Source organism: Artibeus jamaicensis, unplaced genomic scaffold (genome assembly GCF_021234435.1).
Source record: "Artibeus jamaicensis isolate MK-2021 breed Jamaican fruit bat unplaced genomic scaffold, CSHL_Jam_final scaffold_660, whole genome shotgun sequence".
Classification (NCBI taxonomy): Eukaryota; Metazoa; Chordata; class Mammalia; order Chiroptera; family Phyllostomidae; genus Artibeus; species Artibeus jamaicensis.
The window spans coordinates 1,805,030-2,090,127 of record NW_026522052.1 but is presented as its reverse complement, the minus strand read 5'-3'; the positions used below and the strand labels follow the sequence as shown (position 1 = coordinate 2,090,127).

The window sequence follows — 285,098 nt, the reverse complement described above, 5'->3', positions numbered from 1 at the left end:
AACAAGCAACAGTCAGCCTCAGTCAGCCCCCAGTCCCTGTACCTCTTGCTAAGTGGTTCCAAGCCCAGTACTAGCAGCAGCCAGCCTATGTTCACAGCTTGGCTTCACGAGGGAATCTCCAAGTCCAGCACAAATAGCAGCCATCTCAGATTGCTCCATAGCTCATGCAAGGTGGTCCTGGGCAGAATGCAGGTAGTGGCTTACCTTGGCCTCCACCATCTGGGAACCCCAGAGCCTGAGCACCCAGTGGAGGACTACAGACATGTCAGAGCACCGCCACCCTCCCCCTGCACAGCTGATCCTCTGTAGAGGGTGGAGGTTGGTGCTCAGTGGTTACAGCCAGTCCTTGCAACTGACTGGCCTGGGTAAATGCCTTCCATTGACTTGCCAACAGCAATCAAGGCTCAACTACAAGAGAAGGGTATACACAGCCTACATGAACGGTACACCTCAAGTACCCAGTTTGGGTAATAGGGGAGGCTATGCCACTGGATCCTATTGTCCATCTGCTACATTAGGCTGTGCTTCCAAGACAGGGAGTCACAGAAGCTCTACCTAATACATGGACACAGACACAGGAAGGCTACCAAAACAAGGAGACAAAGAAACATGGCCCAAAAGAGAGAAGAGATCAAAACTCGAGAGAAACAACTAAACAAAATGGAGATAAGTAATCTATCAGATGCAGAGTTCAAAACAATGGTTATAAGAATCCTCAAAGAACTTAGTGAGGACCTCAACAGCATAAAAAAGATTGAATCAGAAATGAAAGATACACTAATTGAAAAAAAAGAACAATTTACAGAGAAACAACAGTAGAATGGCCAAAGCCAAGAATAAAATCAATGATTTGGAACATAAGGAAGCAAAAAAATAATAATAATAAAATAAAATCAGAACAAGGTGAAAAAAGAATTCACAAAAATGAGAATATTGTAAGCAGCCTCTGGGACAACTTCAAACATTTCAACATTCACATGATAGTGGTGCCAGGAGAAGAGAAAGAGCAAGAAATTCAAAATCTATTTGAAAAAATAGTGAAAGAAAACTTCCCTAATTTGGTTGAAGGAATGAACATGTCCAGGAAGCACAGAGAGTCCCAAACAAGATGATGCAAAGAGGCCCACTCCAAGGCACATCACAATTAAAATGCCAAAGATTAAAGATAAAGAGACAATCTTCAAAGCAGCAACAGAAAAGCAGTTAGTTACCTACAGGGGCATTCCCACAAGACTGTCAGCTGATTTCTCAGAAGAAACTTTGTAGGCTTAGAAGGGATTGGCAAGAAATATTCAAAGATATGAAAAGCAAGGACCTACAACCTAGATTACTCTATCATTTAGAGTAATGCTATCAAAGAGCAAAGCTATCATTTAGAATCAAAGGACATATAAAGAGCTTCTCAGACAAGAAAAAACTAAAAGAGTTCATCATTCTCAACCCATTATTATGTGAAATGTTAAAGGGACTTATTTAAGAAAAAGAAGATCAAGACTAGGAACAATACAATGTCAATAAATTTATATTTATCAATAACTAGATCTAAAAAGCAAACTAAGCAAACAGTAGACAGAATCATGTATAAAGAGAGCATTTTGGTGATTGCCAGATGAGAGGGTGTATTGGGGAATGGGTGAAGAGGTGAGGGGATTACGTATAAATAGATAGTTACAAAATAGCCATGGGGATGTAGAGTACAGTATAGGAAATGGAGTAGCCAAAGAACTTATACACAAGGCCCATGGACATGAACCATGGTGTGGGGATTGCCTAAGGGGGTATGGGGTGCTCGGTGGAGTGGGGCAAAGGGGGAAAAATGGGGCAACTGTAATAGTGTAATCAATAAAATATAATTAAAAAATAGGCATAGGGTGGGAGAATGAATAAAAACTAAGACCCATCTTGAGTATATGGATCATTTAATTGTATCCCCTATGATCACCACATGGGAAGCCCCTTCTGAGGAAGAGCCTAAATCATGAGAGGTACTATTCACCCAGCATGTGGGAGCAACACATGATGCCCTCAGTAGCATTTTAGAGGGCTGTGGCCCACCCAAGCTGCATGTTGGGGCCTGGAGGCTCTTAGAAAACATGGGTGCTTACGCCATTGCTGCTGCTTCTACTTTCAGTGGATTCCAGAGGCCGACTATCTACTGCATGATGTCAGGGCCAATGTGGCAACTGATGCAGCCAGTCCAGAACCATGACTTTCCACCCACCTTGGAGGAGCAGGACGTCAGCACTCTGCCCCCATCCTGTGCCTGGGACAGTGGGGCGAACACCACGCAGCAGCCTGGGCTTCAGCTCGTAGTCCTGTGTAGATGCCGTTCTTGTAGCTCTTACTGCCAGGGCAGCTTGAAGAAAAGGATTTGAGGGGACCATTTAACTGAATTATTGCCAGTTTTAAAATGTCTTTGTAAGTATGTTTGGCCCAGATGGAACATTATGGAAGGTGAAAAGATGGGGTCACAGTTATCTGTGTTCCTATGGAAACTATTTCAATACTTTATAAGGATTTTTATTCTATTTTTAAACACTCCTGAAGAGTGTCCCTCAGCTGCCAAGCAAGCACTTGTAGCTTGTACATTGGCAGAATGGACCAGAATTTAGTGTTACTGTTTAAAAGGTAAAGTACCATGAAAATTTTTTAAAAGTTAAGACCCATCTACATGTTGCCTATAGGAGACTCACTTCAGATCGGAAGTCTCACTCAGACAGAAAGTGAATGGATGGAAAAGATATTCCATGCAGATAGAAACAAAAAGAAAGCTGGGGTAGCAAGATACATAGCAGACAAAATAGACTTAAAAGCAAAAATGTGAAAAAAGATAAAGAAAGACATTACGTTATTATAAAGGTATCAATCCAAGAAGAGAATGTAATAATTATAAGTATCTATGCACCCAACACAGGAGCATCCAATTATGTAAAGCAAATATTAGTAAATTATGTAAGTTTTACAATTATGTAAAGCAAATATTAGTGACCATAAGGGCAGAAATAAACAGTAATACGATAATAACTTTAATATCCCACTTACCTCAATGGATAGATCATCTAGGCAGAAAATTAAAAAGAAAATAATGGCCTTAGCTGCCACATCAGAACAGATTGATTTAATAAACATTACTAGAATATTTCATCTAAAAACTGCAGATTATATATTTTTATCATGAATTACTTTCCAGAATAGATCACATATATTGGGCCTCTAATTATTCTCCAGAAATGAACAGATCTATTAGAATCATAGTGAGGCTGTGCCCTGACCAGTGTTGCTCACTCAGTTGGTTGGGCATTGTCCCGTGAAGCAAAAGGTCACCTGGTCAGGGCACAGGCCTGCAGTGCAGGTTTGGTCCCCTGACAGGGCATGTTCAAGAGGCAACAGGGTGATGTTTCTCTCTCACGTTGATGGTTCTCTCCTCTCTCCCTCTTTCTCCTTCCCATCCCCTCTCTAAAAATAAATAAATAAAATCTTTAATAAATAAAATAAAAGAAAAAGAAAACGAATCATAGTGAAGCTTATGTTTTCTCAACATTCTAACCTACCTAGAATTTCACATTTCTCTGTTCAAGAAAGAGAACGCTTTCCTGGTATCAATACTTGTCTAAACTGCACCTAAGTTTTCTTTAGCCATAGGTTCTGGGCCCACGACTGCCCAGGTGTCCTTAATAGCTCAGACTTTCTGTCTGACAGTTTCTCCCGTCTATTCCAGGGCGGCTTCATGGCTCCAGCCTCTGCCACCGCTCCCCACCTCAGTCCCAACTCTTAACACTCACCTCAAATGCTGCCAATTACAAGAAGGCACCCCTGAGCTGACAGCGGGGTGTGTCCCTGCTCATCAGATCCATTATGGCCTGCAGGACCCCTTGTTTTCATTCAGTGTGTCTTTTACTTGGACTGTAATCCTGTGCATACCTCAGTCTTCTTACTAGATTGCAGATTCCTTTAGAGTTATCTCACTTCTTGTAACACTAAAGGCTATGATCAACAAATGGAATTGAATTTAAAAGAAAACCGTTGATTTTTTTTACTATTGGAATTTTGTTAAATGTAATTTAAAAGACAACAGTGTTTTTACCATCAGCGTTTTGGTAACTGTGTGATCCACCCCAGGCCTCAGATGGGATCGGGCTTAATGGTTCAGTGAAGACAGGTGCAATTATTTAAACCTTCCTGGGAAGCAAGTTCCTTTCTCTCTGCGACGAAAGGACCAGGCAATCTTGGGTTAGGAGAGAATTGAGAACAGGGGCCTCAGGACTGGAAGACTTTGGGAACTCAGAGAGAGAAAGCCTTGTGTTGCTGGAGTCAGAGAAAAATGTTCTGCTGGGAGCAGATACTGATAGCATACTAAATGACAGTAATAAAGCAACAGCCAGATGCTGGACTTTGACACCTGTAACTAAAACATGTTTCTGCAGCCCGCGAGGAATTATGTTATCATTGCCTTTATTATTAAGCAGCTGGTGTTCCTGAGATGCCCCAAGCCTTTCCTCCCTTTATGCTCTTAGCGGGAATATTTATTATTGCTGTCTCTTCTCACTTGTCTGCTGGGATTATTATCCTTCGTGACTCTGTCTCCAGCCTAAACTGGTCCTTGGGGGGATATAAATATGCCAGACCCTCAGCAAGAGAAACGATTTCCTAGTGCACACTCAGTAATTGGTGCCCCCATGAAATCAGAAGTCAGTCTCTTGGCATAAAACTGTCATTTCTATAATCTTTGAATTTCATGAAAGTTTTTTTCCCCTATTAGAACTCTCTTCCATAGGCATACTAGGAGGGAGGGGATGCCTCGGAAGCTTTGGAAGCTCTGTTTCTCATTGCAGCACCCAGCTCCACTCTGTACGCGCAGCGACAGCCGTGTTTCCTGGGCCCAGTTAATGGACGAGCCATGTGCACCCACACTACCTTTGCAGGTGGTGCAGGAAAAACTGCCCAGTCCAGGAAGGAGTGGGCCCACCAAATCTGTGGCCTAGAAGCCATGCGATGATCAAGAAACCCCATTAGACTACACGTGTGGTGAGACAGGCCAAGTTTCATAAAAGCTCACCTGAGGCTGGAGTTCCTTCTGTAGCAGCCACTATGTGATCACGGACTTGCCTGCCCCCTAAGCCCCGCTGGCCCTGGCCAGACTTGGTTGCAGACTGGGTGCAAAGAGACTGTCTTGTATCCCGTCGGAGGTGCAGTTCAGGCATACGGGAGCCGAGTTAGATGTGGGATGGGGATGGCCATTAGGGGAGCACTACACCGAAGGGACTGTGCAATTCGTACCTACGGGGAGGCGCCTGGTATCACCAAAGAGAAGGCCAAGGCCAAAGGTCCAGCCGTGCTTCGTTAGAATTCTGACCCAGGGAGCTCTGGCTTTACTTTTAAAAAACTGAAACATGAAAATTTAAAATGAATGTGCATTAGCTGTAAAGCCAAAGGTAGCATCTACCTCTCCAAAATACATCCTGAATCTGACTACTGTGCCTTCTCTCCCAGAACCACCCTGGTGCGAGCCACCAACTTCTCTCTTCTGAACAAACACAGTGGGTCTCTGACGGCTTTCCAGAGTCCACTCTTGCTCTGTCTCCAAACAGCTCTCCACCAGCAGCCAGAGAGATCTTCTTAAAAAGTAGTTTGAATCAGGTCCTTCTCCTACTTAAATTCTTCCGTTGCTTTCCCAGGAACAAAGATCCAAGTTCCTGGCCACGGTCTGTAGAGCGCCCCACAGCTGCCACTTCCTCCTGCTGGTCACCATCTTTCCCTCTCCTCACCGCCAGTCACACGCAGAGGCCTCTGGTTTCTGAAGCATGCCAAACTCACTCAAGATTGGGCACCGCCTGTTTTCTCTTCCTGGAACAACTTCCCCCTGGGTCCCCCCACACTGCCCCTCTCCTCGCCCCAGCTTCGCTCGGATACCTTGAGAGTGGCTTTCCCCACCACTCAGGCTAAAGAAGTCCTTCCCCCCAATCCCTCTCTTGATGACGGCTGTGCTCAGTTATTTTCTTAGCACTTACCCTTATTTGAAATTTCCTTTGTTTACATGTTTGTCTTCTGACTCTTTCCAATAGATGCAGTGAGAGAAAAGATGTTTAATTGTCTTGTTAATGAACATTATCCCACAGGGAAGATGCTCAATGTTGTTTGGATAAACGAAAGGTGTACACCAGGAATTAATGAGGGTGTTCTGACTCCATAGTAAGCCTATCTGAACGCTACGTTCACTGATGTTGGCAAGACTGGCTCCTAGAGACTCTAGGCTGACTCGGCTCGGGCAGCAGTAAGTTACATGTTTACCCATGTTCTCTCCTATATAGTGATAGAGATTTTTCCAATCTCTGGTTTTCTGGAAACTGCAGTTGAGCTCAGGGCTTTGGTCCTTTACTTTCCCACAATTTTTCAGAATCGTGGGAAAGCTTTTGGTATGCTTGCATTTGGCACGTAATTTCAGCACTCTGGGATGAATTCGTCCAAGTCTGGACACTTGCACTGATTAGAGAGACTAGACTGCCCTTAGCGTCCCTTTGCTGAATTGGGCTTTTGCTTCCTGGCTCTCACCATAATTGCCCCGTTAGGACTCACCAGACAAGTGCTATACATAATGGTTTCTGGGTGCACACGGGTCAGGAGTGATGCTGTAATGACATCGAGGGGTCCTGTCAGGCCCCAAGTTGCCTCACCATGGAGATCCAGCCCAGCTCTGGGAGGCAGTAGAGTGGGTCAGAATCCGGGATCTGGGCTCGGGCTCCGTGAGTAGGCATCCCGCAACTCTGCCACAGGCAGGCGATGCCAACTTGGTCTTCAGTTTTCTCATCTGTCAATGGCCCTGCCTTCATAACCTGCCCAGAACCAGCTCCTCTGGGACAGACCTCTGTTCTCACTAGCCCTTTTGGGAGCTGGGCACTCCCACTGCCTCCTGTCACTAGCCACATGCCCCCACATGGCCCGTGTTCTTTTGCTCCATCTTTAGAGCATCTCTTCTTCGGGGACCTTCACGCTTGGATCACTGCCTAGTGCCCGTCACCATCCTCTCCAGATGTCATGTGCCATCTGCCTGGAAGAGCATCCCTCATTATCTGCTGTCATGTCTATCCCGGCCCCATCTATGGCAGAAGACAACTTTTGAACCCTAGACCCTTTGTCTGGAAGGTCCTGTAGCCAGATTTCTGTTCCGATAGCCCCTATCGTTAGGTGAAACAACTGGTGACAGAGAAAGAGCAAGGGACATTAACCAAGGAACAGGTATGTCACCTGTCATTACTCAGGACAGGCCTCAGCGGTGGCTTGTTGCTGCGGTGCTGTGCTCAGTGCTGCACGAAGCTGCCTGGCCTGACGCAGCATCCACCTCTAAGGTACGCAGTACATCCCAAGGTACCGGCTTGGCTTCCTGACACTGCTTTTTCCTCGCAGGCTCTGATTGGCTCCCTCTTAGCCTTGTCTTATTTCCTTCAGACCAGGGGAACTTGGAGCCAGAAATAGCCCTCTTAAAATAAAGCATCTGCTCCGCTGCTGTTCTCAATAGCCCCTGCCTGTCAGGGACAGGGCTTCTCTGTGAGGCACGTCATGTCACAAAGCTTACCAACCACAGTTGTGACTAGCTAATGGCCTGGAACCTCACAAGGGTTCATTAGTTTCGTTCTTTGTATTGCTCAAAGAGGAAAGCAAAGTCAGAAGGCGAATAAAGACCTACCCCTAAGATGGGCAGCCAGTGAGGCTCAGCGGAGAGCAGCCGTGAGGAGCCTGGGTCAGGACATGACCTAGCACCCAGGCTCCGGGCACCGGCTGCTCTGTGGCAGAGGGGGACTCTGGGGTCGTCCTCCAGGGCTAGAGGCTCTGGCCTGGCAGCCTGCACCCATGCCCGCCGTGTCAGGACAGTGCGCCGAGTCCTGGAGGATGGGGGTTCTGCGTGTTAGAGTCACCAGGACAAATGCTGGAAGGCGGTGTGTACGAGATAGGGAGCCATCTTGGGCTGTTGATTCCCTATTCTCTCCTCGGAAAGTGCTCCTTGGGGGGCTCCTTCCATCTCATGCAACATCGGAAGAATCGCCTGGTGTCCACGTAATTCAACTCTCCATTTTTGTACACAGGAAAAGCGAAGCCTGAAGAAGAAACATAGTTTCCCCCAAGTTCAAACAGCTTGTTCCCAGTGAACTTTGTATTTGAGCCTCCAAGCTGGTACTTATTCTGTATCTCAGGCTACTGCTCTTCCACACGCCAACTCATATCCTTTTAACTCTGTCTTCACCAGCGTGCCACAACACACAGTGGGGAAAGAGAGGGAGGAGGAAGCCATTCTAAAGTCCCTGGTCAAATGTGCTACTGCAGAAAGGCCTGGATGCCCTGCCCTCTCTGTGGCTGGACTTCAGGTGCAGTTTTGCTTCCAAGCCAACAGCAAACCCTGCTGGGTTGGGTGATAATCAGAGGAAATGCTCCTGATTGAATCGAGGGGCATGGTTGGTTCCTGTGACCAAATCCTATTGGCCTCACTTGAAGGCAGGCTTTTCAGAGCTCCAGTCAGCTGGTGATACTGGCCAGATGGGTGCTTCTGGAGAGCGGGCAGGGGAAGACTACCTGCTTGACGAGGAAGGGAGCAGACATGGCCACCCCTCCCCTAGCCTATCTGGCTTCCCTGGTGCCAGACTGACAAGGGCCTGCTGACGCTGACACCAGGGAAATGGGCAGAGGAATTAGCTAAGTGCCTGAGGGCCAAGGCCAGCTTGCAGGAGGGGAGTGATGGTCCAGAGCACCCCTCTCTCAGATGCAGGTGCTTACCATGGAGTCTCCCTTACCTGCCTGGCCAGCTGGTGCTCCAAGGCCTCCATCAATGCAGCCTGTAGCATCCCGGACAGCCAGCAGCCATTTTGCACTTGGACTCTGGATAAGGCTCCCTGGGTTCAAATCCTAGCTCTGCCCTCACTGGCTACGTCATCTCAGGCAAATTATTTCACCTCACCGTACCTCATTCCCTCATCTACAAAGCAGAGATAATAACTGTGTACTATCCTCATCATCATTATAGCACATGCTAGGATGATCCATCACAGAGCATGACTCCCAATTAAACGACTAATAACTAAGTGCTTTTATTGCTATGAGCATTCATCTTTCACACTTTCTACACAGGAAAAATGGAACATTGGCCTGAACGCCTATGAGACAGAGTCAGAGGGGCTCCAGCTCCGGGATCTCTGCCCAGTGAGTGGAAATGCAGGGGGTTCTTCCAGCTTTTCCCCCAGCATCGGCCCTCGCAGGGACTGGCTGGGCCAAGGGGATTTATCAGAGGCTTCTCTGCAGCTGGGTTTTCTGGTTCTTGGAGCATCGGGCTCCCAAAACCTGGAAAAAGTCTATTTTGCTAAAGTGACTGAGTGATAGAAAAGTCTTAGATTCAGGACACAAACATATCACTTTCTACCTGTTTGACCTTCATAGAATTCACCTCTCTGAGTCCCAGTTTCCTCAGGTGTGAACTGGAGGCTGCGTTTGATTTACCTCACAGGATTGTTTGCTATCCAATAAGGATAGGATTGACCTGAGAGGTAGTTAATATTATTATTCGTCATAGAAAAAGAATTAGAATCCCACACCAAATATTGTGTGGCTTCGGACAAGTTATGTAACTGTTATTACGACTCAGTTTTCTTGTCCATACAGTGGGCTGACTTCACAGGGTTATTGCAAGGATTACAGAAAATCTTGTACTGATAGCACTACATCTGACCCTTTGTAGTAGTTATTAAAAAACATTGGTGTTGCACCCACCTCACATCCGAGCCCCTTAGTATGCATGCAGGCATCCAGCAGACGTGTGTGAGGGGGACAGACACGGGGACCCTCTGACAGGAGGACGCAGGTGCTCAGGTGGCTGTCCTTTACAACTTCTGCCATGCAGGTGTGACTTTGTGGCAGTAGTTTCATCTTATATTTCACCTGGAGGAACTAACAAAGCTTTTCCCTCTTCTTCCCTCTTGCCTTTACTCTATTATGAGCTTGATTTTTCTCCAAATCCCCTTTTTAAAAAAAGTAGCCTGGTTGTGTCTTCTGCTGGAAGTTGCAGTCAGCTGTGGCTGCCTGTAGGACTCCGACCTCCTGGAGGGGCACAAGCGGATGCTTTCTCCTCCTGAGGCTGCTACCAAAGGCGGTCTGTTGCTTTGATTTGACCCCATCAGGAGTGTCCAGGGGACAGTGAACTGCAGTTAGCTAGGAAGGTTTTGCTCTGAAGGCATTTGTCCCAGGGCTGGCTTTTGTGCTGGGGTTAAAGGGTGAGGTCAACAGGACGTTCTGGTGACAGTGAGAGGGAAAGAGGCAGCATGAATTCTCTGTCTTGTTCCATGCACCTGGGCCCCTGTTGTCAGCGGAAGGAAAACTGTGCCTTCATTTCCTTGTTTAAATGAAACAGCTGGTACCATGGTTCTCTTAGGTGTGCTGCAGAGAGTGTCCTGTACCCTTCACATATCCTATGCTAACAGGTAGAGTTCAGCCCTTGGGGCCAGACAATTGCCCCAGTGGGACCAACAGCCTTGGCTCCATCTCTTAGTAAACTGGCTAGTAAGTAACACCTGTCCCACAGCTGCTCCTTCCCTGACAGAGAGAACTTGCCCGGCCCCAGCCCGGCCTGTGCAGCGCGTCCTAATCCACAGTAGCCTGTGACCACTAAGGGCTGAGGTGGGCTCAGGGAAGCTGGTGGTCGTTCATTTTATCGTTGGCTTAATTTGACCTCTTGCCCATAAACTGTGAACTTTAGTTTTGTTAATTTCAAAATGAGGAAGTGGATCCCTCCCTCTTCAAGTGATTGTGGAGTACAGACAGATATATAGATAGATAATGAATACAGATATCAGTATAAATCACCTGGCAGTGCCTGGCCTTGGGCAGCTGCTCAGTCGAAGGAAACTGCATTATATTAATGGTTACAATCTTTGTCGTTCATTACTGAGCTTGCTCACAGAGTATCTTCTATTCATTTCCTCCCAGCTCTGAGGGAACAGAACAGTTGTTGGAATGACTATAACAGGCTGAACACTGCATGGGGAGAGAGAAAAGAGGAGATGAATTGCACTTTTTGATTCAGCAAAACTTTGGTGTATCACCAGGGTGTGTGTTGACAAACAAGTGCTCCACCTACTGTACTACTACCTCTCTCATCTCTCTTAATGACCCTACTCGAGTCTGGCTGCTTGCTCTGCACCAGGCGCTGTGTCAGAGGTCTGAATGCAATAATGTTGTGTTTTTATCTGGCATTACTATGCTGATTTGATAAAGGAGAAAACTGAGGTTCAAGAGGTTAAGCAACTTGCCCAATATCCAAGAACTAGTGAGAGAGAGATGGAGTTACTACTTCAGACTGTGTAGCTCAAAAGCCCCTGTTCTTAACCGCCGCGAGTACAGCCTGAGTAACCAGGAGGTTGCCAGAGCCGAAACAGGGGAGGAAGAATTGCACCCTCATAGCTCTGATCAGCCTGTTGGCCGCTCTCCTCTTCCCTATGCCAAGTTAGCTGCTGAAGGAAAGGGGGTCCTGTGGTGACATGTCCCCCTTTCATCTGAGGTTTGCATCTATAAGACGGCTCCCTTGACCCAGAGAGGGGACTGACCGGTCTCCTCTCCGGAGGTCGTGCCATCTGGGCAGTCCCACTGGCTGACCGCATTTCCAGGGGCAGCACCGTGTCCCCCGAGGACCTGTGTCTCAGATCACTAGTTTTCCAAATGCTCTGTGTGAGAAAGGGTCTCCCGATGGGGTGCATTTAACAAGTGAGGTGCATTATAGCCCTCTCTTAAAAACCCATGATGCCCAGAAGCAAAAAAGGCCTTGAACAGTCTTGCAGTTAAAAAAAAATTGCATGGTTTACTTTACTTAACCCATTATTTCTCAAATACACTTGACCATGGAGACCCTCATTAAAGCGCCACCTGTAAAACTGCCATGAAGCAGATGGCAAGAAAGCGTTGCCTGTTGAAAGAACACTGGATAATGAGGCAAGAAATCACCACCATTGTAGCTTTAATAGTGTGTGCGAGTCAATTATCCTCTCTGGGTTGGAAAATGAGAACATCGACCAATATAATCTCCAGTCCTCCGTCTGGCTCAATGAGTGTGACTGTGAGTACCTCTCTAGAAGGTGGTGAAAGATTAGCACACAAGGAAAGCACATTCCTAGCTTCTGGGAATTTGAAATCCTATAAAAAATACAGTATGGGTGGACCTGGAGAATTTTATATAAGTGAAAGAAGCCGGTCAGAGAAAGAAAAATACCTTAAGATTTCATTCATATGTGGAATCTAATGAACAAACTGAACTGACAAGGGAGATAGAGACAGACTCATAGAGGGAGAGCAGGATGATGGCTAGTGGGTGGGGGGGTGTCGGGGGCGGAGGGACTGAGCAGAAAGGAAACAGGATTCTCGGACACGGAAACAGCGTGGTGATTGCTGGGGGGAAGGGGTTATAAGGGGATTAAATGGTAATGGAAAAATACAATCAAAGTGTCTTTAAAATAAAAGAAATACATGTGTGTCAGAGCAGAGCACAGCGAGTGCCTGACATTACATAGTAAGTCTTTCATAAACTTTGCTAGGTGAAGGAGGGAATGTGAAAAAGTTGTAAATACATTTAGATAAAACAAACTGGTGTAACAGGATCTTAACTAAAGGATAAATGAGATCTGAGTAAGTGAGATGTGGTAGGAATGTTTTCAGGTAAAAATAAAATTTGAGCAGTTTCAAAAGGGAAAAGGGTGATTACTGTGTAGCCATCACTACGTGCCAGATAATTTACACACGTGATGGTGATCTTGGCACCCTTGTGAAGTTTAGAAATGTTAAGGAACTGGCTCAGGATCATGAGTCTGCTCACTGGAGATGAGGAGGTCGGTGCTAGCCTACCGCGGATGTCTATCTTTGCAACGGGCACCATGGTAGAGGTTTTACGTGCACGGTTTTATTTAATCCTCTCAGCAGTGCTATGAAGAACACACTCTGATCTGCGTTTCTGAGGTTAAGCTAGCTTGGATTAAGAGAGAAGTGGGGAGGGATTAAGCAACTCGATTAGGTAGGTCTCTAAGAGGGCTCTCTGGCCCTGATTAACGATATGAGCAATATAAATAACGCTCAGGTGTACGAAGGTCAGGCGGTCTGCGTACAGAATCTCACCCACTCCCAAGGCAGGACCAATTGCTTTCTCCATTTTTCCTTCAAAGAAACTAAGACTTAGAAAGGTAAGGAAATTGTCCAAGTTGAGGAATCTGGTAGAGTGGGCCTGGGGCCCTGGCTGGGTGGCTCAGTTGGTTGGAGTGTCATCCCACACACCAAAAGGTTGTGGGTTCAATCCCCGGCCAGAGCACATACCTAGGTTGTGGGTTCAATTCCTGGTCAGCGGCACATATGGGAGGCAACCCATTGATGTTTCTCTCTCACATCCTTATTTCTCTCTTTCTCTCCCCACCTTCCTCCTTCTGTCTAAAATCAGTAAACAACAATGGAAAAAGAGTGGGGTTGAAGTACCTACTCCAGAGTTCAGCGCACTCACTCTGCTACCTGCTTCTCAAGGACCACTTTCTGGCAAAGCAACTCTTGTTGACTTAACAGTGTAACTCTAAGGACACTTCATCATTCTGAATTGCCGCAGTGCATGCAATTGTTAAAAAGGTAGGATAACTTTCCACAAGAGGATATATGAGCGCATGCAGAATATTGTACCCCACTGAGCAGGAAGGGAGGTGGCCCGGATGGCACCCATACCATTACCCTGGGAAGCAGCCCAGAGAAGTTCTGTCGCCCAAGTCATGAAATGCCCCAGGGAAGAACTCTGTGGGTGAGCCAACTCTGCCTCAGGGAAGGGAATTAGTGCTAGAGCCTTCGGCGGTCGTCCAGTGAGAAAGCCCTTTTGGGGGACAGGCTGATACCACCAGGTAGCAATTAGTGTATGCTAAGAAGCAGGGGGGGAAAACATATTCTCTTTTATGGCTACTATGAAAATATCTGTGTCAGTCACACTGGTCAGAATGCAGTGGGAGATAGAGAGGAGTGTGGACAATAATAAGGGAACAATGGGGGTTTTATGCAGCCGATACCGTTGGCCGGGTCTCTGGGAAACAGCAATGAAAAAGGACTTTTCGTTTCACTCCTTTGTGGCTCCAGCATTGCTGCACCTTTGGTGTTTCTCATGCCTCACAGCTTTGCTGGGAGCCGGGAGGGTTCAGCAGTGGCCCTGGTGAGAGCAGAGGGTTAATCTGGAAGTCGGTTGATTGTGTTTTTTTCTTGGCAGGCTCAGGTGACCTGCCAGAGGGACCTGGGTGCCCGGGACACTCCACAGCTGGTGTGTTCCGTTTCAGGTGTGGAAACTTGGATGCGCGACCCTAGGATAACTCAGCTTTCCGCTTCCGTAGCTAGCAGTGTGATCCTGGGCGAATCCGTGCACCTCTCTGGGCTTCAGTTTTCTCACTGCAAATACAGCGCTTTGACCATGATGGCGCCCCAGGTTCTTGCCTGCTTTGCAGTGCTGAAGAGTTCAGCCCCATCCTGGAGACCCGGCCAGGTCACCTGTGGACCCGCGCCATTGGCTTTCCCATTCCCCTTCTCCAGGGCAGGCGTGAGAGGGGAGTCTGGTTTCCAGATGGGCTGATACCTCCTCGAAGCCGACAGGCAATGGGGTTTCTGGGGCTGTGTCTGCTGTTGGGAACTGCCCTGCCTGCAGTAAACTTGATGGTTTTAAAGGCATAGTCTTGTCCCCGAGTTACTCTGCGGTGCCAAAGGCTGGAGCGAGGCAAACCCAGGTGGCAAGTAGCCGGCTTTGCCCGGGGGACAGGCGAAGCGAAGAGAGAGGAGACAGGCTGAGGCTGAGCGGAAACACGGAGGCGGTCAGGGTCTACACGGGAGGATCGCAGAGGCGTGGGGAGGGGTTGTAGATATTTATGGCAAGAGGGACCGAGACACGGCAGCAAATAGACCCGGGGGCCACGGGGGCCTCACCGCCCACGGAGAGGGGGGCGTACCCCACCCGCTAGGTTCTCGCAGCAGCGCCCTCGGGCTTGGCGCTCCCCTCCCTCCTCCAGAGGGGGCTGGCTCTGCTCTCTGCAAAGCCAGGCTCTGGGAGCACTGCGAGCGGTAGCCAGCAGCTGGTGTGTCCTGGCCGCTGCCGATCAGGAGAGCCCTGCCGATCTGCCCCCATGAGTGCGTCCCCTAGAAGACTCAGGTAAGAACTTCCAGACCTTCCCGCGCCCCGGCAGGAATGCGCCTGGATGCAGGGGTAGCAATGGGGGATACCGGGGCTGCTGGAGGCTGTGGATATATCGGGGGTGGGGGCGGGGCCCGCTGTTCTCTGAATTTTCTTAGCGCGAGCGAGCTCCAAGTTCCAGAGAGCACGGTAGAGCTATTAACGTGGACTGTGGCCTGGCTGTGGTGTCCCCACCTGAGAGCTGGTGTCCCCAGGAAGCCATTGGGACAGACGGTCTCCTTCATGAGTTTCCAGAGGCGACCAAGCTCAGTTTTCTTCCATCACTTCTGGACAGGAGCTTGGACAAGTGGTGAGGGCAAGGCTGTGGGCTTGAGACCGCTCCTGCCCCTCTCCAGCGTCCAGCAAAAGTCTGAACGGGGGACCCTGGCCTTCTCTCTTCGCACGGGACTTCCCTCCCACGTGACCACCCTCATCAATCTCATGCCTAGTGCTCTGGCTTGTGGAAGTCCGAGATTTGAAAGAAAGACAGCAAACATCACAGGATTCACCCCTAGTAAGACTAGGAAAAGGTTCTGCATTTCCTAATGTCCTCCTGGGGGGAGGTGGGCCGACTAGGAATTCTTGGCTTGAAGATAGGGATGCATGGAGTCCCATCCCAGAAGAAACCGAGTTGTCTTATGGAGCAGAAGGAGGCATGAGAAGGTGTGGCCATTAGAACGAAGCTGCTGGAGAGCAAGCAACTTGTTTGCATCCATCAGCAAGCCTCAAGTCTGGAGACACTCCTGTCCCTTCTCGAAGAGTTTGTTGGCAGGGTGCACAGGCTCCAGGGCCACCTAGGAACAAGTGGGTGATAGTGTGTGCTCCTGGGCAGTGTGTCCCGGTGGGTCTGCAGCAGCTGTGAGCAGTGACCGCGTCCCGAGCTGGGAATTAAAGACGGGCAGGGTGCAAGGATTGTGCATATCACATGTACTTAGAAAATCTCTCCTTTCATGTCAGGATTTTTTAAAAGACTTATAAAAAATAAAATGTTTTCATGACAGCAGCAGATGTAAAACTCCCCCCACGCCACTCTGGGCGGGGACAAAGAAACTTGTGCAAGAAGCTGAGCTGTCTCCTCTGCCAGCGCCTCCGTGGGCATGCACCTTGGGGAGATGCAAACAGCATGCTATCGACGAGGAGCCTGCAGCCTGTGGCCTTTTCAAGAGGGGCATATCTCAGCTGGGCTTCTCTCTTTAAGCTCAGGAAACTAATATTAGAAACAATTTGCAAATGTTGCCTTTGTATCCCCCCCTCCAAGGTCCCAGTTTGCCCCTCACTGATCTCGAGGCGCTCGCTGTGGAACAGGTACCCTGAGAGAGAGACATCCATACTCCTCCAGTGTGAACTGTTCTCTCTCCCCTCCCTCTCATTAACAGCATTTAGCAGGTTAGAGGGTGAATACAGACATGTGTTTCTGGTGTGAGCAAATCAGTCTTGTGCTCTGGGTGGAGTTAACAAACATTCCCTCTATTCAGTGGTGCCCCCGCCTCTGTTCCTTACTTGAAGATCCTGTCTCTTGCTCACAGCTGGTGTCCCTAGCCACGCCACCTTCACTGCTTCTCACAGCTTGAACTGGCTGCCTTTGATGGTGGACAGTTGAGGTTGCAGGTGGGGTCACCAGTGTTTGTCTGGGGCCCTCTCCCTTTGGCTCCTTTACTTTGTAACTTGCCCAGAAGATCTTGTCCTCAACTTGCAACTTGGGCCAAGAGCTCTGCTGGGCATTGTGGGTATTCAGGAGACCTAGGGTGTTCGAAGGGTATATGGAAATTCTGTTTCTTTCCTGTCCACCCTCAAAGGCTGTTTGGCTTTGGAGATTTGGGGCTGGGCTCTGGTGTTAGTGTTGGGAAGAAACTATTCTGAGCAACTTACCGGCTACCTAGGCAAGCCGGAGTGCTGGGGGCCCCCACTTTGACACTGTCCCCAAATGGTAGTGCCTTGTCTGGTCTTTTTAAAGATCATAGGCCTCGAATGTATCACATTCTAGAGATTGTCCCTGCCACCACCTTCTAGCCTTTGCTGTTGGACCATATCCGTCATTCGATGTCTCTGAAGACCAGCTTACTCTCAACTCCCGTCAGGGCTGTCCCATCACAGTCATCTGGAATCTTCCATTGTAGCTGCAGTCGTCACCCCAGGGGTGCAGCTACACTGCAGAGGAGTTTCTACTGCTCTGCTCCCAACGCCCAGCTGTTGCTCCTCACAGGTGTTATGCAGTTGTCGGCTGCTCGTGGTTTGGAGTTGTTATTTACAGTTGGGCTGTGAATTGTCACCCATTCCACTTGCCCAGCGGATGGGGTGCTTTCTCTTGGGGTGCCTTCTGCAGTTTGTGCTCTTTTTATTTTCATTGTTCTTTCAGCTTAATTAGGATCTTTTCTTCCTCCCCTTTCCACTTTCTACACCTGTGGAACCACATTTCATTTTTGCCTACATATGATCCTTCTTCAGATGGTACTGAAGTTATCATTGCCTTGATTTGATCCAGAACCCTCATGTGCACACAACAGAAATGCTACACGTATCTTTTAGGTGTCTGGGTTCTGTATCCCCTTTATTTTGGGTGGTACACAAGGCTCTGGCTTCTAATGGATGCCCCGGTATCTACTCTGCTTTGTACCTGGTGGGTATGCATTACACATCTTCATAATGAATGAACATTTCCAATAAGAGGCAGAGGGTGGAGACGGTGTTACAGCAGAGAGGCTGGGTAGGCATGTGCTGTTCTGGGGGTCACCTCATGTGACGTATGTGAAGTTAGAGATCTTTAGCTAGGGGAACCCTTGTCAGTGGACTCAAGTGCAGATGTGTAAAGTAGCAATAAACACAGGAATTTAAGTTATTTTCTAGAGTGAGTTGATGTTGATGAGTCTGTGAGTAGGTGATCTGCTAACCACCTTTTCCATTAGGCTTTCCTCAAACCAACAGTGAGGTTCTCTTTGGAGAGAAAGTTACTGGTGATTTATGGGACTGGGGAAGGACCACTCCTTGTTCACTGCCACCACAGAAGAGGAGCCCGTGCCAGCAGAGTGAAGGGGTTAAACTGCATTGGCTTCCTCGGCCACACTAGCAGACCTGAAACATTCCGAACCTTTGGTTTCAGACCAGGTCAAAGGTTGGACCCTTTCTGAGACACTAGTGGACGTGAAGCAGGACGCCTCTCCCCTCTGTCAGCACGTGCGCTGCTTTGGGCGCAGCTCGGGAGCCCCTGGCAAAAGAGAATTTCACTTTTTGAGCCAGAAACAGGTTGTGATAAGGTTAAGGTGCAGCTGGCTCTTGGCTCAAGGGTCAGAATTAGAAAGTGCAATTTGAACACATGTTTTTTTAAACTGCACAGAATTAAAAATTGATTTGTCCAAAACGCAAGACCAGTGAGGTACTACCTGCCCTCCCAGCCCACCAACACTCAGCCCAGCACCCCGCTAAGGTTGCTGAGGTCCATGAGTAACAAACACAGTTGACTGGGTGAGGGGATATGAAAAGGGCAGCCCCGGTGGCTCATCTGCCATTTCATCCGACTGATCGCAGGAATTCCATCTTTCTAAACATTTTCAGTGTGTGGGACTTGGGGAAGAGTAGGAGAAAGAGATGGGAGAGGGGAGGAAGGCAATTCCTAGAAAAGTTCGCGAGACCAGGTTGCCTGGAGACAGCGTGCCCCGGAAAGCAGGGGTGGCTCCGGCCATGTGGCGGAGGGGGAGGAGAACCAGTCCTGAGACAGAGGAAAAGAGAAAGACACCAAATGATGATGGGCGGGGGGGTGGGGGGGCCCCGCTGAGAGAGGAAGCAGGTGAAGTGGGAGGAGAGACAGGAAACAGGTGGAGTAAGAGGAAGACACAGACAGGAAGTTCAAGAAAAGGCAAAGCGGGAGAAAGAGCAGAAGGTAAATGAAGGCAGTACCTTGCTTTCCCGATTTTTCTCTCCCCCTTCCCCCTTACAGAGGGAGAAAGCAAGCGACCAGGGGAACACGTGGTTTCTGTGCTGTCGGAACCTCCTCATCGAAGCTGTCAACCCTTCGTGGCAGCTCATTCTATTTTTACATTTTGCAGAATCGAAATTAAACAAGTGACCTGTGAGGGCGTTTTCATGAAGATTTCATCCTGCACACCCACACAGCCAGTGCTGAGGTGGCTGAATATTTAGTATAACATTCCATTTAATCAGATAAAAAGGCATCCTCCGGAGAAGCTGGGCTTTGCTAGCCTGTGAACAGCTGCTTTGACAAGGGTGAGAGAAGCCAGGAAGGAACCCTGTTCTCTGCCTCCGCTGGGCGTGGTAGTGGGAAGAGTTCCAGTTAGCTGAATTCTTGAGGGCCTCAGCGATCCTCCTCCCACACTTTTATTTATTTTTTTCTTTTTTGCACTGGGTTTGATTCCAGCCCTTTTGGTTCAGTTCTCCTTGGAGATCTCATTGATCACACACACACACACACACACACACACACACACACACACACACAAAGATTCCCTTTGGTTGCACTTACCCGGAGTGAAAGCCCTGGACTTGCCCTATCTGCTGGCCTGGTCAGGGAAGCTCACCACTCTGCTGGTGGGACAGTGCTTAGGAAGCAAGAATAAACTGTTGTACTCCCTGTACTCTGTTAGAACAGAGAAGATAAGGAGTTCGTTGGTTTAGACACAGACTTACTACCTTAAATCCCAAGAGACTCAGTAGCAATGAAATGTATGCCCCTTTGCACATGACCATTCTTTTGGAGAAAAACAACAACAATAACAGTGTGTGTTAAGGGGACCAGTTAATAAGACAAGGTTGGTTGAGCAGATGTAAAAATGTGAGAATGTTCAAAAGACCTGTCACTCCCATATGCATGTTTATGTTTAATAGTGTATTTTGCCATACATATCAAAAGTGTGTGCTTGCTTTCTATTAGCCTCTAAAATGCTGTTTTGACGAGTCTAGTGTCTGAGATGGATAGTAGTAAAGGCTGCTTTGGGGTCAGTTCTGGCTTCCATAGGAGCAGTGCACCAGACAGTGGGGCTCTAGAGGAAACATCCCTCCCCCGCCATCCCCGAGAGGCTGCTCTTTCCAGCTGGGGTGAAGCAGGCTTCCTGGTCAGAGAGTGTGCCCTGCAGCCACTATGGACGGTGTCCTGCCTCTGAAGCAGAGCGTGACTGAGAGCACTGACACTAGCTGTACAAATGACTGCTCCCAGCCCCTCCATCAGCCACTCACATGTGTTTTCTCTCAGCAGTCTTTCTTCCTGGCTGCCTGGCTCCTGCAGGTACCCTGGCATGGCTTCGAAGTGCAGGAGACCTTGTATGCATTTTAGGGGAAAAGGGGAAACAAGACAAACCCAAGTCAGGACTTCCTTTCCCACCATCAAGTTCAAAGTATGGACTCCTGGGTATAACATGTCCATCTCACACTCAGCCAGTCAGCTGTGCAGGGCACAGCATGGAGCGTGATGCCCCCTCTTCTGGGCCAGTCCCACAGCCCCAGGGGGCCCAACGTGACTGTCCCATCATTGTCTTGTCCTTCGTTTCCCCCAGGCTGCTTTGCTTGGACCCTGGGACTCTGCACCCAAGCCTTCATTTAAATAAATCCCCAGAAATGAGTTCCTGAGCTTGTTTGCAAGTAGAGCGATGACATGAAGTCTTTGCCTGGAAGTTCCCCTTTCCTGAGAGGATGACCAGTTCGCTATCTCATGCATGTGGACAGGGAAGAAAAGCACCTTGAGCTCCTCTTCGTTATTATTATGTTATTGTCACTGAAATAGCATTCACAGGGTGTGTTATTGCTCATAAATCTCTTTGTTATCTTATTTAATCATTATGAGCACCTTATGCAAAAGAAATTATTACAATCCACATTTTATACTTCCGGAGACTGGAGCAGAGAGGCATGAGGCCCAAGACCGCACAGGCATGAACTGGTAGAGCCAGGACCTACCTGAGTGTTCTGGTCTCCAGTCCGAGGTGCTACTCTTCCTCCTGTGGACCCCTCCTCACAGTTTCAGTGCCCTTTTTTCTCATAGCCTTTTCCATCATCTCTCCTTAGTTTGCTGTCTCTGCAGGCAGGGTTTACAAGCACCTCCTTCTCGTTGACACACACAGGGAGTCCTTAAACCATGGACAGCCATGCAGACCCAGTGAAAGGGCTTTAGAATAGAGAGGTAAACATACCATTTCTGTTGGGACCTACTGACTTTCAGTATTTTAATCACCGCCAAATTTTCCTGACATTTAAGTCAGAGGAAATACTGAATGAAAGTTGGTATTATACCTACTCCTTACCATTATGATACTCCTCCTTTTTTGGAGATTATTTTGAAGGAAAAGTCCTGCCCCATAGTCTGCTTCAGCTGAATCAGTGGTTAAATAAATTTCTGTAAGACAAAAAATTATAAGAGAATTTGAGGGAAGCTACCACTTCCAACAGAAAGCTGAGCAAAGTCCTTTAAGATTCAAGTCTATAAATCAGCCTTTTGAGGTTTTCTTTTCATCTTGGTTAGGCCATTCCCTCTGTTTGAACTCAGTAGGCAGAGATCAATAGAGAATGCTACTCTCTGGTCCTGGCTGGTCTTCTGCATGCATGAGCTTCCTGCTATTTGTGTCAGACAGTACAAACCCAGGTAAACAAAACTGTGCTGTTTACTTTATTTAGCAGTTAGGGCAACCCAAGCTGAAGGCTGCATTTTGGCTTGTCAAGAGGTGAGAACAAGTCGGCAAGGGCACTAGGGCCCTTCTCTTCAGAGCATTTGCCCAGCTAAGAGTGAGGCAGGAGGATTTATAAAGTTGGATTTAAAAACTAATTTTACTTGTTCCTCTTTTTTCTTCCAAAGTTTGATGATTAACACATCTGGATGCTTTGTAACCGAGTCTAATGCTAGTGCTAGGCTGAGCTCTTCTATCTGAAGCCTGATGTCTGTTAGCAGTAGCCGAATTTAATTTAGACACGAGCCTCTGGACCGTCTTCTACCTGCACTGATGACACTGTGGTCAAGTTTGGGCAATGGACCCGCGGGGAGGATGGAAGTGGTGCAGGCGGGCCTGCAATGGGATGCGTCCTGATCTGCTCTTCTCTGCAAGGGCATTTTATCTCCACCAGTTGTGGAAAGAATGTAATTTTATTCTGTTCTTATTTCTGTCATTTTTTTAACCACATCTCTTCATAGTGCCACAACAAACATTTGTTAAACAAGAAACCAGATGGTTATTGGAATATAGTATTGAATAAGATCTTTCTTTCTTCAAAGATCTCATGGTCTCCTGCGAAAGATAAACACAGTAAAATAATCAACAACAACTTGTTCATGGCCATAAAGAGGCAGGAACAAGGGAGCATAGGAACACCGAATCCAGAGCAGGGAGCCGAACAGCCCAGGTCAGTCTGAGAAGGCTTTTTTACAAACAAACAAACAAACAAACAAACAAACAAAAACAGTTGTAACTGAGCTGCATTTAGAAAGGTGATTAGGTGTGCTCCACACAGGGAAGGGTGAAATTGAATTTCAGTTGGATAGCATGCGCCAAAGCAGGGAGTGAGGAGTGATGCCGTCATGTCCCAAGGTGAGCTGCAGGAGAGGGGAGGAAGCTGGAGCTGTGGGCGAGCTGGAGTCAAACTGTCCAGGTTCAGTTAGGTGGTGTGACCTAATGGAGGCAACTGGGAGCCCCAGGCATTTGTCAGCAGGAGGGTGAGTTTTCTTCAAAAACTAACTTCAGCAGCAATATGGAGGATGAACAGAAATGGAGGGTCCAAAGGCCAGATGCCATATAGGGCTGCCGGGTAGTCCAGGTGAGATTTGATGAAGTCTCATATCTGGCAAGAAAGGTTTGCAAGGGCCATCCAGATGTGAAAATTAGTTTAAAGAAGAGTCATCAAAGTTTGGTAGCAGTTGAGGCCGAAGGAAGGAAGCAGAGGAGCCGCAGGTTGCATTCATGTTCTAGGTTTCCGTTACTGAACTGCATCAATAGCCATGAGTTGAGATGTGAGTGCTAGGCAAGAGGCAGCATTGAAAGAGAAGGTAATGAGATCAAAATCTGAGCAGGATGAAAATTGAAAAGAGGCCACCAGGGTCAAAATGTAGGGGTCACTCACAAACTTCATAAAAACATTTTCAATGAAGTGTTTAACAAGTTTTTTTTATTTTTCAGTTACAATTTACATTCAATATTATTTCATATTAGTTTCAAGTGTTCAATGAAGTTTTAAGAAAAGATGGGACAGGAGCAAAATTGTACCATTGCCCAGAGCTTAAGGAGTTGAAGAAACAGAGAGTTTGGGGACACTAACTAAAGTCCTTTTAAAGAAGGGAGGGTATAAGGCTTTTGAAAAGAGTGGAAGCTCTTGCATATGCTTGTCAATAAAGGGAGAATAACTGGAGAGAAAGGGAGAGATTAGCAATACGGGGGGCAAGGGGGAGAGACAGCTAAGAGAGTAGGGTCTTTAAGAATTCGAGAGGAAACTATATTGTATTAAATTAAACATATGCAGTGCCAGCTGGTGTGGCTCAGTGGATTGAGTTCTGGCCTGTGAATGAAAAGGTCACTGGTTTGATTCTTGGTCAGGGCACATGCCTGGGTTGCAAGCCACATCCCTGGTCAGGGTGTATATGAGAGGCAACCAACTGATGGATGTTTCTCTCTCGCATCAATGTTTCTCTCCCTTTCTTTCTCTCCCCTCTAAAAACAAATGAATAAAATCTTTGAAAAAAACCTAAATATATATTTTATATATTAAATTTATATGACATATGTAATTATATATAATTAAACTTGTAGAAGAAAGAATGAATGGGAACCAATGTTTGTGGCCTGCCAAGCATTGGGCCAGGTATCTTACACCTGTTGATTTAATTCCCATTAAAACCCTATATAGGGAGAGGAAAAAGCCCCTTTCTTGGAGAAAGTAGGAGAATAGCAAAAGATGACTGCTACTTTTTGAAGCGTAAATGTGAAGAACCATTGGAAGTCACTTCAAGAGATAACTTCAAAGGGGAAGTTTAATCAATAATTTCTATTTCCCCCATGAAGAAAAGTGAAGTCATCTTCTGAGACTAAAGTAGGAAGTGGAGTAGGGAGTTCAAGAAGAATGGAAAAGTTTGGTGTTGTTTTTTTTAATGGAAAAGTTTTAAAGAGTCAAAATTAGTGACTGTGGGTGAGCGAAAAGATTTCTGCCCAGTGCCAACACCTCTGGAGCCGAAAGCGCACCTGTGTGGCCCTGTCAACGCAGCCTGCACTGTGGCCACAAGCTGAGCACAGGACAGCTGGTTGGGTCTCTCTGGAGCAGGACATGAATTGGGGAGGTGTGGCAAAACCACGAGGCATTGGGCAGAGCTGGGGGGACTATTGTTGAGGAAGGTGACCTAGAGAGAACATGAAGCCAGAAGATGGTTTTGAGGGAGGGGTAGAATGAGAGATTTCAAAGGGTTAGAGGTTGAGATGCTCACAGGTCCTCTGAGATTCTGGGGTCGATGTCTAGCTACAAGATTTTTCAGCAGGATATGTCAGTGACCACCCGCCTTCAGTTAGCAATGTCAAAGATATTTGTATCATCAGAGAAGAAGCTCTTTTTTGTTAAATGTGTGACCGAGAAAGGAGAAAGGCTGTGAAATTGGGCATCAGGCAGTCCCTATCCACCTGGAGTGAGGTAAGTGTGGGCCCCTCTGGGAACAGAATGCTCCCAGCATTCTGGTGACATCACCAAGTCAGGATACTGTGCAGGTGCAGAACTCAACAAACAGGTGTTTGAAGAGTTTCTAAAACATGCAATTATATGTTTTTCCTTCCTAAGATTTTTGAAAGTTTAAACCACAGAATTATTATTTTTAAATGGGCTTTATTATTTTATTTTAAATCATCAATGCCTTAAAATAAATTTATATCTTCCAGAGAACAGTTCCTATCTGTCATCCTCATGAAATTTTAGGTTCATGAAGTGAGTTTTGTAGGCCATTCCCCACATCTCCACTACAGCCAAATAACAATGGTTTCCATTTTCATCCAGTCCAGCATATTCTGTGGGACTGATTCACCACCAAGCCATGGGCTTTCTGCAAGCATTGGCACCAGAGGCCAGCAGATGCTGGGCCTGCGGTGGCCAACATTCAGGGACAGTGCAGCAGGTGATGAGCCACGTCTCTCTGGCCCCTTGTGACTCGCTCTGTGAGGGTTCTCCAGGGTTTGCTGTCCTGACTCTGTTCTCCTCACACCTGTCCCATCACAGGCATCTCCTGTTGTTGTCAGGGGCTGTCTGCCGAGTCATTGCCACATCGGCAGTTTGGTGCACTCACATGTCTTGCTCTGTGTGCAAACACTGAGAGAACACGAGTCTCAAGGTGTCCGTGGACAGTCTCTGTCATCTGAAGAGAGCTTTAGAAGCCAGAGAAACAGGTGTCTCAGCTGGGCCTCATCTACCTGTTCATTTGTTTGCCTCCGTTACAGGGCACTGAAGCAAGGTTTTTAAATGTCCATTAAAGGACATAGGTCGGCCTACTGTCCTTTCTTCCAGGTGGGTCTGGTTTCTTCCACGGCTGTTACACTAGGAGACAGAATGTCAGGCTTCAATGCGGATGTCAAACACACAATCCGTTAGAGTGCTCTCCCAGTGATTTAGCCATTACTTAGTGTTATGACAAGTTCCGGATAAAAAATAGTAAAAATTAGGACTCAGTTGCCCTCCATGCTTCACTTTGGCATATTTTTGTCTATTTAGAAGCCTAACTATTTAGAATCATCTAATTTAACCATCAACAGATGAGGAAAATGAGGCCTAGAGAAGTCAGTCATTCAAGTTCATAAATGTGGTTGATGGCAGGTTTGGAACTAGCACCCCAATCTCCTAACACAGAATTTAGTGCGGCAACTAAATCTGCTGCCAGAGAAGGATGTTTTGAGGTGGGGCAGAATGGTGTTCCCGTTTAGGTGGCCACTTGGGGGGCAGCAGGCCAAGTACTCTGGGCCTCAGTTTGCCTTACGCGAAAATTATCCTGTCAAGTTCTCATGCTGCACCCACTGAAAATATCCTCTGCTCCTCTCATCATCTGTGACTGTGTGCCTAAGGGAGAGTCATTTGAGCAGGTAAATTTGTTTTGCCACCACATATTTAAAAATCATAGGCACACTCGGCAAATAAAAATGAAGCTTCTGATCATTACAACAGGGCACCCTCTGTCAACAAGCAGAGAGTTGCTGTGATCATCGAAAGGAGGCCCTTTCTATATTACTGGTCTTGTACGGCAGAGAGGCTGGAACCACATACGGCAGCAGTAGGGCTTGCCAGGTCTCAGAGCCAGACAGTTTGTGGGTTTAGATGAACTTTCAATAAAAGTACAGATCTCCCTCCTTGTCAGTCTCTGATCACCTGGATGCTGGCCTGCTAAGGTGTGATGGAGACTGTGTGACCTGCCCCAGGGGGAGAAATCTGAGCCTCTGCTTCTTTCAGAAGTCTGCATACTCCCCAGTTGCTGTCCTGTTGGTCAGTGTGGTGAATAGATGCTTAGAACTGAAGCCAGTGCTAAGCAAATGTCCCTAACTCAGACTTTTGTTACCCCCACAGGAAAGGCATACTAGAAAAGGGCAAAACATGCTCAGAAAGAAGGACATCTCCAAGTCCTACCTCATATGCATAGGTGGGGGAAAATCACAGACAAGAAAATGTATGGGAGCCAGTTAAACTGCTCGTAAGAAAGTGATGGGAATCTTTGGGGAACATGTCCTGGTATCCCATCTTTGTCTCCCTGGAACATGAGTTAATAAGTTATATTAACCCTCAAAGGAATCAGATAGACTCTTTTTGCCAGAGCTTGGAGTTCCCAAGAATTTAGCTGTATAGAACTCATGGTCATTTTGGAGAATTATTTTCTGTTTTGCTGATTATTTTACCCTCGGTTTTTCTTTCCCCTGAGAGTCTCCCCTCTGGACAAGACATCAGTTAACAGCCATGTACTCACCCATGTTAATAGCTTTACAGAATATGTACTCAGACGTGCTAGCCAGACAGAGAAACATGAGCCGTGGTGGGTGTTGTAATGTATTGATGGTCTCTATGCTTTGACTGGTTTCCTGGTCTGTACAAATCTGCTTTCAAAAATGTTTTAAATGATGTGTTTGTTGTCTGGTTTGTCCCTGTGCTGTCTGCGTTATTGTTTCTGCCTGTTTTTAAGTTACCCATTCAATAATTTGTGTTCTGTCCATCCAGTTCCCCCCTGTTCCACTGAAATTGAATCTAGTTTTCCGGGTAGACTATTTTGCTGCTATCTTGCAGACAGAAGATGGTAATATGCAGTAACATTGCTGCTCACAGCCCCCCTCTTCTCATAATAAACCACTGTCTCTGTTGAACTTCTACCTGAAACCACAGTCCAGTGTTCCAAGGAGCCGTCTTTCAAACGTGGTTGTCATTAAGGCCCAGAGACTTCTGACCACAGATTTACTATCTTTGGAATAAAAGCTGGAGGGCAGCCCAGTTCACGCCCAGTGCAGGAAGGACAAGTTAAATACAGTCTTGACATCCTTCAGATCACTGACCCTACAGGCCCTGCAACCTTCAAGTTTTACTTTGAAGAGAGCCTCCCGGTGCACTTGTTTAGCATTTATTTAAATTATTGCAAAGTGACAGACAGTGACCCTCTGCTTTATTTCAAGATCATCCAGTGCAGAGCTGATGGGCTCTTGCACTCTGCTGAGTGGTGGGGTTATGAGATGACAGATGTGGGAGAATAAATGCTAGAAATGAGCTATATGAAAACATAATTTAAAGCTTCATTGCTCAGTTTTCCCAGCTTAGGTGGGGCACGATGTTGTCTGTGTTCCCCAGTGTGTCAGAGAGCAAGAAAGTTCTCTTCTGTGAGTAAGCCTCCCTCAAAGTAGTCACAAGGTTTCAATAAAAGACATTTATTTCACCTTGGCATTGATCCTAGTCTGGTCTATATGTAAAGAATCATTATTTTCATTGTCATATTCACCACTGTCATCAATGATTTTTACTGAAACTTTTACCATGCACAAAACACTTTGCTAAGCACAGTACATTAGTGATCCCCCTTAGCTTACAAATACCACTGTGAGTCAGAACTATTAATCTCCCAGTTTTACAGATGAGGATGCCAAGACTTGAGAGACTCAATGATGTCCTTAAGGTCATTTCACTAGTGTTCAGAGCTGGGATTCAAATCCAGGTCTAATTCCAGAGCCTGAGCTTCCAACACGACTCTTACATGAAACACTCATCAGAAAGATGTATCAGGCAGGCCTCTCTGTAAGGTGCCAGACTGTGTTTATGGGGCGGGGTGTACAAAGGAGCATAAGATGCCTGCCATCCTCACATGGCTTCAAATGTCTTTGGGCAAGAAGTCATTTACAAAATAATTTAAAATATGCTAAATATCCAATATGTGGAACATAATAAATAATATATTAATAACGAGGAAGTCCTGGAGAAGGTGAAATTCACACTGGGCCTTGAACAGTGGGCAAAACTACATAGATGGAAAGTAAATAGAAAAAGCATCTCACACCAGACAGGTGTGAACAAGTCTGAGGTTGAACATTTAAGCACAAGGCATACTATATTGTGGAAGGGTGGGGCTGGGGTGGATGATGAGTTATCCAGGAATGAAGTGTTTTTGTGTTCATCTGTTTTGTCAACATATACGAACTGAATGCCTACTCAGTGGAGGTGTTATATAGGGAAAGAATGAGAAATAAGGTTGAAAATGTAGGGGGAGCCTTGGCCTGGTCGTCCTCATCTGCATGTGTTCCCACAGCCACCACCTTGGTCTGTGCTGCACAGCCTGCTAGGCGCCTTGGGCTCCATTGTCACTGGGGCTCTGCGCTGCCAGCCCTCTTCCCCACCTCAGCTGCAGTGACCCTGGCCCTTCTGGCTGTGTGCACCCTGGGGGTGGGGGCTGCACCAGGAACTGCGGACAGCTGCATGCTGAGGGGACAAAGCTTTTGTTGAATTTCTGAGAGATACAATCAAGAAGAAAAAGAAGATATAGATGTGAAGGACTTCCGCCAAGATGGAGGCGTAGGTGGAAGCACTGTACCTCCTCACACAACCAAGTTTAAAAACAACAAAGTTTTAGCAACAAAAACGCAGCCAAACCACAAAAAATTGAACTATACGGAAGTCTGACAACAACGAACCCTTCAGCCAAACCGGTAAGAGGGGCAGAGCCAGGAGCAGAGCAGGGTCAGGCAGGAAAGATCCACCGACCAACCAGGGTGCACGACCCAGGTGCACCAGCAGGCCATGGGTGGATCCCAGGTGTGGAGAAGCCAGGGGACCCAGAGGGCGCAAGGCAGTGGACTCACTGAGGGCTGACCACGGTCACACATTCCCGTGCAGATAAACTGGTGAAGGAGCAAGCAGTGAAACAGACTGTGCAGGCCCCAGTGGCAGGAAGCTGGCAGGAAGCGGCAGAGGGGACCGCCATTGTCTGACCCCGCCCCCACATACAGCGTCACAAACCAGCCACCTGGGTGGCCCCGCCCTGGTAAACACTTAAGGCTCCGCTCCTCATATGTAACAGGCACAAACAGATAAAAACATAACTCAAGAACAACTCAGAGCCCCAGAGCCAATAAATCTAAGTGAACAAGAAATTGCCAAACTTTCAGACGCACAGTTCAAAACACTGGTAATTCAAGGAGTTCATCATCACCAAGCCATTATTATATGAAATGTTAAAGGGACTTATCTAAGAAAAAGAAGATAAAGATGAACAGTGAAAGGACAGCAAACTCACAGTTATTAACAACCACACCTAAAACAAAGCAAACTAAGAGGACAGCTAGATCAGGAGTGAACCATAGAAAGGAAGATCCAACAGGGGAGTGGGAGAAGGAGAAGGGGGGAGAAGGTAAAGAAAATAAGTAGCATAGATCGTAGATAGAAAATGGATAGGGGAGAGGGTAAGAATAGTAGGGGAAATACAGAATCTAAAGAACTTGAGACACATGGTTATGAACTAAAGGGGGGGTGCAGGGTGGAGGGGAATGAAGGGGGGAAATAGGACAAATGTAATGGCATAATCAATAAAATAAAAATAATAAAAAATAAAAAATGCAACTGGTTTCTGGATGTCAATTTTGTATCCTGCTGCTTTGCTTAATTTATTTATCAATTCTAATAATTTCTTGGTGGAATCGTTAGGGTTCTCTATGTACAGTATCATGTCACCTGCAAATAAAGACAGTTTTACTTCTTCCTTTCTGGTTTAGATGCCTTTTATTTCTCCTTCTTGTCTGATTGCTTTGGCTATAACTTCAAACAAATCATTTTAAGTGCAAAGACGATCTCTCTCACTTGTGACCTTGAGTGTAATTCTCTTTTTTGTTTCTATTTACCCAAATCTTGCCCTTTTGTCTGTCAGCCATTCAAGGAACAGGAACTTTCTTTGAAGGAAATGGACAAACTTGGACCAAGTCCTTGGAATATGAATTCTCTCCTCCCATAGGGATTGTATCTGGGTTGCTATCCCTGCTCACTCTGTGATTTAGGTAGTTGGTATGTTTTAGAATTGCCATGGAGTTTGGAAGTTCTGTAACTGCTAGTTAACTAAAGTAACACACATAGAATTGTTATAACTAAAGTAACACACATAGAATTGTTTTAATTCACAATTCTTGCAGTTCAGTTCTGCAAGTCTTAAACCCACAAAATTTTCATGAAGTCTCGCCTATATTAATCAGCATTTTTCTTTTTTCTTTTCATCCATTCTTGAATCATTCCTAAGAACTGCTCTAAAAGAACACAAGTGTCTGCTTTGACAAACAAGCTACACATTCCTCCAACTATTTTTCCTCTCAGCTCCTGAATTTCTCTGACAGGCTAATAAATAGGTCCAATAAGACTAGATTATTGCATTAATTTCCTTTTGACTGATTTATCCTCAGAAACATCTCTTCTGTCATGTCTGTGCACCTTGCTCCATGATGGAATCTATCATAAAAATCAAAGATAAATGTTTTGAAACATCAGCAGCCAAATTAATTGCAGAATTTATCTCACTCATGCAAACTGAATGATCAGCTTCCAGTTTGACGAAACATTCTGGGCAGACAAACCATTAATGCTAAGAGGGCACCATGTGTGTTGGGTGCAGGGAAGGGGTCGTTTCCTTGGAGGACCTGAGTTGAGGAGTCTCTTAAGTACAACCTCTCCACAGTAGCACCATCAGAAAAGAGGAGAAGGTAACACATCACCAAGGAAGCTGGAGCAATGTCTGGTGATGAGGAGGCAGGGGGGGCAAGCTCGAAGAGAAAGGGTGTGTCAGCATCATGCACTTTTTATCCATTCTGGCTTTAATGAAGCTTCTACAGTGACAAATCTCTGAACCAGACATGCTCCCTGCCCTCTGGCCTCAAGTTCCATCCAGAGTAGCTGGAAGTGAATATCCACTTAGAAGTTCTAGTGGCTTTCTGTTACTGTGTGTATGGAAGGCCCTAAAGTAGGAACTTGATGAAAAAGGTAAGCTATCCAAAGAGAAGCCTCACAAAAGACATTGAACTTGATTGAAGTGGCTGCCATTCATGGCCACATGCTCCCAGAGGAAAGAGGGCATCTGTGTGAAAGGCAATCTTTCTGCCATTTTGTACATAGCCCCTGTGTGCTTCAGACTGAATGTGGTAAAGTGCTTGGCCCTTTGCAGGCACTTGTTCCTGCCCTTTGTTCCCCTTGGCATGTATATATTGCATTTCCTACAAGCACAAAGCCAAGGGCCTGGGTGTTGTGTTGGACAGAGCGCTAGATTTGGTAATAGTTATGAAAGCTACCACTTGCTGAGTATAGCCTCTGGGCCAGCGATGTAGGTGAAGGTATTATCTTTCCCATTTACTTCTGAAGACAGTTTGATTTGCCCAAGATCATAAAATTAGTTGGAGGAAGACTTGGCAGTGGAACCTGGTTTCACCTGATTACAAAACCCGTGGGTATTTAGTCCTATGACATTTTACTTCTGTGACATTGTGTCTCCAGAAAACCAGAAGAACTGGTTTTTATTCCCAGCTCTGCTACTTCCTAGCTGAGCATTTCATGGCCCAGTTTATTCAAATGTCACATGAAGAGGTTTTGCTAGTATTGCCTCACATTCCTGCTAGCTCTCAAGTTATGTTCATTGTCTAATGCCTATTCTTAGGTAGAATTTTCATCAGCATGTTAATCAGTTTGGAATGTGTGGGGGAAGGACAAGAGAAATTCTTACTTCATTTAACTACTATGTATTGAGTGCCTCCCTGGGGATACAGTGGAGACCAGGTCATGGTGGTCTGACCTTTGCAACTTACCTGTACAGCAGGGAAAACAGACAATGACTATATTACAAGCACTGAGTGTTATGCAGAAAGATAACAGCATATGCAGACATTTGTGAGGCTAATTCATGTGAACCCAGATCACTCAGTTCAGTGAACATCTGTGTGTGTCCCCAGAGCAAGCAAGCAGTAGGGACCCGACATCAGAGCTCGACAGTCACAGTATGCCACCTCAGTTCAGTCTTCTTTCCTGTTATTCTTTTCTTTCCTTTCTTTCCATTGTTCCTTTATCCCACATAACCCAGTTTCAGTGGGGGATTATGGGAAGAGTGTGAAGCAATGAACTGTGTCAGCCTGAAGAGAAACAAGGGGAGAGGGTGACATGGAAGAAGGGAGGGAGGGAGGTGGGTTGGAGGGCAGTTAGAGGTGTGGGAAGGTAAAAATATGGATTATAGCTTAACATCTTTCAGGTGCTCACTGAAGCAGACAGTGCATGAAAGGCTAGAAGGAAGGGAAAGAAAGAAACACAGATTCACATTATCTCTGGTTTGGAAGGGACCCAGTAAGATAGAAGCTCCAACTTCATCCAATTATTTAAATCCCATCTATAGCTTCCCAACAGAGCTTTCTCACTTGAATGCTTCCACCGAAGGCCATGGTGACTATGGGACAGCTCTGGCTGTGGAAAGGGCACTAACTGGTGCTGAACTTCTATTGTCTGATTTTAATTCTGCCCTTCTAGAGATTTGATTCAGTTTTTCTTTCTTCTTCTTCTTCTTCTTCTTCTTCTTCTTCTTCTTCTTCTTCTTCTTTTCTCTCTTCCTTCCTCCTCCCTTCTTCTCTTCTTCTTCTTCTTCTTCTTCTTCTTCTTCTTCTTCTTCTTCCTTCTTCTTCTTTCTTCCCCTGCCCTCCCCTTCCTCCCTCCTTCTTCTTCTTTTGAGTCCTTCAAATAACTGAATGGAACCACCATGTTTCCCTATGGCTCTACTACTATAAATTAAATTCCTGACCTTGATTTTACCATAAAACAATGTTTTGTAATCTTTTCATTCTCTACTCCAGCCACATTGTTCTCCTCTGTAAGCTTAGTGTCCCCTCAAAAGTGGAACCCCCAGAACTAAGCACAGTGCTCCTGAATGGTTGGTTGGAGAGCAGAGCAGACTCTTTGCAGTGACTTGGACTTGGACGTAGCCCAAGGTCAAGGTAGATTTTTTTTTTGCAGCTGCTTTACTCTGTTGTCATACATCAAACTTAAACTAAACTTCTGTACCTTTTGTAAAATAGCTACAACTCTTCCTAACATAGACTTATTTTGCTTATATTTCTTTATCCTGTTAACAATGACATAAAGATACTGTTGAATCCATGGCTAAAATCTAGATATTCACTGTGTTTTACAACTCCCTAATATATTATTGTAGTTTAATAACTGTACTTGAAAAAGAAATGTGGTTCATTTGACATTCCTTGGTTTTATTGAAACTGTACTGGTAGCTATTGGCAACCACTCTGCTTTCTGAATGTTCTTAAAACCATCCTGTGAAATAACATAGTTTTGGAATTCTGTTACCAATCCATTTTGTGCTCGCTGCTGTATAGTTTTGTAGTCTCTGCTCTTTTTTCTCTACACTTTTTTTGAAAACTGGGGTTGTTGGCCACTTTCAGGCTTACACAATCTTTTTTATTTTTCATGTTTTACACACACACACACACACACACACACACACACACACACACACACACACACACACAAAGCCAGTGGGAGAAAGCGTGTATGAAAGGGCAGCAACACGACATCAGGAGAATTCGTGGGGAAGCATGCAATCAGCAGCCCAGCGGAGCAAGGCTGGAAATTGAGGACTGGGAGGAAGCCTCCAACAAAGGGCTCTGGGGACCAGGGGCGATTCTTTCAGTGAGAATCTGTGTTACCACACCCACTTCAGGGCCAGCTCCAAGGATGCAAGTGAAGCAGTTTCCTCAGGCACAGACGTCTAAGCAGGTGGCGGAAAACTCAGCAATCAAGATAAATATTAATGCAATGCATATTTGAAGTAATAATGATGTAAAAAATCCATGGTGAACAAAATATCAAAACTTTAAATAAAGGCAGAATTAGTTACAGTTTTTAGTAATTTCACTGACTTGTGCAACCATCACAAATCAATTCTGAAACATTTCATTGCCCCCAAAAGAAGTCCTATACCCAGTAATAGTCACTCCCTAGTTCCTCTTCATCTCCCCAACCTTAGGCAACTACTACTGTAATTTATTTTCTGTCTCTGTGGATTTGCTTATTCTGAGCACTTCTTACAAGTGGAATCACACAATCCGTAGTCTTTTGTAACTGGCTTCTTTCACTTAGCATAATGTTTTTTAGCTTCATCCATGTGTGGCACGTATCAGTCTTCTGTTTCTTTTTATCAATGAATAATATTTCATAGGATGTATGGTTATACCACATTTTATTTATCCAATCTCCAGTTGATGGACATTTTGGGTTGTGTCTACTTTATGGCTGTCAAGGATAATGTGGCTACAAATAAAAGTGTTTGCTTTTCTCTTGGGTATATACACCTAGGAGTGGAATCACTGCATCATATGTTAACTATGTAAAACCTCTCGAAGAATTGCTGCACTACTTCCCAAAGTGGCTGCACCATTTTATATTTCCACCAGCAATGAATGAGGGACCATTTCTCCACTACCATTATTTATCTTCATTACCAATACTTATCATCTGTCTTTTTTATTATAACTGTCCTAGTGGATGTGAAGTGGTATCTCATTGTCATTTTGATTTGTATTTCCATGATGGCAGATGATGTAGAGTATTTTTTAGTGAAATTACTGGCCATTTGTATATCTTATTTGGACAAATGTCTATTTAGAACCTTTTCCCATTTAAAAATTCTTTTTGTCTTTTTACTTTTGAGTTATAGGAGTTCTTTATATACAGCCGGTCTTCAAATAATGTCATTTCCTTCAATGTCATTTTGTGGTAATGTTGATGAGATACTATAAGAACTTAACTACTGTTTATATCAATTAACCTAAAGCAAAATTTGGTTCATTATATGTTTTTCTACCTAAAGCCGTGGAACCGAACAACGATGTTAAATGCGGACTTACTGTTTTCTAGTTGAAGTCCTTTATCAGAACATTTACGAAAATGTTCTCTAATTCTTGGAGTTGTCTTTTCACTTTCTCGATGGTGTTCTTTTTTTATAAAGTATACTTTATTATTTTTTAAATTTATTTTTAGAGAGAGAGGAAGGAAGGGAGAAAGAGAGGGAGAGAAACATCAATGTGTGGTTACCTCTTACATGGCCCCCACTGGGGGACTGGCCTACAGCCCAGGCATGTGCCCTGACCGGGAATCGAACTGGCGACCCTTTGGTTCACAGCCCGTGCTCGATCCACTGAGCTACACCAGCCAGGGCCTTGATGGTGTTCTTTGAGGCACAAAAAGTTTTAAGTTTTGATTATGTCCTATTTATTTGTCTTTCATTGCTTGTGATTTTGCGTGCCACAGGTAAGAAACCATTGCCTAATCCAAAACCACAAAGATTTGTGCTAATGTTTTTTTTTGAGAGTTTCATAATTTTAGCTCTTATGTTTAGTTTTTTGATCCTTGCGGTCTGTTTTAAAAAAACAAATTACCTGACATTTAAGACTCTGGTACCCTTTTCTCACTCAAACTTCATGAGACATCAAGACTAGGAGGAAAAGAGTTCAGCAGAATCTTCCCTTTCAGGTGCACAGATTGCTGTGGTTTGATAAGACGAAGATTTAGAAGATGTCTTCGGAGATTCCATTACTATTGCAATGCTTGATTTTGATGTGTTCAAATGCGGAAATGTGGGTGAGAGACTGATTAACTCCACAGCTGGCCCAAGGTGATGAAAAGTGTAGGAGGCTGCTGCCCGTCCCCATCTGACACTACCCCCAGATGAGGTAGCTCTCTGCCTACGGTCCTGTCCTTCCTCCTCTGGAAGGAACCTTTGGCCCGCGAGATCCCCTCTTGTCCTCAGAGTTACTCACACATGCTGGGGTGCCTCCACCTCAGGCCCCCAGAGCCCCACACCTACCTTCCCACCCCACCTCTCTCCTGACTCTGTGACCAAAGGCACCTTGGTTTGCACAGGGCCTTTTAAAGATGTCTCAGGATAACGGTCAGCTCTGTTTCTTCCCACGTGAGCGCCACTCTCTCCTCCTCTGCCTGCCTTCCTTGGAGCTAATTCATACACATCTCAAGATGCTTCTTCTTTTCCATTTTTCCTCTGGCTATAGATAGAACTTAGGAGGTTTCCATGGAAACCCCTGGCCAGAGGCAGGGGACTTTAGAGCAGGGTGAGATGATCAAGCTTCACTCATTTCTGTAGGGCTCTGGGAGTGTCTCCCATTCTCCCCCCCACTTCCTCCCACCCCTTCTTTGGGCAGTTCTTACATCTGTCTTCGTATATACTCCAGGATCCCCTGAGTCTGTTCAGTCTTAGGACCAAACAAATGGTGGCCGTGGCCCTGAGAGCTGCTACTACTCTCTGAGGAAGGTCCAACCGGGTGCTTGTCTGGCAGTTTTGGGGACAGTTCTAGTGGCAATCCAGGTTCTCCCTGTTCTATCCTGAGGTAAGTCCCAGCTAGATGAGTTGGGTCCCAAATCACTACGACTGTGTTCATGTTATTGGATGGAAATGGAAAGCCATTCTTGTACCTCCTGATGGCACTGCATTTAATCTGACACCTCAGCTAACTAAACCAGGTACCTTTCTGTATGCTAGATGGAGCTATTCTCAGACTCCTAAGAAAGATCTGGGGCTTTGGGGATGACACCTGCGTTGATCACACCGGGGCCAATTGTACCTTAAAAATCTAGTCCAATGCAATGAGGACTGTTTTTGAAATGTGATATTTGAGTGGGAAACCTTTAGGTCCCATTAACTTCCTGGAGACCTAGGGCAGATTTTGGGGTGGATATGCGAACCACAGCCTTCAGAGGGGCCTCCTCCTTGATGTTAGAGAACACTTGCTTGGAGGCTGTCTGCAGTGCTTCTCCCTAAAATCTCAGACTGCCTCAGAAAGTCAAATCCAAGCTGTGGTGAGATCTGGGGTCCAAAATGAGGAAAACCTGACCCCTGGTTCTTGATAGATTAGGTCTGACTCTAAACAGGGACTTATCCCTCTGAGATTTCAGGCCATTCCTTGTGGTGCTCTGGGCCAACCCCAGGCCCAGATTCTCTCATGCCAGGTCTTAGGCATCCACATAAAAAAAACCCCACATGCTGGAACTGGAAGGGATTTTGGAGTGCAGAGGTTCTAACATGTGGCTAACACGTACAAAACATGTCTTAAATGTTCCCAGGAGACTCCAGGGAGCCATGTGTGCCTGAGGATGACCTGTGGAGCAGATGCAAGAACAAAGCCACTCTCTCTTAGGACTACACTCTTTTTTTCATGATATAAAGTAACCCCCAGGATTGATAAAATGGCAAACTACTGATTTATGGTAAACCTGTCATCTTACAAATGAAGTAAACAGGGACCCAGGTAGGGAAAAAGAGTGAGGAGATAACTGGCTTGAAGTCGCAGCTGGGACCGGAGGGTTCAGATGAGGCACGTGTCCAGTGCCGTGCTGATCACCCCGTAGAGGACGCTGTGTCCAGTGCCCAGAAGCCTTCTCTGATCAGAACCTAGCAAGGTGCACGCAGAGCCTGAGAAACTACACATCACAGGTAAAGTGCAGGTGGTTTCACCTTCCCAGAATAAGGGAGTGACATCAGTTTTAAAACTCCGGGGGTTTTGATGGGGAGGGTGGGGAGAGGGGGGAGAATGAGGAAACAGCAGTTCTGTGGGTTTCTATTTGTTCATTACCCTTTTGAAAAGCAAATTAATATTTAAATTAAGTTTCTATCACAGAATGTGAGTCATAACAGAAAGACTGGCTAGTTTCACATTCTAGTCCAGAACTGGAAAGAGCTGTGAGTCTAATTGTAGCTTCAGATCTGGTGCCTTTCTCTACTTCTGAAGCTAGATCAGTCAAATCCAAAATGTGTTTCTTTAAGGGAAATTTAAGTCCATGATTAAGCCTCATTGATTCTTAAATTGCTTTTGGTGTGAGGTTTAAACCGAGAGCGATCTCCAAGGTTCAGTTCAGCACTCTCATACTGTGGAAAATGCCTCACGTTTTCCATTATGAAGACCTGGCAGTGGGTTGATGTACATGTATGAAGGGATATTTAAGTGTGTGGGAAATGGATGCATGTGGGGTGACCGTTACACATCGTGAAAAAGCATCCAGGATTATATGTGACCATGTGGCTTTTCAGGCTTAGCAGGACGCGGATACCTCACTTCGGGTAATGGGGGAGAGTTTAATGAAGAGACTTTTCAAAGATGTGGGTGGGGTTCAGGGAAGTCACAAAAGGATGACAAAGCACCCTGGGGGTTGGCAACGCTGTCAGAGAGGCTGTGTGACAGAGCTGGGGCATTTAGCACAGGATGCCCTCGGTCCCCCGTGATCCGGCAAAGGAGAAGGCCGGGGTCCAATCCACATCCCCATTCTCTCCAGCCATCACATTCTGTGGCCAGACCCAACCAGAAGCCAGAGGGCAAGGGAGCCAGGCACGTTGTTCATGAGGGTCAGCCTCCCAGGTCACAGAGCAAGATGGAGAGAGGAAGGGAATAGACTTGAAGGGCAAATGGGAAGTATCTGTACTTGGCTGGAGTTAAATGTGGAATTAAGGCTGTTTTTTTAGAACACTTGGGTTCACCTGGACTTTGTGCCTGTGTTTCTCCTTCAGAACCTCTTTTTAAATTGTTTTTTCCCCTCCTATGTGACAGGAAGAACCTTATGTCCAAAATGTGGTGTTTTGAGTGAGTGGAATGTACATGGACTCTGGAGCTACATAACATTAGCTTGAAATCCAGCTCTACTACTTATTAAATGTGGGTCTTGGGCAGTTGATAAACTTCCAAGTTCTGGTTTCCTCGTTGGTAAAAGGTAGGGAATATTAAATTGTCAGGGTTGGTCTGAGATTCAAACACCACTTTTTTCTATTTATGTAATGTCGGTTTCTCCCAGTCTGGTGGTTGGCTTCTGCTAAATGTCTAATAAATGCTGGTTGCTCTCATAAATCCTCTATCTCTGCTCTGGGTAATGAATTATTCCCTTTCCTAAATCTTTCCTACCTTGCTTTCTAGTGATTCTTCTCTCTTTAGAAATACACTCACGTCCTCCTGACATTGAAAAAGAAACCTCTCTCTCGACCTTAGCAACCCTCTAATCTGCCATAACGTGGCAATGGTTCTCATCTTCTATTGTTCTGATTTTCTTTAAAAGTCAGCATATGCTTGTTTCCCCAAGTTCTTCGCTGCCCCTCAACTTCATTTCTTCAGACTGGCTTGTTTCCCGCCACTGTACCAAAAACTATGTCAGAAGTCTCTAACTCCCAAATGCTGAACCAATAGCCTCGTCCCTGGTTTCCGCCTGCTTTACAACATTGCGCAGTCCCAGTCTTGTCTTTCTTCTTGAAATACACTTTGTCTTTGGTTTCTGCACTGGTGTGCTTTCTTGGTTTCCTGTTGATCTTTCTTAATATCCCTGTCCAGGATTCCTCCCTCCTGTTCATTTGTCTTTTCATTCTCACCTACCATATACAGATGTTGCTAATAATTAGTTATCATCCAGTTTTCCCTCCTGTTGTGTCTGCTGTTCAGGAGGGTGGGGCCTTGTCCCTCTTGTTTATTGTGCTTTCCCCCTACTTGACCCAGGGTCCCAGTGCTTGATACAGAGCAGGTGTTCAACAAATACTAGTAGAATGAAGGGTGGATTGTAATATTCCTCCAATGTTTCTTTCTTAGCCTTCTTTTCAACTATATGCACTCCAAATGATTATTTCTGACCTCTTTTATGGACTCTAGGATTGGAGTCAGCGAACTTTTTTTTTAAAGCAACTCTAGTGCAATAGAACAAAAGCAGCCATTGGCAATAAACTTATAGGTGTGCTCGTGTCCCAATAAAACTTTATTTGCAAAAACATGCTGCCTCCAGTCTGTAATTGGCAGACCTCTTCCCTTGATCATGTTTCTAATCAGTGGATATAAGCCTTCTGATTGACTTTGTGCCACTTCAGATTCAATTCAGAGGACCTGAAATTGTCTCCTCTTCCTTGATTCTCCAAAAGCCTATCCACTAGCTGTGATATTTAGCTCAGTGTCTATTATTTTTTTCTGCCAGTTATCCAGGATAGAAACCTGAGTTAGTTTGCCTTTAACCTCTCCTTCTCCTTGTTCAATCAATGACCAAATTTCCAAAACATTTCTGCAATGTTTGCCACTTAATCACTGCTGTAGCTCAAGCTCTTGTGAACTTTATCGATTTTTACTTTAAATATTTTTTATTATTTAATTACAGTTGACATACAATATTAATTAGTTGCAGGTGTATAACTTGGTGACTAGACATTATATAATTTACTAATTTTATCACCCTGATAAATCAAATACCCATCTGACACCATACATAGTAATTACAATATTACTATTTATATTCCCTGTAGTGTACTTTACATCCCCTGACTATTCTGCAACTGCCAATTTGTACTTCCTTTTCCCTTCACCCTTTTTCATCCACCCCCTCAACACTCCTCCCACCTGGTAACTGTCAAAACGATCTCTGTATCTATGGGTCTGTTTCTGTTCTGCTGTTCATTTATTTTGTTTTTTAGATTCCAATTACAAGGGAAATCATATGTCATTTGTCTTCCTCTGTCTGACTTGTTTCACTCAGCATAATACCCTTTAGATCCATCCATGTAATTGCAGATGGCAAGATTGCATTCTTTTTTATGGCTGAGTGATATTCGGTTGCATTTATGCACCACTTATTTATTCATTCATCTACTGATGGACACTTAGGTTGCTTCTATATCTTGGCTATTTTATGTAATGCTGCAATGAACATATGGATGCATATGTCTTTTTGAATTATTGTTTGTATACATACCCAGGAGAGGAATTGCTGGGTCTTTTCTGTCTCTTGTTATATAGCCTTTGTGTTAAAGTCTATTTTGTCTGGTATAAGTATTGCTACCCCATTTTTTGTTTGTTTGTTTGTTCGTTTCCATTGATCATTGACTACTAAACTCTTTCCTCTGTGCAGGATCAGCTGTAATGGGGCCCACTCCACAGAGCAGGCCTTACTTCAGCATAGCTCTGGTGCCCACTGAGTCTGCCCCTTGAGTGTGTTGCCTGTGGAGGTGGTCGGATGTTGCTCTTCTGATGTGGTCTGTCACTGTTCACTGGGTACACAGGCTCTGGGGTTTCCCAGGAGGTACAGGCCAAGGTCAGCCACTGCCTGTGTTCTATCTGGGCCACCTGACATAACCTATAAAGTGACCTGCATATAGCTCCTACTTATGCTGAGTTTGGAGGTGCCCAAGCATGGCTAGACTGTGACCCAAGGCCAGCTGCTGCTAGTGCAAGGCCTGGGTCCACTTAGCAAGTGGTACGGGAGCTGGAGGCTCTCTGAGGCCAAATGCTTCTTGGTTAAAAGGATTTAGGAAAGTCCAAAGCTTGAGCAAAGACAAGCCATTCATATAGAAAGGTCACTGTTAATAGCTTGGGGGGGCCCATAAGTTGGGTGAGGTGGTGCTTCAGGAATCAGCAGGGCAGGTCAAACGGTGCAAACCAGGATGATGGAATCTCAGATACCATGCCCACCACTCTATGACTCTCTGGGTAGAGGGCTCAAAAAAGGCATAACGGCCTCTGCCAGCAGTTCTGTCTGGGAGAAAGCTGTCCCCCAGCTCTCCCCCTAATGCAGACACTTCAGTTCCTCCCTGTATTCCACTGGTGCCTTTCAAGCTGCTGCTCTTGTGTTGGAGCTCAGATGGAGTGAGTCTAAGTCCACGTGCAATTCCTTTAAGAGAAACTGCTTGGGAATCCAGCAGTTCTTCCACTGACTCAATCCCTACTGGTTTTTGCATCCAGAAGTTATGAGGACTTATCTTTCTGGCACTAGAACCCTGGGCTGGGGGGAGGTGCTACTGTGGGGCTGGGATCCGTCACTCTTGAGATATCCCCCTCAATTTTTATTCACCACATGTGGGTGTGAGACCAGTCCATTTTGTGTCTCCGAGTCTCTGCCTCTCTTACCAGTCTGGATGGATGTGGTTTCTTCTTTAATCCTGCAGTCGATGACTGTTCTATGTAATTTTGATATGGTGGTGTGAGGAGGCAAGGCATTTTTACCTCGGCTGCTATTTTGAGAATCTCTCGCTGCTTTTAAGATTCTCTCGTGGCCTTTAACTTTTGGCATTTTAATTACCCTGTGTTTTGGTGTAGGGCTTTTTGAGTCAAGGTTGTTTGGGATTCTCTGTGCTTCCTGGGCTTTTATGTCTGTTTCCTTCACCAGGTTAGGGAAGTTTTTTGTCACTGTTATCTCACATAGGTTTTCAATTCCTTGCTCTCTCTCTTTTTTGTCCAGCACATCCATGGACTGTTTGAAGTTGTCCTAGAGGCCCCTTCTACTGTTCTTATTTTTGTAGATTTCTTTTCGTTGTCCTGATTGTTTTTTTCTGCCTCTGCTTCATCTATCTACTCCACTGCTGATTCCCTGTGGTATACTCTTCATTCCAGTTAATATATTCTTCATTTCTGACCAGTTCTTTTTTTTTTAATCAGTCCTAATCCAAGGGTGTTTTTTTAGTTGTGGGGGTGGGAGGAGTGAGGGAGGTGGGAAAGAGAGAGAGAGAGAGAGACATTGATGTGAGAGAGAAACATTGATTTGGTGCCTTCTGTATGCACCCCAACCGGGAATCGAATCTGCAACCTAGATATGTGCCCTGACTGGGGGTCCACCCCACAAGCTTTTTGTGTGTGGGATGATACTCCAACCATTTCAGCCAACTGACTAGAGCTCTGATTTGTTGTCTTTTTATGTTTTCTATCTCCATTTTTATGTTTCCTGTCTCTTTGTTTAAGTTCTCAATAAGTTCTTTACTCATTCCCTAAGCTTATTGAGCATTTATATAACCAGTGTTTTTTTAAAGATTTTATTTATTTATTTTTAGAGAGAAGGAAGGGAGGGAGAAAGAGAAGGCGAGAAACATTGATAATGAGAGAAACATCAATCAGTTGCCTCTCATACATGCCCTAGCCAGGGTACTGAACCGACAACCCAGGCGTCTGCTCTGGCTGGGAATCAAACTGGTAACCTTTTGCTTTGAGGAACAATGCCTAACCCACTGAGCCACACTGGTCAGTGCACGACCAATGTTTAGAATTCTGCATTTCATAGATTGTTTGTCTCCATTGTGTTTAGTGCTCTGTCTGGAGTTTTCTGTTCTTTCATTTGGGACATGTTTCTTTGTCTCCTGATTTTGGTTGCCTCCTGCATTTGTTTCCTTGAATCAGGTAGAGCTGCTATGTCTCCCAGGCTTGGAAGAGTGGTCTAATGTAGAAGGTGTCATGTAGGGTCCAGTGGCACAGCCTCCCCTGTCACCTGAGCTGGGTAGTCCAGGTGCCTTCTTCTGAGGACTGTGTGCACCCCACCCTCTTGTTGTAGTTATGCCATGATGGCCGTTGGGATCTCAATGGGAGGGATTTATCCCCAGGCTGATCAGCTGCGAAGACTGGCTGAGACCATGTGGAGAATCAGTTGTGCCGGGGAGACCCCACAGAGCAGGACTTACTTCAGCAGGGCTCTGGGGACCATTGAGTCTGCCCCTCAAATGTGTCTCTTGTAGTGGTGGTTGGGTGGTGTCTCAATATGGTCTGAAACTGTCCACCATGTGTGCTGGCTGTGGGGCCTTGCAGAAGCTGCAGACCAAAGTTAACCACAACCTGTGCTCTGCCTGGAGCTACCTGGCATGAGTTACAAAGTGATCTGAAGATAGCTGCTACTTGTGCTGGGCTTGGAGTTGCCCAGGAGAAATCGAGCTGAGAACCAAGGCCAGCTGCCACTAGCACTGGGTCTCGGACCACTTAGTGAGAGGTATGGGACATCCTGAGGCTAGATGCTTCCTGATTGATTTTAGGCAAGTCCAAGGCATGAGCTAAGGTGGGTCATTCATATGAAATGTCACTAGAAACCACGTGAGTAGGCCAGAAAGTTGGTGGGGCAGGTTCTCAGGGAATCACCATGGCATGACGCATAGTATGAGCCAAGTCATTGGAGACTCAGATATAATGTCTGCCTTTTGGCCTTGTGCTAAGAGGGCTCAACAAGGGAGCAATGGTCAACAAGGGAACACTTACCAAGGAATCCCTTTCATTGGCTGTAAAGGATGTCTAGCAGATCCTTTACCCAGCACCCCTCCTCCCCCCTGGTTCATCTGCAAGTGAAGGTGGTAACATCAGCTCCTGTTTTTATATTTGTGAGGTAAACAGGCAGTGTGCATAGCCCATTCTGTGTACAATGAATCCGTGCACCATGTCTGTTGAGGGCTTTTGTTAGGTTCTTGGAGGGTGTTCTGCTTAGGTGTTTTGTGTTTCCTTTAAAGACAGCAGGTAGGATGGGAATGGCTGGAGGCAGTCTCTGAGCCAACCAAAAGAGATACAAATCACCTCGTTGTGGTGTGCAATGCTGTTGACTACCAAGATGTTGGCATTTTAAGAAGCGTCATCTGGCTTAATGAGTAATGGCTCTAAATGTGAAGTATCCCCAGGAAGATTTTTCCAAAAAGAACTAATTTGGCACAGTCCTTGTGTGGAGTCACAGCTCAGAGTGGATTGCCACACACTTCAGAAAGACAGCATGTTTGCTGACACATGGGCCCACACGCATACACATGCGGTCCAGTGTTTATCATCACAGACAGACTGTATTTAGTAGGAAAGAGGAACAAAAACTCCCCAGAGACACCGCTTTAGCATTCTTTGTGCGGCAAATGAAAGATGGTCATTCTAGGGAGTGTGGCGGAAGGTTCAGAGCACCCAGCCCAGCCTCTGCCCTCCACATCCAGTTTCACAGAGCGAGGGCTGTGACTTCTTAGATTCAGATGCTAGCATCCCCAGAGGTCTCAAGGTTTTGTTTTCTGGCCCGCCGTGTGCATGAAAACAAGCACCAGCCTGCTAGTGCCACCAAAGTGCCCTGTCTGACCTAGTGTCATGGACTGAGAGTTTATGTCCCCCCCCAGAGGCATGCATTGAAACCTGATCCCCAGTGGGCTGCTATAGGGGGTGGGGAATCTGGGAGGTGATTTGGCCATGACAGAGAAGCTCTGATGAGTGGGACTTGTACCCTTACAGAAGAGACTCGGGGAGCTCACTCAATTCTCACCATGTGTGGACACAGGGAGAAGCCTGCTGTCTATGAACCAGGAACCTCCTCAGACACTGAATCTGCTGGCGCCTTGATCTTAGATTTCCCAGCCTTCAAAACTGTAAGAAATAAATTTCTGTTTTTTATGAGCCACCTAGTCTGTGATATTTTTGTTAGAGCAGTCCCAGAGGACTAAGACAGAAACTGGTACCAGGAGTGGGATATGTTGAGACTTTCCCTCTCAGGTGAAGGATAAGTTGTTGCATCTGACTCCCCCTACCACCCAGACAGAGACAGAACACCTTGTGGGTCTCTTTGGATTTTGGACGCAGCATGTTCCTAATTGGGCATCACCCCAACCTATTTACTGAGTGACCCAAAAAGCCAAAACGTTCTGCATGGGGTGCAGAACAAGAGCAGGCTCTTCAAGGGGCCCAGGCTGCTGTGCAAGCTGCTCTGACGGGCCACTGGGCCAGGAGGTCCAATGGGGCGTGAAGTGTGGGTGGCAGAGAGGGATGTCATCTGGAGCCTCTGGCAGCCCCCCAGAGGATCGCAGCACAGGCCTTCAGGATTTTGGAGGAAGGCCCTGCTGTCCTCCGCAGGTAACCACTCTCTCATTAAGAGTTAGCTCCTGGCTTGCTTTTGGGCCTTCACAGAGACTGAACACCACCCCTAGGACACGAGGTCACCATGCCACCTGAGCCACCCACCATCAGCTGGATGTCCTCTAACCTACAAGTCATAAAGTAGGTATGCAGAGCCACCATCACACAGAATATTTGGGATCAGGTCCCAGGAGGTCCTGTAGGCACAATGAAGAATGGCTCAAATGGCTGTGGTCCCCATTCCTGTCATTCCCTCTCCCAACCTGAATCTACAGCCTCTTGCAGAGTTCCCCGTGATCAGTGGGCAAAGGAAGAAAGGACTGAGGCCTGGCATACAGGTGGTTCTGTTGTTTCAAAGCTGGAGACCAAGAAAGCTGGTGGTATAGCTCAGTCCCAGTCTGAAGGCCTGAGAGCTGAGGGAGCCAGTGGTGTGAGCCCCAGTTTAGGTTAAAGGGCCCGGGAACCAGGAGCACCAACGCTCGAGGGCAGCTGGAGACATGTCCCAGGTCATTCAGAGACAAATCCGCCCTCCCTCTGCCCTTTTGTTCTGTTCAGGCTGTCAGCTGGTGGGATGGTGCCCACCCATGTCGGAGAGGTTGATCTTTACTCAGCCTGCTGACTCCAATGCCAATCTTTTCCATTCTCACAGACACACCCAGAATTAGTTTTTACCAGTCACCTGGGCATCCCTTAGCCAATCCAGTTAACACATAAAATTGACCATCACAATGTGCAACACTTTTTCTTTCAAGTAACCAAACCCACAAGTACGATTATACATGGTAATTTAAAAATAGCTGTAGTTGGTATGGAAAGGAGAAAAAACAGTAACTTTGCAGTGGGAAACTTGCCACATACTACCTGAGCCAGCTGATTAAGTCTAACATTATCAATACTGTCATGATGGTAGTATGTACTCTTCACATGAGGTGTTCAGCATGGTGTGTTCAACCTCTGTAGTGTTGCTCTCCCAAACCCATAAGCCCAGTATAATCATGAGAAAAAGACCAGAGAAAGATTCCAGCTGAGAGACAGTCCGTAAGATACCCGAGTCAGTATTCTTCAAACCTGTCGAGGTCATCCAAAACAAGGAGAGTTAAAGAAACAGTCAGTCAAGAGGAGCCTAGGAAGACACGATAATGTGTAATAAGGTGCCCTGGATGGGATCCTACAGAGAAAAAAAGGATGTTAGTAAAAACTGAGGAAGCCTGAATGAAATATGGGCTTCAGTGAATAATAATGCATCAATCCTGGCTCAGTAATTGTGACAAATGCACCGTGTGGCTGTAAGATGTAGACAGAAGGTGAAAGTTGGTATGGAGTTTATGTGAATGCTGTATTGTCTTCACAACCTTTTGTAAATCTAAAACTATTCTAAAATTTGAAAATGTATTTAATTCATTTAAAAAATAATAGGGAGGCCAGGGAGGTCCTCTGACTTGGTAGGAACCTTAAAAACCACCTAGTCCTAGTGTTCTTTTACTTTTTTTTATACAACAGCACCTTATTTATTTAAAAAACTGACTTTATTTAAGCAAAACATTAATCAGAAGTCCAACTATTTGCAAACCAATGTAGGTTTGCTCTGGCTGAAGTGGAGGGGCCCCTGTGCTCCACTAGTCTGGTCCGGTCCTCCCCCATTGCCTGCCTCTGAAGCCGGACTGAGGAGCACCACCCCCCACCAACGGCTCTCCCCTTGGTCCTGCTCTCCCATAACACCCCAATTCCTCCTTAAACACCTCTATAAATGGGTGCCCCCCAGGAAATCAGCTGTTGATATTTTTATGACTGTTATGATTCCTTGCATTTTTTCAGCATTGGGTCAAACCTGTTTACAGTATCTATTGGCTTCAGTCTCATACAGAATAAATGTCAAATAGAGCTTTTCACAGTGATTTTTTTTAACTTTTAGATGATGGGTACTTTTTCCTCTCTGTACCTCCATGGCTCAGTTCTTACATAGCAGAGATCTTCCCTGTCCCCCCAACTGGGTGACAGTGGCAGGGTGCCATGCCATTGTTCCCAGTCCCCACATAGGTTGATTTCTTGACTGCTCTACATGACCCCATCTCTAAACTCCCTCTTGGCTTTATTTTCTTCCCCACTCCACTTGAGTCCAGGAGCCTTCTCTCCACCCATTTCTTCCTGATACCCTTAGTGCTCATGCTGCTTTCCTTCTTAGTGAACCTACCTTGTGTACTGGCTTTTCTCACAGGAGCAATTTCAAATCTTCTCTGCTTCTTTCCTCAAACCCATAATCCTACCGCTGGTCCCACTTTATCTCAGCTGATCAATCCTTAGTACTACTTTAAAAATAAAATAGAAGCCATGAGATGAGGAATCCCTCAACTTTTGAACCCTGTGCCTCAGAGCTTACCTGCAGCTCTGATCATCTCTTTCTCCTCCCCTCCTAAGGTGCTCATGTACTGTCTCAGGCTAATTTCACCATTGGTGTTTCAAGCCTTATCACCTCCTGCTTTATTGGGCCTTATTAATCTACTGTCCCTTATATAGCTAATTCCTCACTGAAATTGCTCTTGTCAAGATTACCAAAGTCCTGGACTTCTGCCAAGATGCAGGTGTAGGTGGAAGCACTGTGCCTTCTCGCACAACCAAGTTTAAAAACAACAAAGTTTTAGCAACAAAAACGCAGCCAAACCACAGAAAATTGAACTATACGGAAGTCTGACAACAACGAACCCTTCAGCCAAACCGGTAAGAGGGGCAGAGCCAGCAGCAGAGCAGGGTCAGACAGGAAAGATCCACCAGACCAACCCGGGCAGGAGACCCAGGTGCGCCAGCAGGCCGTGGGCGGATCCCAGGTGTGGAGTAGCGGGCGGACCCACTGAGGGTGCAAGGCAGTGGACCCACTGAGGGCTGACCACGGTCACACATTCACGTGCAGATAAACCGGTGAAGGAGCAAGCAGTAGGATGAACCACTCAGGCCCCAGCGGCGGGAAGGGGCAGAGGGAACCGCCATTGTCCCTCTCTGACTTTGCCCCCACACACAGTGTCACAAACCAGCCACCTGGGTGGCCTCACCCTGGTGAACACCTAAGGGTCCACCCCTTACTACATAACAGGCACGCCGAGACAAAAAAAAAAATGACCCAAATGAAAGTTGAGATCAAATCTCCAGAAAAAATACAACTAAGCAATGAAGAGATAGCCAACCTATCAGATGCACAGTTCAAAACACTGGTGATCAGGATGCTCACAGAACTGGTTGATTTTAGTCACAAATTAGAAGAACATATGAAGGCTAAACTAATTGAAATGAAGGGAAATGCACAGGAAACTAATAGTAATGGAAAGGAAACTGGGACTCAAATCAAAGGAATGGACCAGAAGGAAGGAAAAAATGACCAAACAGAAAAATATGAAGAAACAAGAATTCAAAAAAATGAGGACAGGCTTAGGAACCTTCAGGACATCTTTAAACATTCCAACATCCAAATTATAGGGGTACCAGAAGGGGAAGAGGAACAGCCACGAGTGGAAACCTGGTTTGAACAAATAATAAAGGAGAACTTCCCCAATCTGGCAAAGGAAATAGACTTCCAGGAAATCCAGGAAGCTCAGAGAGTCCCAAAGAAGTTGGACCCAAGAAGAAACACACCAAGGCACATCATCATTACATTAGCCAAGATTAAAATGAAGGAGAGAATCCTAGAAGCAGCAAGAGATAAGGGGACAGTCACCTACAAAGGAGTTCCCATCAGACTGTCAGCTGATTTCTCAAAAGAGACCTTACAGGCAAGAAGGGGCTGGAAAGAAGTATTCCAAGTCATGAAATCCAAAGATCTACATCCAAGATTGCTCTATCCAGCAAAGCTATCATATAGAATGGAAGGGCAGATAAAGTGCTTCTCAGATAAGACCAAATTCAAGGAGTTCATCATCACCAAGCCCTTATTATATGAAATGTTAAAGGGACTTATGTAAGAAAAAGAAGATAAAAAAGATGAACTGTGAAAGGACAGCAAACTCATAGTTATTAAGAACCACACCTAAAACAAAAGCAAACTAAGAGGACAGCTAGATTAGGAGCAGCACCATAGAAATGAAGATCACATGGAGGGTTAGCAACAGGGGAGTGGGAGGAGGAGAATGGGGGAGAAGTTACAGAAAATAAGTAGCATAGACAGTAGGTAGAAAATAGATAGTGGGGAGGGTAAGAATAGAAGGGCAAATATAGAATCTAAAGAAATTGAGACATATGGTCATAAACTAAAGGGAGGAATGGTAGGGGAGGGGGTGTGCAGGGTGGAGGGGAATGAAGGGGGGAAATAGAACAAATGTAATGGCATAATCAATAAAATATACTTTTTAAAAAAGATTACCAAAGTTCTGAATTCTGTCAAACAAGAAACCACTGGCCTCAGTGAGCCCCAGGCCAGCACTAGCAGCAGTCAGCCTGGATTGAGAGCTTGGCTTTTCCTGAGAATCTCCAAGCCCAACACAAGTAGCAGCCATCTCAGATTGCTTTATGGCACAGACAAAGTGGCACCCGGCAAAACACAGATAGGGGCTGACCTTGGCCCGCACCTCCTGGGAAACCCCAGGGCCAGTGTACCCACTGGACAGCTACAGACCATGTGAGAGCACCTCCTGCACAGCTGATCCTCTACAAAGGATGGAGATTGGTGGTAAGTGGTCATACCCAGTCCTTGCAGCTGACCAGCCTGGGTAAATCCCTCCCAGTGATCTGCCCACAGTAACCAAGGCTCAACTACAAGAGGAGGGTATACTCAGGCAAGATGAAAAACACAACTCGAGTACCCAGCTTGGGTGATAGGGGAGGCTGTGCCACTGGACCCTATAGGACACCTAGTACATTAGGCCACACTACCAAGACAGGGAGTCAAAGCAGCTCTACCTAATACACAGAAACAAACACAGGGAAGCTGCCAAAACAAGGAGAAAAAGAAACATGGCCCAAATGAGAGAACAGATCAAACCTATAGAAAAAGAGCAAAATGAAGTGGAGATGAGCAGTATATTGGATGCAGAGTTCAAAACACTGGTTATAAAGATGCTCAAAGAACTTAGTGAAGACTTCAACAGCATAAAAAAGATCTAGTCAGAAATGAAGGATACACTAATTGAAAAAAAGAAGAACAATTTACAGGGAAACAACAGTAGACTGGATGAAGCCAAGAATCAAATCAACCACTGGGAACATAAGGAAGCAAAAAACAACTAATTCAGAACAGCAAGAAGAAAAAAGAATCCAAAGTATTAAGTATAGTCTATGCAGCCTCTGGGACAACTTTAAGATGTCTGACATTCACATCACAGGGCTGTCAGAGGAGAAGAGAAGGAGCAAGAAATTGGAAATCTATTTAAAAAGTAATGAAAATAATTTCCCTAATTTGGTGAAGAAAACAGATGTGTGAGTCCAGGAAGCACAGAGTCCCAAACAAGATGGATGCAAAGAGGCCCACTCCAAGGCACATCATAATTAAAATGCCAAAGGTTAAAGGTAAAGAGAATCTTAAAACCAACAAGAGAAAAGCAGTTAGTTACTTACAGGGGCGTTCTCATAAGACTGTCAGCTGATTTCTCAAAAGAAACTTTGCAGGTCAGAAAGGCTTGGCAAGAAATATTCAAAGTTATGAAAAGCAAGGACCTATACCCAAGATTGCTTTACTCACCAAAGATATCATTTAGAATTGAAGGGCAGATAAAGAGCTTCCCAGACAAGAAAAACTAAAGGAGTTTGATCACCATCAAACCATTATTATATGACATATTAAAGGGACTTATTTAAGAAAAAGAAGATCAAACTAAGAATAAAATGGCAAAAAAATACATATCTATCTACAATGAATCTAAACAAACTAAGCAAACAAGAACAGAGACAGATTCATGGATACAAAGAGCATTTTTATGGTTGCCAGATGGGAGGGGATGTGGGGGAGTGAGTGAAGAGGTGAGGGGATGAAGAAGTACAAATAGGTAGTTACAGAATAGCCAAGGGGAAGTAAAGTACAGTCTAGGAAATGGAATCACCAAAGAACTGATACACATGACCCATAGACATGAACAATGGTGTGGGGATTTTCTGAGGAAATTAGGGGTGCTGGGTGAAAGGGTGCAAAGGAGGAAAAATCAGGACAATTGTAATAGCATAATCAATAAAATAGAAAAAAAGATTATAAAAATCCTCCTTGGCATTTTGATTTTATGTAATTCATTCTTTTAATCAAATATTTACAAAGCAACTGCAATGTACTAGGCAATGTAGTATGCAATGTGGATTCACCAGTGAAAGGGGCAGGTGGAATCAGTGTTTGTCTATGAGACTGGGGATTTGGGGAGGAGATAATAAATAAATGACCAAATAAATGTATAAAATGTCAGGGAATGTGATGACTGCAGAGATGAGAAGTGAATCAGGGCAAGAAGGAGGGTTATTATTTTAGCTAGAGTGATCAGTGAAGTCCTCTCTGAGGAGGTGGCATCAGAGCTGAGATCTGAAGGAAGGAAAGACTGGAACCTTCTTGGATCTGGGGAGCACTGTGACAGCTGGTGGGAAAAGCAAGGGCAATGACCCAGAGTTAGGAATGAGGAGGTATATTTGAAGAATGACTAGAAGACTCAAGTATTTTGGATCAGAGTGAGCAAGTTAGAAGGGTAGAGAGGAAATTGGAAGGAGAGGTGTCAAATCACATAGCTTTGAACTTGGACACACATTTTTCATTTAGCTTTTAGATTTTTCTCTGACTTCTTGCTATTCCTACTTAGCCTCTTTTGCAGATCCTCTTCTCTGCTGGTTCTTTATGTACTGATATTTGGCAAGATTCTATCCTAACCCATCCTCTCTGGACATATTGTTCCTAAACAGGACAGAGTAGACACTTAATAAATGTTATGTTATTCTCAATACTTTGAATACCATGTCCATTCTGTTAAGTCTTCTCAGACCAAAATCTGGTTTGTCTATAGATCAGTTGAATTCTGGAACAATATTTATATATAATCTTACCAAGCAAAGATGACAATGGGATTCTCTCCTCTATTAATTTTAGGTCCTATGATTCTAAAAATGTAGGCTATGTCTGTGACTTAGTTATTGCAATAGCCCAAGGCTCAGTATGGTGCCTGGCTGATTGTAGAATGAATATATGAATCCATTAACATCTTGCTGGCCAAGATGGAGTCGTAGGTAGACACACTGTGCCTCCTCACACAACCAAAAGGACAACAAAAGATTAAAAGCAAAAAACAATCAGAACTAACAGAAAATTGAACTGTATGGAAGTCTGACAACCAAAGAGTTAAAAAAGAAACATTCATTCAGACCAGCAGGAAGGGCAGAGACAGGCAGCTGGGCAGAGGACTCGCAGCAAGACAGCGGCTGGAGGACCAGGGTGGGCAAGGCTGCAGCTGGTGGACCTGGCAAGGCAGCAGATTGTGGACTGGGAGGTCCCACATTCGCATGCAAATAAACCAGTAGGAACAACTAGGGATCTAGACAGACTGTGCAACCCAGGTTTACAGCGTGGGGAAATACAGCCTCAAACCTCTGATTGAAAACACCTGTGAGGGTTGAGGCAGCAGTGGGAGAAACTCCCAGTCTCACAGGAGAGTTCATTGGAGAGACCAACAGGGTCTTAGACCATACACAAATCCAAACACTCGGGAATGAGCACCAGAAGGGCTCAATTTGATTGTGGGAAGCGGGGGAAGTGACTGAAAAACGGCAGAGGATGGAGAAAGCCACATTGTTGCCTCTTGAACCCCTCCCCCACATAGTGTCACAACATGACAACATGTGTTGCCCTGCCCTGGTGAAAACCTAAGGGTCCACCCCTTACTACATAACAGGCACGCTGAGACAAAAAAAAATGACCCAAATGAAAGTTGAGATCAAATCTCCAGAAAAAAATACAACTAAGCAATGAAGAGATAGCCAACCTATCAGATGCACAGTTCAAAACACTGGTAATCAGGATGCTCACAGAATTGGTTGAATATGGTCACAAATTAGATGAAAAAATGAAGGCCACATTAAGTGAAATAAAGGAAAATGTACAGGGAACCAACAGTGATGGGGAGGAAACTGGGACTCAGATCAGTGTGGACCAGAGGAAGCAATAAGCATTCAACCAGAACAGAACGAAGAAACAAGAATTTAAAAAACTGAGGAGAGGCTTAGAAACCTCTAGGACATCTTTGAATGTTCCAACATCCAAATCATAGGGATGCCACAAGGAGAAGAGGAAGAGCAAGAAATTGAAAACTTATTTGAACAAATAGTGAAGGGGAAGGTCCCCAGTCTGGCAAAGGCAATAGACTTCCAGGAAGTCCAGGAAGCTCAGAGTCCCAAAAAAGTTGGACCCAAGGAGGACCATACCAAGGCACATCATAATTACATTACCCAACATTAAAGATGAGGAGAGAATCTTAAAAGCAACAAGAGAAAAGGAGACAGTTACCTACAAAGCAGTGCTCACAAGACTGTCAGCTGATTTCTCAAGAGACCTTACAGGCAAGAAGAGGCTGGAAAGAAGTATTCTAAGTCATGAAATCCAAAGACCTACATCCAAGATGACTCTATCCAGCAAAGCTATCATTTAGAATGAAAGGGCAGATAAAGTGCTTCCCAGATAAGGTCAGGTTAAAGAAGTTCATCATCGCCAAGTCCTTATAATATGAAATGTTAAAGAGATTTATCTAAGAAAAAGAAGATAAAAAATATGAACAGTAAAATGACAGCAAACTCACAGTTATTAACCAAACCCAAAACAAAAACAAACTAAGCAACTAGAACAAGAACAGAACCACAGAAATGGAGATCACGTGGAGAGTTATCAGTGGGGGAGTGGGTGGGAAGAGGGGGGGAAAGGTACAGAGAATAAGTAGCATAAATTGCAAGTAGAAGATAGACAGGGGGAGGTTAAGAATAGTATAGGAAATGTAGAAGCCAAAGAACTTCGATATATGACCCATGGACATGAACTAAAGGGGGAGAATGTGGGTGGGAGAGGGTGTGCAGTGTGGAGGAGAATGAAGGAGGGAAAATGGGACAATTGCAATAGCATAATCAATAAAATATATTTTAAAAAATAGTGAATATGTGAATCTAATGAAGAAAGGCAGAATTCTTTTGTTGGCACCTTGTTCATAAGTACTGATTAATAATGAATATTACTCTTAGCACAGACTAATGTGCTAAGACACATTAGAGATACATTTTCAGACTATCTTCAGAGGCTATCTGTCTAGGTTACACTTTGTCCTGTAATATTTGGCTTATATTCCAGGATTCCAAGATATTTAGGCATTTTGCTTCAACCCTGGTGATCACTTTTCCTCTGATTTTGTTGAGAATATCTTCTATATCTTTAATTCAGTCATTGATAATACTGATGAAGAGGTGAGGCTGGATAAACATAGAACCCTCCAGATAGTGTGATAGTTTCTTTTTTAAAAAATTAATTTATTTTTAAATTATATTTTATTGTTTATAACAGTTGTTCCAATTATTCCCCCTTTGCCCACATCCACCCACCACCTCCCTCTCCCTCAGGCAATCTCCACACCATTGTTCATGTCCAAGTTCTTTGGCTACTCATTTTCTATACCTTATTTTACACCCCCTTGGCTATTCTGTAACTATGTATTTGTACTTCTCAATTTACTCACATCGTCACTCATTTCCCCATACCCCTCTCCCATTTGGCAACCATCAAAATGCTCTCCATAGCCATGATTTTGTCTCAGTTCTTCTTGTTTGCTTAGTTTGTTTTTTAGATTCAGTTGTGGGTAGATATGTATTTTTTGCTATTTATAGTTCCTAGTTTTGATCTTCTTTCTCTTTAAAAAGTCCCTTTAACATTCCATGTAATAATAGTTTGATGATGATGAAATCCTTTAGTATTTTCTTGTCTGGGGAGCTCTTTATCTGCCCTTCAATTCTAAGCAATATCTTTGGTGGGTAAAGCAGTCTTGGGTATAGGTCCTTGCTTTTCATAACTTTGAATATTTCTTGCCAATCCCTCCTAACCTGCAAAGTTTCTTTTGAGAAATCAGCTGACAGTCTTGTGGGAACCACCCTGTAGGTAACTAACTGCTTTTCTCTTGCTTCTTTGAAGATTGTCTCTTTATCTTTAACCTTTGGCATTTTAATTATGATGTGCCTTGGAGTGGGCCTCTTTACATCCATCTTGTTTGGGACTCTCTGTGCTTCCTGGACTTAACGTGTTTATTCCTTCGACCAAATTAGGGAGGTTTTCTTTCACTATTTTTTCAAATAGATTTTGAATTTCTAGCTTATTCTTTTCTCCTGGCACCACTATCATGTGCATGCTGAAATGCTTGAAGTTGTCCCAGAGGCTGCTTACAATATTCTCATTTTTGTGAATTCTTTTTTCACCTTGTTCTGATTTTTTTTTGCTTCTTTATGTTCCAAATCATTGATTTGATTCTTGGCTTTGGCCATTCTACTGTTGTTTCCCTGTAAATTGTTCTTTTTTTTTCAATTAGTGTATCCTTCATTTCTGATTCAATCTTTTTTATGCTGTTGAGGTCCTCACTAAGTTCTTTGAGGATCCTTATAACCATTGTTTTGAACTCTGCATCTGATAGATTACTTATCTCCATTTTGTTTAGTTCTTTCTCTCGAGTTTTGATCTCTTCTTTCTTTTGGGCCATGTTTCTTTGTCTCCTTGTTTTGGTAGCCTTCCTGTGTCTGTGTCCATGTATTAGGTAGAGCTTCTGTGACTCCCTGTCTTGGCAGCACGGCCTAATGTAGCAGATGGACAATAGGATCCAGTGGCATAGCCTCCCCTATTACTCAAGCTGGGTACTTGAGGTGTACCGTTCATGTAGGCTGTGTACACCCTTCTCTTGTAGTTGATCCTTGATTGCTGTTGGCAAGTCAATGGAAGGCATTTACCCAGGCCAGTCAGTTGCAAGGACTGGCTGTAACCATTGAGCACCAACCTCCACCCTCTACAGAGGATCAGCTGTGCAGGGGGAGGGTGGTGGTGCTCTGACATGTCTGTAGTCCTCCACTGGGTGCTCAGGCTCTGGGGTTCCCCAGATGGTGGAGGCCAAGGTCAGCCTCCACCTGCATTCTGCCCAGGACCACCTTGCATGAGCTATTGAGCAGTCTGAGATAGCTGCTACTTGTCCTGGACTTGGAGATTCCCACGTGAATCCAAGCTGTGAACATAGACTGGCTGCTGCTAATACTGGGTGTGGAACCACTTAGCAAGAGGTACAGGGGCTGGGGGCTGACTGAAGCTGGCTGTTGCTTGTTTGAGAGGATTTAGGAAGTTGAGAACCATGAGCCAAGACCAACCATTTATATGGAAAAGTCATGGTTAACATTTTGGGTGGGCCTGTAAGTTGGGTGGGATGGAGTCTCATGGGATCTCCAGAGCAAGGCAAACATTTTCAGGCAGGTTGATGGAGTCTCAGATATGGCACCAGCCTGTGGCTCTGTGGCTCTGTTGGGGGAGGGCTCAGAAAAGGGACAGTGGCCTCTGCCCATCTTTCTCTCTAGGAGGAAGCTGTTCCCCAGCTCTCACATTGATGCTACACACTTCAGTTCTTTTTTGAATGCCACTGCTGCCTTTCAAGCTGCTACCCTGGTACAGAGCTCTGTGGGAGTGAGTTTGAGTAAGTCCATGTGTGGGTTGTTTAAGAGGAACTGCTTGGGACTCCAGAAATTTCTTCTACCAAATCAATCTCTGCTAGTTTTTGTAGCCAGAAGTTGTGGGGACTCATTTTCCTGACACTGTAACTCTGGGAGGCAGGGCCTGCTGTGGGCTTGGACACCTCACTCCCAGGATATCCCAAATTTTTATCCACCATGTGTGGATGTGGGACCAGCCCGTTCTGTGTCTCCACCCCTCCTACCAGTCTAGATGGATGTGTTTTCTTTAATTCCATAGTTGTCAGACTATTGTCCAACTTGATATCTGACGGTTCTGAGTGATAGTTCTATGGTTCAGTTACAATTTTGATGTGGCTGTGTGAGGAGGCGAGTCGTGTTTACCTACACCTCCATCTTGACCAGAAGCCTCCCAATAATGTGATGATTTTTAAACCCTGCTCTATGAGTAATAAGTGCCCTTTTATAATAATAGAATCATTTAATTAGGATGCTGGAAGGAACACTGAATATCATTAGTCAGGCCTGTGAATTTTGCAGATGAGGAAACCACAGCTCTTAGATATTAAGTAATTTCAGCAACGTCACATGGCTCATTAACAGAGGAACTGGGATGGGGAACCAGATGCCATTTACCTCAATTTCCATGTGCAATTCATCTTTATTTTTTCTTTTTTATTTCTGTGGTCTACTATTTGTTACTGAGTAACAAATTACCCCAAACATAGCAGCTTAAAACAATAATAAACATTTTTCTATCACAGCTTCTTTGGGTTAGGAACTCCAAAGCTTGGAGGGATAATTCTCACTTAGGATCTCCCACTGGGTTGTACTTGGACTGCAACTACAGTCATCTGAAGCAGCGGCTGGGCTGGAGGATTCAGTCACAAGGTGGCTCACTTGTAGGGCTCACAGATTTGTGCTGAAGATGACAGGTCTCAGTTACTCACCACATGCACCTTGCCGTGGGGCAGTGTGAGGGCCCTTACAACATACCACCTGACTTCTAGACCATGTGATCCAAGAAAGTGAGAGCAGGGAGGAAGCCACATTGTCTTCTGTGAGCTGGCCTCAGAAGCTGTGCTCATCATTTCTGTAGTGTCCTATTGGTTACACAGGTCAACTCTACTCCAGGTGAATACCACAGAGTGGAGATCATGACTGCCTCACAGACTGCCTACCACATTTGACTGGCACCCCCATTGAGGCTCTCTATTTTTGCCCAGAGTAAAATTATAACTTCTGAGTGATCTTCCCATCTCTAATTTTTCTACCATTTTGAGTGCACATCTCACAGAACTGCTGATGAGTCTTGGTAAAATTCAAGTTTGATAATATTATTCTTACTCTACTCCTTTTCCCTTTGCTTCTTTAAAGAGTGAAAAGCTGATTGTTGCTAAAATGATCATATGATTTATTATCTAAATCATAGGACTTTTGAGAATGAAACAGGGTGTTCTTAGCCATTATGCATGAACCAGAGATATAAATTAATACTGTCTGGAGAAACCCAGGATTTATAGTCATCTATCACCTACCAATTAAAAATTAGAACATTATTCTCTCTATTTTTATAGTGATAACGGCTTTCTTTTCCATCATTTTTCTTTCTGTCACTGTTGATATTTCTCCTTCTCTATTCAATTATACTGTTTTGTGTTTCTCAAACATCGTTAGGCTTCAATACCTTCTCCCTGCTTTTGCATATACTATTTCTTCCAAATACAATTGCCTCTCCACTTCCATGTCTCCCTACTCCAACCTCTTCTGGAAGGCTGCAGTTGCAACAGCTTCCCACACACTGTGCTCTTTTATCTTGAAGGATTTTTTTTTTTACTTCTTCCACCCTTCCCTTCTTTCCTCCTACTGCTCTTCCTTTTTCTTTTTCCATATAATTACTCAGTATCTTCAGTGTGCCAAATGCTAAGTATCTATGCACTTAGCATAATTTTTTTCCTGTGGTTATTTGTGGAACTATTTTGACTTCCATACAAGTTTTTAAGTATATTTTTATTTTTCAATTACAGTCAACATACAATATTATTAGTTTCATGGATATAACCCAATGATTAGACATTATAAAACTTATGAAATGATCATTCGAATAAATCCAGTACCCCTCTGCTAATACCCACTTGGCACCATACATAATTATTACAATATTAGTGACTGTATTTTCTATGCTGTACTTTACATTCCCATAACTATTCTGTCAATATCAATTCATACTTCTTAATCCCTTTACCTTTTTCATGCATTTGCCCAAATTACCTCCCTTTTGGCAACAGTCAAAATGTTTTTTGTATCTATGACTCTGTTTTTATTCTGTTTAATTGTTTGTTTTGTTTTTTAGATTCCACATATAAGTGAAACTGTATGGCATTTACCTTCATCTGACTTATTGCACTTAGCACAATAACTTCTAAGTCTGTCCATCTCTTACAGATGGAAAGACTTCATTTTCAGTTTTTAATGGCTGAGTCATATTTCATTGTATATATGCACTACTTCTTCTTTATGCCTTTATTTATTGATGGACACTTAGTTTGCTTCCATATCTTGGCTACTGTAAACCTGCAATGAGTTATTTGAGTTTTGGGTTTCTTCAGATAAATACCCAAAGCGGATTTGCTGGGTCCTCCTTTGTCTCTTGTTTTATCCTTTAAATTTATTTTGTCTGGTGTAAGTCTTACTACCTCAGCTTTTTGTTTGTTTCTTTTCATTTTCATGAAATGTCTTTTTTCATCCCTTTTCTTTCAGTCTGTTTCTATTTGAAGTGAGTTTCTTGTAGACAGCATATGTAGAGGTCTTGTTTTGTTATTTGTTCATTGTGTCTTTTGATTGGAACATTTAACCCATTTACATTAAAAGTAATTACTGATAAAGATGTATGTATTGCAATTTTGTTTTTCATATATTTTATCTTTCTTTCTTCTTCTTCTTAAAGAAGACCCTTTTAACATTTTTTTTTTTTTGGTAATACTAGTTAGGTGGTGATGAACTCCGCTAACTTTTTCTTGCCTGGGAAGCTCTTTATTTCTCCTTCAATTTTACACAATAGCTTTGCTGGGTAGAGTAATCCTTGTGTGGGTCTTGGCGTTTTATCACTTGTCAGTTCCTCTGGCCTGAAAGGTTTCTATTGAGAAGAAATCAGCTGACAGTCTTAAGGGAGCTCCTTTGTAGATGACTAATGGCTTTTTTCTTGCTGCTTTTATTCATTTTTTAGTTTATTTTTTATTATATTTTTCCATTACCATTTTTCTCCCATATTCCCCCTTCCCCCTGCAATCACCACATTGCTGTCCATGTCCAGGAGTCCTTTTTTCCTTCTTGTTCAATCCCTTCACTCCCTACCCACCCCCCAACTACTGTCAGCCTACTCTCTACGTATAAGTTGGTCTCTATTTTGCTTGTTAGTTCAGGTTGTTCATTAGATTCCACATATGAGTGAAATCATATGGTATATGTCTTTCTCTGACTGGCTTATTTCACTTAGCATAATGTTCTCCAGTCTATCCATGCCGTTGCAAAGGGTAAAATTTTCTTCTTTTTTATGGCTGAGTAGTATTCTATTGTGTAAATGTCCCATAGTTGTTTTATCAGCTCAACTACTGATGGACACTAGGGTTGCGTCTAAATCTTGGCAATTGTAGATAATGCTTCAGTGAACATAAGTGTGTTTATATTTTTTAAATTAATTTTCAGTTTTCATTGGGTAAATTCCTGAAAGTGGAATCACTGAGTCATAAGGCAGTTCATTTTTAATTTTCTGAGGTATCTCCATACTGCTTTCCACAGTTGGCTGCACCAATCTTCCATTCCCACCAACAGTGAATGAGAGTTTCCCTTTTTCCATATCCTTACCAGCACTTGTTTTTTGATTTATTGATGATAGACATACTGACTGGTGTGAGGTGGTATCTCATTGTGGTTTTAACTTGCACTTCTCTGATGATTGAGCATCTTTTCATATGTCTATTGGCCCTCTGTATGTCCTCTTTGGAGAAGTGTCTATTCAAGTCCTTTGCCCACGTTTAATTGGATTTTTTAATTGTTGAGTTGTATACGTTCTTTATAAATTTTGCATATTAATCCCTTATCAGATGTATCAGTGGATATGTTCTCCCATTCCAAGAGTTGTCTTTTCATTTTTGTTCATGGTTTCCTTTGCTGTGCAAAAACATTTCAGCTTAATGTGGTCTTATTTGTTTATTTCTTTTTTTCCCCCTCGCCTGATAAGGTATATCAAATAAAATATTGCTGTGAGTAATGTCTGAGATTTTACTATGTTTTCTTCCATGACCTTTATGGTTTCAGATATAACATTTAAGTCTCTTTTGATACTTTTAAAGTTCTCCTTTGTCTTCAAACTTTGACATTTTAATTATGATATGTCTTGGTGTGGGACTCTTCAATTTAATCTTGTTTGGGACTCTCTTTTTTTTCCTGGACTTATTATGTTTATTTCCTTCACCAGGTTATAGGAGTTTTCTGCCATTTTTTCACATAGGTTTTCAATTCCTTGCTCTCTTTCTTCTTCTACTACCAGCATAGAACACTTGAAGTTTTCCCCGAGGCTCCTTATACTGTTTTCATTTTTTGGATTCTTTTTTCTTTTAGCTGTTCTGATTGGGTGTTTTCTGCTTCCATATCTTCCAAAATCTCTGATATGATCCTCTGCTTCATCTACTTCACTGTTGGTTCCTTGCGATGTATTCTTTATTTCAGTTAGTGTATTTTTCATTTGTCTGTTTATTTTTTATGTTTCAACCTCAGTTTTTAAGTTTTCTATCTCTTTGTTGAAGTTCTCACTAAATGCCTCTACTCTATCCTAATTTCAGTGAGCATTCTTATAAGTAGTATTTTGAACTCTGCATCAGGTTGATTGCTTGTCTCCTTTTTATTTCATTCTTTTCCTGGAGTTTTGTTCTGTTCTTTTATTTGGGACATGTTTCTTTGTCTCCTCATTTGGCCATCTCCTTGTGTTTGTTATGTGTATTAGGTAGAGCTGCTGTGTCTCCCAGTCATGTCAGAGTGGCCTTATGTAGTAGGTGTCCTATAGGGCCCAGTGGTGCAGCCTCCCCAGTCACCTGTTGTTCCAAGTGCACCCCTCTTGTTGGCCTATGCACTCTCCTGTTGTAGATGAACCTTGGTGCTGTTGGCATGTCAATGGGAGAGATTTATCCCCAGGCAGATTTGCTGTGAGGACTGGCGAGCCCACAGCTGAGACTCAGCTGTGCGGGGGCTCTTCTACCTGCCAAGTCTATGCCTTGAGAGTGTTGCTCATGGAGGTGGTTGGGAGGTGCTCTAGCCTGGTCTAAAGCTGACCACTGAGCATGCTATTTCCTGGGCTGCCCAAGAGGTGCAGAGTAAGGTCAGCTACTCCCTGTGCCCTGCCTGAGGCCTCTCAGCATGAGCTACAAAGTGATGTGCTGATGGTTGTGGCTTGTGCTGGGCTTGAAGGTTCCAGGGAAAGCTATGGAACCTCCATAGCTTTCCAAGCTTGGAGGTTCCAAGCTATGTCCAAGGCTGCCTGCCACTAGTACTGGGCTTGGAGCTCCTTAGTAAGAGGTACAGGACATGCTGAAGTCAGATGCTGCTTGTTTGGGGTTTGTGAACCTTTGAAAGTTTTTAGGAAAGTAGCATGAGCCAAGAAAGGCCACTGGAACCAGCTTGGATGAGCCCACAAGTTGGATGGTGTGAGATCTCAGGGAATTACCAGCACTGGTCAAACAGTGTGAGCCAGGTTGATGGAGGCCTTCTGGCTTTGTGGGGAAAGGGCTCAACAAAGGAACAATGGACCCTGCCAGCACTTCTGTCTCCGAGAGATCTGCCCCTCCATCCCTCTCTGAACAATTCAGGCCCTTTCCATATGTCCCTGGAGACCTACAGGCTGATGCCCCAGCGCTGGAGCCCCAGCGCTGGAGCTCAGCGCTGTGAGCGAGTGAGTTGTAGTGAATCCATGGCAGGCTCTTTAAGAAGAATGCCTGGGACTCTAGAAGCCCTTTGTCTGACTCAGCCACAATCCTGCTGGTTTTCACAGTCAGAAGTTATGGGGACTCTCCTCCTGGCCCTGGAACCCTGGGGGCCTAGTGTGGGGCTGGGACCCCTTGCTCCTCAGAGCAAAACTCCACAGCTGAGATATTGCTCCTTATTTTTAACCACCACATGGTGACCTTGGGACCTGCCTGTTCTGTGTCTCCATACCTCCTATGAGTCTCCACTTGTTTTCTTTTTTTTTTTTTTTGTGTTCAGATTTTTTCTTTTCTTTTCTTTTTTTTTTTAATTTATTTTAATTTTATTTAGTTATTTTTCTTCTGAATCTCCTTGGTTATACAGCTTCTCTTCACCTAGAGTTCAGGCAGTTCTCAATGGTGGTTTTCTGTAGTTTAACTGTAATTTTGATGTGGTTGGGGAGGAGGCAAGCACAGTTTACATATCCACCACCTTGTGTCCTATGAGTTTATAATCCCTTGAGTATAGGGCTATATCATATGTATTTAGCAAAATCTCAGTAAATGTTAATAAACCATTAAACATTGTAGATCCTTACAAATTTTAGTTTGATGAAATCAGATTCTGGAAAAGAAATCTTTTAGAAGAAGATTTTGATCTTCACATTAAGGGCTTTTCCTATTCAAAGTGGTTTCCCTTGCATGCTGCAAAACAAATAAAATGAAATTGTAAAAATTGGGGAATGTATGGAACCCTTACATGTATGGAAAAAGGAAAAGTGAACCCTATTTCCTTTTGAAGTCTTCAGATACATCTGCCCTTGGTATACAACTAAATGATGTCTGGACTTACTTCTCAAGGAAGGAGTTAATTTTTAAATTGTTTATTTCCTCTATCACCTGCCTACCCAAAAGGATAAAGGAAATATTAGAGTTTCTGTAGGTGAGATGTGGGTTTTACTAATTACCCAAGAAGCCAAAAAAAGTTCAAGTAGTGATTCAACCTTGGATGCACATTAGGGTGCTGAAGATTGTTTGGCAATCACAATGTCCTGGCTGCACCATAGACAGAATGTGTCAGGATCTCTGGGCATGAGACCCTGGCATTATACCTTCGGTATACCAGAGGTATGGCCAAAGCTCCTCAGGTGATTCCAATGAGGAGCCAGAGGCAAGAACTCCTGTGCTCAACCAAGTGGCCCTTGTTGGGTGGTGAAGGACCCAATTTGTTTGTGACCTTGAATAAGTTTTTTTGTCTCTTTTGACTATAGTCTATCTGTGAAATAGGGTTTCCTATTCAAAAAAATTTTTTTCTGTCTGCTCTATTTCACTGTTGAGATAATCAAATGAACTATCGGAGAGAAAAGGCAACTAGAAATAAAGACTGAGAATTCTGTTACCCTGGTAGGTTCTGGCTGCTATTTTGCACTGCTAATGGTGTGGTCACTCTTTGGAACAGTGAGGTGGGGTTGACAAATGTGTCTTGCTACGGTGGAGATAAAAGCTTCTGTTCTCTTCACACCTTTTGCCCCCCTTTATTCACCAGGATTCCCCAGAAGAGTCTGCTTTCTCTTTACTTACCTCCATTTTCTGTGGCTTGGAGAGGCTTTGCCACATGGCCTGCTGCTCGACTGCCCCCCCAAGATGTGACGGGTCCAGACAGGACTGCCCGTCCTTGATCCTACCAGTTGCAGTTCATGATCTGCAAGTATATCTACTGCAAGATTTTGCTCTCCTTTGGACAGAGAGGAAAAATAAAACTTTTCTAATTGTCTGGCATTGTGGGCATAATAATAGCTAATATTTGCTAAATATTACGTGTGAGCCAGGATCTTTACTTGCATAATCCTATTTTATAGTCACACCAATCCAGCAAGCTGGGTTCTATTATCATCCCCATTTTGTAGATGAAATAAGCAGAGATGTAGAGAGACAAAGCAACTTCTCCAGGGTTGCTTAACTATGAAGGGAATGAGCAAGGACGTGGACTCGGAGTCTGAAAACAGAGCTTTTTTTTTTTTCAGAAAAAAAACTTACCTCTGTGTCCCATGGTCACACAGGTAAGATGAAATTGGGCAGTAACTTGAAGGAAGATTGACTAAGCTGTGTGGGATTTTCTCATATCCCCAGCCCTCCCAGAAGTGAAAGCAAGAAAAGCAGAAGGCAGCTGGCCATTCTGCTGGAGGCATCACAGTGACTCCTAACAAGGGTGTGAGGCTCCCCAGCTCCCAAGAGCTGTGTGCGCCCACTCAGAACCTCCTCCTCACAGCAGCCCTGGGAGGCGAGTGTGCGTCATCCGCCCTGTGCAGAACTCATGCCCTTAACCATTGGGCCCTCCAGCCTCCCAGGGGCAGTACTCGTCCCACTGGCTGCTTTCCACAGAGTAGCTTCAGTGACCAAGGGACAAACTAGTGGTGCCCCGAGGCTTCCTCCACCTGGAGGAGGGAACCAGGCACAGACAGCCCACTGGACTGACTTGATGAGCGTAGCTGTGATGAGAATGGCTTTGGGTTAGCACTCCATGTGGAGGAAGAAGGGTGAACTGAGGTGTCCACATGTCCAACAGGAGACACTCCAGGGAGAGCTAGCCAGCGGCTTAAGAAGCCACACTTTCTACAGCGTCCCTCATGACTAGTGTCCCAGAGGGGCCGTGCTCTTGTATTCTGTCTTCAGAGAAGAAATCTGGTCCTGGCTGGAGTGGCTCAGTTGGTTGGAGCATTGGAGCATCGTCCTGTGCACCAAAAGTTCGTGGGTTTGAGTTCCAGTTCCGGAGGGGGCATGTACAGGAGGCAGCAGATCTCTCTCTGTCCATCTCTCTTGCTCTCTCTCTCCCTCCCACCCTTCCTCCCTCTCTAAAACTTAATGAATATGTCCTCAGGTAAGGATACTAAAAAAGAGGGGGAGGAAGGAGTTGGGGACTGATGGAAAGAAAGCGAAGGGATTCGTCAAATAACACATATGAAGGGCCCGTGAACGTAAACAATGGTGTGGGGAGTGACTGTGGAGGTGAGGAGCAGGCAGGGTGGAGGGGTGCAAGGGGGGGAATTGGGACAGCTGCAAGAGCATGTACAATAAAAAATAAATTATACATTAAAAAATTAAATTAAATAAAATTTTAAAAGAAGAAGAAAAGAGAAATCTTTCTTCTGGTTTACTTCTATCCACATTAGGAACATCCTAATAACCCAATAGAAAATAATAATAATAACAGTTATTACTCATAACCAATATTGAGTACACACTGTGTGCCAGATGCTCCACCAAGGACTCCGGTGAGTTATTTCACCATTACAGCATTGGGGCAAGAGCTACTACCTCCACTTAGTAGGTCAGGAAAGTGGGACGAGAGAGCTAGCTGAACTTCCCAGAGCCACGGCCTGTGGGTGGCAGTCAGGACTCAAGACCCAGTCTGCCCTCTGCCTCCTGCTGAACAGTGCTCAGAGGAGAACCGCCCTCCCCCATTCCAACCCCTGGAGCTTTCCAGAACCAGCCTCCCAGAACACAATGTTCTGGGCCTGTGAGGAATTAAAGGTGATTTTTCTACTCTCTCAGTTTTAAAAAAATACCTTGTTATAATAAAATACAGACACAGGTCATAACACACGAGCAGTGAAGTTCCACTAGCTATTTCGGAAGCCCTTCTCTGTGCCCCGATTCAATCACAACTGCCCCACCCCCAGGAATCACCCTCCTGATGCTTGTTGCCATATACTTTTCTCAGCCAACTGCAAATCCCTTGACATTCTAGTGTAGTCTTTTCCATTTAAAAAAATTGGCATGTCTTAAAAGCCTCTGTTCATCTCCAGGTTCACCTTTCATCAGTTTCTTCTCCTTAAACTCTATTTCTTGAAGAACTCAGGGCATTTGACCTGTGTGTTTCTCACAGTCTGGGTTGGGCTGCTTGCTCACTCTTAATTTGGTTCATGTGTTTTTGTCCTCATTTTCCACAAATTGGTTTCTGGACCCAGGAGTCTGATCTGAGCAGATCATTTTGGCCAGATTGTGGGTGATACTGTTTTCTTCTCAGGAAGCCCATGAGTCTGATTGTCTCTCTTTTTGTGATCCAGTGTTGCCCAATGTCTTGATTCATCAATTGACTGGATGTTGCAAAATGGTGATATTCCATCACTTCTTTTTCATTTATTTGTTGGGATACTTTTCAAAAGAGGTACTTACTCTGAACAACTATTTGTTTATCTGATGTTGTTGGTAGAGGGGGAAGGAGGATAAATGCTTGATTCTTTTCCTTTACTTGCCAGTTTTCAACATAATGAATTAATTACTTGAATTATTCAATGCGACCGATTAATTTTGTTTTTTTAAATTTAATCTCTCATTTTAAAAGTAACAGCACCAGAGAGGTTCAGTAACTGACTCACCACACAGCACACTGGGGTCACAGCCATGGGAGAGAGGAGTGTGCTTCTGCCTTTCAGTTCATTTAAATCTCCCCGTTTCGGGAGCAGACCCCCAGGCCTGGAGCCCTGGGCTCACAGGCTGTCCCTGAGAATATCTGAAGTGGCCAGTGAGCATTCAAAGCATTGACCAGCTTCCCTGCTGGCTCCCTGCCTTCACTCCCATTTCCTGTAGCCAGGTTGGGACTCATCGGATAGGGCCGGGGACGCAATTTGTGAACTGCTTCTGAGAGGGGAGCGTTGCCAGCCCTGGACATTCTGCCTGGTGTCAGGGAGTCGTGGGAATGTGCCCAGGTTGCTGCGGGGAGGTTTTCAGCCCTGGCTGCCACAAAGCACTCCTCTGCCAAATCCTGTCTTGCTGATTCTCAGCAGGAAAATGGGAAGTTGGAGTAGAAAGTTCCAGCCTGTCAGAAGAGAAATAGTGGAAACACAGTCTGTCTATCCATGTGAACTCTCTTAGCTTGAGAGATATACAGAGAGGGAAAATATTTGGTAAAGGGGGTCTGGGAAAGAGATGAAGGAACAAATAATCAAACAGGAGAAGGGAGAGTCTGTCGTGACCCGGTGTGCACATGCCCACACCAGAGAGAGAGAGGGCGAGAGAGACTGCTCACCTCCTGAAGACTGGTCAGCAGTCCATCTGTTCACACCTACTTATGTGGCTGATGACCTCAGACCCACACACTTGTCCTCCTCCCCCCTTCCCGGCTCTTTGTCCTGCCTTCCCAACCCCCTCTTTGTGGGCTGGGGGAGAGTGACGGCAGCAGAGCAAGGCTAGTGAGAGATAAGAACATAATCTTTTATGTAAGGAGGCAAATTCCTGCTCACTTGTGGGCTGGAGAGCCAGTCAAGGACAAGGACAAGGCTGCTGCCCAGGGCCTTGGTGCGTGTTCAGAAGCACAGTGCTGTGTTTGCCCTGGCTGGAAAGGAGGGCTGCTCGGACCACACTCTTGGGAGCAAAATGAAACTCGACAGCGGGTGACCCTGTGCCCTCAAATTGGGATCTTTGGACCAAGGATGCCAAAAGCTGGTTGCTCTGGTTTTCCTTGGCAGAAGGTTCTGGAGGACTGAAGCCTATGCAAGAGGAAAGGATGTAGGTAGGCAAGGTGCTAGAGTGGAATGTTTTTTTAAATTTCAAGTTGCAAACTTAATTCAGTGAGTTGTGATCAGCATTATAAAAAATGAAATAAAATAGACAATAGACCAGTGCACATTACATTAAGAGGGCAAATATTATTTCATGAAATGCTTTTTAATGCTGTGTGTGTGTGCTGGGTTATAATGTCCTTTTTACCGTAAGTCACAGCCAAACACTTCAAGCATCATTGCTATTTTAGAAAGAACAGGGGTGAAGACAGATTCGGGGCGGGCTCCGCCATGAAGTTGTCATGTGGTCAGTGGTCAGTGGTTTACCCTCCGTGATCTTCATTTTCCTCATCTGTGAAGAGAATGAACGGGACGAATGGGAGGATGGGGTCAGGCTGATGATGACTAAGGCTCCTTCCAGTCATCAAAGTCTATCATTTTAAAGATAAATGAGAACTCAACCCGTGTTTTAAGGCTCTCTGGAAGGAGGTGGCATCCTCTCCAGCACGCAGTAATCTCCATGAAGAAGAACGTCTTTTCTTTAGGCACAGTCCCCGCATCAGTGCCCCAGGTGTGGGTTGTTGCGTCAGACGCTGTTCAAGGCACTAGAGCACCAACACTCAACATGAAAGCCCTGCGCACGTGGCGTTTACCTTAATGATCTATGATGCAGTTTAGGTTTTTTTTCATTTATCTCACATTTAAAACAAAAATAAAAATAAAGCAAAACCTTCTGTGGGCTTAGGAGGATAGTTATTATTTTTCAGTGATTGGCTGGGTTCTTTGTTTTTCCTTCTGAAGTTGGAATGTAATCATGGAGTGCTAGCAATATAGTAAGACCTCACTTAATATTAATATTGTCAATAGATCCTGTGACTTGAAGTGAATGAACATGTAACAAAATCAATTTTACCATGATCTAAGTAAAATGAACGAGAGTTAATCTCCTACTCTATCTCATTAACTTTATGATTCAATGACTGGATGAGAAACAACGTTATTTCAGGATCTACTGTGAAGGCTTGAAAGGGCTTCTGAAGGCCTTTTACACTCAGAAGGGTAACCTGACCTCATAACCCCAAATAGAAATCTGAGTGTTCCAGACTAGAAATTATTTTCTTTGAATGGTTATTTTCTAGGAGCTTGTGAAACCACAGACCATTCTTGGAAAGGCAATTTACCTTGAAAGTTTTAATTTCAGCTTTCAACATATTCATCTGCTCTCAGTACAGAGAGGAGAAGACCCCTTCGAGGGCTCCAGGCATGGGGTCACATTTTTCTGTAGACTCCAGGCATGGGTCACATTCAGTAGACCAAGGACTCCTGATGTTGCTGGTGGGAGTGGGGTTCTTTCGGTGTGACAGGAAAACATTCCAGGAGACCCACAAGGCAGGACGAGGTCTGGTGATAAGGTTTATTTGTGGTGCCAGATGCAAAATCAAAGGACTTACGCTGGGCTTCCATCCCACCGTGGAAAAAGTCCAATCCTGCCTTCATCAGGCCCAGAATTAGGGCCAGTGTCCAGATTCTGTACTATGCCAATACTAGTCCAATCCAGCCTTTGTCCCCATCTGGCTAGCATGGTCTGTGTTCTTGGCTACGCTTCAGCTGGCGCTGTGTCCAGGCCTGCACTTGGAGCCAGTGTGGTCTGCCTTGGGCCCCAGGCTGCTGCAGAGGCCACATGGCTTCGATGGAAAGAATGTGTGAACCAATGGGGTGAGTGCTTGTAATGGAGAGAGAGGGAGAGAGAGGGAGAGAGAGGGAGAGAGAGACAGAGAGAGCTATTACCTTGCACTTGGGATGAACTGGGCACTTTTTCAAAATAACCACTACTTCCCAAGCTTTTGTGGACTTCTGATAAGTCCACCTGCTAACCAATCTATTTCCTAGATCTTCCAGGGTCATGCCCCTTATCCAATCCATTCTTTCCCCAGGCTAGACTGACAGGCCTCTGTGGTTGCCATCTTGGCTCCTAACGTGCATGTACTCACCTTCCCCTTTATTGTTCAGTCCCTCCCCACAGTGATCTGTGGGGAATAGACTGGTGATTCCCTTGGTGGGGGGAGTGGAGCTGTAACTTCCTGGTAAAGCAAACAGGCTTATGCTTCCTAGTTTATTATGCTTAATGATGTTTGGTTCTCTTTGCTCCCTTTCTTTATTAGTATCTAGCTACCTATGCTAACACCTTGTTTGAAGGAAGTGTTGGGTAAAATGAAACCTGCAGACTCTTGGCTAGCAGGATGCTTACATTAAAAGCACCAATACTGCTGTGGTGGCTTTGGAGCCTGAAATCAGCCTGGCCTCCAGAGGGCGTAAGGCCTTGTGGTTCCACACCACCCAGTGATTTGCCACTTCTGTCTGTTATATAGCCTGGCAGTTTTAAACAGGGTTGGTAAAATGACCTTTACAAAGGAAGCTGGGCCAAGTCAGGGCCCCTGAATGCCAGGGCTATGAGGAAATTGGTAGGCTGACACTTGTCTCTCTCATCACTCAAAATTAAATGTTCAGGTCCATTCACTCATTCAACAGGCATCTTTTGAGTGGTGTTTACACACCAAGCACTGAGCTAAATGCTGTGAACCCAATGTTCATCAAGGCAAAGCCTGTGGTCTCCAGGAGCTCATGGTCTAGGTTTTTCCACAGACAACAGACCCTGGGGTCTTGTTGCCCCAGGGTGGTTGTAAATGATCCTGAATCCAAGGTTATGAAGCTTTCTACAGTGAGGTGCAGGTTCTAGGAGTTAGGCTCGTAATCTTAGCAATTTCAAATTCGAGCATATAGGATTTAAGAAGGTGGATTTTTGATGCCTTTGGCATTACAGCTGAACTTTGGACCCCCAGTTGGAGCTGTGAGGCCTATGCCAGGAATCACTGTTTTGCCGTGTGAACTTGCAATAGTGATTAGTCCTTCTGGATTCAAGTTTTCTCAGATGCTCTCAGAAAAGGCCAGGACACTAATAGAAAACCAAATGACGTGGGAGAGAATGATATCACAGACATTGCCCCAGCAGAAGCCCAGCTGGGGCCTTGCTGGTCTCTGTATCTCTTTACAGCTGGCTCATTGTTGGGGTGGATCTCTACCACCTTTCTTATTTTGTGGAAACACAAGGTCAGGGTTATAATAAAACTAGTACTGTGACCCAGAAGGCACCAACTGTCCAACCAAGGGATCAGACTTTACTTTATTTTTCACAATAACTTGGCTGAGTGTGTAAATTGGTTCTGTGTTACAGTTGACTACTTTCTAGGGAAATAGAATACAGTGGGGAGGAATGGTGGGACCCACTTCTCCCACCCCAAACCTTAGAGCCAGGGGTGTTGTCCATAGAGCAGACTGCAAACAGTCTGGCAGGATTACCTACTCATTAGAGCACTGGTGGGCAGTGAACATTTATAGTCAGTGGAATGACTGGGATACACAGGGAGCCTGCTAGGACAGTTTGGACTCTCTCTAAGTTGTTGAGCATGAGTTCGTGCAGGATAACTCTGCCTCCTAACACTAACACTGTTCCAGCTGGTCAGTTTTTATATTCTTGGCCTTTCCTATGCCAGACCCCTGAAGATTGGACATATTCTTTATTGAAAGGCCCACTGCAGCTGAAAGTGGAATGCTCCTTCTCTACCACCAAGATGAAGAGCAATGTTTTGTTTCAGCAGGTGGGGGTAATACGAGGAGGCTGAGCTGGTCTGAGAGGCTTGTCTTCCTTTTAATTCTTCCCAGTGTTTGCCCAGAGGCAGCACTGATTAGAATAATGTTTATCAAGAGCTGGAGGAAAAAGAAGTTTGGTTACATGATTAGGTTACCTAGGCATTTGGGGAGCAGTCGAAAGAACAGAGTTCCCAGCACTGCCATTGTCTTACTAACCACATACCTACCAGGCAAGCACGCTTCATAATTACGGTAATTTGGGAGGGCACACCTGGGCTGGGACTCCTTCCTTTTCCTTGTACTGTGGGGCTCATGAAAGTCTTATGATTTTTCTAATGCTGTTCTCTCATCTACAAAGTAACATTATACCTGTTCTATTCCCCTTCCTGGGGCGTTGCAAAATCATCCTGTTTGTGTAGAAGGGTTTCTCCTCCAAAGGTCTGTGCAGGTGTGGGTTTTTATTTTGGCAGCTACGTCTCGGTGTCCTATCTGGCCTCCGAAATGCCACGTTCTTGCCCCCTTGACACTACTGGACATTTACACTTCCTGGCTGGGGCACCTCTGGCCTTATCTGATTTACCTGCCCTTCTTGCCCTGACAACTAGACAGGAGTTCCTAAGACTAAGATCACTTTTGTCAATTGTTTATTTGTCTTTGGTTTTTAAAACATACCCGTTGTGCAGAACGTTTTGGTGCTGAGTTGCCAGGAGAGCCTAATTACCCACCGGCAGATATGCTGGCCCGAAGGCCTTGCCTGCAGCCAGCGTGGCTCCCTGTGGACAGTGTGCCTGTGAGACCGAGGCCTTATTTCTGCCTTCAGAGTTGGTGACATGGGTGCCTGAAAGGACAGTTCACGAAGAACAAACTAACAACTGTAACAAAACCCACGATAAATAAGCAGCAAAGCAAATGACTTTACACCATTTGTGGTCCTCTCTCCCCAAAGGTAGCGCTGTCTTGCACATTCTGTCAGTGGTCAATGACAGGTACCTGGCACACCCTCTCTGAGTTCCCATTTGTTTTGAACTGTGGTGGAGTTAGAGTCACTGGGTCACCAGGTCAGGTTTTTAGAATCGGGCTCTCCCTTCCCACCTTTCCATGCTGGCTCCAAAATGACCAGCTGGGATTCTGGTAAGTTCGGGGAGGAGCAGGAGGTCGTGGAGGGAGGGTTAGCGTCATGAGGCCAGGCCTTGAGGCTCTCAGGATTCACAGCACAGAAGCTTTGGGGATAAGGAAAAAAGAGTTAACAAAAGCAGAAGACTCGGGGGAAGGGGAGGAAGGATATCTTACTGAGAACAAGAGAAAAAAAAGTGCAGGAGGGAAAGGGGAGGGAAGGAGTCAGGAAGGGGTCAAAGGGAGGAATATGAGGATCCAAGGAGAAAACTTCTTTGCTCCAGCCTCCTGATGAAACAGAGCAGAAACAAGTATTTCAGAGCAAAGTCATCTGTGCCTACATGCCCCTTAGATGCTTAGATGTGTGGCTCTAAGATTGACAGAGCTTCGTGACTTTGTAGTCCCTAGTTCTCTACCAACACAAGAACCCAAATGCCACTAGTCCCTGTTTCCACTGGTGGGGGTGGGGGGTGTGCAGCCACATCCCATAAAGGTAATGCAGCCATTCGTCCTTCTTGAGAATTAGAACATCACAGGCTCACTCGGAGCGTAAGGAAGGACAAGGAAGACCTAGAAAGATGCTGGCAAAAAAAACTTCCGGATCGCTTCATGTAGGGGGTGCTGTGAGAGTTGATGCGAGCAGTGAAAGTGTCATCAGAAGACAAGAGTTTGGGTCACTGGCTCTGCCACCTAATTGCCGAGCAGCTTCTAAGCAATGCTTTTTTTTTTTTAAACCTATAAAACACATCTCCATCTTCCTGCTTACCTATGGTTTATTGAGATAATGGATGCAGACCCTAGAGTGCCTTGGCTACTTTTATGGCACTTCCCACTGCCTTGTGCTTAAATGTTTGAATAGCTTATCTTTTGTGCTCATAGCAGAAGCACAGAATAGCAGGATCTGTGCTCATTGAGACCGAGATACAGATGCATTACCTAGCACGGAAGCTAGAATATAGCAGGTATAACAAACATCTGCAACAGATCTCTAGTAACTAAATAAACAAAAGGTAATGGGTTTTTTAAAGCAATTCCATAGGTAGATCTCTGGAAATCATCATGTTAGCTCTGGAGCTGTTATGCTACTCTTTAGGCTTGGTGTGGCGAGTGTGGGCCTGGTGTTGCCAGCTTAAGTTTTATCTCCTTGGAGATGAAGAAATACCTTGGCACTTCCCTTTTTTAACTTTAAATTAAGGATTAAATTCAATTAAACTTTTTTAGATTAAACATATTTAATTATCTTAAAACAAATGAGCAAGTGAAATTTATAATGATACCACTGTCGGGGAAGAAAAATTTCCACTCTACTCTTCTAGGTTCATTTGGTTTATCAATTGAATTGATATGAGACAGATTAACTGGAGAAAATAAAATTTAATTTCATACATACAGGGGTTCCACAAGAATATGGGGGCCCACAGTAGGGCAGGAGATTGGGGCTTATATACCCTTCTGAACTAAGAAGAGGTAGGAGTCTGGGACTTCAAAAGGAGGGAAGGCAATGCACATTGACATAGAAAAACAAATGTTTGGTTAAAAAAAAATAAGTTTACAATGGACACAGAGAGGACTTGCTCAAATAGGCCCTTGCTAGATTCCTCCTTGTCTATGAAACCTGAGTCACACTATACTATTGTTATCTGTGGTGACAGGTCCCTTCATGGAACAGGTACCCTAACCAAATTCTTTTAGGAAGTTAGAGGGGAGGTAAAAGTTTCTTCTTCCGTCTTTTGTTTCCTAAAAATAATCAGCTTAAAATAATCCTTATGCCAAAGATACATGTTGGGATAGCAAAGTAGCAAATATTGCTCCCCGACACGACTTACTATAACAAAGAAAACTACACACGTACACACAATGTTGTCATTTTAGTGTGTGTGCAACACCTTTCCACTTCCAGCAAATGTTTACAAAGGGGAACAGATACAACCATAAATGATTTAAATATATAGTAGATGTAAGTTTATATTTTAAATAGTTGCATTTCTCCTTTGAGTGGAAATACCATGATTTCCTTAGTCATTCCCTTGTTGGATATTTTGGTCGTTACCAACTTTTTACTGTTCAATAAACATCCTCTCTTGCATAATAAGTAATTGTTATCACTGTTTAAAAAATCGAAAGCAATTTGTTGATTACATGGCATGCCAGGCACTCACTTGTAGTGCAGCGCTGAACACTCCCAGCCCATGAAGGGTTCATTGCCCCTCCCCTTTTGCACAGGAACACAGTGAAGCCTACGGAGGAAGTGCCTCTGCTAAGTCACATGGCAGGTGAGTGGAGAACAGGGTTCGCACTCAGATCTGCTGAACTTCCCAACCCCTATTCTTCCAAACCGCAAATCTCTTAGGAGCAGGATTGTAAGGTCAAAAAGTATTACTACTAGCTTATGGCTCTAACTACATTTTTCCATGTTGCTTTCCAAACTTTGTGCTATTATATAAAGGCCCACTCCATGAGTATACTATTTTCCCCATAATTTTGTCCAAGCTCATTTTCTTAGAATTGATTTTTAGAGAGAGAGAGACATGGATTTGTTGTTCTACTTATTGATGCATTCATTGGTTGATTCTTGTATGTGCTGTGACTGGGGATTGAACTCACAACCTTGGCGTGTTGGGAAAACACCCTTAACCAACTAAACTACCTGGTCAGGATCTGACTTCACTTTTTAAGCTAAGAAGCTCAGAGACCCACAACTTCTCTTTTTATTCCCTTATAAGTACTGCTGTTAGACTGAATCATCTTGAACTTGAATATTACCTGCGTAAAATGGAGCTCCAATTATATTACAGTCTGCCCTGAGCTCGCCTAGTCCTGCGTTGTCACCCCTACTCAAAGGCGAGGCACTTCACTTTCCTGCCCTCCAAACCAGCAGTGGAGACAAATTACACTTCCTCTTTAAAAATGTAGTTTTGCCCCCACTGCATCCCCTTCATCCCTCTGGGAAATGAGGCAAGGCATCATCTGTGCCGGTGAGAGACCCGGGCACTCTGTCTTCCCTGTTTGCCTCATTGTATTAATGCCAGTGCCGCCATTAATGCCACCTGTCCTGAGTGGAGAAGTGACCAATAAACATTAGGAAATGCGATTATAGGAGAGGGGACACTGGAAACTTCCACAGAGCTCAGCAACCATTTTCACATTCCACTCGCTTCTTTTGAAATTCAGGGATAAATTTAATGTTTCATTAAGTACATGGAAAAAAGGGATCAGAGAGAAAACATAGGGTTTCCCTCTACTGGTTTCTCTCTGAAGGGCTGCAGAACTCGCTCAGTGGGTGAGGTTCCTTTAATTACTGACTTTTCCCACTATGCTTCAGTGGCCAAACAGTGACTTTGAGGCTTGCTCTTAGTGCTTCCTAATAGAATAATCTCACTTTTTTTGCCCCGTGATGCCCATGAGGGCTCTACATATGTGCATATACAATAGCCTTTGTGCAAAACCCACGTGGCTGCCATAGCTATAGCTCAGCCAGGGGTTAAATTGGTGTCTTATTATTGAGGGGTTTTTTTTCCTCGTGCCCCAGGCTCTTGTAAGCTTTAGAAATAAATGAAAATGGTTTATCTCTGGTTCAGAGAGGATTTTCCCTTGCAGCTGATTTTACTATAATATATAGCTTAATATAAAACCTCGTGTTCTGAACGCACTTAGTCTCAAAGTGGATTAGGGCTGTTGGGCTTTGGGCATTTCCAAGGCCTGAGTTGCCGCATGTTGTGTTCATGTGACCAGTTGCTTCTCCTGTAATGAAAGAGATAGAAAGATAGCTTGTTTCAACAGAAGACCCAGATTCCATCTTTAACTTCCATGGGATATGATGGAGATGATAAGCGAATGGCAAAACCACTGCCATTGTCAGGAAGCAAGGATGCATTCTCTGGTTGCTTCCTGCAGAAGTCGGAGATGCTGAAAGCCCAGAGATCTATCCCTACTGGTAACAATAACAACGATAATAATGAACACGCTCGTACCAATCGTTACCATTTTCCACGCCCCTCTTCTCCACAGACCTTATAAATAAACCTGTATTTTAAGCCATTAAGTTGACCTCAGTGTTTATCCACCTTTTTTTCTTTTTTGCAAGTGGAGAGCTGTTAAAGTGATCAGTGGAATTCACACATGCAGCCTGTGTGGCAGCATGTGAGCCGGCTCTTGTCGTGCTCTGAGTGCGTGATGTGTCTGTGCAGACGTGCCTTGCTACCTCACGTCCTTTATTACATTAGTGATGGGTGTGCGATGCCATACACACGACTGCAGACATGATGATACAGCCACGGCTTTTCCTCACACTTAGTACCTATGAGGGGCTATGCTAAATGCTTTGTGTGTGTTACCTTGTTATTTCTCACAAGCCCATGTGAGAGGCACTGTGGTTATCAATCTGATTTTTTCACATGGGTTAACTGAGCTGAGAGATTTATAGACTTGTTAATACATGGTAAATCCAGAATTTAAACCCAGACAATTTAATTCCAGAACTTTAATTGCTAGTCATACTGTTTTCCTTAAGGAAATAAATGAATATGATAAGCTTAATATAATTAGAAAGTGTTCTATAAATGTCAAGGATATGCAAATATGATTGCCAAGCTACAGGAATCCAGCAACGTGCCTGCTCACACCACATTTACATTGATCACAAACAGGTCATGTGACAAATGTTAAGCATTCACATGATATTCCGTACGAGGCACATGCAATAATTGTGTAGCATGGGTGTATGAATGAGTTACCAAATCAGGACCAACATTAAAAATCAAGATCATTCCAGAGCAGAGGGCTCCAAGCTAACCTTGGGAGAATATGACCCCTGGCTGCCCACTGCTCAGTTTAAACTGCAGCGCAGCTGCTGATAGCTGAGGCTTCAAGCAATCGTTCTGAGCCTCATTTTTGTCACTTGAAAATGGGGATAACAACTAACTCATTAGATTGACTTGAAGATTGAGATCATGCCTGATTCACAGTAAGTATACAGAAAATGTTAGCTAGTGTTATTCTGATTTTATTTGGACATTGCTCTAATTTAAACAAATTTTCTTCCTACCTTCAGCATAGACCCTGTGTACAAAAGTTGCTCTTTGTAACATTTCCCCTCAGAAAACAAGCAAAGCATTCCTGAACCTGGGCCAAACACCCATATAAGGTACCTACTGCCAATAAACTGGAAAACAAGCTACTTTGACTCTGCGCTATAGCCCTGGGCAGACACAATCAGTAAAACAGTAACAGGAGGGACGAAGTAGTTTAGCCTTTACAAGTAGGTAGTGACCTCTGCAAATCTAAGACTGTCCTTCTTTTAAATTTATTTTTTTTGTTACAGTCACCATACAATCTTATGTTAGTTTCAGGCCTACAATGTAGTGATACGACTGTTCTTAAAATAAAGTTTATTTTTTTAAAAGCATGTGACAATGTGTTTCTGGACTCAGCTCTTCCGCTATTAATGATTTAACTTCCTCTTTTAGCACAGAAAACAGGCTAACAAAGGTAGCCACAGAGCGTACCCATCTTGTGCCTAGTTTTTTATCTAGAAGATGCAAGGTTGGCTTCCTCTAAGGTGTTTTTCCGCTCTGAAACCCAAATGGAATGAACAGACATTTAAGGGGAATTAAATTGTGGCTCTACATCGGCCTTATAATCAGGGTTGGCAGACAGCCTGCAGGCAGGAGACTGCGGGAGGGAACAGCTCTTTTCTGGAGTGCACGGAGCAGTAGGCCTAGTGGGAACTTGCTTATCTAAAGGTCTTTAAAAGAGGATAGAAGGAAATCCCTTCTCTCAGGAATGGGTAAGCAGAGGCCCTCACCAACACGAGACAGAGGGCTAGTTAAACTCCTGCTTTCTTAAGGGTTGATAGGTAAGCAGCTGTTTCCAAGGGCATTCTTGTTTCCTCCTTTAATTGCTCCCCAGAGAGCCGCAGTCCTAACACCCGTACCTAAGAAACCTGAGCACTGGGTTCCTTGGGAATGTATACCCTGGGCCAAGAGCATTCCAGCCCCCGGTGTTTCTCCAGGGCCCTCCGCAGGGTTGGAGGCTGAGTGTGACAGGATAACCCCGGGGAAGAGCAGGACCACAGTCAGGGCTGCCCCCCAAGCACCCAGGACCAGGCAGATGATGGTCCGTAGAAGGGCACGCCATGCCTCCAGAGGGTTTACGGTGGAAGGAGCTGCACTAGCTGCCCCTTCAAACCTCTGACCTGTCCTCCCACACGCCGCCCACCACCCGCCGTGTCCTCCCGCGCCGCTGCTTACTGAGCTCACACCCGGGGGGCGCAATGAGTCTGGACACAGGGTGGCAAAGATAACTGGGACCCAGGTCTTGCTTCGATGGCATGTGTAGTCTGAGGGGAGGTAGAAACTCACATAGTGATTATGACACAAGCTGGGAGATGAAACGTTGGAAAGCAGTGTGGCCAAACTACTCTAAGACCTTTTAAAAAATCTTACATATTGAACAGAAATCCTTAATTTTGGTGTAATCTAATTAGCCAATTTTTCTTACTGTGATTATTTTTGAATTTTTGTAAGGGTTCATGTGAGCTAAGCTAACAACCTATGTAAGGGATCTCAACGGCTCCCTCCAACACATCACACAAGCGAGGACTGACTGCAGTGGGCAGGGAGGACACTCTCAAAGGAGGAAAGGAAGACCAGTCACAAAAGGACAAGGAGAAAAGCAAGGGGGGGGTGTGCACTTGTTGCAGAACTTGAGACCCGGAGGTGCCCCTCGAAGTCGTTCTCAGTCTGGACGTGAGAATGTGCCCAGCAGGTTCAGTCTCTGTTGATGGGAGCTCTCCGTTTGTTTTGGGTTAACCTTGTCTGGTCGCTGAAGGAAGTGGATGTCTCTAAGAATACTGTGTGTGAGAGAGCGAGAGTGAGAGCAAGGAGAGGGAGAAAGAGGCAGGGGTGTAACCTGGACATTGCATGTCCTAGCAGGCCCTGTCTGAAGGACAGTGCACTGACGTTTGCCAACTGCTTGTTCTTGAGTGAAGCAGAGGAGATCTGATTATCGTGGGGGTGGCACCTGATGTCCTGGTTCCATGGTCCAGGGATTCAAGAGCGAAGTTGCACTGAGTGAGATCATGTGAGCATGCCTTCGAGAGCAAGGACTTTGCTCTGTCTATCGAGATTTAAGCCACTGCCTTGCAACATCCTGGATGCAAGTTAGAGCTATCTTGGAAGCTAAAGTAGAATTTGATGGCTGTGAAGAAGCACCTTTAAAGGTCTTTTAGTGATTGCTGAGCTACTATCTCAAGCAAACCAACTCAATGTCACCTGAGCTGCCCCACTTGTGAGAGGCCGCGGTTGCCCCTTTGTGCGCTGGCAGGACCTGCTGGGAGTGCTGCGTGGACAATCCTGAACAACAAGGGCTTCCAGCAGGCACCAGCACTTGCAGAGCCGGCGACTCCCTCTGACCTACAGGCTGACTTCGTAACAGGTAAGGGGCACAGAGTCACGTGGGTGGAACTAGGAATTAGGACTACACTGCCCTTACTTGTTGCAAATGAGAAACTGCGTAGATGGCCCCAACATGCCATGAAAAGTATTTCTTGCAAGAATTTCTAGCAAGCAAGTTTTGCTAAATAATTGAGATGACGTTTCTGTTTCAAATAGCATTTAGAATTCAACAGAAACTCCTAAGAAAGTTGAAAACAGACTGAATTGAACAGGGAAACAGTTCATCAGTTTGCAGAATTGTAATTCCAAATATTAATTTATTTCTCAAATAGCAAATCAAGTAAAATTCTTCACCAAAAGTGGCAGAGAGAACCAGTTTGAATGTGACTAAAAAATCATGTTTCACAGGAGGTCGAAATAGAGTCACAGAGCGAAGTGGAGGTTAACACTAGCATGGGATTCAGATACCTGGGTTTCGATCACATCTGGATGCCGGAAGTCTGTAATCGATTTGGGCCTGTTTCCTCATCTCTGCAGTAGGAAAAATGACCCTTACCTCATAAGATTTTTGTGGCTTAAACGAGAAAACGCAGTGCACGCCTTGAGAAATCTTAGGTGACACTGACAATGTTTAGGACAATGGAACAGTTCTAACCTGTGCCTGATGGAAGCAGATTTTTGCATTTGGTTCAAGTCTGTCATTCTCCGTGAGCTTTGAGGGGCAAGGCTGAGAGCAGGGAAGCTGATTGTTGACAGGTATACTTTCTTAAGCAGTGATGTTGCAAAGTTGTGTATAAACCAAGTAACACTTAAAATGCACTAGGGAAATTCCCCACATAAAGGAATCCTATGTGTGTAAAGCAAAAAGTCCTTTCCAAAAGCAAATAACCATTCTGTTGTAGCTTTTGTGCAACCCTGCATGTTCACAGGTTGGCAAGCATTCAGACATATGTGTGTTTCATGTAACTTCTTGCTCTGGGTGGGCTTATGAGGGAATTAAACGTGTAAAGGTGTTTGGAGAGGGAACAGAATGAGTGTTTGGACTCCTTGGAGCCATTTGTTCTTAAATTATTCTTTGAGGTGGAAACGAGGCAGGCTAGAAAAAAGGGACAACTTCCTCAGTCTGTCCGAGGAGTTGAATGAGGAAGCAGGAACAGGTGCGCCTCACTCCAGTCTCCCCCACCCCCTTCCCCAAACGCCCTCACCTCCCAGCACTATAAAAGGGAAATACTGTTCAGGACGAGAAACCCCTGCGGTGGGTGGTCGGTCGTCTTGGAAGTGACAACAACCAGAGCCCTTCTCCCCCCCAGTAGGCGGAGTCAGACTTTGGTGCCACAAAACTGGGGGACAACCCCTGGGTCCCGGGAAACGCACGCAATCCCAAGACCGGATTAGCCGTGGGAGAGGGCTGGGTCCACAGTCCTGTTCACTTCTTCCACAGTGGCGCAGGCCCTGGCCCCTGTTTTCTTTCTTTACTTGAATAAAACCCGCTTTATTCTCACTCCCATTTGTCCTTGAAATCTTTTCCGGCGAATCAAGAAAGAACCCAGTGGCCCCACACCGAAGGTCCTCCACCAGAGGCGGCCGGGTAACAGAAATACTAGTTCCAAAGCAGCGCTGGCAGGAATTAAGGGAGAATTTGACCAAAAGACCTGAGGTTCACAGAAAGCAGTTTGAGCTCCAGCCATACAAGCTCGGTCCAAGATTTCCCCGCCGGTGCCCCGGTTTCTCACCTGTGCACACGGGTGGGACAGGGCCCAGGAAGGATGGGCCTTTTGCTTGGAGGTTCCTTTCAGAACTCTGGTTCTGTCAGCCAAGGAAGGTCTACTGCTCATAAAATTTTCCAACTCTCAGTCTTCCAGAAGCACCAGCTTACATCACTGGGTGGTTGTAGGTGAGGGAAATCAAGTGCTTTCTTTTCCTAAAAATACTTAGTGTTTAGTGACATTTCACGTTTATTTGGGTGCTCGAAGTTATTCAACAGCGGCCTTCCTCAGAATGTGACTTAGTGAAGTTAATTGAATAAAAATGTTCATACAGGCAAAGGAGCAATCTATCTTAATGAATCTTTTTGTAAAACGAATGATTTGTATTACATGACCATTCCAACTCATACATTTTTAAAAATCTGCATTTTCATACACCAGGTTTCCTTAAAGCCAATTACTTTTTTTTAAGTATATTTTATTGGCCCTGGCTGGTGTGGCTCAGGGGACTGAGTGCCAGTGCCAATCTCTACTATTCTCTGCTTTCCCCATCTATTTTGTACTTATCAGTTATGCTTCTTAATCCCTGTACCTTTCCCCCATTCTACCTCCTCCCCCTCTTCACTGATAACCCTCCATGTGATCTCTATTGCTGTGATTCTGTTCCTGTTCTAGTTGTTTGTTTAGTTTGCTTTTGTTTTTGTTTTCAGGCTCAGTTGTTGATAGTTGTGAGTTTGTTATCATTTTACTGTTCCTAGTTGTGATCTTCTTTTTCTTAAATAAGTCCTTTTAACATATCATATAGTAATGGCTTGGTGATGATGAACTCCTTGAACTTGACCTTATCTGGGAAACACTTTATTTGCCTTTCCATTCTAAATGATAGCTTTGCTGGATAGAGTCATCTTGAATCTAGGTCCCTGTCTTTCTTGACTTTGAATATTCTTTCCATTCCCTTCTTGCTTGAAAGGTTTCTTTTGAGCAATCAGCTAATAGTCTTATTGGAATTGCTTTGTAGGTAACTCTCTCTTTTCCTCTTGCTGCTTGTAAAATTCTCTCCTTATCTTTAATCTTGGGTAGTGTAATTATGATGTGTCTTGGTGTGTTTCTTTTCAGATCCAACTTCTTTGGGACTCTCTGAGCTTCCTGGACTTGCATTTCTATTTCCTTTGCCAGACTGGGGAAGTTTTCCTTCATCATTTTTTTCAAATAAGTTTTTGATTTCTTGCTCTTCCTCTTCTCCTTCTGGCATACCTATGATACAGATATTGGAGCATTTAAAAGCTGTCCCAAAGTCTCCTAAGCTTCTCCTCATTTTTTTTTTTGAATTCCTGTTACTTCATTCTGTTCTGGATGAATGTTTATTTCTTCCTTCTGTTCCAAATTTTCTATTTGAACCCTGGCTTCCTTCTCTTCACCTGTTGGTTCCCTGTAATTTTTTCTTTATTTCACTTTGCACAGCCTTCACTTCTTCCTCTATTTTGCAACCATACTCAACTGTTTCTGTGAGCATCTTGATTACCAATGTTTTGAACTCTGCATCAGATAAGTTGGCTCTCTCCTTGTGGCTTAGTTCTTCTTCTGGAGTTTTGATCTGTTCTTTTATTTGGGTCATATTTCTTTGTCTTGGTACACCTATTACGTTGCAAGGGTCAGAGCCTTAGGTATTTACCAGGGTGGGGCAACCCATGTTGCTGTGTTGTGGTGCTGTCTGTTGGGGAGGGGTTAGAGAGGGAACAATACCACTTGCTCAGCTCTGGTCCCACATTCATTCACTTCCCTTGCTTCCCACAATCAGACTGTGCCTTTTCAGGTGCTGATTCCTAGGTGGATAGGCTTGTGTACATTCTAGGACCCTGTGGACCTCACAAGCATACTCCCCTGTGAGGCTGGGAATTTCTCTCCCTGCTGCATCTCCCATAGATTTTATAGTCAGAAGTTTTGAGGCTTTAGTTTCCCGCACTGGAACCCTGGGTTGTCCAGTCTGTCTTGCTCCCTAGTTGTTCCTCCTGGCTCATCTGCATCAAGCATGGGATGACCAGTCTGCCAGCTGCTGCCTTGAGCACCCTGGTCTGCTGTCACTCGGCTTTCTGTCTCCACCCTTCCTATCAGTCTGGGTGAATGTTTCTTTAACTCCTTGGTTGTCAGACTTCCATACAGTTCAATTTTCTGGGAGTTCTGGTTGTTTTGTTTTGTTTTAATTGGTTGTAATGCTTCTTTTGGCTGTGCGAGGAAGCAAAGTGTATCTACCTATACCTCCATCTTGGCCAGAAGCTCTCAAAGCAAATTGCTTAAACCTTTCCAGTTCATAGACTCAGAGGTACAATGGAGACTTTAGGGTTCACATGCATAACCAACCCCCAAATCCCAATTCCAGGCTGGAGGCAGAGGGACTGCCCTTGAAAAAATGAGAACATCTGACAAGGGAACTTGAATCAATATAAGAGCTCACACCCAATGCAGAATTTTACAGGAACAAATTATTTGCAGTTACTGCCTCCAGATGCATTCCTTGCAAAAAGATGAACAACTCAAGTGCAGCAGGAGTGGTGGTCCAGAGCTGGATTACAGGGGCTGCTACTGAAAATCCTCCACTGAGCCCAGCCTCCTTCAGCTTTTTTTGTGTCATAACCAATCATTCCCATTTTTTTGGTTTGAATTGTGTGTAAAAATTAATATCCCCTGGTGCCTGGCAAACAGCTGTTCTATCACATCAGAACTAGCTGGGCGGTTTTTATGGTTTCAGCATTATATCTCCAGGTAGAAAGTTAACACTGTTCTGCTCAATCCCAGAAGCAATCAGGAGCATGCCCCTCAAAGCAGCTCAACCTCTCTGGGTCTTGGTTGGTTTGCCTGCTCTTCTGCTTTAAGGGATGTGCATTCTGCTCAGAAATAAGAGCCCAGGGGGTGGTTTGAGCACTTGAAAGGAATCATTTCCTAGAGCTGTGGAGCTACTCTCTTTGAGTGAGTTAAGCTGCCTGCTCTTTGAGCCTTGGTCCTTGCAGTGAAAGCTCTGTATCATCTGGGAAGCCTTCCCTTTTTGATATGGGATTTTGGTAAATATCTGTTAAAATTTAAAAAGTCCACGTGTCTCCATTTTCTAATTTCAAAAACAGAATGAATTGTGGAGATAAAGTGATGATAAGACCAGGTCTTGGAAATCTGTCTTGTGCTTCTGGGATTTTGTAATAACCAGGATATAAACTCCTCCAGTACACAGACTTGCCTTTGGTACCCCTGTGTCCCAGCACCTAGAACATACCCTGCTCAATAAATATATGTTGAACAGCTGAACAAAAGAAGATCGATGGTAGATATTATCTCTTGCTCTCATCCCTCATCCCATTCTGGTCCAGTCAGCTGCTCGTCTTGTAATTCCAAGAATGCACCCTGCTCTCTCTGACACAGCAGTGCCTTTGCACATGTGGTCCTGTTACTGCAGGTAGTAAACTAGTTGTTAATAGTAAAGAGAGCAAAGGGAATTAGACACTAAGTTTAAGAAACTGGGGAGCACGAGCCTGCTTGTTTCACTAGGAAGCTATAGCCTCACTGCCCAGGGGATCGTAGCATTTCTCTGCCAAGAGGATTAATATTCCTCCCTTCCCTGCTCTGGTAGTGGATTGTTAGGGAGGGGGGCATAGAGGGAGGTGCTTGACCATCCAGGCCTATCAGTTTAACTAGAGGGTGCACTATCAAAGCCTGCACAAACTTGGGAAGATGATCGGCTATTTTGAAAAGGCACCTGGCCCATCCCAAACCCAAACTAATATAATCCCAGGGGAGCAAAGAAGCTTTCTCTCTCTCTCCATGACCCACACTCACCCCTTGCATCCCTGCATTCCCTCTTACCTGAGAGCACAGGACCTTGTGAGTCTGGCAGCAGCTAGGGCCCACAGCGGACTGCATGGACTCCAATGGACTAAGCTTTAATATGAAGCAGAAGGGCTTTGCAGAGGACACAGCTGGACTTGCTCCAGGGCAGGACGGAGGGCGCACAGGCAGCCTTCTGCACAAAGAAACCATCTCGCCTCACCACGGTCTCTGTGCAGGTCCTTGGAATGCTGTCCTTCCACACCTGCAGAAGAGCCTGATCTCTATGTGCAACAGTCCCTCTGCCGGGAAACACTGCCCCGAGGTCTACATGGAAGACCTTGGATAGGTGCTGCCTCCTCCCTGAAGTTCTCTCTGCATCAAGGTGCCTCTCCTCGGGCTCACACTGCATTGGCACAGGCATCTGTTGCAGTAGACTTTCTTGCCAAACTGCAGCTCTTGAATGGGTTTTCTGCTTCCCCCTCCCACCAGATTTGAAGCAACTGAGGCTAGGGTCATCTTCCATGAGCATTTGAGAATTACTTTTTGGAATAAAGGAGTAGTTTCACAGAAACTTTCAGACACCCTTTACAGTACCCAGTATTATGGCATGTTTAGAGTTTGGACATATTAAATACTTTTTGATTGACTTGCTGGATTACCAGGTACTACCAAGCTTCAATTTTCTTAGTAGGCAGAATTTCTTATAGGCAGAATTTCGTTTTAAATGGCATAATCACACTGTCACATTTTGTTCCTTTGAAACATGCATCTACCAACAATAAAACACACACACACACATTGCACTTTACACTCTCACTCCAGATCCTACAAGAGTGTTTAACACAGACTGTTTGGTAGGAAATAGATGTCCCTCGTTCCTGTCACTGCCTGATTTCTGGAGAGAGCAGTGCAGTTGTGTGGCCTCCACTCATTCATTCCCTACTTACCCTTCGACACACAGCAGCCACGTGCCTCCTCTGAAATTGCTGTCTCAGACATCGCCAATGACCTAATGACAAAATCTAACACAATGATAGCAGCCTTCCTCCTGCCTGACTTCATTACAGCATTTGGCATTTTTTATCTTTCTGAAATGTGATGTAATTGAAAAGCATGCATTTTAAAGTTTTAAAGACTCTAGTTTAAATTTGTGCTCATCTTCCTCTTACTACCTGCATGAACTTGGCGAGTCACCTATTAAAATCTATCACCCTCCTCAAATGGTGCTTTCGATATCTGTTTTGGGTGGCTGTGACTCAAGTGGGATTCTGTGCGTGGAGCACAGAGCCCAGGACCTGGCAGGCAGCCGTCATTCAGTAAATGCTGCCCCTTCCCTCCCTCAACATCCGGATCATCCCTTGTTCTTGGTATTCTTCCAATTCACTTCTCTGAATAAGTCACCACAGGTTTTTCTTCGCTTGCCCCCCTGTCTCATTCCACATTTTTCTCCTGCCCAGTTTCAGATTTTCTCTTCTCTAGACTGAATTGTTTGCCATGTATAAAGTTACCAGTCCAAGAACATGGACCGACTGGGTACTAGTGTCTGAATTGGCCTCTGTATGTCCTCTCTCTTTTGCTTCTCCCATACATACTTCACGCTGTCACCAGAATTGATGTTCTTCATATACAGGTTGATTATGTCACTGATACCCCCCCAACACTTGGATGGCATCCCATTGCCTCAAGAATAAACCCTAAACTTTTAACACTCCCTGCACACTGACTCCCCTGGTGGTCCAGCCGTGTCTCCTCTTGCATCCTTCATGTGCCCTGACTTCTCTCCCTCTTTTCAAAAACTCTCTGTGAGTCTGTGATCCTCAGTGCTTTTATTCAAACTGTTTCTTTATTCCAGAATACTTTATTCTTCTTTTCCACTGAAATTCATACTTTAAGTCTTTGTTTAAAGATTTTATTTACTGTTCATGTTTTTTTAACTTCTTTTTCTTAGATAAGTCCCTTTAACATTTCATATAATAAGGCCTTGGTGATGATGAACTCCTTGAATTTGATCTTATCTGAGAAGCACTTTATCTGTCCTTCCATTCTAAATGAAAGTTTTGCTGGATAGAGCCATCTTGGTTGTAGGTCTTTGGATTTCATGACTTGGAATACTTCTTTCCAGCCCCTTCTTGCCTGTAAGGTCTCTTTTGAGAAATCAGCTGACAGTCTGATGGGGACTCCTTTGTAGGTGACTGTCCCCTTAGCTCTTTCTGCTTCTAGGATTCTCTCCTTCATTTTAATCTTGGCTAATGTAACTATGATGTGCCTTGGTGTGTTTCTTCTTGGGTCCAACTTCTTTGGGACTCTCTGAGCTTCTTGGATTTCCTGGAAGTCTATTTCCTTTGCCAGATTGGGGAAATTCTCCTTTATTATTTGTTCAAATAAGTTTTCCACTGGTGGCTGTTCCTTTCCCCCTTCTGGTACCCCTATAATTTGGATGTTGGAGTGTTTAAAGATGTCCTGGAGGTTCCTAAGACTCTCCTCATTTTTTTGAATTCTTGCTTCTTCACTCTTTTCTGTTCTCACAGTTATTAACAACCACACCTAAAACAAAAGCAAACTGAAAGGACAGCTAGATCAGGAGTGGAAACATAGAAATGAAGATTTCAAAGAGGGTTAGCAACAGGGGAGTGGGAGGAGGAGAAGGGGGGGGAGAAGGTACAGAGAATAAGTAGCATAGACAGTAGATAGAAAATAGATGGGGGGGGCAAGAATAGTATGGGAAATATAGAATCTAAAGAACTTGAGACACATGGTCATAAACTAAAGGGGGGGTAATGGTGGGGACGGGGGGTAGGGTGGAGGGGAATGAAGGGGGAATAGAACAACTGTAACAGCATAATCAATAAAAAATAAATTAAAAAAAGATTTTATTTATTCATTTTTAGAGACAGGGTAAGGGAAGGAAAAAGAGGGAGAGAAATGTCAATGTGTGGTTGCCTCACGCACACTCCCTACTGGGGACCTGGCCTGCAACCCAGGCATGTGTCCTGACTGGGAATGGAACTGGTAACCCTTTGGTTCATAGTTTAAATCTTAAATACCAATTCCTCCATACAGTCTGCCTAGGTTGCCTCTTTTCCTGTAGTTAAAATGTATCTATCTTTCCACTTATACCTCATTTGCATTTATATTTTGCACTTAATTAACTCTGCCTTGCTAGACTGTATGCTCCAGTGCACACTCTGTGTCCTTTTAAAAATTTTTGTTTATTGATTTTAGAGAGAGAGAGGAATAGGGAAAGAGGGAGAGAGAGAGAGAGAGAGAAACACATTGCCTTGTTGTTCTACTTATTATGCATTCATGCATTCATTGGTTGATTCTTGTATGTGCCCTGACTGGGGATCAAACCTGCAACCTTGGTGTATGGGGACAATTCTCTAACCAACTGAGCTACCAGGCCAGGGTCACACAATTTGCCTTACTCATGTTGCTGTACTGCCAGCACTTAGTAAGGAGGCTCACACAATGCTCTGGCTTAACAACTCCTTATAGAATTAAACTGAAATGAATACCAACATGAATATGTTGATATGCAATACCCTTCCCAACAAGGGTATTGTGAAGGAGACTGCATTAGATGTAACAAGGACTAACATTTATAGAGCACCTCCTGTGTGCCAAGCACTGTTCTCATGCTGACAGCAACCCTGGGAGGGAGAATTTACAGAGGAGAAACTGAGATACAGACAAGTTAAATAATTTATCCCCAAATCAAACAGCTAGTAAGTAGAGGAAAGGGGTCTAAAACTCAGACAGCATGCCTTTGGGTCCATGCACTGAATGACTGCTGGGTAGTACAGTATTTGGGGGATCTTCCGAGGGCAGCGGCAGAAGCATGCCACCTGCCTTCCTAGGGATGGGTGGCAAGGAGCCAAATGGAGCAACCTCAGGAAGCCTGTTCCCACCCTGCTTTGCACAAAGACTGTCCTTGTAAGACTGGGAGGACGTGGGATGATGTCGGTCTGTGCCTTGGTGTCCTGGTGTCAGGAGCAGGGGCAGCCAAATGTTGTGCAAACATTCTTGTTAGCCTTTGGATGAGCAATTACACCAGGGAGGCTTATCTGGTGACAGTCCGCCTGCAGTGACGTCACCGGTCACCCTGGCCCCTGCCAAAGGCCAACCTTGTACCTTCCCAAGGCCAAGAGCCTTCGGCGGCCCTCTGTCCTCAGGGATGGAGATTCCGTATGAGGGTACAGCATCGTCTCCATCTTCCTCAGAAGGAGAGGCTGCATGTGGTGGCCAGTCGAATGTGTTTTACGTGGATTGTGTTGGCCAGCACGCTCTGTCCTTTTCTGGCCACGCAGACTTAGAGTGCTTTTCTCTGATGTCTTCAATAGCCAGCTTCTCCATGAGGGAAATGAGGGAGGGAGCTGTAAGAGTGACCAAAATGAGACACCATGGGGCAGGGGAAGCTTCCCCTCTGCAGTGCGTTCTCTCCACCCCATGCTCAGTCCCTTGCCCCATCACCCTACTGGCTGACCCCTAGGTTTCTCTCTTATTATGCAAGATGTCATAGCTGCTTGTGGGATTCATTGAGATGCTTAGTATCCAAGAACCAAAACGCCTTGGGCCAGGAATATGTCAGATCAAAGGAACTTTGTTTTAGGCATAAGTACATTGCCCTTTTTTTTATTGAGGGAAAATCTGGGCTTCGCAGACCCACGACGAAAGGTGTGGGGACTGGCCTTTAAGAGGGAAATCTGTCACTGCCTCTAACCAGGCTGTAGTTACCTGTAAAGGTGTGCAGAGGAAGTCACTCTCTAACCATCCTTGGTCACACACTGCAGTCCTTACCTGGCCTTACTATCTGTAAACGTTTCTCATCTAACCCAAGTCTCCCACACTGAGCTCCACACCAACTCACTCCTTCCGGCTCAGCAGCAGCAGGAGAGCCAGAGAGTGAGGTCTGGCCACCCTTCCTTTTGTAGTTGAAGACAGCTCATAACACATGGCTCTCATGGTATCTCACATTTCTGTCACTGTCTCCCCTGTCCCCAATAGGACCAAGTCCCACTGCCCGTCTGCCCACTGCCGGTGTCTATCCCTTGCCCATGGGCCAGACCTCGGCTTGGCCATTCTGAACGTGCACCGTATGGGTGGGATACTCTTGTCTGTGCTTTTAGGAAATGCCTGCCCATGCATCCCCGGGCAGGTGGAGCAGGCTGGGGGGCGTGGGGGGCATGGTGGTGGCCTGCCCTTTACCACTGCCGCTTGGGTGTGCACCCAGGAGAGAGCAGGCGTCACAGCAGCTGCTTCTCACTTACGTTTCCACCTGGAAGCGTCGGGTGAGCAATGGCCGATGGGGTCTGTGGGTCTCCAGAAGTAATAGACAGGTGTTAGGTGTCTTGTGTCTGTAGCAAAGGGAGCCTGAACAACTGAGAACAAACAACAGCTGCTTGGTAACATGAGCTCCTTGCATTTGAAGTCGGAGGCCTGGCAGGGGCTGGGGAAGGGGAGGCCAGGTTGTGCTGGCCACCACCTGCCTGGGAGGCCAGAGGTGAGGTCAGTTTCCCAGAGAACCATGGAGTCAGCTGAGGGGACTGAGAGCCAACTGTGGGAGAGAGGTGGTGGTGGGGGGGGGCACTTGCAGAGGAATGCAGGGGCTGAGATTCTGAAACCCGTCGTGGACACCGGGTACTTGGGGAAACACTTTTTTAAAACTTCGCCTTTCTATTTTTGCAATAAAATAACTGACATGTTATTTTGTGATCTATCCAATAAAATCGGGGCTGTGAAAATGCTGGCGCGCCACCCGGGGCCTGCTCTCCAGAGCTCAAACATGTGTTGGGATTTCCAGGGGCTTCTACTGGGCTTCAGAAGACCTGGGTGCAAGTTCTGGCTCTGTCTCTGAGTATTGTTGTTGTTATTTATCTGTATCCTCGGATAAAGTTCTACCTTACTCCTAGGTTGCTGGGAAGAGAAAATATTGTGTAGGAAAGCCATTTACAAAAGTGCGACGTAAAGTTTACTACACCAAACATACAGGACGTTGGAGAGAATTAAAAGGAGAAGTCGGAGGTGCTTATGGTCTGAACAGTACGGGTGGCTCACAGCCGCCGGACGTGTCATTTTCCAGAGCAGTGTCCCTTGTATCCTCTGACTTGGTAGTGCCACAGTAAAAAGCAAACAGAAACAGCTGGGGCGGCAGGGCAGGCAATGTGTTTTGAACAGGGTTTTAATGGATGAAAAAGTTACGGCTTGAAACAAATGGGACTGCAAGAGGAAGCGAGAGAGGGCAGTGTCGGAGACTCGAGGCGCTCTGGGCACCTGCCTCCCAGCCCCTGGAAAACACTTCAGGCTCAGTGTGGAGGGGTCTTCCTCAGGCCAACTAAAAGGTAAACCCCTCTCAACTCCTGCTGTGTCCAGGGCTTCCATGAAACCTCCTAGGATTTCAGATTTGAGGTCTGCCATCTAATGAGGGTGGACAAAGTGGCTGACCAGTGTAGGAGGCGGGAGCTGGTGACCATTGTTCCTTTAAGAGGCATACATTTAAATTCAGAGTGCTGACCATGAACTTTACTGGGGTGCTTTTCCCGAACCTCCCTTTCCCCCAAAATACCCTCCCAATCATTTGGCCCCTCTGTTGCGGATCCTTGTGTCTGGTTTGTTTGTTTCTGGCCTCCAAGTGAAAAGTAGTACCCCAGCTTCCCTTCCCTCCTTAAACACCCGATGCCAGTCTCCTCAACAGGTAGGTTTCCTGAATTGGGAAGTTAGTTATCAGACCCCTGGCAAGGCACTTGTCCTTGGCGGAAATCCAAGGCATTGAGCAATCTGTGGTGCCTTGGGTGCAGCTCCAGATCCTGAAGTTTGGCGTTGCAGCTCAGCTGGGTCATTCCTGCAGCCAGAGCCGGAGCTGGAGCCGGAAGAAGTGTCCTGATTCATGCCAGGCCTGACACCTGGTGGGGAGGGGTTTCCTTCTGTGCCACCTCCGGGAGTTAAAATAGAGTAATGTGAAACCACCCTCAACAGAGCCAGTGGCCGGATGTGGAGACTCAGAAATAAGATGGAGCTGATGTTCTGGGAAGTCCGTCATTTATGGGTGGACCTTCCCTTTACTTTTCCGGCCATGGTATCTCTCCCCCCTGAGTGAAGAGTTCTCCCCTGTTTCCTGCCACCTCTGGGAGGTTGTGCAATGTCACGATGCCTTTTACTCCCCTCTTTGTGTCATTGCAGGGCACAGTGGAGCCACGGCCACCTGTCACACTTGACATCTTGCTGAATTGCAGGGACATATTCTCTTGCATTGAGTTCCTGTGACCTTTAGGGATGTGATTTTCCCTCAGCTTTGGGACACTTGTGAAATGTCCCCATGAACAGAGAAATGTCACCCTGGCAGAGAAGCTGGGTGCTGGCTCCCAACCAGAAACTGGACTAACACAGGGACAGAGAAGATGGGTGTGGAGTGAGTGAATGGTGCATCCTTTTGTGTTCCACCTGGTCTCTGCTTGGGTTCTCACTTGCAGGACTTTCTGGAGAGGCAAACACGCCGTGCTGGGAGGGAGGAGAATGGGCCATAGAGCCTCTGCTCTGAAAACGTCGCTGGTTTAGACTCGGTCTCAACAGAGCCCTTGGTAGGGTGGGTCACCTCTCTCAGGTCGTAATTGGGTCCAGGGAGTGAGCAGGTCTGCACAGCTTGGGACACAGCAGGGCTAACCCGAACTTTCTAGGTCCCATGAATGGGGACATAGTAGACTTTTTTGTGATCCAGTTGACGCCCCTTGCAGGTCGAAGCAGAATCGATATCCCCCAGGAATGCAAAGGGAGCAAGCACCCTCAGCTCCCCAGGGTCCCCCAGGGCTTCCCTGGATGCTGCGCCTTGGGGTGCTCACCCTCTAACAGGATTCTTTGAAGACTTGACATGGGGCTACGGTGTTGGTGGGGTAGCTCAGGGTGTGCTGGGACCCTCCCTTTCCCTGACTGGTCCTGTGCATGCTGTGTTTTTAGATCCTCTGTCTGCCCTTCCTCCGTGTGTCATGTCTGATGACTCATCTTACCCTGCAGAACTCTCCTCTCCTCGCAGCTCCTCATTCGGGAAGCAGCCTCCAGGGAACCCGTGGTCTCCCACCCACTAGTCCACTATTGGAGTCTTCCTGTGCCCCCACCTGCACCCCAAATAATTCAAAGAAATCACCTTTTTTTAGGAGCAGGGAGCCAGGGTGTGAAGCCCCCTAGTTCTCCCTCAGCCCCCCTGTGTCACGGGTGGCCTTGGAAAGGGAGACAAATCCCTTGATTTCTCCCTTCTGCCGGCCCACCCTCTTTCCCCAGGAAAATCGGGGCGTGAGATTAATGAGCACTGCCTGGCCGGCTGTCGCTGAAAGTTTGGTTTGTGATCCTGTTTCATTAGGCTGAAATAGGCCTTCATCCGGAGGTAGAGTCCCTCCCAGGGAGTCCATGTACAGTTACACTAGCTGTCACCGCCAGTGCCCGCCCTTTCTGGACAGATGTGACCTCCTCTCACCCCCCTCTTCACCCCCACTCTCCCTCCTTCCTTCATTTTTATCCAGCGTCTCGCTTCCTCTCTCTCTCTCTTTCCTTCTCCCGCCTCTGCCTCTACCCCCTGCCCTCTGCCTCCCTGCAGCGCCAAGCTGGCCCCTAGACCTGGTGTGCCGCACGCAAACCGCTGACGGTTGGCGGAGCCGCCTCCTGGGGCCCGGGCTGCCGCGGCCGGCTACGGCACCGACGCCAGCAGGCGGGCGAGAGCCGCGGAAGGAAAACAAGCGGGCGCGCGCGGGAGCCCCAGGAGGGCGGCCGGCCGGCGGGCGCGGACGGCGGAGGACCTGTGCGCACAAAAGTTAGACTCCGGCGGCCGCGCGCCCGGCTGCGCCTGACCCGGGCGCTCCCTGCCCGCGGCCCTCCAGAGAGGAACTTGATCTCCCTGCAGCTCGAGTCGAGAGCGGTGTCCTGCAAGAGGGCCAAAAGCGCAGGGCGAGCGTGGAGCGGGACTCTGCCAGCCGGAGCGCTGCAGCGACGAGGACCCATGCCGGCGGCCAACCTGATGGAGAACCTGCAGCTGCCCGCCTTGCAGGTGCCCGGGCCGCAGGGCGCGCCCGAAGGCAGCCCGGTCCGGTCCAGCTCGTCCACCCCCACGCTCCGCCGCCGGCGTTTCAAGATGCACCGCATGAAGAACGTGCATGAGCAGAGCCTAGAGGCCCGGCTGGCCCGGGACCTGCCCGGCGTCTTGGCTCCAGGCAAGGAGTTCCTGCAGCTGCCGGCCATCGAGATCACGCCTTCAAGCGACGAGGACACCCCGTGGTCCAACTGCTCCACACCCAGCGCTTCCCCACGCCGAAAACGCTTCCTCCTCCGCAAGTGGCTGAGGGTGAGGGAGCGGAAGGAGTGCAGTGAAAGCAGGTACGTCTCTGTTCTGCCCCGGCCCTTCTTCCCAGCACCCTCCTTCTCACCAGGTCCCCAGAGCCGTCGGGGGCACCCGGGCACCTGGGCGTAAACTCGGGAAGAATGCAGGGGCCCTTCACCCAGTGCGTTTCAGCCCCGGAGGCACCCGACCTATGGTTAGTGCACTTTAGCTTCCTGGCAATCCAGGGCCAGGGGCCAGTGACTTTAACAGAGGAAATCCATCTGACACATTGGCCCGGGGCTTCAGCACTGCCTCTCTGATCCTCACAGCAAAGTGAATAATAAAAACCATGCCATGTGATGTTTATTGCTCCTGTGTCACGTGCCAGTCATTATAGCAAGCACTTCACTGTCTCTCTCTAAATTTAATCTGCACAGAAAGTCTTTGAGGTAGGCATCGGTATTTTTCCCATTTTACAGGTAGAGATAGTGGAAGGAGAGACATGTTAAGGGGCTTTGACACTTAGGCTTACGTTTCTAAATACTCCATTTCAGTTTTTATTATTTTATCCTTGGCAGCACTGGGGTGCCTTTCCTGAGTCTGTGTGCCAGCAACTTTTCAGCCTGGGTAAAGGTGGCATCTGAGTACTGGGCTGGAGGGGGGCGGGGATCCGCTTTCCCTATGCAGAGAATCAGTGTGGGAAACCATAGGCAGCTCTACACGGCCTTGGCCAGAAGTGGTGTTGGGGCCAGAGCCAAGGCCATGGCCTTGTGGGGGACCTCATTCACTTATATTCAGACTCTGGGGCCCAGTCCCTTTAACAGTGGATTGTGCCCTTGTGTGGGGTAACTGGCCCTCCCTGGGGCTTCTCCTCCCAGTCTGATCCATTTCACTTGCTTCAACTCAACAAGTACTTGTTGAATGTTCTGGGAAGGTTGGCCTGCTACTAGCTCATGGTGACTGCTTGGGGGCAGGGGAGATGGGGCTGGGGACACTGAGGGCGTGCGAAGTTAAGAAGAGTGTCTCATACTAGACACTGGTATGAGAGAGATAGAACCATGGCAGGCAGTCCCGGTGTGCCCCGTGGTCCTGACTGCGGGGAAGGGGAGGAGAAGGGCTCCTGCCAGGAAGAGGCTCCAGCCGGGACCAACACTTGCAGGCTGTGAGAGCCCGTAGGGAAAGTGAGAAAGCAGGCGTGCCGTCGGGAAAGGGAAACCGTCTGGACAAAGGTGTAAGGGCAGGGTAAGCCAAAAAAAGATTAAAAATATGAACAATAAAATGGCAATAAATATGTATCTATCAACAAATGGATCTAAAAAACAAAATAAGTGAACAAGCAGAACAGAAATAGACTCATAGATACAGAGAGCATTCTGATGGTTGCCAGATGGGGAGGGTGGTGGGAGGACTGGGGGAAAAGGTGAGGGGATTGAGAAGTACAGTTAGCACTTACAGAGTAGTCACGGAGATGTAAAGTGCAACACTATTCTAATCACCATGTGTGGTGCCAGGTGGGTGCGAGATTTATTGAAATGATCACTTAGTAAGTGATATAATGTCTGATCACTGGAGTGTCCATGTGAAACTAATATAAATTGTATGTGAACTGTAATACAAATGTTTTTAAATAAATAATACCTACTAAAAAAGAAGAACAGGGTGAGCCTTGTGTCCCTGGGGGGCATTATGGGATCGCAGGGTCACACAGAGGATGGGTGTCCTGAGCCTCCCAGGGTTTCTCTTTTCCTGGGTGCAGGGATAGGTGTGCTTGTCCCCCTGCAGGTGCAGGTGCAGGTGCAGGTGCAGGTGCAGAGCTTCGTTCTGGGGCCTGTGTGGACCTGGGAGAACAATCCTTCTCGTCTGCTGCAATGCATCCTGCCGTCTGGCCACAGCGTAGAGGGAAGTGGGGCACTCGTGGTGGGAGCTAATCTCGAACTGAAAGAGCTCATTATGGTTGTGCGCTTTCTCTTTATATGTGAGAGACCCTGTTTTGATCTTGAGCTTCTGTCACACAGGCTGAGGACAAAACATCGGGAAAAGAGTCCTGTGTTGCTGGCCAGGGTGGGAAGGGGTGGATTTGGTTAGATTTAAGGAAGACTTTCCTGGTTTTGAGAATAGTCTTAAGAGGTCAGTGGAAGCCCTGGCTGGTGTAGCTCAGTAGATTGAGCGCGGGCCTGCGAACCACATGTTCGCGGTTCGATTCCCAGTCAGGGCACATGCCTAGGTTGCAGGCCAGTTCCCAGCAGGGGACTCATGAGAGGCAACCATACATTGATGTTTCTCTCCTTCCCTTCCTATCTAAAGATAAATAAATAAATTAAAAAAAAAAAAGAGGTCAGTGGAATCTTCTTTTTTTTTTGAAAAAATCGTGAAGGATTTAAGACAGTTCTTTTAAAGGGTCGCTTGTTGCATTGGAAGAATATATGCATATATGTATTAAAAAGGCAGGCTCTGGATTCAAACCCAAATTTGTTCAATTCAAACCTCCGCTCTTAACCACAGTTGCCCTGCCTCCCATTGGAATCTATCTGGATTGTGCCTAAAACAAAACCCTATCATTTTTACTCCTTGGAAATGGAAGCCTTCTTGGAAAGAAAGGAAGGAATCAAGTGTAGATGCCCAACGAGACTCTCTGAGGAGGAGATGGCATTTAGAGGCATTCGAGTACAAAGTATTGGTCTTAGAGCCGGAGACTTCAATGTACATTCTAGTTCTATCACTGATTGATTAGCTATGGAGCCTCGGACCCCTCCCCTGAGCTCTGTGTGTCTCACCCTCTGTGGAAGGGATATCTGCGGGCTAATGGAGGTCTTGAGAGTAACACACGTGAAAATGCTTTGTGACTTCCCCTCGCTGTGCAGGGGTAAAGGGCCATTGCCACAGTTCTGTGGGTGCCTCACGTGGAGTGGGTGTGTGCTGGAGAGCAGGAAGGTACATACTCACTGTGGCCTGGAGTCACACCTGGGACTGCTCACCCAAGACAAGATTGGGGAACGATGATGGGGAAGTGACTCTGCTATGGCTGGGAATAGGGGGCATTGAGCACACTGGGCCCAGTGTGACAATTTCACATTCGCCACCCCAGTCTGTGACTCCACACGCACCTAGAAAAGCACCGTTCGGCCCCCCATGCATTTTCTCTGACGTGGTAGCAGGCAGAGGCCAGCAGAACTTGTGCATTTTAACTGCTAAATGAAAAAATACAAAGAGGAACTGAGACCTTTCTTCTCCTTAGCCCTGGGAAGGAAGGAGTGGAGAAAATGGTGATGCATTGGTGTGGTTTGGGGTCCAAGGACCAGGGGTTTAGCACACAAATACTCCAGTCTTGTCTGGCTCTTCTGTGTATCTTCATGTCGGGCACTGTGCTTGGCCTTTCATATGATCCAGAAACTTTTGCTGATGAATAAAGTAATAATGAGTGAATAAATGATTCCTTCTTCTATACTGTTTGGAATAGAATACTCTTGATAGATGAGTCAGGGAAAATTTCCTTGAGGAGATGGGCCCAGAGCTGAGGATTTTTTTCTTTATTGAGATATAATTTACACACCATGCAACTCATTCATTTTTACAGTATGCAATTCAATAGTTTTATCATATTCACAAATATGTGCAACTATTACCATGGTAAAATTTCGAACATTTTCCTCATCTCAAAGACAAAGCTGTACTCTTTATGTATTACCCTTAATCCCTCTAGTCCTCATCCCTCCAGCCCTAGGCAACCTGGAATCTACTTTCTGTGGAAGCAGAGCTTTGAATGGGGACCAGATGCCTGTTGGTGAAAGCAGTTTGGGTATGATAGTTTCAAGATGGGTGACCAAGTCTGGTCTTGATGAGGGATGTGGAAAAAAGAGGATGGGGAGGCGATGGGCTGACAAACTATGATTTATGCGGAAGGGATTGAGTTTCAGTTAACCAGTCAGCCAATGAAGATGCGTTGAGGTTCTAAAAACAAAAGGATTCGACCCAATGCAGAACCATTGTATGTTCTGGAACCTGGGAGATACCTAATCTGAGCTAATTCTTACTGTTTGGTGTGAACGGTATAGTGCAGTGGAGGCCAGAGCGTTGCACGCTGTCCTGCTGCTGGTCCAGCTGGGATCTGCGCAAGCCAGCATTTGATCCGTGATGGCTCCGGTTTGCTTTGCGGGCCCTGGTGCCTGCCGAGCCCTTTGCGTGATGCAGGCGAAGTTGGCGAGGCAAGCTCTAAGAATGCATCCCGTACGTCTCCCAAAATCCCATGGCCATGACTGCTTGTGCGGATTGTTTGAAACCCAGGGTGAGGGTCAGAGCTCCTCTCTGACCTGCGGGATGATGACAAGGTCAGAAATTAGGTGGAGCCACGTCCTCCAGGATGTCGTCCCGTCGTTCTGTGGAGAGGAAGGGGGAGCTGACCCGGGCCAGGTAAGTGGGTGGGGTGGCTAACTGCAGCACAGAGGCACTTCTCTGCCCCTTGCTCCCCTGGCCGTCCTTGTTAGTGTCACCATTTACACCATCTTTCCCTCAGCTGTTCTGTCCCCTCTTCTGTCTGAAATATCTACCCGTTGTGACTGCTCACAGCCCAGCAGGCTGGCAGCAAGAGTCTAGTTGGCTTGGAGCCTCAGGGATTTTGTTAGCTGCACCTCTGACCCTGGGTTCTGCCTCTCACGGATTCTGTCTGGCCCGGTGGCCCTGTCACCTACGTGATGCCAGCATAGCTGGAGTGTGGGTTTGCAGCTGAGGCATAAACATCATTGGTATATTTATCTTGATTCTTCATCCCCTTCCTCTTGCCTTTAGGGCTTGTCTTGCTTCCTGTTTCAGCTTGGGTTTCTAGGCGGGCAGGTGATCCAAATGCTCCACCCCTCAGCTCTGTTACACCCTGCAGTGTCTGAGAAACACAGGGAGTGTTGAAGAGGAGAAGTCTTAACACAAACCATTCAACAAGCACACAGGAAACCAGCCGTATGTCAGCAAGTTAAGTCATCCGTCAGTGCTGGGTAAGGTGAAACCAGCAAAATGTCCACCAGGCCTGTAGTTCCTTGAGGGCGGGGACCGTGTCTCACTTTGTGCCAAGTGTTCTGCCAAGTGCCTTGAATACACAGTCACAGTGAATCCTCACAACAACCCCCAGGTGGGGTTTAGGGCCGAGGATCCTGGAGTTCAGCAGTTAGCTTGCCCCTGCTGAACAGAAGTGAGACTTGACCTAGACACCGCACCATTTCCCCAGGGCTTGGAAACAGTCGCCCATGTGGGTTTGATGAGCACACAGGTGGAGGGGGAGGTGCTGAAGGTCAGAGGGCAGAATGAGGTCAGAAGGATTGGGAGACTGCTAAGGAGAAGAGTGGAGGGGTTGTGGGTAAGCACAGCCTCGTGTGGGACTGGTACCACCCAGCCTTGGTGACCTGCCCCATGAGGCACAGCTGACCTCTGGCCGTAGATGTGGCTTCCAGATTCAGGCCATTGGTGGAAAGTGAGAAGGTGGAGATGGAGCCCCGCGGGCCGATTCACACTGGCAAGCTTCCTCTCTGGCAGCTGGTACCTCGAGAGTCTCCAGGGTGGTTACACACTCAGGGGGCGCCCATTACAAGTCAGGCAAGAGACTGGGAGGCGCCTGGGGCAGATTAGCAGGCAGTGATCCTGCCCCGCTTGGTCGCTTCCTCCCAGGTATTAGCTGTGTACCAGTTGCTGTGCCCGTCACTGATAATGGTTTCTAGGGCAGCTCTGAAGTTGTCATTGAGGTGTCCGAATGACTAAGCTGTGGGAGGGGAGTTTCCTTCCTGCCCCCATGGGTGAGCCCTGGCCTGCTGAGCGCCTCGGCTGGTTGCTGGGTTGCTGTGTGTACAAGAGCTTTGTGGAGTCCAAGGGCTTTTCTGGGAGCCTTTGCCCTTTTATGGTTCCTTCCTCCATAGTCCAGACCAGTGTGTGGCTCGCTGAGGGGCTGCTGTGTCTGCAGTGAAGGAAGATGTGGCTTTTAAATACCTTGGGGAGGAGGGGGTCTGTGCACTCTTGCCTTGTGACTTCAGAGCCCGAGGAATTGTCCTTCTCTCCGGGAGATGGGACAGCTTCCATCAGGGCGACAGGTGGAAAGCAAACGGGGACCTGGAGGTGGGAGGAGGGAGGCAGGCCAGGGGTACTTTGAGCTGGTGAAGAGACGTCAGGCCGTGGCCTCCTAGCCCCAGTGCCACTGTGGGTGGCCACGTGCCACCTCCGGAAGGCAGTCCTGCTGTCGGATACTCTTCTCTGTTTTCAGACACTTCACATAACACCATTCAAAGTCCTCTGCAGAAAAGCGTGGCTGTGTGCCAGCTAGGACTGGTGCGGAGGGGGCAGGGAGAAGGGGGTCGGGAAATCCGCGAGTTCTATTCTAGGCCCTCCCCTGAGGCACTGCTTTAGCTTGAGGATGCAAGCCTGTTGCTGTATCTGGGGCGAGACTGGTTGTTGCCTCTGGTCCTGTAGCTGAGATAAACAGAGCAAAGGGCAAGCCCTCTCCCTGTGGCTTGTCTCAGTGATGGATGGCCTGGGGTGCGGGCCTCCCACCTGAAACCTGAAAATTTCTCTCAGGTCTCTGCAGCTTCCCCATTTTCACTCAGGTGTCCCTGCGTCAGCACACCGCTGTGATAATGCTGTTCCCAGCCTGCCCCTCTCACCTCACGGTGTGACCCCAGAGGTCCCCAGTCTTGCTGCTTCTGCTTAGCAGGTTGAGTTAGGAGAGGAGGGTGCTGAATGAAGGGACTAGAAAACACAAACAACAACCCATCGGATTTCCCCCTTTCTCTTGCAACTATGGGACCAGGATTCGCCAGGGGTCCGGGTTTGGGGATGGGCAGTGTGGTAAAGTTTGCAATATTCACCCGGCAACAAGGAAAATACTAGAAGACAGCGGACGGTTATTTTAGTGACACATTTTTGAGTCTCTCCAATGGTCTTGCAGCTCATTGTCTTAAAGTAAACTTCTGCATTGTAAAAGTCAATGGATATTGTATGTGTAATGAAACAGTGAGTTCGTATGAACATTTGAGGTAGCAGGGAAGAGGAAAACGGTCAGTTGTTTTATCACGCTAACCCAACCACCAGTGAGCATACTGGGCGCCCTTATCTCCCTGGGTGTGGCCTCACTCACACCTTATCTGCAGGCCTTCTTTTCTCTTTCAGCCTCTCCTCTACCTGGCACCTGTGGGAGGGGCGGGGGAACAGCGGTCCAGGGGTGAGGACTGGCAAGTCTGTGAGATGAGGGGAAAAATGAATTTCTGCGGCACTACTTCTGGAGCAGCCATCCCGGGAGGCACTTCCCTGATGTGGGGTGTCCTCTGTTGGGGAAGAAGCCGCGTGACCCGGTCCTCGTGGTCTCCGTGACCCACGCTGCCGTGTCAGTGCCGGTCTGCCCATGCAAAACAGCCTGCCTTGACTGGAAGGACGCCTGCTTCCTGGCTGGGTCATCGTGGTCCGAGGCTGTTTCTGGCCTTTTTACGGATCCTCAGGGTTGGATGGCGTGGCAGAAATACAAGTCCCTCTGAACAGGGTGGGGTTTCCCCGCAGAGCAACGAGCCCTTCGCTTGGTAATAACAGGTTTTCTCCACCTACGTCTGTGACGAACCACATCCTCCGGACATGTGAAGATGTCATTAAAAAAAAAAAAAAGACTCCCAGAAAAGAGGATTGCACCAGCTGTCTCAGTTACTTCTTTATGTCTTCAAACCATCCACCTGAGATAGTGCTGCCTAGAATCTAACCGAGACCTGTCACGGTGCACTTCAAATTCACACACTTCAAACTCGTTTTCTTTTGCTCTGTTGTCAGTGAAAATGAGAGAATACCCGCTCGTTGTCCTCTGAGAATGTTCCTCCGTGTTAGTGACTTGGGCTGTTCCTTTCAGATTCTGAGGGCAGCCCTGGCTTTGTACCACTTGCTCGGACCTCCCTGGTCCTCCCAGGGGGGCCAGGCAGCCCTGTGGATGCCCCGGAGGAGTCGGCAGCCACCTGTGTCGGAAGACGGGGCCAGTCTTGGAGGGGAGCAGAGTGGAAAGTGGGCTGCCCATTCAGACCGTTCTCAGGAACACAAAAAGATTCCCGTCCCTCCAAAAGACACCTCTACGCTTCAACTGCTTTCCCAGAGGCCTCTGCTAGTCGGCATGCCTTTTGTTTGGCATTCAGAGAGATTAGGCTGATAACGTAGTTACCTCAGGAGACATGATTTTGGTAGTTCTGCAGCAGTCACTGGGTGCTCCCAGGGAATCGGGTGCCGTGCTGTGCACTGCCAAACAAGAGGAGGGACTCACTGCCTGTGTGTGAGGTCAGTGTGCAGAGGTAACTTCAGTAGAGTATGGAATTTAGACTAAAGCAAAAAAAAAAACAAGTCTGAGAAAAAGGTCTGCTGGGAGGGAGAGGAGAGAGGAGGGTCCTAGGACCCAGGTTTCACCGCCACGCTTTGCACTGAGCTGTCCCGTGCTGGTAGCTACAGTCTGGTTCTGCGTCTCTCTCAGAAAACCTGGTCTTGGTGGTGGATGGGATTTGTGTGGTCACTTCAACTTTGAGCCAACAGAGCAGCCCCCAAACATGAAGCTGCGCAGTGGCAGAAACACCTCTGGAGCACAAGTGTCCCTCAACCCAACTACACGTCCAGCCTGCCCCCCCGCCCCCCACCCCAGTGAGCTCATCTGTGCCCAGGTTGGAGCCGTACCCTCATCAGTGCAGCCAGAAAGCTCAGGCAGGCCTCCTGTGTCTTTGAGGACAGGCAGGGGGACGTTTTTTTCCTGGGACAGCTGCCCAGCGCCAGTCCACGGGGCCGACGCAGCAGCAGGGGTGTGCAGGCTCTGTGCCCCCTCATCCCTTCTCTGTGTGGTCCTGGGTGGTGCCCCCTCATCCCTTCTCTGTGTGGTCCTGGGTGGTGCCCCCTCATCCCTTCTCTGTGTGGTCCTGGGTGGTGCCCCCTCATCCCTTCTCTGTGTGGTCCTGGGTGGTGCCCCCTCATCCCTTCTCTGTGTGGTCCTGGGCAGGCTGCTTACTCTCTGGGCCTCCTTCTCTTTCTCGTTTCTTAGGTGGACAGAGTACATTTCTTCTTCGTCTTGTGAGACAGAAGTAAGTGGATGGATTTGAAGACTTGTGTCCTTACCATCAGTTAGTAAAAGTGAGATCTTGGGGGGATGGTCTGGGAGGCCTCAGAGTCAACTCCTCTGGTTAGTGTCAGTCAGTAGTGCAGTGGTTCGCTGTGTCTTTGATTATTTATAAGATGTCACTCTCCAATCCGGCAGACGAGTATTATCATCTACGGGCTGCTTGTGTCTGTCCCTTCAGTGTTGGTGCACCTAAGGTTCTAACTCCAAGCTTTTAATTTTTCCTCCTTTTCCTCCTCTCCCTTCTTCTCCCTCTCTCTCTCTTTCCTCCCTCCAAATTCACATGCTCTCCTTGGGGTATTTCACCCATTCTCTTGGCTTTGATTAGTCCTGTGTGATGCCAACTGTCACGTTTATTCTTTTCTGAGCCTTAGGCTCAGGCACAGGGCATTTCCACAGGGATGTTCTTCAAACCTCAGCTGGCCCATCCCTACCTGAACCCATCCTCTGTCCCTCCAACCAGTCCCACTCCATTCCTTGCACTGAGGATTGGCAGCCTTCGGTGTCCCGAGGCTTCCCTGCTTTGGGGGAGCAGGCTCTTCAGCCTGTCCCATCTCCACCCCTGGTGCACCTCCCTGGGCCATCAGCACCTCTCGAGGGTGACTCAAGCACCCTCCTACCTGGCTCAGTGACCACCTTGCAGTTCCTCTCCTCCTTTTTTTCAATTTGAGAAAGTGATCTCACACGCTCCCAACCAGGGACCTGGCCCGCAACCCAGGCATGCGCCCTGACCGGAAATCAAACTGGTGACCTTTAAGTTTTCCGGACAATGCCCAGTCCACTGAGCCACACCAGTCAGGATGCTTCTCCCCTTGAATTCTGCAGCCTGAGGGCTCTTCGTGATCTCATGCCTGCTCTGCCTCCTGCTCCATGTAGAGCTGTGCCCAGGACTCTGCCTCCGGCCAAACTAACCTTTCAGGGTCTTTCTTTATCTCCAGGTCATCAGAGATGCTGTTCCTGGGATAGAAACCCTCTTTTGGGACACCGACCCAAATTGCGACCCCGTCCTTCTCCTTTGCATCTTAGCTTAGTTTATCCTTCCCTCTGGGACATGTGTCTGACTCGGGTATTTATTATATTTGTGTTTCTAAATTGTGATTACTTGGTCATGCTGAATCCTTTACTGGATCATAGGATAGGAAGCAGAGCCATTTTATTCAGTGTTTATTTTATATACTGATTTTTAAAATTTTTATTTATTGATTTGAGAGAGAGAGAAACATTGATTTGTTCTTCCACTTATTTATGTGTTCATTTGTTGATTCTTGTATTTGCCCTGACTGGGGATCGAACCCATAACCTTGGCATATTGGGACGATGCTCCAACCAACTGAGCTACCTGGCCAGGGCTTCAGTGTTTGTTTTATTAGGTGCCTGATAAACAAATAATCAAACAAATGGAGTATAAGGAAATTTGATTATCATGAAATTCTATTAAGAATCATTTTGCAAAGCAAGAAGTCCTGTTGCAGCTGAATAATTACCACCTCCCATACCATTTCTGTAAATCTGGATTTTCCGCGTTGGTTGGTTTGTGTGTTTTAAGCCTATTGGTTTCTTTCATGCTTTTTTCTTTGTCTGCGCCTTCCATCAGGTTGCAAATGCTTGGAGGTCCAAGACTGCTCTTCTTCTCAGGGAGGTCCCTGTTTGGGAGTCGGGTTGGGTGTGGTCAAATGGAGAGTGGTCGGTCTGTCTCAGAACAAGGCCTCGGACTGCAAGGCCACATTAGGAGCAATATTTGGGGTCATGGTCAGCCTTGGTGCAGGTAAAATCTGCAGATAGTGGTTAGCCTTTTTCCGCCTTTGAAAAACCAGTTACTTGGACACATTGCTGAAAGGGAACTGGTTTGTTTTCTGAAATTTGGACATCAGGAGTTGTATAAGTAGTGTCTTGCACCCTGATTTGAAGAGAGATGGTAATGGGGGAGGAGCTGGGTGCTGACAGGGGCCACTGACTTTTGATGGGAGTGGGGCTTCATTTAATCAGTGTGGCGTTCTGGAATGCAGACACATTTGTTGCTCTGCCATCTTCCAAGAACCCGGGAGAGGGTGGAATTAGCTGGGCCTCTCTCTGCTGCTGTCAGATGCTGGCGCAGTTGTCCTGGTGTTTGGATTCTTTCCTCCTCCTGGCTCTAGTGGAAGCCAAGAGCCAGAGGGTTGCCGAGAGAAACGGCCCTCCTTTATGCTGTGTAATGACAGCCTTTAAGGTGGGCCACAGATGCCAGTCATTGAGCCACCATTGACTGTATCCTTGAACTGGGAGCCCAGGGAGGAGGTATAGAGGAAAGAGGGGACCCTGACACTTGTCACTGGGACTTTCAGTGGCAGAGAATGGTGTCTGCATGGACACAAATGAGAGCAGTGTTGGCAACAGCCATGTATCATAGTCTGTAACCCTCTCAAAGAGATCGACCAGGCCACAGGCTGCGGGAAGGCTGCACAGAGTGTAATTAGTCTTTGTATTTGCCCAGCACTTACCACATTGCCTGGCACAATGACCTCCCAAAGGCACCACAGCCCATTATTTCATTTGTTCCTGCATGCTGTGGGGCAAATGTGACGAGCATATCCACTTGGCACGCGGGAAACCGAAACTCTGAAACACTCCTGCAGCTAAGTAGTGACATTGTGTGGTGTCACTTTCAATGCAGGCCTCTTTCTGTATTGTGTATAACATGCGTGGCATTGCACTGATGCCGCACACGTGGGCTGACAGTGTGGGCGATGAAATACACAGGAAATGGAAGGTAAAGACCAGACACTGTCAGCAGCCGACCCAGCACACCTTGACTCCTTTGAAGCAGCAGCAGCCCCGTGAAAAGCTGTGAGTGGATTCTGTGTCCCCTCAGTTCCTTCCCACTTGGAGGGACACATTCAGTGTTCAGGCTGCCACAGTGACAAGGGTCCATATTCCGCAATGGCTTGCAGCTTAGCTGCTGTGTGCTGGCCACTGAGTCTGACAGGCTTCTGCTCGTCAAGGATTTTCCGTAGTTTAGTGGCCACTCATTCATTTGCACGACAGCAGATTTTTATTATGCGTCTATTAAGCAGTCATGTAAATCATTGCAATCCGTGTAAAATTTGAAAGTGTTACAGGTCACCCGAGGAGAGCACGCACCCAACGGTTCCATTTGGTGTCCTGGCAGGTGGCCAGATCTGCTTGTGAAGGCTGCCCTGCCTGGCGGAAGGTGCTCCTTAGTAACTAGTCTGTTTATTCCACAGAATGGGCACAGATGGCCGTGCTGTGCAGGCTGGGGAATCCCACCCGTGACATGGGATCACCAGGCCTTTTTGCTTTGCTTCTTCCTTCCTGTTAGAGGAAGGACCATCGAACTTCCCTTTGGTTTTTCCAGGAAGGGATGGGCAGTAGAAACAACAGTTCTGCTTTGTTTTTTATCAGCACCATTAATGCAAAGAATTCAAAAGTGAGGCACTTCCAGGTTATTATCTGCCTTTATTTCTCAAAGCCGTGGAGAACCTAGAGCCCTGGAGCACCTGCCCCTTTTGCCTACTAGGTTAAGGCCCCTTTGGGTTACAGGTACTGTTGGGAAATAATTCACTTTCACTGTCTTAACCAGCTCAGTAGTATCCTTAGAGGGTGAGTAGGAAACAGGTGACACCATGCAGAGAACTCTGAACACACTCAGCTACTTAACTGGATAAGTAGCTAAGAAGATGAATGAATGAATGTATGAATCACTGAAAATAGATGTACCTTTAATATCCATAAATATTACACGTGTGTGTGCGAGCATTTTCAATCTCGGGGCAGCTGAGTTGCCCTTTGGCTGTGGGGTGATGACTCAACTGCTATCAGCAACGAATTTTCATTTGCCTATTGAATGAAAGACATACTCGTCTTCATGTCAACAGTTGGGTTAGATCCGTCTACTCCAGGGAGACTCAGAGACTTGGTCTGCCGTCTTCTAGGACAAGAGGACAAGATGGCCCAGCTGGGGCTGAGTGATGGCACCTGAAGGCACAGGTGGCTACCATTGTCAATTTCCAGGAATGATTCAGGGCAGCTGGGAGTTCGATGTGTCTCTACCTCTTCCAGGGTTATCTTTGAAACATACCTTTGGTAGCAGCCCATGCTGACACTGGTCCTCAACAGGTAGGGGACTTCCCAGTGGCTGCGGTAACTTTTATCCAGCAGCAATTTCCAGGCCGGTTTCAGGGAGTAACATCCCAGCCTGGAGCAAGCCCCCTGCCCCGGGCTGCTCTGCAGGATCAGTTTCCTCCTGCACAGGGAGGGGAGCACGATATTACCTACCTTGTGGGCTGGATCGACGATGAGATCGCGATGGGGCATCTCTCGAGGTGCCTGCGTGCAGTCGGTTCTCTCTAGCTGTTGACTTCCTCTTGCTGCCCTCCCTGTTCATTTAGGGAGAGAGGTGTTTTCATACTGGTGTCGTTTAGGGCCCATTCGTCAGGGCTGAAGGGCAGGCAATGGGGCTGCGGCTGTTTGTTGTTGTGGCACCTTTGCTGAATCATTTGGGGTTGACAGGCCAGGGAAAAATAGTGGTCCAAAGGGCGGTTAGGGCTGTGTGTGATCAGATAAGGTGGCCTCTACTGTCACGTAGGATTTCCTGGCGGCCTCTGGAACCTGATCCCCTTCTGGTGGGTGGGGACAGGGGACCAGTAACCGTCTGTGGGGGTGGCATCCGTATCTGAACTTCCTGTTGTCTGGCTTCATGAAGCTTTCATTTCAGCTTTCTCAGTAGGGCCTGCCAGGCTCTGTGAGGGAATCCGAGTGAATGGAGGGCGGGCTTGCCAGCCGCATTTGAGACGCGTGACATTCTGTGATACCAGGTGTAATTAGGAGAGAAGATTCAGGTGAGAAGTTTTAGAAAAATGAGAAGCTCTGGCCAGGTGGCTCAGTTGGTGAGAATGTGGTCCCGATACGTGCCACGGTTGCGGATTCGATCCCTGGTCTGGGCACATACAGGAACCAACCAATGAATGCATAAATAGATGGAACAACAAGTCCAGGCTTTTCTTTCTGTCTCTCAAATCAATACATAAAAAATTTAAAAAAAAGAAAAATGAGAAGAACTTGTAAGAAGAGCCCAGGTAAGGTGTAAAGATGGTCTTTATGAGAGACAAGGCGTTGTGAGGTGAGGATTGGTTCTGCGCATGCTCTGCAGTGCTCGTGCCGTCTGGCTGAGCCTGGGTTTGTGGAACGGGTCTCCTGCAATTCTCGTATTTTGAGAACTCCTTTAACTCGTTATAGCTGAATATTATGTGAGCACCTAGTCTTATATTAGAGTATTACGATCTGTTTTATCCCCTCTGACCACAACAATAAACATCGTTTGAATACGTAACATGTAAGAGCCACGTGTAGTATTTAGGAGAGCAGGAAAGCAAACATTTAAGTTCATTTTGGTCTTAGTAGATAGAGATACAGAATAAAAGCAGAAAATATTTGATTAAACTATAAGCTATTGTTCCCTTATGACTATGCAGAGATTCATTAGGATGAACCGAAATCAGACAGAATTCACTAGAATCGCCCTCTGAGTTCCTTCCAAATTAAAGATGCACAGGGACTGGCTGGTTATATGCATTCACATCCAATTAGTCATTCACTTATAGCATTTGTTATGCAAATGGCAGTGCTAACCACTTACCATAGCCCACTGGGTTGAAATTTCAGACCGATTCATTTAAAATTCAATTCCTAGTGCCTTGGCTGGTGTGGTTCAGTGGATGGAGTGCCAGCCTGTGAAGTAGAAGGTTGCTGGTTTGATCCCCAGTCAGGGCACATGCCTGGGTTGGGGGCTATGTCCCTGGTTGGGGACATGTGAGAGGCAATGAATTGATGTTTCTCTCATACATCCGATGTTTCACATTCTCCCTCCCTTCCCCTCTCTCTAGAAATGAATAAATAAAATAAAATAAATCGACTCCTAGTGGGCAGGTACAAGGGAGATGAATGGTAATGGGAAAATACAGTAAAAAATCTTTAAAAATAAAATAAAATTCAACTCCTAGGAGAGGCGAAAACTGCACTTAGGTCAGGTATTAGGCCTCGGTGGGGCTTAGCCCAAGTGACTCCATTTTAGGTCTATTGTTTCTTCTTAGCAAGAACATCCTAGATTTTTCCCTCTTCTTCTCCCATCACCTGCAGTCAGTCCCCTCCTAAATCTCTCCATCCTATTCCACTCCCCTAGCCCAAGTCTTTATCCTGTGTGCTCTGTTGGGAAGGAGAGTCATTTCAAATGGTAGAAATATCTGAAAGAACTGGGGCAGGAATAAAGGCCCTTAGGCTGACTTGGGTGACCTTGGATAAGAGAATGGTTTGTATCAAGCAAACCAGCGGAAGCTTGATTGCAGGGAGTGAAGAGGGAGTTGAGAGGAAGGAGACGCAGCTAGGGGAGAGTGGAAGGAAAGCAAAAGGGGCAGATGAATTCAGTACTTGAGTACGATGAAATCAAAAGTAGTCTGAGCCCATTCTGTGTATTTGTCCTGTTGGAGCAATTGGACGTCACAAATGCCAAGGTATCTCATCCACATGTGCTCAGGAGTGGAACCTGCCCATTGCAGTTTCATTTATTATCCTCCGACGAAAATCTCTCTGCAGGGACAATGGCCACAGGGAAGAGTGTGAAGCAGATTGCTTTTTTAGATCTACAAGACCCTAGATAAAGAAACAGTGAAGGACCAGGGTTGTTTCCTGCTCCTCACGACCCGCCACCCCTTCACTGCTCAAATGTGAGCAACGAACAGAAGAGACAGAGGAGAACAGTAGAGTTTTGAGTGGTAAGAACACATAGGGTATATGTGTGTATATATATGTATATATTGTGTTAATTTTGCAGATGGGCAATTACAGAATAGAAGCAGAGCTTCTTGTGGGGCTAGACCTTTGTGCTCCTGTAACATTTCCCTATAAGGAAATGGGGAAGAACAGAATGGAGTTTGAATAAAGAAGAGAGATGTATATTATATTCCTCAAAAACTGACTTTTAAATGAGATAGTATGGTGTGGCTCTGTGGGTTGGACATCATCCGGCAAACCAAAAGGTCACCACCAGTTTGATTTCTAGTCAGGGCACATGCCGGGGTTGCAGGCCAGGTCCCTGGTTAGGGGCATGTGCGCGAGGCAACCGACTGATGTTTCTTTTGCACATTGATGTCTCTCTCCCTCTCTCTTTCCCTCCTTTCTCCTCTCTCTAACAATAAATCAGTAAAGACTTTAAATGAGATTAGAATGTGACAAATACATACAGTAGCACACAGTACACGTTAGTTTCCCCTTCTTCTATGTTACAACTTGTAGTTGTTTATAATTAATTATTTTTAGACTTCAGACCCATTTCTAAACACACCTTAAGATTTTTGAGGGCAGCCTGGGTCTGAGTACACTTTGCATCTACTGCCTGACTGCTTGTACCTGGCCTAGCCAAAGCTTTCTCACCTTTTCTCTGTTCACAGGCTGCTGGTCACGTTATTCTTTGAATATATTTTGAACAAGTGAACAAATGATGATCCACTTTGAGTATCATTAGGATCATTTTTATGCCCTTGTCCATGGGGGCAGGTCCCAGAGCTGAACTAGAAGAGGCTTAACTGGATATTGGGCAAGAGAGTGTGTGTGTGTGTGTGTGTGTGTGTGTGTGTGTGTTGTTAACATTCTGAAACAAAAAATAAATGATCTATGGGTCATTCGACTTCTATTCTTTATTACTGTTTAGTACCGTGAATCACCCAGTACCTCTTGCCTTTCTGCTAATGAAAAGTGACCACGAGTGGGATACACCTTGGCAGAAAGTTGTCAGGGTGCTTGGCAAAGAGCATATGGCCTTTCACCCTGCATGGGAAACGGCAGGACAAACACTGATCACACTGCTGACCCAGTGTCCTGCTTCTGCCCAGGCCCTGCAGCGGCTTTCTGAGAGTTGGTAAATGACCAAAGTTCTTGGTTTGGAGTGTTTTTATTTCTTTTAAGTGGAAAAAAAAAACCCCCGCATACACAGGAGGTACAGTTTTACCATAAACCAGTTTTTCTTGGGCCCAATGTTGATGAAGTTGGGTGGGGGATGGGGACAGGTGGGAGGTGGGGAAGGGGGCGGAGGGGAAGCTGAAAGGGCTCTTCATGGGACATGCAGAGCTCAGTCTGCCTTAGGGCTCGGTGGTCCCTCTGTGCCCCGCAGTTTGTCTGTGATGGGGTTTCTGTGGAAATGCCCCTCCCCTGTGTGTCCTTGTACTTCAGGGCTGGAGCATTTGTCCTTCTTCCTGGATGCATTGGCCTCTGCACTCCTCAGCTCTGTGGGGCACGAGGCCAGGCCCCTGGGGCTTCCCCTCCTTTTACCTCCACGACTCACACATTCTTCATTTCAGGGATTTGCTGTCTGCCAAGGAGAAGGTAACGGACAGGTGGTGACAAAGCTAACTATCAGTTGGGAAACCATAGTCATAAAACATCTTGAAAACATATTTATCCCTGACTTTGGTCTTCAATCAGATGTAAAATAGACTCCTGTCACTTTCTCTTGGGCTCCTAACATGTTCTTATGGGAATTCCCCAGCTGTTTCTAGAGAAACCACTGATTCAGGCTGTTCCAGGCTAGCTCCTGAGTCAGGCTCTTCCTGCTGCAGCTGGCCACAGAATCTCACCGCCGCAGCCACTGGGACGGCTTCCTACTCTTCCATGACCAGGCCCCCAGACCACCTGCAGTGCTCTCTGCAGCTGGCCACCCTCCTGACTTCAGCCTATGACTGAGTGGGGTGGTGCTGGCCTCTTCGGTCACCAAAGACTCCACCTCAGGCTTTGGGCCAACACGTCACTGGCCTCCTGGAAGTCTCTCTAGGCCTGGCTCCAGCTCTAGGAAGTCCTGCCCTGTCCCTGGGCACACTGCTCTGTCTTAGTTTGGCTTGTGTGTAGCTTTTCACCAACAGGTTGTTGAGACAGCTCCACTCTTTGGCCTAAGTTGTTTTTCTTAGGTGTGGTCAAAAACTTGTTTATTTCTACTGTTTCACAAATGGCCTTGTGACCTTACAGTAAGTGCCATTATTTGCAAACTGTCTCATCCCACATCAGTGCGGTTGACTGGTCAGGGCAAACTTGTCCTTTTTGGTGTCAAGGTTTTTGCTGCACTGGACTCTCCAGATGTTCTCGTTTCCTGACCATGGGCTGCCTCTTGCAGGCAGAGAGGAGAGACAGTTTCAGCAGAATGAACATTCAAGCTCTTCCCAGCCCTCCCCTGAATCCAGATGTCCCTCTGTCCAATCACTGAGGTTTTTCCTGCCCTCACCCCCTTGCAGCTCCAAGTGGAAGGACAAAGATTTCAAGGGCAGGAAACCTGGATTGAAATTCTCATTCTTTAGTTTACCAACACTTTGCTCTTCAACAAGTCATGCTTGTCATCTTTAAAATGGGGATCAGAAGATACACATACATATATATATATATATACATATACATATACATATTTCTTATCTACTTTCTTTGTGACTGTGGAAAGATCAGATGGAAGAATGTTCATGGGGGTACTTTGTAGACTGTAAAGCACTGTTTAAATGTGAAGATCTATTGTTAGAATTAAATACACCCTATTTGTATGCAGTATCCTGAATACAGTGGATACTGACAAAAAAGCAGCCGGTGTTTACAGCAGAGGAGCTTTTCTCTGCTGCCGCCCATACATTCTCTAGGCTTGGGCAGAGCTACCATTATCACTGCTGGTTGGACTTGTCACGGCCAAAGGGAGCAGAGCCCTGGGTCAGGCAGGAAAAAGAGAAAGTCACTGAATTAGGCCATGCACACATCTGAGGGCAGAGACAGCCTAGCATCTGTGTGATGTGGGGCTCAGTTGGCCAGAGTGGAAGATGCAGTCATGGGGTGGGGTCTGTGGAGTGAGGCAGAAGGGACATTTGAAGCAGAGGGACAATATGAGCGAAGCCAGGAGGAACGAGTGCATGCGTTTATTTGGGGAGCATCGGTGGTTCAGTGCAAATGGCCGCTGGGGGCTTAGACCATGCTCTCAGCGGAGGAAATTGAGGAGCTGGGAAGCGGACCCTGGTTTCATGTCATAAGGCCTCGTGTGAGGCAAAGATCTTTGGACTGTAACATGTGACTTTAGAGGAAACTGTCCAAGAATTTTTACCCAGGAAGAGGCATGTTTAGAGCTATTTTAGAAGATAATGTGTAGTTGAGGCCCCATCATGTCCTGGGGCTACTGGCATGTGCCAGGTGTGACTTTCGTGATGTCATGTCAGTAGCTTGAAACCGATTGTGGTAGGAGTATTTACAGCATGAAATTCAGCATGTGATATAAATCAGTCCCCTCCCTTCCCCCAATTGGTTGTTAAAGTTTAGCAGCACAGTCAAGGAGCCATTTTAATGGAGTAGGACTTCAATAGCTAGCACACCTGGGCTGTATGTTAAAAAATCCTCCAGGCCCCATCCCGGACCCCATTAATCAGAATGTAGGGCAAGTGAGGGGGTTGAAACCTGTTTTTTAAAAAGTTTCCAGGCGATTCTCATGCAGCCAGTCTGGTCCTGGCCTTTGGACCAGTGTAGGGATGGTGGGCAGAGAGAGAAAGGAATGTATATAAAAGGTGTTTCATAGTAGAAGCAACAGAACTTAGGGACAGGTTGGAGGCAGGGAGCGGAGGAGAGCTTTCTTGTTCGGAGAGCTAAGCAGATGGGTGGTGATTCAGGGGACTGAGCTGAGGAAGGCAGAGATGAGTTACTTGTAAAAGAGGTGAGTATGAGCATGGGGAAGGGGTGGAAGTGGTTTTGGACACCTGTTTGAGGAGCCTGAGGTGTCAGAGTTTTGGTGATGCCCTGTAAACAGGTGAATTCAGGGAGCTGGTGGTTGGTGCAACAGTTGGCGTTGGTGGTAGAGATTAGAGAGTCGACATGTGGTTTGTTGAAGCCAATGGATTTGTTTGAGACTGTTTAGAGACAGTGTGTTGAGAAGAAAAGAGGACTGTGGTCAGAACTCTGGGAGCAACTTTTTGGAGGTCGGTAGAAGAAGAAGAGCCAAGAAGAGCTGAGGCAAATGGCAGTTCATCTGTATTTATCAAAGTTATCAGTTCCTTGGAAGGAGGGTTTCCTTTAGGAATTTCCAGAATTTTCAAAAAGCCTAACAGAAACCACATGAGCATTTTTCTGTATTAAGACAACCTAAAACATTAAGTTTGCGTGGCTTGAATTCTGTCAACCAAGTGTGGTGAGGATGTGACTGGATGCTGACCTGAAGTTCTAAAGATGGTTGTGTGCCTTTGATTAAACACACACACACACACACATACACCCTTCTTAGCTAGGAGGCACATTGTGTTTCGTTTGTTGCCTCTTTGAAAACATCATAGTTGAGTGGATCTGCACATGTACTGATACACCAAGGATTTGGAGAAAGTAGCCCAGGAGTTCCAGCCACAGTGGGGACATAGGTAGAAATGCTTCACTTCCTCACACAACCAAAAGAAGGACAACAACAAATTTAAAAGCAAAAAATAACCAGAACTGCCAGATATTCAACCTTCATGGAAGTCTAACAACCAAGGAATTAAACATTCATCCAGACCAGTAGGAGGGACAGAGATGTCAGCCAAGGAGGTGACTGGTGGGCCAGTTAGTCCCACATTCATGGGCCAACAAGCTGGGAAGAACCATTGGGAAACAAGATAGACCACAGAACTCAGGGTTTCAGGATGGGAAACTAAAGACTCAAAACCTCCAAATGTAAAAATCTGTGGGAATGGTGGCAGGGGGAGAAACTCTCAGGATCACAGGAGAGTCTGTGGGAGACACCCACAGGGTCCTAGAATGTACACAAGCCCACCTGCCTGCAAATCAGCATCTGAAAGGCCCTAGTCTGCTTGTGGGAAGTAAGGGAAGTGAAAGAAAGTAGGGCTAGAGTAGAGTCAGCAAGTGGCATTGTCTCCTCTCTGAACCCTCCCCAACAGACAGCACCACAACACAGCAAAGAGGGTTGCCTCATGCTGGCGAATATCTAAAGCTCTGCCCCTTGCAACATAATAGGTGTGCCAAGACAAAGAAATACGGCCCAAATGAAAGAACAGATCAAAACTCCAGAAAAAGAACTAAGCGACAAGGAGACAGCCAGCTTATCTGATGCAGAGTTCAAAACACTGATTATCAGAATGCTCACAGAAATGATTGATCTCAGTTGCAAAATGAAGGAAGAAAGGAAGGTTATACAAAGCGAAATAAAGGAAAATATACAGGGAACAAAAAGTAAAGGGAGGGAAACAGGGACTCAAACCAAGGATTTGAAATAAAATGAAGGAATGAACAATCTAACCAGAACAGAATGAAGAAACAAGAATTCAAAAAAATGAGGTGAGGCTGAGAAAGCTCTGCGACAACTTTAAACACTCCAACATCTTAATCATAGGGGCGCCAAAAGAAGAGGAAGAGCAAAAAATTGATAACTTATTTGAACAAATAATGAAGGAAAACTTCCCCAATCTGGCAAAGGAAATAGACTTTCAGGAAACCCAGGAAGCCCAGAGAGTCCCAAAGAAATTGGACCCAAAGAGGAACACACTAAGGCACATCATAATTATATTAGCCAGGATTAAAATGAAGGAGAGACTCTTAAAAGCAGCAATAGGAAAGGAGAGAGTTGCCTACAAAGGAATGTGCATTAGACTATCAGCTGATTTCTCAAAAGAAACCTTACAGGCAAGAAGGAACTAGAAAGAAATATTTGAAGTCATGAAAGGCAAGGACTTACATTCAAGATTACTCTATCCAGCAAAACTTTCATTTAGAATGGAAGGGCAAATAAAGTGCTTCCCAGAAAAGGTCAAGTTAAAGGAGTTCATCATTACCAAGCTCTTATTATATGAAATGTTAAAGGAACTTATCTAAGAAATGGAAGATGATCAAAACTATGAACAGTAAAATGACAACAAACTTACAACTATCAACAACTGAACCTAAAAAACAAAAACTAAGCAAACAACTAGAACAGGAATAGAATCACAGAAATGGATATCACATGGAGGATTATCAGTGTGGAGGGGGAGGGTAGGAATAGGGGGAAAAAGTACAGAGAATAAGTAGCATAAATGGTAGGTAGAAAATAGACGGGGAGGTTAAGAATTATATAGGAAATGGAGAAGCCAAAGAACTTATATATACAACCAATGAACATGAACTAAGGGGGTGGGGGGACGCGGAATGCTATAGGGGGTTGCAAAGAGGAGAGGTATAAAGAGGGTAACAAAATGGGAAGAATTAAAAAAAGAAAACATCATAGTTGAGAGTACAGATTCGGGGGTGTTCAACCGGTGGCCCACAGGCCGAATGCAGCCCAGGATGGCTGTGAATGCAGCCCAGCACGAAATCATAAATTTACTTAAACGTTATGAGATTTGTTTGTGATTACGTGTTGCAATGTATTTAATGTGTGGCCCCAAACAACTCTTCTTCCAGTATGGGCCAGAGACACCCAAAGGCTGGACACCCTGGAAGGGTCCCCACTGTGGAGGGAGCAGGGACGCGTGGCGAACACAAGCAGAGGCTCCTACTACGGAGGGAGAGCCCCCTGGCTTGCCCTGTGATAGGGAGTCAGTGCAAAAGGACCTGGAACTGCTCACTGTAAGCAGTTTGGGTAAAGGGACCAGGATCGAGATGATCGTTTAAAATGATTTGGGGATCATCTATGGTCAGTAGCACTGGTGAGTGCGTGGCATTCGAGAACTCTGCAGCTTCCCAGCACTTCCCTCCTCCAAAGTTAAGGTTCTGGGTCGGGAAGCAAGGGGTTTCCTAAGCAGGAGGGGCACCGGGAGCTGGGGAGGAAGGAAGGGGGCACAGAAGTCTGCTCTCTGAGACTCCACTGTCCACAGTGTCAGTGGATTCTCAAGACTTCAAGTTCTGGGAAGCACCTTGGTTGCTCCCATCACCACTAAGCAACCTGGGTAATTTGTATTTTCTCCTGTAAGAGGAGGGCCTAAGATTTCCCTATGAAGCTAAGTAGTGATGGGAGCCAAGGAAACTTAGAATGTGGGAAACTGGGAAACAGCAGTATATTCCTTTAGCTAAGAGCCACTGAAGAGAGGTTAAGCTGGCACAAGTTCTCCTTCCCCCCTCTTTCAGACCCCTTTGAGAACTGGGGTTGGTGTTCTTTTATGTGTGTGTGCTGAGAGGTCTAGAATTTTACTGGGGTGGGGGATCCTTTACCCTTTGTAAAAAGATACCTCCCCCCTTCCTTCCAAGGCAGAGACATAATCATGTGTACAAGTGAAAGAACTATTAAATAGAGAAGTGTTGATGAGTTGTAATAAGTTATAAAAGACATGTGTTTAACTGGAATCTGAACCCCTGAATCGCTGACCATGTAGGCGCCTTACAGGTTCCCATGGAGCCGTTCCGCAGAAAGTCTTTCTGACGCTGTCGACAAATTATCAGTTTTCAACCAGAGCATACTCTTTTCTAATTAGTTTTTGAAAATAATCAGATGTGCTGTGTAAGAAGTTGACAGTCATCGGCAGTGCCCGCAATCACATCTGTTTACTTATTTTCTATTCTCAGACTTTCCCACACTTGCCAGATGACAAACAGAAACTATTCTCTTTTATTCTCAGCTTCTGTGCAACCTGCCTTTCTTCTCCCACACACTTTTTCTGCTTGAACAGAATGGGTACAATCAATGCCCGAGTCATCTCACAGGTGCATGCAATTCAGCCTGAAAACAGTCTTTTGTCCGTGATGGTGTGACTGATTCTGCTTTTCAGGTCAGGGGCTCTCAGCATTTTCACCATAGGGTCTCTCCTATTGTCTTCCTCCCAAGCCTTCATTGTTCAAAAATATGTTTCTGCCAAACTAACTGTGAATGTTAAGTACAACGGATGCCCACCACTTTATAGTGGGCCCACGGAGGCCCGTTCCCTGTCTGTAGATGATTTCTGCCATTTCAGATCCTTGCGGCAGCCATCGAAAGCCTGTGTGGCATACCCACATCTGACACATAGAAAAGTTGAAATATTTTTCCCATTGCCACCCTCAGTGGCAGAGTCCAGACTAGAGCTTGTGTCTTTCTGACTCCAAATTCTGCATTCAGATACTGTGATTGGATTACTCAGTCTGATCCTCGACCCCGAGGTACTGCACCATCCCAGTCCTCCAGGCACTGGCTAAAGGGGCATAAACGTCTTGGCCAAGGTCACAGGGCTGGAAAAAGCCACAGCTGGGGCAGACCTGTGTCTGCCTGTCTCTGTGCTGTTTCTGCTACCCCCGCTGCCTAAAGGAATTCATTTCCTAATTTTTAGTCTTCAAAGACACATATCAATCAAAGCAACTCTGAGGCTTCTGAGGATTCCAGTTAGCAGGCAATAATTAATTGGTGCTAACACACTATGTTGCTCAGATTCAGCCAAAAGCAAAGAAACTTGATAAATTAGTCCACACATTTAAATTCGTGGGGCTAAATGCACAGTTTTCATTAGACTCAGGAAATACTAAACTATAGCTCACACAACCCCATAGCTGCTTGGAATTCCCTGAATGTCTCAAAACCCCTGCTGGGTTTAGGAGGCCAACCTTGAGAGAAAGAGCTCCTCCTACTTAGGGAGCACCAACTCAGTCTCCAGGGAAGTGACCTTGCACTGTCCAGAGGGCAAAAGGACACCTTCTTGTCTTTTCTGCAAGGGCCCCGGGTTGGGGGAGGGAAGACAGGCGTGCAGTGGCTCTGTGGGAATTACGCAGCTGGCATAGCCGAGCTTCCTGGGTTAGCCTGTGAGTTTCTGCCCTTTGAAGTGCGCTTGACTCGGATTACAACAGGTTTTTCCCAGTTCTTCCTTTGCAGTGTTGCTAGTCCAATGTGACCATAGAGGTAAGCTCCAAGCACTAGCTGGCTGGTGGAGAACAAAACTGGGGTTCCAGATTCATGTCATTTCAGCTGGTTTCCCACAGGAACACTCCGGAATTTAAAGAAATGCTTTCCCCACCTAGGTAACAGAATTTAATTTATACAGCAATTTTTACCTGAGGCTTGAATTTGCAACAGGAGGGATTTGAGTCAGCCCACGTCTTCTCTCGCTGTCTTAGGGAAAGGCAGCGAACTGCTTGTATAAGTTCCCTTCCTTGCAGCCGTTAGCCAGCATTCAGTCATCTGGTACCCAGGCCAAGTCATTCCACATTCTTATTCAGAGGTTTTTTCCTCAGCCGCTAGTACCTTCCGCTGGACTTCCTCCCAGTTCTTCTCAACTTCCACAAGCTGTAGAGTCCAGACTGGCCCCATCTCACCAGGGCCTTGGCTGGCATGCAGGGGTTGGGGAGGTGGCCTTGACCTTCCGGCATTCCATTCTCCCCTGCAATCGCCCTAGTATGGTTGTTGCTTTTTTCATGACCTCAAGAGACTTACTGATTCACTTAGGCAACGTGGTGAGCTGCCTGGTATCCAGGTGGTCCGTGTCATCCAAAAAGGCTCACATTAGACTTTACAGGAGCCCTGGCAGCTGTGGCTCAGTGGGCTGGGCGTCGGCCTGCAAAGCCAAAGATCTGTCGAGTCCCAGTCAGGGCACATGCCTGGGTTGCAGGTTTGGCCCCTGGTTGGGGTGCGTGCAAGAGGCAACTGACCAGTGTTTCTCTCTCACATTGATGTTTCTCTCCTTCTCTTTTCCCCTCCCTTTCCCTTTCTCTAAAAGAAATTAAAAAAAATTTTTTTAAAGGAGTTTGTGTGAAGGGGATGAGGCCATATCCGAATCTATGGACAGTCTGCTGATCAATGTTGTTTCAATAAATGATGGGGTTGAGTGGAGGAGCTGTTGGCGGCCCCCACACTGATTTCAGACAGTTGAAAAGACAAGGACCCGGCCCCTCCTGGGGGCTTTCGGGGAGGGAGGACCCCCTGCACCGGCAGCTGCTGCCTTCGGGGATTACCTGCAGTCCCTGCCGTCCAGCGCTCACCTCTCATGACACCCCTCAGCAGCAGTTCCTGCCATCAGCACAGGGCACAGTGACTGCTGCACCCCCCAGACTGAGGGCTCTTCGGGTCCCCATCCCTGAGCACGTGGGGCCTGGCACGTGCAGGCTGGGAGGGGGTGGAGCTGAGAGGCGATGCCTTTTCTGCTCAGGCTGCTTGTCTGGAACCTCTCCAAGTTGCGAATGTTGGCACAAAACCTCCCTGTTGTTGAGATGCCCTTCTCTTGTCTGCCCTGGAGGGAAGCGCTCGCTCTCTCTCTGTTCTCTGTTTTGGTAGCATTTGAACTTCCTTCTGAGAGCTATCCTTTTCTACTCTTACACGTAGTTGTGTGTATTGACGCTCACTCGCCACAGTGTAAACACCTTGAGAGAAGGACCCTTGTCTGACTTACATTTTCATTTTCCGTGACCCACCAAGCAATGTCTGCACGTGGCTGTACCAGCACGTACACAGCAGTTAACAGACAAGGCACTGTCCTTCCTGCTTCACATGGGTCCATTCTTTAACTCTTGCAGTAGCTGCTGTGAGTACAAACTGCCATGAGTATCTGTCCCCATTTTGCAGCTGCAGACGACATGGAGTGATTTGCTGAGGGCCTTGTGACGAGGGACTGCATGCCAGAGTCTGGACGTCCCACTGTGTCCACGCTCCTCCTGCTGGCCGGTGTGCACCGAGAGGGCACTGTAGAAATACTTGTGGAATGCATGTGGGCTGGTATTTCTTAGTTATTTGGAAGCAACCAGCAGTTGAAGGAGATCCATTATTGCTTCCACTCCACCATCTGAACTGTTTTCTAAGCAACAGGAAGGCCAGAAGGGGGCGCCAGAGGTTGGTTGGTTCCATTTTTCTTTCTGAAGTACAGGATAGGTTGGCCTCCTGGGGTTCTGATTTGGAAGTCAGCAGTGCCATCTAGTGGGATAATTTGCTAATATCAGTTCAGAATTATTTTTCTGAAACTGGGAGATCATCATTTAGTTCTGGGATCCTCTGTATTAGCTTCACTTTGAGTTTTGATTGCCAGAGGGAGGGTAGGTGAGAAGGAATAAGCAGCTGGAGTCAGGGGTGCCCAACCCCTGGGCCGTGGACTGGATGCAGCCCAGGATGGCTGTGATGTGGCCCAACGTGAGACTGTAAATTAACTTAAAACATGAGATTTTTTGTGTGTGTGATTATGTGTCACAATGTATTTATTGTGTGGCCCAAGACATCTCTTCTTCTTCTAGTGTGACCCAGAGACGCCAGAAGGTGGGACGGCCCTGGGAGGTCGGGTCTGATCTCCCCCTTGGAGAGGCATCTGCTGATGCTGCGGTTCGGGGCTGGCCGAGCCCCAGACTCCCCACCCTGTACCTCCTGCCACCTCTCACAGGCGCTCCCCACAGCCTAGACTGCGCCTCCTCTCTGGATGCTCGCCTCTGGAGCTGCATCTGTTTTGAAATTTGAGTTCCAAGACTTCTGCCAAGATCGAGGCGTAGATGGAAACACTTTGCATCCTCGCACAACCAAATCTAAAAACAACAAAGTTTTAACAACAGTAAATGCAACCAAACCACACAGAAAATCGAATATGGAGTCTGAAATAACGAACCGCTCAGCTAAACCGGTGAGGGGGCGAAGCCAGCAGCAGAGCGGTTGGGCAGAAAAGATCCCCCGACCTGGGCAGTACACAGGCAGCTGAGGGCGCAGATCCCAGGTGTGAGCTGGCTACGGGCAGAACCCAGGGAAGAGATGCGGCTGGCTGTCTGCAGTCGGTCACGCATTTGCACGCAGATAAACCAGTGAAGAGGCGAGCATTGAGACAGATCGCGCAGGCCCCGGAGGCTGGCGCAGGGCGGTGGGCTCACACATTTGCGCTCAGATAAGCAGGCAGGGGTGAGCAGTGAGGCAGACTGGGCAAGCAGAGAGGACCACCATTGCTCCCTCTCTAAACCCTCCCCCACATACAGCGTCACAAACCAGCAACCTGGGTGGCCCTGCCCTGGTGAACACCTAAGGCGCCTCTCTTCATATGTAAGAGGCGTGGACAGATCAAAATATGGCTCAAGAACAACTCAAAGCCCCAGAGCCCATAAATCTAAGTGACAAAGAAATAGCAAAACTTTCAGATGCACAGTTCAAAACACCAGTGATCAGGATGCTCACAGAGCTGGTTGATTTTAGTCACAAATTAGAAGAACATATGAAGGCTAAACTAATTGAAATGAATGGTAATGCACAGGAAACCAATAGTAACGGAAAGGAAACTGGGATTCAAATCAAGGGAGCAGACCAGAAGGAAGGAAAAAATGACCAAACAGGAAAATATGAAGAAACGAGAATTAAAAAAAATGAGGACAGACTTAGGAACCTCCAGGACATCTTTAAACACTCCAACATCTGAATTATAGGGGTACCAGAAGGGGAAGAGGAACAGTCACGAGTGGAAACCTTATTTGAACAAATAACAAAAGAGGACTTCCCCATTCTGGCAAAGGAAATAGACTTCCAGGAAATCCAGGAAGCTCAGAGAGTCCCAAAGAAGTTGGACCCAAGAAGAAACACACCAAGGCACATCATCATTACATTAGCCAAGATTAAAATGAAGGAGAGAATCCTAGAAGCAGCAAGAGATAAGGGGACAGTCACCTACAAAGGACTTCCCATCAGACTGTCAGTGGATTTCTCAAAAGAGACCTTACAGGCAAGAAGGGGCTGGAAAGAGGTATTCCAAGTCATGAAATCCAAAGACCTACATCCAAGATTGCTCTATCCAGCAAAGTTTTCATTTAGAATGGAAGGACAGATAAAGTGCTTCTCAGATAAGATCAAATTCAAGAGTTCATCATCACCAAGCCCTTATTATATGAAATATTAAAGGGACTTACCTAAGAAAAAGAAGATAAAAAAGATGAACAGTGAAAGGACAGCAAACTCACAGTTATTAACAATCACACCTAAAACAAAAGCAAATTAATAGGACAACTAGATCAGGAGTGAACAATAGAAATGAAGATCACGTGGAGGGTTAGCGACAGGGGAGTGGGAGAAGGAGAAGGGGGGAGAAGGTACAGAGAATAAGTAGCATAGACGGTAGGTAGAAAATAGATAGGGGGAGGGTAAGAATGGTATGGGAAATATGGAATATAAAGAACTTGAGACGTGTTCATGCACTAAAGGGGGGAATGGCGGGGGAGGGGTGTGCAGGGTGGAGGGGAACAGGGGAGAAATAGAACAAATGTAATGGCATAATCAATAAAATAAAAGAAATACAGTATAAAAAAAAGAAATTTGAGTTCCGTTTTCTGTGGGTTGCCTGCTGTAGTATAATCCCACGTTGCAGAGAAGAGGGTGCTTGATGCACAGAACAGGTCGACAACACGGAAGGAGAGTTATGTCATCAGAAGTTTTTACTGGGCAAGTGTGCGAGACCTGGCAAAGGGGAGAGCACGAAGGGCCACACCGCAGCAACTGCGTGGCAAAAGGTGCCCTGTGTCAGCGTTGTCACAGGGCCGTCCAGCCTCTGGTGTCTCTGGGCCACACTGGAAGAAGAAGAGTTGTCTTGGGCCACACATTAAACACATTGTGTCATGTAGTCACACAAAAAATCATAATGGTTTAAGCGAATTTACAATTTTGTGTTGGGCCACGGGTTGGACACCACTGTAGAGTGAATGTGGAGAAAGGGATTGTGTACCTTCTTAGTTCTTACCACACAACTGAGGGCTTTGTGTGTGGTGCTGTTCTGGTGCCTTGTTTGAAATTTTGAAATAAGTTGCTTCTCAGTTCATTTACTTCTTGCTAAAGGAACAGAACATCCGTGCATGGTTACAGCTGTAACCACAAAACCCCAGTACTCCTCTGATTAGGAGGGCAAGGCCCTGGAGCAGCGCCACCTCCCCAGGGCGAAGGCTGTGCTGCGCAGCGCCCCGCCCCGCCCTCCCCGGGGCTCCGACCCCAGGAACGCGCCCCAGTGCGTTTCTCTGTGGTGGACGATTCTTTCAGAACAAGGAAACAGTTTTGGTTCTACTGGAGAACCAAATGGGAATTCATTATCAAAATCTGTGCAAAGCAAGGGTTTGCTACCTTTTTCCTTAACAAGATGGGGGTGAATATATTAGGCTGTGGGTATAATGGTTTCACGAATTCGGCTGGGCCTTCTTCTGCCGTTAGAGCAAAACAGCAGCCATAAATAGCATGTGATGAATGGATTTATAACTCTGCAGTTTGAATTTCATGTAATTTTCACATGTCATGAAATGGCTTTTTCCTTGGTTTTTTTTTTTTTCCCCAACAATTTAAAAAGACAAACACCAAAAAGAAAAGACCAAAAGGCAGATACTACTTCCAACTCAGTAGGCTGCACCAAACAAACACGCCGCTGCAGGCCTGGCCTTGGGGGCTGTAGTTCGGGGACTCCTGATTAGAGGCCTAGAGTAATTAATAATGAGCAGTTAATAAAAATGATGTGCACATACGCTCGTGTTTCGTATTGCAACGCAGGTGAGCAGCTTTTCTCTGTCCGGGTCAGGAGTCAGGTGAAGGGCTGTTGGGAGCCCGAGGCTCCGCCCTCCAACCCCGCGTACCCTCCCCCCTTCAGCCCGCCCTGGAGGCACCGAGGCAGGTCAGCTACCCCCATCCCATCCAGTCTTCAGTCCTCCCGGAATATCCCTTCCTTCCAGACCTCTTCTTCCCATCCCCGCCCGACCCTCCCGCAGTCTACAGGGCCCGAGGGTCTGGTGAGGGCGAAGAATGGGATGACGGTCCCGTCCTGGAGGGGAGAGGCCCAGGCGCGGAGGGTGCTGGAGCCGCGTGCTCGATCAGCTCCTGCAGCCAGGGGAGAACCGGGCCAGGCTCTTCCTCTTCGCCTTTAGGTCTGTCAGGTGGGGTATTCACCAAATTTGTGTCATTTCTCAGGTCCCCTGAGGTCAGTACACCCTCTGTGCAAATTGACTTGACACAGGAACTTGTATTTAGAAAGTTTTGTAAGCCCGTTTCTGTGTCAAGTGGAGCCTCAGTGAGCTCCCCCCGGGGTTGGGAAAGAAGTTGGGCACTAACGGTCGGCTGTATCCTGTGTCTCCGCAGCAGCCAGCAGAGCAGCCAGCAGAGCAGCCACGACGATGATTCCAGCAGGTTCCTGAGTCCTCGGGCACAGGAGGAAAGGTGAGGGCGGATGAGGGGGTGGGTGACGCAGCGGAGGCGTGTCTCCAGTGAGCGAGCCGTAGCTGGACGACTGCAGGGAAGTGGGAGACCGCTCAGAGACCGCTTCCAGGGCAGGGACCCACGTGAAAGGAACAGACCTGCAGGCTCTGGTGTACGGTAGGGGAGCAGCACGATGGGCAATCCAGGGGGGTGGGCAAGACCTCAGAGTGGCCTGGGGACTGGAGATCCCCCCTCCAAAGGTTGCCGCGCAGTGTGGACTGGAGCGGTGGAAGCTGTGTGTGTGGCTCCCAGGGCAGCAGAAGGCCAGGGCCCCGGTGGTTGCAGGTGTCAGGGGTGAAGGGGGAATGAGGTGGGAGGCACGGCGCACAAAGAAAATAAAGAGGCTCCCAAACGCTCCTCTGAGGATTTGAGGGGTGATCGTCCAGGCCTCTGGCCATGACTGTCACCGCCGAGGGCAGGGCGCCTTGCCCGAGCTGCTGTGGCTCACTGGGAATTCAGAGGAAAGAAGCCTCGGACACGGGGGTCAGAGGGGAGCTGAGGACCCGCTGCTGCTGCCCGCTGCTCCCCTGGTTGCACGTCCTGTGGGGATCCCTGGAGTTTAGGAGACGAGTGCCTGTGGGGGGAGAAGAGGGGGAAGGGAAAGGGAAGAGGGAGAGTGTGTGCTGGGACCTCTGTTTTCAGGGGCCTTAAAGGCGGAGAGTTTAGGGGAGGATTTCAGTATGATACTCATCAGCCTTATGCTGATGTGCCAAAATGAGATTTATTCCCCTAACTTCATCTGTCCTTGGGTGTGGCTGACAAATGGCTCGGATTGGATTTCTGCGATCTGTCTCCCAGAAGAGAGTGAGTTAAGCTATTTATGCCCTCTGGTCAGGGAGAAGTGCAAAGCTCTTCCTCTTGGGTGTCCCTGGTTAGGGCAGGTAGGACTTACTGGACTGCTGTGAAGTGCTGCTGTCTCACTCTCCCCATTCCACTGTCTGCTGCCTGGCCTGGCTCGTGGGGGACAGCCAGCCCCTGTCACGTGGTGCTGAAGGACCCGGGACAGAGCTCTGTGGTTGCAGGTCGGGCTGTGCGCAGGGGACCTTGGTTGCATTGATGTTAGAGAAAAGGAGGTCTTACCTGGCGCCCCATAAGGCTCCGTTCTTGGTCTGGCTTTGACTACCATTTTTATCAACCAACTGGATGAAAACCAGAAGGTGCTTTTACTTCGTTATCAAACTCCTGGCAGACACATAGCTGAGAGGGAATAGAAAACGCCAGGACAATAGAACTGAATGTAGTATTATTTCAAATAGAACTATGGGTAGAAACAAGAAGACTTTCATGTTTAAAGTCAATGTGCTGTTACATGCTTATATTATACTTAAGTTGCATATTTATAAATTCATATGAGAACATTTCCCAAGTGGCAGGTTGTCACTGGGGGCCAGCAGTGCCCAGCAGTAATAGCATGACAGGATTTCACATGAAAAAGGATTTGGGGGTTTTATTTATTTGCCAACTATGAGCCAGTAATAGGACACAAGTATCAAATGACCTTTGAAAGTCCGACTTCATTAACAGCAATGTGTTGGAAGAGATTAAAAAGAAAAAAGTTTCACTGTGGTCTGTCCTGCTTTGGCCATATCTGTGTATTCTGTCCAGTTCTTTACCAATGGCTATTGATAAATTAGAGCCCAGAAAAAAGCGATGAGGGTGATACAATGTCATTATAAGGATCGGTTGAGGGAAGGGGGCTTAGCCTGGAAAGGAGAAGGGCAGGGTGACTAATAATAGCACTTGTTAAGTGTCTGAAAGCCCAAGAACTTGAACCAGAGGGACAGATGTTACATGGAGAAGGGTTTCAGCCCGGGGTAAGGAATGGCTTTTCCATGATGAGATTGGATCTTCACTACAGCGGAATGGGCCTTGCAAAGCCATGACCTGGCCCCTACACAGACGGGTTCAAGCCACAGCTAGCTGGGGCATCTAAAAAGCATTGTCCCGGGGCCAGAGGCTGAGACCTCTGGAACCCTGCTCCCTTCATTTAGTTTATGAAGTTTTGTGAGTTCTGCCCTAGCTCTCAGTTGTTTTTTGTTCATAGTCACCAAAAGGAACAGTTCAGCTCATCAGTTTAGACAGGAAAGGTGTGGGGTCCCCAGGGAGCAGAGACACTTGTTCAGATATGTAATCAGGTCCCTGTGGCAGTTCCCTCAGTCTCCAGAGTGGCCTACACTCTCTTTTCAAAGCTTTCTGAGTTTCAACCACCACACTCTCAAAATTAGCAAGGGCCCCAGAACGCCCCTCACAGGAGTCCCTTTCCTGTGTGTGTGTGTGCCAGGCATCCACTGCAGTCTTGAAAAAGGTCCACGTGACAGCAAAAGGGGGAAGTGGCTCCACGTGGCATCCAAACCTGAGGGCTGCTGAGAACTTCCTCCTCATTCACACCATTTTCTGTCCCGAGGGCAGGACCCCTGGAACCACGGCGGGGCACTTCCTGAGCAGCTGCACATGGGGGAGAAGGGCTGATTTTTTGGGACATGGGGCTTAGAGAGAGGAATAACCCCCCCACCCCCGTTTTCCAGTAGAAAGCAAAATAAATCTAACTTCCCAAAGTATGTATATGCGTGTATGTGATCCTTCTAGGTAAAGTCAAGGATTCACCTAAAAAACATTAGTTCCTAGATTCAGCCCAAACTGGAGCAATTGTCAGGGTTTCACAAAAGCAGGAACTTTCAAACAAAGCCAGAACTGCAGGAAAAAGGAGCTGTTTTACTAAGGGCTGTTTATGTAACAATAACTCGTTTCAATGGAACATTACTGGTTAATGTAACAATATGAGTTTCAGTAGAACACGGGCTCAGTTCACCAGGAAGCCAGGAGGCCAATTAGTGTAGGGGAATTGAGACCTGGGCGGGGCTGGGGTGTAACGGAGCGCCCAGGCCGGCTGCCTGCATCACATATTCACTCCTGCCCACGGCGCGGGCCACACACCTTGGTGAAGGAGTGTCTGCTACAGGGAGCCTGGTGGAGTCTGGGCTGCAAGATGGGCAGGAGCTCACCGTCCACTGACGGGCACTGTGGTGGATGGGAACGTGTGAAAGAAAGCCCTTAAGACAGACCAACTTAGCTTTGACTTTTACTGTGCCTTTTAAAAAGCAACGTCCTTACTTTTCCTCCACCATAGGTTCCTCGTTTGTGGGAGTCTCTTCCTGTGAAGAGTAAATGAGACAACATGTGTAAGGTGACTGGCACCTAGTGAGTGGTAGCTGATTTTGGCTGTTGTGAGATCTGCTCAGTTTTTAGCAGATCCGTACTACTCTCTGCAAAACGTCATTTCAGATACTGAGGCTACCTGGGCTGGCGTGGTGTTTCTCCTCGGGGGCCTTACTGCCTCGTGGTAAGAAGTAAAACGTGTTATCATGACGTGCAATTATAAAACTGAGGAATTTGTTTACTAAAGTGCCTCAACCTGTGCAGTGAGTCTTGTATACACTTTGTAATAAAATCCTCTCACCAGCCCTGTCAAATAGATGCTATTATTGTTTTCCTGTTAGAGTTTAGGAAACAGACTCAGTGGAGGTACAAAGTTTGCCATTCGCGTGTGTGCGCACACTGTGGGGGACTCCCTGGTTCTTGAGCATTTAGCAGTTTTGTAGTAAATCTTTGGGATAGGACGTATCTTCCTAGACACCAGGCAGGCAGCAGAAAAAAACAAAGTGGTTGATACACTTAGGTGTATCAGAAGAAAACTGTAGTTTTATTGTTTTTTACATACCTCTGCCTGTTAGAATGCTGTACATTATGTTATTAATGAAAAATTTAATAAACAATTTAATTACAATTAAAAAAAACTTGCCCAAGAGAAACAGGCGCTCCGCAGGGGGCAAAGGTGGGGGGAGGCCTGGGGCGAGGGTGGGGGAGGGGTGGCTTCCAGAAGGACCCCGGCCTCTGCTGAGAGCTGCAGGCTGAGTGGCAGTTTCTGTCGGGGCGGCAGTGATGTGAGCTGTGAGCGGGGATGCATGAGACGGCAGTTCATGTTCAGGAACTGCAACTACTTCAGTGTCGCTGAGGGTTCGGAGGGAGGAGGTGCCCAGGTGGCTCCCAGCCAGTGTGTGAGAAAAGTCGCTCTGGTCCTGGTGTGGAAGATGCATTTCAGGGGCAAAAGCCAGCTACAGATAGGGATGGAGGGGGAGCCCGTGGCAGTTGTTGGCCCCTTCATTCCCACATTGAACAAGTATTTGTTGTGCACCCTCCCAGTCATTGAAGTTACAGCTGTGATCAAGGTAACCATTGTCCCTCCTTTCACAGTGCTTACTTTCTAGTAAGGGGAGATAGATAATAAACAAGAAAACATCAAGCAATAATAAGTGCTGTAAAGAAAATGAGCTCCGGCTGGTGTGGCTCAGTGGATTGAGTACTGGCCTGTGAACCGAAGGGTCACCAGTATGATTCCCAGTCAGGACACACGCCTGTGTTGTGGGCCAGGCCTCTGGTTGGGGGCCTGTGAGAGGCAACCACACATTGATGTTTCTCTCCCTCTCTTTCTTTCTTCCTTCTGCTGTCTCTAAATATAAATAAATAAAGTCTTTTAAAAAATGAAAGAGGCTGACGCCTTGGACCCGAGCATTTTGAGATGACGTTGGGTGGGAAGGTGTGACCAGATGTGGTGACATGTAAGCTGAGGCCACGCGGGCACTGCATTGTGGTGGAACAGTCAGGATGGAAAGAGGTGGATGCCCCGGCTGGTGTGGCTCTGGATCGAGCGTGGGCTGCGAAGCAGGGTCGCTGGTACCTGCCCGGGTTGTGATTGCGCTTCCGCCGCATGCTGCGTGATCTCGGGCAAGTTGCTTCGCCTTTGCGCCTCACTCTCTTCGTCTATAAAATGGGTTAAATATAGTTCATACCTCCTAGGGTTGTTGAGGAGTGATGGGTAGAAGAGGACCAGTACCTGGCACATGATGAGTATTATATATGTGCTTGCTGTTATTATTAATATTAATATTATATTGTTGATTATTAAAATATTTGCTAAAGGAGAACTTTAAAAAATATATATATATTTTATTGATTATGCTATTACAGTTGTCCCATTCCCCCCCTTTATTTCCCTCCGCCCTGCACACCCCCTCCCACCCACATTCCCCCCTTTAGTTCACATCTGTGGGTGGTACATATAAGTTCTTTGGCTTCTACATCTCCTATACTATTCTTAACCTCCACTGCCTATCTTCTACCTGTCATTTATGCTTCTTATTCTCTGTATCTTTTCTCCCTCCTACTCCCCCGCTGATAACCCTCCATGTAATGTCCATTTTTGTGATTCTGTACTTGTTCTAGTTGTTTGCTTAATTTGTGTGTGTGTGTATGTTTAGGTTTGGTTGTTAATAGTTGTGAGTTTGTTGTCATTTTACTGTTCACAGTTTTGATCTTCTTTTCCTTAGATAAATCCCTTTAACATTTCATACACTAAGGGCTTGGTGATGATGAACTCCTTCAACTTGGCCTTATCTGGGAAGCACTTTATCTGCCCTTCCATTCTATATGATAGCTTTGCTGGATAGAGCAATCTTGGATGTAAGTTCTTGCCTTTCATGACTTGGAATACTTCTCTGTAGCCCCTTCTTTTTTTTTTTAATATTAAATTTTATTTAGTTACTTTTCAAGTACATTTTTTTTATCTATTTCTCACATCCCACCCCACCCCCCGCCCGGTCTCCCCCCTCCCTCCCATCCCCCCCCCCCCAGTCCTCATCTCTGTGTCTTTCATACTTGTTCCTCAGAATCCCTTCCCCCTTTTTCCCCCTTAAGTTCCCTTCCCTCTCCCCTCTGGTCGCTGCCCACTTGTTCTCTATTTCAGTGTCTTTGTTTTTATTCTGTTTGCTTGTTTGTTTTATTCTTTAGCTTCCTGTCAAAGGTGAGATCATATGGTATTTGTCCTTCAGTGCCTGGCCTATTTCACTCAGCATAATGCTTTCCAGTTCCATCCATGTTGTTGCAAAAGGTAGGAGCTCCTTCTTTCTCTCTGCTGCATAGAATTCCATTGTGTATATGTACCACAATTTTTTGCCCCTTCTTGCCTGTAAGGTCTCTTTTGAGAAATCTGCTGAAGGTCTGATGGGAACTCCTTTGTAGGTGACTGTCCCCTTATCTCTTGCTGCTTCTAGGATTCTCTCCTTCATTTTAATCTTGGCTAATATAATTATGATGTGCCTTGGTGTGTTTATTCTTGGGTCCAGTTTCTTTGGGACTCTCTGAGCTTCCTGGATTTCCTGGAAGTCTATTTCCTTTGCCAGATTGGGGAAGTTTTCCTTCATTATTTGTTCAAATAAGTTTTCAGTTTCTTGCTCTTCCTCTTCTTCCGGCACAAGGGGGAGGAATTTGAAGGGCAGGAATGGTGGTGTATTTAATTTAGACATGTAGAGTCTAAACTCCCCATGGAGCATGTAAGTGGAGACATGCTAAGTGTGGGGGCTAAAAAATGGGGTTAATACATTTTCTCCCATCTTCTAACTTCTAGCTGGACTAATAAATTAGGAGACAGATTGACGGGAGAAAATCAGATTTTAATTTCTGCACATGGGGGATTTGCATATGCATGAAAATTCCAAAGGCAGTGAGGGAACACTGGGCATCTATGACCTTTGGGACAAAGGAGAGAAGGAGGGAACAAGGTACCAGGTTTCAGAAGTGAGAGTGGGTGGTTTAGAGGGAGTTGAAGAAGAGCAGGAATGCATGTGGCGGGCACATTCTTGCTGGGCAACTCAGGAACAGTGGAGCAAAGAGGGTATCTGGATAACAGGCCCCTGCCTGAAGCCTTCCTGTTTACCACACTTAGTTCAAACTAGGCTAAGGGGAATATCCTAGGACTTCCTTTCTGAAGTGGGTTTTCCATCTGAATCTCTTGGATGGGAAAGCAGGGGGGATCTTTTATTTCTTGATAAGCGGTTTAAAATAAATATCTCAAAAGGCAGCTTCAGTGTGGCTAAACTTTGGTTCCCTACACCAGCTGTCCCCAGCCTTTTTGGCACCAGGGACAGGTTTTGTGGAAGACCGTTTTCCCATAGATTGGGGGGGGGGGGGTTTCAGGATGGTTCAGGCACATCCCATTTATCATGCACTTTATTTCTATCATTATTACATTGTAACATATAATGAAACAGTTATTATATTAAACATATAATAACTGTTTCATTATGCAGAGTCAGGGGGAGCCCTGAGCTTGTTTCCTGCAACTAGACGGTTCCACTGGGAAGTGATGGGGACACCGACACCAGAATGTGTTGCTTATGTCCAGTCTAGTCCGTGATCTCGGTTTGGCTGCTGTCACTGCAGAAAACCTGCTTCCCATAGACAGGATGCGGGAAATGGAAGCAGGCTCTTCGGTGCTTTGGTGGCAGCCTCAGGTTATTGCAGCTTGACTTTAATCCAGAACGTATGGAGATTTGAAGTTGTCTCAAACATCCTTTTAAGGCCACTGTCGTTTGCAGTCTCAAGCAGTTGATCCTCTTTTAGCAAATGGACAAAGTCGATTTACCCGGCTCATTCACACATGGTTCGTGGGTCCATTCCTTCCGTTTCGGGGGTCTTTTGTGGTTGGAAAGTCATGTTCAACGTCTTTTGAAAGCTGAGACAGCTTGGGGAGAGAAGGCCCTGGCTCAGTCTTTTTCAAAGTCTCTGCTGTTTGAAACATGTCGAAGATCCCGATTGATGTTCACTCGTTGCCCCCATCGTTCTAGTTTGGCTTTGAATGCAGCCTCTTTATGAGCCGACTTGAACACAGTTGTCGTTCTCCCTGAAGGGACAGAGTGAGTTCATTGAGCAGGTTGAATATGCCACACAAGCAAGTTTTGCGACCCATTCTGTGTCACTGAAGTGTTCCCCTAGTGGTGACTGTCTTTCTAAAAATCTCTGGAGGAGCTCTTATAACTCAGAAACTCTGGCCAGCGATCCACCTTTAGAAAGCCCCTCACTTCTGTGTGTGAGAGAGGACATGTGCTCTGTGTCCATCTCCTCACAGAGCTGTGTGAACAGACATGAGTTAAGGGCATGCACTTTCATGTGGTTGGTAATTTAATAACATCCTGCAAAATGTTGGTAAGTTCAGGTGACATTTTTCGGCTAGCCAGCATTTCTCTACGGAGGACACAGTGTGTAGACTCCCATTCAGAAGCGACCTCTTTGACCCGAGTAGTGAAACCAGAAAGCCGTCCAGTCACGGCAGCTGCTCCGTCCGTGCATATAATGATGCAAAATTCAGTTTTCCTGATATGTGATTGTTCAAAGATTTGAATAGTTCTGCAGCTGTGGTGTTGGTTGGCAACAAAAGTGCACATAACGTATCCTCATGCACATCCTCCTGAAAAATATATCGCACAAAAACAAGCATTTCATCAGTTCATCTAGTTCTGGCGTGAGCTGAAAGAGGAACATGCACCACCTTTTGAACTGCAGCCTTTCCTGAAAGTTCATGCCAAATGTCCTTAGCAGCAGGATCAACTAACTCTTCAGCAATAGTCAAGGGCTTCTTAGTTTTGGCATGCGGTTAGCCACCAAGATTGATGTTCTCAGTGCAGACACATTTGTAGAAATGGTGGCCTTCAATAATTGCTCCTGTTCTTCATGTTCACATTTTTTTCTTCTGGAAAACTCCAAAGGCTTGTCTTTTAATGCAGGGTGCTTGGTCTGCATATAGCGAAGCAGTTGTGAAGGTTTCGTGGCTTCGTTAGCCGGGTAGCCGGTCAGCACATGATATACAAAGCAGGCTTGCAGAATGCCAGTCACCTGTTGCAATAAACCCATAATCTAAGTAGGACTGTTGGTATTTTCTTTTAAATGCAGCTTTTTTTCGTAGTCAGTCTCAGAGTCTTCTGCTGCCTCATCATTAAGTCTTTCCCCTTTTCAAAGAAACTCTCCAGTAACATTTGGTTTTTACTCACTGTGGCTGGGCTTTGGTGTGGGCTTACAGACCTGTGACAGAGGCAAGTGCGCAGTGCAGGGAAGAGGTGCAGGCGGGGGCAGTGAAGAAAGTAATGGGCGGGCCATACGCCGACTAAACAAAGTGTCGGGTTCTCACTTAAAGCCTGCTGCCAGAGGCAGCTGTACACTTGAAGTACATCAACTCGTCTGCCACTATAAAGCCTCCCACCAGATGCAGCTTAATTGTCACCTGCCACTCACCGATAGGGTTCTGATATGAGTCTGCGAGCAACTGATTTATTATGGCCTCTGTCCAGTCAAACCTCTCTGCTAATGATGGTCTGTATTTGCAGCCACTCCCCAGTGCTAGCATCACTGCCTCGGCTCCACCTCAGATCATCAGGCGTTAGATTCTCAAGGAGCGGGGAACCTAGATCCCTCGAATGTGCAGTTCACAGGAGGGCTCGCACTCCTATGAGAATCTAAAGCCCCACTGATCTGATGGGAGGTGGAGCTCAGGCAGAAATGGGGGCCATGGGGAGTGGCTGTAAATACTGATGAAGCTTCACTCACTTGCCTGCTGCTCATCTCCTGCTGTGCAGCCCGGTTCCTAACCAGCCACAGACCAGTACCGGTAGTGGTCTGTTGCCCCTGGGTTTAGAGACGCCTGCCCTACAGCACTGAGCAGTTGGCTATACCTGTCTGGAGCTCAGGAGACAGGACCAAAGCTGCCTGTTTGGACATGAGACTGTAGTTGAGGTAAGAGTCTTGTGATTAGCAAAGTTCAAGCAGAGGTAAAGGGAGGAAGAATTAATAATAGACTGATGACAAGATAGTGAAGAGACTGAAATATCACAGAAGTAAGACAAGTTGAAGCGAGGGTGGAGACAGGTAGGACGAGAACCAGAGGAGACCTTCTGCAGTGGCAATTAGGGGCCATCAGTGACCTGAGAGCAGTTTCACAAGAGTTTGTGAGGACAGTATCTTCTTTGTGAGGACTGGACACAGGGAATCCAGCTCATGCTAGATGTTTGCCTGGACGAAGAGATGACACCTAGTGGAGAAGCCCAAGGTGACTGGGGACAATGTGCATTTTAATACAGGACACACAAGCACTTTTTAAATCTCTGAAGTAGAAACCTGAAGGTCAAGGATGAAAAAGTTTCAGAAAGGACATCATTCATTCATTCACTCAACAAACCACCAATGATGCACATGTTCTCATCGAGTTTTGTCTGTCAAGGTGACCATATTAACACAGCTGAGTGGATGACCGAGAAGATACACACTCGGATATGTGCATTAAAGGAAGGGAACTTGGTTTTATGAGAAAGTGTCCCAAAGAAGTTGGACCAGGACAGGAGGGGGCAGGGTGAGTTTGTAATGGCCGAGCTAAGACCAGAAGGATGAGTGTGAGGTGAGAAGGAAGCAGTGAGATGATGTGAAATGAGATAAGGTGGGCAGGAGGTTGGCTGGCCATGATAAGGACTTGAGTCTTTAAGCTAACAGCATAAGAAAGCCATTGTGTGTCTTGAAGAGCAGAGGTGACAGTGTCACCAGAAAGCACCACGCCCAGAGCAGGTCTGCCTCAGGCCAAGTCATGGGTCCTTGACTCCAGGCAGGAAAGATTTCAGCACCTGAGTCCAGTTGATTTTGAGAGGATGTTTCTTAAAGCTGGGGACAGTGAAACGAGGAGGGGCTTGGGGTAGAAGAAGCAACAGGAGGGAGCATGGGTGGGGCTGTTCTGGCTCCCTAGTCACATCATGGGAAAGAAGTGAGCCATGCTGGGCTCTGCAGACTCACGAGAAGGAAAAGTCACAGTGACGGAAGTGAGCAAGGTGGGGCTGCTGTTAGCTCACTAAAAAGTCAGAGAAAGGCAGGCCTTAGAGACAGGTTCATAGGGTTAGTCCAGGAAGAGCAGCCACTGCCCGCTGCTCCCCTGGTTGCAAGTCTTGCCAGGACCTTTAGAGCTTAGGAGAAAGACAGCAGAAAAAGGGGGAAGAAGAGCGGGCGCGTGCTCCAGAGAGGGAGCTCTCATTTTCTTTACCTTGAGGGGTTCTCCCTGTTTTCTAAAGGGCAGGGCATGTTAGAGGAGATCTCAGGAGAGGATCTTAATAGACTATTCATCAGCTTTCCAGGTGTGTCCTTTCAGGGTCCTGGTTTCCACTGATTAGTTGGTGCCAAGGTAGGGAGTCATTCGTCAGCGCAGCTGGTCCTGAGGTCAGCCATGACTTCGCTCCACCTAGTTTTGCTGCTTTTCTGGGCCTGGAGCTAAAATACACTGAGTCCTAAATGTTATCTCTAGCTTGACCAAAACTATTCTTCCATGGTCGGCAGACCCAGGGCTTTGTTCCCAAGATTATTTGATGCGGGTCAGAACTTCATTGTCCTGAGTGCCAGGTGCTTAAAGGAGGGGTCACACCAGGGTTTATATGGGAGTCGCATGAGACTCTTGTCCAGCTCCCTTGTTTCTCCTTGAAGTGGGTCTACCACACGACTAGCGATATGCCAGGGGAGGACAGGTCAGGGGAGGGTCTGAATCACACAACCAGGGCTATGAAAGGTTAAGAGAGGATCTGAATGGTATGCCCAGCCATATGAAAGTTCAGGGAGTTTAAACCACGTGACTAGCAACAGGCTGCGGGAGGGAAGGTCACCCTGGGGTGAGGTCCTCGTTTTTCCAGTTTTGCCTGTTGCTAGGCACCTGGGGCTGTCTGCTCTGGTGACCTCCCGTACCTGGCCCGCCGTCCTTGCTCTACTCATGTCTGTCTCACTGCCGATCACAGCAGGATCAGACTTGCATTCTGAAGGGTGGCGGTGTGTAGAAAGAATGGAGGCAGCCCTGGATGCAGAGACACCAGCTTGGGCAGTTGAGGCTCTTACAATTGTTCATGCAGAGGATATTGACTTGACATGGTGGTCATGAAAAAGAAAAAAAAGTAGATGAATTCAAGATATATTTAGGGCACAAAATGCCCAGAATTTGATGATGGAGTAGACATAAGGTGTGAGAAGGGAGGCCTCCGGAGTTAGTCCTGAGATTCCAACTTGCTCAGCTGAGTGGTGCCCCCTATTGAAAGATGAGGAAGCAAGGTTTCCCGATGAAGCCAGAAAAGACATACCTAGATCACAAGTGAAAGGGTTACCTTTGAACAGGAGACAATTGGTGTGGCTGCAGGAGAGGCCATAGGTGGGAGGAAGGTGAGGTCACCAGCAGCAGGATCTGTTTTTTCTGTGTGGGAGGAAATGAGATCGTCTCCTTAGATCATGCAACGTGACGTGGGGGTAGTATGAGGTTGAGGTGTATTTAACTTGGCTGCCTCTTGTATTGCCTTTTCTCTGACTAGCTTACCGTGTCTTACCAGAACTCCCCCGCATCTCTTCCAGTTGGTAAGCTGCATCACACCTGGTTTAGAGAGGCGCAGGGTTAGAGGCCACGTTAATTCTGCCCAGTGCTTGCTCCGTGGTGTGCGCTTTTCAGTTTGGTTTCTTTCTCTGTCTCCCTGCCATCCCTTGAGACCCTGGAGGACAGGAACTGTATCTGCTTTGCTTGGCACAGAGTAAGTGCTCAGCAGATGTCTGTGGAATTCATGAATGAACAAATGGGGAAACCAAGGTAACAGGGTTTGAGCCAAAGGGCAGGCCCCCAGAGTTGACATGAGGCCAGAACGCGGGCTCACCACTTCCAGCACAGGCCCAGCCACCATCTTCCTGTTAAAGGGAAAGATGTTTTCAGTTCTGCTTATTCTGTCCCAGAAAGTGTCCCAAAATAGCACACTTGCAGAGCACTCTAGCTCCATCTACCTGCTTGGCCGTGGTCCCTGGACACTCAGGTGATCCCTCCAGGAGGAAGGAGCCGAGCAGTAGACCCTCGGGGAACGGTGCCCGCCAGCCTGCCCCTCCTCCTGGCACAGCAGCCGACATCACAGGGCTTCAGCCTCCCTCTCTGAGGACAGAGGAGGAGAGGACACTCACCAAGAGCCCAGAGTGCTGCCAGGTGTGGACAGACGGAGGAGGGCTCTGCCCACAGCTGTGTCCTGGGCTGAAGGCAGAGGGGATCCTGGTGACACAGAGCCGCAGGCTCCCCCACACCTCCTGGCCCTCCACCTGCTTCTGTCTTGTGTTAAACATCATCGGGACTGGGGGGAGCCCCGGTGCGGGAGCCACGGGGAACTGGACCGCTGAAGGAGCCACAGGGGCAGCCTGTGCAGGCAGCTCCGGAGTGACCCCCAGCCTTCGGGCCCCGACTGCCATGTGACGGCCCCCCGAGCCCAGCATGGTGCACACCCTGCGCTCGGAGACTGTGTCGTGCAGCACAGCTGTGAGGCAGGCGTGTCACCACCGTGTCTCTTCCCTGAGGAAGAAGCTGTTTTTCCTACGAGCCAAGTAGGTGGCAGGGGCCCCTGGAGATTAGGGCATGAGGAATTGGCCCTGGCTGGTTGGGATCACCAGACACCTCTGATAGATGGGAGCGCTTTGGGGGTTGACCCCTGGGTTGGGCCTATGGTAGCCCCTAGCCAAGTGATAGGGTCCCAAAAGGGAGACAGTGATTTGTTGCAAGAAGGTGAAGGTGCAGGATAGATGTTGTGTGTGGCTTTTGGTGTGGATAGAATGCTTGTCTGTGTGTCTCTCAAGAAGGTGACTTCTTAGCTGGCTGGGATCATTATTTTCCTCTTTCATGGTGAATTACTTTAGTTGGCAAAGAACTTGAAGGTCCCAAGAGAAAGATGAGACTGGTGTATTCTACCTGAGTTAGGTTGCCCTGACGTCTTTGGGGTGCTGATACTTCCCTGCAGGGATGGGGACCGAGCAATGAGGCATCAGGGTGTTAACTCTGTGCTCGCTTCTGTCTGCCCCTCAGGGACTCGGCTGCGCCTGCAGAGCTACTGGTGCAGGATGTGCGGGGGTCTGAGCGCACTCCCGGCGGGGCGTGCCTTGTCTCACGTGGGCCCGACACCCGGGGTGGTTGTGGTGTGGCGCTCCTCGCCGAACTTGCCGTCTCTTGGCCTTCGTGACAAGTAGAGGGAGGAGGTGTCCTGGAGGAGGAAGGGGTTCCAGCCCCAGGATCAAAGCTAATTGGGGGCAGGCCGTGGGGAGGGAGGGGCAATGCTGTGGGCAGATTGTGTTGTTTGTTTGTTTATGAATAAGTAAAGGTTCCAGTTATTCACACATTCATTTACTCACGTAACGAATATTTACTGAGCACCCACCATGTGTCAGGCTCTGTGCTGAGTGCTGGGTCCACAGCAGTGAATAACGCAAAGGAGGTTCCTGCTCTCATGAAGTGTAGGGGCCAGTGGGGAGACAGACAACCAAGTCAACACACAGATGCGACTGTATCGAGATTAGTGGTGAGCTGGAGAGTGAAACAGCTGCACCGAAAGCAAGCGATGGCACGCAGCGACCGAGGAGGGGAAAAGGAGGAGAGAGGTGGTGAGAGAGCCTCCGTGGGTTTCAGAGGCAGGTTGGGGGCGACTCGGTCTCCATGTTGTCGCTCACTCTCATCTTTCACACACACACGCACACACACACGCACATGCATGTGTACGTGTGTACAGGCGTCTATGCCCCGGAGTGAGGATCCATCCGTTAACAAGAGCTTTGTCCCAGGGTGGTCTCAGGGCAGGAGTTTTAGGGCGGTGAACTGGAACTGAGTCCTGACTTCTCACGGATGGACCTGCACACAGGACACGGCAGGCAAGGGCTGGTGGAGGCAGAGCCCTGGGGTCCAATGATGCAGTGCTGGTGGCACTCTGTAGGTGTCAGGTGGGACTCGGATGCTTTGAGGACCTGCAACCTCCGTTTAAACGACCTTCATTTAAATGACCTTGGTTTAAATGCCGGCTCTACCACTTCCTGGCTGTGGTGCTTTCACAGAATCATTTTATTCTAAGTCTGTTTCCTTCCTTAAAAATGGAGATAATAGCATCTACTTTGTGGAGACTGTGGGGATGAAAATGAGATAAAATGGGAAAAGCACTTAGCACTGTGTCTAACACTCAATAAATGGTACCTTTGTTATTTTTTTTTAAATCATCTATTGATTTTTAAAGGGAGCAAGAGAGAGAAACGTCAATTTGTTGTTCCACTGACGCATTCATCAGTTGCTTCTGGTACATGCCCTGACCAGAGATCACACCTGCATCCTTGGTGTACAGGGTTGATGCTCTAACCAGCCGAGCTACCGGGCCAGGGCACTTTTGTTATTATTATTGTCAGCAAACAGTGGAGTTGGTCTCAGCCTGTGAAGTAAGTGGAAGGTGAGTTTGAAGCTACTAGAGAATTGTAGGTTGGAGAACTTAGTTTTGTTAAGCCATGAACCAGACCCTGAGAGGTGACATTTTCTGACTCCTTTAATTGCCAGGGGAGGCCAGTCACGTAAACCCTGGTCCTCACTGCCCCAGCTTATTTTCCATCTTACCACCAATCATGTTATAATTGCATGTGTGTTGACTTGGTTGTCTGTCTCCCCCACTAGTCCCTACACTTCATGAGAGCAGGTACCTCCTTTGCTTTATTCACTGCTGTGGACCCAGCACTCAGCACAGAGCCTGGCACATGGTGGCCGGGCCTAAGTATTTGTTAAATGAGTAAATGAATGCTTGAATAGCCATCTAAGACTTTTTGCTAGCTCTAACGCCATGTGATTATGGGATTCTGCGACTGTTGCCCAGATCGATGGCCGCTGCCTGGCCCTTACACCTCTATTAATCTTGGACATTTTCACGGTCACGGAAATTGTCCAGTTCATGGCCTCCCCCTCTTGCGTCCTCCTTTCTCTGACTCACATACTCATTTGCTTAGGGAAGCGATTTTCCACCAGTGCGCCGCACGAGTTTTTAAAACATGCAGTACCTGACTTTGTAGTCAGGGGCATTGACCTCTTTTTCCTTAGATTATCAAATAAAAAATGACAACAGTCAACACAGTTCTAGCTGTCTTGAGTGAATAAATAAAAATGATAACTATTTTTATGTCAGATCAGCAAAAAACCTATTTTTTGGTGTGCCAAAGAATTTTAATAATTAGTTTGTGTGTGCCATGAGATGAAAAGTGTTGAAAATAGCTGGCCTAGGGGACCTCGTGGGCTTGTGAAAGACGGCATGCGTGCCTGGGGTAGGGAAGGGAAGAACCTCATTTTAGATCTGACTCTCACTTTGGGGGGGCAGCGGCGAGGCTCTCACTTTGGGGGGCAGGGTGGAGAAGCAAGCAGGCCTCCCCGCTTCCCTCCTCCCGCAGTTTCCAGTTGCATTTCCTCGCTGGCAGTCTGGCTGCTTCTGTTGCTGTCAGCACAACTGTCGGCAGGTGTAACCATCACCTGCCCTTGTTTCTCCTGCGGCTGCACTTCTCCTTTCTGCCCCACAAAAGGGATCATAAGTTAGAGCTCAGCAGATGGCTGTCTGTGCTGACGCCATAGCTGAGATGCAGGTTTGGACAACGGGCTGGATGGTTGGTAAATTTTACTTCCTAGCTTCTCTGCTTCCTGCTGGGAGCAGTCCCAGCTCCTACGAGCCAGGGCGAAGGAGGCGCTAGTAAGGTGATGTCTCCATGGCGGGGGCTCCAGCAGACCCACCGCAGGCCTGTCCGGCTGTGGCTGCAGTCTTTGCCTCCCTTGTACTTCACTGTTGAGATGTGGTTGGAGGCCCAGACCGTGGGCTGTCTTCTCAGCGTGTCCTGATTCCTGGTGGAAGCTCAGTGCAGCTATTTGCAGAGACCACTCACTGCTTTTCCATCCACATGGTGAAGAGGTCATTGCACCAGGAGTCACTGAGACTCCAGCTCAGTCGCAAACCTCTGTCAGAAAAAAACTCCTGAACATGTACCATCGATAGAATGTAAAAGTGTATTTATATCGATCATATATGGGCACTACTATACTAAATATTTTGTTTATTATATAATTAAGCAGAAAATTTTAAAGGGTGAGATTAAAAGAAATGTAAGTGACCCTAGCCAGGTAGCTCAGCTGGTGAGAGTGTCGTGCCGATGTGCAGAGGCTGCTGGTTCAATCCCCAATGAGGGCACATACAAGAATCGACGAATGAGTGCGTTAATAAGTAGAACAACAAATCTCTCTCTCTCTCCCTCCTCTTCTTTCTCTTTAAAAATCGATAAATAAAAATGAAATTATAGCCCTGGCTGCTGTAGCTCAGTGGGTTGAGCGCACGCTGGGAATCAAAGGGTTGCCAGCTTGATCCTAGTCAGGGCACAGGCCAGGTCCCCAGTGGGAGGTGCAGGAGAGGCAGCCACACACTGATGTTTCTCTCCCTCTCTTTCTCCCTCCCTTCCCCTCTCTCTAAAAATAAATAAATACAATATTAAAAAATGAAATTTTGTACGTGTGTGTGTATATATGTGTGTGTATATATATATGTGTGTGTATATATACATATATACACACACACATATATATGTATCCTAATATTTGCTTCCTGTACTGCCAGAGTCAGCACTCCTGTCCCCTTGGCAGTGAGGAGTTCGCCAGTGTTCTAAGACATCGGCCCTCAGCCTTTTCAGGGGTTTCAGAGTCCCATGAGCTGAGTCCATGCGTAGAGTCCAGGGCCCCTCTCTTCAATTCTGAGTCACGCGGGCCCTGTACAGGCCCAGGAGTTTGGAGTTAGCACGGGTCCCAAGTGATGCCGACTCAGGCGTCCTGGACCACACACACTTGGCAAGACTTGCCCTGTGGCCTGAAGCCTCCTGTTATCCGGCCGCAGCCAGTATCAAGCCCACAGTTTAACAAGGATGGGACAGGGAGGGCCAAGTGTCCCATTCCTGGCCCGTGACGTCGGTTTCAGGGAGCCTCTGTGGGACCCTTGGAATCTCTCCACCCCTTGCCTGGGGCACTGGTGTCAGGGCACAGCTTCTGTTTTCCCTGAGCTCTCCTGTGGGAAGCCTGGGAACCTCATTCTGCACAAAGAGAAAGGTGGCTGAGAGGGTGTGTAATTAAATCAGTCATTTCGTCTTACCTGCTACCAGTGTTTGTGGTGGCTCAAAGTTTCTTTTTTTCTCTCCGGCATGTGAGTAGCAAGCAGCTAACTGCTGGGCTCCCTCCTCTCTTTGCTGTTCTCACTGTCTGAAGTGACTCTTCCAAGGGATGTGGAGAGAAACCCGCTGTGACCCTGGTTCAGAGGGCTCTGGGGCTGGAGAGGGCTGAGGGGTGCAGAGTGTGAGCACCCCCTCCCTTCCGTGTGCAAACCCCAAATCTCCCTCCTGTCAGTCTTTCTGTGAGCCTGGGGAGCGAGTGAGTAGATTTCAGGGTTGGACTTCCGAAACTGTTGCTTTATTAATTTAGCTGCACAACAGACTTGCTTTGGGATCCACAGTGTGACCGGTTTCACCCTCTCGGCTCCCTTCCTTCTAGTAGTGAACTACAATGACCCCACTTTTTTCTCTGGCCACCTTATAACATGGGTGGATGCTCAGCTGGCCGGGAGACTGCACGGCCCTGTTCACACAGATAAAATGTAGAACGCAGGTCTGCAGCGTAGATGAAGGAGCTCTCAGGAAGGGATTGAAGGGGTCAAGTAGTTCTTCCTAGTTCTTCCCACTTCTTCCTAGTTCTTGAATTTCTCCTTCAGTACCTACGTCATGTGGTTGGTTGTCTGCCTTCCTGTGAATGACTGCTACCCTGGGGACTTTGCTAAGGGTAGTGGTTGGGGTCTCTTCCCGGGAGCAGAGCGGTCATTGCAGGAGACGACTGCCAGATCTGCCAGTGAGGAGAGCCAGCCTGAGTCTACAGTGTCTGTGTGCCTAGTTTGTGGGGGCGCAGTGTAGGTTCTGAGGCATTGGCTGTGACTGTTTGAGATAATAATAGCTGCTCTAAGGGAACCAGGCAAGGATACAGAGACTTAGATTGTCCACCATCATTCCTTCCAAGTGGCAGAGCTGAGAGTCCCTCCAAAGGGTGCTCTGATTTGCAGCCTTTGATGACTTCCCCTTGGAAAGGATACAGGCGGCTCTTGGGGTGCCTGGGTCCAGGGCAGAGCTCGACACTCTCCTTGCTGTCTGGTGGGGCTTCCTTTACCAGCTCCCTAGAACTGAAGTTCTGTACCTGGAGGTACACGACTGAGTCTATCAGTGCGGGTTTCCTCTGAGAGCTGCGAAACCAGACAGAGCAGGAAGCAAAGTGACAAGGAGGGGATGGACCCCAGCCATTCCGGATGATCCAGTTAAATGTACAGGAGGACCAAGTAATTGGTTAAAAACCTTTGAAAAGTATGTTCCCAATGCCTTGTTGATTTTCAGAAGTGCCTCAGGATTTTCACTAAAAAGTCACATGTGGGAAAGTTCCAGGACATCTCCTTGACACGCTTTCTGATGCTCTTTCTTTTTCAGTTTTGCGATTCCTAAACTGCAGAACGGAACTGTTATTCTTCATTGGCTGCAGGTACCAATGGAAGCCCCTGTAGGTGTCCACATGGCCTGTGGACTTCTCCACCTTCCCTCTCTTTTTGCACTGGACCCACCAGCACCCCCACTGGCTGTGGCTTTGCCGGGAGAGGTGGGGGAGGGCTGTTTGATTGCTCCTGGCTCCCCAGCAGTGAGCTCTATCCTGAGTCAGCAGGCAGAAGGCAAAAAGAGAGGCCTGGATGCCACGCCTTCAGCTGTGCTGGGCAGGGTGTCTGCCCACCGGACAGCTCCCACCTCTTGGGGAGCGAGTTCACTGCCCGTGGAAAGGAGGAAGTACTGGTTGGAGTTGCCGGGTGGATGGGTTTGTGTGTTCTTTTTAGACTCTCTACCAAGATTCCTCTCGGGCCAATAATTCTTCCTTGGATATTTACGCGGCATTTTTCTTGGTCCTTCTTTTCTTTCCTGCCCCACCCAGCTCCTGTAGCGTCATGTTTTCGGGATGCAGGAGCAGTAGCGATAGACCACATCGAAGCCAGTGTCCTTCAGAAGGACACCTAAAGACAGTCTGGAGAGGGTGGTGGGAAGCACACAGCTCTCCACGTTTTCCTCTGTGTGCTGCTGGCTGTGCACCCCTCCCCAGCCCCAGGTCCAGGACTCGAGGGACGCCTGGGACTGCTTTCCTCCTCGTTCCTCCGACGGAACCTGATTGCGGAGGTCAGCACTCCGCACACGCAGACCTTCCTCCGTCCCCACTCACCGCCTGCTGGCCTGTCTGACAGCTGCCCAGGACAGTGGGGGAATGAAGCCCAGGCCTTCCACGGGGACTCCTCGTGAGGCACGGTCCGGGGGTCTGTGCCCACGGTCTTGTCGCCTTATCTTGTTTTTCTCTCAGCGTCAGCCGTGGGCTCCCGAGGGCTCTCCAGTGTCCTGCATCCAGTGGTATTCCCGTGGCAGCTGCTCAACCCCTCTGTCCTCCTTCCTAACTCTCCCACCCGACCCCGCCTCTCTGTTCTACAGTGCGGGTTGGTTGTACAATGGAAGTCAGTGTGCCTCCCGCTTACCACGCACGGTAAAAGGGTCAGGCAGTGGCACTGGCCCTTCCCACACCTTCCCTGCTGATTCCTGCCCAGGTGACTTCCCACCCATCCTCACCCTGAACCCGTGTGAGGGGCTCTGAAATGCTCTGCAGCCTAGCACAGGTGGAGGAGTGAACCTCCAGGGCAGGGAGTGGGCAGAGGATCTGCCTTTATGCATTTGTGACTCCTGCCAGTTTTGATGCACTTGCACAAATTTGTCACTCGGAAGTACAGTACAGGGACTGCTGGCTGGAGGTGGCATGATTGTGTGGGGATAGGAAGGAAGGGAAGAAATTGGGTAACCAGCCCCGTGCTAGCTCTGCATTGGCACCGAGTGCGGGTCGGAGGTTTGGGAGAACTCACGGAGTTCCCGTCATCCCCGACTCCCCTAGTCCTCCCCAGGCAGCAGTTGTAAAAGCAACGAGATTTTGGTTAACATTTACTGGATGTGCCTGTTAGTCAATCATAATACTTATCTAGACTTCAACATTTTTTAATGAAATAGTATCACTATTATCTCCATCTTATAGATAAGGAAACAGGCTTAGGGAGGTGTCCTAACTCATATAAGGCTGCACAGCTATTCAGTGATGAGCTGGACCTGAATCTAGGCACCATGACTCTGGGCTTTAACCCCCTCCTACACTGCCCTGTCCAGCTCTAGAGGCGGACTGTGAGATGATGCCAGCGAAGGTCCTGGTTCTTGGGATGTCCCACAGATGGCTCACAGCTGAGGCAGGTGGGTCTCCCCCTCGGCCTACTTTTTTTTTTTTTTTTTTTTTTTTTACCATGAGGAACCTTGATGTAAAACTGCACCAGGACCAGGACAAACCCTTGGAGTCTTGCCTGAGGTCTGAGCTGTCATCCTAGGCAAACGGCTCTGGGGGACAGCCGCCCTAGCCCCCGTCCTTTGTCCAGCCACCTGGGACTTGCCTTGAAGAGCCCCTCCACCCACTGCTCCCCTTCCTCCTCCTTCCTCCTGACATCTCCCTGAGACAGGTTGGGGTGCAGAAGTATAATTGACTGGTCCTTTGCTCCTAGAACTCTAAATCTTACCACGTGTCTCACTGCCTCCTAGTCCTGCCTTCCCCGCCCTGCCACACCCCCGACTTCTCCAGAGAGCAGTTCAGCGTGGCAAGAGCACCAGACTGTAGCGTGGCGCTGCCGGCTGCCTTCTCCCTAGTTTCTGCCAGCTCACGCTAGACAGTGTCTCTCCATCCACAGCCCCTCTCAGACGCTTTAGCCAGACCCTCCCATGGAAATTTCCACATCCAGTTTATAATCGCTCGGTCTCCATTCCCCTCCCACCTCCATCTTGATCACTTCCCCTGAATCTCTTTGCCAGTCTCTCTTATCCTGTATCTTCATCTGGACTCCTTTTCTGTCCACTGGTGGCCTTTCCCCCTCAGTTCAGCACTCAGCGGTACCCGAAAGTGTCTCCTGCTCTCACTTTCCCTTACTCCTTTCCTGCTTCCTTCTTATTGTAAAGACTATTTTGCTTCTCTGTTTTGATGTCTTTATGCACCTAAAAAAGCAGGTGGGTGTGGCTTCTCTCTCTTAGGAACCCGCGCACACCTTTCCCTGCCCCCTCCGCCCAGGGCAGGTTTTCGTGTCTCTCTCTTTTTCCTAAGCTCTAAGGTACCCCCCCCTATTTTTTTGCCTCTGTACCTTATTTCCTGAGCCCATCTCTTCTTTGATTCACCTCTTCTACCTCTGTGACTTCCTAAATAAACCTCTTACAGTTAAAAAAAGCAAAACAACAAGTGGGTTTGTTTTCTACCCAGTCTGCTTCCACCGTCATCAACTCTGCAGTGTCCTTGAAATTTCACGGGGCAGGGATTTCATGCTGACGTCGGGCATATCCTGTGGATTGGGGAGGACAAGAGGTGAACTACCAAATTTTTTTAAAACACTGCCCAACAGAAGTAGTTTTATTGTAATTGTGCCAGACACAGTTCTCAGCCCCTTACATATGTTACCTCATTTAACCTTCGTAGCAGCCTCTGAGAGAAGATGTGCTATCGTCCCTATCTTAGAGATGAACCGGGCCCAGAGAGGCGCAGTACCTTGCGCAAGGCCACATAGATGGTAAGCCGTTGCATCAAAATTCAAACCCAACCACATGAGAGGCCTATTCTTCCTGGTCACTGGCTTCTCTAAAGAGTTGACGGTTAATAAGCAGAAAAGATGAGAAGTCATCTTCCAAACAGTCAGACACACACACACACACAGCCCTTTTTGTCCTTCATGCTCTCTCTCTGTTCCCTTCCTCTTTCTTTTTCTGTCTCTCCTCTCGAAAGAAGCTGCCACTTTCTGAATATAGGGAGAGAGGACTTCGAACGACGTCTGAGTCTATCACATTTAGAGTCTGCTGTCGTTCTGTGAGCATCTCCCTGTTTCATTGCCATCTTTTCAGCTACAGTCAGCACTCGGACACTAGAGGAAAGGAATTTCACCTTGTTGGCAAAGCCATCTGATCCACGTCTGTCCTCTGATGGACAGGAGAGCCACCAAGCTGCATGTTTTCCAAGCAATGCCAGCATGGCTGCACCCCTGCCCTTACTTAGAGAACTACATGTCCCATAGTGCATCAGGGCCATGCATCTGCTGGGGTTAGGGTGGGAAGAGCACTCTGGGGTTTGCTTGCAGCCCCTCCCACCACAAGGCAGCAGTGTAGAGGAGGCTTTTCCTAAAGAAGCAGGTGCAGCGTCTAGCCTGGGAGCTCTCGGAGGGCACTGGGGGCCTTCACCTCCCACCACACATTAACCACCCTGACAAAACTCACTGCAGCCTCTCTTCAGGCACCTGGTTGCCCTCATCCCCTTCCTTCACTTGGTGCACAAGTGCAGTGATTAAGGAGTTAGAATATAATACCTAGGGTAAAGTAATTGCCCTAGGTATTGTATTAGTACAGTTGCCCTAGAGTGAAAATGACATTATAAAGTGGTCTATCTAGTTACTTTTCTTTTCACTAAATGTTAGGCAAAATGGAATGAGATGAAATTGTAGAAGAGAGATTCTGGTATCTAGGTCAAAAAGCAAATGCATGGAATAGAGGAATTACTTCTTCTAAAACAGGGGAGTTATTTAGATTGATTCCTTTCAGGCAAGTGACTGAGGTGCTGATTCAATGGCTTCTTAATTAGATACTCTGCATCACTTAATCTTCCCTTTTTCCCTTTGTGTCATTCTCTTTTCTGTCTTCCTGAAATTCTCTTTGGACTTGGGTGCGTGCTCCTTCATCCTCTGTCACTGAAGCTGCACGTGACGCCCCCGTCCGGGCGGTCTCCGCTGTGGCTCACACACTCCGCCTGCCGCTTGGAGTTCAAGACGTGAATCGCTTTGTGAGGTCAACACAGAGGCTCTGGCTGGGCAGCTCCCCGAAATACCATCCTCTGGTGTCCACAGCTCAGGACTGTGTGGCTGGCGGGGCCTGGGAAGCTGGAGCGGGCCAACATGTTTGGTCATTTGGGAGATTGGGTCGAGTCCCGTGAACATGAGTCCTATTTCCATGTGGTTTTGAGGAAACAGAACATCCTCATTCTTAGGGACTAGCTTCCTGCTGTCCATCTGTTTGTACACTTGACGACCAGCCTGGGAGCAGAGAGGACTGCAGGACAGTGACAGCACAAAGGAACACTGCCAGGCCTCCAAGCAGAGATGCAGCGTGTGGAATGGCCACGCCTTTGTTGTGTGTGTGTGGGGGGGTGTGGTGGTGACAGAATACCTCTGCTGCAGTACGAGTAAAGCCTCTTATCCTTTCCAAGTTCATTGCATCTGTGACCATTGTCTAGGCTTATGGAAACCAAGCAACAAGTAAAAGTAAATATCCATAGGCGTTAATGATGCTGTATTACTCTCACCCCTGTCCTTTTACATATGGGTTTATGGAACTTGGCACCCTGTGACTAACAGCAGAAGACGCGACCGGAAAGGGAGGAGTGACGTGCTCTGTGTTTGTGTTGTCTGGAAAAGAGTGCACCTTCAGAAACTAGGGCACACATCCACTTCTCCCCCTTAATTTCAATCCTGAGGGTTGGCCAGTTTGGTAACATGTTTTGTACTCTTCTGCCTAAATATAGTGAACATGAGAGTATGCTTGATGCCTCTTCTTAAAATCAGTTTCCTTTGGACACTGATTTGTTAAATGTATGTACTATTCTCTGGATAGGCCTGAGATTTCCCCCATATTTGATCATATATTTTCTTATAATTTTAATTATAATTTCACCATCTTTAAAAAGGGGGGGTCCCAAAAGGAAATATTAAATTCATTAAAATTTGATAATCTTTATAATAATGGGGAGTGGGGGTTGAAGACAGATTGAGGGGGGAAGTGAAGTGGTGGGGTATTTGGTAGAATGATATTTAGTGGCTGGGGGTTGAAGTCAGTGGGCATGGGTTTGAGGCCCAGTTCTGCTATGCCGTGTGACCTTGGGCCAGTCACTTAAACCTCAGTGTCATTACCTTTGAAGTGGGGAGAACCGTACTGACTCACAGGGCCCCTCTGTCTTCTAAGTGGGGTCATGAATCAGAAATGCACTGCAAATGATGGAGAGCCTGTGCAGGTGGGAGTTGTCGCCTCCGTTAATAGTGGAGCCAGACACACAGATGCTGGTAAAACAAACTGGTGGAGGTGTCGGCGTTGTCCTTCCTATGGAGGGTCTTCCCCAGGCTGCCGGTCTACCCGAATGGTTTAATTGTGAGGTCAGCTTTGAACAGAAGCTTACAGAAAAGGATGAGAGAAAATGTAGGTGGGTGTTTTATGTTCCAGGGGCTGGATTGGGAGTGGTAGGGAGCATTCAAGGGGCATCCCCTCTCTCAGGAGGCACCATTTCCGAGGGGGTAAGGTGTGTACCAGCAAGCCTAGGCTAGCATGGGGATGAGCTGGTGCAGCCGGAGCTGACAGAGGGGAGATGCGGGGAGGACGTGTGCACACAGGGATGCCCTAGGATATTGGTCTGCTTGCTTTTCTGTTGTTTATCCCCTCTGACTGGGAGAAGTATCTCCAAAGGCTGGAATGTGTTTTACTTTTTCTTTCTTTGCTTTTATGATGGTGGCAGCTCCAGTGAGTGCACGTAGTGAGCACATGCACTGTGTTTTACTTAGAGATGTGAGCCGCTTGCTCCCCTCTTCCCTCTAGGGCCTGGGGCACTCTAGCCCCCGTGCCCTGGCTGCTTGTGCACACAGCCTATCCCAGGCAGGCGAGTGGAATGGGTCAGGGAGGAAGCTGTAGCCGCTCTGAGCAGAGCGCTGTCCCTGCTGGGCAGGAAACCTAGAGTGATGAATGGGGCCGGATGAAGTCATCCCGTTCCTCCAATCAGGCCGCTCGGAGCGAGCCGGGGCCTCTGCAGACCCAGCCCGGCTGGCTGCGCGGCTCTCAATGTATCTGTAGACAGAGGCCGAGTCTCTGGGAGGGCAGTGGGGGCTGTGAGCCGCCCGCTCTTGGCTCCTGTGTAGGCCTCAGTCAGTCTGAATGTTACTGCAAGGTGAGTGGCTTCACCGGGCGAATTCCTGTCCCTCTGCATCCCGCACCTTGCCGTGCTGGCTCCGGCTGGGTGGCTCCAGCACCTCCGTGCACAGCACCTTCCGCTTCCATCTGAGTGCTGCACCTTCCTCCTGAGGTTCTCACATCTGCCCCTCAGCCTCCTCCCTTCCCGCTACCCTCAGTGCCGGCTCAGTTGGCCTCTTCCACATGCTCCGCTCTTCCTGACCCATGGGGACCCGTTGGTGGGGTGATGGGAGGGTAGGGCCTCCGGCTCTGTGTGCGCTCTCCCAGCAGGGGGCGCCCTGTTGAGCCCCCACACTTTACTCCTGGAAAGAAGTGCCAGGCCAGGGGAGATGCCCCCGACTCAGCCTGCTGTGGGCATCTGTGGGAACACGTAGCCGCCCGCTCCAACTTTCTGGGGGCTGCAAGGCTCTTTCCCCCCCAGCAGCAGAGGAGGTCCCAAAGGGCCAGAGAGTAAAAATGAGTCTCTTACTCTCCCTGACCTTCCAGAGGGGTGGTTTGTTCTTTCTGGTGGACGTTTGTGACTCTGCCTTTTCTCTCTGGACGGTGCCACTGCCCCCAGGCCAAGCAGAAATCATGGAGCCGGCTGATATGGCGACAGCAAAGGTAGGATGGAAATGCTGCCGGCCGCACTGTGCGTAAGTGGCTTCGCTTGGCAAGTTCTGCCTTTGGTTCACTTTTCTCTCCCCTCCTGTCCCTCAGCCCACCACTCCTGAGCATCCAGGGGCTGTGCAGAGAGCAGAGGGGAACGACGTGAGCAGGAGGAGCTCGGGAGAGGGAGGCAGGGCTGGGTCCCACCCAGCGCACTCAGCCTCCTGTGCCCACAGTCTCAGCGGGTGTGGGGGCGATCTGGAGCTTTGTCTAGGCAGACTCAGCGTGTCTCTATCTCTAGCTGTGCCTTATTTTCCATTTCTCTTTATCCTGTCTCTTTGTAGTCACCCCCTCCTTCACTCCTCCCCCTTTCTCTGCCCCTTCCCCGCACTGCCGTGCTTTCTTAACCCACTGGTGCCATCTCCACACTTCCTTTTCACCTTCTGTGATTCTCCTTTCCCTCTGGCTATTTGGTAAGGAATAGGTGGGGTGGCTGTGGGCTGGACAGTCCTGAGAGCAGAGACTGCCTCTCATCCCGCAGCAGATGCTGGCCTTGGGATTGGCGAGGAGTGTGTCTCTGAGTGGCAGGTGCTGCTGCTGTTCCCTCCCACCGCTCATTGATGCGCCAATGGAAGCTCGGGTCTGGGCGCCTCCTGGGAACGGTGCTGCGGTGCTGTGTTGCGCGGACCCCATAGGTGCACTAGAGGGCGTTCCTGAGGCAGGTGTCTGATCTCTCCTGAATCCTGCTTACAATTTGCGATTGGTTTTTCTGTGCCTCTGTCCAAACAAGGAGCTTGAGCCACTGAGAGTGGGTGGGGGATCTGAGAACGCCATGTGTGTAAGCCCAACCCCAGCCCTGTATGCAGGGGGAGACCTGTAGTTTGGAATTTCCAGAGTATCTCAGCCCTTGGGTTGGGGGCCTACCTTTTTGGCCGGATGGCCGGGTCTCCTTTCTCTCAGAGATACCAAGTTGGACCAGCTCAGACTTCTGGAGCAGGTTGGATATCCTGTGTGTGTATGGACGGTGAGATGATGAGGTAGGAGGCCAAAGGAGCAATGGTGCCGAGGGACTTTGTCTCTGGTAATCACAGAACTAGGTTCTTGGCTCCTTTGTCCTATTCCCACATGCTGTGTGATTGGACCCAAGTTACGTAACCTCTCTGGGCTTTGATCTCCTAGTCTGCGCATTGGTGAAAATTACATGCATCTGTTGTTTTAATTAGCTGAGATCTGTCAAATTTGCAGAAAGGAGTTGCAGAGAGACAAGTCAAATGAGAACAGGCCTCCCTGGACTCCCAGACTCCCCGACTCACCTCCTCTTTCCTGCCTTGGTCCCTGCTTCCCCTCCCTTTTCAGTCCTTCCACAGACAATTGAGTTCCAGCTTTGAGGACAGGCAGCGCAGGTGCTGTGCGCCTTGGCGGTGTGCCGGGGCAGCCATGGGAGCAGGTGCCTGTGACTGAGTTTGGATCCGAAACCATTTGCTCCAGGTGCTGTCTGGCTGCCATGCTGCTGTCTGTGATGTTGAGTGTCATTTCTCACCAGGCTTACTTACTCTCTTACAAAGCTGCCACTCAGCTAGCTCTTGAAGTTCTAAGTGGTTTGAGATCAACCAACTGGCTCTCGAGGGGAGGCAGTGATGAGTGTTCTGGGAAAGGGTGGTTCTCGGGGATTGGGGAGCTACTCTGCAGTGAGTTTGGAAGCCTGAGGTTATGTTTGTGTTTGTGTACGGGGTAGAAACAGATGGCTTTCTTTTCTCGGCCCCTGCCACTCCTGCGTCCGGACTGCAGACCACCCCATTAGGGGTGGAGTCGCACCTTGGTGCTGGACTGTTCCTGAGACCAGCACTTGCTCCTAGGACCTTGACCTCAGAGCCGATCCGACTGGCCACAGGAACAGATGCATTTAACCTCGGCACTGTAATTCTTTTTCTTTGACCTTCTCTGGCCCAAACCCTTTGGAGGGAGTTCAGTCCATGTGTTTCAGCCTGGGCCGGCAAACCGTTTTGGGCCTCAGGTGCACTTTAGGAGAGAGTCCATCGGCCTCTGTCATTTGTGGGCAGAGTTGTGTGTCTGTGCATTTTCTGGGAGGGGTATCCATGGTTCTCATGAGATCTCCATCAGGTGACTGAGTCACTCCCACGAAGACCGTTTGCAGTTTGTGGTTCAGGCACAAAGAGAACCTCGGTGTGTGGCCGAGGGACTGAACCCGATCATGTGTAAGTGCTGTGGGACTGTTGAGTAAACAGTCTTACTGTGAGTCATTGGTAAGTCATTTACGTATGATTGGGATATCGTTTTTTTTTTAATGTCCACGTACAGGTACATGCATCCCTCTTACCTAGCCTTCCCCCTTTTATTTCTGAGGTACTTACTGTTCCCAGGATTCCTCTTAAACCCCAGTGAGTTGAGCTCAGTAACCTGAGGAGGAGGTGGCTTTTGGTCAGACGTGCTCACTGGGTGCGACGCTGCCCCTTCAGAGTGTGCAGTGCCCGGAGCAGGGCATGGGCAAGGACTTCATCTCCTGGAGTCTGGGAGGGCACCGCCACGGGGCTCTTTTTTTTAAGGTTACAGTTTCAGGCTTGGGTCCCTCTAATGGCCTGACGTGACTGTGTGAAGATAAGTAGGGCAAGCCCTGACCAGTGTGGCACAGTGGGTTGGGCAGCGTCCTGCAAACCGAAAGGCCTCCTGTTCAACTCCTGGTCAGGGCACACGACTGGGTTGTGGGTCTGGGCCCTGGTTGGGGTGTGTGAGAGGCAAGTGGTTGATGTTTCTTTTGCACATGGGTGTTTCTCCCCCTCTCTGTCTTCCTCCCTTCTCCTCGCTCTAAAAATAAATAAATAAAATCTTTTTTAAAAAGATATGGAGATGATAACTTATGTCCTGAGGGTTTCTATTTCAACCTTGAGAAAGAGGTTGATAGCATTCATTAATTCACCCATTTAGTGAATCTATTCCCGTATGGAGGTTTTACTTTTTATTTATTCTTTAAAATATTTTATTTATTTATTTTTAGGGAGATGGGGAGGGAGGGAGAAAGAGAGGGAGAGAAATATCAGCTGGTTTACCTCTCACATGCCCCCAACTAGGGACTTGGCCACAACCCAGGCATGTGCCCTGACTGGGAATCAAACTGGTGACCCTTTTGGTTCGCAGGCTGGTGCTCAACCCATTGAGCCTCACCAGCCAGGGCAGCCACGTGGAGGTTTTAGATGGACAGCACGCGATCAGAGTGAACACCTTGCTCATGGCACCTTGCGGGAGCCCAGAGAGTAAACAGGTAATGAAGGCACCAGGAGACAGGGGCTGCAACTGGAGGCCAAGGCACCACAGAAGCACAAAAGATCTGAGGTTGCCTGCACAAACAGCAGGGCTTTCACAGGAAGACGTGAGGACAGGTGGGAACTGAATGTGTGAGAATGTGACCTGAGAACAGAAGTGTGGGTGGGAGCTTATCAGGGAGACAGGGAAGAGAGGTGACCTAGTTATGATCTGGAGTTGGCCACGCCTGGGTCCACGTGTCAGCACTGCCACTCTCTGGTGTTGTGAACTTGAAGGGGTTATCTGGACCTTTTCTAGTCTCGGCTTGCTCATCTGTGAATAAGGGTGACACTGTCAACCATACAGGATTGCCGTGGGGATTAAATGAAGTGCCTTCAGTGAAAATGCCTGGCACACCACAGGCACAACAGCATCGGGGGAGGAGAAGGGGTCAGCACGAACACGGCGAAGTCCAGGTTGCTGCAGGCCTCTGGGTCTGACTTGCAGGTAGGACATGTGTGGACGACCGCATGAACCCGCAGAGGCACGCAGGCATTGACAGACCGTGACAGCCTTGTACGGAAAAAGTCCTTCCCCCAAAAAGGTCCTGGTGGTGAAAGTGCAGGTCCCTGCACACTGGCTGCGAGGTAGGCAGTGACCCAAAATTTCCCCAGGCCATGCCGTCTTTGACACTGTTTTTTCCTTGTCTGTCTTCCCCCATTAGACTATATGCTTTTTAAGGACAGGGGTCATGTGTTTTTGTTTTTTAAGCCACAAAACCTCTATCATCTAGCATATTAGTTGGTATGTAATAGATACTCAGTAAATATTTGGTGAATGAACAAGCAGGAGAGGTAATTACAACTGCAAACCTTAGACTTGAAAGGCAGATAAAAGCTGATAACAGGAAACAGACTGTAGTTATATTTAGGGAGCTGGAATTGACATGACTTTCTGCGTCATTCAGTCGGAGGTGGCAGGGAGTAGCGAAGGGCGAATTCCAGGTGTCTGGCTGGGGGACGTGGTTGTTGGCGGGGCTGTTTCCGGAGGTGGGCACTGGAGGTGGGCTCCGGAGGTCAGAGGCGGAAGGAGGTGTGGAAGGCAGCGACAAGTCCAGGTGTTCGTGCCAGCTGGGAGGGGCCCGTGAGGCGTCTTGGTGAAGGTGTTCAGGAGCAGCTGGAAACCTGAGTCTGAGGTTAGGTGCGTGGTAAGAGCTGTACATACACATTTGGGAAGCACAGGCATCTCTCCAAGGGGTCATTAAAGCATTCGAGGCTAATCGAGGTCATCGTAAGAAAAAAATCGTCACTGCGTGGGGATGCGTGTTGACTGGGTTCAGTGTGGTGGCCGTTTTGCATTGTGCAGCCAACCCTTGAGCGGTGGGGCGTGAGGGGTGTCGACACAACCCCCTCACCCTCACGGTTGAAAATCTGCATATAACTCCCCCGAAACACAACTTCTAAAAGGCCTGATGTTGACCAGAAGGAGCCTTACCACTAACAGAAACAGTCACTTAATGCATGTTTTATGTGCCATATGTATTATGTACTGTATCATACAATAAAGTCTGCTAGAGAAAAATGCTATTAAGAAATTCATGAGGAAGAGAAAGTACTTCTATGGTACTTTGTGTATACACACATGCGCGCACACACACACACACACACACACACACAAGGTCTGGCACAAATAACGCCCCTTTTTATTACAAAATGGTTTATTACACAATCATAAGCATGTAATTCTGTAATATAACAATATCACAGTCAAGCATACCATATGGCATACTGGTAAAATGTTCAAATTGCTGTCCGTCTTGTGTGAGGCATTCACCTGTCCTACCAGCCACACTCAAGCAGGCCCTACTTCTGCTGGACCCTGTGTGTGTCTTCATAAAATTCTCACTTCAGTGGACTGTGCATTTTAAACCCAGAGCGGTAGACATACATCACAACACTGTGCTGCACACCTAAACTAATTCAGTGTTGCAAAAGTCAAGTATATCTCAACTGGAAAAAAAAGACGAGGCTTGGAAACCCTGTGGCCCGGGTGACCTAGGTGATGCCCTGATGACAAGGGCGTGGAGTTGCAGGGAGCCGCCCCCCCTTCTGCCCCCCAGCAGTTGTGGCTGGGGGGCTTCCCCACGGGGGGGTGAGGTCGCAGGACTGAGCAGGTCTTCTTCACAGGGGCTTGAAGCCTGTGGATTTTGTACAGAAATTGGAAACAGAATGGCCAGATTTGTATGTAAACTATATTAAAATATATACTTACCACCACCATTATTTATATTTAAAGCATACTTTAACACAAAATTTAAAAGGACATGTTATCAGAAATTAAAAATTCAGTATATTTAGCTTTTAAAACTTACCAAGTTCATTTTTCTTAACTGTTCACAGACCCACGTAAAAACTTCGTCACGGTATGCACCAGCACTTAGGTGCCCCCAAGTCCTTGCAGGTCGCTGGTGGCTTAGTATGGACAGCCACCCGAGCATGTACTGCGTAGTTGCAGGCAGACAGGTGGCACCTGAGCTCTCAGGTTTACTCGTGATCATGCCAGGCTCATCATGGCAGTGATGGTGTTAAGAGGGCATAGTAGGTATGGGGATACCTTTGAGCATTTTTTTCAGCCTTAGGGTGTGATGAGAAAATGTCCTGATGATAGGCAGTGCAACATCCACATCCACCCGATTAGGTGCAGTCTGCTCCGCCAAATCAACCTGCATTTGTTGGCAGTGGTAGTGGCAACATGTGCCGAAGGCTCCGTGGCTGGACACCTGCATGCAAATATAGGAAGTTCTTGAAAGAATGACAGACAAATATTGGATCCTTTTTCTGGGCAACTCTTTTGTGTTAATAATCAAAAATAAGGACCCCAGACAGACTTGGTGTAGGTTAACTGAGAACAGTCACCACTGCTCACTCGGTGGAAAGACTGGCACACTGACCGGCGCTCATTTGGGAAGCAGCAGTCCTCCACCAGCTTCTCTGAGCCTCTCTGCATAGGACTTGTTGCGTTCAACCGTATGTCTGCATTATTTAATCTAACTACTTAATGTCCACCTCCTACTGTTCTTTCCAGACTAAGCTTCTAGAGGTTGGGGAGGATATTGGGTTTATTGTTGAAACGTGAACAATATGATTGATTTGCATGGGGCATGGACATACTAGGCACTCAGTAAGGATAGTTATGGCTGGGTAAATAAACAGATGATTGACCCAACAGAAACATCACCAAATAAAATTACAAAAAGACTACCAACAAAACGTTATTCAGGTGAAGGAGAACAAGTAGATCAGGAGGCAGAGAAATGGAGCCTGTTCTTCTTGCAGTAGAGAGTGGAGGACAGTGGACACTCGTCGGGAATAATATCCATAGTAATGGTTAAATGTACTGGGCACATGCAGATGTTATATCCTGTGCTGTGCCGTTAACCCCTCCTGACAACCTCATGACTTGTTGTCATTGTCACCTTTTTGTAGATGGAGCTGAGGGTTAGAGAGATGCAGCGGCCTGCTCAAGGTCACGCAGCTGCTAAGCAGGGATTTGAACGGGAGGCTAATTTCAGAGTCCCGGTGCTGCAGCACAGGACACACCTCTGGGCCTGGGGTCAGGCCCGTGCCGGTTAAGAGTGCAGTCCTAGCCCTGTCACATTAGCAAGCAGTTTCTGTGCCAGCAACTGATTCTCGCCGTGTCCTTGGCTGGGAGACTTCCACTGTGGAAATCAGTCAGCGCTTAGATGTCTGTTTGTTAATGGTAATTCTTCTCTGTAACTTAGTCGAGAAAGGACAGTTCTTCATCTGGTGGGAAGAAAGCGAGAGGAAACAGCTGGTTGTGGCGGTGTGGGTGCTCCCTCCCTCACAACCCGAGTTTAGGAGCACCCTCCTGGGCTGCCAACACCATCCGTCACCCTGACTTTCTCCCGAGAATCAGCCAGCAGGAGCAGTGGGGTATCAGAAGTCTGCCTTGTTCTTCCATCTGGCAGGAGAGATGCTCTGTTTGTTGTGCATGTCATTAGCATGAGTGAGATTGGGGCTTTTCGCCTCCAGGGGCTACCCTCTGTCTAGTAGTGTTGTGGCCCAGGACACACAGATGAGGAGACAGACAAACCAGCTCTGAGTCGGGTAGTCAAGTGTTCAGGGAGCTGGCAGTGATTTTTTGAAATGTTATTGATTTATTTTTAGAGAGAGGAAAAGGAAGGGAGAAAGAAAGGGAGAGAAACATGGATGTGTGAGAGAAACATCAACTGGTTGCCTCACATGCGCCCCAACTGCAGACTAACCTGCAACCCAGTTGTGTGTCCTGACTGGAACAAGCGACACTTTCGGTTTGCAGGATGGTGCCCGACCCCCTGAGCCCACCGTCAGGGCATGCAAGGAGTGATTTGGAGATGAAGGGGAAGGTGGGACAGTGGCAGGGTGTCTTCTTTGGGGTTTTCATTGCCAAGCACGAAGAAGCCTCCGTGAAGAAGGGGTGTCCAGAGCTCCCTCAACAGGGAGAAGGGGATAGCTCAGCTGGCTTCAGCCCGAAGTGAGTGAGGGAGGTAACTCCATCCTGGTCCCCCAGCTAGGGGGGGAGGTGAGGACTTCAGGGTAACCAGGCACAGGTCTTTGCCTTCCAGCTCTTCCTCTTTCCTCCAACTTCTACCTCCTGTTAGGCTAGGAGCAGTTCCTAGTAGTTGTGGGGTGTGGGTTTAGCGCTGCCTCACAGGAATGCTTAGGAGACCACTTGAAACTCTAGAGTGGACAGACAGCTATCTGCGGAAGTCCCTGGCCACCTCTAGTTCATGTCAGTAAAATAAATGGGGGTGAAGGAAGCCTGCTGGAGCTTGGCTTTGACCTTGCCTATCCTGTTGGTTGCCTGAAGGAACATTCTGGATTAGCAGATTGTGAAGGAGCAGCAGACAAGGCTGGGGGTGGTAAGCCTGTCTGTTTTTCTTTCTTTCTTTTTTTTTTTTTTTTTCAGTCCAGCACCCTAAGAAAATCCCTGGGGTCACAGAGGCAGGGGAAGCATTCCTGCAATGAACAGAATCTCGCAGGCTTTCCACACAAGCCTCTCAGCCTCTGCTGTTCAGTAGCCTCTGTCCCCACTTCCCCTGCCCGTTCCTGCCTTGCCTTCCTCCCTTGCCTCTCTTCCTCTGGGCAGCAGACTGACAAAAGATGAGGCTGGAGGGTGGGGTGTGCATGGGTTCCTAAGGTAGGGGGGCTCCCAGCGGGGGGCTGGCACAGACCAGAAGGCAAGGGCAGTGCCTGCCGCCCACACTGTCACCCCAGAGCCAGTGACTAATAGCCGCAGAGGGTGGGGAGATGTGGGGAGGAGGGGAGATGGGAGTGGTGGGGAGCACCTGATCGGTAGTGGCTCTGGGGCTCTGGCCATCTGCTGTCCCTGCACACAGGCTGCATTGGCTGCAGTTGGGAATCTGGGAGTAGATTCTGGCTGGAGGACGAAGAGGAGGCTTGTTGCTAAAATGGAGTGTTTAGGAGGCTGCTCCCTCCCCCGCTGCCCTCTGGAGCTTCCTGACCTCCAAAATGCTCCTTAAATATAACACTCTCGCGCCTGCCACTCCCCTGCCTGAGCTGGGAGCTTCTCTCTCCAGCACTCCCCGGTGTGACTGCAGCACTGCTCTGGCCCAGTTTGCAGCTCCGCCTGGGCTTGGTTCCGGCTCTGGGAGGCCTGCACCCTGCCTGGTGCTGCGGCACTACCACCAGCTCTACCCCTTGGGAGCTTGGTGGAGGGCGGCGCAGGACTCGGGAACCTGGGGAGGAAGAGAGCCTCGGACATCATGTCCCCTTGGGTTTTCACTCCAGATTTGTTCCCAGTGACTTCTCAAGGTCAAGAGGAGGCAGGAGCTGGTGTGGAAAGAGGGAAGTGGGCGTGAGGAGGGCGCCTTCTGCCTGGGTGCAGGGCCCAGGCCTTGGGTGCCTGCAGAGGAGGCCCCCAGCAGGCAGCCCTGCTTAAAGAACTCTCTCCCCATTCTTGTCCCTACTTAAGGAGGAGGCAAAATCCTGTTCTCCATAGACTGGCAAGGGAATAGCAGCAGGGTGGGTCAGACCTCAAGGCCAAGACAAGGTCAAAGTAGCTAAAATTGAAAAGGAACTTTTCCAACGTTCATTCCAAACCCAGTGGCGTTGGGAAGAAACCATTGTAACAAGAAGCTGGGAGCCATACAGACCAAACGTGCATACATCCAGCCTCGTCCACACCAGGAGGAGCTTTTGGATACCCCTGAGTCCGGGAAGGCACCGCCGCCACCCTGCACCTTTCTCCAGTCTGCTCACAAACACCCAAAGGAGTCTGGTGTTGGTGTTTGCTAAGTACTAGGTTTATCTTTAAATTGTTTCTGCTAAATAGATGCAAGGATTATTTATAACGTATCAAATATATGCAAAGCAGACTGAAAGCAGAAACAGCAGACATACTTCTCACTGGTCCTGCTGACCCCCCGTCTCCCAGCTGCCAAAGTGGCCCTTTCTGAAGGTCGAGTCTGGTCCCCTTGATTTTTCATTTTACGGAGACAGATGCAGTATCCATGGGGGGGACATGCTAAGATCCCCCCACGAAAGCCCAAAGTCATGACTAGTACTGAAGCCTGTATATACTATGTTTTCTCCTTGGAATACGCCCAGTTTTTCATGTTATGTCCCGTTTTTGTCATATCTGCATCATATCCACATTGCCAGCATCATTGCTCTTGCTCTTTGATGCCATTATTCAGTGAAAAAACGGTGACTTCTTTCAGCCAGGTGCTGTGCAGTTGATGTGGGGCCAGGTGGCTGACGAGGGGACCGCATAGGCAGTGCGGACGTCCTGGACAGAGGGGTGATTCTCGTCCCAGGCAGGTCAGAGCGGGATGGCATGAGCCTTCGTCATTCTTCTTGGAATGGCGTGGTACTTAAAGGTATGAATTGTTTATTTCTGGAATTTCCCATCTAATATTTCTGGACCACAGTTGACCAAGGGTAACTGAACCGTGGAAAGTGAAACTGTGGATAAGGAAGTACTGTGTCTATATGGATATAAAAGTGTCTGTTGTCAATGTAAGAAACATTCAAACATGTAGAGGATATTTGCGAGTTTATTCAAGCCAAACTGACAGCAGTAGCTGGGGACCAAAACCACAACAGAGTGAGAGAAGGCTCCAGAAAATGGCAGTTATGCACCCATTTTATAGATGACAATGAAAGAAGAAGGCATACGGGGGGTTTGAGGAAACTCACTGGAGATAGATTAGGGAGGCGGGAAGAAATAAAGGGAGGAAGCTCTGGGATTGGATAGAAAGTAAAATGATAGACACACAGGTGAGCATGACGTAGTTAACAGTCAGCAGCGAACACAGGAGAATATGACACCAAGGGGATTTGTGGCCTCTGCTCTGGCGACAATGCCTTGAGGGGTCCAGAAAGAGGAAAAATACTTTGTTAACTGTTTGGGCTTGTTGATCAGATGTGCTATCCTAGATGCAAAAGGACAGCAGACGAGCTTAGTTAAATTGAAGACTGACCTCTGTCGGGGAGAAATACCACACTGGGACTTAACTGCCTGCCACGAACCACCTATAGTTGGAAGTTTTTCATTGCAGACCATCCTTGGTGGTTCCTTTAGGTCTTCGAGTTTGTACGGCCGCCACACAGGCCTCTGAGCTTGTCGGCTGTAGTGTGTGGCCCCTTCTCTTCCACACAGACTGGCCTGCCTGTCGTTTTGTGTGTGTTCTGTACGTGCAGCCATACTGCGTGCGCACTTCTTTGATTTGCAGTCAGTGGGGGACAGCCTGTGAGGTGTTAGGGGATGTCGTTCTTCACCATTATTACATGATACCAAGTAGTTTTCTTAGAAAGTTGAACCAGAAAGCACTTCCCACAGCTCCTTTCCAACCTTGGTGTCGTAAGACCTTCTAGTCTGTGCCTGGTAGACGGCCGGGGTGAGATGGCATCTTGTTGGGATTTGAATTTGCAGTTTCCTGAGTACCAGTGAGGTTAATTTAAGCACCTTTTAATATACTTATTGATCATTTTCTCTTCTGAAAGTGCTGACCCAAGTGATGGGTCTGTTTTCTAATTTTCTTCCTTTTTCTTACTGATTTTCAGAAGTTTAAGGTGTATTGTGTGAACGATTGCTTTTTCAGTCATGTGTGCTGTAACTATCTTCTCCCAGAAAAGCCAGGCCTTGTCTGTTTATGATCAGTTTTGATGATCAGACGGTCCTAATGAGTCAGTCTTTTCCTTCTGCACATTGTTTTTTTTTTGTGTGTGTGTGAATTTTCAGTAAGTAATCAGGCAGTGATCTGTGTGAGGATTAGTTTGTAATGACGATTTATTGGGGAAGATTGTTCTCTTCCTTCCCTCACTGCTGAGGTCAATGATGGGCAGATTTCCTTCCAAGTCCTCGGGGGCACTTGTGAGTTTCTTTCAAGTGTGTTCTTAGGGTGATGGCAGCCAGCCGGCTTGCTCTCCTGCATCTCCTCTTACCCGCCGCAGCAGTGGCTGCGGGCGTGGTCCTCACCCATCGTGTCCTGTGAGAGGCCAGGAGAACCAAAGCCTGTTTCCCAGGCTCTGCAGATGCCCTCTCTAGAAAATGCATTGCATTTCTGCCCTCACTAAATGCGTGGCCTCTACATATTTCTTATTTGGATAAGATTTTGATAGCTCACCACACATTTGAAAAGATGTTTTTCTTTCTAAGAGTTTTATTTTATCCGGTATTTCTCATTGTTTTTAGCAAGAGGGTCCATCAGGATGTCTCATCCGCCATATTGCCAGAAATGGAAGACTTCAGAATTTAGGTTTTTTTCTAAAAATTCTTGCCCTACCTAAAAGATGAATATCAAGGAGCAGCCAGATTGCAGTGAGGCAGAGCAAGGAGAATTGAATGCACCTGCCTGGTCATCAATCTACAGCCACCCAGAGTAATCCAGTGTTAGGTCGGTACTGACACCTTACCTGTCTGGAACTTCTACGCCACTCAGAACAGACCGCGCACAGACAGAACGCGAAAGAGGGAAAATACGTTGAACGGGGATTTCTCCACTTTGGCCTTACTCTTCAATTTGCTTCAGGGAGAGACAGGGTCCCCTTGGCTCTTCAAAGCCGTGTTTAGGTTGTTTTTTTTTTGAGTTTTTCTTTGTGGATCCCAAAGTGCAGCCAGGTTCTAGAGCCTTGCGAAACCCTGGATGCAGAGATGAGAGCCAAGTGGAGTTCAAGGTAGGTGACTGTCTCCGCCAGCAAGGCTCCTCCTTTTCCTTCCCTTTCACATGTCTCATGCTGACACTTTGGCCAGTCACATATCAGGGATGGAGGCAGCAGCTGGCGTGATTTAGTCTTTCACCTGTTGCCTGCATTCTTTTTGTTGTGGGAGCATGGGAGCCCTTTAAGCTAGCTTGTCTGGGAGAGAACGTTTTTTGGTAAGTGTGCATGATGATGAAGACACAGGGTTTTGGGGTTGGACATGCTTGCGTTGAAATCCTGAGCTCGCAGCTTGTTGGCTTTCTGGCAGCAGGCAAATCAAGATACTATACTTTTTGGTTTTCAGCTGCAAATAATGGCGGTCACTACTTTATAATGTTGAGGTGTGGATTAAATGCAATGATGCAAGTAAAATACTTAGCACGATGCCTGGCAGAATAAGCTTGCAACAGATTCTTACTAACAGTTGCAAAGGAGAGTATTTTTTTAAAGAATGGGTAAAGAGTAAAAGCTGAAGAACTTCAACATTTACAACATGTTCCCACTGTAATTGTTAGAGAGCTTTGTCCAGGTTTCCTGTGTTTCTTGTGATTGGAGCATCGGACACAGCAATACGAGGACATTCTCATCCACTTGCAGTACCCCAAGTGACATTTGTCTAGCAGGGGTGTCCCACCCATGGCCCATGGGCTGCATGTAGTCCAGGATGGCTATGAATGTGGACCAACACAAAATCGTAAATTTACTTAAAACATTATGAGATTGTTTATGATTACATGTCACAATGTATTTAATGCAGGGCCCAAGACAACTCTTTTCCTCCAGTATGGCCCAGAGATGCCCACAGGCTGGACACCCTGCTCTGGGGGCTAGATCACAGGACCTGCAAGGCCAGTCAAGTGGCTTATCCAGCTCGAGAAGGAGAACTCTGTGCACTTCTGGGATCTGTGACATCTTTTTACAGCACCTGTGCTGAGAGGTGGCCTGGCTCTAGGCTCAAGGAGCTTTGAAAACATGCCCCAGATTATTTAGAAGTTTTGGAAGTGTTTCCATGTCTTCTGGCACTGGAGTTTAGGATTTAGGGAAATTCTGCAGCCCCGCGCTGCCTGGGGGCACATCCCCGGAAGCTCAGGATACCTTAAAGAGTATTTCTGCTGGACCAGCTGAACTCCGTCGGTCCGGAGAGAGACTGCAGTGCTGTAATTAGGTTTGAATAAGGTCACTTCAAAGAAGCACTTGCTTATAGTACCCCTGCTGTATGCAAGCCTTCCTGGTCAGCAGGGAAATAGAGCCAACCAAGATACACAGCCCCCCTGGGCTTCGTGGAGTTTGCCATCTCAAAAGAGGAAGGCAGATGATAAGCAAGGTATTACAGGTACTCTGAGTGTCACCCACCGGGGTTTACGCTCTGGTTTTTCTTAAGAGTATTACTTTAGAGGGTCTGGTATAGAGCCTTGCATGCAAACTGTGCACTTGTCTGTAGATTGCTTTGGGGCAAGTTGCAGGGTTAAGGCTCATTATGGTTCAGTTGAAGGTTGCTATTTCATAATTAATCCTCTCTTTGTTCCTTGTCACCCATCCGCATTACTGACCCAGATAGTCTGCAATCTAGGGGAGGGGAAACAAAAGCGATCGGACAGCCTGGGAAGTTGTTGGGGCTGGAACTCCTTCCTGCGTCCCCAGCAGGAGGACTTCAGAGGAACTGTTTCCACCGTCCCTCTGAAGTGTGTGTTGCAAGTCTAGTCCCTCCTCATTTGATGCTGTGCCTGGTCTGCATTTTCAGGAGCTGGCACTGGTGATAAAGTGTTTGAATCCCATACCTGACCAGTGGCTACCTTAAAAAGATCCCTGGCCTCAGGTGACTGAAGGGTGGGAGTGTGGAGGGAGCTGCTTTGCCACTGTAAGTTGCTGCCTCATCACACACTCCCAAAGTCAGCCAGGTAATTTCCCCAATAGGGGAAGAGAGCTGTGTGCTGTGTGCTGTGAACCACAACGCAGCGGCTCTGGCCCCGCCCTGCTGGGAAAGGCTGAAGACTCTATTTAAGGTGGTCTTGTGTGCAGCTCGCCCGCCTACCGACACCTAGACACTCCCCCCATCCCCCCAGCCTTTATTCTCTGATCAGCTTCTGAGGGTTTGCTGAGGCTCCCCTCCTCCCCGGTGGATGTGGTGGATGTCCGTGGGCTTTTAACCCTTTGGTGGATGTTCATGGAAGTGCTTAGCTTCGGCTATTCCCGCCCCTCTCCCCTTCCTCCTCAGGAACTGCAGGGCTCACCTACCCTCCACTGACTTTCTGTCCCATCCTGGGACAAAACATGTGCTATGTCTTTAAGTGGGCGGAAGTGGCTGGCAGTGCTTTGCTTGGGCACTGCATTGATTAGGAGATTACATGGAGCTGCGGGAGCTGCCGCCTGGGGGAAGAGAGGTGCAGCTTCTGCGAGCTTTTCATTCTCCCCTGGGGCTCTCCTGGGGTTCTCAGAGCTGGCATGCGGTGAGGGTGGGTGGCCGGCCTGCCTGTGGACAGCAGCTCCAGGGCTCTTTGGCAGCCCTGCCAGCATTACCCATCCTCATCAGAATTTGGCAGCGGCAGCTCAGCCAGGCGGCTCCAGCCCAGGCTGGGTTTGAAGAAGCTGCCCTTGGCCTCCGAGCCCAGCAGCGTTGAGCTGGGAAAGGGGCAGAAGGGGACGGACGCAGCAGTTCTGGCTGCCGCTTTCTCTCTCTCTTTCTTTTCTTTCTTTCTGTGTTCAAGTCACATTACATGGGATTGTGTTCTTTGGGGACTTCGTCATCTTTTCAAATATGTCCTGGGACCTCTGGAGCTGTAACAGGGATGCTAAGGACACGGTCAGTGGATTATCAAGACTGTACTAATGAAAGGATTCAAGCTCTCCTGGTAAGTGGAGGAGGGATACGGCACCTTCCTCTTCAACCCATGTTCCTGCAGCATCCTCAGGAGCCCCCTTCACACAGGACTGGCCCCTCGATTGTATGGAGGGGCCACACACTACAAAGTTGAGTGCCCCTCTCTGGCTCACCCCAGCTTTCCACACCACAGTATCTTCTGCCAGCATCTCCCTGGGGTTGGTGGAAGTAGGGGGCCATGCCGAGAACCAAACTGCAGCTAAAAAGAGTCTAACTTTGAGGGGTATGGGATGGTGCCTGCTGAGGGAGCTGGGTAAAGAAAGAGCACTTTCACGTAGTCCTGTGTGTCCGTACCGGGCTGGGGGTGCCGTGCACTCCCCCTAACCCCACAGAGGGGCCTCTCGGCTCCTCAGGGCACCTTCACCCCTGTGGGCAGTTTCTGGCCAATCAGAGGCTTCTGTCTGAGCAGAGTCTTGAAGGGCTAGGCTGCAGCCTCCAGCCTGGCTGGAGTGCAGAGGAGAGCTGAGGGGCCCCACCGCACAGCCACCGCCCACACGGACCATAGCCTGGGGCTGTGCAGGCACCTCTTTCTGGGCTTCATGTTGAAAATTTGAGCCACGTCATGCTTGACATGTGGGGCAGCTCTATTCCAGCCATGGTGTTAGTCGGAATACATTTTTCCTCCATTTTAAAGGTAAAACCTTTACTTCTTCTTCTTTGAATCAGAGAGGTAGGTGAGTTGGCTTTTTCTCTGCTTGAGAAATGAGGTTTTGTGTGGAAAACTTAGTCAGACCAGGGGAGGGCTCTCCCTGCCGGGCACCTTGTGCAGCTGAGGAGACAGGGTCCTGGGCTGAGGATGCAGCCGTCTCGTCTCTCCTTGCAGGCAGGGCTGTTGGGAGGAGGCGAAGGAGCTTGGGAGAACTCCCTGCAGTGCCTTCCTTGAGGCCAAAACGGTTCAAAGTGGGGTGGTGGTGGGGTCGTCTCTTCGAATTGGAGCTCGATTTTCATAGTTGGTGGCAGGTTCTGAGTGTACCCATTCAGTCCCCAGCTGCCTGGCTCAAGGCCATGCCGGGCCTTGCCGAAGCCCCTGCTCTGGGTTAAACCCAGGCAGCACTAGCCTAGTCCACCACCCTTCCTCCCTGAGGCAGGAGTGCCTTGTAGGGGTCTTGAAGAGGTACCTTGCAGAAGGAAAGGGGGCAGCTTCGTTCCTGCAAGCTTTGCTCTTGTTCTTATAAACCGTGAGGTCCTCAGTAGTGAGCACCACCAACCACGCAGCCGGTCGTTTCTTTCGCTCTTCTGTTTGGCTCCAGTGCCGACGGGCCCTCTTTCTTGGGGCCGGGTCCCCTGTTCCTGAGGTGAAAGCCGTCAGCAGAGTCCATCGACCCTGGGAACACGGCCCAATCACTGTCTGAGCTGCCCCTTTACTCCTCAGGAGATCAGAGCTGGGCCTGTGACTCTGTTGGGGCCCCCAAGGAGGGCCCAGGTGCTGCTAGGAGTGTGGCCGGCTTGTCCTCAGAAGTTCCTGGGCACCCTCCACGCCGAGGCTGCTGGCTCAACCAGACTGGAACTGAGGGGTGCTCACACGCTGTCTGTCCTTCGGGGTGAGACGTGGCTCCAACCCAGAATGCTTCTGTGCTCAGCCTCAGCTGGTGCCTCCGGGTTTCGCAGAGATGTTTGCCTGTAAAAATCTGTCTTGAGTACCTCTTGATGCATTTCAACAGGAAAGCAGTATTAAGCTGGGAACTGTAATTGGTGTAACTGTATCCTTTGCAGCCAAATAAAATGTTACAAGATGGGAAAATTTTGTCACTGACGTCTGCCTGGATGCTGTCAGAGCCTGGATGTTGTAGTTGTGCTGTGGACTTCGGGCTTGGCAGCCTCTGTCAGGCCACGCTGCCGTCCCAACAGGGAGCATGGGTAGAGGCGAGACGACCAGGCACACAGGCTGTGCTGTTCTGGACAACCACGCTGTCTGCCTGTGGAAAAGGGTGGAGCTAATTGACTCTCCGGTGTTTGAATTATTTCTAGAAACATTTCTGGAATGCCTACTCTCTGTTAGTGATATTACAATGATAACACTGGTAATGACAGTTACAATGGCAACTAACATGTGTGGAATGCTCACCAGGTGCCAGGCGCCGGCCTGGGTACCTCACCTGTGTCCAGGCCCATGGCACCTGCAGCTTTAGGATTCAGGTCCCCCGTTGACGGAGGGAGGAAGCAGACCCAACAGGTCTTGGGACTTGTCTGAGGGCACACAGGTGGGAATGGGGCTTTGGATTTGGACAGGTCTGCCTGTCCTCTGTTGCTCTCCTGCAGGGTCACCTTTCCCTGTGTGTAACGCCAGAGATTGACCTGTTTCCACCTTTGCCATCGCTTTGCCTTGTATTTATTTGGTGAGTCAGTCAGACTTTTAAAGGTATATGGAAATGCATTCTCTCATTCCGTCCTTACTGTAATCCACGGAGCTAGGCATCTACCTCTCCAATGTAGATGGCACAGAAACCGAGGTACAGAGTGGTAAATAAAGCATTTTAAATAAATTCATGAAGCTACTTAGCGAAAAAGCCAGGGTGCCAGCCCCGGCCATTATTTCAGTTTTGTGACTTTGACAGCAAAAAGGTGCAGCAGGCCCGCTTCCCCAGGGAGCAGGGTCAAGGTCTGTGTGCTCATTAGTCGTCAAGCCTTCACTCTACAGACATTGGCCATGCAGTTATTACTCTCGCAGCCCTGCACCTAGACATTGTGAGGGCGGACGTGGGAGGGCTGTGGCCTCTGGCTCCTACAGACTAGTAGCCTGACGGATGGAGTGAGTCCCAACTCTTCTCCATGCTCACACAAAACCTATAGAGCAAGTCAGTAAATGCTGAGGGACGGACACATGCAGTGAACCACAAGCTTTCTAAGAATTCAGAGGAGTCCAGAACTCCCGTCAGCCGGGTAGCAGAGAAGCTTCTTGGAGGAACGGCAGTTGAGTGGGGGAGGGAAGTCGGGATGCACCTCGTGGAGTTGGGAAGTTAAGCTTGGGGACGAAGCTGACCAAGACTCGTGTCTGTGATTGCCAAGTGGCTGGACTGTGAGAGAGAAATCCTCCCACCCACTCTCTTCCCTCCTTCGGGCCAGGACTTTAGGCTTTCTCAGAGCCGATTCTGTGATCCTGTGTCCTGACGACATGGTGAGCGAGGCCTGGGCAGTGGGGGCGGGAGGGACTGGCACACGGCAGCTGGGCCCACGCAGGGCTGTGGGGCATAGGAGATTTGGAAGCTACCTAACTTGTTAGCAACAACCACCAGTGACCTCCTTAGCTGTTACGTGGTGAATGTTTTTGTGTGTATGTATGATGTGAAGCTATTCCTAATTCCTATGGAGCTGCACATCTCCGAACACCAAGTTATCCAGCTCTGTGGCGGGCCCCTGCAGACTTATCTTGGCCCCCACGGGACTCGGCAGGCTGTGGTGCCATTGGTCTGGATTCTCAGGGCTCCTGGTCCTCAGCATCTGTCGGGGTGGGTGGTGGAGCCCCACAGAGCTTGGGGGCTGTGAAAGACCTCCCGGGAAGTCAGCGTGCTGGAAGAAGTCCATTCCGTGGAAAGACGGAGACAGTGTGGCTCTTGCCGTGTAGCAGGCGGGACATGTGTGTGGCCGGGTCCACAGGCGAGGAGGACCCGGGCGCCTCTTCTTGTTGGCGTGGCTGTGAGGGCGCTGTCGCCAGCAGCCCCGCGCCGTTCTTCAGGAGCGTGATTGCTGTGCACGGGAGCCACTCCCGGTCTCCCCAGGTAACTGGGGCAGAAGTGCATTTTCGCACTGCTCGGTGTTTCTTGGAGACGAACGGTCCTTTAGTACTAAGGGTCAGGTGTCCGTGTGCCTTTTTTTGTGCAGCCCGTTAACGCATGAAGCGCCATGCCCCCTTCAGCTCTGGTCCAAGCCCATGAAAGGAGAAGGGGGGAGGCCGCAGCAGGGAGAACTTCAATGAGACATAAAGAAGCTGGGAATTTCCACCTCTGGGGTGTTCACATCAGGACATAGATGCATCTTTTGAGGTTCGCTCTGTGAAAAGTTTATTCTACGAGGGAGGAAGCCTGGCTCTGGCCTCTGTGCACCCGTCTGAGAACCGAGTGCCCAGCTGTTCTGGTCCACCAGAAGGTGGGTTGCAATGAAGGGTTCGGTCACAGTAGCTTGAGATTCTGTGGAGCAACCTCTGCTCTGGATCTTGTGACCGCCCTTTGAGTTGCTGTGTGGCCTTGTGGGTGACTTCTGTTTGCCTTGGGCGGGGGTTGGTCACTACTGGGAAAGTGGGATTGAGTAACAGTGCTGGACAGGGGTCTGTCTCTCAGCTTCCTTTTTAACTGTGGTTCAGAAAAAGGTTACAGTCGTGATAGAGGGGCCACTGGTGTTACGGGCTGTTGGTGCTCTCTCTTAGCCAGCGGGACACGCTGAAATAAACCTCGATTCGAACATATGAAGTGTCCAGTTACCAATATGCCCCAGCAGGCACACCTCCTGCTAACAGTGCGAGATTTGCTTTACTTTTGTGGAAATGAGTCAGGAGTTCCCACCCCCCGGAGCATCCTGGGCAGTGCGTGCCACCACCTCAGCCTTCCAGCTCCCCGAGCCGTGGGCACACCTCAGGGCGGGGGCTCACGCTTCCGCCAGAGGCTTCTTACAAGGATGGGCCGGGCCCACCTTGCACCCAGATTTCCACTCTGCCTTGAAATAAGCAGCAGGAAACATCACTTGCTTTGTTTTTTGTTTTTGTTGTTGTTGTTGTCATCCTTATTACTTTAAGAAGATTAATTCCATTGGAATGTGGGCTTCGGAATGGCAGTGATTGTGTCAACAAATCAGATCATGGGTACTGGAGGTTCTTCGCTGCCAGTCATTATAACTAGTCATTGAGTTTTCAGCTGGAAGAGAAGACTGGAGGCTTCTCATGACAGAACCTGAAGAAAAGGACTCTTCTGACCTTGCGCTAAGTTGTCCAGAACACTGGACCTTCGTTTCCCGAACGAGTTATCTAGGTGAACGGAGGCAGCAGGCTGGACATGGCTTTCTGTTCACTGACCCTCCTGCTGTTGTTCTTCGCCTGTGACTGCAGACAGGCGCTGACTCGGACCGGACAGGCTGCTCTGTGACGGCAGACCCCACCCCAGGCCCCTGTGAACGCGCTAGCTTAACTCAGTCCCCCAAGGCTCTGAAAAACTCTCTGGGCGAGTGTCCTGCATTTGGTGGCTCAGCGATCCAGGTGGTAGCCTCCACTGGCCACCGTCCACGGACACTAAAGGGGAGAAGAACGTGGCTCTTCAGTGCTTCTCCCTGAAAGTGAATACGGCCCTGCCTGAGTGTGGGGGCGGGGTTCAGGCTTCTGAACTGCGGCGGAAGGGAGGGGCTAGGCACCCCGGGAGCCCCAGCTGTGCCCCCCGCAGCCGTCTTTGTGGAAGTGTGTGGGACCCAGAGTGAGGGCCTGGAGGAAGGGAGAGAGCCCAGCAGTCTGACCCCAGGGGAGCGTGGAAGGGGCGGCACAGGGCTCACCTGCAGGCGGCCTCCAAGTCCAGCTCAGGTGACCAGAGAGCATGGCCTTGGTCTTCCCAACACCCTGGGCCAGACACTCTGGGTGCGAGAGCTGGGAGTGAGCATATATGGTTTGGTGAGCATATGGGGTGTGTGTGAAGAGTAGTGTAAGACATTGTAACAGTGCTCCTACGAGTATTTTTTTAATCTCACATAACCCTTACTCAACATTACGAGAAAGGTGGCATTTATCCCACTTTACAGGTGGGGAAACCGACTCTCAAAGGGGTTTAACTGGCAGGCCCAAGCCCACAGGCTGGTGGCAGAACTGGGGTAAAATCTATAGCCTGTGCTCTGGACCTCTGTGCTCTCGGCCTGGACGTGGTGAGAAAAGAGTATTTATTGGGTGGAAATCTGGAGCTTTAACAGTTTGAAAAGGCTTGGCAAGGAGGCAGGGCACTCCTCCTGGCCAGCGATGCTCTTTCTCAGTCGATCTCACAGTGGAATCTTTCTGTCCTGCGCTCTCTCCCCGGTGCTGTGCCACACCCCCCGTCACCGCCGGTCCGGGGTCCACCACTTCGGGCCAGGTCAGGGTTTATTTAAATAAGGGTTTCTTTTTTGATTTGTGAAATGTATTATGAATACAAATGAAAGTATTTAATGTTGTATCTGCACAGCTTAAAGAAATACAGTTTACCTTTGAACAACACCAGTTTGCACTTTGCTGGTCCACCTACAATACATGGGCTTTTCTCAATAAATACAGTAAATGTGTTTTCTCCTCCTTATGACTTTCTTAATAACATTTTCTTTCTCTAACTTACTTTACTGTATGAATACAGTATCTAATGCATATAACATACAAAATGCATGTTAATGGACTGTGAACGTTGTCTGTAAGGCTGTTCGTGGTTATGTTTTGTGGGAGTCCAAAGCTACGTGAGGATTTCCCACTGGATGGGGCTCTGTGCCCCGAACCTCCTTGCCGTTCCAGGGTCACGTGTAATTAAACAGTGTCCGTACACCGTCCAGATCAGCATTAGAACATTCTCTAAACCTTTGAAGGCTGTTCCGTTGTTTTGTTTGTGTCATAAGATTCACGAAAATAGTCAGAGGCTGAGAGGACAAGCCCCGCCCCCCAAACACAAACTTGGGGAGCTGAGCACTGAATGGGCTCCTGAGTCGGGGCTGAGAGCTGCCCCCCGGGAAGCAGAGTTTGCTTCCCAGACAAGCGCCTCTTTGGTCTGACGGGGGTAGGTGGCCACTCCCTCCAGCCGTGGGGCGCAAGGCGTGCTGCTGCCTCCCCGGCCTCGGTTTTCTCATCTGTAGAGTGGTGCTAATCACAGTCCCCTGGTCGGGACTGGGAGGAACACAGGAGACGACTCCTGTCAGTGCGCTGGGAGGAGCCCTGGCACCGCACCCGCCGTGGGCAGGGAAGCCGCTGGGACAGTCTTTGGTATTTCCTTCTTGGCACTGCTCAGAGAGAGTGGACCTTGCCGATCACACTCCCAGACCCACAGTTGTTCCTCATGCTCTGGAGCAGCGATTTTCCCTGGGAGCTGCAAGGGGTTTTAGCATGTGCAGCGCCGGACCACTTGCAGGGCCGCCAGTCTCCTTTCCCTTGGATTCTTGAGTGAGGATGTGACAGCAGCCGGCATAGCAGCAGCCATCCAGTGCGAACGAGTCAAAGTTACATCTTCTTGGTGGGGTGGTGTCACATTGGCAAAAAATAGATTTTTTGCTGCACCACAGAATTTTAGTAATTAGTGTACGTGTGCCATCAGATAAAAAAAGGTTGAAAATTGCTGCTCTAGAGGTACACTTAGGAGAATTTGACCAGAAAAAGAAGGTTGAAGCCAGCAAGAGAAACATTCTGTAGCTGCACACACAATACTCCCAGCATCCTAGAGCTCAGAATTTACCACGAAAACTCCAGCACAGATTATTGTAGGAAGGACTGTCTTTGCAGCTACAAATATAGCAGCTTCTTGTGACTGCTCAGTGGCTGAATGGCAGGCTCCGCTCCTATCACCAATGGGTCTCACTACAGTAGAGATTTATTCTGCTTCTTTACGTCAAAGAAGGCAAAAACTAGAAGTAGAAATTGCTGGTTCATGAAATTAGAGGGTCAAAAAAATTATTTGAACATGCCAGAGTAGTAGAGGCAGAATAATAAATATATTTAAAAGGTACATTTTGGCCCTGGCTGGTGTGGCTTAATGGATGATCACCGGCCTAGGAGCCTAAAGGTTGCTGGTTCAATTCCCAGTCAGGGCACATCCTGGGTTGCTGGCCAGGTCCCTGGTATGGGGTGCCGGAGAGGCAACTGATGGATGTACTCTTGCACATAGACATTTCTCCCTTATCTTTCTCCCTCCCTCTCCCTCTCTCTAAATATAAATAAAATCTTTAAAAAACAATAAAAGGTACATTGTAGGCCAAAGGATGCTCAGGAAAATCATGTGTAGCCAGCAGAGCAGGTCACCTCTAAAAGCCAGGGGTACAGTTCCCCAAATTTGCATCCTTGAGCTTGTTGGGGAAGCCCCAGAAACAAAGGGGTTTTGCATGTCAAGTCCTAATGCCACCTGATACCAACTACCACCGTTCAGTAGGGATGAAAAGCTGAGGTTGCCACAGGGAAGCTGTTATGACACAAGGAGGCTCCCATCTCAGGAGGAAGGGTCCAAAAAAAGATCTTAACCAAAAGATAAATTTATTTGCACTGCGGCAGGAGAGGCACCTGAGCCAGCTGTGGAATTGCTACCATAGGCAGGCCCCAGTGAGACCCTGCCCAGAAAGGGGGTCTGCCCATGGCTCCCCCTCCCTGCCGTGGGCAGGACCAGCTCTGCTCATCTTGTGCTCCAGCCTCCCAGCCCAGTGAAAGTTCACACTTAGTGAGTGCTCCTCACGCAAACACATGAGTGTGTGAATTAGAGAGAGGTGGGATGAGTCCGGTGGGAACTTGGGGAGAACATTAAAGGAGCCTCTTACTTACTTGAGCTTGGAATCAGTGAGGATCCATAAGAGATAAAATATGCTGCTCAGACCCACCTGTCGTCACCTTAGCGTTGCGGGTGCTGGTCACTGCATCAGTGATGGGACAAGTTCCAGCTTCCAGTCAAGGGACCAGTGACCGCACCCACGCAGGATGGAGTACAGAGTCCCAGCAATGACATTAAAGCACAGGATTTGAAAGGCTGTTAACCTGGAAGGAGAGGAGAAAGTAGCCGAGAGTGGCCTAAGACTGTTTTTCCTAGCTACTCGGGAACAATGATCAGAGTTTTCTGCGTCCGTCTGGGGCAGCAACTTTCAACCTTTCCCACCTCACAACTCACATAAACTATAGTTACCAAAATTCTGCGGCATACCAAAATGTATTTTTGGCCGATCTGATAAAAAAATAGGTGTGACTTTGACTCATTTAGTCTGGAGGGCTATTGTGTTGGCACTGTCATTTTCCATTTGACACTCCAAGGAAAGAGAGGTCGGGGCCCCGACTACACAGTCAGGCTGCACGTGGCAGACATTGTCACAGCGCACGGGTTGGACATCGCTGGCCCAGGCCCGAGTTGGGGCCACTTTTGAGATGGTCAGTAGAGCCCAAAATAATGAGCGATCGTCCTCACCAGCCACAAAAGACCTGTGGCCACCACCTCCCAAAGGACCATCAGCTCCAGGTCTGGACTTGACTCTGCCTGTCCCCTCACTTCCTGGAGTGGCTAAGTTCCTCACACCCACCGCATGTAAAGCAAATTAATAACAGCTTTCCATCCAACATCCTCTTCCCATGGTCCCTCCTAGTCATTCACACTGGAAACTCTGAGCAATTTCCGCTTGCTCCTCCTCATGTCCCACGCAGTCAGCTCTGATTTGGCAGTGACTCTCTGACTTGTCCCCGCCGACCACTGCCCCCCATGGCCACTGCCCCCACCGCAGTTCACAGCCTGTGTCTTGCCTGGCCTATTGCAATAGCTGCTGGCTAATTTCTTCTCCTTTTTTTCTTTAAACAGTTTTATTGAGATGTAATTCATGGACCATACAGTTAACTCATTTAAAGTGTACACTTCAGTGGTTTTAAGTGTATTCACAGATATGTGCAACCATCACCACAATCAATTGTACGGCACTTCCATCACTACAAAAGAAGCCCTGTCCCTTTAACTAGTGACCCCCAGCCCAGCCCTGGGCAGCCACTGGTCTCCCTCCTGTCTCTATCCCACTGTTCTGGACTTTCATGCGTGGGATCATGTGTATACACATACAAAGGGGGGCCCAAGGAGCCCAGAACTTATTAAATACTGTGTGTTCATTCTTATGTGTTTAGACGCCAGTCACCCTCAGAGCACTCTCCAGTCGATGAAATACACCTTTTGAGACAATTTTGTCACTGCTCGAAACAGTGTTTGAACTCATCGATTTTGATGCCTTTTAGTGTTTATGCTGTTTTTTGTTTCATCTCTTCCACATCAGCAAAACATTTCCCTTTTTTAAAAAAAAATATATTTTATTGATTATGCCATTATAGTTGTTCTATTTCCCCCCTTCATTCCCCTCCACCCTGCACACCCCCTCCCCCACCATTCCCTCCTTTAGTTTATGACCTCGGGTCTCAAGTTCTTTAGATTCTATATTTCCCATACTATTCTTGCCCTCCCCCCTATCTATTTTCTACCTACCATCTATGCTACTTATTTTCTGTACCTTCTCCCCCCTTCTCCTTCAGGAAGCTCAGAGAGTCCCAAAAAAGTTGGACCCAAGAAGGAACACATCGAGGCACATCAGAATTACATTAGCCAAGATTCAAACATTTCCCTTTGAGACTGTTTTCATCTGGGGAAACAGAGAAGTTGCCCAGGGAGAGATCGGGTGAATAGGGAGAGTGGAGTTTGGGGGTCATGCTGTTTTTGGTCAAAAACTGCTGAACACTACTAATTCAGGTGAGGGCAGTGTGCACATAAATCACCCGTCATGAAATGGGCGAACATTGAAAGAGTCTTCAAAAAAAAAGTCACTGAAGCTGAACACAGCCTCTCACAACAACGCCAGCTGGCGCACTGCTACCAATGGGTTCCTAGAACACTCCCCTGGCGGGGAAAGCCTGGACCACAAGGGCCCCACCCTCTAGAAGATAATTCTGGAGTTTTGGGGGTTCCCCTTGTATATGCAGACTTTTGTGAGTGGCTTCTTTCACTTATAAGGGTGTTTTCAAGGTTCATCCAAGCCGTAGCATGCACCTGTATTTCATTCCTTTTTTATGACTGAGTCATCTAACGGCTTCTTGTAACTCTCGGGTGCATTTTTCACTCAGCTGTCCTGCAGGTAGATTTCCCACCCTTCTTTAGAAACCGAGTTAGGCTCCCTGTAGTGTGATGCCTTGGCCTGGCCTTCCAGGCCCTCCCTGTGTGGCTCCGTCCTGCTGTCCAGCACTCATTCATCCTTCCGTGACCTCTGTCCCCACTGTCCCAGCACACTTTGCAGAGGATGTCGCAAAACCGTTTCATGCCACGAGTCTCCGGTTTCACTGCGTTTTTTCCTCCTGCTTCTCCTTTCTCTGCCTGTGGATATCTTATGTGTCCTCATAATTTACCTTTGCTGTCATCTGCTTGAGGAAGTCATCCCAGATTTGTCTTATCCCCAAATAGGAATTCATTCATTCCTCTTCAGTCTCTGAGCACTTTGCTTGGATTCCCAAATTAACTCATTGTCTTGAAATAGATGTCATTCCATCTCATACCATTCAATCTTCTGTGAGAGTAGAGAGTTATTCTAATTTATGTTTTATATTCTCCTTATACTTTCCACAAGGCTTTGCACATAGTTGGCACTCAAAAAATACTTGGTGTGTAATTGATTACCTTCTTGAATTTGTATAGTCCTTTTTGGTTTTCAGAGTTCTTTCATATATTTCTTCTCTTTTAAACAACTTTTGAAGGAAAAAATCAGTAGTTTTAACTTGTTTGAATGTTTGTTTTTTGGCAACATGTTGTCATTGGACATTGTGGAAATATTAGAAAATATAACTTCCAAAGAAAAAGAAATTAGTCCTGACACCACCTGGCAGTGATGATCACTATTGACATTATGGTTTATATTCTTTGAGCTATTTTTTCTATGTATGTTATACATAGAAAGATAGGGGTAGATAAAATTTATAACTTATGCTATATACTATTCTGAAATTTTTAGTTTAATTTTGATCTTTATAATAGTAAATATTGATTTCTGTAATTACTTTTAAGGGTAACATTACAAATACATAAGTTTGTTCATTCTCACATTTGACATTTGAGTTATTTCTAATTCTTCAAGAAAAAAAATGATGTCATCCCAACATTTTTTAGATGAACACTGAGAAGCCAGATTTCTGGGTCCACAGCTTTTAATGCGCAGCGCCGAGTCACCCCGCGGAAGGGCAGCCCAGACTTACGCGCCCGGCAGCACCTCACGGGACTGTTGGTTTCTTCCCCGTCCTTGCCGGCTCAGCCCGATGTGCCGCAGTGGGGTCTCAGAGCTGCATTAATCTGATCATTGGTGAGGTGCTTCTAATTTTCTCATTACATGTTTATGTTTCTTCTTTCGAATTAATGCTTGTTTCCTCTGTCCACCTTTCTGTTGAGGTGTTTGTCTTTTTTATTGCTCAGGAGTCTTCAACATAAAGGTGTTAGCCCGTAGTCATACATCTTAGGAGTGTTTTCCCTAGAATTTTTTACTTTTAACCTCGGGCCAATTTGGGGGGACATAGAAGTTTGTTTCTTTGCTGGAACAGATTGAGTCAATCCCTCTTTCCATTTATGGCTTCTGTGTTTGGTATTATTCGTAGGAAGTTCTTCCCAACTTCAAGAGTGTACATATTCACCTAGGCTTTCTTTGAGGGCTTCTGTGGCTTTGATTTTAAAGTTGACTACATTGGTCCACTTGGATACAAGACAGTATCGACTTTTATAAAGCCCAGGTGACCGAGTTTTTAGTCATGGGCTAGAAGGGACTGTGGTAGGCCATGCCCATGGCTCTAGAGTCAGCCCTGGTGGTGAGTACGGTCGTCTGCCTCTTCCCCATCAGTCGTCAGCATTCCATAATCCTTCCCGAAATCACCTCTTATTATGTGCAAGTGACATATTAATACTGTCTGTCAACAGGCTGGTCGGAGGATTAAATGAATTTGCAAATTAGATGGCAGTTTGCCGCACACCGCCTGGCACCTGAACCTTCCACGTATGTTTTGTTGAGTGAATGAGTGAGCGAGTGAGCAAGTGAGCGAGCGAGCGAGCGGTGGTGTGAACAGTGACAGCCGGGTGCCGAGGAGAGTGTAAGTTGGCGCCAACTCGAGTGCCATGGGGAGTGTGGAAGAAGGAAAGGTCGTGACGTGGGTCTGAAGAAGGGGGCAGTCTGAGGGTTAAGACGGAGCCCACGGGCTCTTAACCCATCACACAGAAGGCTCATAAGCAAGCATGAGCCACACCGGGGAATTCCAGGGGACGAGGAGCTTTTGAGGGGAGCGCACCAGGGAAGTCTCCCTGGGGTCGGTGCACTGGGGACAGAGCCGTGAAGGAAGGCCGGGGCCACACAGGGAGGGTCTGAGGAAGGAGGTCATTTTATGCAGAGAGGATGATGTAAGCAAGCAGTATTTTTTTAATTGGAAATGGTCATTGTTTTTGCTTATCTCTCCACCTCCTTTGCTTTTGATCTCACTGTTTCCTCATTATTAGCTTTTCTTTTTCTTCCTGCATTTAGTGCCCTTGAGAGAGTGCAGTGACAGGAGTTGGCAGTAAGGTGGAGAAAGTGATTTTTGAAGGGCCTGGGCTCTCCTGTAGAAGGACTCCAGGGAGCGGGAAGGAAGTGGGCTCAGCGGCCTTATGCGGGGACACCAGTGCCAGCAGCCTCTCTCCGGCTCTGCGCCAGGTGGCGGTGAACCTGGTGTTCTCTGTTGTCTGTCCAGCACAGCGGGTGCGCCCCTCTTTCAGTGAATCAGTGAATGAGTGAAAACAGGCGTGGGCTTCCTGAGATGCCCAGATGTTCGGGAAGCTGGTGAAGAACAGACTTGCTGGATCCCCACTGGCTGTTTACTCGGGAGGTAGTTGGGGCTGTTTGCGGGAGGGCTGTTGAATGGGGAGGACACCGGGATGGGTGCCCGTTTGGGCAGCATGTCACTGCGTTTGCTGAGGGTGGACACCATCCTCGGTGACCTCTCAATCTCAAGGACGAAGGATGTGCAGGAGCACAAGTAGAAGAAGAAGGTGACTTTAAAGTGTAGAGAGATGCCAAGCAAACTCTGCACGTAGATGCTGAAGAAACCAGCATTGCGGAGTCACTGCAGTTGGTTGGTGTTTGCCACAAACTCTGCTTAGAAGTCAAGTGATGGGTAAAATGCTCCCAGTCCCAGGGTGGGAGGGCAAGAAGTAGGCTTCTGCCTTCATATCTTTACTACACCTCCCGCAGGATTCACCGTGACCTCCATTAATGCCGTCCTTTATTTCAGGGGTCAGCAAGCCTCAGCCCACTGCCTATTTCTGTAAATAAAGTTTTATTGGGACACAGCCACATTTGTTCATTCTCGTGCTGTTTATGGCCACTGCTGGAGTTCAGTAGTTGTGATGGACCACACGGTCTGCAGAGCCTGAAATGTGTACCCTCTGGCCCTTTAGAGAAAATGCTTGCCTACCCCAGCTTTATGTTATAAATAGATGACTAACTTTGAGTTGTTTGTCCATGAGAATCACCATTTGCACCACCCCATGAAGTTTTTGAAATGAACACCCCATTTTTTTCATGGGGCATATTTGCAAGATGACTTCCTGGAAGCAGTGGTGTGGTCTGGGATTCAGGCTCTGAAAAGACACTCTGACCATCTGAGCTGTTTTCGAGGCCCCCGTGGAGTGTCTAGGACCCGAATAATAGACATTCTCAGCTTCCAGTGTTCATTTCCGCTCACGATGTGCCAGGTTTACAGTGCAGTGGAGGCTCAGAAGTTCGGCAAGATGTCCCCGGCTATATAACGAGGCAGGATTTGAGCCCAGTCTCTGCGAGGAAAAGGCCCTTGCACTGACCACTGCCCAGGACCTCTGGCCATCGCCCCTCGCCCTTCCTCCATCCTCCTCGCCCTGCCTACCCCTCTGTGATTTCGGGATCGAGAATCACCTAGCCTTCGCTCTTTGGGGTGAAATGTGTTTCCTCGGAGCAGTGTCCATTCCTCACTCAGTTTTCTTTCTCACCCCTCCCTTCTTCTTGCAGTCATTGGTCTGATTCTCTGCCCCCCCACACCCCACCCCACCGTCTCTGACTCTCCCTGGGAGGAGGATGGTTTTGAAAAGCAAATGAGATCCTGGGTCCACTCCACATGAGCAGCTCCTGCCCCATCCCCTGGAGTGGCAGCAGTCACCCTGGCGCTCTGTCTTCTTGGGACAACAGCAGGAGCCAACAGCAGGAGCCGGGAAGCCAGCGGGAGGAGGGAGCATGGCCCAGGGCCCTGGGGCACCAAAGTGGCCTGGCTGCACGCATGGCAGCTGCTGGGCTGGCTGAGCTGGCATTTCTGACCTTTGTGGAGAGAGGGCGTCCTTAAAGGGACAGTGAGCTCTTTTCTTTCCTGGTGGCCGACTGCCAATTGAGATGCCAGGCGTTTGAAGAGGCCATTGTTCTGGCAGTGGGAGACGGGGGCCCAGACCGCCCAGTCGTTCTCTTCTTTCCCATTGCCAACTGCATGTCCCTCCATGATGTGCAGCTTGTCCAGTGTGGAGGGACGGCGAGCTCTCGGCAGTCGCCCACCCACGTCCCCTCCTCCTCCCCAGTCTGAAGGCAGCCTTGTCACCAGGGCTGCAGAGCAGAGTGGCGCTCACACAGACCCCGCTCCCTCCCCAGGGCACCAGCCCCTGGAGGCTGCGTGGCCTCTGCTAGCTGGTGAGGTGCCCATGTGAGTTGCTTACTCTCCCCCGTGAGTGGACAGAGGCAGTAGGACAAGCTTTGCCCAGGCGCCTTTGCTGGACGACCTGCACGGGAGCCATCCTGTTGCCTGTTAAAACCAGAGGTTCTTGGTTCCAGTTCTGGAACTCCTGAAGCCCAGGAGTCTGAAAGTCAGCACGCACACTGCAGTCGGAGAAGCCCAGACTGAGCTCACGGCCCCCCGGCCTGGCCGCTCATCAGAATCATGTGGGGTCACACCGAGTTGGAGTATCTGTGCAGGGCTCATGAACTTGAGCTAGGCAGCTCCTCTGCCAGGGCTAAGAGCAGACACCCTGGAGCTGGCCCCCCGGGTGTGACTCCAGGTGTCACCAGCTACTGTCTTTATGATCTTGGGTGAGTGCCTCAAGCTCTCTGTGCCCCAGTTTTTTCTACCTGTAAAATAAGGATAATTTAGTGTCTACTGCATAAGGCGGCCATGAGGAGTTTGTATTTGTGAAGTTCTTACAACAGAACTAGCACGTCAGTAGCTCTTCACAGGCTTTCATGACTTTTGTTGGTAGACGGCTTTGGAGGTCACAATTTGAATGGTCTGGTGGCAGGTCCTTTGGGGAGGCCTTGCGCTTTAGCAGGCGACTGGCAGTTCTCAGGTGTGTGTGTGTGAGTGTGTGAGGGGCTGGGGGGAGGCGGCCCTGCCGGTTACCCTCTTTCCTGCTGGCCTGCAGAGTGGGGGCAGGAGCCCGTGCCTGACTTCTGGCTCTGGGGGGCACGGGGATGCCCGTGGATGCTGCCCTGTTATCACAGGAATACTGGAAACCGTGTCTGTAAAGGCTGGCTGATCTCTTCAGAGGGAGCACAAGGGAGGGAAAACCAAGCCGGAGGCCAGAAATAGCCATAAATACCAGGTCTTGTAATTACTGTGCACACCCAGCCCCGTCCCTCGCACAGCCCTCTGGACCTCAGGGAAGGAGAAGGGACAGAAGTGTCTGCAGCATGATGGGGGGGGGGTAACCAAGGATACGTGGGTGGCATGCCCTCAGGAACGCTGCTGAGCCGAAAGGGGCACTACGGTTTAGCGTGCTTCTAAGTTTTTATTATAACTTTCTGGTTTTGCTCAGCCATTACTTTTCTGAAAATGATCTCTGTTGAACTAAATCTTTCCGTGTTTAGCATCTGGCACAAGGCCGCTTTCTCCCCGTGCTCTCTGATTTCCCTTTGCTCTCATCACTCTGCAGTCACGTTCGGTCGGCTGCTGTGGTCATGGCGTGAGGTTCGAGGAGGCTGGGAGAGGCGTCTAACTGGGAGGACTGAACTGCTCTGAACCTACCTGCCCTCCTGGGTGTCCTGGGGAATGATCAAAGCTGGACAAAAGGTCATTGGTCAGAGAGAGAATTTTAATGCGGTACACCCAGGCAGTGGTATTTAATAGATCCTAATACAAGGGTTTTTGGTGGGCCAGATGCTGGATTATTGTAGAGAAAACAAGCCAGTCCTGCAGGGCACATCTCGTGGCTAGTTTCCGTCCCGACTGTAAATGTCAGCATACAGGGAGCCCAGCAGTGGGCAGAGTCCTCACAGCATCCACTCACTCCCACTGAGCATATTTCACAAGACTTCCAGGAAGCGCACAGCAGCGGGTCTGTTCTTGGTGGGGGTGTCGTTACCTTTGGTGGCTCTGAGACGCACAGTGATGGGAAGGAGCAGCACTTCCGTGGTTTCAGAGACAAATTTTGTTGGCCTCTCCTGGAAGCAGGAGTTGGCCTCCTGCCCTATTACTTAAGAATATGAATGCATTATTTTGGTTTCTTTTTCTTCTCTTTGGAGAAGCTGCATAGGAGATCACTGCTTTGGATGGGAAATGGGGGTGAGTAAGACCCGAAGGCCTTTCCGCCTTGGGAACCTGTGGAGTCTGGGAGTGTATTCCTGGCCCCTAACAGTAGAGGGGAGGCAGGGACGACGGATCTATAGACGGGAAGCAGAGGGGAGACCATTAGTGGATTCCGGTACAGGAGTCAGAAAGCCCTGCTCTTGGTCCTACGCTGGAGCCTTGCTCGGGCTCGCCTGCGACTAGGCACTGCTCAGCCGGATGATGGCTCAGAGCGGGGAGGTTTTGTGAGGTCGTCTAGATTCACCTGGCGATGAGGGTGGGAGGCCGGCCCGGGAGTCCCTGGTCTGCGAGCCACCTCCCTGCCATGTAAAGTCTTAGAATATTCCCTATTATTTCAAATTCAGTTTTGTTGCCTGATAGCTGCCTTCCGGAGAAACAAAAACTGAAACTCTTCTCTTCATTGGCTTCTCTCTTCTCTTCCTCTTTTCCAAAACTTGGGATGCTGTTTACGTTATCTCTCACTCAGTCTAAACATCCCTATTACTTGACGGTTTAGCATAGGGCTGAGTTCCAGACCGCACTCTCTTATTTATCTTATCTGGACAGTGGGCCTCATAAAGTGTGGTTGGCACTCTCTCTAGGTTTCTCCCACTGGTATTACTAGCCTCCCTCACTTCTGTTAATGAGGCCCAAATATATCTGAGTTATTCTTGCAGCCGCATTGCAGTTTTGGTCCACGCTGAGCGTTGTGGCCTTTGCCTACTGGTAATTCGACTTTCCCACCCGTTCCAGCATTGTAGGAGAGGGGTCCTTGTGAGTGGTCAGGGCTTACACTGCAGGACCCCTTACACGGACAGGCCCCAGTGCCCAGGTACTTGGCTGACAAGCAACGGCGTGGGGACTGTGGGAGGGAGTCTGGTTTTGATTGGAGGCTGTGGCGCTGCCAGGGTCTTGTGGCCTTTGTCCGTGATGAGTCAGCGCCCCAGCTTGCATCCTCTCCTCAATCACCTCTCTTCCATTCCCACCTGTTCCCTTCCAGCAGCCATTAGGTTTTGACAGAGTCGCACTGTGCTAAGATTCTGTAAGGAGGGTTGGTTCCGAGCTGAGGAAGAGGGGGCTGCCCAGCTGCCCAGCACAGCCACCCCGATGGTTCTGTAGATCTTCTCGGGGGACACAGAACATGCGGAGGTGGGAAGCGGCGAGGCTGACAGTTCGAGGCAATGATGTGGTCAGAAGAGAAAAAGCGAAAGGAGAGCGGGACCTGCGGCCTGGGCCCTGTGCGCTGCTCCAGGGTCAGCGCTGCCTCTTCTTCCTCACTCCCTGGCCACGGAGCTCACCTGTTCTGCTTCCTGGCCGCATGAGGAGATGAGAGAGGGGAAGAGTGATCGTGGACCGTTACTGCAGGAGGTAGCTGAGTGGGTCCTCTGGACCAACCCCTTCCTGTAACAGGTGGGGGCGCTGAGGCCCAGAAAGGGCGGGATATTCCATGACCGCAGCCCAGCGTCATCTCTGTGCCCATGTCGCAGGAAGGCAGTGCTGTCCTGGAGAGGGGGTTGCGGATCGTGGTGTGTCAGTGCTCCTCTGTTAGCCCGACGGTCTTCATTGAGAGTGGAGTGTGGGTTGTGTCCCCAGCTAGGAGAGGCCTGTCTGGGGAGCGACAGCAGCGGCAGCCCAGGTGCTGCCCCCAGGGAGGACGGCGGAGCAGGCTGGCCACCACCGCAGGACAGTCCTCAGGAAAGGGGTACTGAGAAAAGACGTCCGTTCTGCAGATCCTCCCCACTGCAGGGAGGCCCAACCAGGGTCGGGCCGCCTCTTAGAGCAGTTGGGCACGTGGGCAGAAAGCCAGGCGCTGGACAGCAAGTCCAGGGGTCCAGTGCTCCCCTCAGGAACGGGAGCTCGTGGAAGTTCTCTCGGTACCTGCGCAAGTGCCCTCCCATCACCCTCTGCAGAGTCTGGTGTCAATGCTTGAATAGTGAGCTCTGGCACTTTGCTTTTTACCTGGGTTTTCGTTCTGGTTGGCCCCATTGGCCAGCCAAACTCCTGAGGTTCGGGCATGTGGAAGGGAGTCAGGGGCCGACACCAAAGACCCCTAACTGTGACAGGGTCATTGCTTTGATGAGCACGCCTCCCTGAGTCATCATGACCCCTCTGCACCCTGCCCCCCGACACAGCGCTCTGCATCTCTCTTCCCCACTGGCTCCTGTGCAGGGGCCTGCCGTGGGGTTTCATGATGTGTGCCCTGATAGTGCCAAAGCTGGGTGGCTCTGGGTTAAAGGAGAGGTAGGCATGGGGTGGAGGAAGTGGGGGGACGTCCTGCACCCCATACTTCGGGCCAGTGGCCAAAGGGACAAAGGTCTGTTCTTAAGTACGGCATGTCAACATCTTCTAGGGGCACCGCTAGCAGGCTTCCCTCTTTAAGACCTTAATCCAGGATTAAGGAGAGGTCAGTTACCTCTGCCAAGAGGTGATTTGGAAAGGGGCTTAGTCTCTCTAATGTCCTGAAGTGGGCAGAGGTAGAAGCCATTACACGGTTGTCTGCCTGCCCCAGGGCGCGGGACTCTCTCTAGAAGCTGCAGACTGGTACTGACTGCTGAGCTTGAGATTCGGCCTTTCCCCTGAACTTCAGCAGCATGTCCTGTCACCTCCCTACTCACACACATTCCTTCGTGGGAACCTGTGTGTGCCAGAGGTGGGACAGAGGCCGAGGAAGGGCTCGGGGACAGGTCTGCCAGGGGGGTTACCACGAGGTGCTTGCAGAACCAGCCTGTGTGTGTGAGTGAGAGACTCAGGGCAGGGCAGAGGCTGCAGCCAATCCCATGAGGGGCTCTGGTTCTGGAATGGCCCCACTGAGTTACTCCAAACTGAGGCAGAGTTTTTTTTATAGTTGTAGCCATCAGCTGTGGTCTGTCCTCAGGCGGGCCATGCCTTTGGTTGTGACACCCTCGCACGCCCCGCCTCTGGCAGCTGGGGTGCCAGTGCCTTGTGCTGGAAGGACCCACAGTCGGGCAGCTGTTAACCTGCACTGCTTTGATGCAGTCACAGGCCCTAGGACTTTGTGCTTTGCCTGGTACCTTGTCCTCCTCACAGCCGCCCTCCTACAGAACCAATGTCAGCTCCCTTTGACGGAGAAGTCACAGCTGAAGGTCAGAGGTCACTAGTGGGATATCGTATTCAGATCCAGGTGGCTCTTAGGTACTGGAAAGAACATTGGATTAAGTGGTTTGAGTTATTATTTAATCCTCTTCCATGTTCCCTTACGTTGACCCTAGCATTGTGGGCCAGTTAAACTACTTTAATTTGCATATAAATGATTAGATTAGGTCTGTGCCCAGGTTTTAAAATTCTTCAGTCCCAACAGACGCCTCCTGGCCTCCGGCTGGGGCAGCTGGGGCTGCCTAGAGAGAGAGCCACCTGCTTCCTGCCAGTGAGTCAGGCTCCAAGTCCTGCCCTCGGGCTCTCGGCCCCTCGGTCATTCTCCACACTTGTCCTTTTCTGCTTTCACTTCTCTGTGCCTGGCTGCAGTTGTGGCCTTCACATACACTCCCGCCACCACCTGCTTCCTGTGGATTATTTACCGTAATTCATCCTCATTTTCCTCAATCTGATTTTTCCTCCCAAGGAACAAACTCTGTCTAGTTCCTTGCGCAAGCCTCTCTGCATGCAAGGCGTGAGGCAAGCTGCCTTCTCTCGGGCACAGCTGGTGCCTGCGTCTTGTGCAGATGCTTGTGCTGTGGCCGCCACGCACCCACTCTCGTTCTGAGGATGCAGGGAAAGTGCAGTTTTCTCTCTTTCCAGTGCATTTTGGAACATCTGTAGACTTGGCTACATGAGGTTATCTTCTCTTGTAAAGAGAGCAGTTTTCAAGAGCAAATGTAATTGGGTGGAATTAAAGCCCAAAGGTCAAGGAGGGGTCGATAACAACGGAGGATGAGAGCATTTTACATCTGTTAACGCCTCGAATGTCAGACGTACTAGTCTCAGGTGCTGACTAGCCTGCAGGTGTGCGCGTGATCTCTTCGACTCAGTTCTTCTGTAAAATGGTAATGATAAGATGAAGAGAGACATAACCCAATGCGCCCTGGAAAGTGCCCAGAACAAGGCTTGGCATGTAGTTCTCAACGAGGTTGAGCCCTGATGACTAACATGTAAAGTCATTTTGAAAAGAAGAGAAGTAACTTAAGGAAAACAGTTTGACTTCTAGAAAATACAGCTCGCCTGACTGCCATTTCCGAAGTAATTCTTATACGATGTTACTAGAGAATTAAGGTCCACTTGTGTAGACCAGTGATTCCTGATGCTCGCTGCGCGTTGCAGGCACCTGGGCATCTTGAAAACCACTGCTGCTGCCTCTCACCTGGACACTGATTTTATTGGTCCGGGTGTGACCAAAAAAAAAAATCCCCAGGTGTTTGCACCCGGCGTGTGCAAACTCCTAGTTGATGCTTGAGAGCAGACCATTCGGCTGATTTATAATTGTTCCAGGCTGAAAAATGCAGGCTTGACAATTGGGAACATTTAGAAAAGAAGGTGCCCTGACCTGTGTGACTCAGTGGGTTGGGTGTCGTCTCACTAAGCAAAAAGGTCATTGGTTCAGTTCCCTGTCAGGGCACATTCCTGGGTTGTGGGTTTGATCCCCGGTCCGGATGTGGATGAGAGGCAACTGATTGATGTTTCTCACATCGATGTTTCTCTCCCTCTCTTCTCCCTCCTTCCCCTCTCTCAATAAACAAACAAACAAATAAACAAACAAACTCTTCAAAAAGGAAAGAAAAGGTGGTTCCTAGGAGCTAATTACTCTCCTTGGGTCTGGTTGTAAGTAAGCTGGGCAGGTGTGTGTTGGCATGTGTGGAGAAATGGGCTTTGAAAAGCAGGTAGAATGAGCCCTGTGCCAGCAAGTTCTCTTCCCAGGGCTGCGTCTTGTCATCCCTCTGGGCTGCACTCGGCTTGAGGGAAAGAATTTATACCTGCCGAGGTCTGACCGGCAGGGTGAGCGTTGGCTTGGCAGCCCTGTTGCGTGCAGTAGGGCGAGAGGCGGGTGGGAGCTCGCCGAGAAGCTCCCTACGCATGTCTGGCTGCTTCTGGCTTCAGGTTTTATGTACTTAGGCATTGCTGCTCCTCATGTGAGACATGCAGTATTCATGAGAGGTCTTGGGTTACAGCTGGGTCGGAGGCGATCAGCAGGCGCATTTGGACACCCCTGACCTGGCTTCTGTGGATTGAAGTGTGGATTGAGGACTGGGAGAGGGCAGAGTGGACATCTGCGGGTCATCAGTTTTCTTGCACTAGTGGCTCATCAAACATGACGGTGTCCTGAGCACTGGTTCTGGGAAGAGTTCTTTCCTAGGGCCCCTCGAGTGCCTGGTCACCGGGGGCAGCAGCTTGTTACACTACGGGGATTGACTTCAAAGACCTTCAGTGGCTCTTTCTGATCTTTGAATTCTTTAGAAATATGTGGACCTCTCTGGCTAACAACTTTTTTCTTCTTCCGAATGTCGTGAAAGACTCTGACTCTCCCTGCCGCCGGTTGATGGGGACAGGCCAGCAGCGCAGCGGAGAGGGGACCCTGGAGTCAGGGCTGAGAGGTAGACCCTGGTTTCTCCTTCTACTGTATGATTTGGGGAAATTATTTACTCCCCGAGACATCTCAGCTTCCTCGTTTCTGAACCAGGGGTGAAGTGAGGAGTGGATGAGGGAATGCGTATTAATGTATGAAAAACTGTCTGGCTCCTCGAGCATTCTAAGAGCTTTTAGTCATTTTGTTACTGAAAAACCACCTGAGCACAGGGGCGATCTCTTAGCTCACCTGTGCTGCTTTTTGGTCATCTCTACAGTATGTTCAGTGAGCGTGCAGTGAGCATGCAGTTGGAAATAGAAGCTACACCAAGAATTTGAGCTGAGAAAATTTCGTACTGGGACTCACTAACAAATAGAGGGATACAAAGGACTCTGGAGAATGCAGGGTGAACAGGGGCAAGGGGCAACCGCTATCTCTGGGGTCGAGCAGAGCATCCAGGGAAGGAACAGCCTGGCAAGGGGGCTCCCCACACCAGCCTGAGATTCAGAGCTCACTGAAAAGGGAATGGCCACGGCCCCCTGGTGGCACAAAAGGCGCTGCAGGCTGAGGCAGATACACTGGAAATTGCCCATTCGGGTGTCATGAGACTCACGGGGAGGCTGGGGAGGCGATCACAGGGTGTGGCTCACGCCTCACTGGGCAGGGCCGTGGCCACCTGGAGCCGAGGGGCAGCAAGTGGATTGGATCACTGGCCTGAGCAGGAACAATGGAACTTCACTTTACAGGGTCGTTGGGGGGATTCATCCCAGTGTTATGGTTGTAACTAATCATGATTAAGTGCAGTAATCTCTGTTTGAAGCGCATTTTACTCAGTAGGTGTCCGATAAGTAAAATAGCACATGGCTGGTTCTCAGTGGATGGTAGACCTCTGTTCCCCTTCCTTCCTTCCTTCCTTCCTTCCTTCCTTCCTTCCTTCCTTCCTTCCTTCCTTCCTTCCTTCCTTCCTTCCTTCCTTCCTTCCTTCCTCCCTCCCTCTCCTCCCTCCTCCCTCCTTCCTCCCTGCCTGCCTCCCTCCCTCCCTCCCTCCCTCCCTCCCTGCCTCCCTCCCTCCCTCCCTCCCTCCCTCCCTGCCTCCCTCCCTGCCTGCCTCCCTCCCTCCCTGCCTCCCTCCCTCCCTCCCTCCCTCCCTCCCTCCCTCCCTCCCTCCCTCCCTGCCTCCCTCCCTCCCTCCCTCCCTCCCTCCCTGCCTCCCTCCCTCCCTCCCTTCCTTCCTTCCTCCCTCCCTCCCTCCCTCCCTCCCTTCCTTCCTCCCTTCCTTCCTCTCTTTCCCCACCACACTTGAGGTCTCTCTCAGACATTCACATTCTATGAAAGCATCTGAGGCTTGGATGGTGACAGTAGTATAACCAGGTTCACTTTTGCCCGTCATCCCCCACAATTTAACAAATCCTTCCCATGTAAAAGTCTTTCATTTTTGTTGGAATGGAAGTCGGATTCAAAGATGAAGACCTGTTCTTTATCATCGCTACCTCCCTCCCCACCAATAGTGAGTAAGCCCTTGAGGTGAGCAAGGTGGGTGTGGCGTGGGCTTCTGTGCACAGTGCGTGGCCAAGCCTCCTGGTCAGATGGGACTCTGGCCCCACTAGATCTGCGGTGCATCCTAACCCTCCCCCTTCCCGGGCGCTCCGGGTGCTGCTCTCTAGAAAGGGCTTTTGACGCTGCACAGGGTTCTCAGGAGTGTGTTTCCCTTTCAGAAATAGAAATGAATGTCAGTTTTCCATATCTCTAAGGGAAAGGTTTAATTCAGACGATGGTACCTACTTTTTTCTCAGTTTCCTAAATTCATTTCCAGAAAAGTGGTTTGGGAACTTAGGCACCCGAGAGTGCAGCTGTTACACCGTGGAGACGGAGTCGAGGGCCTGGGCTCTGCCCCTGGAAGTCCAGTTCCCACGGTCAGGGTCACAGCCCGTGTTCTCGACCCAGCTGGCCTCTCCGAGTCCGGGCCCAACTTTCCAGGAGGATGAGGACAGCAGGGCGCGTCCATAGGCACTGGTAGGGGAGAGGGCCCACTCTCCCTGGCCGCGCATCAGCCGCACCTCCTCGTGCACGATGGGAAGGTGAACAGCAGGACAGCAGGAAGACAGTCTGGGTTTCAGACGCCTGCTTTCCCCCCTGCCCGTCATACACCCTAAGAAGGTTCTCAAACCTCTGCCTCTTAGTTTGCTTATCAGAAAAATGGGGGCAACGAGTTTGTGTTCTGTGACCTTGCTGGTAGAATTATGTGAGATCATCCACATCTGAGACTTAGCAGATTCCACGGAACATAGAGAATATTCTCTATTGTCACGTTTTATGTGGCTCAGGTGAGGGGCTTTGGATCACGAAAGAGAGACCTCTGTTTTATAACACAGTCGACGTAGTTTAGACTCTCTGATTGGCTCTCTCTGTAACTTTCTCATTATTTAACCAGGCCTAATCTGGGACGACGTGGCAAAGAACTCTTGGGTGCCTGAGGAAGTAGCACGCACACTCTTTACGTGTCCTAAGGGACTGAGATTTTCTTAGACCCAGACTCAGCTGAAGGCTAGGGAATACTTGTCTCACCACTAGAAGATTTCTTGGTGTCTTACAAAAATAGCTATTGTGTTTGACCTGTGTTGGTAATAGTTTTCATCTGTTGGACAGATACCCTGGCAGATACAGTGAAAAGCTTATTACGCGAATTTACTTCATTGAACTCTCACACAATTCAGTAAGATTTGTTATTTTTTGTGTGTGCATGATTACTTTGCAGATTAAAAAGTCTGAAGCTCAGTGAGAGGCTAACTTTTCAGAAGTCACAGAGTCGGTGACTGGAGAAACGGCATTCGCGGTTGGCATGTCTGGTCCCCCTGCTGTCAGTCTAAGCCACGGGATGCCCGCGCCGCAGGGCTGTGTAGGGCTCTCCCAGGAGAAAGTGAATATGTGCACGTTTTAGTGGAAGAAGCACAGCCTCGGAAAAGTTTGTATGATTTGTCCAAAGTCACACAGCGAGGGAGTGAGGCAGCTAGGGCTGGGGTGCTGGCGGGTGGAGTCCCCCCACCCCTGTGTTTACTGTTTAACCGAGGACAGGGCAGTCCGCACGGATACTTACTGAAGCCCTGTGCGTACCCAGCACTCCCACGTGCTGGAAGGACATGAAGGGCACAGCCTACAATCTTCTTAGGGGAGATAAAACCGACAGAGTGAACAACAGAATCTGCAATTAAGTTCTAAACCGTGTACCGTGGTTTACATGGACAAAGTTGGGGGGAGGCAGCCACCTTCTTTTGCGTGCTTTTCCGTGCCATTTTAAAGTTCCATCCTTTTTTTTTCAACATTATAAGAGAGGAAATACGTTATTATAGGCTTTTTCAGAGGAAGAAACTGAGTTGGAGTTGGAGGTTGGTGGGTGACTTGGTCAGGGTCACAGAGCCGGAAAGCAGCAAAACTGAGCTTCGAATGCAAACCTAACTCCAAAGGCCAGATCTCTCCGTGCAGTAACAAGAAGAGGCCGGTGGATTGTCCAAAGCAAGGAAGGTGTTTTAAAACAGGCGGAGTTTGAGCCAGACAAGAGGGCGGGTAGAACTGGGGCAGCGCTCGGGTCCCAGGGCACCACCAGTGCACCGTTCTCTGGAGCTGAAATCCCTGTAGGTGAGTGAGGCGGCAACCAGGCAGCCCGAGCCCGTGTGCCGCACAGGTACACGAGGCTGCTATCCCATCAGCAGGCTGCAGATGGACTGTCCAGTCGCAACGAGCCAGTAGGCAGCCCCAGAATGCAGCGTTTAGCCAACAGATGCCAAAGCAGCGTTAGCTCCCGGCAGGAATCTGGAGTGCAGGAGCCAGGTGATGTCAGGGGCTGTAGTTATCGTGCACCTCCAGCATGCTGTCCTGTGCAGCTGCAACAGACAGGCAGAATTCTGTCCACCCCTTAAGAACATTCAAAGCGTGAGAGCGCACACCCTGATCCTTTGCTACTCAAAGTGTGGCCCATGGAATAGCAACGTGGGCATCACTGGGCATTTGTCCCTGGGCCCACTGCATGTGAACCTGTGGTTTGACAAGGCCTTCAGGCGAGGACAGACCAAGAGACGGGAGCTAGCCGAGCTAACCATCATCATTGCTTTGCTGCTGCTTGACCTCCTCAGCAGCCATCTGCAGATCAAACGTGCGTGGCAGGGCTGTGCCAGCCGGCCTGACTCTCCAGAGTTCATTCATGTTCCCCTGTTCATTCAAGAATACCCCTTGTCTGACGAATTCTTCTGGGGCTGTTTCAGGACCGACACTGTGTTTCACTGAATGTGCAGGGGAAAAGACAGTTTTAAGAGGTACAGCTCAGAATTTGAAAACTCAGGTGACCCTGCTTTGTTGTGAATGTAAGTGCCTGCCCGGAGAGCTGTTTTTCTTGTCTCTAAGAACCTGGGCCAGCGGGGCGGGGGCGGGGTGCACCGGAGGAGCCCTCTGCTGCTTCCCTTTGCCCCTTCCCTCTTTCCCTCTGTCCCCAAAGCTCAGGCAGGGGGAGCAGCTGTCAGCCTTTGAAAGATGCAAAAGGCCGTTCGTTTTGAGCCAGGAGGCTGTGTTTTGCTCTCACTTCACCTCCTTGATAAAGGCTGACCTAATGGGCAACTTGGGAAATAACTGCTGGCAGCAAAGGGAGCAAAATCTCTCTAGAGCATCACATAGTGTTTTTCCCTATTTGGGGACGAAGAGGAAATGACTCCCGCTGCCCCGGTGGCTCTGTCCTCCAAGCCGGTGTGAATAATTGAGAGCTGGCAAGTCGACAGCGCCACAGAGTTGCATGATGTAAAGCGGCAGGGTGCGTGCGCGCCCCTGTGCATGTGTCTGAGTGTGCCTGTGCGCGTGCGTGGAGAACAGCTGTCTGCGCGCGAGTCAGAGGGGGAGAGAGAAAGGGAGCAGGGGTGAGGGGAGAGGGGCTCTCTCAGCCTGCATGACCACACCAAATAGCTGCAGAGGGAGGTGGGGGAGAAGGGAACGGGAGCCGTGTTTAAAATTCCAGAGCAGTGTGAAACAGCAGAGAAAGGAAGCTCCCTCAGCTTATGAGAACCCTGCCCCCACTCCCTTCCCCGTTAGAAACAGGGCTGTGGGGTAGGCATGGGGGTGAGTGCCCTCCAGCGTCCTGGGGGCCCCTCCCCACCCCACCCTACTGCCCAATGCATGAATGAATGAGGGCCTCTCTGCACTGCACTCTGCTACCGTTCCTAATGGCTTCCAGGTTAGTGCTCACTCACTCGCTGGCGCTTGTGTGTGTGTGTGTGTGCGTGCGCGCATCTTTGTTTCCTTGGGGTTTTTGCAGGGGTGGCCATGCCCAGGGGTCGGGTCAGGACCCCGGGGCTGCAGTGAGGACCTGCATGCCTGGCTGCGTGCGTGTTCCAGCTAGTGCAGGCTGCGCAGAACTGCCGAGAACACGAGCCTTTGAAGGCAGAGCACATCGGAGTCCATGTTGTGTGCTTCTGTTCTGTGTTGGGGGATCTGAGAGCAGCCCTGTGACATCATGCTGCAGAGGAGCCACGTTCTCCTCTCCTGTCTTTCCTCCCTTTCCCCCTTCCTCCTCTTCTTCACAGTAGCACTGCTGGAGCCGAGCCTTGGAGCGCTGTCGGGTGGGCCTGGCTCAGGTGGAGGGAGGGCTTGGTTGGGCTGTTGGGGTCTTCCTGACCATAAGCCTCGTTCAGGATCCAGGGACTTGGAGGAAGGAGGGCAGAGGATTGAATTGGCAGTGCGTCATGGAGAGCTGGCCAGAGCTCCTGGGGCAGGTGTGGGCAGGCCCTGTGCTCCTGCTCTGAGCCCACCTGCTGAGCTCTGGAGGCCCCAGGGAGCGGAGGGGAGGCAGGCACCCTCTCTGAGAAGGACAGGTGCTACCTTTCCCCGGGGAGGGAGCCTGGGGATGGGCTTCCGGAAGGAGAGGATAAGAGGAGAAGTGGATGGCTCTCCTCTCGGGGAGATAAAGGGTTTGTTTACTCTTTGGCTTAGCGGCATTTGGCTCAGAGATTTGCCATGTGTTTTCAGAAAACAGATCGTCCGTAGCTGGGCATTACTCCCCCACACCTCCTCGCATTGTTAGTTATTTGCTTGATTGAAGCAAATGGAGGGGTGGGGGAGGACTTGGAGCTCTCTGTGTCCCTGGGGACTCAGCCACGCCCCCCAGCCACTGGGACTGGGATCTTTGCCTCCTACCCGCTCTGACACTCGCCAGTGCAGTGGACACCCCTGGGCTCCTGTTTCCGCCCCTTCTCCCCCCAGCTAGCCTTGAACAGTGGGCACGTTTTCTCCTGTGCCTCGGATTGCACTCCATTGGCTACACAAGTTCAGGACCAGGGTAGGCAGGGCTGGCCTAGGGAGAAGGGAAGGAGCAAGCAGCATTTTAGGGAGCTGCTCGTGGCAGGAACTGGCAGGAACGTGTCAGTGTCAAGGCTATGGAAAGCAGTACCCCACTGGGGGAGCTTGTATCATCCTGCCTGCAAACCACTCCTCTCTTCGCGTTTCCCCTGCAGGCAGGAGCAAGCCTGCAGCCCCTTCCCTCAACCTGCGGAGTCACCAAGCACAGGCTCCCTGTCTGTGGGACACAAGATACCCTCCTCCCCCACTTGGCAGGAAAGAAGCAGGCCCACAGAAAAGACATTTTCATGGTCTTACCTCGTGAGACCAGGGGTTGGCCAGCTGCTTTTGTAAAGGGCCAGGCAGGAAATATTTTAGGCTTTGTGAGCCACACTGGCTCTGTTGCAACACCTCGGTTTTGCTTTGTACAGTGGAAGTAGCTGCAGACAACATATGAACTAATGAGCATGGCTCTGTTCCCAATAAAACTTTATTTATGGACTCTGAAATTTTTATGTCATGTAATTTTTACATGTCACAGATATTCTTTGGGGTTTTTTTTTCCTAACATTTAAAAATGTGAAAACAAATTGGTGATGGGCTGGGTGGGCCTGAATTAATCAGTGCAGATTAGAAGGCCCTGCTGATCGCCTGAGACCCCCATAGAGAAGTGTGGGGGTGCAGGCAGCGCCCCCTGCAATGAAGCCTCACGTCCAGGGCTGTCTGTTCCTGGTTGCAGGCGAAACGGGACCGCATTTGGTTTGCCTTGTAACCTCAGAGCCTCGGTGTTGCTCTCCTTCAGTCAGACAGAAACCTCAGCTCGGTGGGAAGTAAGGGTCTAGAAGCAAATGTCTGGACTAGAGGAAGGAAGATGTTAGCTAGGACTTGCCATCTCCTGGTGAGGCAGTCTCCAAGGGCTGTGGCTTTGCACCTGGCCTGGACATCTTCACGCACACATTGAGGATTCTTGTGCAACGAGAGTTGGGGTGAGAGCTGGGTGGATTTATCCTCCCAGAACTCGGGTTTGTCCTTTGCTGGTTGGGTAGAGTGGAAGGCTGTTCCCTGTGGGGATGCACACACATTACACCTGCGCGCGTTCCCCTTTGCCCACAGGCTGTAGCAGGAGAGAAACGGGGACTCAGCCCAGATTCACCCAGTTCAGCAGATGACTGCCAAAATGCATGTTTACACCCTGATTCCCAGAGCACAGGGGCGATGGTGCTGCCCTACTGTGGGTGCGCCAGAGCACTTCTCTGCAGTAGTATCACAGCCGCTTCTGGGCCCCACAGTTTCAGGGGGGTTGAGATGGACTGGAATTCATTCAGAGGAGAGTGAACACTGTGGCTGAAGGACCCAAAACCAAAGCCACACTGTGCAGAATGGTTGGGGGACCAGCAAGCGGAGGGGCAGGGACTGAGGGGGCTGAGAGCCGCGTTAAAGTGCACGTGGGAGAGAAATTAGGTTTATTCTGCTGCCGCCAAGCAGGTGCAAATTGGACATTTGGTAGGAGGTCTCTGGAAGCAGTGTAAGGACTGTCTGAAGATGAAGTGAGTTACAGCGTTAATTGTTTACATCTGTGTCACTCGAGATACAATCTAAGTGAAGATTTGGGGGAGATGTGGGAGAAGTGATTTTTAACTCCTAAAAACCGGCCTGAGGAATTGGAGTCATTCCACCCAAAGTCAGGAGGATGGGGACGGACCAGGGGTCACAGCTGATGAGGTAGCTTCAAGTCTGGCAGAGCTGGAGTCAAAGACACTGGCATCACATGCATTACAGTCAATTTTCATTTCGATCGTAAGGACCTCCCCGAGGTAGCAGGACACAGTGACTAGGATCACAAAGGGAAGCCTCGGGTCTGTGCCCTGAGCATATTTGAAATGAGGGTAAAGCCTCTCTTGGGTGACTGTGGTGCCTGCCTGCAGCCCGCTTTGTTCTGAAGTGTCTACAGTTTTAACACAATGGGTGTTCTTCAGCCCGTCTCTGCTTGCTCTGTAGCAGAGACGTCAGTCAGAGTTGGGTTTGAACTCGCAGGGGTCTGGAGGGGATCAGTCATGTACTTGGCTCTTACAGCCAGGCTAGGGAGGAGTGCTGTGAGGGGAAGGGGCACCAAGGCCGTTTCTCACTGCTCGTTCTGCTGCGCTCTCAGCCTCACTCTCTGGCTGGGAGCAGCCTCTGGTGCCCATGGTGAGGCAGCTCTGACCAGGCGGGAAGCTGGCGATGCTGGCTTAACTAGAGGTTCAGACAGCCCGGACCCTCTGACCAGTTTAGGTCTGAGTGGCTCTGTCGGAGAGAACCACCGCCCTCGGTAGTTCATGGTGCAGCCTTCGTACCTCCTTGTCATCCTCCCCTGGCATCTTTTGGGGGGTCGGCTGCATCACACCCCTTCTTCTCACATAATAGAAGCTGAAGCTCAGAGAGTGTGTTTGCCCCCAGCTCATGCCAAGGGAAGGGGCTGAATCAGGAGGGCCTGTCCCCATGACAGGTGCTGAGGGGAGATGTTTCAATTGAACCTAAATAGCCCCTATTGCTTGGTGTGAGCTCATCACATGTCCATCTCTCCCACCAGTCGGGGAGCTCCTCAGAGGCAGAGCCCGTGGTCCTGTCCCAGGATGTCTCCTGGACCAGAGCACAGCCTCTTCTGCTGTTGGAGGGACAGATGGAGGCTGCACAGATTTTAGCAGCAACACTTCTTGCTGAGGGTGGGGGAGGGGCCCTGCATTACACATGGGAAGCTGGACATTCCGTTCAGTTGGACTCTGCCCTGCCCTCTCCCAGCAGTTTGTGGCCTCCAAGGGAGTGGACATTTCTCTTAAGGAAAGTGTGCCCTGGGACAGCTCAGCACCTTTCTGCTCTCGCAGGGCCCGTCCTCCTGAGTGCTGAGGCATCTCAAACACTCTGGGTGGGGTGGTACTTAGATTCGGCCGAGACCGATAGCGAGCCAAGTTTGAAAGCATGGAGTCCCTGCCGTGTGCCCAGAGTCGTGTTTAATAGTGTGTGTTTAATCTCCGTGTGTCCACAAAGAACCATGGCACAGTTGCTACACGGGTGCTGCCCTGTGGGGCCCTGGGACGAATGTCACAGAGTTGGAGGCACATAATAGATACCCAGTAAATGCTTTATGACATAGAATCAGTGAGGTTAGCTTAATTTCTGAAGACAGTGGAGCTGATAGAGAGCTGGATGGATAATGGTCACCAAGAATTTTGGAGAAATTGGGACCACAGACGTGGAGAAGTAAGGATGATGGCACCGAAAGTCCCTTCAGATCTGTGTGGACACGTGTGCAGCCACCAGTGAGTGCTTTCTCACCCAGAGTCTCCGGCAGAGGCCCGGGGGCTGTCGTGGGGCCCTGCAGAGAGAGTCCCTGCACCAGGTGGTGAGTCGGGCTGTGTGAGCCCTGAGACCCCTTCCAAACTACCGACCAGTGCAGTAGACCCGGTCAGCCGACACTGCCTGCCAACCCCGTGGGGCCGTCTGTCTCCCCAGGGTTACGTTCTGCCCTGCTGCACGCACTCTCACACTCTCGGGGAAGGGGAACTGCCCACTCCGCCTCTGAGTTCCCACGTTTATCTTCAGCATCTGCTGCTTCCTGTTGACCCTTTCCTCCCAGCCTGGTGGAAGTCAGGGCCAGGTCAAGGCCAGGTCAGGGCCAGCTCAGGGGAAGGAGCACCTCGGTCTGAATTCTCCGCCCTTGCTTGGCAGAGAGGGCAAAGGTTAGAAACAGGATTCAGTTTCTGCACTGGGAGTTTACTTCTTACTTCTAACACTTCTTTTTTTATTTTATTTTATTTTATTTTTTGGTCCATGAGCAATGAGAGGAAGTCCTTTACTCTGGGGATGCATTGTCTAATTAGGTTATATATTTGAAAACATGCTGCCTCTCACCCTGCTGAGGTGGGTGTTGTGACCATTCCACAAAGCACACAGTTGTGCAGAAAGAAAGCAGCTTTGCTCAGGAGCACGAAACAACCCAGGATTTAAACTCAGACACATTCACAGAGGGCAGGATGAAGGGGCTGGTCCAGCAGGGTCTGGGAATGATGTATTTTCATTTTGTGGGCCCAGAAGTCCTAATAAGAACCAATGGGCTGGTGTTATGAGCGGGCAGGCTTGGGGTGGGCTTACGAAAGAAATACCCAGCAGACTAAACATGCAATGGGACGGACGAGCGGCTTCTTCACAAGCGCGTTCCTCTGTGCACGCAGTGCGTTCTGTGACCCCTGCGTGCGCCTGGACCGCAGAGCCACACGCAGGGCCGGCCCAGGCACAGGAGGCCACTGTCCATGGGGCAGCCCTGCAAGACAGGCTGCTCTGGGGAGGTGACATTGGAGCTTTGATCTGAAGGTTGAAAGGAACCAGAATTCAAAACTCTAGAGTTCCAGGCAAGTGAGTCTGAGGAACGGAGAGGCCCGAGGAGGCCAGAAGCACACAGGGGAGAAAGCAGTACAAGGGAAAGTTGAGGAAACAGTGCTGGAACTTGCACTCCAGGAGCTGGGTCTCTGGGAGGACAGGGACCTCTGCCTCCGGGTCAGGGTGGCGTGCGGCGTGGGTTTGGCACCACCTCTGTGCCCTTGGGGTGAAACAGTCGGTCCGATTTCTGACCCTGGTTCGGTAGCATCATCTGAGTATTTAAAGGTTGTCATCACTTGCTCTTCTTCAAAATGTCCCTGGAGATACCAGCAGCTCTGGCTTCTCCCTCAGTGCTGGAAGGACCCAGCACGACTTATTTTGTTTTGCTCGGACGGGGGAAACTGGGTCAGGCTGTTTGGGCATTTCAGGCATGGAGGCCTGATTCTCTGCAGGCCCTGGTCTCCATGGAAATGAAAACCAGTGTTTGTCATGCCTGTTCCTGGACTGAATTCCAAACTCTGGGCTGAGCAGGGGCTGCAGGAAAGCCAGGAGTGGGGGAGTGGGATAGAGGGGGGCTCTGGCCATTGTGATGGGGGATCACATCTTCCTGGCTCAAGTCGGAGAGGCAGACAGCTGCTGACGGTCTCTCGTCCTCCACCTGTCACCTGTCTGAGCCGACCACACCAGCAGTTGGGTAACCGAGTTCGGCTTTGCTCCGCTTGGCCAAAGACCCTTACATTTATTGCCCAATAAATTCATCAACAGTTGAAGTCACCACTAGCTAGGACTTTCCCCACAATGAGTAATTAATTCCAGGTTTACGCAGATCCCTAATGAGAATGTGTCTGGGTATTAATGAGTCAGCAGGATGCAACATTTTATCTGGGCTCTGTCGTCTTTCATTCCCCTTGCAGGAGTTAAATTTTTTTTTCTTAAATTTTCTGTGTATACTTGAGTAAGACAGGGAAGGAAAAATGGGTGAGGGGAGCTTGCTGGCCACAGGAAGTGCCCTCAATTCTCTCCACAGAGTTTACAGACATGGGCACCGTGAGGGACCGAGTGCTGAGGCAGCGAGGGGAGGCCTGGGCGGGGTGGGCTTGTGAGCTGAGTCTGGGTGCCCAGCGCTCGTCAGTGATTCTGGAGAGCCATCGTCACCAGACTTCCACGAAAGCTGTGTCTTCTCTGCCGGCGGTCCCAGCTGGGGCGACGTCTCATTCCACTTCCTGGTTCCAAATTTCAGGACAGACAGAACCTGTCCCTGAACACCTTGTGTCCTTCACCCAAAGGCGCAACTTGGAAAGCCCCCAGGGAAGTTCAGCAAGCTGCCCAAACGCAGAGTACAAGATGTTCACCTCTGTCAAACCCGTGCCCTGGGGCACCTGGAGGAGGCCCCTCCAGTGCGTGGAGAAAGGCGTTCTTTCGGGAGCGCCCTCCCCCTGCCCCTCGCTGAAAGGCAGCTGCTGCTCCACGCAGGCCTGAGTGTGGCGTGCTGCGGCCAGGCCGAGACTCCGCTTTACGTAAGCTGGGAACAGGGCCTCTGCGCCACCGATTTTCGACTGGGACTCTGCAAGACTTTCTGAAACATGCAGTACCTCATTGTTTAGTCAGGGGCACTGACCTCTTTTCCCTCAGATCATCAAATTAAAAAAATAACAACAGCCAACACAATAACCATTCAGTGTGAATGAACCAAAATTATACCTTTTTTATTGTCAGATTGGTAAAAAATACAATTTTTGGTGTGCCGCAGAATTTTAGCAATTAGTTTATAGGAGCCATGAGATGAAAAAGGTTGACGATCACTGCTCTGCACCGTTAAACAGAAACAAAGCAACAACAAGAAGCGTGTCTCCTGGAAGCATGTGGCCCCTTCCTCAACCGGCCACCACAGCCTGGCGCAGAAGGCACAGCCCCTTCTCCCGTGGGAGAGGGCTGGCCCCGTGGTGGAGGTGCTGCTGCCAGGTAATAATAGTCCAGGTGACAGGTGCACAGAGGGTGGGTTCCACAGCTGGTCAGGGGCAGTGGAGCACATGTCTCACCCTTCCACACCCTCACCCCACCAGGTGTCTCAGAAAGGGGGTGCAGAGGAGCCCTAAGACTGACACTGTGTTGCTGGCGGGCAGTCCTGTGCTCCCGTCGGGACCACGCTGCCGCCGTGGTGGTGAGAGTGCTGGGCCGGGTGAGCCTCGCTGCGGCCTCCGCGCCGTCACCTCTCGGGGTCCTGGGACTGTGGTTTTATAAAACTTTCGTGGGTAGAGGGGCCCAAAACTGGGAGGTCCGGGATGTTATAAGGAGGCATGGAGCAGGCCTGGTAAGGTGTTTTTATTAAGTGACTTGGTACTTTGCTTTCTAAGGAGACCCGTCCAAGGGCTGTATGGGACCTGGCTGGGATTTGGGATTCGGGACATTTCCGCTTCTACAAAGTTCTCATTGGGTATGCCCTTTTCACCTCCCGTGCCGTGCTTTTATGAGGGTACAGGGACACTGCTAAGTGACAAGCAGAAACACAAAGCGGCTGAGAAACAGCCACCTTCAGGGAGTCATAGTAAACTCTGAATTTAGAACCTGTTTCGGTGGACAGACCTCAGGGAGGCATTTGCAGGAGCATGTAAATTTCATGCAAATATTATGCAAATACACCTGCAGTTTTCCAGTCTCAGACACCTGAGCATGTGCTATGTGGGAAGATTTGAAGTAGAGCTGGCTAGTGTGTGTGGGTACCTGCAGTGATGTTACAGTGAACTGAGGGGGATCACAGGTGAGTCTTTGGAACTGACATGGGGATGGAAGGTGTGCAGCTGAATAACAGGATAGTCACCTGTTAGGAATTAGGGACCTCTAGGTATCAGAATCAGCTTTAACTAGATGCTGCCAAAGGCAAGGAGGGATGATGTGCCTGTGATGCAGCAGTGGGTTCTGCTGTTAATTGTCAGGCTTTTACACCCAGAGGAGGTGACGTCATCCGTCTGGTACTGAGTAGTAGCCTTGCCTCGAGAACCTTGTCTTCATGCTCACTCCCCGTCAACCCCAGGTTCCTCACCTTGGGCAGTTCGTGTGACAAGCTCAATTGACTCTGTTTCAGCAAGCTCCCCACCTGGTAGGCACTGAACAGCTGATACCGTCCAAAGAGTCGTATGCAGGTTTTGGTCATCAGGAGCAGATCTGTCACCAATTCCTTGATACATGTAAGATTAGTCCTTGGGAAGAGTACGTCTCAAAATTTACAGTGCGTCAGAATCTGTGATGGTGCTTATTTAAAATGCAGGTTTGTGAGACCATGCCCTGGAAATGCTTGTTAACTGAGTGAGGGTGAGCCTGGCATTCTGCACTATGAGGAACCATCCCAGGTACATCCGGTCCCCACTGCAGGAAGTGATGTTCGGGAGGTCAGAGGGCAAGAATACTTGTTCCACATTTCACAGAGAGGAATGAAAGGCTGTGTAATAGTAGTGGGAATAGCACCTCTGTAATACTTGTTGAGTATTATATATCAAGCACTGCACTAAATATTTTACTTACGTTATTTCACTTCACACAACAGCCCTATGAGATAAGTATTAGTATCTCCCATTCATCTGATAAGAGAAATGAGGCTTAGAGGCCAAGGGCACACAGCAAGTGGCAGAGCTGGGACTCAAACCTGAGCCTGCTGACACTGCAGACTGGCAATTAATCCTGACCTTGGATGGCCCCAGCAGGCCCTCAGCGAACAAAGGTTTTGTATGAAACAGCTTTCAAGATTTTTAATTGAACGCTCCTTCTCTTAGTTTGGGGTGCCTGGGAGGGTACCCTCGCACCCTGGTACTGAGACTGTGATTGCCCAGGCCCAGCGCTGGGCTTGGGGCAGCAGCGAAAGGAACACGAAGTGTCTGGGGCCAGGTCGGGGCTGGAGAGTGGGAAGGAGCCGCTGCAATCTGGAGGTGGGGGTGCAGGGGTGTGGCTCAACAGGCATGTATTTTGCCATCTCTGGGCAGAAATAATTGATTTCCTTGAAGACAAGTTAATTTGAATGAGGAACTCTGGAATAACCGCTCTGCTCTGGGTTCTGGGCTCTGCCCAGGGTTCTAAACAAGGTACAGGCAGCTGCCCAGGGGCCTGTCCCGCTGTCAAAATCTACCTGTGCCCGCAGGGCATAATGATGGGAAAAGAAAGCCAAACAAAGCGGTATGAAGGCTGCCATGTCTTGAGTGGGGGTGGGAGATGCTTCGGAGACTCGCTGCAGAAGGCCCAGGGAGCCTTCGTCCTCGTCCCATATGTCCCTGTTTTTCACGGACGGGAGCCAGACCTCACCATAAGAAGCAGGATCAAACTGTAGCAGGAGGTATTGCAGTCAAACTTGAGGCAGCATCTTTGTCAGGAAGGTGACCAGGAGAGGAGTGGATGGAACAGTCTTTGCCGGGGACTGTACAAGTAGGAGTGGGAAGCGAGTGAATGACCCCTTGCGATGGGTTAAAGGTGGCTGCTGTGTGGCTCAGGGGACCTCTTACTGGGGACGATTGATTACAGGACCGTCCTAAGCATTAGCTTAAGCATGTTGTGCTTCTGGGACATATGGTTTCTTGGAATGCTCTATGTATTGCATGCTATTTAGGCCTTCCCACCCCTGTTCATATTGGGGCGTTTGTTTCTTTTTGGGAACATTCTCTTCTCTCCTGCTGTCATGTCCTTTTAGCTGGCTAACACATTTTTCAGAACTCAGCTTAAGTCTCAAGTGCCATAACTTAAGACAGCCTTTCTCGGTCCCTCCAGTCTGGCTGAGATTTCCTTACTCCCGCCCATCACACCACTCATTGCTTATGTTGAAACGAGCAGAGCACATGTCTAGCTGCTCCTGACTGTGATGTCCCAAGCACAGGATTCTTTCTTAATCACTAATATGAACTCCAACACCCTAGCATTGTGCCAGGTGCTCAGTAAATGTTTGTAGAATGGAAGATCCAAACAGGAAGTCATATGACCTTGGCCAGGCACTTAACCTGCCTATTTCTTGTTTTGTTTTTTTTTTTTTTTTGTAAGGGAAGTTAAGAGGTGGGTATATTAATTTGAAACTCTGGAAAGGAATCTTATCCAATAGCCCCTTCAACACAAGTCTTTCTTCCCTTTCTGCAGCAAATCTGAGGTCATCTTCCACTTTAAAATCCCAAAATTTTGAAATGTAATGCAATGCTATTATTCATAATGGTGGCAGGGTCAGATTAATGGCACATCTTAGCGTTTGTGTGGAAGACACAGTACTTTAGGTTGTGAGGTATGGGAATTGATTGTATTTGCTCAGCAGGGTGTCTGAATGTCTAGGATAATGGATGCCTCTAAAAAGGGTTTAGGAACCTAGCAAGTCCAGTGCTGGTTCTGCCGACTTGGAACTGAAGCTCCAGAACCGTCTCGTACACCGAAGGGTCGGGGTGCAGGCGGGACTCGAGGTGGGTCGGGGCCTGCCTGGGAGGAGACCACGGGAGAGGATTGTCAAGGTTGGCAAATTTTCTTCTGAGGAAGTTCATTTTGACAGCAGAGTGGAGACTGGATTGACGACTGGAGACAGGAAGTTGACTGCGTCTTTTTTCCCATTCACCGGGCTGCCCATCCACCCCACCAAGCAAGTATTTCTGACTGCTTGGCTCCGAGAGCGAGCTCTGTAATCAGACGGGCGGTGTTTCAAGTACTGTCCTGCCACTCGCCCATCTGTGTGACTTAGGGTGAATCACTTAGTTCAGGGGTCACCACCCCTGGGCCGCTGGCCAGTACCAGTCCGTGGCCTGTTAGGGACTGAGCCGCCCAGCAGAAGGCGGGCGGCAGGCCAGGGGCACAGCTTCGCTCGCATTTCCGCCTGAACTCCTCCACCTGTCCACCCCCACCCCCAGCCCCGTCCACGGCCCGTGGGACAACTGTCTCCCGTGAAACCTGTCCCAGGTGTCGGAAAGGTTGGGGACCACTGAATGAGTCAGTAATTCAATCAGCTGAGAAACAAGACTAATGATAATATCCATTAATGCTTCCTAGGTTGGCTGGGAAAGATTAAATAATACTTAATAAATGCTGGGTACTATGCCAGGAATTAACCGTTCACAAATGTTTTGCTATTTTGTTAATATTGACAGGTTGTTGGCACAGATTTGGTAGGTGTGGTACTGGGGAGGCTGTGACGACCTGCACTACAATGAGATGCACGTCGGCGTTTACTGTGCACGGACAGCTTACCGAGCGTCACGCTGGGCAGCGTGGGCGGCACGGGGGTCTGTGCCTCCAGGCAGAATGTGTGCCCTGCTGTAATCAGCACAGTGGTGGAGGTTCAGGAGACGCGTTTGGAGAAAAAAGGTGGGGTCTGAGACGGGTCTTCAAGGAGGGATAAGACTCCATCCAGTGGGAGGACTTGGAGGGCAAGGACTCTTCACACACAGGCAGCGAGTGAATGACACAGCAGTCAAGGGGCAACAGCATGGGAACGCGTAAAAGAAAACCTGGGAAGGTAGGTGGGACTAACATACAGGAGCTCTCTAGGGAAGTATAAGGAGAGATCAAGTATTGAAATATGGGTAAGTGTCAAATTATTTTCCGTAGAGAATTTTGAATTACATTCTGAGGATCTTAGACTTTACCGTGAATCCCAGGACGGGGCAGAAAGAGAATATTGGCTTATATTTAGACAGATTTTAAGACAAAGCCATGAAGGAGAGAGGAAGAGGAAGAGGAGATGGAGGAGACTGCGTGGAAGGCCATTGGAAGGGTGGAGGGCACCGAGAACCTGAATGACTTCCCTGAGGAGGAAGGAACGGGTGGGCTGAGGAGCCTCCCCAGACAGGCAGTGGAGGGATTCAGGGACTCCTGTGTTGTGGGGTGAGATGGAGGAGGTGGCTCTGCAGCCGGAGAGACCAGGAAATGACAATGCTATTGAGAATGTGAAGTGGGAGGGGCTGGGAGGAAAGATGGGTTTTAGTTGGAGGTGCTCCTGAGACACGTGTCTGGAGAACACACCCTCATGGCTGCAGACCATTGGCCTGAAGCTCGTCAGTGTGACTGAGCCGGGGCAGGGAGTGGAGTCCCCGCTAAAGCATAGTTGAAGTCACAGAAATCGGGAGGTGGCCAGTGCGGAGAAGGACTGCCTTTCATTCGGAGCAGTGAGAGTGAAGGGAGTGGCTGAGATGGCAGGGAGAACAGGAGAGATGTACGTCTTGGGGAGAAGAGGAGAAATTTTCAGGAAACACACGGGCGGCTAACAGTCTTACAAGCACAGAGGCCAAAGTGACAAATGACATTCCAAGTTGTTTATTGACTGATGGGTCAGAAGCAGAATTTTAGGTGTCTTGGGTGGCATATATAAGGCCCGCTGACATGGGACCACTCTGAGATGAAGAAATGATGGACAGTTTGATCAAGTGTCTGACATTTCATGTGGCTTTCGAATAGCTGCGCTGAGCTTCCTCTAGCGAAGAATGTTTTGCCCACCCCCCACTCGGATTCTCCCTCCTTAGACAGTTTCAGTAGGGATTCAGAGTGGAGGAAGGGTGATGGGATGTCCTCTCCATCCCCGAGTCTGAAATCACCCTGTGGGAAGGTGTCCTGTATCCAACAGAAAGACAGAAGCAGAGCTGTGGGTTCACCGTGTTGGGCACGGGCATGTGCTAGGTGTCAGCCACCTCTGGTACTTCTCCCAGAAAACCAGCCAAGTAACCCTAGAAGGCAGTTTACAACTTGGCTGTGGGTTGCAGTTGGCCCCAGAGAAAGAAGGCTGCCCAGAAAGGTGAGCACCTGAGTCTGCTCTTCAGGAGCTCCCCCCCCCCCGAGGGTGTGGGCGGAGAGCTACGTCCACCGTCAGAAAACTCCGAGTTGCTGACTGACGAAAAGGAACATCTTTTTCTTTCCGAGGGCTCGTAGTAGCAAATGAGTTCAGAGAGCCGGAGGATCAGGGTGTGGGCGGGGTGAGAACCTAAGAGCCTCATTTTCTAAATCACAGTTCACGTTAGTATAATAAGTGAGTTTCTAAATGTACATTCTGTTTCAGGATAGAGCAAAACATTGGGTTCTGTGTCTTCACACATCCTGTGGTCACGTTGGTCTCTTCTCTCTCATCTCCGTTTCCCCTCCCTCCATCAGTTTTCTTCTGAAAGTTGGAACACTGCCCTCTCCCCACTGCTGCCCTCCCTGCAGCTGCTGGGTTGGGTCTGGGCCTTCCTTTCCATTCTGTTTGTGAAGGATCCCTGGGTGCAAGTTTCTGCTGAAAAGAGCATGATTTTCATTGCAAATGGGTCCAACGGGACATCTGACATTGCAGCTGGGTCTTCATGCAAATGACAGGGATCCCCACCCTGCGCTCCCCTTGCCTGCGGAAGGCCAGGAGGCCGCGAACCCTACGGCCCTTGCAGTTGGGCTCCTGTGGTTTCCAGAGCCTGTCCTGGCTCTCTGACTGCTGAGTGGCTGGGGGGGCCCTTCCTTTCCTGTCCCTCGCCTTGTGCTCCTTTGCCTTCCCAGGCTCGCACTTGCTTTCCTTCCCATTTCCACTGTCTTCTTTCCTACTCTTCTTTTTCCTTTTTCTATCTTTCTTCCATTCCCTCAAGGCAAACACCTATGAGACCTTTCCTGCATTTAATTGTGTCTCCTCTTTCATATCTTCTCCTTGCGGCTCATTAAGAACACAAGCTAGTGTCCAATAGTAAATACACCACTGATACTCAGCACCACTGCTGCCGGAAGTGGGTCTGGCGCCGTGGGGTGTGCAGGGCGTCTGCTGGAGGGGCACTGCTGGGGTGGGTGTGGAAGGCAGGGACTGCTGCTGTGCTCATCTTCACCCTGGGCAGGGAAGTGGGGACCAACAGGGCTTACCAGGAAGTAGTGCGGTGCAGTAAGTTACCAGTCAGGAGACCAAAGTGTGTCTGTAAGCCCCTGTGAGCAGAGGACACTTCGCTTCTCTTTGGCATGCACTGATCTTCATTTTTAAAATAGGGATCTTGGGTTTGATTCCCAGTCAGGGCACAGGCCTGGGTTGCAGGCCAGGTCCTCACTTGGGGGCACACAAGAGGAAACCACACATTGATGTTTTTCTCCTTCCCTTCCACTCTAAATAAAAATAAAAATAAATCTCTTAAAAAATAAATAAAACAGGGATCTTGGTATTTGATTTAAGAACCCAGTGAAATAATTTGTATGTGAATGCTTTGAAAAGTGGGATTATTATTGCTACTTAAATGGACAAACCTCACAAACAAAGTATAGAAACTGGATTCGCCACGTGTAAATGAGCTGATGGTACTGGGTGGTCTCAGATGAGTCTTCCAGCCCTTCAATTCTGTTTTTTCCTAGACCGTTCTGGACATATAATGTGGGCTCTAAATTATTAGGATGGATGGACAGATGGATGGATGGACAGATGGACGGACTGACATCTAAACGTCCAATTGCTCTCCTTACCCCTTCCCAGTCTTACTTCCATCTTACATGGACACCACCGCCCTCTTCTGGCCAGTAGCAGTACTACGGTGCAGTGAGCGTAGCTGGGCCCTCTTCTCCTGGTTCTCCCCAGCCCCAAACTCTGGCTCCCTGAGCCGGCCCTCTGGGACCCTTCTGGCCTTCGGTCACTCACGGCCCGTCTCTCCTTCTCCCCCCTCCCCCCTTTTCCTTGTACCCCTGCAGCACTGCCAGTAACTCCAACCGCAGCACGCCGGCCTGCTCCCCTATCCTGCGGAAGCGGTCTCGCTCGCCCACCCCTCAGAGCGCTGACGGCGACGCCATGGTAGAGAAGGGCTCGGACCACTCCTCGGACAAGTCCCCGTCCACGCCGGAGCAGGGTGTGCAGCGCAGCTGCTCCTCGCAGTCTGGCCGGAGCGCAGGCAAGAACTCCAAGGTGAGCTGGCCGGTGAGCTGGCCAAGGGGGGCAGGTGGTGTTGGGGACTGTGAGGAAGACCACCCTTTCCTGGAGGGACCCTAGTGTGCCAGGGATAGTGTTCCCTCCTCCCCGAGGCAGGGGGAGGCTGGGCGGGTAGGGGGCCCCCCAGTTACAGTTCATCTTCCCAGCTAAGCGCCCAGAGAGGGGCCGAGCACTGGTAAAAGAAGTCGACAGAGACTGCTCCTCTCTTTAGTAACTAGAAAGCCTCAGGTGCCTTGTTAAGGGGAGGAGGGAAGCTCCCAGGATCAGGAGGGGTCACCTGCCTGCCCCTTTTATCTGTCCCCACTTCGAGGTGGAAGGGGGCCTAGTTCGGGATGACTACAGGACCAGGTAGAGTCCTCAGGGAGTGTGGCGGAACGCTGTTTTCCACCTCCGTGCTGGCTGTCACCCGTTCTTCCCTTCCTGACCTCCATCCGATAGGCATCTGTCCCAGGACACGGCCGCAGGTCCTCTCCACCCCTCCCACGTGGTCAGCATGGCCACCCGAGCACAAGCCTTGGCCGAAGCATAGGCATAAAGTAGCCCCGGGGCCGGGCCACGTCCAGTGCCCCAGAAGGTTTCTTCTCCCCCCCCCCGCCCCGTCTTGGGGGTGTGGGACTCACACATGCCCAGATGCCCCTTCACCACTGGACTGCAGGCCCTGGGGTGGGTGGGGGGCCGGGAGGCGCGGGAGCGAGCATCCCACCTGAATTTGTCTTTTGATTTCTTGTTCTTCCTCTTCTCCCCTACCATTTCTCAAATACCTTCTTTGCATGCATGGTCTTAGTCTCACAAGCGCCTCTCAAAAGTAAGCCATCTTTCGTCTCTGTCTGTGGTCTCCCCTTCGGTGTGGAATTGTCTGTAGTGCGCTGCATCCTTCCCTCTGCCCCGCCCGTTCTGGCCCCTGTCTCGCTTGGTCCCTTTCCCGGAAGGCCGGCCCCACTGCCCTGGGCAGGCTGGCTTGACATCACCGAGGGGCCGTTTCCTCTGCGCCTGGAGTCGGAGAACAGACCCGTGCCCCACCCCCCATGTCTGCCTGCTCCCCAAACACTGCCTGGGGCTGGGGGTCTGTTCCCTCCTTACATGGTGCCAGCTGGAAGCAGAGTCTGGCCAGGGCGGTTTCGTTCCTTCAGGGGAGGGAGGCTCTATCCACTGGGGCCTCAGTACTGATACAGCTTTAATCTGCCTCGGTGAGTGACCCCTGATTCTCTGATTGAGGGTCGTGAATCCTCTTAGGTGAGTTCCGTGATGCACTAGAACAACCTGGGGGGCCCTATCTGGCACCTTCTTCCTTCTGCCTGCCCTCCAAGAGCTGCCCAGCCTGAGCACCCGTGCCCCTCCCACCCATTGCCAGTGGGGTCCCCTCGTGTTGCATAAAGGCTGGAGAGAGCTCACCAGGGCATCTCCTCCCAGCAGGGCGTGGCGCCACACCTGGGGCTGGTAGGAATCGGCAGCAGTCCCTTCAGGCTCAGAAGAGCCTCGGCCAGGTCTGGCCAGGTCCAGTGCCCGGAGTCCTCTCAGGACCCAGGGTCCCCGAAGCCTAAGGAGAACCGGGAGGTAGCAGAGGGTGAGCAGTAGGTGTCTTAGAATGTCAGGGTCAGGGCGTGATCCCCACAGGGAAAGGGTGGTTATTGCCTCAAGAAGAGAAAGCCAAGGGGTGCCTTCATAACAGTCTCAAGCTTGTGTAAGTGTTTTGGGGAGAAGGAGGGTGAACAGCTGTTGTCTTTCTTGCGCAGAAGGACTTTCAGGCTAAAAGCACATCTGAGTTCCAAGGAAGGTCAAAGACGGCGCGGGCTGTGGACAGGGAGGTCCTCCACGTGGAGTGAGGAAGCCAGGAGCCGTTCTTGGTGTGTGGGGGCAGCTCGGAGGGTGCAGGCTCCTCTGGCAGCGGGGCTTTGAGGTGGCCTCTGCCTGCCCTCCCCAGCCCCTTACCCCCAGGCCTGGAGAGAGCAGATGTGGACGGAAGGGGCATCGAGTTATTGCATCTCTCTGTCTGCCCTCAGTCTCCGTGTACTTTGCCAACCTGAGGGGAAGCCCCAAGCTTCCTTGCCTTCTGCCCAGCAAGATGTTCCGTAGGCAGAGAGATTCTTATTTATGGTCGTTAGTCACCGTCACTCAGGGTGCCTCTGGTCCTCAGGTGGCAGGTGGAGGGGAGTTTTCAGTAATGAGGATTCGTTAAAATCTCCCAAGTAGGTCTTTGGAAAAGGAATGTGGACCCAGATTCCTCACCCTCAGGCAGATCACAGTCGGAGAAGGGAGATAAACTACTTAGATTACTCACGATCAGGCCGGAAAGCAGAAGCCCAGGTGCAGTTGGGGTGCTGGGTGAGTTCAGGGGGTGGAGAGTTGTTTAGGAGCTGGTGGCTGGTGTGTGTCTCGGAGAGCCAGTGCACCCAGTCAGGCCTGGGCTCTGAGATTTCTGAAGGGCACCACGGGGCATGAGGAGGGGACCGGGAGCTGAGTGTGAATTTCCCGTTCATCTTGGCCCCTTCCACGAGGAGGTGACTGAGAGCCTCAGGTCTTCCTTCCTTCTGAAGAGCGCGGCTGAGGCAGGGCCAGCCCCAGTGGACACACACCCTCCAGTCCCCGGCTTTGGACAGCCGCCTCCCCACCGCATTCTGCCACCACTCATGACCGTGGCCACCAACAGCACCAACCTCCAAGTGCGGTGAAAACAAGGCTGATTTGTGGGGGAGGGGCACGCTGCACCCCAGGTCTGGGAAATGCGTGTGTGGGACGGGCAGACTTTAGAGTTAGGATTTCCCCAGGTCGAGGCTGGGAGCAGAAAATGAGGAAAAGCAGTGGAGGAGAGGTGGAGAGAGAAGGAGAGTGTGCTCTGTGGTGGGGAGAGACCCCCTCCCCTCGGGGGGCATGGTCTCAGGTGGACCCCGTGTTTCCGTGCAAGGGGGCTGGTGGCCGCAGCTCCTGTCAGTGTTCTTCTGGCAGGTCCACCGCACTCCCTGTCTCAGTCCGCCTAATAGAGCAGGCGACATCGTTGTTACGCTTCAGGGAAAGGGGGTGGGGGCTGGAGAGAGCTTCCACAGCCACCAGAGCTGGCCTCCCGCTTAGTGTCTGCCTTCCTGCCTCCATGTCTTCATGGGTCTCCCTGTGGGGGCTGCGCTAGTGGATCAGTAGCGTCCCTCCGCTGTGAATCTGAAACTGCACCGACGAGGCTGGCCTTGCGGGCAGCCCGGACTAGAGCAGTGGGGCTAGAAGACAGGGAGGCTTGTTTCCACTGCCCAGGAAGACGGTTGAAGGTTGTGCTACCCGCCAGCTTCCGCTCTGTAGTGCCGGCTTGGGGCCACTAGAGGGCGCAAGCGGCCGTCTCCTGCTCCCACCAGCTCTCTGATCTAGGGTGGCCGCAGGGTGCGCTTTGTCACCTTGACTCTGGGTCCCTGGGCCTTTCTTCCCCTTGACTTTTCCCGTTTTCCATTCCTAATTTTTGTGGTTTTCTTTTCAGTATGACAAACTTAACCTGATCAAAGTAAGAAGTTTTTTTCTCCTAACTTCTATTAGATGTAGAGCTCCTCATACCCGCTTTTGCCCCCTCGCCCTTGTCTTCCAGTCCCTGGAGCCCCTTGCACTGGGGAAATGATTTTAGGGGACTGGATCTCTGCCAAGGGGCCTTGTATTCCCGTAGGTGCTTGCTCTTCAAACCCTTTCTAGGGGGCAATAGAAATGTCCTCTGCTCAGCTCCCCACCCATGGCAGCTTCGTCTTTGGGTACTTTTCCTGACTCCTTCTGTAACTCAACAAAACAAAACAACAAGGTTCAGCTGCCAGTCGCCATAAAGCCAAACTCAGGAGGCAGGTGCTGGTGCAGAAGGAAAGAGGTTTTTATGCAGGTGCTGCACACCCCAGGAGAATGATGGGCTTCCGAGTCTGCCATTGGACGTGTGGAAAACGTCCAACCGTGTCCTCAACAAGGCCAAGACCAAGGCCAGTGTCCTGAGTTCCTGCTCCAATTTCAAGTACAGCCCTTCGAAGCTTGCAGGCAGCTGCTTGGCAGTCATAGTTCCAACCCAGGCCATGTAGCTTGTTCCAGGCTGCTGTGCATTTTAGGCTCCCCTGGAGCCTGCGTGTGAACCTACTGGCCAGTCCATCGCTAGGAGGGCGAAAGTGCGTGCACACACACAGGAGGGGGGAGAACAGGAGAGGGGAGAGAGGTAGAGGGTGGAGACCCGGAGGCTCCTTCCTGGAGGTCACGTGGCCCACGGAGAGACCAGGCGAGTGCACTGCGCAAGTCCAGTGTATGCGCAAGCGCAGGCACGTTATGAGGGCGTGCGCGCTCACCCGCCTGTGTTCCCCTGGGACTATATTTGTTTGGGCGTGGGCAGGCCAAGTGCTTTCTCAAAATGACCAGTCAGCTTCCCAGACTTTCGAGTGCTTCCGGTAGGCTCTCTCTGACAGGTCTCTCTGGTCCAGCACCTTCCCCTGCACAGTTTTGACTCTTATGGCACATGTGCTTGCCTTTCGCTGGTCCCACCCCAATCTGGTATCAGAAGGGGTGGGTAGGGCTATCATCTCTATGCAGTTACCTTGCTAGCTTTTTGTGCTCAGATCTTATTTATTGATATTTCTAGCGCTCTCAGCGTAAGAACCGCCCCTTGCCATTGTCTTGGCCAATAGGGGAGCCTCCCTGGCACTCCAGCTAGTCTTTCTACTGGCAACACCTCCTCCTCTATGAGACAATTCCATTTACAACTTGTTGAAAAAGCCCTCACCCCAATTCCGTAGTTCTGATCTCCCCATGCCTCTGGCCCACGGAGGAGCATCTCAGTGTGCTCACAAGGCAGGCAGCTTCCCTCCTGCCAACAAATTACCTTACTCTCTCCTGCTGAGGCCCCCACAAGGTGCACCCCACCCTCCCCACCCCTGGTCAGGACTCAGTCCCGGTAGAACAGAGCCTCAGTCTCTAAAATTTGCATCCAAGAGGCAGGTCAGAGTTCAGAAACTCACGCCCACAATGGGTGTTCTCGGGGACTACCATGGATTAGGCTGGAGGCGGTGCCTAGTGCTTCCAGTGGCACCTCAGTGGTGGCAGGTGAGAATCTGCCCAGAAATAGCCGGGTAGAAGTGGCCTCATGCTGAGGAACAAAACAAAAATCTGTGCTCTCTATGGTATATGAGGGGAGCCTCCCAAAAAACTGGAATTATCTTCGGGAGGGTGGGCCCCAGGGTATAGGCTTCTCCCACTAGGTGTGTGTCCTAGGAACCTATCTGTATCAGTGTGCCAGCTGGCCTTGTTGTGAGAGGCTGCGTTTGGCTTCAGTCCTTTTTTTTTTTAAGACTCTTTCAATGTGTTTGCCCATTTTGTGATGAGTGCACCTGCCCACACCTCAGTGTTCAGCAGTTTTTGACCAAAAACGGCTTGACCCTCCACCCCACCCTTCCTATTCACCCCATGTCACCAAGCTACTTCTCTTGTTTACCTTGCTGAAAGAAGTCCTCAGAGATGTTTTGCGCATGTGGAAGAGGTGAAACAAAAAATGGCAGAAGCACTAAAAGGCATCAAAATCGATGAATTAAAAAACTGATTTAGGCAGTGGAAAAACATCTCAATAGGTATACTGTATCCAACGGAGAGTACTTTGAAGGTGACTGAAGTTGAAACATGTAAGGATAAATACACAATTTTTGTAAATAAATTCCAAATTTTGGGGTCCCTCCTTGTATTTCCAGCTTTTGGCCTTGAGGACACACATTTAAGCCCTTTCACGAAACAGCAAGTGTTTCCCACGAAGGGATCACAGGGTGAGTCGGAGGAGAGGCACAGCTCTGGTCATGGGTCTTTGACCCTCTGAAGTTCTCTGCCATAGACAGACCTAGAGGGGACATGCGTTTGTGTGACAGGACTTCTCTGTTGCCTGAGGCAGGAGGGAGAGCACTTGGTAGCAGTAACCAGGAAGGACCTGGGGTCCCCCCACCCAGCCCAAGTTCTGCTGCCCCCTTTCCTCCCAGGTTCTTATGTGAAGGCCAGGAGGAGGGGGCGGGTGAGAGAGAGTTCTCAGCTGTGAAGATGTCCTGGCTGGGTTGATGAAATGCAGGCAAACTCTTGGCCTGGAGGTAGGCAGCTCCCAGAGCACGCCTTTCACCGCTGGGGAATGTGCTTGAATGAATACCTGCCCGGCCTCAGGGCCTGCAACCACAGCGAGTTCAGTGACCCAGTTCGGAAACAGCTGCCGGCAGACTTTCGATTCCACGCCAGGATTCCCATGTGACAGCAAGTCCCTCCTTGGTGAGGTGGTTGGTGTCAGACGTTCAGTTTGGCCCCTCTCCCTGCTGAGGCCTGTGGTTCTCAGGAGGAGGCAAGGCTGTGGTGGGAGTACGTGACTCCCAGGTGGGCTGTGGCGGCTGCCTCTGTCTGGAAATGGGCTTGGAAAGCATCTATTCTGGGAGATGGAGGGCATGCCTTGCCTTCTGCCCCTCTGGCCATATTCTGGCCACGGAGCTCAAATGTGACGTTGAAACAAAGTCAGAGGCAGCAGAGCCTGTGCCTGTGCCCCTTGCTCACACTGCCCCCTTCTCGGCAACGGATGAGGGGGGGCTGGGGAGGGGAGGTTGCATGGCCATGCCTTCCTCACCACGAATGCTCACCCACCCTGCACCCACCAGCCACGCACAGCACACATCCTGAGAGAGTGGGCCCTTAGGACCAGAGGAAGGGGACAGGGCGCTTAACCATGCCCAAGGCCCGAGGCACTGCCCATAGTTACACCGTTGAGCTGCAGGCAGTGTTCCTCTCTCCCTAGTGACTCTACCAGGATCACGCCCTCGGCCAGCTTTTTAAAACTGGCCGGACTCCAGCCCCAATCTGAACGTGTTGGATCTGCACCTCGAAGGACGGGGCCCAGGCCAGTGTTTGCACATGTGCGCGCATCTGTTCCTCAGTGCCGTGGCCTTCCTGGTGGGATGTGCGTGCAGGCCCCCAGGCCCGAGAGATCACAGAGAGACAAGGCATAGCCTTAGCCCTCCCTCCTTCCCCCTAAACACCTTTTAGTTGCCTGGGCTGGGAATGGAGAGCACGTGGTTCTGGAGCCGGGGTGGGGTCTGGTTTTGCTGGTTGAATTATGGTGCCACACTTTGGGGGAAACGGCAGTTATGTGCTCTAGCCTTTCTCCCGGTGCAGAGCCCCCCTTCCTCCCTCCCCCCCAACCCCCGCCCCTGCCGGCCCCGCTGAGGACACAGTCAGTTGCTGAGCAGGAGTGGGGACAGGCTCCGCAGCTCGCTGACCACTGGGTTGGAAGGGTTCCAGGCAGTCCCTTCCCCCCTCGCCCCCAGGCGTCCCTTCTGCGGAGGGGCGGACTCCCTCCGCACTTTGCTTCTGGTCAGGGCCCATTGGGGACTGGGTCTCGGATGCCTGCCCTGCATCCTGCCCCCCATCAGAAGAACCTTGTGATGGGGCTCCGACTCCTCTCCGGTTGAGCTCTGGCTGGTGCTGCCACTGCCTGTCCCCCCCCAGCGCGGCAGAGCTGCCAGCATGGGACGCCCCCGGCCTTCCTCCGGAGCTGCCTCGAGAAAGGAGGGCCCTGCGGGGCGGCCCCGGGGCGTGTTCAGCTGCATTTGGACTCCTCGCTGCCGCCCCGCTGTCTGTGTCACCCGCCCTCCGGAGTCGGGGGAGCCTGGCCGTGCCCACCATCTCTTCCCTGACTAACTCGACTTCCTCTTTTATTTTGTCCTTTCAGAAAAGCCAGAGCTGGTATAATGTAAGTATCTCATTTCTCTTCTTGTGGGTGCACGTGAGCGGGGTGGGGGGTGGGGAGGTGGGGACGTGGTTGGGGATGGAGAAGTGTGGTGTGCAGGGGGGCTGTCTGTGGTCTGAGCAGACGCAGGGACCCAGGCAGGTGGGTCGCTGTCCTGACCAGCCCTCCATTGAACACCAGACACTGCGGTGCCCCTCTGCCGCCAGGCAGGACTGCTGGCAGGGCGGGTGGGAGTCAGGGCACCCAAGGGGGCTGGGCGTACCTCATCCTGCCCTAGACTCCTGGCCATGCCCCTCCAAACTTCATGGAAGAGACCAACCAGGGAAGACCGACAGTTCTGCCATGGAGACAGCCCTGGACAGAGCTGAGGGCCTGGTGTCTTTAACCAAGACCTCTGGGCAGAGATGCAGGCAGAAGAATTTCCCCCAGTAGTACAGGGAGACTGTCCCATGTGGTGGCATTTGGGCCCCCACCCCCAGGTGCACCTTAGAAGCCCCTTCTTTTTTTTTAGATTTTATTTATTTATCTTTAGAGGGGAGGGGAAGGGGAGAGGGAGAGAAACATCAATGTATGGTTGCTTTTCGTGCGTCCCCTGCTGGGAATTGGCCTGCAGGGAACTGGCCTGCAACCCAGGTATGTGCCCTGACTGGGAATCGAACCATGATTGTCTGGTTCTCAGGCCCGCACTGAGTCCACTGAGCTACACCAGCCAGAGCTAGAAGCCCCTTCTTGAGACACCCCTGCACTAAGTCTGTGGTGGAGCTAAAGCCTGGGGGCGTCCATGGGGCAGCTCGGCCCCGGACCCCGCGCCCTGGAGCTGCGTGGTGGGGCCGCCTCCCCTCACCACGCAGACGGGGCCGAAGAACGTTGGAACGTCCCCAGAGAAGCGGGGCATCGGCGTCCCTGCTGGCCCGGCAGGGTGGGCGCCCTGCTGGGACTGCACAGCGGAGGGACTGGCCATTTGCATGGTGGTCTGGCCTTGCCTCCTGGCCAGGCCCCTGGCGCAGCTGCTCCTGCTTGATCCTGAAGGGTCATGTGGTCACCATATTTCCGTGTTCCCCAGGCCCAGGCTCTGCTCCAGCAGGTCCCGTGGGTTTGGACAAGGGGTGGGACAGGGTGGCTGTGGGCGACACTCTGCCCACAGTTGAAGACACTCCGGGGTCGGGATAGGGAGATGCTTGGGTTTAAGGCAGGGACCTGGGTCAGAATCACTTGGGGGCAGGGCACAGGGATGTTCTCTACTCAGCTCAGCGATTCCCCAAATGTTCCCTGTGTGCCAGTGTCCGGCCTGAGGCTTCCCGCCTGCTCTGCAGCGGCCTCCCCACCCCAGGGCGGCTCCACGCATTGATGGATCTGCCTGACTTAGCCCAACACAGCACAGACAAGGCAGAGGTGGGGGCTGTGCTGATGGGGGCGGTGAAGGCTGAGGGGGCCTGTGGAGGTGTGGGGGGAGTAGGCAGCTTCAACTCTTCCTTCCCATCCGGCCACCTTGGCCCCCCCCACCAGGCCTTCCCTGGCCTCATACGTGGCCTCCCTGCTGTGTAGAGCACAGGTCCTTGGGAGTAGGGAGAGGCGGGGGCGGGGGGAGCAGGAGGTGCTTTCCAGGGAACTGAGTGGGAATTTCATATCCTTGACCCCATGAAACCTTCCACCCTCCTGAGCCGTCTTGCAAAGTCAGTGCCTGGGGGACTGGAGATGTGAGTGCCTGGGGGGCTGCAGATGTGAGACAGTGGAAATGCTCCCATCGAGACCTGCAGGCCCGTCCTGGTGGCCGCGTCCTGCTCTCCCTCCTCCACGCTCTGCACCAGGCTCATTCGGTCTCACCTTCCCTTTCCTTGATTCCTCCCGCGCCTTTTCCACTCTGACTTCCGTTTTCCTCCCCCACCTCCGTTTCACCTCTCCCTCTGGTTTCCAGTCTCCTGGCTGGCCCCGTCTCTCTGTGATTCTTGCAGGCTCTGCTCTGTCCTGTCTTTCTCCTGTCGCTTCACCTCTGATTGCCTCTCCCTCAGCCCCACACGTGCGAGCCGGCATCTGAGCACTTGGCAGAGGGACAGCTAGAAGTACATGTAGCCTCTTGGCCGCAGGGCGAGCTGCCACCGAAGGGCCCAGAAGTCAAGGGTTTTGATGACAGATACGTGAGGGAGGGCAGTGGAGCCGGGCAGGGCTGGGGACCTGCTTCCTGGCTAACTGCCAAGCTTATGGAATCGTCCGCAGAGCACGCGTGGCCCCCTTTTCACCCTCCACCCTCACCCTGAGTGGATATCAGGAGCCTCAGCTGCTCCACATCCATCACAGATTCTCACTTGCAGTGGCCGAGTGCGCAGGGGCCTTGGGCTGCCACGTTGGGGGTCCTTCCACGTTCTCAGTGGTGCCTGGCGTCCCAGGACGCAGCCGGAAACGTCCTCCTGCTGCTCCCTTCTCCTCTGCTCCCCGATTTCAGGTCACCGAGCAGATGTGGCTCCCACGTCTGCTCTCCACGGCCAGCTGCTGCCCTCTTCTTGGTTGTGCTCATCTTCCCCTGAGGCCGAAGCAGAGAAATGACAAGGGACCTCTAGCTGTCAGCTGTGTCTAGTTTACCTTTTCATTCTTTTGTCACATGCTTTTATTTTTTAAAAGACTTTATGTGTTAATTTTAGAGAGCGAGGAAGGGAGAAAGAGAGGGAGAGGAACATCAATGTGTAGTTGCCGCTCATGCGCCCCCTACTGGGGACCTGGTCTACAACACAGGCATGCGCCCTGACTGGGACTCAAACTGGCAACTTTTCAGTCGGCAGGCTGGCCACACCAGCCAGGATTGTCATGTGCTTTTATATCCAAAGAAGAGTCAGCACCTGCCATAGTGGGTAGAGCCCTGGAGAGGACATTCGAGTAACATCGGGCCCCTCCCCTACCCAGTGAAACCCTTGCCTTCATAGGGCTCAGACCAGGGCTTTGGCTCTGGCCCTGGGCTCGTCCCTTGGGGCCTCTGCCCCGTGTGGCAGGTGTCGCCCCCAGGTGTGCCCAGTCTAATGGGATCCTGGGCTGGAGTGTGGCTCTTCTCCTCATGCGATTGCCTGGTTTCATCAGGAAGCTGTGACCTGAGTGTTATCTCAGAGCCACCTGGGTCCCCTGCACTTGGGTGTGGGTGCCGTGCAGGTGCCCTTGGGTGTGGTACTCCTTCAATGCAGTGTGTGTGTGTCTGCTTTGGTGTGCAAACACCCCCCCCAGGAAACTTCAGCTCAGCCCCGCCCCCGCCCCGGGCTGCAGAACTGCCTACCGGGAGTCTCCCCACGGTTTTCGGAGGCCCTCGCCCTGCCCCTGCGGCTCTGACGCACTCCCTCTATTTTCCCTTTGTCTGCCCAGTCCTCTACCAGCCTCTGTAGCACCTGGACAGTTGGACTCTGACCTATCTCCTGTCCTCAGGGCCGCCAACGGTCCTCTTTGCAGTCTCCCTCCTGACACTAGTGGAGGGACAGCAGCTCCCGTGCAGCCAGAGGCCCCAGCCTTGCACCGGAGTCCTGCAGAGAGGCGTAGGCTTTGCAGCCTCAGCCCAAGGGACACATGGAGATGCCCCCACCAGACTCAGGCCAGCGGGAGTCAGGGAGGGTGGCCGGCCCACTAGGTAGACAGGGCCGGTCTGATGAGAGAAGAAGCTGCCCAGCACCTCCCTGCCTACTCACAGCTACCTCTTCTGTCTGTCTCTCTGCATTTTATCTGCTCTTGATGACAAAGCACCTCGGCTTAAAGAGCGGACCCCACGATGGGAAGTGGCCGGACCCCAGGGGCACAGGGGGAGGCTGGGGCAGGGCTGTTAGGTGAAGGGTGAGGTTCGAAGGAGGGGTCCTCTCCAGCTGGCCACGTCCTTTCCAGGCCTGACCACAATTACATCCCTCACTTGACCATCCCAGTTTCAGGCATCACGGCCCCAGCTTGGGGGGCGCAGCCCCAACGCACCTCCTGTGACGGAGGGATAAGCAAAAAGGGGGCTTTGGCTTCAGCAGGGGTCCAAGGACCGAGCTGGAGGGGAAGGGCTGCAGGCTGTCCCTGAAGATGGCCCTGTGGGGTGCAGTGGGCTCGCTTCAAGGAGCAGGAGGCAGACAGTGGCAGAGGTCATCTCCTGGTGCCTCGAGTGGGCAGAGGCACCATCCTCACCCGTCTCACCTCTCCCACCTGGGGTCCATCCCCTCCGCAGCCACCCACGGGAGGAGCACTCCTATGCTTAGAAGACCAGCGCCCTGACCCTGCCAGCTGCCCCGGACCAGAGCCCAGATGCCTGATGCCCTGGCCCGGGGCAGAAGCTGGTTCTCACAGCAAGGAAGGGGCGGTGCAAGTCCTGGGCTAAGGCCAAGGCGTCTGGCAGGCCTGGGACGAGAGCCCGAGGAGGAGAGCTGTGTGGGAATGAAGTGGGCACCCGTGGGGGCCGTGGAGTGGCAGTGCAGCACCCTGCCGCTGCCGGCCTCGGTGCCTGCTGCTGTTTTCCGGGGACTGGCTGTTTCCTCCACCTGTTTGCCTCCCCTCTGCTGTTTACCCATTGTTTTGAAGAGTCTTCCTGTCCCCCTTCGGCTGTTCTTAACTTTCCGCAGGGTGGTCCCGTCTCCAGGGGAGGTCACCCCCCCACTCTGCTGCCCCCTCCTGCATCACACCACACCTCCCCTGTGGCTCCTCTCAGGGCCCAGCATCCCCCACCCCTGTCTCTTTATCTCCCATCTGGCTCCTCCCTGCCCCGATTGGTTGGGTTGAAGGGCCAGGGTTTCCTTTGAGGGTCTTAACTAGTGTCTTCCTAGATGAGGCCAGTTCTCCGCCAGAATCGCCTGTTTTTCTCCTGGGCTCCTTCCCACCCTTCCTCCCCCTGCTGTGCCCCAAGAGGGGGCACCGCTTGGTCCCAGCGCCCAGTGTTTGCCACAGAGTTAACGTTTAGCTCGGGGCCAGTTCCGGGTGCTCAGACCCGGCCTCGCTGCCTGGCCCTGCCCGCCCGGCTGGCTGTGGGAGGGACTGACACGCTGAGACTCATCCTGCACCTGCTCCGCCCCACGGCAGCCCCGACAGTCGTCTCCATGTTTGGCCACAGCAATAGTCAGATGTTTCCGAGGAAGTACCGTACAATGAGCCCTTGTGGGCCTAGGTCCTGGGTCTGTGTGGCTCAGGACAAAACACCCGGTCGCCTGGAAAGTGGAGCTTCTGAATCTGTCTTTAGACCACGAGGACAGGGCAGACACACGCAGGGCAGGGAGCAGCTCCAGTGTTGGATCAAGAGGGCGTGGTGGGGTCTGGGCACCCCGAGCCCACGCCTGTGCGTTGGGAAGCCTGTGGGCGGGTGCACATGAGGCACCGGGTCTGCACGAACGGCGTTTGAGGTCGGTGAGGAGCACACTTGTTTCGTGCTGTGTTTTTGAGCAACCGACAGTTGAAACAAAACCACGCTGGATGCTGTAGGTGCTTTGAAGCCATTTGGGCGTCAACCCTCCCTGGAGAAGGTGGTGGTGGGATGGAGGGAGGCCCCAGCCAGGCCCAGCGGGGGTGGGGGGGTAGGTTGTATGCTGAGAGGGGAGTACAGGGGTCCACAGAAGGACTCAGACTTTTCCTCTGCTCTTTCCAGCACTGTTCCCCCCGGGAGACCTCAGGCTCCTCTGAGCCCCAGTCTTTGGGATTGGGAGTCAAGAATCCTCACTTTCAGTGCATTTATGGGTCGTCTTTAAGCACAGGAGGGTCTGAGTGCTGCGCATCACAGCGCTGAGGCTCCTGGGACACAGGTGCCAGCCGTCATCCCAGCAGGTGTGAGACCCTCTGGCACAGTGGGCACTGCTAGGTTAGGGCGCAGAAGGGGCCTGTTACTTTCAAAGGTCTGGCCCTTCCAGGGAGCACAAGTCTTCCCCGCCCGTGCGGGGGTCTCCAGCCCGGCTTCTCCATCAGGAGCTCCTGTTGCCCTCATTGGCCCTGTTCCTCTCCCGGAGATGTCGGCTACCCTGCATTGGGCGCTGCCCAGGAATCCTCCTGGCCTTGATTCCTCACTGCTAGTGCTGGAGGCAGGGCAGGGCCTCTGGAAAGGAAGTTGATGCCTCGGGGGTGGTGGGCCTCACCTTCTCCCTGCAGCACGTCTGCAGTGAGAGGAGTTAAAGTTCCAAATCTGCTGCTGCTGCTGCTGCTGCTGCTGGGAATTTAGTGAATGCAGGGATCAGTGAGGGGAGAGGGTGTCCCTCAGGAGTCCCTGGCTGTTTGCGTCTCTCAAACTTCAGATTTCATCACAACAGCAGCACCCCGGCACCTTCACACCCCCTCCCCCACTTGGCATGGAGACCAGCTACTTTCCATTGCAGGAAACATCTGCTGGAGGCCAGGCCAGGCCAGGGTTACTACAGGACGTTGGCCAGCACTCTCAGCAGACTCTGTAACATGAAGCATGTGCAGGGCTCTGGCCCTGCCCGCCCACCCGTGCTGCCTCCACCACCACCCCACCCCCCACCCCCGCCCTGCCCCCACGGCGACTCTGACAAAGAAGTTGTTTGCTGGTCAGCCGAGAGGAATAAGGCCGTGGAGGAAAGGGGTGTGTGCGGGGTTGGGTTGGGCTCAGGCTCTGTTGCCAGAGGCACTGGTGACTGCTCTGCCGGGTCAGGGCAGTGAGTCACAGTGACCCGTGTCCTCCTAGAGTAGAGATTGCACACTGAATGGGCTGCGTACGGGACAGCCAGACAGAGCTGCAGGGCCGGGTGCTGGTTCTTTCCCTGGAGTTTCAGAGCAGCTATGAGCCACTCAGCCGTGTGTGAGTAACCTGTGGGGTGGACCTCTGGACTCAGCTGTGGGGTGGCAGTCTCCTGTGCCGTTTGCCTGTCTACCTGGGGCCTGCCGTTCCGAGTCCTCAGCTAGCCCTGTGCACCTGCCTTGCGGACTCCTCCTCTGGCTCTGCTGTGTCTCGGGGTGGCTCTGCCCACTGACCAGGAGGAGGGGCTCTACTCCGTCCCCTCTGGGTCACTCTTGGCTTGAAGACTGGACACACTGTGGGGGCCGAGCGGAGTGAAGCACAACCGGCCATGGGAGCCTGGCCAGCACGTCCGTCCCAAGAATCGTGTTGACCACACCTGCCCACCTGTGAAACTGCTGGGAGCAGAGCTCTAGGAGAGAACAGGAGGCCCCCCAGGGGCACGTGGACACTGCCGCGGAGCTGGGGTCACCCGGCTACATTTCGTCCTGGGCACCTGTTTGCATCCCAAGGGGCAGCGGGGAAACAGAGCTCCAGCTGCTCGGCTCCAGTGAGGGGTGTAGCTCGGGGAGCAATGGACTCTCTGGCGGAATCTGGGGTGCTCTCCAGCCTCCTGCTGGAGCAGGATCACCGGCTTCTGCAGTGGCACCTGAGGGAGGCTGCGGGGGTCCCTGCCGAGGCACAGTTCCACTGCTGGTGTGGACCCGAGGACGTCCCAGCTGTGAGTGTGCACCCTCGAGTGTCTGTGTCTGGGCGACAGGCCCGTGCGCCCTGTCATCCCCACTTAACCCTATTACGGGGGGAGGGTGTAGGGGGCTCCCGATTGACTTCATTTCCTCCTCAGTAGTGTAAGTCTTGGATTAGATTGTCTCCCACCCCACCCCCCACCAAAAGACCCACCTCTGGGCAGGGGAGGCTGTGGGCAGCCCCAAGCAGGTGAATGTCTCATCCCCAAGAGAGCGCGTCTGGGCGGGGCATCTCTGTTGTTCTGCCCTTACCCAGCGCTGTAGCCCTGAGGCCAGGTGCAGTGACGGGTCGCACTGCCTGGAGGCGGAGTCCCCACTCCCACGTAGTGACCACAGTTCTCTGGGCAAGTGGCTCCAGTCCTTTGTGCCTCAGCTTCCTCACGTGTCAGATGGGGTAACCCACACCCTGCAGCCAGGTGGAGTGCTGCCTGTGAGGGGCCCGCGGCATGCGAGGGGGTGGCCGTGACGCATCCCTGGCAGCTGGGCGCCGCTCCAGAGGTTACGCAGAGTAGTCGGGAACAGAGCGAGCGTCTAGCTGGGCTCTTCAGTGTGTGGTCTCCGTCCTGTGGGGCCAGACAGCCGTGGAGAGCGGCTATCTCAGGGTCACTGTGGAAGTAAAATAGGGGCCAGACACATGTATTCTGGGGTCTTTTCTGGCCACAGGAATTGTAGGATTGGCTGGCTTCCAGTCACCCCCAATACTTGGTTCAAACACATGGCAGGTGCTATTCACAGTTTAGGGTTCTGCAACACAGCAGAACCCTTTGAGGTAGTAGCCAGGCATCCACTGTGGCAATAAAACTCTTTTTATAAGCAAGCCAAAGCAAAAGTTTAAAATTTAAATCAACTCAAGGGAAAGCAGTTATAAGCATTCTCTTCCCTCTCCAAGCTCCCGGGACGCTCCTGTGCCCACACGGGAGCCTTGGGCCTCGGGGCTCAGGCCGTCAGCGCGCGCTGTGAGTGCTGTTGGGCTGCGCCTGTGCTTCCCCGTGGCCTTTCTGCTTTGCAGAAACCAAGACTGAAGGTTCGAAAGCCCGTACCGTGGTCGCACAGCTGTAGGCCGGGGGTCCCTGGGACAGTGGGTGAGAGGGTGTATCTGGCCCCCGTCAAGTCACTGGACGGCCTGTCTGCTCACATGTGCTCCTGTGAGAAGCAGGTCGGCCGTCTGCCGGGTGGAGTGCAGGCGCCTCTCCCTGCACTGTTACCGTCATTGGTGCCTTTCATCTGCAGGGCACTGTTGTTTATTTTTCAGATTGTGAGCTTGGAGGGAGCAAGATTTTCGTATTTCCGACTGGCTCATGGTGTTGGGTTGCCAACATTTTGCTTAGTTTTTTTGCTGCGCAATGGCACTCTGGTAGCACTTGACGTGAACGTCATTTGAAACACTTTTGTTAGATTGTATTATGACAGGTGTCATATCAGTGTGCATTTAAAATAATTTATTGAAATAGGTGAATTTCTGTGCAGCCATTTTACTACTGAAGATGGAAGAAAATACACAAAATTTTTGGTGTATTGTGCTTTATTATTTCAAGCAAGGTAAAGGTGCAGCTGAAACACAAAAAAAGACTCGTGCAGTGTACAGAGAAGGTGCTGTGACTGGTCAGATGTGTCAGAAGTGGTTTGCGAAGTCCGTGCTGGGGATTTTGTGTTGGACGATGCTCCATGGTCGGGTGGACCAACTGAAGTTGACAGCAGTCAAATCGAGACGTTAATTGAGAACAATCATTATATCACGTGGGAAATGGTCAACACACTCAAAGTATCCACATCAATAAAGTTATTGGTGAAAAGGGAAAATGTGTCTTTTATTTTACGGAGAAAACTAAACGGACTTTTTGGCCAACCCAGTATTTCCAAGGAGGATTTGCCAGGATAGTTAACGCGTGTCAGTCTGTATGGAGGCCCCCGAAAGTGAGGCTGGCACGGGGCATCTGGAGGCCCAGGCGGTGGTGGGAGGTGAGCATGGGACCGGCGGCGGCGGAGAGATCTGCTGTGGACCTGCTGGGGGACCCTGGGCGAGGGGAGACCTCGCTCTGGCCCTAGTTTCCTCAGTGATAAGGGTTGGATTAGATGATCTCACAAAGGATGGTGAGGGAATGAGCTTGGATGCCTCTTGCTGCCAGATGCACTTTTAAGTTCTCTACTGGGTGCTTATCCTTGTACTGGTTTTGTGACTTTGGTTAGTACAGTCTTCGGAAAAGTAGAATTCTCCTTGTGATATGACCGGTGCATATAACATTGTACTAATCTTATGTTTTATTATTTTTTTTCCCAACCATGAACTTCATACACAGCAGGTGCTTACTGTTAGTCATGATACCTTCTTCTGGGGAGTGTGCTGGGCACCATGATGTTCTGAGTCCTGCCGGGGCGGGGGGGCAGCCCCTTTGGGCCCCTGCTTCACTGTCAAGGTCGTGCTCCTGCCAGTAGAAGGCAGAGCAGCTACAGCCGACATGGTGGAGGGGGCAGGAGACTCTCTGGAGGTGACCCCCTTCTTCTGTCTTCCTGGGCTCTCATGTGGGCCTGCTAAGTGGTGGTTTGACTTTTCTCATTGACGGGCACTGGTTACAAAGCCTGAGACAGTATCACATTCTCTCCACAGTGGTCTCCCCGTGCCAAGGCCCCTTTGCCTTCCCGGGCCTCTGAGGGTCTGCGGGATAATGAGCCCCATCTCTGCCTCTTAAGCACGTAGGCAGGTGGCCCCGCTGCCCCTTCCTCCCCACCGCCCAGAACAAGGACACCCCACTAACCGTGTCCACTGTCACACAGGTATTAAGCCCCACTTACAAGCAGAGAAATGAAGACTTCAGAAAGCTCTTTAAACAGCTTCCAGACACGGAGCGCCTCATTGTTGGTGAGCCGGGTGGCGTGGGAGTCGGGGCCCCCGAGGAAGTCTGGGAGTCCTGGGGTGTCACTCAGGCCTCCTCTCCCCAGAGGCTCCTCCAGTAAGGACGTCCGTCTGGGGACAGGGAGGGAGGCTGTCCACAGCACTGACCCCGTGGCTGGGGCTCGGGGCCAAGCACCACATGCCTGGTGGCTTCGAGGGAGCCCCGAGTGGCCGGTGTCACTCCCACCCTTCTCTGCAGATGGCTCAGCAGTGACGGGTGGGGGCCGCTGTGGGCTGGGGAGGGGGGCCTGTGGTTCTAGGGGCCTTTTGGCTCCTCTGCTCTCTTGGCTGTGCCTCTGCCTGTAGGCAGCCGTGCATTTCACGCCCTTCACTCTCCTGATGGCGAGATGCTAGGGACTCCCTCGGCCATGCGCTCACACACCCCTGGGCGGTGGTGGACAGGAGGGCGGGCCTCATGTGTGGAGGTGTGCGGTAAGCGCGTCCTGCCTCTGAGCTCTGTCCCCCTCCCCGCCCCACAGATTACTCGTGTGCACTCCAAAGAGACATTCTTCTTCAGGGCCGACTCTACCTCTCTGAAAACTGGATCTGCTTCTACAGCAACATCTTCCGCTGGGAAACCCTGGTAAAGACCAGGGGCCGCTCCGTGGGCTGTCCCCTGGGCTGCGGCCTCCCTCTCTCTTCCCATGGTTGACTTCATGTTCTACCCAGCCTTTGCGTAATTAGCAAAAGCACAGGCCCGAGTCTGGAAGGCTGGATCCCCGCTACCCTGTCCTCCCCTCCCACCCACCCGGGTGTAGAAAAGAGTGTGAGGGCACTTGCTGAAAGCAAAGACTTGGCAGGCGGCATCTCAGAAGGCAGGGTAGCGGAGGAAGAGGGTATTGGCTTCAGCACTCGGAGGAACTGGCTTGTGTGCTCTCTGGATCCTGCTGCTAATAATTAGCGGGGGGATTTGAGGCTCGTCCCACACTCTTTGCCTGTTTCCTCATCTAGTAAAACACAGTGGGAAAAGATAAACTAGGCGACGGCAACTTGTATGGTCCCATCCAGGGCTACTGCCCCGTGTTGCTGTAAGTGACACTGTAATGGGACCTCTGCTCCTTTATCAGACGGTGCAGAAGTGAGCAGGAGCTCCTGGACCACGAATCAAGGCACCTGTGGTCTCCAGGCAAGGCTTGGGCCCCACCTCCCTGTGCCCTCCAAGGTCAGGGGTGAACCAGGGGGTCTCAGGAGGTTTCAAGACACGTAGACACACCGGTTCCTCTGTCTGGACCGGTCCACGTGAACCCTCTTCACCTGACCGTGTTAACACCCCTTCTTGCTTCCAATCCCCTCTCTGTCCCGGTGGCCACGCCAGCTGACTGTCCGCTTAAAGGACATCTGCTCCATGACAAAAGAAAAAACAGCTCGCCTCATTCCCAATGCCATTCAAGTTTGCACCGATTCAGAAAAGGTAAGCAGGGTCTCATCTTGGGCCTTGCTCCCCCTCCTCTAAGCCCCAGTCCCCCACCTGTTATTTCTGCCCTTCGAGTGCATTGATGGGGGGAGCATTGGACCGAGGTGAGAGACGGGGTCTCCTTCCACTTGGTTTGTGCTGCAGCCCAAACGTGGAGAATAGTGCCCAGCGCGTGCCAGTGTTAGAGCACTTGTTGTGTCGCTGAATGAAGGGGCGAGTGGGTGAGGGTGGTCTTCTCCCGCCTGGTGCTGGCTCAGCCCCCACATGCCCAGTCCCAGCAGGCAGCGAAGGAAGTGATTTGTGGCCATGAAAGCCTCAAACATGGAGAGGAAGTGGGTGACTCTGGAAGGACATAGGCCCAATGGGGACTTGAGGCTGCGGCACCTCCGTGGTCCTCACCTCTGGCATGCCTGTGCCTCGGGTGTGGGTGACTGAGAGTCGGCCGTAGGTGCCGGTGACGTCAGTAGTGGGAGGAGCAGCGTGACTTCATTCGCTGCGTCTGGGTCTTAACCGACACCTGTTGCGTTTTCCCTTCTGGTGCAGCACTTCTTCACTTCATTCGGGGCGCGGGACAGGACGTACATGATGATGTTCCGGCTGTGGCAGAACGCGCTCCTTGAGAAGGTGGGTGCTTCCCTGCTACTTCTTCGGCCTGAGGAAAAGGTGTGTCCAGCCTGGGTGTTCTCTCCCTGGGCATGGGCCCTGGGTGGGGGGAGGGCTGCGCTTTCCTGGGGCGTGGGCCTGTCCCAGGGCCTCCGAAAGTCCTCTCAGCCCTCACACCAGTGGGGTTGACCTGGGCCCTGGGAGGAGCCTGTCTCCATGGGAACGGCCTTGGAGCAGGGTCCCAGTCAGCTCTAGGTGCTCAGCGCACCGTTTCAGATGTGCCAGGACTTGTTTTAATGGGGTGTGGTGAGACGTGTGGATGGGGAAATGACGCTGTGCGTTTCTGAACTTACAGATGGGCCATGCAGGGCCCTGTGAGGAGCACGGAGACACTGGGGGAAGCTTGGGCGAGAGCCTCCAGCATGGTTTTTGCAGGGGTGGGGGAGGTGTGAGGCAGGGTAGGCAGGCCAAGCAGACTTAGGACTCGCCAGTTCGAGCAACTGAGCAGGGTTTTGGGGCACAGACACTGTGTCTCTGGTTGCCTGGTACCTGTCCCTAGGGTGACAAGGGCAGGGGGATGTTGGCCTGGAGTGGGAGACAAGATAAGAAGGAGGTTGGGGATGGGCTCTGGATTGGCTGCTTGTGCGTGACAGGTGCACTGTTAGGGGAGTTTTCCATCTCTGGGAACTAGCTGACCCTGGGAGCAGGTGCTCCCGCCAGCGAGGCCTCGGCTGCCAGGGCACCAGGGGTAGAGAGCCCAGGAAGACAGATGTGACACAGCGCCACGGCCACTCACGGGGTGAAGGATGCTGTGAAGAGGTGGGGGTGGAGCGGGTGTCACAGTCGGAGCCCCCAGAGGGTCCCGCTAAGAGGCCGTGAGGTACTGAGAACAGCCTCCAAGCCGGAGAAAGACACATGAGGGAAGAAATTAAATAATGTAGTTACAATTACAGTACCTGTGAGTGTATCGGCCTTGATTGTAGCCCAAACATAAGACTCTCTAAATCAAATCAAATTAAGCAGATTTATTTTGAAGAGTTTGTTGCCAAGGTGAATGTCTATATAGCCCGGGCATAAATCCTGGTGACTTCTTTGGGCCGAGCTCGTCTGCCTTTATCAGCCACAATAAAGGGGAAGTGACGCGGTGTTGGAGTCCCCACTGGCAGGTTTGAAGTCTCAGCTCACAACTACCGTCATTTCTGCGTGAAACAGCGTCGCTCATGAGGTTCACAAAAGTTCCGACGAGGAGTCTGAAACAGTTCTGCCCGACGGGCCGGGCGACCTGCTGACGGTGCTGCCCGCACCTGCGGGCAGTCACGCTGAGCCCGGCGGGACCGGTCGGGGGAGGCTGCTCGGAGGAGGTGGATTGTTGAGATGGAGAGAGAGGGTTTGGCAGAGAGGCGGACGTGGCCCAGGCAGGGTTAACGGTGTGCATGAGATGGGAAGAGAGGTCCAGATGAAAGAGAAGCAGCGCCTGCCGCTGGCACTGTGAGGGCCAGCACGGCGCGGCCATCTCCGGCCCAGGCGGCTCAGAGGGAGCCCTGCCTGTGTGGTTCTAGAACCCTGGCTCTCGGCATCCTGACGGCGCCTACTTCTTAAACTGTGCCTTCAGCCGATGGGCTCAGAGAGCCCTCAAGTTCTTTATCAAATCCGTTGGTGGGAAACATTGTTTAGATTTGCCTTGGGGAGCAGGCCCACGAGACCCCCCCCCCACGCAGGGGCACATCGCAGCACGCAGGGCCCGTTGGGAGGCACAGAGGGCCTGGGGGAGGATCGGGCAAGAGCTTCCGATGTGCTTTCCCGGGAAGGGGTGGGGATGAGGCAGGGTAGGCAGGCTAAGCTGCGTAGATTGGCTAGTTCGAATAGTTTTTTAACAATATTGGCTGCTTTTGTGTTTACACTCTTGCCGTTCTTTTTCACACACTTATCCCTGCCACCTTCTACTCTCCTCCGCAGCCAAGACATGCTCCTGTTCTCCACCTCTGGTCTTAGTTCTCTGACGTTCTGTTGCCTTTTTCCCAACACTTTGAACTTCACGAGGGCTAACTTTTGTTAGGACGGTGCTTTTGAAAAGGAAATGTAGACACCCAGTGACATAGGAAAAACTGGAAGTGATACACGGAGCTGTCAGCAAACCGGATAGAGGATAGTAAGGAAGCATTTGGGAAGTCGGGAGAGGTTCCGGGCAGTGACCTTTGAGACCCCCAAACTGAGAACACGGGCCTCTCGGCGCAGGGACGGCCCAGTTACGCACAACGGGCCACCTGTGGGGCCGCCCGCATTCTGGGATGCGATGCAGTGGGTTTGCCTGGCCTCGGTTAGTTTGAAGGGGTTTCTGCGGTGTCTGCCAGGCTGGCTCAGAGGCTCTCTGGTGCCCGTTCCGCATCCTGGTCAGAAGCTCTGTGATCACCTGCTCCACATTAGCACCTCTTCACACCGCTCCATGCGGGACCGCATCCACGCCAGCGAAAAGCGGGCAGTTACTATCCCCGGAGGCCGGGTGGTCCCACGTGGAAACCTGAGCTGTGTGCACAGTGGCTTTGCTGACACTTATTCTCGGGCAGAGGCGCGGTGTCTTGTGGAGCCCCTGAGAGGAGGGCAAGGCTACCACCGAGGCCTTGGTCCTGCTCAGTTCAGCAGGCAGAGTGCAGTGGCTGTTCTGACCTCCACGCGGTGGAGCGAGGTCCCGAAGGAAGCAGGTTCAGCATCTCTGTTGTCGCCTGCAGCCCCTGTGCCCCAAGGAGCTCTGGCACTTCGTCCACCAGTGCTACGGGAACGAGCTGGGCCTGACCAGTGACGACGAGGACTACGTGCCTCCCGACGACGACTTCAACACGATGGGGTGAGAGGGGTGGAGCGGGCTGCCTGGGGGCCTTTCCTGGGGGGCTGGGTCGGCAGCAGAGGCTGCTGGGGAGGGACGCTGAGTGCAGGCCTCCGGGGGAGGGAGGAAGCCACAAGGATGCCTCCTGGCAGAGGGGACACGAGCCCAGCCACTGAGAAGGGGGCAGGTGGGCAGAGGGGAGGTCAGGAGGCAGACACTAGGGCCTCTAGGCCAATGTGATGATGACTGGCTTTTACTCAGAGCAGGCTGAGAAGCCATGGGAAGGCTTTGAGTACATAACTGATAATATCTGATTTAACATTTTAACAGGATCAGTCTGGTTCCTGGGTTGCCAGTGGACTGAAGGGGAGCACAGGCAGACTGGCCAAGAGGCTACTGAATAATTTAGATCATTTAGATGAGAGGTGATAGTAGTTTGGACCAGGAGGGTAACAGCAGAAAAGGCAATGAGCCCTTTCTGGCTGATGAGGCTCAGTGGATTGAGTGCTGCTGGCCTGTGAGCCGAAAGCTTGCTGGTTCGATTCCTGGTCAGGGCACATGCCTGGTTTGTGGGCCAGGTCCCCAGTGGTAGGTGAGCAAGAAGCAACTGATCAATGTTTTACTCTCACATCGATGCTTCTCTCCCTCTTTCTCTCCCACCCTTCCCCTCTCTCTAAAAAAAAAAAAAGACTGAAAATTTGTTAAAGATTTCAAACAAAGAAGAAGACATGACAATGAGTGTGTAGTTTCTGAATATATTTTGAAGGTAGAACCAGGGACATATGTTGAAGGATTTTCTGATGGGTCAAAAAGGAACCAAAGGTGGATTGAAGGTTTTCTTGGATTTACCACCAGGAAGGATAGAGTCGTTCCAAACTGAGACACATGATAATATATGACAGCGCAAATCTGTGGGGAGGGACAGGAGGTTGGTTTTGGCCACTGGAGTTTGAGATGACTGTTCTTCAGGGGGAGATGATGCGTGGGCGTGTGTGTGTGTGTGTGTGTGTGCGTGTGCGTGTGAGGGCGGAGCTCCCCGGGGAGTCTGGGCTGGGGGCAAACGCTCGGGAGTTCAGTGGACAGCCACCATGGGACTGGCTGCGGCCACCAAGAACTGGTCCTGAGAATACTCAACAAGAGGAAGAAGCAGCAAAAGAAATCATGAGAGAATGTTCAGTGAGGCAGGAGTGTGAGGAGGAGGGTGGGGCACTGTTACCACAGGCTGTTGGCTTGAGGAAAGGGGGGCTGCAAAGTCGCACCAGCACACGTGAGGCTGGAAGGTGGGGGGGGCATGGTGCTAATGTGAGAGGCACAGAGGAGCAGGACTCGAGGACAGAACGTCGCACATGCAGTGTGCAAACCTGGGCTCAGGCTCGACCTCTGGCCCTGAATGGCGGCACCACTTAACTTCCGTGGGTGTCATTTGGTGATCTCGCAGACGCATGAATGACTTACTCAGATGCCTCCAGGTGTGGTAACACGTAAAGTGTAAGTCAGCTGTTGATGACGAGGGTAACTTCTCCCTCATTAGGGGGTGCGGTGACATTCCTGAAGTGTCCCTAGAAGGGCACCTGCCTCTAGCTCAAGGAGCATCCGCCTTGGGTGTGCAGTGCTGGGAAGTCGGCTGGAATGATGCAGAATCTGGACAGGCCCCCGAGGGGAGCTCACGCCTGGAGCTCTGTCCTCGTGCGGGACTCTGTGGGAAAGAAAACGTGGTCTCAGAGCCCAGGTGTTTCGTCCAGTGTTCGGGTCGGGATGGGATGGGACACCAGTGGGAGAAAATAGTTTATGACAAACAACGGTCCTATTTTAGTGGGGACGAGTCTAAGGAGGGTGTCTAGAAGAGGTGGGTTTGGAGCCAGACATTTTATGTGGGGGCTGGGGTGTAGGGTGGGAAGGAAAGGAGAGCAGTGGTGGGGAGGGGTGGGCAGTTGCGTAGGATCAGGTGCAAAGCCGAGGTGCGGGAAAGCCACAGTTTGGGATGCGTGGATGGGTCTGAGGTCCCCAGGCCAGTTGTGTGCACCGAGGCTGATGTGGGCTCATGGTGTCTGTTTCTAGTTACTGTGAGGAGATCCCGGTGGAAGAGAATGAAGTGAACGACAGCTCATCCAAAAGCAGCATAGAGACCAAGCCGGATGCCAGTCCGCAGCTGCCCAAGAAGTCCATCACCAACAGCACACTGACGTCCACGGGGAGCAGCGAAGCCCCCGTCTCGGTATGGGCCATGAGCCCTTTGCTCGCACCCCTTCCCCAGTGGCCGGCGTGGCCCAGCTGGGTGTGCCCTGTGGGACAGGAGCCTGGGGAGTAGGTGGAGGGAGGTGTCGTGCAGCAGACGGGCCTGCTCCGTTCTGAAGGCGCAGTCCTGGATCCCAGGCTGGGCTCTCCATGCCTCGGGTAACGACTTTGGCTGTGAGCAGTGAAAACTGACCGAGTACATTGCTCCAGATGAGCCCCCCGGGAGAGCTCTCCCCACTTTCACTGCACTGATCTGACGGCAGAGTTTTACGTGAATGTAAGACTATGGGACTGCTGCCTGTTTATTCAGTTAGTCAGGATGGTTTCAAGTCCCTAGTATGTGCATTGTGATTTATTTCCCGCTTTGCTAGACTTTATGAAAGAGAGAAAAGTGTGTGAGAAGGCTCTCTGTCCTCTGAGGCTGGGTTACAGAGGGAACCGAGGTGGGATGGAGGCAGAGTGGCCGGGGTGAGCTGGCAGGCGACGGGGTCCCCAGGAAAGGCAGGACTGTGCTATCGGGGCCTGGAGTCCATCTTCGTGGCCTTACGATGCGATCATTGTTCATTTCATGCCAAGTCTCCATTTTCTGCCTCTGGGATTATCTTTAAAATGTCAGGAATTGTATCTATTCCCTTCCAGGGCTAATGGGAAAATGAATCCAAAATGCTTATGAAGCCTTTTGAGCCCCTCAGAAAACAAGGTGGCAGTGAGATGCAGGCCGATGTATCCCAGTGGAGGTGCGGCTCCGGGACCAGGCCAGCAGCCGCGGGAGCTGAGTCTGCCCCCGGGGCCTGCCGTGCTCTCTGAGGGCAAGCTGGACAGGGCGGGCTGGGCCTCGCACAGGGCCCCCGCCTCCGGCGGGACTCCCAGAGCAGGACTGGAGTCCAGCTCCCCACGGCCGCGAGGGCTCCCGGGGCCAGGTCCCTGCCTTCCCCGTCGGGTAACCACGCTGTCCCCACCGCAGTTCGATGGCCTGCCTCTGGAGGAGGAGGTGCTGGAGGGCACCGGGTCCCTCGAGAAGGAGCTTGTCGTGGATAGCATTCCCGAGGAGAAGATGGAGCTCGTGGCGCCGGTGAGCTCCCCGTCCCTGGACTTCCGTGACAGCGACGGCATCCCCACCGAGCTCAGTGACTCTTCTGACACCCACGACGAAGGTGCGGCTCTGAGGGTGGGGGAGGGCGAGGGGGGAGGCCCTGCGTGGCCATCGCAGTCCGTCTCCTGGGTCCTGGGGGAAGGCTGGGTGGGTAGCAGAGCTTTTCTTAAAAAAAAAAAAAAAGTATGGAAAAAAAAAAAGTATGTTCATTATTATTAACATGCACATTCCTTTTTCAGAAATGTACTTGCATGAACCTCATCATTCCATGTGTGTCTTTGTTTCCTCAACCTGTAATGCCTGTTCTTGCTGTCCAGTCTGGGCACTAAACGTCCCCCTCATGGACACACACCGGCCTTGCCGCTCTGTCCCACACAGAGGCCAGGCCAGGCAATGTTTACCTGCCACTGGACAGGCCAACCCGCTAGCTGCGACCTGCAAACAAGTAGATTGTGACAGGAACTTGCTTTAGAGACTCCAGTGTAGGAATGTCAGAGCAGGTGAGAAGAGAGCTCAGGCAGACTCCGGAGACCCCCTGTTCTCTGCAGTGTTGCTCAGAGGAGAGCTTCTCTCCTGCCTCCCGCAGAGGGTTAGCTCCTGGGACCTCGCTCGGGAGCACCGCCCCCGAGTGGGTGGTAGGTTCCGACCTCGTGCGCCTGTGCACACAGTGCTCCTTCTCTCGGCTGTGGGCAGGCCCCTCTGCGGGGCCCCTGCTGTGGTGGTCTCACCATTGGCTGGTTTCCATCCGGCAGTCAGGGCCAGTGCAACGACTGTGCAGGTCGGGCCCCGAGTGATAGCAGGTGTGCCATTCACGTGGACTGGGGGCTGAGGCTCCCCCACCACGCCCTTCCTGTGCGGCTGTGGGCAGGACCCGGTGGGAGGCTCCTGAGGTCGTCCCTGGCACCCTCAGGGGTGATGGGGCCCGAAATGTCAGCCTCCTGTCGTGATCATGCAGCATCCCGGGCAGGTGCAGTGACTGGGGACCAGGGGGTGCCGAGGACTCAGGAGAAGCACTTGGGGCTCTGGCAACTCACCTGTACCCTCAGATACGTTCTCCTGCAGCAGATGGGAACTCTCACAAATGCAAGGTTATTGACACCGTGGGAGAACTGGATGCTCTGCGGAGGAGGGTAGGCCTAGGGGTAACAGTCCTGCAGAACAGCCCAGCCTGAGAAACTTTTTTTTTTTTTTATTTATTTATTTATTTATTTATTGATTGATTGATTGATTTTAAGAGAGAGGGCAAGGGATGGAGAAAGAGAGGGAGAGAAACATTGATGTGTGAGAGATACAGCAATACGTCCATCAGTTGCCTCTCGTATACCTCCAGCTGGGGACCTGGCCCACAACCCAGGCATGTGCCCTGGAATTGTACCTGTGACCTGTAGGTTCCCAGGCCAGTGCTCAGTCCACTGAGCCACACCAGCCAGGGCTCTGAGAAATATCTATGCACACAGATCATTGCAGATTGATCACTGTTGCTCAAACAGGCCTTTGCCATGAGTTACATGCCATTTGTTGTCACTTATGGTCAACTTAGAGACTCCAGATAACTGCCCCTCTGGGTTTGGGCAAGCTTAAGAAGGGATCGTTTATTTAAATCTGTCCAAGATCACTTAATTAGGGAGGCTCAAAAGTGCAAAGCAAATAGTGCATCCCCAAACTCCGTAAAGGCTGCATGAATGGTGTGCCTCTGGAGTCAACGGTGTACCTGTCGGAAGGACGGACGGAGCTCAGTGCCCGGCTCCCTGGTCTCCCTGGATCTTGGTGGGGGGGCTCTTTCCACATTCTCCACACAGACACAGAGCTTGGGGGCTTTCCTCAGGGCCCGTAGCCCTGCTTCACTGCCTGTTCCTCATCCTTTTTGTGCAGGGGAGGTCCAGGCCTTCTACGAGGACCTGAGTGGCAGGCAGTACGTGAATGAAATTTTCAACTTCAGCGTGGACAAGCTCTATGACCTCCTGTTCACCGACTCACCCTTCCAGCGGGACTTTATGGAGCAGCGACGCTTCTCAGGTTTGCTCTTACCCGGGCTGGCGCCTCCCAACCCTTCTCCCCTCTCTTCCTAAGCACCCTCCTTTTCCAGGCCACTCGATGGCTCAGGGCACCCTCTCTCGGGCCTTACTCCGTGCCAGAGCTTCGTTGGGACTCTGTGAGCTACTTCTTCCCCCCGTGCCACAGGGCAGTGCTCACCCACTGGGCCCAGGCACACGGTCCGGGCCCCCAGGCCTCAGAGAGCCCAGGGCCCTACAGGGCTCACCATCTCGTGAAGAGTAGCAGCCACCGCTTACTGGTTAGGCACCTGCTTAAGGAAAGCACATGACCTCATCTCATTTAATCCTCAAATCTGTGCCGTGTGCGAGTACTGTGACCCACACTATGCCCAAGAGGAAACTGCCCGAGGTCCCACGGCTGAGAGGAGGCGGAGCCAGGATTCGGGTCTAGGGGTCTCAGAGTCCGTGCTCTGTGCCTCGTGCTCCCGCGTCATCCCTCTGCCCCTGTTCACTACACAGCGGGCCCTGTGGCTCGGCCCCACCAGCTGCTAAGCATCTGAGTCTGCGAAAGAGCAATTGGGCATCAGTGGACCCTGTTCCCAGGAGGAGTGGGCTGGCCGAGGGCACAGGGCGGTCAGCCTCAGAGGGGAGTCCTTGTTCTCAGGCTCCCAGGCTCTCATCACAGTGGCTCCAGTGTTGCCAGCACCCCGTAGGTGGCCCCGAGGCTTCTGGCCCCAGCCAGGAGCCGTCAGAGTTCAGGAGCCCTGCACAGGCGTGAGGCGCTGCCACAATGAAGCTCTTTCTGCCTCAGCTCCCCGCCCCCCGGTCCTCCTCCCTGGCCCTCAGTCCCCTTGGCTTCCTTTTGGAGGCCAGTGGGCATGCAGTGCAGCCCAGAGAAGTTCACTCGGAGGGGGCACTCAGCGTGGGGAGGGCATGCCTCTTTCCCTCCTTATTCCAGGGCTCTCCGCTACCCTCAGATATCATCTTCCATCCATGGAAAAAGGAAGAGAATGGAAACCAGAGCCGTGTGATCCTTTACACCATCACCCTTACCAACCCTCTGGCTCCTAAAACTGCCACCGTCAGGGAGACGCAGGTGAGGCGAGGGGGAGGTGCGTGGTGCGGGAGGCAGGGCCGATGCTGGGAGGGAGTTTCTGGGCGCCAGCGTGGTCAGCCCTGAAATGGCAGCATCTCATGTTGTTCCGGGTCCTCCGTTCTGAAGCTGGGGGTCAGGTGGGGAGGGTGGGGAAGGAGGGTCTTTCCCGTCCGGCTTCTGTCGGGCCGTGTCCAGCGGCTTCCTCCCCACAGACCATGTACAAGGCGAGCCAGGAGAGCGAGTGCTACGTGATTGACGCGGAGGTGCTCACCCACGATGTGCCATACCACGACTACTTCTACACCATCAACCGCTACACGCTCACGCGCGTGGCCCGGAACAAGAGCCGTCTCAGGTGCAGTGTCTCGGGGCTGGGCAGGCTCTTGGGCTGTTTGCAGCGGGAAGTGCACGGGGACCATACATTTGGGAACATGCGCTTGCTCCTGAGGAAGAGGAGGAGCTTGGGAAATGGGCCTGCCGACGCATCCGTTCTTCTCCGTTCCATCGTGTCCTGACAGCCTCTGCCACGGGTTCCCTTTCCTGCTCTGCACGTCCCTCTGGTACCACTCTTATACTCTTACACTCTTATAACTACTGCCACTTAGTAGTTTATAAGGTGCTGTGCTTAAAGTCCATTGTTTAGACTGACCAAAGGAGGTGGATTAACTCTCACTTCAAGTAAGAGAGCTGAGGGTCACGTAGGCAAAGTGAGCGCTGAAAGCCAGGTCTAGAAACACAAACCCGGGCCCTCTGCACCACACTGTGCGTAGCGGCCACTGCCCATCCTGGTAGGAGGCACGAGGTGTGCAGGAAGCCCGGCCCACTCACCGCTTTATTTTCACCACTCAGCACAAGCCTGCACGTATCGGCATGCAGAAATGTCCGAACGAGCGAGGGAATAATTAGATTCTGTTTGTGGGTAGAGTCCTGTCCTGGGCACTGCGACGTGCATTCAAGGAAGGAAGAAATTTAGACCCTGAAATTTAAGAAGCTTGTAATCTGAGCTCTGGCCGGGTAGCTCAGTTGGTTAGAGCATCATCATCCTGATGTGCCAAGGTTGTGGGTTCAATCCCCAGTCAGGGCACGTGCGAAAAACAGCCAGCGGATGCGCAGATAAGCGGAACAGCAAGTCTGTGTTCTTCCCCCGCTTCCTCTTTCTCTAAAATCGGTGAAAAAACAAAAACAAAAAAAGCCTGTAATCTGGAAAGTCGAGACATGCACCAGACATCCCACCCATTTGAAAAGAATTGGTGTGGATACCCGCATCTTAGACCAAGTTCTTTTGGTGGTGCAGAGCGTCACTTCACACTCGTGGAAATAATGGGTGTTTCGTGAAAGGCTGCAGAGAGGTCTCTTGGGAACCAGGAAGAGCTGAATACTCACACCTCAAGAGGGCCTGCCCCTTTCTCTCATCATCTTAAAATAATTTTTTTCCTTGGTTACTGTCTGTTCCTCCCTTCTCTTTGCCCTCCTGCCCCCCATTCTCCCCCCCACAGTGTCAGGGTTTTCATCTCCAGCTCCCCTGGAGGAGCTCGTGCATGGGCGTCCTTTCTGTCCAGTTCACACAGAGGTGGCCTGCTGTCTCAGATGGACCCTGACAGAGGGTGCCCACCCTCAGTCCGGGACACAGCTGTCGGACGGGAGATGGGGTGGGGTGGTGGGTGTGGGGTGAGGTGGCTGCAGGTCGAGGCGTGCTCCCCCCAAGGTGGTGTCCCTGGGAAGGAGGTGAGGGCAAGGCAGCTGGTCTTAAACGCGTGGGGCACAAACTGGAAGAATGACGGGCAAGGGTGAACCTAAGGAGAGGCAGAGGGTAGGGGTGCTGGTGGGAGAGGAAGGGCTGAAACCTGGGGCAGGAGAGAGACTGGTGACTGTGAGAGGAGGTGTGGAAAAGGCAGGACCTGGGGAGTAGAATGGGCAGGAAGAGATGAGGCCAGGACCAGGAGCCGCGGATGCTCCGAAGGGTGGGCTCGATGACATCCAGAGCCTGAGTTGGACGTAGAGGCCTCGGGAGGAGGAGAGAAGGGCCCCGTGGCGGGCAGGCCTCTGGTACTATCGCAGGCCCCCGGGAGGAGGCAGTGGGGCGCCATGAAATAGCTCTGGCCCTTGTCGTTAGCCTTCGGTCTGCTTAAATACTCTGAAACTCAGGTCGTTGTGGGAAAAAATGAGGGTAAATCCACTAGCTGCTCAGACCTCAAAGGGCGGCCTGTGGATAAGGTGGATGTGAAAGGACGCTCACCTCCTGAAGCGCAGCACGGACAGCAAGCTGCTGTGGACTCGAACCCGAATTTACCTTCCCCCAGCAGAGGAAGGTTTGCCTGTCTGACCTCACCTCTGGCCTGCTCCTCAGGGTCTCCACAGAGCTGCGCTACCGCAAACAGCCCTGGGGCTTGGTGAAGACCTTCATTGAGAAGAACTTCTGGAGTGGGCTGGAGGACTACTTCCGGCACTTGGGTGAGTGTCAGCCCCAGGAGTGGAGACAAAGTTTGGCATGCGTGTGAACACGTGCATTTTTCCAGAGATGGTGCCTGTAACTTTTATGAAGATGTTAAGGGATCTATGGCTCCCCTGCCCCCCACCCCCCAGAGCAAATCTCAGGTCTGGTCTCGCTGGTGGGTGGTGATAAGTGCTGTGGGAAGGACACAGCCCGTGCACGCATCCTGCGGGAAATGGGATGTGTCCCACGTTGTGTATATGTGGATGCTGGGGTCAGGAAGGTAGGTTTCTCCACAATGGCGAACAGCCCAGAAGAGGAGTGTGGACTGGGCAGTACACCCTGAGGCTCATGGGCATCCCTGAGGGACCCCACCGTCCCTGTCAACCGCCTCCCCCCCACCAAGCGCAATAGAGAGGATGCTTTCCTTATGGAGGACGCAGCCAGGAGTTCATGGAGTGGCTTCTGGAGGCCAGGGTGCTGGGTGGAGGCGTGGGCAGGGACCCTCAGTGTGGCCCTTCCGTCCCTGACAGAGAGCGAGCTGACCAAGGTGGAGAGCACCTATCTGGCTGAGATGCACAGGCAGTCTCCCAAGGAGAAGGCCAGCAAGCCCCCAGCAGTGCGGAGGAGGAAGCGCCCGCATGCCCACCTGCGGGGGCCCCACCTAGAGGAGGTGATGAGCCCCGTCACCACACCCACCGATGAAGATGTGGGCCGCAGGATCAAGCACGTGGCAGGTGTGTGCCAGGTGGGGATGACAGGTGTATCCAGGCGTTGGGCTGGAGCGGCAGCCTGTGCTGGTGTGCACTCGTGAATCCCATACTGATGTATGGGATTTACTCAAAGCTCATTAAACCTAAGGCCTTGGATGCTCTTCCTGTTTCCACTTGCCTTTTAAGTTGCTCAGCCCCTGTTGGCCTGGCTGAGCAAACCTGCCCTGGGGGATTTCATGGCCCCGTGCTGCCTGTGCTCCAGGTTCACCCGGATAGGCTCACGTGTGCGCCTTCCGAGTTTTGGCAGATGCTATAGGGAAAGGCCGGAGCTTGGACCCCAGAGATGCCCTTGGCATACAAAGATTGGAGGTGGCCGGTCCAAGGCAGGCCCCCTCCCTTCGCGTCCGTGAGCCCTCCCAGCAGTGGGTTCCTTGATGTGTCTCCCTCTCCCCATCCAGCCATTCCCCACCTCACAGCTGGGTGGGACAGGAGAGCAGAAGTGCAGCCGTTGGCCTCAGTGTCCCTCCCACAGCTCCCCCCAGAGGATTCCTGATGGCACTGCACTTGGATAAACCGACTCTCAGAGTGGTCCTGGAGCCGGTGGGGACAGAGCCGGAGCTGAAGCTGTGTCTGGTCCCACCGCAGTGCAGTCCCCCCTTTGTCCTGCACCTGTGTGTCCCAGCCGTGGAGCGCTACTGATTTCTTACTTGTTCAGTGACTTCAGTAGTCACCTTGCCTGACCCAACCCATGACCTTGCCTTGAGGATCTTGCCTTTTAGTTATGGAAGACTGGGTGTGACACTGTTGCCATGACAGCATCGTGCATGGTTCTCTGTCATTCCCTGAAGTGCTGTGCATGACCAGTGTCACATCAGCCACTGGCAGTAACAGCCTCTCTATTTTCCTGTAGGTTCCACGCAGACCCGGCACGTCCCTGAGGACACCGCCAACGGCTTTCACCTGCAGAGCGTGTCTAAGCTGCTGCTGGTCATCAGCTGTGTGTAAGGGACTGCACTCTGCTCCCCGGCCCCGCCCCCTGCCTGCCACTCCTGCCTTCCACCTACCTCCTCCCGGTCTCCGCGGCGCACAGGTGCCCTCACTGTCGTCCCCAGACCTTTCTCTGCAGAGCTCTGTCTATCACGTCTCGCCTCTTCGCTTTGTCTCCTGTGTTTTATTCAGCAGTTGCTCTGTGCTAGGGGTCCAGGATTCAGAAGAAAGTGCTGCACCCAGCATCCAGGCCCTTCGGGAACTCAGTTTCCAGTGGGCAGTAGAGACGGGAAATTACTACACCGCGGTGCAGATACCAGCCTAGAAATGTTCTGGAGCATTTGTTTGTAAAAGGTGTTCTGGGAGTCTGCTCCGTGCTAGGAGTGAGGATCGTGCCCTGGTGGGCCCCCACTTGCAGGGCAGCCAGGCAGATCCATGGGCACAGCCCAGGAAACGTATATGCTTATTTTATCATAAACAATTGATAATGCAGGTGAGAGCATCGGCCAGACTGCAGTGAGGGACCGTCACTCGGAGGCTGCTGACGTCTGGTTGCGTGGGGAAGGAGGAGGGCTCCCTAGTCCCCACGGCTGCAGGTGGTCTGCGTCACACAGAAACCTGGACCTCACTGAGAGTGTGTCAGAGAGGTGCTGTCAGTTCCAGCGTCTCTAGGTTGCCACAGGTCATCTAAACAGCGGTGACTGGTGGCCAGTCGTTAGTGTGGACCTGGGGCTGAGGAGCGTCCAGGCTGCAGGTGCGGAATTCGTTACAGGTAGCACGGAAGCTGTGAGCATGAGTGAGATCGCCAGAGGCGGACACAGGGGTAAGGAGACAGTGTGGCCGAGGACAAGCCTGGGGCCACCGGAGGATGGGAGCCTGTGCAGGTTGGGCAAAAGTAGCCTTACAGCTGCACCGTGACATTCTCTGAGTCACAGAGGCCCTTGTAACAACTCTGACTGCCTGTCTTCTGCGTGGACCACAGTAAACCTACTTTGCCCACCCGTATAATAAGAAAGTAGATGTAAAATTCTGCCATAAGAAGCCAAACTATTTTTACATTAAATATAAGGACAACTGCAAAACCAGTAAAATTCTCTTTCAGCACGGTCACTTTAAAGTTGTTTAAAACTAAATCTCCGAGGTTGGGTCAGGTGCAGAGAAGACTAGCCGTGGGTTAGTTCTGTGTTGACCTCTCTCTGTGTCTTCAGTCATGTGAGTGGAGGAGGCCTGCTCGCCTGAGCGACTCTGCACAGTGTGGTATTAGCAAACCTTGGGGTGTTGCTACCATGTGGTGATCAGGCCCCGTTGGTCAGCTCCAGCAGGCCCAGAGGGGTCTGCTGACGCGTGTGCGTGGGCGGACGGTGAAGGTCGGCGCCCCTTGTCTGGCTGGCATGAGCCACCACACGCCTGCCCGTGACCGCCTCTTCTGCGGTCCACCACTTCCAGGCCTCCACTGCAGCAGCGGGCAGGGGTCCCACGACCTGCACGGGGCACAGGCAGGGCTGTTCACACAGACCCACGAGCAGCTGCCGAGAGTGTGCAGCTCACACCGAAAACATGGGCATTGCGATGCTGGGGTGTGGCTGATAGGATCGCAGGCAGAATTGTTGACATTTGGCGCAAAATTTGCAGATTCTCGTGAAGAACTGAACCCCCTGAGACCACAGCACAGTAGCCTCAGGGACTTGTGGGGGCCAGTTAGAAGCACAGGTGAGAGATTCGGCATCATACACACACACACACACACACACACACACACACACACACACACACACTACATGCACCTTGTAAGGTCGAAGGTACGCACAAGATTTTCTTTCCTTGTTGGTCTTTTTCCATCTCTTCCTTTTATCTTTCCATTTTGTCATTTTTTTCCCTGATGTGCACCTGAACCTCCTGCTTTGGTGAAGGTAACCGCTGTTGCAGAGGGCCCGCTGTGTGCGGGGCGTGTCTCGAACAGCCCTTTGACCCCAGAACAGCCCCAGCTCTCTCAGGCTACCTCTCCCGCTCCAGTGGAATGGGCTGGGTTTCAGAGAAGCTAGCAAATTTGATCAAAAGTGAAATTTCTAAGTGGTGAGCCAGGAGCTGTAGCAGCCTATCTTTACCTGAGTCTTCATTGCCTCATCCCGGAAATGTCACAAAATGATTTTTAGGCAGCCGCCGAGGCTGAGAGCAGACTTGACTGTCTTGGGGACTCTCCATTCCCCACCGGTCCTCTGACCCCTGGGTTGTCCTGGCCTCCTCCCTCACGCCCACCAGTTCTGGCCCCTGTCTGGGAAACAGGAGGTGGTCCCAGTGGCCCCCGCGGGCCAGCAGGAGGTGCAAGGAGGAGGCTGCAGCTTTGGGGCGGTCCTGCCAGCATCTGGCAGGCTCACCAGGGCAGAGCTGGGAATCCCGCTGAGTTCCTCTTACAAACTCACCCTCCAGCTGTGGCTCATGTTGGGTTGCTAAAGGAATCTTTTTTTTTTTTTTAATTCTCACCTGAGGATGCGCTTACAGGGGAAGGAAGGGAGAGAGAGGGAGAGAAACCCATGGGTTGCCTCTTGTACGCACCCCAACTGGGGACTGAACCCTCAACCCAGGCAGGCGCTCTGACTGGGAATCAAACCAGAGACATTTTGGCTTATGGGACGGTGCTCCCACCAGCTGAGCCCCTCCAGCCAGGGCCAGGGTTGGTGGGGGAATCTGACCTCAGCGGATCATCCTCAAGATCCCAGAATCCACCTGCAGCTGGCTGTGCTGCCCCTAAGCTGGACGCCGCCCGTGCATCTCGGCTCCGGTGCCCCTTTCTCAGAGATTGTCCTCTGGCCCAGTTCAAGGGCAGCCTTCCCCTCCCCCCACAAGTCTGTTTCTAACCTGCCTCCTCCCCCTTTTCCTCCCTGCTCCCATTAGGATCTGTTTCAGGTACTGGCTCTTCTGCGCTCTCATCTCGTTTCCTCTCCATCTGAACCCGGCTTCCCCAGGCACGCAGAGTCCGGGTGACTTCTGTGTGCCTGCCCCTCCCAGCGCGCTGGCCCGACCCCTGTCCACAGCCCTCCTGCCACGGCTGCCCCTGCAGATCAGAGCGCTTCTCTCTCTCTCCCCCTTGCTGCATCCCTCCGCTCACGTGCTCGCTCACGGCAGTGTCTCCCATGACCTGCCTGTCAAGGAGAGCAGCCTCCGGGGTGGGGCTGTCCCTGGCTCCCAGAGGGAGCCTTCATTCTCCAGTGGCCTCTCATGACTGTCGCCTCCCCGTCCCCTCTCCCCCAGCCTGGTGCTGCTGGTCCTCCTCAACGTGATGCTCTTCTACAAACTCTGGATGCTGGAGTACACCACCCAGACCCTCACTGCTTGGCAGGGCCTGCGGCTCCAAGAAAGGTACTCCTGGCCTCTTTCCCCACTTGCCACCACCCTCACTCCCCTTGTACTGAGCCCTTGCTCCTGCATCCTGGTCACCTGGGGAACAGCGCCATTGCCCTTGGCTGGGGTGTAACCCTTCGTGGTGAGTCTGTAAGCAAGCCCCGAGGACTGTGCATGTGATTTTAGTGTGCTTTTAATTCAGGACACAGGCCAGCAGGGGCGGTGCACAGAGCACAGAGCCCTCTGGTGTGATTCTTTGTCCTTCAGGGGTCGGGGAGCACGGGGCAGTCCACTGAGTGTAACTGCAGCTGCGGTCTCCCCCTCTTCCACCCCGCAGGTTGCCCCAGTCTCACACAGAATGGGCCCAGCTCCTGGAGTCCCAGCAAAAGTACCACGATACCGAACTCCAGAAATGGAGGGAGATCATCAAATCCTCAGTGATGCTTCTTGACCAGGTGAGATGCCCCTTCTCTCCTTGTCCTGGTCTTCTGGAGCTGGAACTCCTTCCTGGTGCCCTAAGCGAGCTCGCCATCACCGCCCACCGGACCTCTTCCTCCATCCATTCTGTGCTTAGGCCGCCCATTGTTCTAATTTTAAAGCCATCCTTGAGGGGGCTGTTGGAGACACAGGTGTGTTCTCCCCAATAGAAAACAACCCCCCCGGATTTGCAGCAGGAAAGCTGTAGGTTAAATGGAAAGAAGAATTAATTTGGGGCCCACCCAGTGCCATGCAGAAGACGTTTGAAGAGAGAACCCCCTTTTGCAGAGAGCTGTCTTTCCAGGGAGCGCGCTTTCTAATTCTGTGTGCTGCATGCCGCCCCGCCCGGCGCTGCCGGCCCGCGCACAAGTAGCCTCCTCCCAGGGTCACCTTCCCAGGCTGCGCTGACAGCGTGGGGGCGCGGCTGGGCTGTCCTTCTCGGTGTCTTCGCCCAGCACCGTTGCCTGTGCCCTTCTAAAACGTAGGTGCATCTATCGATGGAGATCATTCTGGGATGAAATTAGTAATTAGCTTAGTTTTGTCAGGGGGAGGGAGCTTCTTCCTTCCCCGGAAAAATTGAACATGTGTGAAAAGCTCACATGTGGTTGCCAAGACGGCGGAACGGGCCGTTGGATGTGGGCGAGAAGCCCGGGGGCCCGGGGTTTGTTCTGCTGCGGTGGACGTGCTGTTCCTGGGGGTCTCTTTCTGATGTTTGTGGTCAGCCAGGCCAGAGACAGAACCCTAACCTTGCTCCCGAGGAATTTCGTGACCTTGAGCGGGGGATTTGATGGCAGTGACCTTCAGCTTCCTCACTTATAAATAAAGTGGGAACTGCAGTCGTTGCTCCATAAAATTGCTGTTGGGGTCTGATGGCAGTGCGAGGTGCTCGTTCACACTAAATTTTGTTTTCCCTTCATAGTTTGGTCTTAGCTCTAAATTAAGGAGACAGTGTTTCAATGCTGCCATCAGGATCTCATATAGTGTGTTTAGAGTATCACGTTTAGCTTTGGGGCCACCTTTAGGAAGGGATATTTTTAACCAAAATCAGGTAAATGGCACAGCAAGGAGAGTGGGAGACCTGTCCCATCAGGAGGGGCTGATGGGGCTGAAGACGTGTTCAGGAGAGGGGGAGGCCGGGCCAAGGGGGCCAGGACCACCGTAGACGTGGAGGTCCAACAGGCTAGCCTGCTTGTGAAACTCCAGAGGGCTGGGCGGGGGCTGGGCTTTGTGGGGAATTGGATTTTCAAGTTGTCAGATAAAAGCAGGCTACTTAGGGCTAGAGCTGCTCAGTCATGGACTGGCTGCTCTGAAGGCCTGAGAGTCCGTCCCTGAGAGTCATGGACTGGCTGCTCTGAAGGCCTGAGAGTCCGTCCCTGAGAGCCCTTCAGTAGGTGACGGGGACGGAACTTACGAATTAAATGAGGGTAGGAGGGGCAGTTGGACTGGGTGACCTGGTTCGATTCTGGTTCAGGGCAGGTCCCCCTAAGTTGGGGTTGTCCGATTCAGACGGGTGCTTTGTTTCCTTCCCTTTGAAAGTAACCTGCAAAGAACAGTGAGGGGCCCCTCATCTCTATTAGGCGGAGGACACAGAAGAACCAGAAGGGAAAGTGCTCTTAGGCAGCGAGACCAGAGGTTCTCTGAGTTGACAGCCATCACCCAGGAGTGTCCGCCCTGGGGTGCTGTAGCGGAGCGGCTTCCTTAGAGACAGAGTTTAGGTGTGCTGCAGTTTGGCAGGCCAGTTAAGACTCTGCCCCTGGAACTGCCCCATTTAGACTCTGCCCCATAACCTGACAGTGTTAATGTGACTGTTTCTTAGAGGAGGTTAAGAAATTCATTAAGGTTAAGTCAGTGGTGTAGACATAGCTAGAAGCCTACTCAGTTCTCTGCTCAGCACCCGTGGCAAGAACATGATGCACTGCAGACCCGGGTTGCAGTGAGCAGTGCATGTGAGAGGCCGGGAAGAGAAGGACTGGGAGCCAGAGAGGGCTTGGGCTTGCTCTGGGCCTTACCGGGTGGGCGAGAGGACAAGTCCCTGGCTGCGGGGACACTGCTGCAAAACGCACAGAGGCAGGAGTCCAAGGAGTCCGGTCCAGTCGGGATTCGTGGGGAAACCACGTGGGACGAGTCCAAGAACAAGTCAAGTACATGGCGGTCTGGTGTGGCTCCTTGTAGCAATGGAACACTTTGAGAAACTTCTTAAAATTTAGTGATATAAGGACCACAGATCATTAGGACCCAGCAAGCCTTGTGCTAGGAGCCCCCAGTGCTCAATTGGCCATGCCTCTCTGCCCAAGACTGTGTCCCTGGAGAACCCCCCTGGGCCAGGAGCTCCCTGGAACAGGGGGACCTGCCACAGGCGGGTGCGGCCGGTGCTGCTGCACGGAGAAGCCCACTGAGGGCACACCCCCGGGCGGGGCGGGTCCCGTGTCTTACAGATGAAGGACTCACTCATTGATCTTCAGAACGGCATCAGGTCCCGTGACTACACAACAGAAGGCGAAGAGAAGAGGAGCCGCTACCACTGACCAGGCAGGAACAGGGCGGCGGCAGGAGGCCTGTGCAATATGTGTACATAGACCATATAAATATATATAAATATATATATATACAGAATATAAATATATATATTATATACAGATTTTAAAAAGAGATCACGCCTATGTACCAGGGAGAAGGAGCTGGACCGCCTCCCGTGCTGGCCGTGGAGGGCTGAGGGGGGCAGGGACCGCCTCTCAGCACCACCCTCCCCGACCCGCCGCCTCCCCTCCTCCAGTCCCCTCCTGTCCCCTGGCCGCGCTTGGCTCCGAGACGGGGAATGTTGTTGAGCCAAAGTCATGCCTGTGAAGGCTCCGGAGTCTTGAAAAGAAGTCTCCGGGCGGGGGGCATTGCTTAAGGTGCTTCATTCCCGAATCCCCTTTGGATTTGTTTCCAAAATAAAAGAGAATTTCTTCTTCCCCACCCCATGCTTCCACAGGGGTTCTCTTGGGAACGAGGACGCAGCCAGGGCAGGAGCCCAGTCCAAACTCTCCCTGTGAGGCTGCCCCTCCCGGGCCCGCAGGTTGGGAGGCAGGCGAGGAGGACCGCCGGGCAGCTCGGGAGGCCGCCCGTGCAGGTCTGGGCCCTGCGGCACAGACTCCCGAGGACTTGCGCGTGATGGGTGTTTTTGATCAGCCCCTGACCTTCCTCCAACCTGTGCGGGGTGCGGACCCAATAAGGGCTGGGGATCCCTACCTTCCCACCCTGCCCCCTTCTCTCTGGTCCTCCCCCAGGCTGGATCTGGAGGAGGCATCACTTTCTAGTGCCTAAAGCCCTATTTTTTCTCTGTGCCCTAAGAGCACGCTGTTTCTTAGCCAGGGGGAAGCATTTTTGATCTCGATAAACTGTTCTAGTGGTCAGAAGTAGTCAGGTCTGTGGCTCTGATTCCTGCACTTGGAGCTGTCAGCTTGGTTTCCGAGATGAATCGGGGTGTTGCGGGATTTCCAGGTTTGAGAGTGAGAGCCCTCGCAGACCAGGACTGTGGGGTCTAATGGAGAAGGCTGCGTGAGTAGTGGGCTCCAGTGCCCCAGCACTAGCTTGGCTGCCCCGCATTGTTTACTCTGGGAGAAGAGCCAACATCAGTCAAGGGAGACGACCATCCGAGGCACTTGACACCTGGAAGACCTCAGAAGACCTCAGCCCTTGCAGGGAATGCTTTGGCAAGGTGTGTGTATTTGGGCCCGGAGAAGCCTGATGGAGTCTCTGCCCCAAGGGGGCCACCCCAGATCCCCAGTTCCCCAGCCGTGGAGTTCGGCAGCGGGAGCAAGACCTCTCGTGTCTGTGCCGGCGTGCTCAGACACCACCGAGGAGCAGGAAGAAGACTTTCGGTTGGGAGCACGTGTCATTCAGGGCCCTTTCAGGGCTGTCTCCCTGGGACCCATGCGTTCATCTGACTTTGTGGGATCCTTCTGGGCACGCTCACCATCCTTCACACATGGACTGCTGTTCCTCCATCTAGTGACCAAAGGTTTCCTGCCCGCCACAGGTAGAGCTCACAGGGCTTCTCTCCATCGGGAAGGGGCCGCACCTGCTTGGCGAGGAGCGGTCTTCCCGATTGCTTGCTCTCCTGGTCGGCCCCCTGATGGAAGGCGTGGAGGAAAGGAAGATTCTATTAGTGATGGAGCCTAAAGGAAGAGCTATTTGCATTCTTCTCTCGGACTGGCCTGAGGATCCACCTTTGACAATTACATGCTTTTGATTTTTCAGTCTTTCTGAGAATGCTGCCTTGTTCTTGCCACAGAGGAGGGATGAGAAGACAAAGTTGTCCACACTGCAGGCGTGCGTGCCCCTGGTGTGCCCCGGGGAAAGGCAGGGGGAGGCTTTGTGGGAGCGGCAGGGGTGTGTATCCCTCTCTAGGACAGGGCTTGAATGTCATCATTCTACTCTCAGGGGACAAAGGCTTTGGAGGAGTTGAAAGGTGCAAATGCCCCTCGGCCAGTGGGCCACTGCGCACCCCTGCCCAGGAATGGGAGGTACAGGCTCCTGGGCCCTGAGCCAGAGAAGGGGGAGCAGTGCAGACTGCTAGAAAGTTTCCTGTTGGAGTAACCAGAAGCCAACATTATCCCCAGAAACCTTTAAAGACAAAAATGGTAAATTCTCTAACTTATTCCACACGTATTTATTTAGTTATTTATTTATTTGAATCATGCACTTATTAAAGGGCCCAGGCGGGGCCTTTGGTGTGACTTAAGAAGTTCTCTCCTGGGAGTGAAGTCATGAGAGCTGCCCTGGTTCCAGGGTTGCTGTGCTTTCTCCCGACTTGTCAGGCCCATTCCAGGGAAGAGCGGGTGACGGGGAGGGCAGTACTTAGTCTGCACAAGGAACACTCGTGATTTCAGGGGCTTCAGTGCCCGTCGGAAATGCCCCTGGGCTGCCTCATTTGTGAGCATCACGGATCTCCTGTAAGAGGCAGCTGTTCTAACAGTTTTCTCATTTTCGAAGAGCAATGCTGCTCACTCCCATACAAAGCTTAGGTCCCTCATTCAGGAACCTGTTGAGGGCACTTGGCCTGCCGAGAAGTCAGGGAGTGAAACCCCTAAACAACACTGTAGCACGTGCAGTGGCCGGGCATGCAGCTGTCTGCAGGGCACATCAAAACCACCGCCTCTTAGGTTATTCCTTCCAGCCATTGCTTCTTGGTTTTGTTCATGTAAAACCTTGTAGTCTTTCTGTGAGGATTCACGTGGTTTATACTTGAGAGCTTGTCCTCAGCTTCACAGATTTTGCAGAGTGTCTAACCAAGTGAAGAACAGCTTTAGGGTGTACACTTCCCTTCCAGCTTACTGTGGAGGAATGAACAGGATCGGTCTGTAGCTCCTCCCCTTTCCTGCCTCCACCCGCCTGGTACAGGGGAGAACATCCGCAGCAACTTGAAGCTCTTCGGAAGAGCCTGGAGCTGAGAGACTGGGACCTGAGTGCCAGCCCTGCTGTTGGACAAGTCCCTGGTGCTCCCTGAGCTCCGGTATCTGCATCTGCAGCAGGACAAGGCTGGTCTAGACTCTCTCTAATGTAGGTTCCAGCTTTGGCATTGTCTTAGAGGCTACACCATATACTGGAAGGCCAGGCTTTCTTAGACTTCAAGGTTCCCTTTGGGGCTAGAGCTTCCTTGGTGTTTAGGTGAGTGGAAGAACAGGGTCTGGGTTCCCAGGAAATTAAGAGTAGTTAAACTTTCTTTTGAACTAGGAGGGTTAGGGAGACCCAGTAAGATGCAGGGTGGAGGGTGGGGAAGGGGCTGGTGGAGGGGAGGGGGGAGGCAGAGAGGTTAGGCTTGCTGTATTGCTCAGTGTTAACCCAAGATGGTGTTTCCTCCTTCGCTGGCCTAGTCTTAGACTGGGAAGGGACCTCCCTTTGGGTGCTCTTTAAGCTGGAAGGAAAAGGATAATGGCACGAAGGGCACCGTGTCTTCCGTTCCTAGGCTGGAAAGGCTTTCAATTGCCCTCCTTCCTTCTTGCTAGAGGAAACTGGAGAGAAGTCGCTCCTGGTTCTAGCACTTTTCTTTTGGCTCCACTCTAACCTTGCCGGGGTTCTGATTAAGTGCTTTGTTAGAAGGGGTTGCTCTCCATGCCCCATCCCCAGCCACGCTCGGACTGTGTCTGCTACAGTCACTGGCAGCACTGCTTGGGTGGAATCTTGGAGAAGGGACTCAGGAAGAGTCTGTGGACTGTGTGTGGTCTGAGAAGGAGTCTTTCTGTGCCATACTGGGCTGCTTCTTCAGCTCTGCAGGGCAGCAAAAAGCCAGCCCTTCTTCCCTGCCCCACCCCCAGAAGAAAGAGCACTCCTCTCTCCTACCCCAGACGGAAGGGCTGCACACCCCTCCTGGCTCTACCTGCCTGTCCCAGTACAAAACTGGAGAACCTCTCCTGCCCACTTCCACCCTTGTCTGTAGGCCGTGGGACAATCGTCCCATCCACCAGTTGACATCTTTGACCCTCGTTCCCCACCTGCAGCAGGCTGGTCCCACTCTCCTGCACTTCTGCGCTTTCTTCCAGAAGAGGTGTTTTGGGCCTGAGAGGAGCGTTTTCTGGAAGGCCGTCTCCTAATGGTCCTGCTTCCCTGAGGTGGAGCAGGAATTTGCACAGGCTATAGAGAGCTGCGCTTCCCTCTCTGCCCAGCCTCCTTACCTCACTCCTGCCCCAGCCTCGTCCCGTCCGGCAGGGGGCCTGGCCAGCTCCCTGTTGCATTCTGTGAGACAGCCCAGAGGCCTTGGGCATTGTTTCCTGCTGTGACTTGAGGTCCTCAGCAAGCCTGGGGGCCTGACCACAGCCGGCCTGCCTGTTGGGAGAAACTATGGACCATCTGCCTGGTCCGCCTGACACAGGAAGGCATCAAGAGCATTGTCTTCTCTCCAAGACAGTGAGACCTGCAGAAGCAACCTGTGGCCTCTGCTCTGGGCAAGACAACGGGCTGTGTCTGGGAGCTGGCCCCGGGCTGGGGTGCCACGTGCTGAGATTGCATAGTACAAGCAGTCATTTCTGCCAACAGTATGTGTGTCCGAACATTTCCCTGTGCTGCACTCTGGGGCCAGGCCACTCTCTGCATGGACCAGAGCTTCTTCCCAAACCCATGGTGCTGCTGCCCCACCACCCCTCAGCCTAGATTCCACGGTGGGGAGGCCTGGGTCAGAGGCGGCACGGCGTCTGGCTGACTGACATGGGGTGCGTGGGGTGAGGCTGAGGGAGCAGCCCCCACCCCCTGCACTGGCCGCTGGGTGGGGAAGGACACAGGTTGATTGCAGCTGTGTTGTCTGGCCACCTGGATCTGGCTCTGTAACTGTGCTCACCTGGCGCTGTGCGCAGGGTCCAAAACCTCACTGCTAGTACCTAGAAACATACAAGGCTTCCCAGCAAATCTTAATGTAAAGTAGCTAGAGCCACGGAAGGACAGTATGAATTAAAAGAAAAAGTATTGAACTTGAAGTAATAAACGGTGTGTGTGTGTTTATTGCTTGATTCATTAGTGCTCGTCCCACGTGTGTGGTCTCCCCAGCTGTGGCAGCATTTGTGCAAAGGCTCCCTTACACCCGTCTGCACAGCTGTACACTCCCTTACGCCTCGAGGTCCTCCCACCTTTGAGGACTTTCTACCCAGAGCAGGGAGGCAGCCCGGTAAAGTGGGACGGGTAAGGAGTTTGGGAATCAGGCCAGAGTACTAACTGCATTTTCACTATTTACCAGCTGCGTCACCTATTCATCACTCCAAACCTCAGTCCTTTAGAGATAATACAAAGTGCATGTGTGTGTTTCTTAGTATAGTGGCTGGCACCACCCTAAGGTCATTTTTTACTTCATTGTTAATCAGTACTATTGACATCGTAGGAGAGCACGGTGGGCTGTGGGTGAATCCCGATGACAGTTCCCTGAACATTCCCCCTTGGGGCCTTGGCACTTCTGGAAGATGGGCACAGGGAACCAGCCTTGCTTTATGGCCGTTTGCAGAAATGGGTAAGGGCATGCAGTCCCTCCCATCATTAGGTGTCCCTTGCAGACAGCCCTTTGCCACTGGGTAGGAAACTTGATGTCAAGCAGGTAGGAACACAAATGACTCTTGGATTCCTTTGTATCAGGGCAGGAAAGAAAAGGGGACACGAGAGGCCAGGTCACATGTTTATCGTATAGTTAATTCTAGGTCACTGACTTTATTGTTTATCCTGTGGGCATGAATGCACTGGCTGTGAGCTGAGGAATCAATGCGGCTGGAAGGTCTGAAGGGCCGGAGCACACTTAACACACACACACACACACACACACACACACACACACACACACACACACTGTGTGCTAGTAGAGGGAAGCCAGAGCAGCCGGAGCACACTTAACACACACACACACACACACACACACACTCTGTGTGCTAGTAGAGGGAAGCCAGAGCAGCCGGTGTTCAACACACTTTATTGACACAAACGGAGTTTTCTGGAAAACACTACATAACCAGCATGGAGTTATCGAGAGCTTGGGTGGTTAGCAACATTTCCAGAGTTAAGAAAAATATTGGCTGTGCAACATCAAGGAAAAGCGCAGTGAAAGTGATGGTGTGAATATGAGTCACCAGCTGAGAAACTAAGTTTGCTACTTGTGTTTGACGGAGTTTCACAAACCAGACTCTCATTCCTCGGTAGTCTCCCCCATCACATGCGTTTGTGACCCTCCCAAGTTATCAGCTTTGAGGCTCAGCTGGCCTGCGATGGGATTGGAGTCTGTTCTGTAGCTCAGATTTGTTTCAAGTGCTTGTCCACTGGGCCCTACTATAAACTCAGTAAGGAGGAAACTAAACATGAGTTACTCACCAGAGTAGAGTTTCAGAAGTTAGGAAAGTCTTGCATGAGGATATTTTTCAGACCCGAAACTGTGGGCACACTGAGGGTCTAGATGGGTGCCAGACGCAGTGGGTGCTGCAGTGTGGGATGAATGGGCGACTGGAATGATGACCACAGCAGACACTATTCACATGTTTGCAGGGATTAGATGAATATACGGCATTGGAGATCTTTTATTTATAAAAGGTAGTGAGAGGAAGGCTTTTCTTGTTTGTTCTATTATTTCATTTCTGTGTTAACTTGAGAAAGGGGAACCAGGGTAAGTGTATCTGACGTGTGTCTGGTTCTTGCTGCTTTTTCCTGCAAAGAAGCAGTTTATAGCACATAGCCTGCCCTCTGGTGTTTGGTGGATTCACAAACTGGGACAGCGTATTTTCCAATTGGATCCAGTAGTTTTGGGGGCAGGGCTACTGTCTGAACCATTTACTGCTCTGCACATATTTCCAGCATATTCCTGCTTTGAAAATTTCCTTTCCTACTAACATTTCTAGTGTGGCTAAGGAGAAACCAGAAACTCAAGAGAATAAGAAATCTGGGTGTGTGAGTGGGGATAGAAAAGGACAGTCCTATAAAGGATAGTGGTTTTAGACTAGAAATGAAGGTTGGGGTGCAGACAAGCATCGACTATCAAGGTGTTTCCACACAGGGTTGGGGCTGTGATGGACCAGACTGGGCTAACAGTAGAGGTCACTAGGTCAGAGTGCTTATGGGGTCAACTGAGTTAAGCAATCAAGTTCATGGCTGTTAAGCAGTAGGAAAGAGACAATGAGACTCCGCCTAACTTGGCCTTTAGAGAACTGTGTTGTTGAGGATCAGTTGTGGGAAGTATCCAGCACCAAGGCAACAGATTGGGTTCCTAGAGTGATAATAGCCCTTGAGAACATTTCTAAGCCCTTTAATAAAAACAGCATGCCGATAAAGCTTCCAGAACAATGCACATTGAGTCTGGGTTCCCTGTGGGAATATGGGGAGAAATGGAGTGGGGGAGAATCTGAAGTAGGCTGGTGATCACAGTACCTTGCAGATTTGTAGTCAAGATCAAGTCTCCCAGGAAGTTTAATTCAGGAGAAATAGTGACATGCACACCAACTAGAACACTAAAATCAAAATGAGATGGACTCTAAAAGCACATTTGTAGAATCTGCCAGGAAGCAAAGTGATAGAGAAGCAGTTGAGTGGTATTTGGGGTGAAATGAGATGCTGAATATCTCAGGACATCAAGAGAGGCAAAGATACGATGCAAGTTCAACAATGAGAAGAAAGGAAGTGACTATGATCTAAGAGGAAAGAGAAGTGGGCTGGGAGTGCGAAGGCCTGGATTCCAGCCCTCCAGTTGCCAACTGCATGACTTTAGGGTGTGATAAAGCTCCTTGCCTCTGTTTCTTCGTTTATAACAGGACTATCAGTAATATGTACCTCACAGGGCTGGTTGTGGGGAAGAAATAAGATACTTGAAATGAAAATGCTTTGTAAACCACATAGTTCTAATAGAAGTATTAAGGATGAAAAGAGTTGAGAAATTAGAAAAATGAAAATAGGGAAGATTACTTATAAATAATGAATTTTTTTTAATGATAGGTATCATTCAGCTTTATTAAAAGCACCCGGGAAACAGTTGAGGATTTTTTTTCTAGAGAAAAGAAAGCAGTTGTGCCTATTTCTTGAGTACAAGGTAGATGCATGTCCACTGGGACCAAGAGGAAAGTGTTGTAAGTAAGGAATTTGCTTCTGCCACCAGCTCTGTTGTCAACCTGCCCTGGGACCAGGAAGACCTCCGTCAGTCAGGCCTATCTTCCCAACCACAGAGTTAGAAACCTCTGTCTGCTGTCCCCTAAGAGATTCTTTGGGAAACTACCAAGGAGAAGGGCCTTGAATTAGAGTATTCTCTTCAAGATGTGAACAAGGGCATATTTTAAGTACTTCTCCAGGGATGGAAGAGATGAAAAAATGAGTTTTTCAGATGAGGCCCAAAGCCAGTGGAGTATGGTGTTCCCCCATAAATTCCTCCTGATCTAAGGGACTTCTCCTTCATCAAATCCCAGTCCCCTTCATATATTTCCCAAAGCACCCTCCCCATCTCATCACTAAGTCCTGAAGCATGTTACCCTTGGCCCAATCAGTCAACCAAAATGAAACAGGAGATTTTGACTAAAATTTATCTAGTGTTCATCTGCTCTCCCCAAATCTAGTAAAAACAAACCTTGGACATTATGGGTTCACAGGTGAACTATTTCAAAGCTACCTAGCCCATCCCTCCCTGATTACTTCGTTCATTTGCTTATCATCCCCGTTTCATAAATATCATTCCAAGATGCTTTCTTCCGCAGGATGTTCCAGCCTCACAAATCCCTTTGCTGAGGAAGTTCTTCAAGTCTACTTCATGTCTTTCTCTCTGCCTTTTCAGCCAACCTCTAGCTACCAGACTCAGAGTTAACCTCAGCCAGGCAATCCACTCAATGTATGCTTGTGGAAGAGGCATGGCCATAGCCAATCTTAATTTCAAAGTCTTCAAAATCAAAATTACCCATCTTGGGAAGTTTAACCTGGGCAACACCTAAGGTTTGTATCTGCTCTAGTTTATCCTCTGAAGTCCAGTTGAGCTCTGAGCCTTAGCTGACTCCTGTGACATGAGTAATAATCCCCACAAGATTCTGCGAGGAAGAATTTAGGAATTTCAGTTCCAGTGCCCTCCGGAAGACAACGCTTCCCAGCCATCTCAAGGGCTGTGTTCACTTTGGGTGGGGGAGGATACATACATACCAGTAGGATCATGAATGTGTTGTGTGACTTTCAAAAGCCACTTAAACTGCTGAATCCCTCCTGAGTCTCTTGTCCTTGGCTTCTTGAAGGACTGAGACTTACCCAGGCCTTAGAGACATAGTGGTTCTAACCCTGAAGTACCAAGCTCCAGAGAACATTTTAGCCTATACTGAACAGACTTTCTATCAGTAGAGAACCTAGAAAAGCATGTTTTGCTCTGATACTCTACTAGGGTTTTCAAAGCCTTGGAAAAAAACTGACGTCAAAACATTCCACTTCATGACGCTCCTTTGGTTTAACCTAATCACTCCTGCTTCCTTCCACTAAGAAGATCCATTCACTTGCAGCAGCAGAGAATGAGCCGGTTCCAGACAGCAACAGACAGAGGAGCGTGTCGCCTCTAGCACTCGTGCAAAGTCATTTGGAGCACAGGGGAGAAGTCTGCGGGGCATGGATGCTGCTTGCTCAAAAGCTAAGATGAGCAGAGGTTGAGTCTGTAGAAATGTTGGTTCCTCCATTCTGGCAAAGTCCTCAGGTGTGTCGAGGTCAGATGCAGTTAGGGGGTCAGTGGTGAGTGGACGTGTGATGTGTAAACTAAAGGGTGAATGCACGAAGGGAAGCAGTGTGGCCTCTGCAGTGCCTCCTGAGGCTGTGGACATCACCACACCTGGGGTGTCCAGTCCCTCAGGGCTCCAGTCACCTGTCAATGATAAAACAACTCACTGAGAACTTCCAGTCCAGCCCAGCCGAGCCGAAGACTCTGACCAAATCCACGATCCTTACAAAGGGCAGGGGGGATTACTATGCCTTTATCACTACGGGTAAGGAGTTGAAGTTGCCCCAACACTCAGGCCAAAGCAATTCACCTTCTGAAGGCTTGACAACACACAGAGCTTGCAATTTGGCATCAACTTAAAGAAGGGTCCTGAGGCTGGGGACTTGGGTAGGGTAGAAATTAATCTAAGGGGCTAAATTTAAAGTCACTTGATAATGGGTGACTTGTCACTTGCACAACCTGCCATCCTCATCCATCTTCCCGTCCCCTTTCCTGTACATCACCTCGAGTCACACCCCTTCTATTCCTCTACTGGCACCACAGAGTTCTCTTTGTTCTCTGATGGGATGGCAAGGTAGTCAGACCTGCGGGAGGACAAATGGGGAAGAGAATCAGTACCTTGTACCCAGAGGTGGGGGCGCAAGGAAAGGGAAGGAGCAAGGGCACAGGAGCTAGGATGTCTACGGGACAGCTCTGCATTTCCTTCCGGCTGGGTTTCCCAACAGGAAACTAGGGCGGCTCTTTCAGGGGACTGGAATAATAGGAGTTTTTTGTTCGTGTGTTTATTTGTGTTTTACTTCCACCAGCAGTCTGCTCATTTATCCACATTGTTCTCAGGACTTAGTATTGCTAGATTAAAGTGTTGGCCTACCTAATAGGTGAAATTATATTTTATAGTTGCCTTAATGCTCACTTTCTTGATTACTGGTGAAGTTGAACATTTTTTTTTATAAGTTTACAGGCTATTTTGGTTTCTACTTCTATAATTTTTTCATTTGCTTTACTAATTTTTCTTCTTAGCCTTTTTCTCCTTGATTGCATATCTTGAAAATATCTTCTTCCAGTCTGTTTATCTCTAAACTATGCTTAGGGATCTTATAATGAAAACTTAATTTTGATGTATAGGGATTGGCATAAGTAGGTTCATAGTTGTGAGTATGTAAAACACAATTCTTGCATTATTATTAATTATTGTATTATTATTATTTACCTACTCTTGCCCACCCTTGTGTATAGTATAATCACAATTATGGTTTTTCCTCTTTTGCTTTGTTTTTGAAGAAGTCCTCTTGATTCCAAGAAGATAAAGATATTCTCTTATATTCCCTTAATAGAACTTTTAGGTTGTGCATTTTAGTTTAAGTCCACTCACAATGCATTCTGGGTGGTGTGAGAGAGGGTGGGTGTAATTTCTTTTCCATGTGGGTAGGTAATTGTCCCCATAGCAATGATCAGACAGTTCATCCTTCCTTCAGTGACCGCACTGCCGTGTCTGCCACACACTGGTGTTTATACACGTATTAACGTATTTGAGGGCTCTCTGTTTTGTTCTGTTTACCTGTGTCGTATGCCTGCATCTGTATCACAGACTCCTTACTCTGATGGTGCTATAAGGAAATCTTCACATCCAACAGGAAAAAGTCCTACCAGCCACTTCCTCCAAACTTCCTGTTCTTTCTTTGAAATCAGCAAACTATGGCCCATGGGCTAAGAATGGTTGTTACTTGTTTAAAAGGTTGCAAGCAAAAAAGCAAAACCAAAGAATAATATGCAAGAGACTCTGTGTAGCCTAAAATATCTGGCTGCCCCTTGGTTTGGACTAATTTTGGCCTTTTGGCCTTCCACGTGACTTTTATTATCAGCTTATCTAGTTCCTCAAACCATTCAATAAATATTTTGATTGGAATTTAATTAAAATTTCAGATTAATTTTGGGGCGAACTGCTATGTTTGTAACAGTAACGTTTTATTCTTCATTCCTTTTTTAATTCCTTGGGTAAAACTTTGTAATTTTATCCTTAAAGGTCTTGCACATTTTTATCAAATTTATCCCCAGGTTCTGGAGAGTATTTACTGCTATTATAATCGAACACCTGGCTGGTGTGGCTCAGTGGATTGAGTGTATGTCTGAGAACCAAAGGGTCGCTGGTTCGATTTCCAGTCAGGGCACACGCCTGTGTTGCAGGCTGGGTCCCCATTTGGGGGCGCACAAGGGGCAACCACACATTGATGTTTCTCTCCCTCTCTTTCTCATTCCCTTCCCCTTTCTCTAAAAAATTAATAAATAAAAATAGTAAAAAAGGAATGCATTAAAAAATAGTCGAGCAAATTTTAATGCTTTAAATATGTCAATGCTTTTTTAAACTTTTCTGGCTGGAATACGGGTGTTTTTATATTTTTTAAAATTTTTCAAAGTTTTATTTATTTATTTTTAGAGAGAGGGGAAAGGGGGGAGAAAGAGAGGGAGGGAAACATCAATGTGTGGTTGCCTCTCACACACCCCCTCACTGGGGACCTGGCTCACAACCCAGGCATGTGCCCTGATTGGGTATTGAACCAGTGACCATTTGGTTTGCAGCCCTCGCTCAGTCCACTGAGCTACACCAACCAGGGCCCTATATTTTTATGTATATCAACAAACTTGTGGAATGTTCTTACTAGTTCTAATAGTTTGCCGACTCTATATTCCCTTAGATTTTTTATGTTGGGAATCATGGTATGAATAATGATAATTTTGTTTGTTTCTTTCCAATTCCTACTCTTTTTTTTTAGTCCACAGCCTAGGATCTCCAATATTGAAGAGAGCAGGGAGAGAGCGTATCCTTGACATGTTCTTGATATTATAGGCAGTTCTTCTGAAGCTGTAACCCACAGATGATACTTACTGTAGGTTAGCTTGGCAGCTGCCATTTACTGGCTGAAAGACGCTGTGCAGGTCTAGATTTCTGTGTGTTTGCCCTGCTCAGAATGTGCTGTGCTTCCTAAGTCTGAAGAGTCCTGCCTTGCCTTAGCCACAGGTCAGCGTAGTGCTTCTCCTTTCCCCCTGTTCTGTTTTAATGGATTTTTCTCCCTTTTTTCTTCATGTTTCTTTGTAATATTTTGTCTTTTTATACCTCTAGTCTTCCTTCTGTGTAACACCTTTACATTTATTTTCTGGTTATCAGTATCTGGTGAGCCAAGCCATTGTGTCTTAAATTTTATTGACTGTATATACAAGTACATGTAAATACAGTTTTGGGCACTTCCTGCCAGACCTGGAGGCCCAAGGCCTCACTGCTCTCCAGGCTGCTCCACCTTTTCCTTACTGCTTCCTGACGCCGAGCTCTTACCGACCACCCTCTATGCTCTGTCACTGTGGAGAGACAGATACTGGCCTCTCAGACCCTAGGGACTTTTTGTGCAAATAAAGAATTTTCTGTTTTTAAGGCTGAGGATTGCAGACCACTTGGTAGATAAGAGCAGGTGAGGTAGAAAAGCCCCAGGGCTGGGTGTGATTTAGGAGGAAGACAGAGCAAGGCCAAGTCTGACTACTTTCCTGTGCCGATGAGTCACTGCCATCAATCGCTATCCATGAAAATCAACTGCTTTAAATCCCCTGGAGGGGCCGTGTGAAGCCAGGAGAACCTGGAGAGGAGATGGACCATGCCCCAGTTCATGGTGACCTTGGCAATGTCACTTGCCCTCACTTAACTCCAGTTTCTTTTTCTTTTTTTAAAAAAAAATTTTATTTAGCCCTTGGTGGTGTGGCTCAGGTGACTGAGTGCGGGGCTGCGAACCAGAAGATCATGGTTCGATTCCCAGTCAGGGCACATGCATGGGTTGCAGGCCAGTTCCCAGTGGGGGGATGCATGACAGGCAACCATACATTGATGTTTCTCTCTCTCTCTCTCCTTCCCTTCCCCTCTAAAGATGAATAAATAAAATCTTTTTGAAAAAGATTTTATTTATTTACTTTTTAAAGAAAGGGAGAGAGGAGAGGGAGAGAAGCATCAATGCATAGTTGCCTCTCGAGTGCCCCTGACTGGGGATCTGCCCTTCAACCCAGGTATGTGCCCTGACTAGGAATTGAACCTACAGCCCTTTGGTTCTTGGCGCTCAATTCACTGAGCCACACCGGCAAGATCTTCTCTTCTTATTCTTAATTCTTCTCCTTCTTTTTCCCAGCATTTAATGTTGTCACCATTTATTTTAATTTTATTTCTTTTTATTTCCATTCCCCCACCACCATCCCCTTTGGCAAAAATACATATCTATGTATATCTATAGATCTTTTGTTTTGTTTATTCATTTGTTTTTTTTTATATTCCACATATATAATAAGTGAAATCATATGGCATTTGACTTAATCAGTCTGACTTATTTCACTTAATGTAATACTCTCTAGGCCCATCCATATTGTCACAAATGGCAAGATTTAGTTGTTTTTTATTGCTGACTATATTCCATTATATATGATATAATTTCTTTATCCATTCATCTGTAGATGGTCATCCAGGCTGCTTCCATACCTTGGCTATTACTAGTAATGCTGCAATGAACATAGGGTGCATATATCTTTGAGTCAGTGGGTTTTGGGGGGTTGTTTTTTATAAATACCCAGAAGTGGAATTACTGGTTTGGATGGCACCTGTAATTTTTAATTTTTTGGAGACTCTCTGTTGTGGCTGCTGTGATTTACAATTGCAACAGTACATGAGGGATCCCTTTCCTCCACATCCTCACCAGCACTTGTTGTTTCTTGATATATTAATGATGGCCATTCTGACAGGTGAGAGGTGATGTCTCACTGTGGTTTTAATTTGCATCTCTCTGACAATTAGTGATGTTGAGCATCTTTTCATATGTCTATGGACCATCTGTATGTCCTCTTTGGAGAGGTGTCTATCCATGTCCTTTGCTCATTTTTAAATTGAGTAGTTTCTTTTTTTGATGTTAAGTTGTGTGTGTTCTTTATATATAGAGTGGGGCAAAAGTAGGTGTACAGTTGTGAGTATGGAAAAACAGAGTTTATTCTTGCATTATTATTTATTAATGATTCTATTATTTTCCAGTCCAACAACTTTAAACCTATGTTTGCCCCATCCTGTATGTTGGATGTCAACCCCTTATTGGGTGTATCATTGGTGAATATCTTCTCTCATTCAGCTCTGCTCGGTTCTTTATTATACTTTCTAACTCTTTGTTGAAGTTCTCTCTAAATTCTTCTAGTTCACACTCAAGTTTCTTTTAATTCTTTATCAGGCAAATTATCTCTGATTTTCTTATGGTTTCTTTCTGGAAATTTCTCCTTTCTTCATTTGAGAGATATGCTTCTGTCTCATCATTTTGTTTGGCTTTCTGTTTATATGAATCATACAAAATTTCTCTCTCCACACCTTGAAAAAGCAGCCTCCATGTAGGCTGTACGTGCCAGGAAGCTCTGCCAGGCTGGCTGGGGCCCATCGGGTGCTTAAGGTGTCCAGGTGGGGAGGCCGGGCACACATAATGTTGTCTTGTTGATTCTAGTTGCTCCCTCAGGGCCCAAGTGGGCTTCAGTGATGGGTGCCTGTATGCACTGCAGCAACCTTGCAGGTAGGCCAGAACACCTGGATAGAGCCCCACAAACCCTCTGCAGAGGTGGGGGGAGTAAACCATGGCACTCAGGGGCACCTGGCCCTGGAGCACTCCCGCAGTGTCCAAGCTCCTGCGTCTCCCTGCATTCTCTATACAAGTTCTCTCTCGTTTGTTTCGCAGCGAGTGGCTTTGTGTGTGCCCGGTGGAGCCAGGTTGAGCTCCCACAGACTGGAGTGGCTCCCCAAAGGGAGGCCCGGTGCTTGTGGGGAAGCCCTGTTGTTCCACTTGCTCCCAGAAATGGAGGGGCTCTTGCGGGTGGGCCACAGAACTCCTACCTGCCCAAAGGAAGTGGAGGGGTGTGTAGACAATGGCGCTCATTCCCTGCTCCTTTGGCCCAGAAAGTCCCCACAGGGCTCCCTCCCATTCCCAACATGCCCTGCTGGGTCTCTTTCTTTTGTTTGTTGTTCAGAAGCCTCGATTCAGCCCTCAGTTGTCTCCCAGGAGTAATCGGTGCCAAGGGAGGGGCAGGTTCAGTACAGTTTTCCCTACAGGGCCTTCTGGCACCTCCCACCTGTATCCTCCATTTCCAGTGTTTTTTTAATTTCTATTCAAATCTGCCTGTTTTCTTAGCAACTTACTCTATTCTTATTTCTTAGCAACCAAAAGAAGGAGACTTTGGTTCCTTCTTTTATTGCTTCAGCTCTTTTAAACAAACTTTCTATATTCTATTAGGTCCTTCTTGTGCCTGAAGTTTCTCAGGTTTAATCCTGCCTCGTGCTCATGTTGCATGGTTTCCTGCTCTGTCTTTTAGTTTGGATCTGACTGTGAAATCAGACTTGATGTTGCTTAGTCCTGTTCAACCTCAGGCCAGGGTGGACCCTGCAGAACGGTTCTTCACTTGCTTCTACGTGGCTATCACTGGCTGGGGACTCTTTTTTTAAAGTGATTGAATTTCTCAGCTTTGAGGTTCCTGGATCATCTTGGTCGTCTAAATTTAAATCCCAAACATTGTGAGAGCAGGCTTGTGGTTACTAATTCTCAATAATCTTTTTTTTCCTACCTGGACTTAGGCCAAGATACGTAAGTTGCTTTGGTTTCTCTCTGGGTCGGTGGACTGATTGTTTTCTGATCTGTCCTTGCTGTGAGCCCTCGCTCTCTGAGGATTGCCAGATCTCCTGAGGGCCCCAGCCGGAGCTCTGTTTCCTGTGCAGGCCTGACTGTAGGCACTTTCAGCCCAAGCCTGAGGACTGCCTGTCCACATGTGGGCCCTTCCTGTCCAAGCACTAAAATCCAAGCCCCCCTGTCACCAGAGGTGACAGCCTCCCCCAGCAGAGCAATTCTTTCTATCCCCGTATCTGGTCAGCTGTCATATTTTTCTTCATTGAGATCACAGATATCATGCAAATTATGCTTTATTTTATCCAATATCTCTAGGTGGCAGTAGCGTGTGGGGGTTTAGGTTATTACCTCAGCAAAGTTGCTAGTTGCTAGTAAATCTTTGAGGGTTCTTTTCTGTCTTTCCTCTCCCCCAGTATCAGGCCAGCATGGCCTCCTAACCCCTCAGACACCATTACTGCCCACACAGGCCCACTCCTCAGTGACGAAGGCCTTGACAGAACTGGCTGAGGTGTCGTCTGCACACTGGGGAATGAGACCCCTCTCCTCCTGGGAGCCGCCAAGGTCTGGGGGAAGAACCTGTCGTTCGGAGCAGTGCAGGCGGCCTGAGAGCATGGTCATCAGGAACGGGGAGGCTAAGGCTCAAATCCCTCTCATCACCTGTGCGGCCTCTGTGAGCCCCTTGCCCTCGAGAAGTCTGCTCCAGTATCTGTGTAACGGTCATAACAGTGCTCATTTCATGGGGATTGGTGGCAGCTGATGAGCTTGACATTAGTGGTTAAGGATGCAGGCCAAGAGCTTGCAGGCTTGAATTCAAACCTTGCTCTCCCTCTTACACTGGCCTTGGGCAAACCCTCCCAGGCTTGGTTTTCTCACCTGTAAAATGAATATGTTGATGCTGACACCTCAGAGGTTGTTGTGAGGCAAGTAGATGATTGTGTAAATTGCTTAGCCTGTGAGAGCAAGCACGCGAAAGGCGCTCCCCATTGTTATCCTGACGCCTTTGGACTTACGCATTCTCTTGAGCTGCCTCCTCAGCCTTTGAGACCTTCCGGTAGCAGTAGACCATCTCGATGAGCAGCCACAGGGTGAGGAAGACCAGCAGGATGTACATCATGATCTCTGAGACGACGGAGGTGAAGTCCTCTCCAGCTGCAAGAGGGGAAGGAGGCTCAGAATGTGTGTGTCCAGTACACCCAGGGCTGTCACTGAGGTCAGAGTTACGTGGAGCCTGTTTGGAGTGTGGCGTCAACCAGCACTGGGTCTAAAAAACCTCAAGAGGATGTCAAAGGAATTTCATGCCCTCTGACTATCCTGTCTGCTGGCTTTCCTATCGACTTTCATCAGGAGTTTGAAGGGAGGGGTGAGCGAGAGTGATGGGGGTGGAAAAAGTTGCAAAGCAGTGGAAGGAATCCTAGAATCAAGAGAGAGATGTAGAGTGAGGCCCCAGTTTTGCTGCTTACTATTCAGAGGTCCGTGAAGAGTCATCTTCTTTATTTGAGACTCAAGTTTCTTAATTTACAAGGTGACGGTAATAATTTACACTGTTACATTACCTAATGGATTGAACACTATTTTGTGAAGTTTAAATGTCTACACAGATGTAAGGAATATGTCTCACTCAGTTCAACCTGGTGTGTCACCTGAGCTCAGGGTGAGTGGCATCTCTAGGAAGACAGTGATGGACATGTGGCCCATGCAGTCAGCCCACCCCGTGACATGGATGTGCTCCCTACCAGTCCGGATTGGAAACTCGGGCCTCTCCAGCTCGTAAACCCGAACAGAAGAGTACTGGAGGGTTCCTTGTGGGAGCCAGATCGCTCTCGAAGTTCTGCCTGTGAAGCACAGGTCTGAGCCCACGGTTCACTGTTTAAAACCTTCAGTGTTCCGTCCCTTCCTCAGACCAAAGCCCCGTCTCTACTTACACAGCTTGCAAGGCCATGCGCCATCCAGCCTTTCTCTTCCAATTACCATTCAGGTGCCCACCGAAACTTCTCTTCCCGTACACACTGCCGTCTCTTGGAATCTGTGGACATTTCTTCTTCCTCTCTCCTCTTCCTAGACTGCATCTCACATCCCACTGCTACCTCCACCCCAGCATCCCCTCCTGCTTTTTGGTCTCCTGATCACTCTCGTGGACTCCGTGGAAGCTCCCGCTGTTGGGAAACCTTCCTTGGCGCCCCTCGCAGTTGTTCACACCCGTCCTCGGTACCTCGCGCATCCGTCCACTATAACACTTCTCGGGCTGTATGGTGATGTGTTGGTCTCTCTTCTCTAGAGACTGCAGGCTTCCTGAGGACATCTCATTTTGGAACTATCGGCATGTTGTCTAATCCCAGAACATTCAAAATATTCCATAAGTGTTTGTTGAATGAATATAAATATTGCTCTTTTTTGTTTCATGACCAGTGAAAATGACAATTAAAACATGATGCATGGCAAATGTCCCGACACATACTCCTTCCTCGTGGGAAGGAGGGCTGCAGCCGTGCCTCCCCCTGCCAGCTCCCACCTGCCAATTAGACTCCTGGTCCTTGGCGTTCATATAGCCCAGGTCACCGGCAACACTGCTCTTTAAAAGCACAGGCAGCCGGTCATGACCTCTAGCTCCAGGGCCCTCCAGGTTTCCTAACTGGAGCCAGAGGCCGTCGATGCAGCCCGAGGCCCAGGAGGCCCAGCAGAATGCAGCAGACACCAGTGTCTTCTCACAGGCCCTCAGTAGCCAGGTGGTGGTGTGCTCAGCCAGAAGCACACTCGCTCTTTGTAAATGCAGGATCCCAGTGGTAGTGCCACAGGAAGCTGTCCTTAGTATGTTCAGTAACCTTTAGGTGCAGGGGCCTCAGATTTCAGTTTCACAGTTAAGAGGTGGAAACCTGGAGCAGGACGAGGCCAGCTTGAACAGAGAGCACCGGGAAGACTGTCAGGGCACAGGCAGGAGGACAGGGTGAAGCTCTGAGAGCTGGGAGAGAGCAGTGAGGGTCAGCATGGGGTCGGAGGGCTGCCCGGGGGTCACAGAAAAAAAAAGGGAGGCGAGTACAAGTGTCAGGAGCTAGGGCGGCAATGGCAGGCATGGATGCAGTGGAGACAGCTAGCCTGATAGGTGAGGGATCTGGATTGCTTCTGGTGCCGATTCACCTCCTGTCCTTCAGTGAAGCCCCTCTTCCAGGGCTCCGTTCTCCCAGCTGCATCTGCGCGGCACCCTGCAATCAGCTAAGGAGTCATTTCAACTTGCCTTCGCCAGATGCACCCCAACCTCTAAGACTGGCGTAGAGAGAAAGCCCTGGATTCGGTGGGGGGTCATGCTTCCTCCCAGCCCAAACATCCCAGGAGGCACTGTGGCTGATAGCAAACTTGTTTTCCTTCTATTTTTACTCGAGCCTTGCTCTGGTGCCTGCTGTGCGCTGGCTCAGCTTTGCCATACTTTCCATTGGCTGCTCAAGGGTCTCTGGAGGCAAACTCCTGAGAGCAGGAGGTGGAGACAGGCCCCTCCCTAGTGTCTGGCAGTCATCAGCCAGGAGTTCCTGATGGTGACAATAGAGGGCGCCAGGCGCCCTTCCCTGGGGAGGATTGGTGTGTAAACAGAAGAGGATATTGGAACTTGAGAACAGAAAAATGCCTTAGAGAGCTTGCAGTCCAGCCTCTTCATTTTACCCAAGAGAAGATGGGGGCGGGGAGGCGGGTGGGTAGTGACTCCTCACATCTAGATTCCAGTGACCTGGGAGTCCTTCTGCACTTTCCGAATCCACCTACTTTGTGTTTTAGTCATGTTGCCTAAATCATGACTTCTGTCATTCACATCCAAGCTTGCTGCATGAATTTTATCACAAAGCATGATGAAAACTGAATGTGCGGCCCGGAAGCTGGTGTTCCGGGGACCCCTTTCCTCGGAAGAGGCCTGTCTTTAATTTGACCTCTTCTTTCTTTCACACCCCACACCTTTTGCCTGCTCACCACACTGCGTCCTGAGGTTCGCAGTAATGCTGAGAACGTGCTGGAAATAGATGGAGAGACTAAGTGAAAGGGAATCGGCTAACGGATGATGCACTTACTGCGGCTCTGACATGTGAAAGGCACGTTTGCGAGGGGCTTGGAGCCCCGTGGAGAGCAGAGCAAAACCAGTGCATGGGGGCCTCTGGACAGGGGTCACAACAGAGCGTGGGGGTCGGGTTGGCAAAAGGACTTCCCACTGTAACCAGGACCTTCCTGGCGGAAAGCTGAAGATTTCAAATGACAAACTGGAGAGCCGTCCATGTTTCTCCTTCTCCCAGCGGAGAATGGGGTTATGTATGAGAGACGCCATGATGGGAGCGATGGGAGCGGGGCTGCCAGTGCGATGGCGGTCACTGCGGAGAGACTGCTGACACAAGCTGCCAGCCTCTGGCTGGAGCGGGGTTCTCCCAGCGCAGCCCCCGCGGCGGCAGCACCCCCGCAGCCTGGTAGACACCACACTCTTGGGCTTCACTCTCGGAGTCAGAAAGGCTGGGTTGCGGACGTCCGGTGGGGACGTTGAGGCTCACTGAAGTTGGAGCACTGCTGGTTCGGGGGTACATGTACACACCTCACGCGTGGGAGGGCGCATTTGTCTGAGCCCACTGAGTCAGGCCAGAGAAGATGCCAGGGCTGACTTGGCAGCTTCAGGCTTCGTGGAGGCTGTCCTCTGTCTGTAGGGATGCGAGTCAGGACACTGGGACAAGGTCATTTGTCATCTGCTCCATGACCAGGCCTTTCTGCTTTGAGAAAAGGCTGCTTGGGCAGCCTGCATCCTGGCCACTAAAGGGAGACCAGTCAATGGCGACATTTTTTTAAATCCCCACTCCAAAATACACCTGTACTACTCTACAAGGGTCTCGTCCATGTGGAACCCCACTGCCCGCCCTCCCGCGGGAGCAAGGGACCCTGGAGACCCCGTGCCCCAGCCTCACCCTCCTCGGTGACCCGGAGGGGGATTAGCCGTGTGGTCTTCACAAAGGGGCGATGACCCTCAAACTCAAACTCCCGGGACACGTTGCAGGTGTAGAGACCCGAGTCATTCAGTGTGACATTGAGCACAGTGATGGACACGTCCTGCAAGTCCTTGCTTCCGTTCCACTGCAGGCGCCCTAGGAAGGGGCTCTCCACCTCCTGGTGGCCGTTCCGATACTCGTAGATCTGGAGGGAGATAAGCAGAGGGTAAGGCCCCAAGGGAAGACAGGGGGAGGAGAGCAGAGCTGGGGCGAGGCCAGGGGAGAGAAGCATGCCCGTGCAGCACAGGAGGAAAGGGGACGATGTCCCAAGGATTCCAGAATGTGGCAGGAGGGTGAGGGCTCTCGGAGGGAGGGGGCAAGAGCAGAGCCAGGCAAACCAGTGTCAGGACATAAGGTCAAAGCAAGGAGAGAGAGCACAGGAGGTGAGAGAAGCATACAGGAGACCAGGGCAGGGAGGGGGGGAGGTGGACTGAGAGAGACAAATGAGGCAGGCTCATTAGTCATGAGGACATCTGAGAGCCCTGGCCTCGAGCTTGACAATCTGAGCTAGACCCGTCTGAGAGGATGGGGTGGTCTGGGCCAGGCCACAGAGGGGTGTCTAGGGTGCTAACGTGTCCTGGGGAAGCAGAGAGCTCCGGTTGGTAGGCACACATCAGGGTTTTTGCTTTGGGCTGAATTGGAAGTACAACGCGGTCTCTAAAATTCCTTTCTCAAACACTTCCACCTTCCGACACACCTCTTTTCTATACAGCTGTGCTGTCCATTCTAGTGTCCACCTGCCACATGTGGCTACTTATATTAACTTTTAGATTACTAGAAGATTAATAAAATTTAAAGTTCGATTTCTCAGTTGCACTATGCACATTTTAAGTGCTTCATAGCCACGAGCGGCTAGGGGCTACCGGACAGCGGGAATATGGAACATCACCATCATCACAAAATTTCTATTAGCATTTCTGTTGGCAGCACCATTTTAAATGTTTCCCTTCCTCCTTGGGAGCCTCTTTCTCCTCAGCTTGGGCTGGCCTGGAAGCAGAGCAGGCAGCTGGACCATGGCCAGGCCTGAGTCCCAGGGGCGCCTTTGCATCTGGCCAAGACATCCAGGTTCCTGAAGCCTGGGTGCCGGCCTCAGTCACGGCCAACCCTGAGCCAAGCACTGGGAGGTCTGCCTGTCCCACTTTTGGTGACTTATTGGCGCAAACCTACATCAGGTGGCACATACAGCCTAGTGGCAGCTACGACTTGTACTTGGAGAAATCTAGGCAAAAGCATGTGAACACCAGCTTCACATGCTGCTGTTTTTGTGAAAAGCGTTGTGGAGGGGGCTTGCCTCCAGGAATGTGGGAAAGCCCATGATTCCTGGAAACAACTCTATCATGTAGCTGTGGGTTATAGCCCCGTTTTAGAGATGAGTAAACTGAGTCACAGAGAGGTTAAACGATTTGTCCAAGGACATCCAAAGCTAACAGTTGTGCACGCAGGCAGCCTGGCTCCACAGACAGTAGAAGTGTGAATAATGGTCGTCCCCAGGGTGGTAGTCCACGTTTATCACAACTGTTTTGGCACTGGCCCCAACCAGTCACAATTGACATTGGCCAGCACAGGAGCAGAGTCTGGGAGGCTCCCTGCTTTCATTCCCAGGTCATGGCGAGGTTTGGGAGCCCCCAGTGGGAAGGGTTGGGGGGGCGCCTGGGCAGTGTGGCACAGGCAGCACCCACCACAACTATGTAAACATTTCACCCGCCAACGTGGCTGCAATGCATGTACCGGCCGATAACCAGCCTTGGCCATCCCTGTAGTTCTTGCTTCACTGGGGTGGGGAGTTAAGTGAGCTAACCTGTGCGCTCTTATATAATGATGCTTAGTGCCACGGGGGGAGCAAGCAAGAGGACAAGGAGCAGAGAGGCAGAAGCAGGCTCATCAGTCATGAGGACATCTGAAAGCCCTGGCCTTGGACTTGACATTCAGAGCTCGTCCCCTCAGAGGGTTCATGGGCAGTCTGGCCCAGGCCACAGCATCCAATTTTTCTACTAGTTTAATCCATCTACTAAGTGTAGAAGATTAAAGGAAAACCCTCAAAGTGCCTAGTCAAGTGCCTGACACACAGTAGGCTTTGAGTATGATTTGTCTCTTTCTACCTCTCCTGGTGTGCCCAGGACTGTGACCAGGAGCAGCAGGCTGGGCGTCCTTTCTCAGAGGCTGGGGTGAGCAAAGGCTGCTGGCTGCCGGCTCTCTGCCCAGGGGCTGCCCCTGCTTCGAGGAGAAAGGACTGGCGTTTGTCGGATCATCAGTTCCTAGCCTCTCGGGAACCCCGTCCGCAACACAGAGGTCAGAGTCAACACAGAGGTCAGGGTAGCAGTGAGACATACCAGGAAGTCTTTGCCGCCCTCGGGCCTGTAGAACCACTCCACCACCGTGGTGGCCTCCACCTCCTCCCGCTTCATGCAGGAGATGCAGCGCAGCTTCATGGGGTTGCCCTGGACAGCCTCGGTCTCCGAGGGCACCTCCACACACACGGGGAAGCACACACTGGCTGCAGAGAGGCCGGGCGGCAGGGAAGGGACGCCGGGCGGGAGGCATTGGAGAACAAGAGGGAGAGAAGGGACAGAGGAGGAAGGATGGTGAGATACTCTTGAAATTATCACGCACAGGGGTGTATACTTGTCCCTCTGCTCCGAGTGTGCAAGCTCACATCAGGCAGTGAGGGGGATCAAGGAGGCCCAGGGGTTGTCTCCCAGGAAGCAGTGGGCATGAGACATGGTGCACACTGAGCCCTGCCCGAGAAGGCAAGGCGTCCGATCTGGGTGGAAGACAGGGCTGTAGCCATCCTTCCGCTGACCAGCCACGCACCCGTTATCCAGCCAGCACCACTGACTGCATCTGCTCTGTGCCTGGCTGGTGCTCGGCTGATACAGAGAGGAGAAAACACTAGCCGTGCCTTATAGACAGCTGTGATCCAGGAGGGGACACATCCTCCTAAGTGTCCCTGAACCAGGCCCTGGTGAGAGACAGACTAGTGGCTGCTTGTCCCAGAGGAGGGGAAGTGATTTCTGCTGAGGCTGGGGAGAGAGAAAGAAGGATGCTGGGACCTGAGGTGGAAAGGACTCATGTTGTGCAGACCACTGCATGTGCTTCGCAGTGTGAGGGGTCAAGTGTTTCAAAGCCATGGAGAGGCGTGATTATATGTATGTGTTAAGAAAAGTGTGGGTAACTCTTATGCATGGTGGCAGATGGGGCAGCAAGGAGGACAGTGGTGAGCTGACTGGCCACGAGGCTGGAGAACAGCTTTAAGCAGAAGTAGAGAGAGACAAATTTAAACACTTGGAGCACTTGGGGACACTCACATACCATGTAGAGGTCTGGACTCACACTTTCTGCCTCTAGAAATGCATAGCCCAAAGGAAGAGGCCAGTACATGAGACTGCGGATCCAGAGCGAGTCCACGATGGGCTGTGGCTGGCAGCAAGGCCAGTGCACACGTGGCTGAGTGAGCAGGTGAAATGTGAGAAAGAACGGAAAGCCGTGCCTCTGCCCTGTGCAGAGCACATCAGACCTTCAGGACCAGTCTAGGGTGTCCGCCATTACAAAAGTGGGTGGTCAGCGAGGGCATGCCCCGAGGGCAGCAGGGCGGACAGGGTCTGGGGTCCCTGTCTGGTGAGGAGCAGGTGGGAGGACGTGGGGTACTCAGCCTCGACCCAGAACTTACTTGTCTTCAAGCGTTCGAAGGCTCCTCTGTGGAAGGTAAAATAGATTCTGTCCAAATGTTACAAGAAATTAAGTTTAGCTCAATTTAAAAAAAAAGAATTTTCTGGAGCTGAAGCTGTTCACCAATGAATGCGAAAAGACTATTTGGTAAGAGAGTTTGCACTTCATTGCATAGAAGATTCGCAAGTGAAGGGAGCACCAAGGGTTCCTGTATCAAGACCTCCGAGGCCCCATCTGATGCTACCTTCTCATGAATTCGTAATAAAGACAGAGCCCCTGAAACTGTCAAACAACACACATCCTTCACATCTGAAGACCAGTCCTCCGTAAATAGGTAGTCTGCTCCTCTACTGGCGGACACTTGTTTCTGAAAGCAGCGGAAAGCATCCTGACCACTGTGGCTTAGTTGGGTGTCGTCCTGCAACGTTAAGGATCATAGGTTCAATTCCTGGTCAGGGCATAAGCCTAGGCTGTGGGTTTGGTCCCCGGTCACAGTATGTGCAAGAGGCGCATGTGAGAGGTGCCTGCAAGAGGCAGCCAACCAATGTTTCTCTCTCACATCAATATTTCTCTCCTACTCTTCCCCTCTAAGTAAGTAAATAAATAAATGAAATTAAAAACAGAGGAAAGCTTTATTTAGAGCTTAAAATGAGACTGATCAATTAACTTTGAATAAAAAATGAAATATCACATTTCACTGACTAAGAAGGCAACATGTTTCACTTTTAAACACAGAGTCTATAAACTAGTGGCCCTAACGGAAAGTCTAAAACAGTCGGTAAGAGGCTCTCCTGCTTCATGTGTGGGTCATCTCTTCAATGGGCACAAGTCTCGGGAGAACTGGTCTGTGATGAGCTAGAAGCCTTGATTACAGTCCTGGTTTAAAAAAAAAAGAAAGAAAGAAAAAGGAGGTGTGGTGTATTCATAAGTTTGGGAGTGGATAGAGATGTAAAGAGTGTGTGCTCATATTTAGTGAGATGTGGTAAACATAAGTTAGTTCGATTATGATGTCTTGAAAAGCAGAATAGAAAAACGTCTTAAGGATTGTCTGGTCGGAACTACAGAGGCAAGATAAAGATGGTATTTAGCAACTGAAGGACTGGGTTTGAAAATAATATTTATCTAATAGATTTGTCATGAGAATTCTATGGAATAATTGATACCAGTGTGCTTTATACCAGTATCACTCGTTAGTGTTGCTTTACCCTTCATTAATTTGGCTACTACTCAGCAGGTATATTGAGTGCTTACTGTGTGCCAGCATTGAAAATACAGCAGGGAACGGCACTGAAGCCATCTCTGCTCTCACGGAGCCGACATTAGAGTGGAGACAGGGAGAGAATAAGCAACTCTGAATTGTAGTTAAGTGCTGTGAGATGAAACAAAACAGGACAGAGGAGACAGAGAGTTCACAAGATCATTGGAGACCACCTCACTGAGACCACCTCACTGCGAAGGGCAGAGCAAGCAGGTGCTGAGGGCAAGAAACAAAGGAACAAGGTATGTGACTACCTGTGTGAAGGTTTGCCAAACAGTGGACAGATCAGCTCAGAGGCCTAGGTGAGGGTGTGTTTGTGGAAAACAAAGAGCACAGTGAAGTGCAGGGAACAAGGTGAGACTAGAAGGAGACAAGACAGGAAACACGAGCCAGGGCCAGATCATGGCAGCGCTTGCAGAACATGGTTAGAACTTAGGATTTTGCTTGGAGTCACAGGGCGAGACTAGAGGGCTCTGAGTGGAAGAATGACTGATCTGATCTACAGAAAATTGCATGATACGACTGCTATGTTGAGAATAAACTAAAGAGGCAAGGAAGTGAGGGCAAGAGCAAAAGTAACAGTTAAGAGGCTGGTATAGAGATCAGCCTGAGAGACGTTCAACAGTCTTGCTTGGATGAAGGTGGTAGTGGAGCTGCTGGGGTTTGAAAAGGAACAATCTGCTGTATTAATATCCTTGAGTAGGTGAGAGGTGATGTGCTCTTGTGGAAAAGATGAGTTGGCCCTAAACAGGTGCACAGTTAGTTCATTTGAAGTTAAAGGAGGAAGGCAGAACATGGGCAGCTGGGGCAGAGAACATGGCCTGGTGGCCCCACTTTTCCCTGTGTTGCCCCTGAGGGAGCAATTATCCCAGCTTCCTTCAGAGAGCAAGCCCTGCCGACCCCTGCTCTCTGCAGGTTGGCACCTCAGAGGCTCCCCTCACGAAGCCCTGGGCAGTATTCTGCAAAGCGGCCTTGAGGTCCTCTTGCCCTGTTTGCCTGTTCTTTGCACTGTGACCGGCTGCCCCTTCCATCAAGAGGTGAGTCTGGTTCTCCAGCCCATGAGTCTCCAGGACACCCTGCTTCTCTTTCTTCGAACTCCTCTAGGTGTCCAAGAAAAGACTGTGCATGGTGCAATGTGGGAGTGGTGGGTGTTCCCCCCACATTGCTCACTATAAATAACAAGTTCCTGGAATAATCTGGATGAATCACTTGACCTTTGGTCTCCTTTTCAATTTCCATAGCATTAAACAATAAGGAAACCTATGAGGAGGAAGGCTGACATATCTATGATGATTGCATTTAACTGAGGAATAGCATCCATCTATTATGAGGTAGATAGTAATGTATATTGAAGGAATTCCTCTAACACCCCCAAATCTTTCTCTTCTCTGGGCACTGCTATATTGCCCCTCCTGAGCTTGCTCTAGAATGCTTCCCATTTGCACTAAGATCATAAATGCTTTGATTAGAATATAAATACTTCCTAAAAGGAGTAACAAATAAAGTTACTTGCAGACATTAATACCCTGTAATGACTTGGTTTGTCAGATTAGGTAGTCACTTAGCAGAGCCTTGAAAGAACAAGATGCAAGGTGGGTTACTGTGGGTTGCAAGGAAAATACTTCCTGTCGGCGGACATCTGGGACAGTAGGCCAAGAGAGGCAGGAGAGGCAGAGTAGAGAAGGAACAAGAAGCTGAAGAATGAGTGAGGCCCTAGAAAAGGCAATGGCATAGGGAAGGGAAGAAAGGGTGGTTCAGAAAAGAAATTAGAGGGTAGATGAACACCTGGCAATTTTGCATAGCAGCAATGTGTCGGTGAGAAGTGCTAAAACAAGCACTGGAAGACTCAAATCAGGACACAGGACTTCTCTAGCAAGTCTTTTTCCCTTTCTGAGCTCATGTTCTCATCTCTGAATTAGAAATAACACTACTTCTCCTGACTACTCCATAGGGTTGATATGGGGACCAAAAAAAGTAATGGCTGGAAAAGTAATGGTGTTTTGTAAATTATAAAGCCCCAGACAAGTGCAGGGTTGTTTCTTTTATTGTTATTGTTATTGTTATTATTTATTAAAAGAAATAAGGGAAGTTTTTTTCAATATATGCAGACAGTAGAAGAATGGAAAAGATTCTTTGTATTCATATTTGCATCATACGAAAAATCAGGGTGGGCAAGGAAACTCTAAGGTAAGTACTTTCCAATACTGAAATTACATGCAAATGAAACAAAATTTCATGTGTGAAGCCAGGCCCTTTCTCTTACATTTAATGACCAGGTTTCTTGGACTGTCCCTATTTTGCTTCTACATCTTTCCTGTTTGTTGAACCAATGTTCAGATTACAAATAAGCTGAGAATGAGCAACATGGGTGAAATGTGCAACTTCTTCTACAGGTGTTTTTTTTGGGGGGAGAGCAAGTGTAGGAAGGGGAATGAGCACTCTGCCGATTTTAGTAATATTCCGTAAATAGTTCCGTACCATTCAGTGTGGAGCTGAAAAGGATGTGAGATATCATCAGCACCAACTTCCAAACTTGACACATGAGGAACCAAATTCTCTAAGGTTTCACATAGCAAGGCAGTGGCAGAGCTGAGACTCCAATCTAAACTTTGCAAGCAAGTCCTTGTCAAAAGCTCTTTGGTCTGTGGAATGTTTTCCCATCCACTAGAATTCAGGCAGAGACCCTAAAATTCAGATTATAATCTGGGAAGAAAGGCCTTATAGAATCTCAGCCCAACCCTGCTGTACCTCTTCCTCTCCCATGTCCCCAGTCTTAGCTTCCCCTGAGAAAATACCAGCCTCAAGTCTCTAAGGCAGCTGAGATCAGCGTCTGCTTCATCTCCAGGTCCAGCTTCTTCTACCGGGGATAGATGTGGCGAGTCTGTCCTTGGGACCAGCATTTCTCCCCCACCCCCATTCTTCCCAGATGGTCTTATCAGGCATTTTGTTCGACAGGAAGCTTGCTTTTGCATGTCTGGTCACATGCAACATCCAGATAATGCTGGCAGAGTTAGTCTTAGAAGCTTAGTAAAGTGATGCTAAGGCAAAGAGGAAGGTTCCATGAGCATGGGACAGTGGGTTTCATGACAACGATGGGGGTGTAACTCCACATGCTTAGTTTCAATAGGGCTGATGGGCACAATCACTTCTAATTTTACTGGTTATTAATTTGTAGTATGGAGGAAGGTAACTCCGATCATGTACAAGCCATATATCAACTGAAAAGCACCTATTTTTCCCCTGAGGATCTAAGTAGAGACACCAAGATGGACCCAGAATTACACAACTACCTACACACAGACATCCACACACACCCCGCTATATCCTCTCACGTCCAGTCAGATATCCATACTAACATGCTCAGACACACACTGGCACACATACTGAGCCACTGAGGGATACACTGATACACAGTAAAGCATTCTTTCAACTACATATTCAGCTATTATCACGTAGCCTCATTAACTACCCCTGCCCAGGCAGGCACCCCACTCCATACCCATGTCTGATACCACTCTGCTTAACCCCTATTGCCACAGCTGCAGGGCTCCCTTAGGCTCGCTTACTTGGAGGGAGGAAGTCGCCTCAGTCCCTCACAGCAGACAAGCAAGAGTGTATTCATCTTCCGAGGCAGCAACCCAGCTCCCCAAACACCAAAACACCTTAGCTCCCATGTTTGCAGGGCGGGGAGACAGTGAAGAAAGATGCAATCTTAGATGCTAATTTACTTCACACAAGCAGCAAATGACTGAAACCAGTTTTCCGCCCATTCCTTAAGATTAAGCTGATGGGTCAATAGCTACAGCATTCTAAGTCTCAAAATCCATGCCTCCAGGTATTTTTAATATATAGAAATTCACTTGAAGATTCCATAATATTTCCTAAATCACTCCTCACTGAGAAACACAACCGAAATGCTTTGTGACCACGTTCTCTTTTAGGGGGGATACTTTGGAATAACCAGCAAACGGGAGGAGGGGTGCAAGAATCAAGCACCCAAGGCGGTTCAGGGGTAGAGCAACGGTGCAGGGGTGTCGGGAGGCGTTTGCCAGTCTCCGCATCCCAGCTCCCGGGGAACGCCATGCAGCTCCACGTCTGGCAGGCACCACAGAAGGCCGCCAGCCCGGGACCTTCTTTGTCACAGCGACCTCACTAAGTGTTCTCAGCGTTAGCATTATTATTGCTATCAGGGTAGCGGTGAGCACCGCGCACGGCGGGGCGCCGTTCCTTACCCCAGAAGGCGAGCACGAAGGAAGCCAGGGGAAACAATCTGTTGAAGGCAGGCATCTTCTTAGGCGGGTGGCCTCCCGGGCTAAGCAGAAAGATTCCCTCAGTCGAGAACTGTGCCCTCTAAGCTGCTTTCGAGGAAACCCTTCGGGACGAACTGCCCCAAGGGGCGACTTTCTGGCTGGAAGGAGGGCCCACACCGGTGCTCGGGGAGGCCCTGCGGGCTGTCGAGTGGGCCGCGCTTTCCGCTGGAAGCTGCCCTAGCAGGCCGCCTGGATCCGCGGTCGAGAAGCAGCGCCCGCGCGCTCCGTGCGAGCGCGCCGCGGGCTCCGGGCTCAGCACCGCGGACAGCACCTTCCCCGCCCACCCCCGAACTTCAAATCCCGGGAGCACTGCGGCTTCTCGGCGTCGCACCTCGGTGAAGGCTCACTCTGCACGGCTGGTTCTAGGCGGTCCGGCTGTCGGAGGGGACCATGTTGATCCACCCCTCACCTCCTGTTGGAACAGCTGTTCAGCTGCGCTCGGACCAGGATCCACCAAGAGGCGGGAGCGCCGGCTTCATCCACCCTGACCCGCTGCTCTAGCTGGGCGTGCCCCGCCACCCGAAGCCACCAGGGCCGTCGGAGCTACAAAATTCGGTCCCTTCGGTGCCGCCTACACCCGCCCTTGGCTCCCCTGGGAGGCCTGGAAGGACCAGGAAGACGGTGGCTGTTCCTGTCTCGCCGGCGATCAGAGATGGGATGGGGTCGAAAGGAGGGTGGCCCCTTCCCCGGGGCTCGCCCCTGGATCTTGCACGGACCCGACCCTGGGTCGTGGGTGACCAGCTACCCTTCCCCAGGAGCCCCTGACCGTGTGTGGTCAGTTGGTCTTGACATGCGCAGGCAACGCTCCACTCCCACCGGCACCCTAGGCCCACCCACTGGTGCACACACTCCCCACCCCCAAGCAGGCGTGCCCCTCCCGGGGCCGAGCCCTGCGCTGTGCGCGGGGCGGAGCTCGGAGCAGTGCAAACGCCTCCAGCCTGGGCGATTTCCCTGCGGGCAGTCTGTCTCTAGGCCTCCCTTTCGGATCTCCGCACCTCTTTCCACATCTCTCCCCACGCGGGCACCTCCTCCCACAGCTCACACCTTCTGGGCAACCCCACTCGTGCTCCCACGCAGACATTCGCCTGCCTCTCCGGGAAGGGGAGGAACAAATATTTTTCAGGCAATTACGTCATCTGCAATGCACAGGGTTCCTGGCGCCCTGCCTCCCCCGACCGCGCCCCATCCCCTCCGAGTCTCCCTTTCTAGTCTTTGTCTAGCCTTTGTCTAGCCTTGATTAATTGGTTGCCAGTACACTGAATGCAGCAAGATAATTCCTTCTTAGGAGAAGTGGGGCAGGGACGAGGTGCACGCGTCCCCGCGTTCACCTCCTCACCTAGTGAGGCAATCGACGGTCAGCGCAAGAGTGTTGCTGAGCGTGGGGGCAACACCCTCTTGCGGTAATCACATTCATTCATTCTTTCATTCGTTCATTCAGTTTAAAAGTAGCTAGATTGTGGTTTAGCTTCTTCCAAATATGAGCGACTCCCTTGTCCCAGCAGCTGCTCCAGTGCTTCCTCTGGAAAGGATGCCTGAACCCAGATTGAGTAACAGGCTAGGAACGCCTGGAGCTGAAGTGAAAGAGAATTCGAGAACAGCCCAGCCCAGCCCAGCCCACCCCACACGACCGCGTTCCATCCCGCTCCCTTTTCCAAACGGGGCAGCTTGGCTGGTGTCCCGAAAAAGCACGTCAGGGTAACAGCTGACTGTAAGTGAGCCCCACACAGGAAATCCTCCCGCCTCACGTATCACAGACCAACAGAATGTCCCCAAGACAGAATCCTCTTCTTGGACAGAGAGCCGCCAGGCCATAAACTGTGTTGTTTTGAAGATCAGCCTTTGAAGCACAGTGTGTTAGACTTGGATGAGAAGTTGCAGTTGATTTAATTCAACCTTCTTTCCAATGTAGGACTTTCCCAAGAGCATTCCTGATGAACAGGCTTGACCTTTTTCAGGGACGGGAGAGCTTTCTGCTTGGTCAGTCAGTGCCTTTCATGGTTTAAGGGAGTTTCTCCGCTACATTCGATTAAATTCAATGCACTCCTCCACTCACGAACTCCGTTAAGTGGTCCTCAGTGTATTTTCCTTGAAGAGCCATGTTTCCCCATGTCCCGCCCCAGGTTTTTCTATTTGAGGCTGAGCTTCCTCAGCTTCTTCAGGTGGACTTCCTGGTGGTTTCCAGCCCTTACCCACCACCCTGAGCATTTTCTCAGGAGAATGTTCAGTTTGTCAGCATGACTCTCAAAGTGACGTCCACAGCAGGAACTGACTGCTCCCCGTGTGGTGTGGCTCCCATAAATCCAAGGGAATCACAGCCACGG

General features: G+C 49.7%; 2 protein-coding genes across 12 annotated transcripts; one reads left to right on the top strand and one right to left on the bottom strand.

Moving 5' to 3' along the window:
* Window positions 1–95,385: 95,385 nt before the first annotated feature.
* GRAMD1B (GRAM domain containing 1B) lies at window positions 95,386–255,476 on the top strand. 10 transcript variants are annotated; one of them, XM_037138301.2, is made up of 23 exons: window positions 95,435–96,383; window positions 127,389–127,466; window positions 212,261–212,471; window positions 213,280–213,300; window positions 215,953–215,976; window positions 220,177–220,197; window positions 230,386–230,470; window positions 230,983–231,086; window positions 231,819–231,914; window positions 232,461–232,541; window positions 235,247–235,362; window positions 237,400–237,556; window positions 238,541–238,730; window positions 240,542–240,685; window positions 241,641–241,759; window positions 241,972–242,114; window positions 244,107–244,210; window positions 244,724–244,927; window positions 245,814–245,904; window positions 249,140–249,247; window positions 249,567–249,684; window positions 252,142–252,235; window positions 255,092–255,476. In XM_037138301.2, exons 1-22 carry the CDS (start codon window positions 96,010–96,012, stop codon window positions 252,229–252,231), a joined length of 2,679 nt encoding a protein of 892 aa, XP_036994196.1. In that variant the 5' UTR covers window positions 95,435–96,009; the 3' UTR covers window positions 252,232–252,235; window positions 255,092–255,476. The 10 variants fall into 10 exon arrangements, 9 of the variants coding, with proteins under 9 accessions (XP_036994201.1, XP_053515384.1, XP_036994196.1 ...); XM_037138300.2 differs by having other exon boundaries at window positions 252,344–255,476; XR_008390501.1 differs by having other exon boundaries at window positions 95,436–96,383; window positions 252,142–254,331.
* Window positions 255,477–260,042: 4,566 nt separating this feature from the next.
* Window positions 260,043–283,538, bottom strand: SCN3B (sodium voltage-gated channel beta subunit 3). Of its 2 annotated transcripts, XM_053659410.1 has the most exons (6): window positions 282,700–283,538; window positions 275,874–276,037; window positions 273,463–273,688; window positions 269,554–269,692; window positions 262,376–262,456; window positions 260,043–262,016 (listed from the first exon to the last, which is right to left on the bottom strand). In XM_053659410.1, the coding sequence occupies exons 1-5, from the start codon at window positions 282,752–282,754 to the stop codon at window positions 262,393–262,395; spliced, it is 648 nt and encodes a 215-aa protein (XP_053515385.1). In that variant the 5' UTR covers window positions 282,755–283,538; the 3' UTR covers window positions 260,043–262,016; window positions 262,376–262,392. The 2 variants fall into 2 exon arrangements, with proteins under 2 accessions (XP_053515385.1, XP_053515386.1); XM_053659411.1 differs by lacking the exon at window positions 262,376–262,456.
* Between the last annotated feature and the right edge of the window lie 1,560 nt (window positions 283,539–285,098).

Excerpts from the sequence above, each read along its gene's own strand:
- GRAMD1B (XM_037138301.2), top strand. The coding sequence starts at position 96,010 with ATGCCGGCGGCCAACCTGATGGAGAACCTGCAGCTGCCCGCCTTGCAG. Across the intron at positions 237,557-238,540 it reads GCAGCGAAGCCCCCGTCTCG|TTCGATGGCCTGCCTCTGGA; the intron begins GTATGGGCCATG and ends TCCCCACCGCAG. Across the intron at positions 241,760-241,971 it reads CCACCGTCAGGGAGACGCAG|ACCATGTACAAGGCGAGCCA; the intron begins GTGAGGCGAGGG and ends TCCTCCCCACAG.
- SCN3B (XM_053659410.1), bottom strand. The coding sequence starts at position 282,754 with ATGCCTGCCTTCAACAGATTGTTTCCCCTGGCTTCCTTCGTGCTCGCC. Across the intron at positions 276,038-282,699 it reads CTTCGTGCTCGCCTTCTGGG|CCAGTGTGTGCTTCCCCGTG; the intron begins GTAAGGAACGGC and ends GCCTCTCTGCAG. Across the intron at positions 262,457-269,553 it reads GAGGCAGCTCAAGAGAATGC|GTCTGACTACCTTGCCATCC; the intron begins GTAAGTCCAAAG and ends GTCCTCCCGCAG.